The following is a 288,358-nucleotide window of genomic DNA, read 5'->3' as shown; positions in this document are numbered from 1 at the left end:
CAGCGCCAACATAACCCGGCAACTCAACGTCGAATACCTCGACAATATTAATAAAATTATATAAACAAATTTCAAGAGTATAAAATGTTCCGTCACAACCGAACTTAGCCCTTCCTTACTTGTTTTTAATAAAACTAGTTCAAATGTATTTAATTTTTATTGAACTCCTCTTTGCACATTTTATGCACCCAGTACTCAATTGCCATAAATATAATGCATCCTCAAAACTTATTTTTTCCAAACTCATTTTCGTCTTTTAATTCTCATTGTATCACTTTAGCTTTTTTGTTGTTGCTACACAATTTTGTACATTTCTTTTGTTTTTTCTCTTCGCTTGATTTTTGTGTTTTATAAATTCGCCGTTTTAATTGATTTATTTAGTTGATTGGTTGGGGAGCTGAATATACATACATACACTTGTATATTTGTAGCGTTGTCGATCGTTAATGCGAAGTGATTAAAGAGATTCATTTGTTTAAGTCTCACACTCTCCTTAAATGATCGTGACCCGCTACCCCCGCCACTATCACCTGTGGCTGCTGTTTGTCAGCCTTGCCACTGTTGCGCTTAGATTGCTTTTGTTCTTTTTGGTTTTTTTTTCATTGTTGTTATTGTTTTTTCATCACATTGCATTTGGTTGGCTTTCGAAGTCTAGTTATTAGCACGAAATAACTTTGTCTCTTGTCATCTCATTAGGAAATGTGAAATAAGACAAATTTGCTTTATTTCCCTTGTATTCTACGTTTTTGGTATTGTTGTTTTTGTATTTTTTCTTATGATTAAATTAAGAGAGGTTAAGAAAAAATGGAATCTGTAGTGTTTGCCGCCGCTGCGAGTCTTCTAGCTTAGCTACAGCCAGCTACTTAATTTGTATGCCAGCTTGGACCCAGTGACTTTGGGCGCAAACACACACGCTCTCCTATACACACACATACAAAAACAAATATCTAATAAATACTGTTTTTTGTTGTTAGTTTGTTAAATTGAATTGTTGCTTTTGTCGGTGAATTTACTATTTCATTTCGGTGAGTTAATCATTTTTTGTCACCGTGAATGCTTCGTTTGTGATTTTTTGTCGCCACAGGCAATGGGTGTCTCTTCGCGGCGCATATATTTAATTTTGAACGCCGCTTTTGCTGTAATTTTCGTAATTTTCTTTAAAAACCCACGGATGATGTCTCCATTAAAGGCAAATCCAATACAAAAGTGCGACAGGAGAGTGATCGCAAGAGTAATGAGGTGTTGATAGCGATGAAAAGTCGCCTTCATTAGGTAGCCATTCTCTGGCGATATGGCGCGTAGCGGCGCGTTTCGTTTTGAATGTTGGGTGCGCAAGCGCAGAGTTACAAAAAGAGTTATGGAAAAAACTATAGATGCCAGGTAATAGGTACACTGTCGGTCGATTGGTATTGACAACTGGAATTAAGTTCACTAAATATTTAAGACCGAATAGTCTTTTGAGTGGTCGGTATAACCTATAAAAATATATGTTAAAAATACCATCAATTTTACTGAAGTCGTGATCTTGAAGACCTTAAAAAGAAACCTTGATCCTTCTAAACTCAAACGAACTAGAAGGAAATACGATTTGAATAATCTAAAAAACGAATACTATTGTCCGAACCCTATCTGTAAGATCTTATGCCTGCATAAGGGAGCTATAGTGCTATATATACTGCATACGTGATGTAATTTCGTTGCGTAATACAATTTCGTTGCAGCTTTGTAGGTTTTTCTATAATAGCTTAAGAATTAAAAAATTAATTAACTGGTGGCAACTCTTCTCAAAAATATTTTCAGCCGCTAAACTTTCTAAACAGATCTGTTTTGATACCTACGTTGTAATATTTCATTTATTATTATAATGTTTTTAACCAAAATTTTCAAATAGGTGGCAACTCTTCTGAAAAATATTATCAGCCGTAAAACTTCCTGAATCACTTCAGTATCCAACAGATATTCTAATTATAATTAATAATTATACAAAATTTATTAAATTAAAATTTTATACAGGTGGCAACCCTTTTCAAACATATCATCATCCATATAAAATATAATTTTCAGACATTTGTCACATGTTTATCATAATTGCCGAATTTTATATACGATCAACACATAATCAAGACAACTCCTGACTAAGCCAAGCCAGTTCAAGTGTGACACTTCAAAGTCAAGATCAGCTGAATCGAAAGAATAACTTTAAGGTGAATTCTAGTCCATAACCTCTACAGATCTCGGAGTCAAATCCTGCCACCTTATGGAGCTTCTGTTGCAGGCCTATAGTTAACCTATATGATAACTTTCTGTTGACCACCACTGTATCGGCACTCATTTGTAAATCTGATTAGTTGAGTAGGCAGGCGGCGATAAATGGCCGTGGGCACATTCATGGGAATATTCAACGCATCCAATAATTTCTTATAGACAGTAGCGCTGACCTCGTAACTTTTGACTGAAGAGGCAGTTTACTATTTTTTTGTTTTTCACGTTTTGTGACCACTATTGAAGATTAAGAAATCCCGCTTAAGACAATATGAGTTTAATAAATCCCCCTAAATGCAATTGAGTTTCGTAGTCAAACAGTCAGCACAGTCAGGGGCCTAGAAAGTTTATTTGCCATTGTCTCGTTCCTACTTTTTTCATTGTCAACAAATTTAATTTGCATTTGATTAATTGCGGTTAATTCGTTTTGTTGTTTATTATGCTAACATAAAGTAATGCTGCTGAACAGTGGTGTGTTACGGCAGCGGGGTGAGCTGTGTTGTGGATATTGCCTGGCGTCGGCAAACAAACAAATTGAGCGATCGACCGCTGACGCGTGTTAAATTAGCGGTTATTGTAAGAGTTCTTAATTAAGTTAGCTACCGTTGGCGCAATTACTTGGCAATTGCCAGACCCCGCTAGCTTCTCTGAAACCATCACATTCTTCGCTTTTGTTTATTTTTTGTTTTATTTTTTTGCGAAATTATTATTTTGCATGTTTTTATTGTTTGTGCGATTATTAATTTTAACATTTTTTTATTCTATTTATTTTCTTATTTTATTCTCTTTTATATTTCTTTATTAATAACTGTTCGGCACTTTTTGATGCATTAACGACCTTTGTATTTGGTAGTGCTATGCACAAAAATCACTAATTACTGTTTGTGAAGAATTAAGTGAAATTACCTTTCAGTAAATACAAATTCATTCCTGGAAAGCGTTTATTTGACTAATGGGTAATTTCTGCGTTCAAAAACAAAAACACGCTGCTTATATAAAAATATAACGCTTGGAATATTTCGGGCTTTATAACAACAAAAAGCCGTGAATTTGAGAATTTTATAAAAGTTAAAGAAGGTTAGATTAATTGTAAGACTTTAAGTCAAATACTCGAGAGATCTTCAAAACGTTATAAAAAAATTGTGGTCCTTCAAATGTCTTAATACTTCTAACCGAATTCGTCTTTTTTAGAACGACATACTTCTCTGTTTTTATTAAGATAACTGAGGGACAGATAAATATCATCAAAGTATCAATTAACTGCAGCGTTATGAGATTTAAATAAGCATCAAATATTTTCAAAGTCAAGAAATTCTTACTGTAGACCTAAAAAACACCTTTATCAGCAGTTGAAATTCACTAAAAATTAGACTTTCAAAAGTAATTCTGATACAAATACTCTCATTTCATTAAATCGATTCTTTTATGATTACTTTCTAAATACTTAAACTTACAAATAAATATTTATAATTTCATTATCTTCACGTACAATACAATTTTTGACGTAATTACCATAAAAATTACTGTAAACATGACTCTATTTTGAAAGTAATAAACCATACTAAATAAGTCTAAATTTATTTGTATATTTGTACTTCCTATATACCTTCCTATACGAACGATTTTCTACTCGACTTGCACTCCTGCTCTCTGAGAACACTCACTGTTTCCTAATATCAACATCTCGACCCGTACTGCAGCCGAAACAATTGGATTTCGGCAACGACAAAAAACGAGCTGGTACGATGAGGATTGCCGTCTCGCAGCGGAGAGAAAACAGACTGCCTACCTCGCAACGTTGCGATCGACCACAACACGTTCGGGTGGGATAGATATCGAGAACTGAAGAGGGAAGCGAGACGCATATGCAGACGTAAAAAAAAGATGCGTGAGTATCAAAAGCTTGAAAAGCTGGCCGACATTGGTAACGCTCGAAAATTATATGAAAAGATGAGGCGATTTGCAGAAGGTTTCAAGACCGGAGCATTATCATGTAGGGACCGAGGAGGAAATCTGGTAACGGATGTTCAGAGCATACTGGGATTATGGAGGGAACACTTCTCCGAACTGCTGAATGGCAGTGACAACACCAGGAGATGGCGAACCCGATTCCCCAATCGATGACGATGGAATAGATGTTCCATTACCCGACCATGAATAAATTCGAATAGCAATTTCCCGCTTGAAGAACAACACTTCAACAACACAACTTCTTTGTAGAATATGGTCGGAAGAAAGCATACCTGACGATTGGAATCTCAGTGTGCTCTGCCTAATCCACAAAAAGGGAGACCCCACAATCTGCGCCAATTACCGTGGGATAAGCCCCCTCAAAATTGCATACAAGGTCCTGTCGAGCATATTGTGTGAAAGACTAAAGCCCACCGTCAAGGAACTGATTGGGCCTTATCAGTGTGGCTTTAGACCTGGAAAATCCACCATGGGCCAGATATTCACCGTGCGCCAAATCTTGGAAAAATCCGAGATAGAAGAATCGACACTCACCATCTTTTCATCGATTTTAAAGCTGCCTTCGACAGCACGAAAAGGAGCTGCCTCTATGCAGTGAGTTCTGAATTTGGTATCCTCGCAAAACTAATACTGCTATGTAAGTTGACGTTGATAAACTTCGAAGTCGTAGATAATTTCGTATACCTGGGAACCAGCATTAACAACACGAACAATGTTAGCCTCGAAATCCAGCGCAGAATCACTCTTGCCAACAGATGCTACTTTGGACTAAGTAGGCAATTGAAAAGTAAAGTCCTCTCTCGACGAACCAAAATCACACTCAACAAGTCGCCCGTCCTGATGTATGGCCCTGAAGCGTGGACGATGACAACATCCGATGAGACGACTCCTGGGGTTTTCGAGAGAAAGGTTTTGCGTAAGATTTATGGTCGTCTAAACATTGGCAACGTTGCGCCAAAAAGCAAAAAGGAGAAACGAGTGGCGCGATCTGGTGGATTCGGCTATAATCGCTTAAAGCGGTTCCTACGCCAAATATATGTATACATATATATGAACTTAAGTAAGTTATACACTTACGTTAGCGCAATAAGATTTAAGAAACTAAATTCATTCGAGAAATATGCAATTTTTGATCCCGAAAAGCCAAGTATTCCAACATCATGCTTTAAGTAACGAATACTTGATGCCCGAAGACCAATGGACTTCTTCTTGACTGTAAGGAATCGTTGATTTGGATAGACTTCTGAAACGAACTTCACCATAAAGTAACGAGTATTTGAAAATAAAAAAACTTAAGACACGAATATTTTATAAGAAATTACTTTTAATAAAGATAGACTTGAGCAAAACAACTGAGGAAACTTCAATCTGAGGTAACAAAACAATCAATACAAAAGATTTAAGAGAAGAATTTCCACACTTAGGGTCAAAATGAAAAGAGAAAAACAAAGACTTAAGACACAAACATGACATCTTTAAGAATTTATAAAAGATTTAAGAAACGAAATTATTATTTTAACCAAAAATATAAATGCATTATATGCTGAAGAATCATACATTATTCTTGAGATAACAAATCATTCAATACAAAAGAGTTAAGAAACGACCTTCAACACTAAAGTAACGAGTATTTGAAAACAAAAGACTTATGAAAACCTTATCTTCAAATGGGCTGATGAAAGACTTAAGACACAAACTTGATCTAAAAGCATTTACAAAAGACTTAAGAAACGAACTTTATCAATAAATAACGCATAGCCGATTGGGAGGACTTCTGAAACGAACTTCATCCGAAAAGTAAAATAAATAGAAATTAAAGTTTAAGATTCAGAATTATTCCTTTAGATAACAAATCATTCAATCCAGTAGACTTAAGAAACGAACTTTGTCCTTGTTTAACGATTCATTGATTATAAACAAGTTTAGAAAAGTGGTGCGACAGCTTTATTTAGAATTACCGGAAACGCGGCAAGTTCTGACGGTCTAACTCTCTTAGACAATATTAGAATGCAAAACTACCATTTTCTAGCGCTATTTCAAAAATATCTGCATTTCAGACAAATACAAAGTGCATAAATGAAATAACTCACTCACTAGAGCAGTCCCGGCTTATCTCAGCAAATCCATAACAAGCTATGTGGAGCAAATAATTTATGGACGCAGCACACATGCCATTACGGCATTGCTGCAACTTTGATTTATACAACAACTAAAAGCGAATCGTAAAAAGCGAGCGACGCACATATGCTTAAAATATATAGATGATAGCTAAAAATAAATAACAACAACAACTCACAACAACACATGCAAGCCACTTGGCCAGCGGCACCAAAAAGAGTCGGTGGCGATTTGTGTCAGTTGCGCTTACAGCTGCCAGCCTGCCACAGCAGCGACTTGGCTACTTGCAAACAACTTTCTTACAAGTCGGCAAACAATTCCATTTCATATAAATATATACACGTGTGTGTGTGTGCTTTTGATATTAAAGGGCATTCTGCTGTCATCTGTGTTGCACATACTCGCACCGCCGCCAATTGTCAATGTGTCGCACGCAATGACAGTTGTGATGGCCAACTTCTGCACACAATTCCCGTTCAACGGCTGCAACAACTCCATGCAGAATGACTCTATTACGCCGCGTTTGGCTTAGTTTTTTGGCATGAATGAGTGCCGCTGTGGCAAAATGCAAAAAAAAAGAGAAAAATAAGAAATGCCGAAGAAATAGACATGCACAAAATGTTGAATGAAGACCCAATGAATGGAAGCGAAATATTGGCATTGCAAATATTGAATGTTCAAGCGGTGACAGTTGCATGCTAGGAGCAAATAATGCTGTCAACAGCTATAATAGTTTTTGAAGTGTCAAGCTAAGTAAGCAGTTAGTGTTTTAAATGGGTTTGTTCTACATTTTATGTTTGCAGTTCCCAATACACTTCTATAGCTAGAGAGAATTATAATACATTGGACAAACTTTTTAAAACTAAGACCAAGAATAGGAAAAATACTATTTTTGGCAAACTTTTTTCAAAGTTCATTGAAATTATAATGTTGCAAAAGTGGTATGAAATAAGTTATACAAGATCCTAGAGGACCATTCGGTGGCATCCTAACTGCAAATTTAACAAGGTAACTTTGTAAGCTAAATAGGAGCAATATAATAACATCTAGGGCTTCCATGGACTATGTGTTTACATAATTCTTAAAAACAAGAATTATGATTTTTTTCCAATTTTCGAGTATATTTGGTAGAATTACGTGATATTTTAAACCTCAAAGAAGAAAAATAGCTGAAACGCTAAAAATTTCAAAAATATTATTAATCAAAATAATATTTAGAAATTCTATAAAATCTCACATTATAGAATTTGATTATAAGTTTGCGAATGAACATCTTAAAGGCACAATATAAATACTATTTTTTTAAGAGTAAAATATAGAAAGGCAGAAAGTCATTTGTCTCATTATATTTTTTAAACTTGTAGAATTTAGAATTTTTTCACGACCGTTTTCACTGTTTTGCTGAATTCCGTACAGGACAAATAATATTGGGCAATCGTAAATTGAAGTTCATAGAGATTGCTGATGCTCAAAAATATCATAGAAACTTCTTGGAAAATGATTCTTGAATATTTGAGTACACGAAACAATCGAAAAAGTTAGCGCTGCTGAGCTCAGACTTAAGAGCCACAAATTAATGAAAACGATGATAAAGATGATAAATGATGTAACAAATTCAAGTTCTCGGACCAAAAAAATGTTTGTTGGTGTTAGATCTGTTTTGAAACAAACGACCAATCATACTACAAAAATGGCATAGAAAAGTTAGAATATTGCGTTGGATAGATTCAGATTCCATAATTATTCTATTGTATACAATTTCTATACTCTCGCAACAAAAGTTGCTAAGAGAGTATTATAGTTTTGTTCACATAACGGTTGTTTGTAACTCATAAAACTAAACGAGTTAGATATAGGGTTATATATATCAAAATGATCAGGGTGACGAGACGACTCAAAATCCGAATGTCTGTCTGTCCGTCCGTCCGTCCGTGCAACGGATAACTTGAGTAAAACTTGAGATATCTTGATGAAACTTGGAACAAATGTTCCTTGGGACCGTGAGAGGGTTGCTTTCGAAAATGGGCAAAATCGGACCACTGCCACGCCCACAAAATGGCTAAAACCGAAAACACATAAAGTCTCATAACTAAGCCATAAATAAAGTTATAAACGTAAAATTTGGAACAAAGGATCGCACTAGGAAGGGGCATATTTGAATGTAATTTTTTTGGGGAAGTGTGTGGCCCCGCCCCCAAATAGGTTTTTGTACATATCTCGGAAACCAATAGGGCTATATAAACCCCGCCCCCAAATAGGTTTTTTGTACATATCTCGGAAACCAATAGGGCTATATAAACCAAACTTTCTGCAGTCGTTTTTTTTAGCCACTTCTTAATACAGTCCGAAAATGAAATAAATCGGATAATAACCACGCCCACCTCCCTTACAAAGGTTAGGTTGAAAATTACTAAAAGTGGGTTAACTCACTAACCAAAAACGTCCGAAACACTAAATATCACATAAGAAATGGCAGATGGAAGCTGCACTCAGATTTTTTTACAAAATGGAAAATGGGCGTGGCGTCGCCCACTTATGGGTCAAAAACCATATCTCAGGAACTACTCGACCGATTTCAATGAAACTTGGTTTGTAATAGTTTCCTTACATCCCAATGATATGTTGTGAAAATAGGCCAAATCGCTTCACAACCACGCCTACTTCCTATATACCAGAACTTTGAAGACAATCTGAATCGTTTACTTTACAATATATAAAGTGAGCACTAGTGAAGATATCGGTGCAGAACTTTTCACAAATACTATGTTTATAGTGTGGCAGCCCCATTCGAAAAATCGCCGAAATCGGACAATAGTTTTTAAGGCCCATATATCGAACACGAGGACCTCGGTACTTCTAACCTAATATTATGGTTTCCAACTTTCAATGGACTTTATACAATATATATGACGAATATGTGGGTCAAATTGTGTATTATATAATATGAATTAAGTTAAATAAATATATTGCGAGAGTATAAAATGTTCGGTTACACCCGAACTTAGCCCTTCCTTACTTGTTATTCTCAAAGTTATTCAATTTATCTAAGTTATTTGCTTATTATCATACCATCATTTAGCAAAATCGCAGTTCTAATGAATCCAATTTTTTACCAATTACTATATTACTATTTCACTTAAAGAGCTAAAAGAGTGTTGATGAGTTCTTAAATAATTTGATTGACTCTTTTTTATATATTATAAATAATTTACCATTTTGATGACTTCATTTTCTTATTTTATTATCCAAACTCACTTTAACACACTTCATCAGTGTTCGCTGCTTTATTACAAACGCACCAAATCTCTTATAAACAGCCATAAACAGTAAACTCTTTCTAAACACCGTTTTATTTATAATGCCAGGAGCAACATAACTCACTTTGGTATTTCAATTTGAATTTTGTCGCTACTTTAACTACTACATACTGCACCAATACACACACGCAGACATGCGAGGCATTAAACATAATTTAAAGTGTCGATTAAAATACGTAAAATTGACTTTCGACATAAAAATGTACGCGCTTACAATTGGAGTGTTAATAGAGACTACTAAATAAGATTTATGTGCTGTCTAAAAGCCAAATCAGATGGGGCGCTGCCAACAAAACAGTAAAGAGAATCCGAAAAAAATGCCGAAAATGAAACCAAATAATAAATATCAAATTGTTAGATAAGTCTCTTAGTTAGATAGACCAATAGGTGGACGGACGGGCGGTATGTAGATCGCGCGTCTCAGTATAGCACATTTGCTACGCTTAGTTTAGGGTTTTAGGCCGATTTGGTGCGCTTCGTTTTTTTGGTCGTGCGCATTCAACGACGAGCATTTAAATGTTAAATAGACGAAAACAAAAGGTTCATGCATACATAAATAAATAAATAAAAACGGAATTAATGCGTCAACATCAACATCTAATTGACCGGACGACACCGAGCACTAAATTACTATGTGTGTGCCCGGGACTACAAACAAGCAAACACACACACACGAACTAGCGAAATGAAATTGAAAAATTGAAATAAAGAAGTCAAAGCCTCACCACTATATTGCTCCCAAATGGTTTTGGGTCTGCGCAGGCGCAGCATCTGTTAAGGTGTTCAACGGCTGTTGCTTGGCAAACCAAGCAGGCCGGGCTGAGCACACACAGCCACACATACAGAGAATAAATGTGTTTCAATTTAAATATTTTCAACTGTTGATGCTTCCAACGTTTTTTGTTGTTGTAATTTCATTATTGTTGTTGTTCGTCTCTTCTGCAACAACAGTAACAGTGTTGTTATTGTTGTTTTTTCACTATTATTATTGTTGTTGTTGCTATTATCCAGAGCCGCTGATGATGCCGCTCATAATGCATACAATATGTCTCTATAGAATTTCAGTGGCTTCATTGATTCTTATCACCCCATAAAATACGTTTCATTTGATTATTGACTTGTTGCTGTTTTTCTTTCATTTTATTATTATTGCTTTTTGTTTCTTTTCTCTTTTTTTTCTCTCTCTATATTTTTTTATTTTTTGTGTCTCTTTTGTTGTAATTATTTTTGCCTTGTTGGCGTTGGTCGTGTTCTTCGATCGCTCACAAAGTGTGCATTTTATTTATATTTGATTTGCATTGAAGTGATTTTGAATCGGTTGTTATTCCTTATTCTTAAAGTATATTTTGTTTATGTTATTGGCATTTTATGGTGCTTTAAAGTATTATTCGGTTGTTAGCGTTAGCCAACAAGGTACAGTGTGTTGTTTCGACTGAAATTGGAAGAAAAAAGTTATTGTTAGGAATAATATCTAATTTAACAGTTACTCAACAAAAAAATAATGTTTTAAGATATATATATGCAAATCATTTTGGATTCCGCAATTGAAACGATTTAATAACTAATTTCTTATTCGAACTTATTGTAAACCTTCCTGCCTATTAAAATTTTCAGATATAGTTGACTACCCTTCAACAATCCTTACACCTATGAGTAATTCCTTACGAAAACCTCTCCAGAAAGTTAAATAGTATTGCTTAATGTCTATCAACTCAGCAGCGTTTTCCAAAATTATTAAAGGGATGTTTCTATAACAGCAACGCCTTTCCTATTGAATTAGTTAAACCTGATATGAGAAATACGATCCAATACACTAATTCTAATCAATAATCGCTTTATATCAACCACATTCCGAAATATTAATGGTTTACAGAAAAAAATTATTCAGTAGTGTAAATCGATATCAATTGGTTCTCCGAAATTCATCCTGCCAATATGTTTCAGCCTCAGTCTAGCGAAATCTGGACAATGAAAGAGAAAATGTTTCGATGTCACAATCTCACCTTCTTCCATGCAACTTTGGCAATTTGCATCCGATACGATATTTAGCCTCACGGTGTGTACCCTCATCGGCAGTGTCTAGTAAGAATTTCTATTATTACGGCTAGCTGTATCTTACTAAAAGTAAATAGCTCAGTAGATCTCCTGTATTCCACCTTAGACCAGAATGATCTGGCAGTCGCACAGATACTTGTCGTTGTCCAACGCCTATCAACAACGACTGATCCAACTCGAAGATACAAAAGGTTAGTGGGGAACCGGCTTGTTCCTAATCTGATGAGATTGCAAATATAGTTCTCAGCGATACCGCTATAACCTGGAACCCAAAAGAGTTTGATACTAAAATATTGCTAGAAGCTATAAAGTGATAGTGAGAGGCAGCACTTCTGAGTAATCCATCAGATGACACTTGCAGTCACTTCCGCTTGAGAAACCATGCAGTGGTCTCGCGCCAAAAGCTGTCCTTAACGCCAAGCTCCTTGCAGAAGGCAACTATGTCCAACTTTCTCTTTGAATTTAGATTCAACCTTGAAAAAATTCACCGCGCCTCTTCTCCACCGGCTATGGCCCACCCATCTCTTTCGTAGGAATGTGGACACAGAAAGAACCACGAGGATTAGACTCCGCAACACAGTAATCCAGATTTCTGGGATGAAGTAATCGAGGATTTCAGAATGTCCATTTTGGGAACTTTAATATACCCAGCATCGAATTGCCTTACACCTACTCGCTATATTAAGATGAGCTATACATAGAATGGAAGTGCCGTTGTAGTCCTTAGTGACCATATATGCATAAGAGAGCCGCTCACGCTACACGTTCTGACCTCTTAGTGACCGTAGCCTTGCCGAGCGCCCTCCTCCAGACAATTACTCTTTAAAACAGTATTGGCTTTACTACGGTTTGGTAAAACCAAGCCACAACCTTTGGGGTGTTTTGCTTCCAGATTAGCCTCCTATTCAATATAAGGCCCAAGTACAAGTTTAAGACGAGATATTCCCAGTGAAGAGGGTGCGAAGTAGATTGTTAAACAAGTAGATTTCGAATTTGTGATTATTAAAACTCAATCGATTACCAATTTAGTATAATCTGAAATAATAGTCGATTGTGAGAGACTTAGTTTTGGACAAAACCACCAATTACGCATTCTGCTAAAGCGGCATTCAACTTCCAAGCTTGTATCTGTTTACTGCCGATTGACATAATGCCCGAAGGTGTTACCAGACGAAAAAACTATAAACTTGTTGTGTACACAGTATGTATATACCTTTATGAAAAATATGATTATTAAAGTTCAGATCTTTTTCGTATTCCCGTATTCATATTTTCGCTTAAAAGCACATTCTCTTCGAGAGTATCTTCTCCTCATTTGATTAGTTCTTACTCTGCTTGAATCACTGTGCAATCACCACTTCGTTCTCCACACTCCTCTTCCCTCAACTTCATCCCACCGTGTGTACCACGCACTCACCAACAACTTAAGTGCCCTCTTTTCACTGCTTTCATAGTGTTCATTTAAGATTTTCTACATACTCTTTTCCTCCTGAGCTGCATGTACAATTTTGGCTTTGTTTGTATAAATATATATATATATATATAAGTGTCTATATAAATATATGTATGTATCTGCTTTTATTTCTCACTATAAGTGTAATTTATGTCTTTATTTAGTGAAGATTTCGTTTCCTAATTTATTGTGATATCTTGTGCGCGGGTAAAAAGGGCCACAAACACCAAACGCACAAGCTGAGCAAGTTGACTGAATGACCGACCGGTCGGCCTGTCGATGAGGCTGTCGATGGTTGAGCTCACTTACGAGGCCGCATGTGTTTTGTGTGTTGTCGGAAATGTTGCGGTGTCCACACCTTTTTCAGCGGTTCTTCTGTGTGCGTGTGTAGTTGGTGTTGTTGTTGTTGCAGCGAGCGCAACAGTTATTGTCACCATCGACACGATATGGCGATGCTCTTGTTGTTGTTGTTATGATTATTACCTTCGTCCAGCTAGTGATGTTGCCATTATAGTAGTTGCTGTTGTTGTTGTTGTGATTATTGCTTTTGTTATATATTGTATTGTTGGTGATTGTGCGCATGCGATGCCATTTGTGCTCACCTTTTGACTAACTCACCTGTGCTGCCGAACGCTGCCGTTTCGGTTATTACTCGACGCTGTCGCTCTTCCAGCCACTGTTGTTGTTGTTGCTGTTGCCGTGACCATCCATTTCCGTTACTGCTGGCTCTGACTGTCCGGTTGCAATCTCGTTGACGAACATGCGTTGTCCGTTGCTGCACTCGGCCCTTGCGTTTCGATCTCCGTCGCGGTTTCAGTTGGTCGGCATGGTGTTTGGTTGATGTCACCGATTCCCATTAAAAGCGTGAAGTTATCCGAGTTTATCTGTTATCGGCTGATAATGCTCACCGAACAAAGTGAATTAAATTGGAGTTGAGAAAGACATCAGCCGAAAGGCCAACGGTTAACACCGACAATTCGTCGCATGTTCTTCGTTTGTCGCACAAATAATGTTGCCGCAGCTATTTTTTGTTGCTGTTATTGCTTTGTTGTTGTTTTCTGGTCGCACTTCATCTCTGGTTGCTGTCGCTGTTGTCACTTGTCGATTGTCGCTTATTGTTTTAAGTTTTTTTTATTTTTTTGGGTTTTGATTTTTGGTAATGTTCTTGCAGACACGAACTCATTTCTACCCACCTGCACTTGTTGGTGTGAGCCTCCACTGGCTTGTGCACGAGATAGGCACACACTCATTCGCCCATAATTTGGTAGTTTGATAAGCTAAGAAACCGTAAATTGGTGTCGTCTGTCGCGCTTCCTTAAGTTCGTGTCAAAAGAAAGATTTGGAATCGCGCCAAACCTGCCAGAGCTTTTCACTAAGACCTTATTTAAAAAAAAACAAAATTGGTATTTTTATTCACTCTTACAAATATATATATTATGGTTAAATTGTAAATGTAAGTACTCAGGTGTAAAAAAAAATCGAAAATTTAAAGGACGGGGAATCTCACCAAAAGTAGTTCTTTAGCTATATCTGTCAAGCCTATAATGTTCTATGGGATATTCACTTGAACGAGAAGAGGAGCGGTGAGCTTATTCACGGATGGGTCGTGCTGGTGGATAAGGTAGGTGGGGGAGAATACTGTCGGGATTTTCGCATCAACCTTAGTTTCAGGATACCCGACTATTGTAGCGTTTTTCAAGCAGAAGTGGCCGCTATTAAGGCAGCGGCGGATATATTGCTTCGGAGCACTGCAACCTTTATAGAGTTTACGATTCGCTCCGATAGTAGAGCGGCGATATTAGCCTTGAGTTCGTTGACTATGCGCCCAAGGCTCTTTAAGGAATACGTCTCTTCAACATCAGTGACATCGTTCGTTTTTTCGATTAGACTGACGCAGCCAGTTCCTGACCACAGCGGAATCGCGACAATTTGTAAGGCAGACAAGCACGTCAGGCATGTCACAAATAGCATGCGAGCATGTAGGAGCACCGTTATCCTATTGCGGTTTACTACTGGAAAGGTGGGCCTCGACTGAGCTGGACAAGACTTAGTCAGTCACTAGCAATTCCGCAGTCGCCAGAACCTTCTGGCCTAAAGTGAATCGCAAGAGTTCTACCGAGATCTTTAATCTTAGTAAAGCCGTAGGGGTTCTAACTGGCCATTGTCCCATCGTGATCCACCCTGTTAGGTTAAAAATCTTACCGGATGCTAGCTGTAGAAGCTACCAGGAGGAGGACGAGGTAGGATCACCTCATCACTTTCTTCTGGAATGTCCCGCCTTTCCAAAATCAAGATAAAGATTTATCGGATCTCACTTTTTCGAACCACCGCGCGAAATACTGGATATATGTAAAAGTATAAAATCTCTGCAGATTTGTAGGAGGGTGGGGGCTTTGTCGAATCCTAATACCTAATCAAGGGGGGATCATGGCTGAATAAAGAACTACCCCTCATAGTCTACGTGTGTTTTCCTTCTTAGGAGACCTTAACCTAGCCTAGCCCAAGGCATTGTAAATGTATAAGATCATAGATCATATTGCGCATCGAAACCATCATTATATTCAAAATATATCTATCCATTCATGAGAATTTATAACAAAACTGTCTGCTTTAGAACTCTGCTGTCAAGTATCTACCTCATTTCACAGATGCTCTTTCGGAACGGAAAATAATTGTTATTTCTCAATTGCTCGATTGCAAATTCATTTACTTTGATTTTGCAGTGCCATTACATCTTAATAGTCGGTACGGTTTGATCTCTTTGTTAGCACAGCTCGATGTCCCTAAGACCTCCCTCGCAAAAACGAATAATAGAGTCTCATACCAGGACAATAACCGCTTCATAAATTCAAGTACTCTCTTCTGTCTTCAACAAACTGCAATTCTTTTAGAACTGGTAACGCTAACTTATCTAAACCTAGTCTTATAAGAGTATCATCGCCAGTAATCCGAGTAAGATCACTACAATCCTTAGAACCCACACTCTTCATTCTACCGTCCATCTTCATCGTATCATCGATAACTAAACACTTGCATACAACTGAAGCTGCATTTGAAGAGCCAGTCGAGCCGCTCATACGGACGTACACATGTGATTTAATGCATTATATATATTATATATATATATATGTATGAACGTATATATATTGTACTATAAGAGTACGTGTGCATGCGTGCGTATAAAAATTGGTTTCGTAAAATAAATTACTATGCAGATCTTATCGTTAACAGCATCGATTAGGAATAAACAATATTGGCTTGATTACTCTGTCTCAATCTTGAGCTAAATGAGCTCATAAATATTCACTTTATCTTCCATCCAACACCTGAACTAACAACAACAACTACTACGTATGCACAAATGAAATATGGTTGATTGCATTATATTTGTTGTTGTTGTTATTAGTTGCGAAGGCAGATGGCATGCAATGCGAAGATTGCAATAGTTACGGTGAATATTGTGCATTATTTGAAAAAATTTATTGAATAGCAGTGAAATTATTAGTTAAATAAATGCTTTTAAATTGGATGTGAAACAAATTTTTTAAATAGAATATTATATAAAAGTAATAGTAGAGTCACGCCTACTTCCTATTTATGAGGCAATTTTAACCCATTAACTTAGGTTTATTTACAAATAATAAGTTCAATTTCAGCAAAGACCTCAAAACAAATTAATGTAAATCAGCGAAATCGGTCGAGGAATTATCATACCTACTAGCTTTCATACATACCGATCTGGTCCGATAAATAATTAGCCTGCAAATGAAAACCAGAAATGTAAATAAAAATGTCGATCCCTTGACCTAACGAGAGGTCAGTAGTTTGGAACGTAATTCGATCAATTTGACCATTGACCATTTGACCTCACAACCCATTCGCCAAGAGATTTCGGCGTCGAATCGGTTAAACAATTCGGTACAGCGGAGACATATGGCCAGTTGCCAGTTCTCCAGTTAGTTAGTTCACAACCTATGGATCCCAGAAATCGCGATGACCTTTCCTGTCGATAGAAGAACCGTCACATTCTTAGTGGCTAGTTCGTCGGGTTAAGCCCGCTGTTCCTTGGTCTCTGAATCCATCTTTCGTCGACGGTCACAAAACGTCACATAAGCTTCGGTTTGCTCTGAAATGGTGTCAAAGGCAACAGTGTAATGGCCTCATGGTTGCGCTTATTGTCTAGAGTTAACAAATAAGGGACCCATCGCACTGACTGACTTTTCATGTCCAATATTTCAGGTTATGATATAAACCACGCGCTCTTTTAAGACGCTTACAGTATGATCTATGTTGCGCAACTTCTATCGGCTAGCTGTCAATAAGGAATCGTGTACTTTTGTCATGTTATCCGCCGGGCAAGCCGTTTTCGGCACACTTGGAGGTGGTCCATCAAAACCAATCATTTACAGCATCTTTGGTTTCGTTGTGCAAATTCACATCCAAAAAAATATAATTTCTGACTTGGATTCAATTTTGACAGTAGCCAATATTATATACGATACTCCACGGAGCATATCTTCTCAATGACTAAAATCCATTTTCAAAGAACTTAATTAACCCTAATAGGCTTCATTTACACCTAAATCTTTCCATCTATAATTCCCTCTATCTTGAAATCAGCACAAACACAAAAAACATGGTCAGCTTCGAAGTCTAACCATCCGTGTAATCCGAGTGAACTACACAGAATGAACCGAATTAAGAAGATGGCGGCCGGATGGTTCTTGGCTACATAAGCCCTTTGGACCAGCTCTTCCTCACTTGATTTAAGGAACTTTTCGTCTTTCTCGTCTGGGTTGTTCCTTTCGCTTCCTGTGTACTTTGGCTCTGGTTTTGGGATCTTTGTTTGTTTCCCATTATTTGTTCTGCTGTCACTACCGGTATACTATGGTTGGTAGTACTTCCGGTAGAACTCTTTATCGTCTCCTGATTGGAGGCGAGGAAGGTGTCTTCTTCGTATTCCGTGATAATTATCGGATTCCTGTATGTCGTTGTCCTTGTTGTTATAGCGGTTGTGGGCAAATTGTCCATTGTTGTTGTATCATTTTTTATTTTTTGTATTTTCTTTCATGTCTTGCTCCCCCGAGTAGACCGGAAAGGGGCTCACTCGTCCGCAGAGCCGTTACGCGTAGAGAATGCATTTAGTACCTCCGTCCACACTTTGGCATCGGAGGAGACCGTTCGCGATCAGCTACTCATTACAGCCCGCTGACCACTCAGCACTCGGCATGGGTACCCCGACACCTTGACTTAGGATGGTGTTGGTACGGGTGTCTCACGTACCTCTCACAAGGGTGATGGGCGTAAAACCAAAGGTTTAATTAACCACATCACCATTGTGAGAGTTGTGAGGTATATCTCTTAGTTCGCAAGAGTAGAGTACGTTCCCATTTGGGATTCGTTCTTTGCTTTTACTTAAGCTCCTTCGCCACGGCAAGGCAAGATAGAAGGTGTAAGTTTTCAAATATATTAGATCTTGTTGATCGCTTATTATTACTAAAACTTTGTTTTGCAAGTTTTCAGCGATTATCAATAGTTTTATTTATGCCCACAAAAAATTAGTAGCCAACATAGCGAAAACAAATATCTTTAATAACACAAAATAAAAACTGGTACCGCCTATACAAAAGCACATACGAACATATATCCACATATTTATATCTATATACCATATTTATTTGCGTATAAACACCACTCAGCAAACAGCAATCAGCAATTATAACAATATTAACAAATTTTTATTGAATATGCATATGAGCGCTAAATGAGCAAAACTAACGACCAATCTGTCCCACTGGTTATGATAAAAATCGACATTTTAATTATAGTCAAAATGGTAATGGAATCGCAACCAACAGCCAAATTAAATAATTTAACAGTTTGAAAACCGCGCCAGACAAACCAAAGCACCAAAGCGTTTTCAATTCAATCGATACAAAAAATTGATTCGAGCGACGGCAATCCAACCAGTGTGTATTGCTGTTATTGTTGTTGTGTGACTTGCTGCCGGTGACAGTGGCGACGAGCGATTACCATTTCAAAGTGGTCAAGATGAACTCACATAAATCAATGTAAATTATGGTGTTAACAAAAGGTAGACAGCGCGACCAGCCCGGTTTGGCTAAATAGAAATTAACAGCGGGACACGGCGTATGCGTTGGGCCAAATGCGTATGGGCCGAGAGTGTTATAAAGCAAGGAGAAGCGGTAGAGCGCGGCTAAAGCACATTGCCGACGGTAGTGTTGAAAGTAAATTGCGTTGCCAGCGTAGGGGATGGTGGCGCTGATAAAGTGAGGTGACAATAATAACGAATCACACCACTGAGCGGGAGCTGCGCGGGAGATCGGGTGCGAGTGGGTAAGGTGGGTGAAGCAGGTAAGGTTTATGAAGTTAGTGAAATTTTTACATGCAGAGATTAACTTATTAATATAAAATTGTATCTATATTCAACAAATGTTCCACTCACTGCGCTTCACAGATTATTTTGACTCAGACATTATATAAGTTATGAGGAGAAGTAACCAGCGTACTCAACAGTTATCAATAATCTGTGTTCGCGGTCACAGGAATATTTTCGGTAACAAGAATAAATTCAAGGGACTTTTTAGTTTTAATTAATACCACGATAGTGTATCAATATGGCGCATCTAGCCCTAATTGAGCTCGAGAAGGCTGCACTCCTACCTACTTATCTATATAATCATAATATCTAGAGTTATTGAATAGTCCATAACAGGTCGCAGCCGATGGGTCGAAAATTAAATAGCTAGAACCCTTTCGCGAATATTAGAACATAAAATTCTTGAAAAAAAGTAACAAAAAAATCCTACAAGGAAGAAACCGGAAGTTAGTGAAAAGTGCCTCGGGCACTTCGTAACACCATCTTCTATATTTGTCTTCGAATTAAGTACTAACTAAGGGAATACCTTGTCAAGGCATGCCTATGGGCTCCTTAGCTCTAGAGAGTCTATTGGTGTATATAAAATGTGGATTCGTTGCGGTTACGTAACCCCAACTATTCTGGAAACAATTCTTTCTTTGAAATGAGTTTTTTTTAATTTATAATAAGATCGCTGTTGTTGTTGCAGTTGAAGTTATAGCATTTTCTTAAAGATCCCTTCCTGGTATGCGCCACCACCGAAGCGTTAGATAGAAAATATTATTTTATGTATGAACAGTTTGAGGTTATGGTTACTTCGTCAAATGGAGATGTCAAGATCATGTATTGTGGCAATATTATAGTTCTTCTAGTACTCTATAACCGTCATCATTGTATTCTTTCAAGACTAAGAACCACTCAGCAAATACCATATTGACTTTGAACAGTTTGAGGATATGGAAGATTGGTGAAAAGGGAGTGCTAGCATATAATGATTTGATAAGATTTTTGTAATTGCAACAGTATAAAATGTTACAGAAGTGTATTTTGAGCAAAATAATATTTTTGTAACAGTGCTGGACCCGATCACATCCGATTTCATAAACCGGATCTTCACGGTAACAGATCAATCTGGGTTCAGTTTTTCTTATAGGGTCTCTTGAGTTGTTGTCGTAGAAAAAAAAGTGTCGTCATACTAAAATGTGATCTAGAGTACAATTTCAAGTCCACAAATGCTAAAAATTACCATTTCATGCTAGTCGGTATAAGATAGATAAGGATTCCGATTTATATTGACATCTGAAAAATATCTCATCGAAATTCATTGGCAATAAAGTAGCTAAAACTTAATTTTCTCAAAATCAATTATGTAAGTCGATATGTAACAAAACCATTAAGTTTACCGAAATTCGATACATATTTCTGCAAATAAAAAGTGGTTTTCTCAATCACCTCACACCTATTTAATTGAGTTTCAATTTCTATTTTTATAAATACAATATAAATATCAATGAATTATCAATTGCTGACACATAATCTAGCAATTTTATTGCCCACAACTATTTATATAGCTAGCGATTTTTACCCGCAAAGCCAGGCCACAAGAAAACAAAAATTCGATACATTTGTACATATGTATGTGTGTGTGTTTGCAGCCACGAAATTCCTTTAAAGCGCACGCCCAGACGTAACAAATTTAATACGATCGATCTGATATCAGGCTTGCTCATGCTCACCACAAATTCAATTTACTCCGACTTTTATGGCCGCAACGCATTCATATTTAAATTTGTCTCCCAATCATTTAAATATATACAAATGGCTGCAAATGAATATTTGTTCTACACAGACATACCTATATGTATTTGTATGTATATAAATTATGAAGAGAGATACTATGAGGCTGGCTGCGTACAACTAAGTCTGCCTTTTTGTGGTTTCACTAATTTCAGATCGAAGATAGGAAAGTGTTGGTTGAGTGAAATAAATGTGTTGTTCGTGTTGTTTTTGTAGTAATCTATACGTGCTTAATGTTTTCATGGACGGTTGACAACTATTTTCTAAGCTTTAAGCTCTTTCGAGGCAATAATTATACTGAAAGCCTAAGCTTGTCTAAAATACCCCAAAATTTTGTTATAGAATTCTCAATTTCTTCAGAGTATTGACTTCAATTAGTATTTACACTTATTAGGATAAATATTTTCTAAGCTTTAAGCTCTTTCAAAAATTTTCGAAAATTCTCTGATCAAAAACTATGAAATTATAAATAGAAAACTCAAATACGCCCAACAACTTTTTCGAATTCTTAATTTCTACAGCTACCATCATTACACAACCCACAATGCACCGTAAGCTATGAAAATTAATAACAATAAAAATAACTTACATCGCTTTTAGCTGCCCATTTTACTACTCATGCTGAGCGCACTCGCTGCACACACCGAAACTGACTTGACACACACACGTATTAACACACACGCCACACGAACGCTTTCCGCCCGAACATTCCCAATTACGACTCATGTTGTAAATTGCCTAGTGAAGATTTTTACAATAATTGTAAAATTAAAAATCCTTTGCCGTCACGAGAAAGCACCACTTATATCTAACAGTTGGCTGCCGGAATGACTACTTTGTAGCGTGGCAGTATGGCTTGAGGTCACATGTTGCTTAAATTGTAGTCAAACCGTAAGAAAAACTATGGCAAACTATGAGCATTGGCCACAGAAAGAAATTGTATGCAAATGAAGAGGAAAAAGTTGCATGTAATTTCGGATACTCGGATGTAGAAAGGTTATGCCATTCACGATATATAAGCTTTAAGAAAGACGAAAGCATAAGCTCAACTATTTAATAAATGGTCCGATGAATAGACGAGAAAATGGACAAGCTTGAGAAACATAGCACACTAGATGGTCTTTTAGTAGATTGTAGAGTTAAAGTTCTCTCAAAACAATTTCTCCAAAGGTGCTGATAACCCAGAATAGCAGAACAAAAGCTATAGGACTTTTAAGGATCTAAGAGAAGTGATAGATAAGAGCACGTGATATGTGATATGACCACTTCTCCAATAACCCAATTTCTCGAATTTATCCACCCCACTCTATAAACAGTCCAAAGTCCACTTGCGCTAGAGCGCTGGCCATGCAGACTTTGACTGAGTTTGCTAAACACTGGACAGCAACCAGCACCTGTGCAGTTGCGAGGTCTTTTTGGCTCGGACGGAAAACTCTTTTTGGAAGGACGGAAACGGTCCTTCCTGTTACTTCCTATCAGGAAAATTCATCACGGCGCAATCATTGGTGTGCTTATTGGACATTGTTTGGGTGAAATCGAAGAGGGATCACCCAACCTCGGTAGGCACAACTTCGGCGGACCTGGGGATTTGACTGAAATTCACAAAAGTCGTATTAAAAACTATGTAATAGAGTCCTAACGTTTAGTCGAAATGTGAGGGTCTTTTAATGGGTTAAGAGTATTTGGATTACACAAAGGATAGTTGAGAATAAGTGAGATTCTCTGCAGTCGTTAATACCAAATAGAGAGAAATAGCAAATATTAGTAGATGAACGAGGTAAATAGCCGAGTTAATAACATGAGGACATCTGATTCCGCCAGAACCGTACATAGATTTTTAGAAGGTATTCACTAATGAATGAAGGTGTAGATACCTAGCTATAGTAATCTCACTTGAACGGAGTTCTGGAGCGTAGCCGGGACTCTATCAGTCAGGCTAGTAGATCATATCCTTGAGATTCATAGTACAGCTCAATGCGAACCCATCTAAAGGTTCAAGTAGCTATAAATTGGTGGATGGAGGAAAGATTTAGGGATTCCTCTTAGTTCAAGGTTTTGCCAGTTATATTTCTAAATTAAGTACTCACTCAAAGAACCGATAGAAGGGTTAGGAATTGTTATTACTTCGGATAAATAATACTGGTATTTGGACTATCAGAGCAAAGGGTGGTTTAATATATGTATTTTTGCAGACCACACAGTATTGCTGGGACTGAAACTCTATAGATCTAAGGATCAATACAGTTTCCGCCTGAGTTCAAATAACTATTTTCTTAATAATCGGATCTCCGAATATATATGTATGTACCTATTTGTAATACTATTACCATAAAAGGGAGAAAATGCTTTATATGGCATCTAGTCAATTTGAAGGCTTTCTTCGGAATTCAGGGTTGTATTTTAAACGCACTGATACAAAATTCATATGATTTTTAATCCAAAACTTCTTTCTCCTAACAGCATCTCTTTCCGATTGCGTGTATGGCATATGGAATTTATGAGACCAACAATGAATTGCATGCAATAAGCACTTAAGGCTCAGCATAAAGCTCATCACACCTGTAACCAAATGAGTTGTGAGCTCCAATCCAGTCACATTCCAACGGAATACGCTACAATTTGCTGCGGCAACAACTTGCAATCACATTGTCTTTACTGGTTGTGGACAGAGGTGCATGAGTATATATGTACATATTTAAATGTAAGCATATGAGTATGGGTGTGTGTGCTGCCGCTGTGGATACCAATGGCGCTGACAAGCGCCATATAACTGAAAACATTTTTATGAGTTAAGAGTTTTGTGTCGTTTTGAACGCTTTACGAGTGCGAATGTAACAACAACACTAACAAAAAACAGCACTTGCAGCAGCATGAACTCAACTCGCTACAGCTCATCTTTGTAACGCTTATTGGCATGCCAACTACAATACAACAAAATTTATAAATGAATATGTATGACTGTAACAGCAACAAAAAACAGCAAAGAATGCATGTCCAGATTGCGTTGCGCTGCTTCAATGGCCATCGGTGAGCATAAAATTCGCAACATTGTTGATTTAGTATCCATCAGCGAAAAAATCTGTGAGTTTATTGTGTACGCATCCACACAAAATCAATGATCTTTTGGCCAAAGGATGGACGCGCATGGCACATACCCAACATTCTAACCGAGCGCAACGCAACGCGCCTACGTGGCGCGCGTCCACCAAACCCTCCGCGCAGTCAGTTGGCACAGCCCCGCGCGCACACGCCAAAGTCAAGTGTAGACGCGCATTTTCATTTAGAAGATTAAATAGACCATAAACGCGAGAAATCGCCTTAAATACAACGGACAATGGCCATGCAGACAAACAGACAGACATTCAACGCTTTGGTTAATGTGACAACAATGTTGCCAAACGCTACGAGCGGCCTGGGCAATACACACACAAACATCTTGTACATATTTCTTGAAAGCCTTGTTTATGTGTATGACTATCGAATTGGTTATGTTTCTCTGTACGCTGTTTGACTGGAAGGCGGTACCGCTCGTTCGCCACTCATATATAATGGTTAGTAAAAATCATTTTAATGATCGCATCTCGCCTGAAAATGCAAATTAAAATCTTTTTCTTTCAAATTTGTAAATGTACGAGTATGTTTATTACAAATAAACACACACACACGCACACACATCCATATGCTCGTATACACTTGTTGTATTTGTGCTCTTGTGGAGCTCGAAGGAGGTGGAAACGGCATTTAGCGGCAATGGTCGTTTCACTTTTTTATGCGTTCTTTGATTGATTGGAATAAAACTGTAAGAGGCGAGTGGTCTTGGTACACAAATTAACATTTCATTACATACATACATACATACATAACATAGCATACATACAGACACAACATACATACATACCTTACATATACACTGGTGGTCACATAATTAAGGACACTCCGTTTTCTTTTAAAATATTTGTTTATTTTATAATTTAAAAGCGACATATTTTTTTAAACTTCAGTTACCATATTTATTATCTTCTAAGGTATAGATTTATTGAAAATTTAACGAACAAATTGTTTCCCATCTGAACCAAATAAATTAAACTTGGATTCATCGCTCAATAGTATTTGTTTCCAAAAATCTAAGGGTTTTCCGAATTTAATACGACTCTTTAAGTTTTTGTTTGATACGTGCGGTTTTTTTCTTGCGATTCAAGAAGACGACATCTGATGGTTCGTGTTGATACATCGTTGGTCAGTTGATCCTTTATCGTGCCAAGAATTTAAAAAAGGATTCGCCTTGCAAACTCTACAAATTACACGATCGTCCTTTGAAGTAGTTTTTCTGGGCCGTTTTTTTTTTTTATTTTACTCCCTGTCCTCCGTAATGAATCAAAGCATTGTGAACCATTGATTTTGAGCATAAAAGTTCCTTCGCTACGGCTCTAATGGACATTTTTTCCTTCACATACTTGTAAATAATCATTTTCCTCAATTCTGGAGTACAACTCTTTTTTCGACCCATATCTTTTATCTTTTTATATCAGTTATTTTATTTGATATTGAATATTTAGTTAATATACAAATGATTTATACAACTTACCGCAAGTTTTTGTGTTAAAATAATAAAAAATCCAATAAAAAAAATTGGTGTCCTTAATTATGTGACCAAGCACCAGCACACTCAAAATACAATAAATTCATAAAACCGCTGAATTTGAAAAACGTGCTACATTTTTGAGCACAGTTATAATATACCGTTACAATTTACAGTGGGTCTCTAGGCGAAAATTTAGTGCTAAAAACATTGAACTGAAACGCGTGTTTTACTCAACTTTATTTTGTCCTTAATTATGTGGCCACCAGTGTAAATACATATCCATGCATACATTGTACTCGGCGGCTTGGTCAGCGATTGCTTGCGCTTGTAAAAGGAAACTGCTGGTAATTATTTTATTTTTTTTTTAATTTTTATTTTTTTTATTGGTTTCCCTAACTCTAGCCTATGACTCTTTAGTGGCTTGCTCTTGTCGCTTGGCACAAATTATCTATTTCATTTGCGAAACTGCGTTGATTACAGTTCGCTAGTTAATTACCGCTATATATTCAACTAACGGTAGCAAGAGAAAGCACTGCTTCAGCAATGGCTTAAACGTAGACATTACAATTACAAGGCTATACACATGAGGTCGGTTTAATCTGTCAGAGGTATTTAGAATTTATAAAACGGTGACTGCAAACTCAACACTGCTTCTGTGAGCTTTTATTATAGAGTAGACCACCAAATTACTTTTTGTTGTTATTATTGTTGTTGTAGAGTCGATAAAAACTATCTAATGTCTGGAAATTAATCTTTTGTTGTTCTGTTGACATGTTGTCAGCCTCGAAATCCAACGCAGAATCACTCTTAGTAGGCATTTGAAAAGTAAAGTCCTCTCTCGACGAACCAAAATCAAACTCAAGAAGTCGCTCATTATTCCCGTCCTGATGTACGGCGCTGAAGCGTGGACGATGACAATATCCGATGAGACGACTCTTGGGGTCTTCGAGAGAAAGGTACTGCGCAAGATTTATGGTCCTCTAAACACTGGCAACGGCGAATACCGCAGACGATGGAACGATGAGCTGTATGTGTTATTCGACGACATAGACATAGTCCAGCGAATAAAAAAACAGTGGCTACGCTGGCTAGGTCATGTTGTTCGAATGGATGAAAGTGCTCCAGCTCTGAAAGTATTCGATGCAGTACCCGCTGGTGGAAGCCGAGGAAGAGGGAGACCTCCACTCCGATGGAAGGACCAGGTGGAGAGTGACCTGGCTTCGCTTGGTATAACCAATTGGCGCCAAACTGCCAGAAGGAGGGATACGTGGCGCGCTGTTGTGGACTCGGCTATAAACGCGTAAGCGGTGTCTACGCCAGTCAAGAAGAAGAAGAAGATGTACGACGCTGAAGCGTGGACGATGACAACATCCGATGGTACGACTCTTGGGGTTTTCTGGAAATATTTATTCATAGACCTCATCTAACGGCAAATATAAAAAGTAGTTGTTGCGAGAGTAGAAACTTGGAGGCAAGAAATAGAGTTAGAGAGAGAGAAAGAGAAAGAGGAAGAGGAAGAAAAAGAAATAGGGCAAAAAGAAGAGCGATATTATCTGTGCAAAAGTAAAAAATATGCAAAGAGTTGATTCAATCAAAAATCGATGGAAAAAGCCCCAAGAAACAAAGCAAATGTTGGACCGTATCGAGAGAGTGCTCATAAATGTCTTCGACATTCCATATAAGCAGTTGATTCTTCAAACAAAAATCATAACGATGCTATTTGTCGTATATTTTCTCACTCGCTGAAGGATTAGTTACGCCCTCTAGATGGCTCAAACTTCGGACGAGTCAGGGGATTCTATTGGCTACCATTATCGACTAATGGCCATCTTAGCGTGACCAGAAGCGCTGCAACTCCAAGAGTTCAATATTACTATGGGAACATACACACTTTGGCAGCCACTGGCTTCTTTTCCCAAACTCCGATAGATTTCAGAATCACTTCGAGGTGCTCCACTCGTAAAAAGTCTGACCAACTGAAAAAATTTGGCCGACTCCTTTTGACGCAGAGTTGAGCGCAAGAGATCGGCGGAACTACGGACGTAAACTGCCATAGCTGTATGGAGGAAGGCAAGGTGGAAAGACCAAGTCATTTCCTACTCACTTGTCCAGCGTTTGCATGACTCGGTAGTCATACCTTACGCGAACCATGCGAACTTACAGGATTTGACGTTAGTCGCCTCGTAAAAGTCTTCTTTGCGATCCATACTTACGAGTCTTCTGGCATCACAATGGACTGGCATCTTTAACTGTCCAAGTGGGATCCATCGTGAAACCTGTCGTGAAATCAGACTTTTCAATCTAACCTAACCTAACCGATATACCGGAAAGTCCAATCTTTTCTTTAATCGATCAGTCAATCATCTTAATGGGAGGTTAGATGTAATATAATAAAGAGAGCTGTGGTTTTTAATCTTTGTATGACGTTAATCTCATTGATGGTCAGATGATACTTGACACAAAACAAGATCGTCCCGGCAATCTCTGATCAGTCAAGTTTTAGGGTAGATATTATAACAAGAATCTGAAACAACATTTCCTACGATCTATAACCGCCATAATAACTGCCTTACCAATATATTCAACCTCGAATAAAAATTTCCATATATCTTTTTATTTTTTATCTTTGATATTTATTTATAGGACATTGCTATAATTTAAGACATTCAACTACCCACTTTGGGGCCATATATAGTATTTGTATAATCTATAAATTAATTGCATGTGCCACAAAACATATACACACGCACACACTTACAAACAACACTAAAATAAGAATTGCAATACTATACTCGTTACACTTAGAAGATAAATAATTAAATAGTTATATTACTATAAAGCAGTTTATGCTTAGCCATAATGAATTATTTATTAAATACAAATATTTATAATTAAATGTTAGTTAATTAAAGTTGTTTATTGCAATTTTTTTTTGTTAAATATAATGCATTTTTTTAATAACAACCTTTTTGATTTTAGCAATTTTTGCTTACAACTGGTTCACACTTAGACTGCAATGAAAATATTTAATATATTTCATATAAACGCTAAATAGGTACGTTAAACTATTGCAAATTGTTATAAGAAGAAGCAAAAATTTGCTTTGAAATGCCGTTAATTGATGCATTTAAGTAAAAAGTGCTAAGTCGAATTACATTTTTTGTCAAAATTTCCGTGTTATGTAGGGTTAAAGTTTCAAATTTTTGATATTTATATATAAATATATTGATATTTTTTTTTTTAATTTAACAGATTATTAGTTAGTACTAGATCGCATAATATTTATTTATTTGTTTTTATTTTTTTCTTGGTTTTGTTGCTATTTGATATTACGCATTGTCGCCACATATTTTAATATTCACACATTTTTCATTTATTTTTATTTTTATTAGCTATTTAAATGAAATACTCACACTCTTACATAGAAAATATGTTTAAACATAACAATAACAACAACAACAATTTGCTATATTTCTATGGTAACCCAGTAGTGAAAATTGACACTAGCGAAATAAATTTTATACCGTTAACTTTTCGCTATGACAGAATCTATTCTGACTTTCGAAGTAAAAGTCCTCAAAGCCACTTCTGAACCGTTTGAATCCAGGACTATATATCATAGACTGTATACTGAAAGACACTACCAGTCTCTATGAATCCTGGTCTATATATCATAGACTGTATACTGAAAGACACTTCTGGACTGAATCTGAATTCAGGTACATATATCATACACTCTATTCTCAAAGACTCTTCTAAACCCTATAAAATATATAACCCGGGTCTATATTGGTAGAGATCGTCTCTAATATAAACACGAGTCGAGTTTTGGGTTTGGGAAAGACAAGTTTATATAAAAAAGTCAAAATATTTTCAAATTTACGATATTTACAACGTTTTTCTCATCTATTGAAAGCAGACTAGTCCATAAATCTTGAACAATATAGGAAAAAATAGAAAAATATGAGGAGAGGTTCCAGAAGAAAGGGTTAAAATGTTCTTTACCTTAACAAGATCAACGAAAATCTATATTAAAGTTTCTCTTGTGACATTTTTAAGCATTGATATATAGCTTTTGATTCAAGAACGGTACTGTAAGGAACGTCGATTTTGAATTCTTGGGAACGATAAAGCTGAGATATGATTATATTTGTACAAAATTATATATAAAACATGGCTAATATAAAAACCAATCAAGGTCTAAAACGGTAATTGGGAGAAGTAAGTAATTCTAACTGCACTAGTTCAGAATCTACTATTAGTTGGGCTATCAAAAGGAACTGTTCGGAGATATAGCATTCTTATTAAAAATTCTTCCTAATATTTAGATTTTTGTGTTAAAAAGAGGACTGATGTCAAGCAGTTCAAAGAAGACTACTACTAGTCCCAAATGAAAAATTTGAAGTTACAGTCTTCTCTACTAAACATTCTACTAACATTGTTGATATGTTCATTTTTTCTACAAAAGGTACAATAGCAGTTCAAAACGGGCCATTTCGCAAACCAGTGTTTAAATTTCCCTACTGGGCATTCTACAAATATTATTGTTGTTGTTATTTTTATTATTCTAACCTACATTAAGTAGCACGCGCACGCTCGTTGTAATGTTGTACGTTTTCGTTAATTACTTTGGTTTCAAATTGTTTGCTGGGTTTGTTGTTGTAATTTTTGCAATCTCATTTAAATGTAAATCTATGTACATATTTGTTTTTGTTTGTATTTTTTCTAACAAAGTATTATTTTTGCATTGCAACGCATACAAAGCATAGATGCAACATGCGCGTCCGCCAAGTTTCAGGTTTCACTCATAATTAAGCGACCAGCGGCGCACAGTTGGCGGTGTCTTACAATAGACAAAGTAATTCTTACCTTCACGCGCCGCCATGTCGCATTCACCACTGGCGGCGGTACCAATGTGTCAATCACAAGCGCGCCTCCGAGTCAGGTTTGTCAAATTTATTTGTAATGCAATCCGCGCGTTTCGAATGGAGCTGCGTGCGGCGGTCGACGCTCAGCGATCGTGCTTGGTGAGTTGTAGTGGCGCTTTATTGCTGTTCGTTGGCGACATTTCACCACCTGCATTGTTGTTGCTGGCGCTCGTATTGTCATTATGCTTGCTGATGTTGTTGTTGTTGCCGCCATAGCCATTATTTTGATCTGGGACGCTAGCGCGTGGCGTACGACGTACTACTTCCAACTCATCGTCTGAGTCGTCGTGCACATTGATCTCTTCCTCCGAGTCCTCAGAAGAATCGTCGACAGTCACGAGCTGTTGTTGTTGCTGTTGTGGGTGCTGGTGATGTTGTTGTTTCAGCTCTTCACCCATGCTTGCGGCATTCGCTGACAGCGTCGCCGCCACCGCGTACTGACGCACCAAGTGTGCGAATGCCGCCGCCGAGGGTGAGCCGACCAGCGAGCGGAAAGCGCTATGCTCACCGCCCATTGATAATGGCGCTGATGCTGTGGGCGATGTGCTGAGTTGCTGCTGTTGTTGTTGTTGGGATGTCGCTAGTGTGGCCGCTAGCGTTGCGGCCAAGTGCTGTTGCGGATGTTGTTGCTGTTGCGACGCATTCTCCGCCGTCAGCTCTGCCGCTGGGTGTTGCATTTGACCACCCGCCGCTGCATAGTGCGCCTTGGCAGCGTACTGTTGTTGGTGATGCTGTTGCTGTTGTTGTTGTTGGCTGTAGTGATTCAACAACATGGTCGCCGCGGTGCTGTTCGGGGGATGCTGCAGAGCGTGGTGCGTCAAATGGTGTCCGTGCGCACGTAATTCCAATTCGCTCCCTTGCGTATTCCCGGCCGTCCCCGACGCCGACGCTTGACCGCCATGTGTGTATTGTTGGTGGTGGTGGTGGTGGTGCGACTGCAGTTGGTCCGCGCCTGCACATGTAGAGGCGTTGCTGTTGCTGTGACAGCTGGAGGTCGGTGAAGCGGCCACGCCCATCGCCGCTGGCGGTGCGAGACTGTGACTGTGATTGTGACTGTTGTTGTTGTTGTTGCTTTCGGGCGACGGCTGTGAATGCGGAATGTGTGGATGGCCGGAGGGGCTGGAGCGCTGCTTCAACAGATTCATGCGCTGATGGCGGCGCCACTTCGCTCTTCTGTTGGAAAACCAAACCTGAATTGATCAATGCGGAAAGGACGATGTGGTTAGTTCAAAAATAAACGCGACTATAAAATGCGAAAGCAGCGGATAAGAAAACATAATTTTAAATGAACGCATGCAATGTGTGAGTGAGTGCAAATCAAAAAGGAATAACGGTTAAAAATATTCAAGCATTGTGGACAATGAGTGAGTGCAGTGCTACCAAGTGACAAATATGAATCTAGAGTGAATAAAATGGATGAATGGATAAAACCTTGTATAAAGATAATGGACAATGGATAATGGATAATCGATAATGGATAATGGATAATGGATATGGATATGGATGATATGGATGATATGGATAATGGATAAGGGATAATCGATAAGGATAATGGATAATGGATAATGGATATGAATATGGATATGGATAAGAAAAATTAATATGCATATGGATAAGAATATGGATATGGATATCGATATGGGAATGGCTTTAGATAGAGATATGGATAAGAATAAGGGTATGGATATGGATATGGATATTGATTCGGATATAGATATGATGATAGATATGTACGTATATATATGGAAATGGATCGATATCTAGACATAGATGAGAATACGGATACAGATTTCTATTCGATATAGGTTTGATATAGAGACAAATAAAGATATGAGGATGGATATGGATAAGTATTTATATACAAGAATTCGGATACAAATACTGATATTGAAAATGGTTTTAAAAGGAAAATATATAAATAAAGACATGCGGATATTAATTCAAAATACTTTAGAGTAAATCAGTATATCTGAAATGGATATAAAACTAGACAGATATCATAAATATAAACCGAACCCTTTTAAAAAATGTATAATCAAAATTAAAAAGACAAAAATATTACTCACTTGCACTCGCGCCTCACTCAACGACGTGCGACTGGATAGACGCTCCCTTGTGCTCACACATGGATAATGACTCTTATCGAACTCTTTCTCCAGCTCCTCCAACTGCTCTGGACTGAAAGTGGTGCGATTGCGACGAAATTTCGGCTCATCATCGTCATCCAAATAATCCGAATCCACATGTCGACTATCATCGGGCGACTCTAGCGTATCGCGACTACCCGAGCCAGGCGATATTGCACGATTATTAGTTGTCAGCAGACCAGCCGAAGCGCTGCCAGCACCCATATTACTGCTTAAACCGCCGCTATTACCACCACCCGACGGTGGTAGCGTCGTAAGCGTAGGACCCGTCGCTTGTGTGGGCCAAAAGTGCGCTGCTGTTGGTGCGTTTGCCGCAGCAGCCGCCGCTGCAGCAGAGGGATGCCAAGTGAAGCCGCCATATGGATGTGGTGGATAGAGACTGTAGGCGGCGGTGCGGGCGAACTCACTAGCCACCCGCTCGGCGGCGCGATTGCGTAATATGCGATTAATGGAAGAAACCGAGGGAGCTGTAGTGTTGGTGCAGACGCCTGGAAGGTAATGGGTTGAAATGTGGTATTAAATGATGGATTTAGTTTTGGTTTAAATATAACTCATATTGTTGGAAGTTAGAAAGTGGCGAAACGATCACACAACTCGCTTAAATAATGTAACTGGTATAATCACAATTGGCATAAATAAAAACTGGTATAATCAAAAAAGGTATAATAAAAAATGGTATAATCACAATTGACATAACTTATATAAACTGGTAAAATCATAACTGGTATAAATGAAAGAAACTGGTATAATCACTTTGAGATTGCGAGATAAGAACCACCAATTTTAAAACTCTTTGATATTCACTTTAATTTGATATCTTTATTATGGCTTATTTTAGACAAGATCTCGCTTTTCTAGCATAGCGAGTAGAGAAGTGGCGAATCGAAAATGGTCGATATGCCTGTAATTTTTCGGTCTCTTTATAATTTAAAGCAGATTTAGGAAAATTTATGATGAAATAAATAAATTTTACTGTAGAAACCCTCCGAAAGCTATTGAATAATCTTGTTTGAAGCGCTGTTAAGTGTCTCAATATAACTGTTGCACAAAGTATACGCAGCAAATTTAAACGCTACACTTGCTTAAGCTTAACTTGCGGCTGGTTGCAACAGATAACCTCAACTTTAAATACATATATATGTATATCAAGCGAGCATATCACTATCAAATGAATTAATGCGCTGCCACAGTCATTTATGAGTTATTAAACTACTTTGCAACAAAGCCGCCTCAACTACTGATATATATATATAGAGAGCCGCTTCATTGGACTTAAAGCCATCATTAACCCTGATGGGCAATCAATCAAGTAGCGAGCAACGTGCAAACAAACGCCAACAGATTAAAATCGTATGACTCGAGGGTAGCGGAAAGTGCACCTATATATTTATACATATGGGCGTATGTATGTAAAGAGGGACTGCAGCTTACGCGTGCTTTTATTGGCTATATAGCAGTATGCTATAATATAGCATATGCATATCGGTTTTATATAGCATTTAATCAGCGCGGCCTTCTAATTGGTGTTTACGAGCTTGCATTCAATCCGTGGCATGCAATATGTGTATATTTTGTTGTTGTTGTCTTTTTGTTTTTGTTGTTTTTTTGTACATACCTTCCGATATTAACCGTTCGCGTATTTCCCAAGCGAATATTGTTGGATTCTCGCGCTTATACTGTTCGATCTTTGAGACAACTGTTGGTGTGGCGACTTTTGGCTTGGAGCCACCAATTAGACCAGGTGGACGGAGAGAGCCTGTAATAAAAATTAAAAAAAAATGAAATAAATAAATTATTGCTCAAAGATAAAAATAAATAATTATGCATAAATAGTATTTATATATACATGCAACACGTACTTGCAACATGCATATATGCTGGAGTTACATTTATAAATATCACAAAAATATATATACTCAACAGATAAAAATACAATATGTTGTTCTTTCTCTTAAAACATTCACCAGCAGCGCTAAAATGCTGACAGGATGTGTCAACACGACGCGTTGCATGCAGCAGCACCCTTTAAACACAAGTGATCCGTTGACAATTTGTGCGAAATTAAAAATACATCATAAAAATGCAATTAGTATGCAACTTAAATAAATATTTAACTACAACAACAGCAAATTGTAGTTAACGCCTTGCCACACGTTTATTTGTAGTTGCCACACACACGCATAAACACGAGTATAAGCAACCTAAAAGCAATCATCACCAACTGCGAACCCTTTCGTAATGCATTTCCAACATTATCAATCATCTTTCGACTGCAACAATAACAACAACTACAACAACAACCTCCTGAGATATTTTTGTTTGCATTACTTGGCTACCGATTTGCTGCCAAAATGATCGTTATCATGCATATAAATGCTGGTAAATACCGTATATATGTTCGTTTGTGTGTGGCAATAAATAGCACTTATGTGAATATAATAGCTTTATCAACAATTTGCAATCGGCAAGACGAGTATTTTGTACCTACAAAACGCTACTGACAACCAAACAGACAGACAGATAGTCGGACAGGCTGCGACGGAAGCCGAGCATCAAGCACTGCCAACTGTGCGCTGCGTGCTCGTATGTTTGTGTGTCTGTAATTGTGTGATAATGTTGACGTTGGAAAGTGCAGTGTTGCATTGTGTGCTGCCTATTCGTGTTGTATAATGCAAGTGTATGTTGTTGTTGTTGCACTAATAACTCATCGCATGCAAGAAATGAGTAGCAGTTACGCTGCACTTATTGTTGCAATCGCACAAATTACAGGCAATATTTTTGATACACATATATACAAACAGACAGGTGTTTATATATGTACATATATACATACATATGGATAAAAATATTTAGGTTTAAGAAAGTATATTGAGGTCCTTAATGTTTCTTCTTGATATATAGTAATGATAAAGAAGTTAGCAACTGGAGAATGTGCTATTAAGGGGTTACATGGGTTTCATAGCTTCAAAACCTTCAAAACCCTCAAGATTTGTTTATTTATTTTATTAAATTTTACAACATCAACAGTCTGATGAAGTTGAGCGCTCCTGATTAGCTGGGCTGTTACATGACACTTAAAATGTCTTAAATGATTCTTAAAACTGTGTTTTCAAACTCGATTGTCAAGAGCGAGCAGTACTCAACCGATCTTTACTCGAACAAGATACAATTTACAAGGACTTGGACGAAGGAGTTTTTTCAGATTTTTTCGTATTCTCCTTAAATAATTTCAGTAATCACTCATTAAGTGTACAGTTGATCTCCTTTTTGCACGATTAACTGGGACAGTAAATTACTCGTGTAAAAAAAAACCGTGCAAAAAAATCAAATTTTTATATAAAACTCACTATTGGGACCAATTTAAGAAAAAAATCGTGCAAAAAATAGAAAACGTGTAAAAAAGTCTAATTTTACATGAAATTCTATCTATTCGTACAGTGAGAATTTTCACTGTTGTTGTTGTTATAGACTTTTCTGATATTATATGTATGTACATATTACTGTTAGAAGGAACAAACAACAACTATTCTGGGAATGGTAAAAAAAAATACTTTTCAAAGTTCCGTCATTAATCGCTGTGTCTTCTTTTTTCTCACTTCTTCATACAGCTTCATTTATTTGTTTACGTATTGAAATTGTTGCAACCTTTTTTTTTCGTTTAAACCTAATTTAGAATTTATTAAATTCTATTAACAGCAAAAGATTTGTGACGTATTGACGGATGGAATTTTGATTTTATTGCAAAAAAGTATACAATTAAAATAAAAAATCCGTGTAAAAAAAATAAAACCGTGTAAAAATGTTAACTGAGAAGTGTTCAAAAACACCGTGTAAAAAAATCGTGCAAAAAAAAACCGTGTAAAAAGGAGATCAACTGTATATATTTTAATGGAATAAAAAATTTGAACCATAGGTTGACAAATATCTCCCTTCCGCCTTTTTATCTTTTGAATTTCGAGGCTATGTTTAAAGCGTTACAAATCTGGTATCTGGCAATACTATACATCTTTGAAAGGTCTTCGACGATTAAGAGCGGGTGAAAACGACACCATGGATAAGCCAGCCAGCGGAAGACCTGTGACGACGAATACCGATCAAATCTTGGAAAACATCGAGTTAGACCGGCATGTGGCATCTCGCCAGATCGCCCAGGAGATGGGAGTTAGTCACCAAACAATTTTAAACCATCTGCAGAAGGCTGGATACACAAAAAAGCTTGATGTTTGGGTGCCGGATGATTTGACGCAAGAAAGCCTTCTGGCCGAATCAACGCCTGCGATATGCTGCTGAAACGGATCGAACTCGATCCATTTTTGAAGCGGATGGTGACTGACGACGAAAAATGGGTCATATACGACAATATCAAGCGAAAACGGTCGTGGTCGAGGTCTGTGGATTGGAAGTGAATCATCCACTATGAGCTGCTCCCAAATGGCCAGACACTTAATTCTACCATCTACTGCGAACAACTGGACCGCTTGAAGGCAATCGACCAGAAGCGTCCAGAATTGGCCAACAGGAAGGGTGTAGTGTTCCATCTGGACAACGCCAGGCCACACACAAACTCAGATGAAAGATTTTTTCGCATCCACCATACAGCCGGGACATGGTTGTCCGAGTTCTTCGTAAATAAGGAGGGGGGCTTCTACGAGGGGGATATTACGAAGCTGCCGTCTAGATGGAAACAGAACACTGTAACACTTTTTATAAAGCATTGAATAAAGAGGAACAAAGCGGGAGGGAGATATTTGCAAACCAATGAAACCACTTCATTATGAGTTTAAAAAATCTGTATAATAATCAACGTCAAGAGCGCTAAGTTACAACCTACACTCTCTTCTACTCCTTCCATGTGCCAGGTATTTAAGAAGCTGAAATTAGTTCCTGAAATGTAGTTGTAACCACAAACACTTTATTTAAGTCTTACTTAAGGTTCAATGAAGTAAAATCGGCTCCAATTGTCATCATTAGAGTAAAACTTAGTGACTCTTATATCATTTCTACCTCAGAACAACAACGAAAAGAGCAATTTCAACATAACAGTCTCTCACATAACCCATTTTAAATTCTTTAACTCTTTAAAACATTTTTTCAACACTCAAATACCACTTACAGAGACGAGCCTTCAACTAAAATTAACCAATATTAATTATTTTAAATTAAATATACTTTTCTGGAGGAAAAAATCCTGTAAAAACTGAATTTCATGCATACATTTTTATATAAGAGAATTTTTACTTCCAAAAGAACATGCTGAATATGAAAAGTATTATTTCCTTGAAATATAAATACTCAAAACGAAGTCAGTTTGAGAGGTTATTTGAAAAGTTATGCGTATTTCAACAACCCTCATTGGACCATTTACACAATCGAGACATGGATTATTTGTCCCAATCCATTGCTATATTGTCCGAGTTGCCCGGATAAGGATAGTGGAGATAGTGGATACCGTATGACTATTAAATATTGCTGAATAACTTCAACACCTTGACTTCACTTAAGCCAGATGTGAGTTTACTCAACTTATAACGTCAATTCTACGTAAATATTAGTTAAACAAAATATTTTAAAAATTTAAACTAATTAAATAATATGAAGGCATGAAACAAAACATGCGTATGCGATGTTTGGATTTTCCCAATATGCCCATGGAGGAGTGCATTGACGTAGATAGATTTGTACACAAAAGTTAGGTAAATAAGAGCACATATTGATATATATATGTAAACAAATACGATATGTGGAATACGTGCATTTTTTCACTGGGAATATATAATGAAACCACTCAATATAAAGACACTCAGTCCACGTAGCAAAGAATACTTAAAAACTGTCTTGATGTCTTAAACATATTGTACATATGTATATTTAAGTGTTTAATTTTTTATCAACCCTAATAATAGTAGTACCACAAAACAGCTGCCTCACTGTTATGCGAACTTTTCCTACCACAAAAAAACTTTAAAATAATCATATAGCCTATTCAGATTTATATTAACAGTGAGGTTAGAATTTCTACCCTTTGGGAAAGCTTTCGCACACAAACAGTTATTAAATAGTCTGTGTGTTATTCTAACATCAAAAACAAATAGAGTGAGGTAGTTTCACTTTATTACTTAAAAAGCTTTCATAAAAGCTTTCAGTTTTTTTAAGACTTAACCATTTTTAGCCTTTATATATGGTATTATAATCAATTTCTATAACTGCTACTCAAATAAAAAAATAGACCAAAAGCTTTCTGAAAAGCTCTGATTATTTAGGAATAAGCTAAGAAAACGCCTTTATATGGGGTATTACAGTATACTCTCGAAAGTATACTCTCGATTGGTATTTTGGGTAATTTACTTTATCGAACAATTTACTTTTCCAAATATATACATAAATTATCTGTTTTTATAATATGAAATGCATTTTTAAACTTAAAAAATTCATTCATTTCGAGGATTCAGAAATTCGAGGATTACAAACAAAGTTTTTTCTAAGAAAAAAGTGTGATCTATTTTTTTAGTTTTAAGGCTCTTCAATCTCGCTTACTATTTTAAAAATTTAGTTTTTTAATAGGAATTGGAACCTTCTCTGTTTTGTTCATATTTTAATCAAAATAAAAACGATATTCTTTGTTACTCACCCAGTAGCTTTGAGACGGCACCCTGTTGCGACAGCATATGCTGCGCTATATCATAACCGCGTAGACCGCCGAAACGGGACAACTCGAGTAAGCGTTGTTGCGACATGAGTGCATTCAGTGTGGTGGGCGATGGTGAGCCACCGGCTCCGAAGATGCCAGCGCCCGGTATTTGCACAGAGGGTGGCAGGCCAACTGAAATGAAAAAAATTACATTTAAAATGGAGAATTTACAAGTAAAATAAATCAAATATAAATAAAATGTTTGAAAATAAAAATTTTTAAATTTGATAAATTTTAATTTTAAGAAATTATATATTTTTGAATTGTTCAAGCGTCTAACTGTACCTTCGCTCGTTGAAAGTGCTCGTGTGTGCTTGTTCATTGAGAATGCTAATGTTTACTTACGATTGAACTAATTTCTCGCGATATCGCGCAGGCGGCGCTGTGCCACGGCGTATTCGCAATGGCTATTAAAACTAATGTAATTATTAGAATTTCGTCGCGCCAATTTGCATCTAACTTAATGCTTGATTACGAATGACTAATGTGGTTTAACGTGACTAACTGTGTTAAATAAATAGCGTTCACTTTTTTTTCAAAAAATATTTCGAGGCAAACAGAAGAGTCGGCTAAGCGGCGGGGCTGTGCGCGGCGCATCAGTGGCACAAGCGCCGCCGTTCGGTGCCGTCACAAGTGTAGCGCGACCGCTCGTCACTGAGTGAAATAAATTAAGAAATTTATACAGGTGTGCTACATAAGCAGATCATGACATTTATTGTGGGTTTATTGTTTTCCTGCACGAGCATTTCATGCGATTGTGTACACCTAATATACCATTAAATATTTTCGTCTGCTCAATTCAACATTCAACAATTATGATTTACGCCGAGAAACACACACTCACATTCACTAGCACATTTGTGCAAACACACAAGCGCACAGCGCAAACAGCGAGCACAATGCGAACAATAGGCACGTTTTGCCAAATAAATATTAAATTAAATATTTAATTAACAAAAACGGCGGAAAAAAATAAAAAAAAAATTAATAAAGCAGTACAATAGTAACCATAGAAATGGAATAAAATGTATGAAAAGCTAAAAATAAATTTGTGATTTTATAAATAAAATAAATAAATTTAATTAAATAGGCGCAGAGAATTTTTTATATTAAAAAAAATTTATATATAAATATAAAAAAAATAATCAACCACTAAATAAATAGCTGGAAATGCATAAAACTAACGCAGCTATCAACGCTTGATTTAGAGTTAAGCAAATTCCATGAATATTTCACCCCATCATACCAACTATAGTATACTTCTATGGGCATGTCTGTGTCGAGTTGCCCGCAAATAAATCATTCCAATCGCAATTCATTAATTTTTATAACATTGCTTAACATAATTAAGCCGTTAGTTATCAGTTTAGCAACCACTTGGAAGCATTCTAAGGCATGCAGAAGTTTTAAGCTATACGAAGAAAAAGTGAAAAGCATATCTATAAATATCTTCCACATTTTTCAGAATTTTGTGGTGGTTATGCAAAATTGGGAAATTATTTCAATACTTTAGAAGCTTTCATCGTCACTTTAAAGCATTAGACAAGTGAAAGCTTCTAGCTTTGAGCTTTATGAAAAAAGGTGAAAGGTGAAAAAAGGAAAAGGAAAATTGTTTTAAGCTTTCATAGCCATTTTAATGCAATAATTTCATTCGAAAAGTGAAAGCTTCATGCGGAAGCTTGTAGCTATACCACCCTATTCTTCACATAGATTTTCTTCAAAGATTTTGTGTTTATTTCTAATATCATTTTAATATTTTGGAAGCTTCCAAAGTCACTTTAATGTAAAACTTTCATTAGAATAATGAAAGCTTCGCGCGGAAGCTTTAAGTTTAATGAAAAAAGATAAAAACAGAAAAGATAATGTTTTTCCAAAACTATGTGCTTCCAATAAAATCATCATAAAAATTCATCAATCATTTTAATATTTTGGAAACTATAATAGTCATTCTAATGCAGTATGTTCTTTAGAAAAATGAAAGCTTTGTTTAGAAACTTTAAGATTCATGAAAAAAAGATTAAAAGCATATAAGAAATAAATTTTTTCATAGTCTTGTGCTTTGTGTTTCGGTTAGAATTTCAGTATTTTGGAAGCTTTAGTGGTCATTCTAACAAAATATTTCATTAGAAAAGAAAAAAATGAAAGCTTCGCGCGGAAACTTTGAAAAAAATGTGTACAATTTTGGGTTTCTCTACTTGTTTTGCCTTGAAATTAAAGATATAGTCTTAAATTCACTTAATTATTCCAATAACTACTGTAAATAATAGATTCGTTTCAGAACAAAAAGTTATATTTGTCTATAAAAAAATTAATGAAAATTCGGATATGTAACAAGAATAGGAATCTACAAATAAAATTTAGACTGAAATGTTTAGGAAGAAATATTAATTGACGGAATAATAATAACACTGCGAGTAGAATGAAAGCTTCTAAGTTTTATATTGTCATTATACATTTTATAGATGTACAGTTATTGTTTTTTATTTGAAAAACATTTCTAATTTTTATTATTAAACACATAAAATTAGATTTTAAGAATAATTAAGCTTAACAAATTTGAAGATAACGAATATTTTCGATACTTAATGAAACATAATTTGTGAACCATTGTGGAACTTCTATAACTCAAACTTCTAATGTCATACCTTATCTTCCGTATCTTCCGTAACTCGGAACTCTCTCTAACTCGAAGTTTTTTTGTGGATTAAGGTGATTTCAGTTAGGGAAGTTCAACTGTATATGAAGAGATTGTCTGTTGCACTTGGGGACCAAACGAGAACCGGACTGCATAAAGCTTTTATGGTAATAAGTTATTTTGTACCATTAAATGTATATACTAGTACTATCGGGGGAAGGGCCCGGTTTGTGTCCATATTTATTTGTAGATTATTTTTTCTCGAGCAAAAATTTTTTTTTTTAATATTGAATGGGATTATACTATCCTTTGAAATTACAGCTCATCAGTGTACGTAAAAATTAAAACTAGCTTTCTTTCTTCTAAGTAGAATAGAGATAGAATACGAACCATGGTAGCAGTGATACATGTACATATGTTAGTACGTAAAGCAAGATATCTCATAAGCGCGTGACAAACGAATGTGCAACTCGGATAAGAGCTCTTTTGAGCTATTAAATAATATCTTAATGCACAATTAAAATGTGCTTTATTTAATGACAGATATTCCAAATACTTTTCAATTGCCGATAATTGTATATAAAATGTGCAGTTATAACTTTTATATTATTTATTAATTTTTTTTTACACTTTTCTTAATTCTTAAGTTGAAGAAAAGAACGCAAAACATTAAATCCACTTATGTATAATTATTTAATTTAAAGACATATTCTTTTGGTGTTTTCCTTTTTTATAACTAAGTTTACCGGATAAATATTTTTTAAATAAACTTTTAAAAGGTAAATCATTTTCAATAAATCCTTGTTCAATAAATAATTGTATTATTTGTATTGTATAACAATAAATTAAAAATGAATTCAAAATTTTATATATCTTTTAGAATTATGTTTTTATTCCAGCCAAGATGACCATAAGAATTATTTCTAACAAACGACTTCCCTCGGAGATTAAAAACTCAGCTCCAAAATTATTTTCTGACAAGAAAAGAAGCAACTCTGCCGCCAGTATTATAATATGTACTATAGGGTGGCCCTTATTTTCCAAAGTATTCCGATTCTCGAACGCACCCAATAGAAATATGAGAATAGCCAAAAAACTAGTATATACAAAGTTTTAGGTCAATCAAAAAAGATTTAGAGGTTGCGCAAGGAGCTTGAAATCCTGAAAAATTAAGAATTTTTGCCATTTTTATGTTTCAGACTTCCATATTTCAAAGCCACACTATCCCTTACTGGTTTTCCATACCGTAATAAGATAATAAGAATAACTTAAGAACCGTTATAACGGTATATCACGAGCATGCGACACCTAAGAATGCACGTGCAACACATTTAATTTACTTTCATATTTGTATTTCTGTAACTCTATCATCAATCGACCGAATTTTAAGATTGTGGTAATTTTCTAAAGGTAATAAAATGCAGATCTTATTACGGTATGGAAACCAGATAGTGTGGCTTTGAAATATGGAAGTCTGAGACATAAAAATGGCAAAAATTCTTAATTTTTCAGGATTTCAACCTCCTTGCGCAACCTCTAAATCTTTTCTGATTGACCTAAAACTTTGTATATACTAGTTTTTGGGCTATTCGCATATTTCTAGGGGGTGCGATCGAGAATCCAGAATCTTTTTTTATCCTCCAAACAACTAAGGGTCACCCTAATGTACTATCAATATTTATATGTAGTTCCATATGAATATACACATATATTTTTTATTAACCACTTTTTTACTTTTCAACTCACGTAATATATAAATTAATATCATTGCGAGGAGCACAGAGCGAAACCCGTCGGAATATTATGCCTTATTATCACTGTTATCTACTCTTGATAATGGAGAAAATAGTATTAAACTTACTATTGCACGGTGGCGGTATGGTGGGCGCACCGCCAGTACCCGCTAAGGCTGGTATTCTTGGTGGTTCCATTTTCCAATGCGCTGGTATGCTCGTATTTGCGGCGGCCAATGTTCCAAATTTATGATTAATACCCGGTTCAATCAACATGACCAAGCGAGCACGATTCTTAGATATTTTTTAATTTTTGAGGATTTTTTTAATGTGAGGGAGATGCCAAAGGTTTATATTTGTTGTGTTATGCAAAAACTACATACTAAGTAACGATGTAAGTATGTATTGATGTTAGTGCTGTTGCAACTATTTGAGGCATACACTCACGCGTATTGGTATAAATTACAAAAACACGATGCACTTTTTTGAGTGAAAGTATGTAAGTATGTGAGTTGGTTTGGAATATTTTGCAATTTGTTTCTTATTTTTTTAATACTTTTAGAATTTGTGCACCTTCTGTATATATTTAAATTTATTTTTATATTTTTTATTATTTACTTATTTATATTTTTTATTAATCTTTTAATTTATTATATTTTTATGAATTTATTTGATTTTTTTATTTGTTTTTAATTTTTAATATATACACAGCTGTCTAATGTCTTTCCTTAATTATTTATTTATTATTAATACACACTTAGTTTCATATTTTTATGCACTTGTTTCCATATTTGCAACATTTCTCATTTCACTATTTTCTTTATTTTCATGTCTTCTCATTCTTGTTGTTGTTTTTATTTTATTTCATTTTATTACACAAACTTTGATTTCACATAAGACGAGTTTGCACTGAGCGTAATCATGAATATTTTTCATACAACGACACGATCCACACGCGAAAGCCGAACACGGCGCACTGAATTCCAAAATTCCACATCAACCAGTTGTGGCGGCGGCTACGCGCTACATCATTCGACTCAATGTGCAACCGCCAACACCGCGTACCGCTTCAATTAAACCAACAACCCCCGCCAACAACAACACGTCAACCTGTTCGAGCCAATTTGTTGCTGTGTGTGTGTGCCGTTTGAGTGAGTGCTTTTCTGTGCTCACGCGCTCAAATGGCCAACAACAATAGACATTGTGAGCCAACAACGCACACACAAACACATTTCCACAATCGCCCTTATTATTTTTATTGTACCACTATTTTATTGTTGTTGCTTTTTTGAAGTCAAGCAGTCATCACCACCATCGCCAACATGCCGCCACCGGTTTTTCGACCTAAATGCACAAGAATAATGGCGGCCTGCAATGAGCGCGCGCACTCCATTGGTGAGATAGAGCCAGTTGCTCGCTTCTCCGCCACTGCTGTGCCGCTCGCGCTCTTGCGTTTGCATGAGTTACCTTACAACTCTCCTTTCTTCTTCTTGTTTTTTCGCCTACTGCGCTTTCCAGCTGGACTTGTCTGTGGCCGCGCTTGCTTACCTAAATCACATTCCGTGCGCTAATTGCCGCCCGTTGACTGGCGGTTGCGCCGCTGTATACATACCTGCAGTGGGCAGTGCCGTGCGCTCATGCTCGCGTTATTCAAAATAACAACAATGTCGTGTGTGCGCTCTCTCGCTTACACTGCTGGTGGTTGGCGTTGTAAACTGTTGCTTGCACTAGTCTTTCCAGTTGGTTGTCGTAAACTAGTCGTAATTTGTTGTTGCTGTGCTTGTGTGTGTGCGCATTTTTATTGCTGCAGTAAATTTTATTTCATTTTCTCTCTTTTTTTGTCCCGCTTTGTTGTCTGCGCTTTAGTGCCTGCCGCTCTTCTGCCGCGCGCTTTTACATTCCGCTTTTATCTACATACATATATATGTATGGATATGAAGGTATTTCTTCCTCCCATTTCGGTTGTAAATATAATCGCTTGAGTCTTGTGAAAATTGGGCGCGCACCTAGAGCGTAACTCGCTCATTCGATATGGAAATCGTAGTTCCACTTTTGTAAATATTTATCGTTTTTATCGTTAAGCCTAGCCGTTACGAACCGCCTACAAGTTCAGCCCTTTGCGGTGCCTATTCAGATATTGAATTTTGATTCATGTACATACATCTATGTATATATAAAACATGTTGTAGCTAATATTAAATGCTTGAACACAAGAATACTGCAGCATTTCGCACTTTATAAGTGTATTAGTATATTAGCAATTACAAATGTATTTAAAATTGATTGACATGCTTTTATGCTCATAAAGAAAATACACACATCCAAAAATAGTATGTATGTATAGAAACACTTAACTTTTAGTAATCAAATTGATTTTTTGTAATACTTATTGTCTAGGTCGTGCAAAATTGTAGTTAACACTGTCTTCAATTCGCGAAGCTTTTTTGAGTAGCCAATCGAACAAACTATACCAGCTGTTCAAACAAACTGACAGTACTTGCGGTTATGAAAAGTTACGCTATGAAAATTTTTAACCACTTAGTTTCTGGTAGCGTCCATAGTTTTTTATAACAATTATACTATATTTCAAGCGAAAAGAGAAAGAAACGGTTCTTAAGATTTTTTGCAGCAGTTTGCTATTTGAGCTATTAACAATTGTAAAACTGGTCTAAAATATGAGAAACAGAACGTAAAGCATTGAAGATAACAGCTATATCACTTTAATGAGGTTTACGTATATTCTCTTTCAATTCGAATTCAATTAGATGACTTTTTTGTTGCTTTTTTATGTAATTTTTTTGACAAGAGAGCAACGCAGGAAGTTAGAGAGCAAAAAATGGTGATTCCCAAATCAAGTATAACAAAATCTCATTGTAAATCAAAGGAAGATCAGCTTTTATGGTTATGTTGGCTGCAAATTGTAAGTGAATAGTTAAAAATTTTTAAAATAAGCACACCTCCTATCAGGTTCGGTCAGCAAATTCCCAATTCCCAAGGAATCGAAAAATACTTCAATATTTAGCAGGAAAGGATAACAGCACATACTCCGTTTCTTAGTGGTATTTGTGGTTGAAAAATCAAACAAAGTACAAATCCTACTTAGTTATAGCCTTTTAGACAAAATGCCTGTTATACTAGTAAAATGTTATTTTTTATGCAGCTTTGTTACCGAAGTTTCTTAAAATTTTTCGAACGATGTATTAGTCCGCAATTCCGTCCATTCAATATAGTTCGTTGTTAAGGCAATAAACTGAGCCCACAACTAGTTGTGGGTTTTCAACGTAATACCAACTTTTGTAAAGAGTTATTCTAGACTTAATGTTTATATTTTCAATCATAAAACGAAAGAATGAAATCTCCCAAAATTTTACTTTCAAATACTATTATCCCAAATTTGATATACAATGCTTATGTATCCACGCATTAAATTTTATTTGTTAGTTAGTTCTTTTATTTGTTAGTTAGTTAAATCTATATCACGATTAAATAGTTTCTTTAAATCCAATGATCGTTTAAACCGCATATTCTGCCAAGTATTTAAATAATCTGAAGTCATATAGCGACAGTTCCTGAGGACATAATAAACATACTTGCCAGCAGCATGAACTGCTACTACTATACGCTTAGAATGAGGAAGACTGACCTTTTTCCGTGTTTCTACCACTCAAAAAATACGTTTGAGATGTAATTATATTTGGGAAATAATTTATTCCACTTTTAATGCTATATTTGGTGTATTGATCAACAAAGATTTATTTAGCTTCCGAGTAATAATCGTAAAATCAAGTTTCGTACACTTTTAATATCATACTAAAGTTATTAGAACCACCTTCTCAAATTATCATCCAAAATATTGAACATAAGAAAGTTAAGATTGTACAATTGTAATTTATGGAGTAATATATGATCTCAATTTGGTACAAATATTATCATTCGCTCAGAGTTGATTTGAATTAAATATATATTTCAGTTAAAATATCTCCTGTCATCACATAGTAGACTAGCGAAGAAACTCTTAACTCCCTGTTTACTATCATAACTTGGATAAGAAGTTGTTTACAATTTATCGATTTTTTAATCCCATTAGCATCGATAGAAGAACCAGGGATTAAAAATTAAACATAGCTTTTTTTACATGTCCCAGTCGTATTTGATAAGCTATAGTTTGTTGAATAAAAGCGGCTCTTGTTTTCTCGTAAAAATTTTAATCTATTACTAAAATGTTGTTTCATATAGACAATCATTTCGGATTAAAATACCTTAAATTGTTCGCAATACAATAAGGGGTTAGGTGGGTTTCAGAATTTGAAAAAGATGGTATATTTTACAATTTTGTTAATAATCAATATTTAATTTAAACAATTCAAAATATCATAGAAACATATTTAATCAGAATTTTGGGAAATGTTCATCTCGCTTGTCGTTTCAGAAAAATGAATTTGCGTTGGCAGCATAACTCTTTATTACATCATCTAAAATTAATAAACCAAAAATATTTCGATAGTACATGGATAAATCTCGTGTATTGACTCGAAAAAATTAGTTATGTATAAAAAAATAAAAATAAATCCTTCGTTCAATATCTAGATAATGTTATTTCAAAGACATCTGCAAAATTTTAACAAAATCGCTTGATAACTTTTAGAGAAAGAATTTAATGTTTACAATTGAAACTGAAGAGGCGGAACTTCCAAAGGAAAGGTCTATCTCGTAGAATTTTACTCGAAACAAATTATTTTTTAAACCCACCTAACACCTTAAATTTCATTTCTGGTAAAAATTATAACCAATTCATTAAGATAATGGAGTGCTGAGAGAACTTTCCCATTCCCCTGAAAAACTTGATCAGAATAACTCAAATCATTCACAATAAATTAAATCGACTTCAACTACTTCAACTTATTGCTACAGATATTCACTTAGCGGTAAAAACATAGGCTATTTAATCTATTAAATCAATAAAATATACATAAATAAATATATGTGCATACATACATATATAGACAATTATGTATATATGTACGTATGTATGTTTGCAAAAGCGAACTTTATAGGCAAGTTTGAAAGACGTAAACGAGCCCATTAAACGATTTCTTTCCACTCGTGCATGTAATCATGGAAATGATTGATGTGCACAGAACGACGTCGGTTGGTCGCTGTACATGCACGAATGTGTCCATGCCTACATGCAAACATACATATATACCTCTATATTTGTAGATATGTATTTAGCTAAATAAATATGCGCAGCAGCAAGCCAATGCAAATTCAAATGCAGCAGCAGACAGACTAGTTCAAATAACAACAATAAATACATATAATAACAAAAAATAAAATAAATCAAACAAAAAGTTGAAAGCAAAAAAAAAACAGAAAAAACCGGGTGCAAGTGTAACACTGGTGCTTACACAGAAGCTTAATTTCATCAGGCACTCAAAGGAATTCAGCTATTAGTCTGTCAAACGCAAGTTGGCATACAAAAGTAGCAACAACAACAACAACAACACGCTGACACTGATGCACACGCATTGCAATAAATGGATGCAAACACGCACAGCGAGCAACTAAGCTAAGCTGATATGTATGTGTGTTTAGATATATTGTACATATGCATATAGTAGTATGTATGTATATTACACGTACATACGTATATGTATATATGAGGTGCAAGGAAAAAATAAAGACAAAATTGAATTGCAATCAACTGTGTGGCAGTAAGACAAGTAATGAAAAATAAGTAAGGAAGGGCCAACATCGGGCGCTGCAACAGCAATATTGCATTCTTTACATATTGAACAATTTCATTCATTTTTTAATTTTATACATTCCTCACTAATAAATTTTTAATACCAACAAGATAGGCAAAAGTCATTACATACGATATATGGAATCTAAGGGATCTCATCAGCATCTCGGTATAAGGGAACTGTGGGTCGGCATATCAAACTCCTTACGTACAGTTGCAACCGAAACCATTGGCTTTCGGAAAAGTCAAAACAGCTGGTATTATGAGGATTGTCGACCGGCAATGGAGAGAAAACAGACTGCCTACCTCGAAATGTTGCGATCGACCGCAACACGAGCGGGATGGGAAAGATACCGAGAGCTGAAGAGGAAGCGAGGTTTCAAGACCGGAGCACACTTTTGTAGGGCACCCCGAGGTGATCTAGTTATTGATGACCAGAGTATACTGAATTTTTAGAGAGAACACTTCTCCAGCGAATGACAGTGAAAGTACAACACCAGGAGATGGCAAACCCGATTCCCCAATCGATGACGATGGAATAGATGTTCCATTACCTGGCCATGATGAAATTCGAATAGCAATTACCCGCTTGAAGAACAACAAAGCGGCGGGGGCCGATGGATTACCGGCCGAGCTATTCAAATACGGCGGCGAAGAGCTGATAAGGTGCATGCATCAACTTCTTTGCGGAATATGGTCGGAAGAAATTATCCCCGACGATTGGAATCTCAGTGTACTCTGCCCAATCCACAAAAAGGGAGACCCTGATTGGACCTTATCAGTGTGGCTTTGGAAAATCTAATCTAATAATCTATTCACCATGCGCCAAATCTTGGAAAAGATCCGTGAAAGAAGATCGACAAGATATGGCCTTTTCAAATCATATTTGAAATGATTCGGATTCGAAAATAACGACATATTGCGGAATCGAGACCGTCGAGACTGTAAAACACACATTATTCCATTGCACGAAATATAATCAAGATAGGCAGCATTAGCAAAACGTGTTTGGTATAGATCCAACTCCAGAAAACTAACTAGAAGAAATGGTCGAATCTAAAGAGAACTGGAAAGCTTTTTTCGAAGTAGCAGCCAAAATTATGAAATCCCAACGAACCTGTGGACAGTGACGGTGCAGAGAGCTGCTAAATGCAACAAACAACTTGGAGACGAACTCACAAACATGGACGTAAGCAGAAAGGAAGGGTTAGAGACAGTGATGTATACAGGACAAACACATGGGGTTCAGACTTTCATGCTTCTTCCTCGTAAAAAAATATAAATATTTATTTTTATTATTATTTTACAAAAATCCGTTAAGAGAACAAACCCATTATACGCTGTGCAACATCTTGCAAGGGTATAATAATAAATAAAGCAAGTCAAAACGTGGTGTTTGGCAGGAAAGAGTAATGACTAGTAGGAAAATTACAAAAGAACCAACAAAAGTTTGGCCGGGCATAAATAATGAGCACACTGCAATTATATTTATATATATATGTACATATACATATATATGTACATTCATAACCATATGATGTATATAGATATAGAAATATATATAAACAAATGGGCATAGTGTTCAGAGGTTTGAAAAGGTCTGCATTGGGTGGCTGCATGCCATCACGCATAAATCACTTGGGCGCTGGGCCGCCGCCGCTGCTGCCGCTCACAAATTATACTCACAACACCTTTTGCGGTTGGCATTCGAAATATGCCCGTCAAAAACTTGTAAACGAATCGAACAGTAGCCGCTTGCAAGCTGCATATTTATATTTTGTTTTTATTGTTGTTGTGTTTTTTTCATACCAAGCATACATAATCTCAGTATAATTGCTGCCAAGAAACTGCACTAACTGCACGTCATCATCAGCGTCAATCGGCTGCGGCGTGTAAACGAGCGAGCGAGTGCGTGCAGCGTTGTGAAACTGGTCGAGTGTACGCATGCGCAGCAAACACACAACGAAAACGCTTGGCAAATGACACACAACAACATTGTATATGTAAATAATCGGATATATATATGAGTTACAAGTGCCACATCCTTGCTACAAGTTCGAGCGTAGTGTGGCTAGCAAACAGGATCCAACCGACATTCATTATAATTTAATTTACCACAACGACTTTTTAATGAGATTTGATTTTATGTATTTACATAGCCGTTACACATATAACATAAAAATCGCCAATAAGTAGTGCAAGCGTAATTATGCATCGCCACAGACACACACACACACTTGTTAATGTTATTGAGCGGAAGCTCGTGATTGGAGGCTCCCGTACGACACTTAGCTGAGCGCAGTTGCACAGCCGCAAGGTGCATGCTAATTGCACATGCTTGCCATAAGAAAAAAAAAACAACAAATTTTATTGCCACTAGTGACGCATTTATGCTTTGTTGCTAACGAACTTTGTTGTGTCGTTGTGACTTGGAAGCAGGCTTACGACCAATTTTTTTTTTTTTAGTTGTTTTAACTGCTTGAATCTATAATAAACAGCTAACGGTTGTTGCAACCCACATGTTGGTGGCAATTGGTGACAACAATAATACTAAATGAAGAGCTTTTTTATTCCGGATTCATTAAAAACAGTTAGTACCGGATCCTACAGATTGTAATGAAGCTGTTGGTATTACTCATAATCCTACTTGGGTATCCTATTTCGAAATAAAGACAATAAGACGGTGCTGCCGAGAGCTGGATCAGTAACTAGTGAGAATCGGAGCAATACTTAAACCATTTCTGAAGATTATTTATGAATCTTTGAATATTTATGAATGATCGATTTCAAGGGTTAGACCCATCCGGGGTATTTTAAAATATTTAAAGTTAAAATATTTAAAGTCTTATTTCATTTCAGATGACATGAATTTCGAGAATCTCCATCGCTCATAGAGACCCTCTTGAAAGGATATCGCAGATTGGCCGATTAACCTCCATTTTGTATATAAGTGTCAACATAATCAATAAAGCTTTAAAAAAAAAACTCAATATTTTTTTAATACTTCCAGAATTAAACGTCAAATTTAGACCTTTCGTTGTGAAAAATAAAAAGGCTTAATTCTAGCTTTGTCACTAATAAATTTCTCACTAACTCACAATCTTGAAACCAGAGAAACAATGAAGCATCTCTTGTGCAATTGTCCCGCATTGTCAAGGCTACGGCTCCTGCATTTGGGGGCCCCACAGTATGAGAATCTGGAAAACGTATCGATAGTGAAGCTTTATAATATTTTTGAAATTCGCGTCAAGCGCAGACACCCTAAATGATGTCTACTCATCATGGACTACGTGACGGCAATTCATCCGGTATCGGAAAGGCCTAAAACTGATCTTTGTGGGGCTTGTTGGCCTATCAGACTAACCTAACCTAACAATCTTGGCTTCTCTACACACATTCCAACAAGGGGCATGTGGTCAGGGCGAGGCCGCTGGAGAAAAAGGACTGCTAGTCTTTTCACGGACTACGAGGAAGGCTATAGGCGGAGTCTTCTATAAGGACCTCCCCATCAAGCTTAGTTTCAGGTTACCAGACTACTGCAGCGTTTTTTAAGCAGAATATAAGCGAAGTGCAGCTTCCTTCAGGGAGGTGAGCATCCAGTCCGATACTATTGTAGTATGAGTAGTTATGACCCTGAGTTCGCAAAATGTGTGTACAAAGCTAGTTAATCTCGCCGGGTCACAGCCCGATTGCCGATGAAAAACTGATGAGCTTGCCATAAAGGACATCAGGTTCCTATTTCACCAGCCTGAGAACTTGTCGGGTTCCGAGGTCCTCTTACGTTCTGGCGCTGTATCAATCAGCACCTGCAAGAAAGGTCAACAGGGGCCCTACTTCAACAGTTCGGGAACGAACCGGGATCCGCTGTCCTCATTCCAGTACTATCTCAATGGACTTCGCGCGAGTTCGATAAACGCTGGTTAACAATCAGCACCGGCTCGGTTAAGAGATCATTTTGGTCCAGAGTGGGACGGAAGAAGGTGGGCTGATCTAATTGCTTTTAAAATGGTTCTCACTGCCGCGACTGTGGGAGTATGCACAATAAGGTTTCTGCAAATGCTGCAAAGCACTTCGACAATATGTAAGGATGTTTCCGGACTCCGAAATTTTAGGACCTGTCGAAGTGAAATCCTTGGCGACATTTGTCGCTAGGGACAGCCTCTGTACCTAATCTATCCTAAGAATGACGGCCCTTACCAACCAGATATGACATTTCCAAGATAAATAGTCTAAAAATATGGGTAACTGTTGATACCATTCATCTTTCTCATACAGTCTTCCAACCATGGGCTTCATATTTACAAGTGTTTACCTGTCCGAGTATGTATATATGAGTCTATAATCTGCACGAGTGTGCCTGCATCAATTTGCCGTTACACCTTCATCACAATTCTTTCCACCTGATAACAAGTCACGATGCATACAATCATTTACTAAATAAACACACTCCAAATGAGCCGAGCCACCACAGACTGCACAGCTTGAAAACCGACAACAACAACAATCAGTATGAACGATTTCTACTTCGTCACCATTAGCGGCGCTCTTAATACGTATGCGCAGACATTATGATAAATACGCGCACGAGTACGCACTGAATAACATTCAGCGACATGACGAATAAAGCCATCGAAGGCGTCAAAGGTGCGTAGGCCCTTAAGAGCTCCACAAAAAGTAGAGTAAGGATCTGGATGGGAGCGGAAGAGAGGCACAATGTGGGAGTGTGAGCGTAGCATCCTACAATGGCACAATGAAATTGAGGCATGATACTCTGCCACCATAACCAGCCATGCGACGTTCCGTCGCTTCGTGAAGTGCATGAAGCGCCTTCAAGTGACACTTCAACAATCAAGCATTCGGTTTCATTTTCATGCAAATTTGTTTATTTACTTAATTCGATTACCGTATTGCTTTTACTGACGTCCCCTACTTCTCGGCCTCATCATCATCCATCGCAGGTCCATCACAAATATTCAACGACTCTGCAGCTCGTTACCAAATCATGCTTTTTGCTAAGTTTACACTAAAGTTACTGTTGCTTAGTGTTGTTGTGTCTATTCATCATCTGTGTAGCCGAGAAGGTGTAAATTGCCTGCCCTGCTGGAAAAAAAATCACGAGAAAGTTTTGCAAGTGTAGCCACAGATTGTTGCTGTAAGTGCAGAAAATATTCCCCAAGTAATTTTGAGGAATGGTGTTGATTAAACAGTTTTTGGTCGGAAAAAAAATCGGGTCCGATCCTGATTACATAGACCTGAATGCCATGGGAACCGTATGCTAAGATCACCTACCTCTGCGATGGTTGGCACCTTGTCGTTAGTGCAAAGCCTTAGCTGACACACACCCCGCCATGCAGCAGAGCATGAGTGCAGTGACCAAGAGCTACTACCTCCTAATACAGGATGTCATGCGTACGGTGCCCATTTACCGGACGATTTGCATCCGGGAGTTTAATTCAGTTGAAATATAACTTAGCCTTCCCAATACCGGGCCACCTAAGGAAGTAACTGTAGTATTACCGCGCTATAGGCCGCCGGCGCGTCGGTCCGATAGTTCCCCCTTTAGATTTTAAGCTTGAGCGTCCGGTCGTACGAACAAAATCAATAAAAACAACAACGACTAATACAATAGTATCGTGTAAGGAGGAACCCATCCTTTGACAGTTCCTTGAACTAACGACTGACGTCTGAGTAGAGAGCAATCTTTGAGGAACACGACACGATGAGCTTCCCTCTACAAGCAAAAACCAGTAGACGCGTCACAAGATACTACACCTGCGAATTAAATTCGGAACACATCTTGGAGTCGGATCAGAGCCAAACCACTGGAATTAGAGGGGGCCGCGATAAGTGGGACCTCAGACATCTGAATAAGAGTAAACCCTCAAGTATAGCAAGAGCTATCATTCTAGAGTGGGATAGAGACATCACGGAGAGCCAGCAACACCTAAGTACCCGCGCCCGCTGAAAGGCGGAAAATCAGGCATATCACGCCGAATGAGCCGGCCAACAAACGGCACAAGGAGCATTCACGAGGTATTTCAGTCAAAGCTAGGACTGGCCAGTGGCACACAAACCGTAGACGAGGTCCCTATTCTAACGCCCTAAAAAGCATCCGGATGGCGGTACTTCCGACAAACTACCCCGCAAAAGCCATGGAAGCCGAAATGCTGACTCTTGAGGAGATCATCATGGATGAGGTGCTCAAAGGTTGGAAACATCCTCTAACGTTTTTGGTAATCTTTTTTCATTCAGGGCTATTGCTGATTTACTGATGGAAGGATCGACCGTCACTCTATATCAGGCGAAGGGATGAAATACCGAGCACACATAACATGGCGGTGTTTCTCCCAAGACGCGCCTGTAAGACATCGGAATGTCTTTGGTCTGCTGAAAACGCTCGGCTTGGAGAGTTATCAACAGCACCGACGTGGCTCCGACTGAACATTGGTATCGATGATCAGTCCTATGCAAAAATCCGCCAACAGAGATACTGGCTGTACTTCAGGTACACTACTGTTGTGATAAGACCATGAATTAAAGAGGGTACGGAGTAAAAGGTTGACAAAACCAAAGATACGGATGCTGATGATAGTACTCCGCACGTTCCACCATCTAGCCTAGGCTGCGTTGCACCAGTCAACATGTAGGAGCAGTCTGATGGGGGTGAACAAACCGCACTGCAAACGACCCAAAAACTCTTGGAAGAACTTGCTCATGAGGCACACGATTATCTCTTTTAGAAGTGCCCAATGTTTTCATATGAAAAGTTATAGTGCTGTCTGTCCTTTAATCAAGTTCGCTCCGATGACGGTAGTTCTACAGTGATCGGCTCGGTTATAGTGCACCCACACTATATTATTCACCGACAGTTTTATGATGCTATGACATCTTTAAAACAAAGTGAAGAAAAAACACTCTCTCTCTCTCTTCTTAGTGAGGAAACTAAGGGTTTGAGATCTGAGAACATTCAACGAAAAGAGAATATTCTCTACTTTTCTCCCTCCCTCTGTTATGACTCATATTTGAATTAATGACACTTACTAACATTTTCCTACAGGGTCTGTAACACCGCAGCAGCAGCGCAACATACCAAACTACTCGCCAGTGTAGGAGTAAACTGCCTTTTGTTTGTACAAGTGCCATATAGGATTCCTTGGGTGGCAGTTGAAGTTCAAATAGCGCACCAAATTAATAAGCGTTTTTGTTACTTTTATGAATGAAATGCTTGCTTTTAACAAATCATCTCTGCACACCGTCACACCGTCGGTCATTCAGTTCATTTGTTTTATGTGTTTGTTGTTTACCATATGATTCAGTTTGCTTGAGATTATCCATTAAATTGATTTAAAGTGTCTTCAAGTGGGGTTCATTTTATTTGCTCAGGTTAATTTATGCTGATGATTTTACGGCGCGCCATCTCTTGTTATGCTTTATAATATAGTAATAACAAATTGTGGAAAGTTGGACAGTTACATATATGGACATGTGTATGTGTGTGTGTATGCTTTCGTAAAAGTAGACTTCGGATACTGTAAACTACTTAGAGCACGCGCCAGAGACAAAAAATACACGGGATAAATATATGCATAATGCAAATATATGCTGAAATCAGTTGTATATATGTATGTATGTTTAACAAACCTTTCCAAAATTAAATAAATTAAGATATACGAACAGGATTTTATAGGTCAAGAGTTATGATCCATTACTTATGATATTCGTGTCACAAATTAGACAAAGTAGGCCACATTTGACCATCCCTTATCCGCAGTTCTGCTCTCCATCCTCTTGGTCGGAAAAGAAACCCCCACCAGAGTTATGTGCACCTTTAATAGCTCGCCCGATATCACAATCGCTAACGGTGAACTGATAAATAGCATAACTTGGCGACCAATGCTAACTCTCGCATCAGACCATTTAATTGTCCTCCCGAACTTTTTTCTGTAGACAACCGCACTAATGTTAACTTCAAAAAAGCAAATTGCGTCGGCTTCACAGAATTTAATGCCAACGAACGCGACTCATTTTGCTAGGTCGATCCCTGTGATGGCCGAATAAGTGATCTCAATTTGGAGATTCGACTTATAGTAAATCAATATAAGCAGACGAAATGGGTAGAGCACCTGAAGACTTCCAATCTTTCTACTGGTGTAGGAAAGTTCTGGACTACTGTCAAATTCCTTTCCAATCCGAATTCCAATGATGAGCGAAATGAAATCCAATTTGCTAGTCATGCCTACATGCGGATCCGAAGAAGTGCCCGCACTACTTTAGCATTTATATTGCTCCCTTCGATGAATAATGCGAAGAGACATGTTACCAGTAGGCTGAGCAAACTACCAAAAGACTTCCAGGCCTTTTCTTTCACCAGTGCGAAGTTTGCGGTTGTCATCAAAAAGGTCAAATCGTCCAATCCAAACTAGACAACCTAGAAGAATTCCATCCGATAACTCTCCTTTCCACAGTAGCGAAGGCACTTGATGCATTGTTACTCCCGAGATTCACGCACTTTCTTAGCCTGGTGGATCCACAACATGAATTCCGCATTACCATCACAGCACTTAGTGTCATAAACGCCCAGATAACGTATGGCCTAAATCAAAAACCTTCCTGTAAGAGGACGATCCTAGTAGCGGTTACAGGTTGGTATACTATTCCATCTTCTATTAAACTTCTACACCTCTACCACCAGTTAGAGTCTCAGTCAACTCTTACGCTGATGGTTGTACGAAAATGACGTCGGACAATGGAATTGATTACATGTGAATAAAAAGGCCAACCTCTCCAAGTTTTCTCGCTTATTTACTGCTAGGAGCCTAACACGTTCGCCTACTAAATCTACAGCAACCTGTACTCTTTCACGCCGCCTCTATATGGTCGCCCGGATGCAGTAGGACGCAGCTAGGAAAGCTTCAGACTTGTCAAAATACTGCTCTCAGGACAGCCACAGGCTGCCTTTTGATGTCTCTGGTCGATCATTTACATATTTACATAACGAGGCCAATATGCTATTTGCTAAGGAGCATAATGAAATCCTCTCCACACTGTTTATGTTGGGATATTTTCGCAAGAACAATCCCTGTATTCGCTTACAGGAAGTGAAGCTGCCTCCCAGAGACACCAAGAGTACATTCCTGAAATACGTCGACGACCTACTGAATTTTACTGCCCAGTCTTCGGGCGCGACAAACACTAAACGCAATTTACAGTGGAGTTATTAACACCTTCCTTAACTCCCTCCACGTGAATCGTATACTTAGAGTCAAATCACCACCAATTGCAGTCATCGATCTCTAGTTGCCTTGCGACAATAGAGTGACCCACGGGCAATTTCTGTCGGTTAGAAATGGATTGTAACTAGCCCGAGCGATAGGTAATCTGTATTATTTCGGGGCTATATCTTCTAACGCAATTATGGCCAAGACACATATCCGTAGCAACTAGACTTTCATTGTACCATTAACACCCATCCCATAACGTCCCGATATACTAAATGCATGTCTTTGCATGTCCAAAGAACCCAATTCAGGTAACACATTTTCCTATCGTTCCAACCCGGCGAAACAGCTCATTTCCTGGGCCTTCCATTAGATGATCTCGTATAAATTTAACTTTTTTCTACAAACAGAGTCTGGATAATCGCTACAACAAGCACTATTTACAATAACGTCTAAAAATCAATCAATAGTTCTCTTATTTTATTTATTTGAATATATTCCATTTTAATTCATGTTTTATTAAAAAAATATATATATTTTATAAAAATAAATGTTAATATACAACCCTTTTTTTTTAGTTTTAAAGCATTTTATAATGATATGTGTATATATTTTATTATTTAATAATTTCAATTATATACTAATTTTTAAGCAAGCAGCTTAAGGACGGTCTGAATATAATACATATTAAGAATGCTTCTTTTTACTTCAATGAGCACTTATCTTAAATTAAATAAAGCTGTTAAGAATTTCAATATTTGAAATAAATTTGTTCGTTGCTATCGATTTAGCACATGTACAAATATGCATATTTCTACCAGATGCTACCAGATTTGTACAATAAATAAATTAATCTTCTAAAATTCATACTTTTTTTCTTAATATTAAAAATATGAAATTGGAATATTAGCGCCACAAGTTTCTTCGAGTTTCTGTCTTAAGTCTTTTATATATGTATATTTGAAACGGTAGCTTTACAGCTGATTTGTAAATAAAGGGAGTGCAATTATTATACTTCCATTTGGTGCAAACGTAACCTATGTGCTTTTAGACCGTAAATGTGGCCAAAAGCCATGCCGCAATCCAAACAAGTATGCGCTTTATTCTCAATATGTTTTGCTTCAAAATGTCGAGCCAAGGAGGATTGGTTACTAAAACGCATTGGACAGCGATCGCATAGGAAAGGTTTCTTCTCCGGATTATGCACATAGGAATGACGCGTGAGATGCGATTGTTTTGGAAACCCCTTACCACAATTAGCGCAGATGAATTTCGGTTGTCGTTGTACACAGTTGTGTAAATATTTCACATGTTCACGTAGCGAACGCTCCTCCACATATGCTTCCGAGCATTGTGTACATTTGAAAATGTGTGTGTGGTAGTCGTTATGTGTTTGCGACATATGATTTCGAAAATGTCTTGCATAGGCAGTGCTATAATCACAGTGATCACATTTGAATTGAAAATCATAGCGTTTAGCTGGACGGCCTTTGCTGCGTGTGCTCTTAGCATGTACTTCGACAGATTTAACAACATCCATACACACTGTATGATCTTCATCAAACAATTCAATAGCATTCTTAAAGCCTGAGTCTTGTTCACATAGCACTATAGTATTATCAATTTCAATATCCAATGGTGTTGTGCTTATAAAGTTTTCCGGCTCATAAACGTACTCGCTACATTGCAACATGTTTGTGTTGTATAATATATATATCTAGAAAAAATAAAATATATTTTAGAAATAGTTTATAATCCTGTTGTAAACTCTAGTAGAATTGTACTTTAAATTTACCTATTTTCTTCCAAAGTACATGTGAAGCGTGTTCAAATTTGCCACGCATACATTCACAAATATGGTGTGCGTATGTAGGTATATGTAAAGGTAAGCAACAGTTTGTTGGTTTGATTTTTTCTAATTAGCATAAGTACAGGTAGAATCCAACAGGTGTATGAATGTGAGAACAATTTCCATGTACAAAATTGGGCAAACTCTACCACACCCAAATTACAAACATGCTTCGTGGTTTACGAAAAGCATTTTAAAACTGTTTAACTAAAAAAGAAAAGTAAAAAGAATACATATAGTATAATAACGCAAAATATAAATTACCTGTTGCTTCTATAGTTAATAGTAGCAATTCTTAATTGTGTAAGCTCAAAGGCAGATTGACTCATTACTTCAGACACGATTTTCTTAATATAACATATTCGTTTATATTTTTTAAATGTATAGCAAATATTTCATTCAAAGATTTTAGTTTAGCCGAAATTGTTTACAAAATATCAATGGAATTCCTTCGTTTGTATTTATTAGAAAAGTGCGGCCAAATCAAAAGTACATACGAGTTGCCACTTATTAACATCTAAATAAAACTCTAATATTTTTAGCACTTTTTACTTAAAAACAATAAATTTTATTTACCAAATTACTTTTTCAGTCTTTTGTTTATTGTATATTATATTTATGAAATTTATTTGCAATTATTTTATAGTTTTCACAAATTGGGTTTACAAATTGAAAACTTTACTGGCAGCACGCAGAGTTGTCTATTTTATAAAAAAAAAAATGTGGCAAGTAGGTAACAAAATGAAAATCGTGGGCCACGCTTCTTTATTGATATGAATTTCTTGAAAAGAATTGCAGCCAAAATGAAGACGTGCAGTTTGTGTAAAAATAAATACGATAGTCTTTTTACACCCAATGAGCAGTTATTGGGCACGCGTATTTCCGATGTTATACAATTCATATTTAGTGATAACGTAAGTGCAGTGTGTTTTTTGTCAAAATTGATATGCTTATCTAGCGCAATTTCTTTCAGCCATTGGATTTCCCACCAAAATTTTTGATATGTGCCGCGTGCGCTGCATCGCTTGTACAAACTGATATTGTATTAAAGCGCCTGTCGAATGCGCTCCCGCAAAGCAGAAGTTCTGGAAAAGTAAACACATCGCAGCAAAATGGAAATGATAGTGCCGATGAGACGCATAATACTACGCAGAATGAAAGTAGTAGCAAAGCAGCTGAAAATAATATGGAATGGATATTTCGTTGTACACATTGCGAGTATACTACCAGAAAAGCAAAAATGTATAAAACTCATTTGACTACTAAACATGAGTTGAGTAATCCGCGCATCTATCAGTGTATGTATTGTACGGAATCATATCAGCGCATAAATGGCATACAAAATCACATTGCTACCGCACATGAAAATAAACCACGTCAAAAACGTCAACGTCGTAAGACAATTGCTTTTGATTCGCCAAATGTATTGAGCAGCACAACAATCGATAAGGAACTGGATATTAACGCTTTAGTGGTTAATATAAATAATGCCAATGATACTAATCCAATTAATGAAAGTAGTCAATTAGGTGGTAGTAATACTTATGAATTCTCATGTGGCCATTGTGAATATAAAACAACGCATCCAAAATTTTTCAAACGTCATTTATCAATTAAACATAATGATGAAGACTCAAGAATTTATAAGTGCAAGAAATGTCGTAGTACTTATGTACGACAATTTGCCTTGCAAAACCATATCGCTTATGAACATGAAAACAAACCTAAACCACAACGCCGCAAGTCGATCGCGTTAGAACAAAGTACAATAACCGAAGCTGAGTTGCTAATACCTAAAGAAGAAGTGGTAAATGATGAGGAAGATGATGAACTAAGATGTGAACTTTGTCTGTATCAAGCGCAAGATGCAAAGCAACTTAGAAACCATATGGTAATATTGCATCAAAATGATAGCATAAATCAAAATGAGTACAATACGGAAACCATACCAGATAGTCAACCAAAAGAACAAGTGGACCATGTATTCCAATCACCTTTTAAAAAACCACGCAATCAATTAAGTGCAAGTGAAATATCCTCATCGGACTGGGTTTTCCAATGCTCACATTGTGATTTTGAATGTTCGAAGAAGAAAAAATTCAGATCGCATTTAAATAATGAACATAATGTATATGATAACGATATATACAAGTGCCTTTATTGCGCGTCAACATACGAACGTTATAGCGTGTTGCAGCATCATGTGTCCAATGTGCATAGTATTGATTTGACTGGCATCGAATCTGATTCCAGTCAAGATCACGTTGCAAAGAAACAAAAACTTAATGGAACTGCCAATGGTGCAGAGAAACATGCACTTGATGAAGACAGCAGCAAGGAACAAACACCGACTAAAAAACGTAAGATAGAACGTGAAAAAAGCAAAGAATCTTGTGTTGTATGTGGCAAGCTTTTTGCTACAGTGGATAAATTGCGTGCACATATGGACAAAAATCATGGCGGTGACGAAATCAAAAAGTGCCCCAATTGTGATGCACAATTCCGTTCGTTGGAGAAGTACGAGGCGCATCTGTTCAGTGAAAAATGTCTCAACACCAAATTAGCCTGTCAATATCCGGGCTGTCCGAAACGTTTTAATAGACCATCGAAATTGCAACAACATATGCGTGAGAAACATCCCGATTTAATTGACTAAAAAGTGAGAAATGTTTACAATATTTTGATAGAATTGCTTATTAATATTTTCAACACGAATGCTGCGTGTGTATTTGTTTTTTTTTTTTTTTTTTTTAATATCAGACAAAAATTATTTTTACCAATTAAGCTGGTACGATACAAACAAATTATGTACACGAATTATATGTGTATATTATATAAGTGTAGCAATAGTAAATTCTTACCTAAACTGTCACTAAATACACAGATGTATTTTACTGAATTGCTGAATAGAAATAAAACAAAATAAATAATATCGTTGACAATTTCAATCGAATTAGTTTTATTTTGCGGTAAATGATATTTTAAATACACATTCTCAATCCATAATATATGTATGCATGCACGTATGAAGTAATAAATATGTTTAACAAAAGAAACTATACCCCATTTCGTAAACAAACATAATAAGAGTATGCACAGAAGAAAACGAAAAAAATTTGCACATAATGCACGCGCGCCTAATAATTACACAAACATCAACTTGGCAAATAATATTAAAAGCGCAAAAAAAAGTTAACAAATTCCCACTATCTACCCTACAGTATTCAAAAAGTTTCGAATCAAATTAGGGAAATTAACTATTTTAATGAAAAAGTTGCTTTTTCACGTTAACACACTACATCATAATGAAGGTCCATGGTCAAATGGAGACTATGAATGATATTGCATTTTGCCTCTCTCTTTTAAGTTTCCATTTTTATGCTTTGCTATGTATTTCCGCTTGTGCGCACTTCATAACCTCTAAGGCACCCTTTTTGATCAATTCCTCAGCCAATTGTCGGCCCAAGGCATCACTACGTATATACAATTCACGATTGTAACAGGCATGCTGAAACAGACCACAGTAGAGATTATCCACATCTTCGATCAGCACTGGCACCGATTTCGGTTGTGGTTTCTCCTCGTCAGCATATTCAAACATCTTAACGGTTTTCTGTAGGAACGGACATTTGCCCGTCGCCGCATCTGGCGCACTGCTGGAGAATTCATTGCCATTCGCTGTGCTGTGCATGCTGGCGAACGGGCATTTTGAGGTAGATGGTACGGCCGCAACGACAGCATTGTCAGTTTCATCGTACGGCTTTTGTAGCAACTCATTTGTAACGGGACATTTCCCAGCAGTTGCCAATATAATCTTCTCTTCTTTACTAACAAACGGGCATTCACCCATAAAGTCCTGCCCCACATTCATTTTTAACGGGCAATGTGGATTGTTGACATTCGAGTCGCCGCCTGCCGAGAGGTCCACATTTGCATTGACATTTCCATTGTCATTGTCGTTGACATTACCATTTTCTGCATTGTTTATCATTTCAATTTTATGCAAATCGGCGCTAATCACGGGACAATGTTTCGCCAAGCTGATGTGTTTTTCAATTATATCACCCATGCTATAGGCGGCTGTCAGCTTTTCCACTTCGGCATCATCATTTATCACTGGCGGACTGTGACGTTGCTGCTCTGGACTGCTTGACTCGTTGCTGCGCCGGCGTTTGTTAGGCGGTTGATCGCTGCTATCGTCATCGCTGTCTGCCACGTCAAAATTAGCATTATCAACGTCAGCCGCCTGCTTCACTACCTCCGTGGCGAAGCTGCAGGCTTTTTTGTCACGTATCTCAGTGGTGCCATCCAAACTCCATACGGCGCCCACCAGCGATAACGCGCTGTTACAGTTATTTTGATTTTTTTCTGTTAAATCACCATCTAAAATACTCCAAACAGCGACAGGTGCACTGCAGCCACCACCTAAAGTCTTGAGGAAGCTACGCTCGGCTAGTATGCGACAGGTTGTCGGCAGGCACATTAAACTTTGCAACATTGCGAGCACTTCCTCATCGTTGGCACGACACTCAACCGCCAGAGCACCTTGCCCCACAGCATAAAGCAAATCGGTTGGCTCGAGTACCTGGCTAATGCGTTGCTCCCAACCCATACGTACAAGTCCAGCTTGTGCGAGTATAATGCCGGCGAATTTTGAATTGATTGCATCCAATTTGGCGAGACGTGTATTCAGATTGCCACGTATATCGCAAACAGTTAGATGCGGATATTGCCGTCGGATTTGAGCTGTGCGTCGTAGCGAGGAAGTGCCTGTAATATAAATAATATGCATTAATAAATAAAAACAACATAAAAATGTATATTGTTTAGCATTCACTCACCTATCACACAACCTTTTGGCAATGTTTCAATAGTATGACCCTTGTACTCTTCACGCAGCACAAGCGCATCTCTGGCGTCTTCGCGCTCGAGTACAGCACCAATTGCCATGCCAGTTGGTAGCGCGGTAGGCAGATCTTTCAGCGAATGTACAACGAAATCTACACCACCGTTGCGTAATGAATCCTCGAGATCTCGTGTGAAAAGGCTTTTCTCGCCTATTTTTGGCAGTGATATGTTGAGCACACGATCGCCTATCGTTGACATGGTATCTAGACGAGATATGAAAAAACACAAACTTACAAATTAAAATACAGTCGATGAGCTATAGAAACCAAAATTGAAAAAAGTTATGCTCTAACAAAAAAAAAAACAAACGCAACAACAGTTTTAATAATTGAAGTCATAAATGTAAATGCTTACAAAGATAAGGTTATCTTCATACTAATTAAGAATATGCTTTGTCACTCACTGTTTAACAACTAAAATGCCCACAACTCTCACATTAACTTGTATTATAAGCGCCTGCTTTGTATATATTTAAGTAGTATTTGAGAAAAACATATTTTAACTGAAGTGTGTATGTACTGTTAATTCAATTTTACCAATAAAATTTTTATTATATATGTACATATATACTTTTAATGTTATCTGTTAAAATCAAATTGAACAAGTAAGGAAAGGCTAAGTTCGTGTACCGATTTATAAGGTATAAAACCCACCGTTTTTTTTTAAAACCTAGGTATATGGGAGCTACGGGAATTTGACGTTATAGTAAATTTTTTATTATTTCATTTTATACGTAGCGAAGCACGTACCGAGCCGCATTTGAAAGGTACATACGTTCTTATATGTACAAATGTATATGAACTCAAAAAAAAAAAAAAATCAATTAATAACACGAATTATAAGTATTTTTTCGATAATAATAATCTATGTACACTCTCAATTGTTATCTTTTTGCGCTACTTTTTTTCGTAAAAATTAAAAAGGTGACTCATTTTATGAAATCTGCATTTCTTAAATGTTTGCATAAAATTCCCAACAGGTTTTTTAGTTATGGCACTTTATGTTTAATCAAAACTAGATAAAATCTAGGCATAACGTAAGCAACAATCATCTTCAATTCACTGTTCTGTCGCAGCACAAAGAATTTACACAGAAGCATTAATGATAAGCACTTTTCCGGTATATAATCATGTACAACCAAGCACACCATATATACATATACGTACACACATGCTCATTTATGTGCATACAGTAATTTTAAACAATTCAACAAATAAATATGTAAATACCAATTCAGCAAAAAAATTTTGGCATTAACAATTACTTACGGATCTCGAATTTCTTTTTAGGATAGAGTTTTTGTAAACGGGAAATGACATGTTTCGTCTGAATAAGCGCTAACTGAAATTATAAGAAAACAGTGAATCAATAAATTAAAGTAATTGTTCAATTTCGGAGAAAACATATATTTAGTTATAAATTTCGAAAATAATATAAATACACAAATAGTAGCGTTTGTTGATCTCAGCAGCAGTAATGAAACAGAAAAAACCATTGGAATTTTCCCTATTTTTTAACTTACAATACCGGTTATTGAGCTGCTCGTCAAATTTTTTAAAATAATGGAATATCATTTAAATTGCTCAAGTCAAAAGGAAGTCGTCTTATCATGCAAAGTTATTTGAAATGCTGATTTGATATTCATTATTCATTCTTTATAGTCAATTTGACAGTTTTGACATCACGTGTGATAGTTGGAGAAGCCTAATATAATGTTAATGGCAGATCGTGCTATTTGTATATTAAATATGCAATGTAAGTATGTAAGAAAAATGTGCAAGCAAGTACAAAACTGAATAATGTGCTATTCATTGCGCCACTTTAATGACTTTTATTTCCAAAATATGCACAAACGTTAATATACGCACATTCTACATACAGACAGACATTCATTTGTATAACAAATACAAATACAATACATAATCATATTTATGTATGAAGCACAAATAGAAAATAATTCGAAACCTTAAAGCAACGTTTTCTGTTCGATGTCATTGCCACAAAATCGTTCCCGCAGTGCTGTGGCATTTGCCCATAGTATTGTGGCGAGTTAATAAGCATACTATTGGAATCTCATGTGCGTGATTATCGCCGCTCTGTCTTGTGTTGTGAGTTGTGCGATTGTATAACTTAACCAAAATTAAGCACGACAAGCAATATCCGCAACACACACGCTTCACGTTCCCTCCGCTTCCAAACAACAAACAACTTTGCCACTCATTTTATCCATACGCTTTGCTTCAAGTACTTTTTCACAGAAAAAAATATTAACGAAATTCGTGAATTAATGTTTCTTTTGGTTGTTAGGTGATTATAACCTTCAGTTTTATACAGCTATACGATTTTACAATTGCACAAATATGACGGAATTTTCGACTTACTTCACTTTTTCTGGAGCCCACACGTATAGTCTTCTCCTTGTCGTTTGTCATCTTTGTACACTATGAAATGCAATGCGTGTGTTATGACCTTTTTTTGTAATTTTTTGTTATTAAAAGTGAAAGTGTTGGTGGAAGATATTTATTTGCCAATGACCTTCGACCGCGGTGCTTATTTTATTGTCGTTAATATTGAATGAAATTATACACGTAAGGCTCAATGTTCAAGGAATACATGCACTCGCACTTATACGCGATTTACATTTAAACGCCACAGAAAAAAACTTAATTTCTATATGTTAAAAAATGGCTCCAACACAACAGCTCCAATCCAATCGGCCACTTAAAGCAATCCAAACCGCATCCGTCAACCGATCTGAACGAAGTAGTTGGCATGCGACATGATGAGAGAAAAATGCTGATTACGAAAATGTTATCAGGTGTTTTACAAGAGCTGCGGGAGGGTGTTGGGGCAATTAGCTCCAACTGTGCTCCAACCAATAAGGTTGCATTTTGTAAAGCGTTGCCAGCTAAATTGTATTTGAGAGTTACGTGAAACGAATTTCTCTGAATTGGGTAGACATCGCCACAACTATCGATATAAATTAAATTTAATTTAAAAAACAATACTTTAAAATTCACATTTAAAGCTTTTCTTGTAAATTAATTTGTTCTAAATAAAACTAAAATAGTTTTCTATAAAATCTATTCAATCGCAACGATATTCAACATTTAAGAATTGCAATAAGCACTAAACGCAAAACAACTGGATGTAACCGACGTTCTATGTGTCCATTACATAGGACGTCCTTAAAGGTATACTTGAGTCAGAAATATAAAGATTTGCTTCATTGAAGCTGCATATATCCGGATATCCTAAGACCAACTATATCAATTTATCGTTTTTCTTTGAAAAAGTGCCATCTGTGGGAATAGCATCAGCTGTTTGTCATCTCTATTGTTTACAATTTTTAGTGATAAAGGAAAACAATAAACATAAAAGTTCTTAATTTGTGAATTTTGTTTTATAAAATATGTTTAACTAACGCAGTTGGTTATCAACAGCAGCTGTGCGAATTTTCTTAAAGCAGTCGTGATGTTTTTGGTAGAATAATATTTATATTAATTTAAAGCAAGATTTGAATAAATTACCAATGCAAAATTTTACAGTTTTGGAACCGATCTTCAACACGTAATGTTAATCCCACAGCGAAAAGAACGCGCGAAACACTTGGAGAAGATTTTGTGCGAAAATTAGACGCACTACATGATGATGCTTTGCGCACCGGACTAGTAACTGCAGCTGATTTGCAAGAAGCGTATAGGAAATCTCGAGATGCAGAGCTTAATCCGAATCGAATTAATTTGTGGTATGTGCTAGGCATTTTAACGTTCATAATGGTAGTAACGCCAATGTTTTATGAAATTATTACGTTTCTTTTGGGAGTGCGTTGCTTTTTGCCCAATAATTATATTGTGTCGGAGGCAACGCGACCAATAAGCGACTGTGACTTCTGCAGGTATAATCAGTTAACATATTTACTAAATTATAATTAATTGGAAGCGCATAATTTCAGAGATGTTTCAGGACCAAAGATTCTACAAAATCTTACGCGTGAAGAGTTTGCACCCTATGCTTACTCATCCCAGCCCATTATAATCAAAAATGCTGTGGCTCATTGGCGGGCTAAGCAACTTTTAAATTTCGAGTATCTCAAAAACTTATATGAGCGTATACCCGGTGCAATGGATGAGGTCTGTCCATTTTTGCATTTCCGTTCGGATTTTAAATCGTTGCATGATGTCTTTGCTATGCCTAGGGAACGTGCAAACTTGAGCATGGATCAAACGCCTTGGTATGTGGGTTGGAGTAATTGCCATCCAGTTGTATTAGAAGAATTACGTAAACTCTATCCGCGTCCTCATTTTTTACCTGTCGACGCCGAAATGCCAAATACGGATTATATTTTTATTGGCTATGAGCAAGGCGATTTCATGCATGTACGTTGTTGTGTGCTTACAAATTTAAGGTGTTTAAACTAATATACTTTTATTATAGTTGGATTATATACCCCGTCTAGTTTGGCAAGCTCAGCTACAAGGCAACAAAAGTTGGATTGTAGCCCCCACTCCGGAGTGTGATCATGTTTGTCAATCATTTTCATTCTATGTAGAACCCGGTGATGCAGGTGACTTATATTTAAACATCTATTAAGAACTGTCATTTTATTTATTTCTCATTTTATTCCTTGTAGTTTTGGTTGATACGAGAATTTGGTACCATGGCAGTTCTATCCCTAACAAAGGACAGTTCGCGCTCACCGTACAATCGGAATATGGTTAAGCAGCAATATTGACTCGTAGGAATTGCATTTAACCGATTATTTCTTGAGCTATGATAATTTTTACAATATAGATTTCGGAATAAAATACAGTCAATGACTTTAAATAATACGAAGTTTGAAGTTATTATTTTTATAGCAATTTTTAACATAAAAAAATTTTTGATTGTTACTCTTTATTTCAATTATTTTAAATAATTCTAAATATTTTTATAATTAATTATTTGTATAGCAGTTTATAAAGTATAAGGATTTTTATTTATTGTTTCTTTATTTCAATTATTTAAACATTAAATAATACGAATCAATTGTTTTAATTTATTAATTTTAAAGCAGTTTTTGGGTCGGCTTTAGTATAGCTATCTTCCCCCGACTTCAGGGTTGAAATGGGTATGGGTTGGATGGAAGAGGACGACGGATTCCAGATTTTATTCGTTTGTAAAATATGTAGGATTTGACAACACTTGATATCTATCAACATGGTTATTGTGCAACTATTTATATCGTTTTATTTATCGTGGAGATCGGGTCCTCTTTCCAACCATACCCATTTCAACCCTGAAGTCGGGGGATAGATACTATACTAAAGTTTCCCCCAGTTTTTAACGTATAAATTTTTGAATTTATTATTTTTAACGGTTTTTATTTAACGTAAATTTTTTTTGAATTTTGTAAATTTTTTTAAAAATGTCTAAAATTTCAGTTATTGGGTTGGCAACTCTAGTGCCAGTTGATCGTAAACCCCTATTTTATTAACTATTGTGAACATATTGTGAATCGTTGCAGAAAGGGTCTTAATTTGAATCTCTAATTAAAATATGAAAAATGTCACTACAAAGTGTTGATTTTTCAGAAATATCTAAAAAAATATATAAAAATCACAATGAGCACGAAAAAAACATCAAAGAGCATAGGGTTAAAACTTCAATTATGAACCTGTCAGACTTTTACGACGCTTATCAGCGTGAAGTTAAGGAAATTAATTCGGAAATAACACCCTCGAAAGACAATCCATCAGTGTCGGACTTTGCAGATATATTTAAAGCATTCGAAGAGTACCCTTCCAACTTAAGTAAACCTAAACGCATGCCAACAAAAGAACAACAACAGCGTATGAATTGCACCATGGCGAGAGACATGTCCATAATGATTAACTCACGTGAACAATCCCCATCTATGACTTCTCTACAAAATATTATGCGCAACGCAGCGGAACTACCCTCGGCTTCAGAGATCTATAATGACTTTAAGAAGTTCCAACAGAAACTTGCACAATTTTTACAAGAAACACAGCAACAAGAATGCGCCAAGTCGTATGAAAAGAAATTGGACCAATTATGTGCATTCGGTAAGCAATTGGAGAAACTATGCCCAACTGTGAATAATACTGAGCAAGCTTTCACATCCGAGGAGGAAGCCAAGCTACAAACTATACTCGCTAACCTAGAAGAACTTAATTACATACGTGAAAATCAGGAAATATTTACAAATGGTACGCCAACAGTAAGCACACAGTCAGCACGCACAGAAAGTTTTATGAATTTAATCACATATTTATTAAACACCGTTTCCAACATGTAAATACTTTTTATAATATAAAATACACAGATAAATTATTGATTTGTGATTTTTTTAATAATGTCTAAATATTATTCACTCGATGGTTCAAGTGCTATCGAATTATCATCATCACCATCAGATTCCTCATGTACAACTGTTTTTATTTGCGTCAGTGTGTCGCCTACAGCGAGCAATTTTCTAACACAGCTACTTAGATACTCGGCGCGTTGATGGCTCTGTTCCAGATACTGTTCAAATTGGTCACTGTTTTGGCTCAAACCAGCTGCGAGTGTTTGCATGTTGGCGCTAAACATTTGAGGAGCATTTTCAATTATTTTAGCCAGGGTCTGTACGGTTTCCTTTTTACAGGTATATGTTTTCTTTGTGGAGTTATTCGTATTTGTGTTGGGGTTGTTTGTGCTACCGCGAGTAGCTTCAATTTGCAGCAAAATATTATTTGACTTATCAATGATGTCTGAAATTATATTCGATTGCTGGGCCATAGATTGACGACTGATTGCTACAAAGTGGTTAATTTGTTACAATGATAATTTTAGTATTGAATTTAATAAGTTTATATACCTAATTCCGTTATCATTTCGTCGATTAAGCAAGATTTCCATTTGTTACTCATTTTTATGTGTTTACGACAATTTAAATAAAATCAAACTGAATGCTTCTTCTTGTTATTGATTACCGTTCACAATAGAGTACACCATGCAAACACTTTTTATTTTTTTTGGTACAGGTCAAGCTTTCATTTCTAATTTGATTTTTTTATTTTTTTGTTTAATAATTTTTTTATTCCGCTACTGATATTTAAATATTCTTTTAATTGAATTGATAAAAAAAAACTGATAAAATATTTTTATGGCATCAAACTGGTGATCCTCACAAATTAGTCATATATGATACAACAAAATAATTCGCATATTCGTATGTTTTTTGTTTGTATTTGGTTTAACAGTAAATGTAAATTACACTCATTTCATGTGTTTAAACAAATTACATTTCACTTGTGTGCATTACTATCCTTTTAGAACTAATCATTTTAACGGCTTAATCGTAGATGTCCTCCTTGTCTGCAACATATTTTATGATGTCAGCAGGCTTGAGTAATTTTTCGGCATCTGAATCGGGAATTTCAAAACCGAACTCATCTTCCATGGCCATAATAACCTCCACATGATCCAAAGAGTCGAGACCAAGATCATTGATGAAATGCGAGTCAACGCTGAGCTGTTGATGGAAATGATATGTATTATATAGCGTGAATAACTTGTTTTCGGTTCAATTAAATAATATTGGCAGTTACAATTTAAATGAAATATTTATTTGAGACAATAATTAATTATATCGCTCACATATTTATTTATATTACAATTAAGAAACACCAATTACCTTGCTGGGGTCGATCTTGTCATACAGTTTCAGTACGAGCAAGACGCGTTCGTTTATCAATTTAAGTGAAAGTGGCGGCTTCGCAGAATAGTTTCGCACAAATTGTGATTGCCATATGGAATTATTCTAACGAACCGAAAACAAGAACAAAACAAAAAAAAACCAAAAGTTAGTTCTTCCTCCAAACTTTCTTATTACCTTATCAGCAGTCACTTTGTCATAGCTTGCGACTACTTTCAAAACGCGATCTTGAATTTCCTCCAAACTGCGTTTAGCTGATGCATATGTGCGTACTTCAATTGATTTTTTGTACTTTTGCTGAATATATGTAGAATAAAATGAGTGAAAGTAATTTAAAGTTTATGTTTTTAAAATTTATGCAAATTGTTTTTTTTTCATGCAAATTATTTTATATTGTTTCTTACAAATTTGAGTGAAGATTCTGCGTAGATTGAAATTTTATAATATATATTATTTTTCATATATAAATGCACACAGCTATGTAGCTCGACCAATTTGAATACTATATTACTTTGCAATGATTTTATATTTTGATTATAACAGCATCCAATACGATTTTGAGGTTAAGAGTATGTATTGTTTGAACGCATTTTCATGCAATAGCCTATTTACTATTCTGCAACATATCGCCACTCACCTGATTTAGCAAAACGCTTACGGCAGGTGTGTTGATGCTAATCCTGTGCATCATACGCATTTGTGGTTGGGCAGTGGACGAGACTGCGGCGGTTACACGCAGTGCTTTGGCAGCAAAGCGGCTGCAGTTACGTACAGCTTGCGTTAGTGACATCGTATATAAACTTCGACCTGTTAACAATGAATATATTACTCTTTTATATTTGTAAATTATTTGCCAATTAAATAGTATTTATTGTAATAAAAATTTGCTAAAATTCAGGACTGACCCTTTAGGAAGAATATTATGTAAAAACGTCAGGAGCTCTGTCAAATTGCGGCAAAGAAAAAAAGGTGCGAAGACAAACTGTCAAAAAAATAAGGGGAACCATTCACAATGGACGTTAAAAGAAAACAGCGAATAATTTACGAACAACATTATTATTATTATTTAAATATTTTGTTCGATATTTTTAAAAACTATAAATTTTAGAGGATATAAAATAAAAAAAATTAAAAAGAATAAAAACAAAAGTGTAAAACAAAGCTATTGAATATTTCTAACTAAATTTAATTTCACGCGGAACATTTATGTATTTGGCGGTAACTTGGAAAAGTGAAAACGCATCCCTGCTAATTAAATATAATTTAAAAAAAAGTAAATCAGTTGATTTCGTATTTCATTTGAAATTAAAATTTTTAATTATTAATTGTTAAAAATAGCAAAGATGCCCTTAATATAAAACATGTAGTTTAAAGTTTAAACGGAAAGCGCACATCTAGTTATAATTTGTTTTTCGGAAATCCCAAAGGAATACTTCAATAAAAAGGAACGCCAATGAAAGAAATCTTTCTACAAAAAGTGAGTAAGCTATGCCTTTTTTATGGAATATGGTATCTAAATAGCCAAAATTATTGCATTAGCCTTTAAATGGTTGTATGTAAGTTGGTGCCCGGTTTCCTTAATTTAATTGAGCAAGTCACAACATTAAGTATATAACAACATATGTATACAACCTATGTATGGCACCCGCACTCAATAATGTAATAACAAATGTTTTTAAATCAACCTAAAAAAAAAACGTTTATTAAATATCTGTGGAAATATAGATTTCAAGATGCATTAACTTTGATTAACTAAGTTTAAGCTATTGTAAAATTGGAATGTAAGCTTCACAAAATCACTGACGACTTCAATCTTGTTTAAATAGCAGAGTTAGAAACAAGCCAACTTAGCGTAGTTGTAAGGCTTTTTCTGAATGAAAGTACCAAGTGGTTAAGGGGACTTGACGACCAATTTAAGGAACGGCTCATGTTTTAGGATTAAAGCTGATAAAATCATTGAAGTCATACTGGGCCTTATAATATCATAAATAACTAATTGATCTGGGCAACAATGAAGCGAAATTGAATATAGGTTTGAAAGTCAGTCAATACAATCTTGGTTAGATATATTAAACATTATTATTATTGTTGTTATTACGATTACCAAGTCCTGCTGAACTGGAAATTACAAGTCTACTTACCGTCGAGGTCATCGGTAGGGCCAGGAAACAAGCTGTTTCGACTCGGTCGGACCATATAGAGAGGGTCGTTGGGTTTTCGGCAGCGACTAAGTCTTTAAACACATATATTGTTTTTTAGTATATCCGTACTTTAGTATTATTATTGGACTTTGAACAAGAATTTCTGGCAATAAACCATTTGTAAATGCCCCAATTAAAAGTTAATATGAACTTCGTTACTAACTTATCTTTAAGCTTTTGTACAACTGTCTGTGCCACAAATGTTAAAATAAAAGAAAAACCTGCGCTGGTGTTATTATTATTATTATTAATATAATACAATCATTTATTAACTTTATTATAGGAAATAAATTATAAGATTTTCGTAAATACTTTTCGCATACATTAATACAATAAAAATCGTTTGTATATGTGTAAAGTTAAAAAAATGTGTATAAAATCTGGAATGAATCTGCAGCAAAAGTTCAGATAACAATTACATATACATATGTATGTATGTATAACAAACTATATAAAAAATACATCCATTGTTTTTAAAGCCCTGATTTCATGTTAAAGGTGGTTAGCACTTTTATCGCTTATTTATTGGCCAGCAATCTGCAAGATACGGTAATCAAGCAAATAAATTATTATTAAACGACAATTTGCATTAATAAATTTTCAACTTACAACAACAAGGTGACCACCCTTATCACGTACAATGCCTGGTTCGCCGCCGGTTTGAATATCGATAACGCCGCCCTTGCCTTTAACAACATTGTGTTCCAAACTGAAATATTACATAACAAAATGTTAATATATTTAATAGAGTGTGTGTTTAAAGTGAAAGAAACTCACGAATCCCGACTAACGATGCTGAATATATTGGCTGTGCCAACAGTGTCCACGACTATGGTACCGAACTCAACGACATGTGGTATTTCCAATATTAAATCGCCCTTATCTTTCTTCAACTCCAGCGGTATACGTATGACCAGCAGGCTGTCGCTATGATTTGTGACGACGAAATCGATTTTCTCCAATGGCAAACGGTGCTTTTGCTTATAGCTCTTACCGTCCAACACATAGAACGCCTTATTGCTAAGCAACACGTAACGTTCGCGCGGCTTGTAACCGTGACGATCGAATTTTGTGCATGGCGTTGCATATTTCAGACTCTCACCATTCAACGAGTTGGCAACGAAATTATTGATTTCCGCAGCATGCTCCTTCGGTATGCGATCGGTTTGGAACCAATATGGCACACTAGTCAAATAGTTAGCCTTCTTATCTTTGAATAGCTTCTCGGCCAGCACCTTCAATTCGAATTGCCGTTTGCGTTCGCTGGACAAGCTTAAGCGATATTTGCGCGCCAAGTGCAGGCGGTGCAAGCGATGCAGATAGGTGGATGCCTCTTGACAGTGTACCGGTGCGGAGGGCCAACTTTGATCCAACACTTTTGTGGGCAACTGCTTGGCCAGACGTAAGAGCCACATGCGTTTCATGTTTGCAATGAATTCCTCATTGTAACCATTCGGTGCGTCGTTGCGTGTAATGAAACCCTTGATGAAGGCGCGTATCTTGGTGGCCGCATCGCGACGACGCTGTAGCGCTTGTATGGCCAAGTGACGACGACAATACGATTGTAATGTGATGATTTGCTCGCGTAATTTGAGGTATTTCTGACGTTGTACATAGCCCTTCCAACGGGACTGTATTATGGCAGCAATGTCATGTTTCTTCGCTTGGAAGGCATCTTCCGTGTCAAAGAGTGTCTTGGGGAAGCGTATGAAGATTTTCGTCTCACCCAAACGGAAATCGTCGGGTCCATAGTGTAGATCGTTGGCAAGTATGCGTACGCCTTCTTTAGCTGAGCCCTTGAAGTTCGGCCAGGTGGTTTTGCTGAGCGACTTGTAGCGATTGAGGAACGTTTCATAAGTTCTGTGAATGAAAGAGTTTATTTTAATTAAATATGAAGAATCAAAGTATGTGGGACAAATGAAAAGCCAAAAAGCGTTTGAAAGCATTATTTTTGAACGTTTTGGAAGAAGGATCTTTTGACTTCAAATTTCTAAATTTTATTTGATACGGTTGAGAGTTTTAGTAAATATTTTCTTGACTAACCTGCGATAAGCGAAACCAGCACGACGTACTCGCAGATTCTCCATTAGACCCAAATACTTCACTTGATGCAGCACCAGTTCGTCGTCAAAGATGCCCGGCAATTGCTGATCGTTCGGCTTAATGCAACGTATATAGGATGGTTCCTTGCACATGAGGATCTCCATAAGATTATTCAATGAATTGCGGAACTGTGTGATAGCGGTGTCGGGACGTTTTTTGTTCTTATACTCAGCCGCTGGGAAGCAAGAGCGTATAATTTCATTATTTGATTTGCTCATGGTCTCCTTCAAGTCACGGAACAATAGATCGTTATTTTTGTCAAGGAATCCGCTCACATTATATGTCACATCGCCAGCATAGTGCACCAAACGGAACTCATCACGTCCCATTGTCTTTTGCACTTGTGTCGACGATTTCTCATGGCAAATGTAATGCGGATGCTTGGCCAGTTTGTCGGTGAGCTTAGCCAAGAATGTGATATCGGTGGGTTCACCCGGACGCAGACATTCTTCATCGAGTATGGAAATGATGCCCTTGTATTTCTCTTCAATCAAATTGCAAATGACCTTATTGTCGAAATACACGACTGGCACCCATTCAATACCTTCACGACGATATTCATCCTGTTCGGATTTCAATGTGAGCTCAATAAATAGTTGTTGTAGCTTCTCATTACAAAAATTGATACAGAATTGCTCGAAACTATTCTTCCTGAAGATCTCAAAGCCATAGATATCCAAAATACCCATCACATTGTTGATAGCGCTACGCAGATCCTTAGCCTGTAGCGAGATATTCAAGCGCTGCACCAGCCAGGTGAAGAGACGATCGTAGATAGCCTTTGCTAGCGCATCACGTGCATAAATGGCTAAATCGCGGTTCAAAGGCGAAGTGACCACATCGCCACGTGCATCGATTGTGCGATTCGTGAGCGCCGCATTAAGTTCCTTCTGATCGACGTCCAGTAATTTGGCGATCGTAGCGACGACCGCGCCTTTCTCAACCTTGGCATTTCCTTCGACTTCGTCGAAACTCACATTACCCAAATGCAAAACACTCGCGATGATATTGAATATCTCATTTTGTTCCGACTGCTTGAAGTCGATTACGCTCATGGCCTGCTGCACCACCTTAAAATCGCCGGCATCGTCGATACCCTTGACCACGCCCTTTTGCTGTAAGGAGAAATATAGTTTAAAACATCATCTTTAATGACTTGCTGAGAGTTTTGCTTACCCCATCGCTTAGATAGTTATAGCTGTCTAACTCACGTGTCAGCTCCAGCTGCTTCAATTGATCTTCACTAGCACCAGCCAGCAGTTGATAGAAAATATGGAAATTACGTTCACCGGCATTTTGGTTGACCACACGCGACTTCTCCAGCAGATAGTTGAGTATGTGTCCCCCAATTGGTGTACCGGAAAAGTCAAATTGTATGTCCATATATTTGCCGAAACGCGAAGAGTTGACATTGCGATTGGTTTTTGCATTACCGAATGCCTCCAACACCGGATTACTCTTGAGTAATTTCTCTTTAACACTCTCAACAGTGGACTGATGGCCGGAGCAGGCGGCAATGTATTGTAAGACCTTCTTAGAGGCCTCAGTCTTGCCGGAACCACTTTCGCCTGTAATAATAAATAGTGAATTTGATGAGAAGTTAGATTAGGTGATTTTGTACTAATGATATTTTTAAAGGAGAGAACAAAGTCACTATGTAATATAGTATGGAAGCTTACAGGCAGACTAAATCCAGGAAGAATTAAGTATCAAAATTAAAGAGAGAGGTTTAATATATTTGCCATTGAGGCATTGCCATTGGACTTCAAAATAGGTCTAAGTCCCGGCGATTATCTCGGTCTGAGCACAGGAAAATGTCACAGTTATTTCCTCCAAAGGACCTCAAATCTTGTCTCGACCAAAAAACTCGGAGAAATCTCAAATAAATACCTACTAATTTCTAGTATATCCAAAGTTATACATTTCGATAAATGTTCTTATCGTATTATAAATATTTAACTACGCATTTAAAAAACAATTTTTAGCTGATGGAATGCTTAAAAAATTCAACAATTTCCGGCCCAATCACTTAATTACAGTGTATATCATTTACCGGTGATTTTTGTGTAAAAAATAAGTGTGCCTGTAGAAATGTATTTTACTTTTTTATTTGATTTTTATTGATTGTTCTGATGACGCTAAGCGTAGCCAATTCGTTCAAATCTTATCTTCATAATTTTATTACAATTTTAGTTATTATAAAAACAAGTGTTTGAAAGTGCAGTAATCGCAGATAGGTGAATCGACAGCTTTTGACGGAAATAGCTAAGAATTTCTTGTATTCTTATTAAAAAGAAACATTATTTGATGGTATTTAAGCAAATAACAATTGATCGGTTTTATTTTAGGTTAGGTTTTAATGTCTTAAGGGGTCGTCCAAGTTTTCAACCTCGATCTAGACATTTTTGAAGGTGAAATGTGTAGAAATCGAACAACTAAGATCGAAGGAACCAAAAAAATTTAAGGAAAAGTGTAAAGACAATCTTTTATTATAAAGTAGCTTGAGTTATTAAGCGAGGATTCTAGAACGCATAAGTTTTTTTATATATAGAAAAGATCTATGAAAACATTGAATAAATTCAGGTTGCTGAAAAAGTTCTATACAACTATCCTACGTTCTTTTAATAAGATATTTAAAATCGATTGGCAAACGTCTCTTTTGTTATAGGTACCTACAGGGGACAATAAAGGTCTATCAAATTATCAAATATCGAACGAACGTTTATATTTTTTAATCGATCGAGTTACCATTGAGTTCTAAACCAACCCGAACACCCTACTCTGGATCTTATGCAGTCTTTTCGACTGTGGAAATCCCTCGTATATCCTTTCTTCTGTCTGACTGGTATTAGAGGAGTCCTTTTTTAATTATATTAAATTTTTATATTTAGTATTATTAATAATTTGCTTACCGGAAATTAGAACGCATTGTCCCTTATTCTCTTCAATTAATGACCGGAAAGCATTATCTGTTACTGCGAAACTGTTAGCAAATAGATAAATATAAATATAGATTAGTTATTGACGTGTTTATGCGGCTTTATAAATCATTTAATAATGTGTGTGCTTAAATGCTTAAATTATAACTAGTATTAAGGAGATTACGAGGGTTGCTCTTTGCATTTCTAGACTGGGGTTTTTTGGGATTCAGGCGACATTTGATGTTTCTGTGGAAAAGTTTGAGATTCAGAATGCTTTAATTTAAAAATTTTAATGTCATAGTGTCTTTAAGAACGCACAGAAAAAGAAAACTTAATGGTTTATTAAAAAATTGCTATAAATTGGGATACTAAAAATATCGATAAATTCATATCTGTATCACATCATATCATACTTTGATACAATTGTTTTGATTCCTAAAGATTATTTTCCATTAAGAGATTCTTCACAGGTCGAACAGGGGTTCAATGTGGATTCTCACATATAAAAAACTTGGAACTCATGTCCTATCCGCTTTATAGTAATGTTTTGGCGTTTAATGATACATTTTTGACCCCTCTCATCAAAGTGAAACCATCTTATTGACATTTGAAACGTCAAAAGAATTGGTTAAAGTACTCCAAATGAATTTGAAAAGTGTATGGATCATCTTAGAGTAGAATTGGAAGTATCGTGAAATTAAGTTAATTTTACTTATATTAGCCAAGAAATATAAATAGCAACCCTAGTAAGACCTATACTTTACTGTATTCACTACTTTCGAGCTGGAATGTACTCGTTATATACGATTTATGCTCCCATAAATGTTATAAACAACAACAACATTGTCGGCGATAAAACAATAATATTTCTATTCAATGCAGTTTATATATTTATTTTATGACTTTAAGTATATTCGAATTCCAGGCAATTATAAATGGCAATACTTACATGTGTGGTGGTATCTCGTAGAAGTGTTTGTTGCGATACTCTTTAATATCGTTTTCACTATAGATTGGCAGTTGTTTATAAGGGTTAACTGATATAAGTACTTGACCGATATAAGTCTGAAAAAAGCGAAAAATAGCATAAATATTTAGTTTTACTGAAATGCTTCAAATCGAAAAATTTTATTTTATTTTATTTAATAAAATAAAAATATAAAAACTATTTGTTTATGTTTCTTTGTTGATTTTTACTATTATTATTTTCATATTTTAAAACTCTGTCTTCTCAATTGCTTTGCAAATATTATTGTTGCAGTTGTTGTTTACCCACTTACATAGATTAGATTCTCTTGGAAGCGTTTGCGTAAATTTCCGATGAATGCCTCTTCACTTTGAATGTTCTCGAGCAGCACAAAATCTTGTACGCCCACGCGATCACGATCGTGCAATCCACGCTCCATTCTGGGTTTTGTTACTGAATCGCTGTTGAAAGAAATTTAATAAAATGAAAATTATTTATTTTCGTAAATTTACATTTAATTTAAATACAAGAAACAGAAAGTGAAAGAAACATATTTATATTTATATGAACATAAAATTTGAGAAACTTACATAAATTAAAGAAATAACAAGTAAGGAAGGGCTAAGTTCGGGTGTAACCGAACATTTTATACTCTCGCAATTTATTTATTTAACTTTATTTACATTATATAATACACAATTTGACCCACATATTCGTCATATATATTGTATAAAGTCCATTGACAGTTGGAAACCATAATATTAGGTTAGAAGCACCGAGGTCCTCATGTTCGATATATGGAGCCTTAAAAACCAATGGTCCGATTTCGGCGATTTTTAGACAGGGGCTTCCACACTATAAAGGTAGTATTTGTGCAAAGTTCTGCATCGATATCTTCACTAGTGCTTCCTTTATATATTGTAAAGTTAACGATTCAGCTCGTCTTCAAAGTTCTGGTATATAGGAAGTTGGCGTGGTTGTGAAGCGATTTGGCCTATTTTCACAACATATCATTGGGGTGTAAGAAAACTATTACAAACCAAGTTTCATTGAAATCGGTCGAGTAGTTCCTGAGATATGATTTTTGACCCATAAGTGGGCGATGCCACGCCCATTTTCCATTTTGTAAAAAAAATCTGAAAGCAGCTTTCATCTGCCATTTCTTATGTGAAATGTAGTGTTTCTGACGTTTTTTGTTAATGAGTTAACCCACTTTTAGTATTTTTCAACCTAACTTTTGTATGGGAGGTGGGCGTGGTTATTAACCGATTTCTTTCATTTTTGAACTGCATTAGGAAGTGGCTAAAAAACACGACTGCAGAAATTTTGGTTTATATAGCTCTATTGGTTTGCGAGATATGTACAAAAAGCTTAGTAGTAGGAGGGGCCACGCACACTTCCCCAAAAAAATTACATCCAAATATGCCCCTTCATAGTGCGATCCTTCATACCAAATTTTATTTCCATAGATTTATTTATGGCTTAGTTATGGCACTTTATGTGTTTTCGGTTTTCGCCATTTTGTGGGCGTGGCAGTGGTCCGATTTTGCTCATTTTCGAAAGCAACCTTCCTATGGTGCCAAGAACTAAGTGTGCCAAGTTTCATCAAGATATCTTAATTTTTACTCAAGCTACAGCTTGCACAGACGGACGGATGGACGGACAGACAGAGGTTCGGATTTGAACTCCACTCTTCACCCTGATCACTTTGGTATATATAACCCTATATCTAACTCGTTTAGTTTTGGGTGTTACAAACAACCGCTATAATACTCTCTTTAGCAACATTTGTTGCGAGAGTATAAAAAATAATTAATTAATAATAAAAGAAAAATATTTTTTTCTAATAAATAAAAAAAATTAGAATAATCTTTATTCAGATCCATCAGTTGGCAACTCTACTAATATGAAAACTGTTTCAAAAGCGGTGATAATTCGAATCAGAGAGATCCTAAATAATTAGGATTGCATGAAATCAAGGAATTCACTAAAAACGACGTAGACATTATGTAGCAGCCGATGAGTCTCTCGGAGTACAATATACTCTCTGGGTATCGATTGAAAGTTGAACCTACTTTTTATAACAGATTTTTTCTTTACAGTAATTTTGGTGTTTCTTTCGTATTTGGATGGAATCCTTTTAAAGCTCGACAATCCGAAGAATAAAACTCCTCCCCAGTTGATTTCTATATATTTTATAGGTTGTCTTAGTGTTGTGACTCCAAGGTTAGGTTGGGTCAAGCGATAAATCTCCACGACTGCAGAGAATCTAACTTAGACAGCTTCGACTGTGCTCCTTATGATTCTACAAAGCACTTTGACTCTTATTACAAAGTTCTTAAGACGGCTAATGTCGCTTCTAATCCGACGTGAATGTTGGTAGGGTGACCGGGTACCCACACCAGTAGGATTGCAAAGTAGTTCAAAGCTACTGATAAGGATATTTTTCATACTCCCTAATTAGATAAGAGCTTACTGTTATCGAATCTAAGGCCAGTATTGCCGCTATTCGGCCGGAGTGAATACACACCTCTCTGAAGAAGGCCGCACTTCGTACTAGTATGTCTACAACTATCTTGATGGCAGCCATCTCTGCCTCAAAGACGCTGCAATGTTCTGGCAGCATAAAGCTGGAGTTGATTGAGAGCAAAAGACCTTTTTCTTCTTCGATCCATCAGTGAAAAAGCTTACTATGTCTCTTCTCCATCAGCTTCTACCCCACATAGCTAACAGTAGACTGGCGGATATAAATGTAGGTCCGTTTCGGGTACGTAGACCCGACTGCCGGTATAACGGGCAATGACTTGTTGGTTTTGATAGAATTAAAAATTAAATAGTCTTGTCTTCTAGGTTTCATAGGGATTATGGTTTTCTCTTATAGAGGCCATCTCTCTGTAAGCTATATTAAACACAAGAAAATATTTCTATGCCTAAATATATTCAATTTGCTTCGTAATGTAATGGGGAGAGATATCTGGAATTATAGTCTTTACAGGTTATGGGTACTTAAATTGGATGACTAGTTGTTTGATTATCTTCTAGGACTTCCACAGCTTTAAGTGTATGAAATATTGAACAATTTATTTTAATCGAGGTGGTTTACATTATCAACACAGTGTTGTATTTCTAAATCTATCAAAATCCTTCATAATCAACTTATCGTGTACTATCATCTATCGAAGCTTATCTTCATATGGATTATTCGGAGAGTTATAGTAAATTAGTTAGTATTTTGTTTAAAGAACTATTTTGTTTCTAACGTAATGACGGTTATCATTTACGAATATGTACCTACGTCAATAAACTTAACCAAATCACATATACATTCACACATTTAGACATATCTACACGTATGTATGCTTCATAAATAAGTTTTTGCGCCGATAAACAGCTTTGATGGCAATAAATTCATGACACTTATGTTTTATTATGTAACTCGCTAATCAATTGGACTATTTCGAAATGTGATATTGCACATAAAACAATTGTAGAATTTAGCGATTAATTAAAATAACAACAATGCCGATGGGGAATTCTGCCGAAATTAGAACCTTGTACTGCTAATCAGTAATATTTATTATACTGACATTCATTTGAAAGTCATTTTCATTTGTTTAAGGAATATTTAATAATGTTAGGAGTACAGTTTAAAGATAACAGATATACATCTTTACCGGTTTTAGCCAAATGTTTGTTATGCATTATCTATAATTGAAATTATAAGTGTTGTCATCCTTATTAAGAGACTCTTTCAGTATTTTCTATATACTATTCCATTCATTCCAACGATGTCAAAAATTGTTTGATTGAGAGTTTTTAAGCATGTCAATCAGTATTATTTGAGCGCAAATTGCTTGAGCGGAAGGTGAATACTTGTGTTTCGGAGTGCTACTATATAAGGCGAATAATTAAAAAAAATGTTCTGAGTGCTATGCCTAATGGATATTATAAATATTTTATAGAGAGCGTAAACAACTTAACTCTCGAAGTAGAAAAATTTATAGTATAGATAAGTAGAAGGTAAAATTGATGATTTAAACTCACTTAGAGAGTGGGAATCTACTTAAATAAAGAGATTACGAAAATTAAAAACACATTTATAACCAAAAGAGAGGTATTTCTAATAAATCATAACTCGGTCACCATTCCTTCTACTGTTTTCCATTTACAAAATTCAAATGTCCGCTAATTCAAAAGACTCCTTTTAAAGGCCATAAAAGGGGACAGTACAGACTTTTATTAGTATTTAAAGTTTCGAATAGTATAGTATAGAGCTTCATAAACGGATTAATCCGAAACGCATTAGAAACTGCTGGAGACCTAGGAACCACTTTGTTGTAATTCGTTTTTGTTAAAAGAAATCAAAAATAACTGTTTTTCATGAAGGTCTTACATCTAAATCATAAGATATAACTGTTAAACATGAAGGCCTTGAAAAATTGCTGAAAATTTCAACTACTTGGAATCTTCTTCAATTTATTTTACTCGGCGGATGCTTTCTTACAATTGCGAGCCTTACTAGAACTCTTTTAGAAATATTAACTTTATTTTTTTTTCATTTATTTTTTTTTTAATTTATTTTTTTTAAATTTATTTTTTTTTTTTTTTAATTTTGTTAAATTTATTTTTTCACTTTTTATAAATTATTTTCTATAATAATTTTTGTATATACCTTGCCATTTTTGCAACACTGCACCGTTATCGTGTTGTTTCTTTTTACAAAAAAATAGGATTGAAATTCTTTCTAATCCACAATGTCACCAAAAATAAGTATTAAGCACTTGCTGTATAGCGTATGTATATTTTTTCTTTTTTCACTATTATGTCAATATGGTGAGTCCACGGGATTACGCGTTAGCCAAAACGTCGCATCCACACGTTCGCCTCACGGATCGAACTGAAACCAAATGCTGGCGATTAAGTTGCCTCAAGCCACTGCATAACAGAATCATTTAGCCAGCATATTTTATCACTGAAACGCCTGATTATTTACAGTCTCTTTATTACGATTGTTATTATTTTCGAACTTTATTCCTTTTAGCGCTCTATCTATCTATATAGTATATATTTCGTGTGATTTTTGTTTCTTTTTTTTGCTTTTCTAATTTTGCTTTGCACTTTTGATTAGCACATACTGACTGACTGTTGTGATTAGATAAAATATTGAAGCAAGTGTGAGCTGATAGAAATTCTGCACAAAAAATCGCTAAAACACTCGTTACTTGTTGTTCAGGTGGAAATTGAGAATTGTTAGGCGCGGGTGAGATGTAGAGCATAAAAAAAAAAATAACGGAAAAACGTAACGTTAACTTCGATTGATAAAGCACACCGGCGCGCGCGAAAATATGATAAGTCACTTTTTTGATTTTTTTATATATTTTTTTAATTTTTTTTTAGAAACTGTCTGCTTGTAAGCGCTTACAACAAAATATAAACAAACGTATTTTTTTTGTAGCGAAAGTTCATTTGTAATTTAGCGACACTTGATCAATGGTGGCTGGTTCACACGCCTGGCAAGCGGAAAATGTGGCATAATTGGCGGGTGATGATATTTGAAGCTGGCAGCAACCGCAGCAGTCATCCGCTGCTCGCACAATTCTTGTTATCAGTGTGCTAAATATATTGTTTACATTGATGGAGTACACATTGTACATATGTATGTACTCGTGATGAATTCAAGTTCAATTTTAGAGCTAAACAAATATACATATGTACATACATACATACATATATATGTAAATGTGAGATATACATATGGTGCAAGTGTACGCATGTAAATTGGTAGCTTAAATTACTAAGCTTAGATTAATTCATATGAAAATATAATATCAGCAAAGTATTTAGCTTAAAGAATGATATTAGAATTTATGCATAAATATAAAAAATATACATACTTACATACTTACAAATGTATGTATATATATGCATATTTTTAAAGTGAATCATTTGTTATGAGCGTTAAATTGTTATGCTAACTATTTTCTTGTTGTTGTTTTTGTGTTTTTTTTTTTTAAATAATATTTTTATCATTATTATTAATATTTTTTTATTTTCAATTTTTTTTTATAATTTACTTTTCAAGTGTACGAAGTTGCCGTTACGCACTTACGGTTTTTACTTATCAGCATTCTGCTGGTTCGTGGGGGAAGCAAAGTTGAGTGAGTTACGTCAGTCTTTCGATAAAAAAACATGCAAATAAGCTCACTTGTTTGTTAGAGGCAATATCTGAAGGCTGAGTCGGTTAAGGTTGCTTTACTTTGCTCCGATTTACTTTGAAAGCTATCAAAAGCCGACAAAACTGTGCCAATTTTAACAAACTTTAAATATGATATAACAAAATGAAGTCGCTTTCAATTGTTATCTTTATTTGAGTCGTAGCTAAAGCCAAAATAGCAATATTTTCGAAAGAAAGCTTTCAAAATTCTACTGTCTTTCTCCTTCTTTTTGTTTGGAACTAAGCTCGAGAAAAATATGTGAAACAACCTTTCATTTTAAAAGTTAGCGCTTAGTCCAAACACTAAGTGTAGTCAAGTCCTTCCTTAGTTTTGTAGAATCCCTTTACTTGCAGTTGTATAGTTTCAATAAGTTGATTTCGTTATCATAAGAAACGTGGGTCGGGACTTAGAAATACAAGTTTTAGATTATGTATGCATGGCATATTCTTGATATGAACAAGTCTGGGCAAACAGCACATTAAAGCAGTAGTATCCTAACAAAATATTATTATTTTTTATGACCTTGGTCATCAGATCGATTTTATCCTGCTAACAGGAAGATTTATTGATCTTCAAACTCCTATAAGATCTGAGCGAATGGTGAAACACTATTCACAGAGCAGCCATTAGCATCTACATATATTCCCTACCTATGAATAGGGTCTTCGGTGTCAAATCGCCATCAGTGGCAGAAGAAGAGCTTGAGCTGTCTCATGAAGCAATTGACTGTCGTACAACTTCGTGCTAGATAAACCAGATCAACTTTCAGATTAGACACCGCAATTAGTCCCCGTTTGACATTTAACACACTTCTTCTTACGGTCTGACCTCGTGGAAACAGCACGTTTCTTTGTCCTCCAGTATAATAATTATTTGCACTTTTCCTCCAAACAGGCTTTAGATATCCGTTATAAAAACAACATCGTCAGACTACAACCCCGCCCACTCACACTTAGCCTTTCGAATCCTGTTTGTTTATGCCGTTTATGTGTTGGAAGCCGAACAAAAATCTTTAGATGTTTTGATATGGTCTACAAAGGTTCACCCTGCGGTGATGGGTGCAGAACAACCCCGTGATAAGGTATGCCTGTCGTAAGATACGACTAAAATATATTTCTTGGCTTGAACTACAATTATATTACCTTTTTGATAAGGCACTCTTCCTAAGAATGGTTTTCTACCTATCAAGAAGGGCAATTTGTTCAAGCCACAATTGTCCACCAGTGCAGAGCAGTATGGAAAGGCTCAACAGGTGGTAGCTTCGTCTACAAGGTCTTACCAAAGACTTTAAATCTGGTACCACAGGGAGCAGGAGCCCTGAGAGCTTAGCTTCTACCCGCTCAATGGGTTGGCCCTTCGGGGAGTTACGTGGTAGGTGTGGTTTCAAAGCCAAAAAGCACGGCAGAGGCCACCAAGGTGGCATAAGTGTGACCATACCACACGCCAATTGGTACTGAAGGTGCATAGCAACATCAGGGCGCTGATCAACGCATTGCATTGAACCGATGTGTTTTTGAGCACCTTGAGGTTAGGCCGTCGTCGACAGGTACTCACGTTAATCAAAATCACTAGTTGTCTACCAAGGTATTATATTCTAAATTGGTCTCGGACAGTATTTGAATAAAATGATCCCCCTCTAACGACTTTGCTACGACTGCTAACTTATTAGTCATCAGTATAGAAATGCCTCAAGAACTGTTTGCTTAATCGATTACAGCAACGGCCTTGGGATTGCAATCTTTACACCCAAAAAGTGATCCAATTTGTATAGCATAAGGTACATATACATACTTACAAAGCTATTATAATATTAATAGTACAAAATTTAGTCGCATATAAAATTGGGTTAGGTACATAATGCATATAGACTTGTAAGCAATACAACAATATTTCACTAGAACTAAATATTTACATTATATAAGTAAAAATTGGTAATCGCAGTTCGAACGTCTTCATTGAATGGCGAGATTAAAAGTTACTTATTTTCCTTTGAAACGAAACTGGAACAATTCCCATGATGTAATCAACATTTATTTACAATAAAAGACTAAGTGAGACAGATCACAAAGTCTTTGGATTACGCAGTTATATACACGTATGTATACTTATATGAAAGATTATAGATGACGACAGTTGAGTTTCAAAAATATTGAAAATATACAACATCGAAATACTAATTGAAGTTGGAAGGTTAACTGGCGCCTTCTATCATTTTAAAAATGATTATCTTATAAATATTTCCATGTATAAAGTAGCAATTGATTGCTAAGAAGTAACCTGATTAGTCGATTATAGCGGTAATAAAATATATAAACACCTTTATCATCACACTAAAGTTGACTTATTGAGTAGCCGATTCTACAGTAGAAGAATTACCGTATTACAACCATAAGCATTCTATTATTAAATTGCTTGACAATGTCTGATTATAATCTTATCTCAGTAAATACCTTGAAGTAATCGATCATATCAAGCACTTGAGCGGTAAACGGTCTGTTACACATACATCCTCAAATAAGTGAATGCAATTTGCAATAACAACAAAATTTTACTTTCACACATTTTCATTGCCTACATCTAGGCGCATAATTTTAGTAACGAGTAGGCATCAACATTCGCTGTTATCAGGTGTATGTTAAATAACAGAAAAAATGCCATGAATTTTATTGTAAATTAACATTCTCTGTAAGTGGTAATTTTTTACAGCTGCGTGTACATAAAATGCAATGTTAAGTATAATTGAAAAATATATTCAATTTCTTCATAAAAAATTCAAAATAAGAACTATAACAATATGGTATGTGTATTAATCTCATCTTCCACTTGTATTTAAACAATAACGAATGCAATTAATTAATTTGTAGCTTCATTTAAGTCTTATTTTCAAGTATTTCTTGTACATTTGACGATGATTTATGACTGCTTGCTGTGAATTGGTGTCTCAAACGCAAAAACAAATTTAAAATTTTTTGTACAAATATATATCTGGTGGAGGTTATACTCTTAAATTTTAACAATTAATTTTTGCTTACCTTCAAAAGTGTCTTTCCAAAAAGGCCTAGAAAGAGATGAAAAATAAGCAAATTAGTTATAAATCAATTTAAATTAAATAAATTGTTGCTACGAATACCGGTAGTTAATGATATTAGTATGTAAATTATTACTCATCATTCCTTTATAAGATGGAATGATTTTAAAGTTGAGACCGGAAAAACTACTCAGTGAAAATTTCAGTACTTAAAGTAATGAAATGTATGCAGTTCCTAAATAAATTTGGGTGGTTTTCCTGAGAAATGCGGTAATATTTAAGGAATTGGAACAAGGACTTTTGAAAACCTACAATTCCACGCAACTTCTATTTTGGTATACGTCGATTACATATAGTAAAATATTGTTTTTATTGAAGAAAAAATTTCCGCTGATAACGTAACCAAACAGAGTCAAGTCCATTTATTCAAAGGAAGTCCTTCGGTCACTACCAATACTTCTAAAATGTCTTCCATATTGAAGACAGCCATGTCCATGAGCTAAAACACTTCTATAGATTTTTCTTTTATTAAATATTTCGTTCTTGGTGGCTGCTCTTAGTTATTTAATATAAATCTACAGCTTTTTGTGAGCTTTGGCATGTTGAACAATAGTCCTCTAAGCTACTTTGTCTATTGTGGTCTCTCTCCAGTTTTCCAGTCGGAGCTTATTTAGATCTTCGTTTAATTTGTCCTTTCTTTTTCATCTTAGGCCCTCTTGTTTTGCCGATGAATGCTCACGCGTCCACTACCTTCTTTTGGGATCTTGAATTATCCATTCTTGTAATACAAATTTTTCGTAATTTTCGATATTCCATCTTATCCGCCATTCATTAGGACCGATTCTAACTGTGTTTTTTGCTTATTGTTCAAGTTTCAGCTCCATATCACAAGACTGGTCGTACTACGGTTCTATACAGGGCTAGTTTGCATGGAGAGAGACTTAAATTGTCGTAATTTTCGCTGAGATATAAATAATAACGATAGTTCAAGATTCATTGTTTTTGACCACATGATCGCCAATATCAAATAAATCGTGAATTCAGGTGTTGCTCGTGGCAAGAATCAATTCTAAAAGTAAGTAAGAAAATCTTCTAAAATTTCGAAAAGACCGTCAACCAATCCTTGGCGCCTAAGTATCTAGCAGAACTTCAAACTCGGGTTATTATAGTTATAAGCTAAACCGGAATATTTTGGGCTGTTTGACTGACAGTTTTAGCTTTTCTTACGTTTCTAATTCCTAATTGATCTAAACTGTCCATAAAATTGTCACACTTTTGTGGTTAAGAAACGATCTTCACGTTTTAAGAGAAGAATGTAGCATGAAATTTTCTGTCTTTTTCTGCATCAGCATTGCTCTCTCCATTAAAGTCGGAGCTAACAGCACTTCAAAAAACAAATTCGTATGATAATGTAATGATGCTTCTAGAGTGCACCTAATAAAAAGCACTATTTATGAAGTTAGATTAGAGTTTTGAAAGAAGTTCTAAGCTATTTCAGCATGATCGGCATAGTAAAGGAAAGTGAAAAGATTTAGAATTACAAAAGAACATCATAAAATCTTTAAATTTTATCAAAAGACATTAGTTCCAAGTTTGTAAGTAATTTACATGATTTTACTTAACAAAAATCAGAATTTTCCGCTTCGAAGTTTTTGTATAAAACCAAGTGCAAGGCCATCGGAGATAGTAGTATATTTTCGGAAAGATGCATGGGAGCACAATTTCATTTCTACTTCTGGGTGAGTTGAGAATTTATTTTGGTTGAAATTCAATATTATATTGTACTCTCTTCCTTACAGTGATTTCTGCGGCTTTTGTGGTGACGCAAGGGGAGTATCCAGTAAAGAAAAATATTGCAGAGACAGCAGCGGTAGAAGGACGCGCAGTTGTTAAGAAGGATTTGAGTGAATTGACTGAAAAGGAGCAAGAACTATTGGCAAATAATGCAAACTCTACAAGCGATGCAGAAACAGTTAACACAACGGTTGAAGCTGCAATCGAAGCAGACACAGATACCGTAACAGTTGAGGCTGAGGAGGTCAAGAATACTACAGCTAAACAGGAAAACTTAAAGCCGAAACAGCCAGTAGGTTGTGAACATGCTGCCGGAAAACCCGAACTTGAGCAACAACGAGAGCAATTAATTGCAACACCGAAATTTCATCATGGCGGCAGTAAACCATATGTACAGTTAGTTGTGCCCACACAATATCCCTATACGACAAGATCACCACATCATCATCACTATCCTGGTTATGGTGGAGATTACGGTTATGGCGGTGATTATGGTTATGGCGGTTATCCTGGTTACGGCGGTTATCCTGGCTATGGTGGTTACCCGGGTTATGGCGGTTACCCTGGTTATGGCGGCTACCCGGGATATGGTGGTTACCCTGGCTATGGTGGTTATCCGGGTTATGGTGGTTACCCAGGCTATGGTGGTTATCCGATATTTATTTACCCCAATGGCACGATTGCCAACTTCCCCTTTCCACGCAACCGCGGTCTTAATCTGGACTCACAAAGAACTTTAAATATACCACAATTTCGCACCGTAGCACCGAGAACCACCACTGTGGCAAGTGTAGTGAAAGAAATTAGCAAAGAAGAAGAGTCGCTGCCAACATTCTTTCGTTTATTGAATTTTGGAAAATAAATAAACTCGCAAAGTTGCGAGCTTCGACGTAAAGCTTTTTGTTTTTATTCGCTTAAAAAAAAGTGATCTCAATGAACATTTGGCATTTGCATTTGTTTATGTTGTTAAGAAAAGGCGCAAAAACTCGTATTGAACGGAACAATTGGTATTCTCTGACTTTGTTTATTGCTCGGCTGCGCTGACTCACAATGAGACAACACCGAGGTTGGATATTCACATCTGCGAATTTTATGGACATGCTCGTATGTAAATGTCTATGTGCCGCTTGTAGTGAAATATCGGGGTGAGCCACTTTATTATGTGTGAATATGCGAGTAGCTGGCGCATTACTCATCCTGAAGTCAGCCAAGTTTGAAACGTGTAATGAATACATTGCGCGCGTACTCGTTTTTATAGCCAATATTTTATACTTTTATAATATTTGAAAGCTTCTGTTTTTTATTTTGCTAAGACACGTCAGATCTTACATAGCAGAAATGTGTAAATATTTGCGTTATTCAAAAGCTGGAGATTACTAATTTTTGATTTAAACCTGTCCCCTTTTACATCCCACAGACGCTTGTCAGACCTACATGCGGGTTTATAAACTTTCACCAAAATTTTGAACAAAAAACTATACAAATAAATGTCTTTTCAAGTGTAGATAACTTAATTTACTTTGAAATCTTAAACAATTCTTTGGTGAATCATAGAGAACTTTTACAGCCTTTAAAAAGGCACGTTAAAGTAAATATCGCAATATACTTATAAAACTCAGAGTTACCTTAAAAGATAAATAGTGATAGTGATGTAGACTTTAGAAGCAGAATTTGACATAAAACTTGAAAACCATTACTTTCTTAAAATATGTTTGATTGTTTTCTTCAATTCGAAATTTTCTTGAGCAGTTTCTTTTTTACTAAGGGTTATTTTTTCAAAAATACATATTTTTAGTTCCATTCAGTGTAGCATATCTCAAGTTTTTAACTCTTGAAGTCTTTAAGATCTGCTTTTCTTTAGCGACAATATCTTCTTTCGAATAATACTACTGAGTGGTTTCTGGAAACCGAAAATAGTCAGGAGAGAGAAAATAGTTCCAGTTTGACAACTGTAGAATACCTTTGCATTCTAAAGCGGTCGAATTTGGAAGTATTCTCTCCCTTTCAATTCACCAACCGACTTAGAAAACATCTGACATATCTTTATCATACAGCAAAAACTGATAATACAAACTCATAACTGTACATTTTAAACCCAGTTTCGGTACTCGACTTTTTCAAAATTGTTCTGAGAAAAAATATACAACAGATCAGCTTTCAAAATAATTACAGTTAGAGAAATATGTATCGAAAAAACGAAAGCACAAATTCTATAGCAAATGCTATGTTTCTTCTTAAATGAATTTTTAAATAAAAATTGGCACCATTTTATACATATTTATAAGGTGGTAACTTCAAGTACCCCAGTATAATGTAGAAGATCATGAATGAATTAGTTTTTCTTATCATGAAATATTTTGTCTTAAAGAAAAACAAAGAAGAAGTACAAAAATGGTCTGAGACGGTTCAGTCGGTAGAGAAATTCTGGAAATATAGTTTGAAGAATGAATTACATGTTTTATAAAACAATATATTTCCTAGTACTTAGTGAGCTACCCTAATATATTAGTGAAAATATGCAATTTTATTAGTAAGCAATACTTTGGACTAACACTTGAGTGTACTGCATGAGCCCTTAAGAATTTTATCAGTAAACAAACAGACCACTTCATACGATTGATCACATGTTTTGGAGCACTCTACATATGGAAGTCTATAAACGTTTTTGAGTATGCCCAGTTTACCAAGTTGCACTTTCTAGTCCTTTTTCATTGATTTTCTAACTGTAAAATATATAATCAGATACCGCTGATAGCAAAGCTGGAGATCACGCTTAGCGATAAATAAAGGAATGTACTTTTTGACGTAATTTCAAAGTAGAAGAATGTACAGAAATATAGGGAAACTTTCTCAGGAAAGTTAAATCTTGATGCCATATCACAAATCAGCATACCCTAATGCACAGTCACTTATTGTTTTTTTCGTAATATACGTGATAACAGTGTTATGTCATTTTGGAATATTATCATACTTTGTTTTTTTTTGTCATTTTGTTTGCGTCTCACTTTTATTGGATTTTTAATTAAAAAGCTTGCCTTCAATTGATGCACAAATCACATTTGAATTGTTTTTAATTCCAAACTCAAGCTGAGAGCAATCAATTTATGTTTCTTTCTTTCATTTTCGTATGATCATACATGCCAAACAGCTTTCGAATACAAATGTTTAGATAATGAATCAGTCGCAAGTTGTTATGCGCATAATTGTGCGGTTTAACAACAGACAAAGTAATATGTAAATATCTGTACATACATATGTATGAAGTATATATTTTCTATATAAGTAAGACTGCTTCAAAGTTTCTATTCTTATGCGTAATATTGCTAAATTATCATTCAATGTTATAACACATAATTAGTATGCAACCACATCATACCGATCTTGGAACTTGTAAAGCTGTTGAGGTCGTTGTCATTTTAGCAATTAAAGCTTTAATTATCACATTTTCCAAAAAATAAATATTAGAAATGCATCATGTTTAAATTTAGTGGTACTTTGCACGAGCTTTCGAATTTCTCCTAACTATAGATATACTTCAAGTTTTATTGTCCGATTGAAAAATTACAGTGAGATGGAATCCTAAGAAACTCAGTTTCAATCCCCAGTTTCAATCAGTTCCTCAATCAATTAATTCTGAAGGGAATCAATTATTTTCAAGATATAGACTAAGCCGATATATTTTATATAAACCATTTCGTCCGTAGATATTTCTGGCTGTTAGATATTCATTGGTCTGTGTTTAGATATACGAAGAGCTTTAGTTTTTGTAAACGATACTGTGTTCCAATTCAACGATAGATCGCCACAATAAGAACCTCTTGAGTTCACAAGGAGGTTTTAATAATTAAAGAATGCTCAAAACCCTTTCATTTCTTAGAAGTTTTTTTTTATTTTTTCCGGAGAATTTAATTTTCGGAACGAATTGTGAGGGAAATATCTCTTGTGAGGGTCATAAATATCCGCACTAGCCTCATCACTTTCGAATCGTTGTTATTCTTAAAAAGGTAATTTACTCGACTGGTAGTACAAAGTTTATTGGCAATGTGATTGACTCTAAAGTTATAAATCCTAGAGTACGTAGTCACTAGAAATATACTATGGCCTTGTATGAGCCTCAGACAATCGTTCGATATGCTCAGTTTTTAAACTCTCGCAACAAAGTTGTTTTTACTAGCTTTCAGACCCATTTCATTTTCGTCGGATGAAGTCACAAGGACCAGTAAGCTTAACTAAAATTTAAAGTTATACTCAGATTACTTTCTTTCGAGGAGTCTTTAAGTGACTTAGCTCCAAAGGTTACCAGAATAACTCTCGGATTAGCTTCCTGGCTGTAGGCGAGACCCTATTTCTTTACTTAATCAATTATTTAAACTGAAGTTATTCTTGTTAGAGCTCTTAGTGAATAAGATAAAGGTTACAATCGATGAAGAACTTCTGTTCAAATAACCTTTCATTGAATATTTCTAATATTTTGTAGCATGGTGTAAAAGTAGAAAATTACGGTGTGTACTTTATCTGTCTGGTGTAAATTTTAATTGTTATTAGTCTAATCTTAAATTTATAACATTTACGATTTTTTTATTCCGAACGTGGACATTTTACATATTAGAACTTAAAGAAGTCGTAAATTATTTGGAACAAAGTTGCCGCTTCTTATCGCAAACTCATATGACCGACCCATTTGTGACTAATTGTTGAGGGTAATGAGGGAAGAAAAATAATAATAATAATAAATATTGCATTATTAAAGTGGGCTAACCATTATTTCTCTGAAAATTGAAATAAAATATTAAATAAATATTTTTGAATAGCATATAATGCTGATAAACTTAAATACAGGGTGTAAAATAATTCCACAAAAAAAAATCATGGTATGTAAAATCTGGAGATCTTGCTGCAGAATGATTCATGATTAGAATTATATTGAATTGTGGTTTTCAACTCATTCGCCATATTCGACATTATAGATAGAACACCCTGTATGATTCATTGACTTTGATTTTCGAGTTCTGTATGGTTTACGCACAGTCGTCAATATATGTACATATACTAAATTATACTTCTCTACGCATATTGCCTTCATTCTTCATTTGTATATAATTTACTTTGTGTACTTTCAATTGAAAAGTCGAAACATTTGTTCAGTGATAAGGTTTGATGACATGTTGCACGCTGCAATATTGACACATTTCAGCAACGCCGTGCACTTGAGTCATCACAATAAGCGTCATTGAATGTACATAAATTACACTTTGAAAATTAATAAGAAATCAAATGCTGAGGTCATTGAACAATTATAATGACAATTGTGTACATAGCTGTCTTGCATTTAATTATTACAACATAATGAATGAACACCGCAAGTATTGTTATGAAAAAAAAGCAAAACAAAGATCAATTATATTATTTTTTTTTCTTTTTAAAGTTTGTGTAATATATGCAAATCTATATAAAAACTCATTGAAATGTTTTTAATCTCTATATACAAATATGACTCATGAATTGACGAAAAATAATAATTCTTCATTTGCAAATTTATTTTACACAAAATTGTGATTTTTTGATTTCTATAATAATTTCTTTGCGTAGACATCAAATCGAAACTGTGCTTATCTTTCATCAGTTAACATTCCCTATCAATTTGCTTTGAACTAATTGATTATGATGATACATTAATTGGTGTATATTTGTATGTAATACCCTGTTGGAAATTGAATACACAATAAATAGAATATAAAACAAGTTAGGAAATGTTAAGTTTGCAACCGAACATTTTATACTCTCGCAATTTATTGATGAAATTTTATTCAGATAACACACAATTTGACTCATATATTCGGCATAAAGTCCAATAGAATAACGAAAATCATCATATATAGCGTATAGGCTGAGGTAATTCCTGAAACGATTTCCCTCATTTTCATCACATTATATCCAAGACTATAAGCGTACTTAATTTGGCTAAGATATTTCTCATATTTACCGATATATCCGCTGTAAATCCCCTTATATTTTTGAAAAACCTATAATTAGGTATATGGGAGCTACGGGAAGTTATGCCCTGATTTTAACAATTTTCTTCTGTAAAATGTAGTGTTTCTGATGTTTTTCGTTAGTGAGTTTACGCCATTTTATTTTCAACATAACCTTTGTGTGGGAGGTGGACGTGGTTATTATTCGTTTTCAACTATTTTCAGGGTGTGTCATGGGTACGTAAGGGAAACTACTGGGACCACGCCCACCTTTCAAAAAAGATACATTCAAATATGCCCCTTCCTAGTGTGATCTGCTGTGCCAAATACCACTTTTATAACTTTATTTATAGCTTAGTTATGCAACTTTATAGGTATTCGGCTTTCTCTATTTTGTGGGCGTGGCAATCGTCCGATTTCGCCTCTACTCAAGTTATCCGTTGCATGGACAGACGGACAGACAGACATCCGGATTTAAATTTATAAATAATAAAATGAGCATATACACTGCTTCGATAATTAGAAAGGATTTCAGCTATCTGCCAAAGTTAATTTTTGTAATCTCTATATAAGCTCAAAGGAATTATACTCTCCAATCCAACTGAGCATTTCCTGTAGGGTCAATAGTGTAATAAGAATGTGATATACATATGTACATTAGTATCTCTATATTTTAATAACATTAGGACATTGATAAACATTGAATGTGTGCGACAGACTTGATAACAATAATTTCCAAGTCTTTTTTCACTTTGCGCCGTGAAACAAATATATGTAGATGTGCATGTTTGAATAAATATTTATTTGATATCAGACACTATATACTCAGAATTTAGTGGATTTCCAGTTAGCTCATGCATTTTTATAGAAATTGCATAATACTTTATGATATTGTTTGTTTGCTCAAATGCATGTAGACGAAGTGCCGATAAAGACGGATATATGTAAATATAAATGAGAGCAGGGAATTTTTCAATAGAACTTGTAGATTTCGAGGAATTGTGAGGGTTTGATAGCTACATTTTGTTAGTTGAATATATGCTGTAAATAATTACATTAAATCAAATCATAAAACAAATAAATATTGATCCATCTAGAGAATCACCCACCCTAATGTGCATTTTCAATGATAGTCAGCTGATGTATCCGGCTATTGCTAACGTGTAAATTTTTATACTTAGTATTTGATCTTTATTGTTTTATATCGCTTTTAACCACAGCTGTAAATTGTACAATAAAATATAAATTTCAGGAAGAAATACCGCTCTGATAACTGACTTGTATATTCAGTTGTACAAAAAGTCCCATTTGTGATATTCCACTTGAGTGTTGCCAATAATTTATTGAGAAAAGACAAGCGATGTTATAACACCTATAAAATGAACACGTATGACTAAAATAATCTGAAAACGAAAAAATCCTAATGCACGTATGTTTCGTAATCAGCGAAAGCGTCAATCATATACGTAATCATATTGATTATTATTATTATTGCAAAAATGGATATTATAAACTGAACTAAGTATACTATTAAAAGAATTGTTGATAATAACCATAGTCGAGATTGTTTTCCGTAGCCGAATGATTTTGTCTTTGCATTTTTAGTTCGTTAGCTTAAGGCTAGAACTAATGAACTAGCCTTATACCAGAACTACTTGGGAAATGTCTGGTTTTTCGGATCGAGATTTTTAACGTCAATGGTCAATTAACCAATTAGTTCTTTGGTCTTCGACAGAAACATCCCGTAAAGCCGGAACTTCACAACATATTCACCGATCATTATTCTAAGCTGAATAAATGCTCAAAGGCTAACAGCCTGAAAAGTCTGGTATGGAGTTCTAGCTTAAGAACTGTGTAATATCGGAAGAAGAAGAGTCCAAAAAAGTTCGAGACATTTACATTTATGTTATATATAACTGGTTTGCCTTTGAAAGAATTGACAGCGAGAGCGCTACATGCCGCCGAAGAATATGGTCATACAGCTCAAGAGATTTGAAAAAAAAAATTTCTTAGAAAATATACTTTTCACATTTCTTAATAATCACATTAATACGCAAATTAGTATTATTTTGTAATACCGAAGCGAAACATCTTTAATAATTTCTTTTTTCAATTTTCTCCATACAAGTGGAATGTTGCCGGCCTTTTAAAGTGCTCGTTAGTTATGACTACTGTGAGTTGTTTAATTTTAATGAAAGCATAAAGTCGCATGAAAAGCGGAAAATCAACAACTCTAAACGAGGAAAGAGATATGCAATAATTGCTGTTAATAACAAAGTCGTTGTCATTGGGGTACTCATTAAGACTGGCCATTTGTGGTTTGTCGATATGGGAATTAGTTTGAGTAATATGTGTCTTACCGTGTCCACTATTATACCAAATGGTTTGGCTGTTAATTAACAAGGTGAGCTCAACATAATGTGGCGGTCAAAAAAATAACCATTTAGCGGCGTTAACTATGAACTGACCTTTACATTAGTGTTTCTGCTGCTTTCTTTGTAGTGTATTTTGGGGGAAATAGACGAATTTCGTAGCAGCAGTATATATGTGAACTCAAGCATACGTATTTTTGACAAACTGTTAAAGTAGCTTAAGTCGACTTAAGTTAATTGCTACAAATTGAGTTATTCTCACCATTTTTATCGAGTTGCTACATTATATTTTATCTAAAGCAATACCTTGAGTTTGGAAGCTTCAAGCTACAATGAATTGGAGATGAAGATGTGAGCAGATGTTTAAAAGAAATGCAAAATGCTTGATTTAGTTTAAGTCGATTTAAGCTATTTTAACATTTTGCAATAGATATAGATGTTATATAAGCTGCCATCGATTGGTCACTTCTCTGCTCGCTATCTTTGGGCGCTGCTCGCCTGTCAAAAATTTTACATGTGAAAACAACAACAAAGATATCTAGTTGAATTCGTGCTGGAGAGTATGCGAATACCTCATTAAAATTTCAATAGTCGCTTGCTGAGTGCTACCAAGTTTTGTTTTACTCATTTTAGAACCATTTTGCTATTGTGAACGGCTCAAAGGACAAATTACTGTCAAATCAATAAAAATTGCTATACACAAATTTGAAATTGAAAAGGGCAGGCGAAGATAAATCGTTAGTATTTTTGTATTGAATTTATTGAATAAAAAACTTTAATAAAAATTAAATTTGTTGCAGAAAACGTTAGAGATAGACGATGGTTGAAGAGTTCAGTGCGACCAAGTATATACAATTCGATTTCAGTGCTGCCAGTTTGTATGAAAATTTGGAAAGTTTGTTCGATTGGCTTGTCTATAGCAGTTAGCCAATCGATGACAGCTATAATAATGTTATTGCTATAAAATACTAGGGATCCTCAAAAGTAATAAAATTATATGACTATCATAATTCTTTGGGAATGACAGAATGAATGAATTACATAATTCTTTTGGGAATCTGATAAAAAATAGTCAAATGACAAAAGGATATCATTTCAATTCGATTGCCAAGTGAAATATGAAGTTAGGCTCAAAAATGATATAAATAAGTAAACAATTTGAGGTTAGGCTGAAAAATTATTTAACTCAAAATGAACTGTCAATCATTGTCAACCTATGACAACAACTGTCATTAAATTTGACATACCGAAAATCGTACATAAAGTTGTATGACAAGAGTTTACTGGGGTGTTTTTGGGGATAGATTACACGGAATAAAGAAAGAAAGGTCTATATTGTATTAAGAACTTCAATGATAAGTGGTAATGACAAAAAAATGACAGAGAGGATGGCATAAGCCTTTCGTTTTTCAAATTGTTGCAATTCTGAATGTTATACTTTTTATAATTTGTCAAGAACCGATCTCTTTGGATTTATTTTTAGTTGTTTAAACGAAGGCTTTTGATGAGGAAAGTTCAATAAAGGTTACTTGACAAAAGAAAATATGGCGCAGTGTCAAGTTCGTCGATTTTTAAAGGAAAAGAATGGCAAGTTCGATGTCGAAATATATAAGTCTATACTTGGCCATTTGTCAATATACATATTATATATATATTAAAAGACATTCTTACAAAAAATCACCAATCAAAATATTTATTATCTTATTTCACCAAGTTTTTCTGGTTTCTATTACAGCTTCTATAGCCGTGTGTCTATATTCAAATGCTGTCGGTAAGCACGTTTCGGTTATTGCTTTCATGTTTACGAAAGAAAAAACTCAAAACAATTACGATAAAAGTTCAAAAGACAAACTGGTACACACGAAATTAAAGTGCTTACATAACTATTTCTTTTTTAATGTCTATGTTACTTAGCACCCAAAACCATACGCAAAGAATCAAATGAACTAGTTCCCCAGCTTTTGCGCATTCTTATATTGTTATTATTGTTGTTGATCTTGTTGTTAGTTATAGAGCAGTCTGTGCATGCGCCTCGCGATCTGTTCGGCCGCCGTCCATCATTCTCATTGTCACGTAATGTTTCGAAGTACAGATGAAGTCTACAAATGTTGTGTGTTTTTCGGTTTTTATGGCTTGCGTTGCGGAAACAACTTGGAAATGATACAAACAGATGTGCATGCCTCTGGTTTGTGTTAGCCATGTAGGAAATTGTGTTGATGGTTGGGTCTACGTAAGCGGTACGGTTCCGTATATATATCGGAATAAGGTCTGTCAACACTGCAGGGAACATGAAAAACAAAAAAATTGAATACTTTATGGCTATGACCCACTTCTTATAGATCGTTCTTATATAGAATTAACTTTATATATAGAAAGTTAGAATACCAAAATAGAGATCTGTGTCATAATATACTAATAAAGGGGTTTTCAATAAGAGTGCTACAAACAAGCTTTTGTTTTTAATAAAACAATCAATGAAATTATTTATTCCTGTGATGCCATTATGTATGGAACTCGATTTCTTTTGCATGGTCACCACGGGCACGTTTGCAAAAGTCCAGACACTGCATTAATCGGCCGATACTGCTGCAATTTCACGTTCGATATTCGTACGGGTAAATCAGTCGCCGCAGGCTTGTTGACATAGACCATAGACTTGACGTAGCCCAATAGAAAATAGTCTAACGGCGTTAAATCGCATGACCGAGGCGGCCAATTGACTGGGCCATTTCGTGAGATAACACATTCTCCAAACTTGGCTTTCAATTAATCGATTATGACATTCGCTGTGTGGCATGTGGCGTCGTCCTGTTGGAACCACATATTGTCCAAGTCCATATCATCCAATTTGGGCTAAAAACATATTCGGTTATTATCATTGAGCGGTAGCGATTTCCATTTACAGTAATGTGCCGGTCTTGATCATCACGGAGGAAACCGTATTTCTTCGGGATGCAATGGTGACTCTTATTTTGCTTATAGACGAAGCCATTCAGTCAGAAATAAGTCTCATTGCTGAAGCTGATTTTTCGATGGAAACCCGGATCATTTTCAAGTTGAAGCTCAGAAAATTCACGAACATACGACGATTCTGATGGTCAAACGGCTTCAGTTCTTGCGTTAATTTGATCTTGTACGGATGTAGGCCAAGATCTTGCGGTCCCTATCGGTCTGTTTTTATGCTATTTTACTATTTTTGCAAATCAAAAGATATAGAACAATGAGTTTTCATAAAGCTTTCGCTCAAGCTTCAATAAATCTTCAATTTAATGAATTTTAGATGAAATATTGAACTTAACTTATTATATTCACATGAAAATATTTAGAATAAATTAATACATTAATTATATAACAAAAATTTAAATAGATAATATTTAATTATTAATTTGAACAAATTTAATTTAATTAATCAAAAAATTAATTTATAAAAAATAAGTAAACAATTTTAAATTCAAAGGTGGATTTTAAACAAACAAAAATACTAAAAATAAATAAGAAATATATCAATAAACGGCTATTGTTGTTAAAATTGCTAAAAATAAATAAATAATAATCCGCAATGCATATTGAATGCCACCCATTGAAATAGTCACCACAAACGCTACATAATAGTTTTAAGTTTTCTTGTAAACATCTCAAATTTCTTCAAGGCCACTCCCCATATTACGCACGATTAGGTTTTGTCATTTCGCCTGACCAGGCTTTTATGTGGCCAAGCTACTTATGACCAAGTTTACGAGCTAGACTTGCGTGTGTGAAGCAGTACTTTGTCTAGCAAAACGTTTTATGGCGCACAAAACTCATAATACCTAACTACCGAGTGTAAGTACCACGCTTCATACATGCGTGTGCATAAATACAAAGCATAAATACATATGTATGTGTTTGTGTTAACAAATAATTTTTTGGTTCATTGTGTTACTTAGTGTATGACTTAATTTTTGTTTTTTTTGGCAATTAACATTATTTAATGTTATTAAATTTATTATTTTATTATTTTTTTATGATTTTTTTATATATATTTTTTATAAATTTTTTTTAAATATATTTTTTTAATTTATTTTTGTATTTTATTTTTGATCTTTCTTTTAATTTTCGAATAATTTCAATATCCAGTTTTGTCAATTTGGCACACCAGTGGCAGCATTGTCAAATATGTAGCGAGAAAAGGCAACGTGTTTACGTACAATTAATTAAGCTCCGCGTGCCTCAAAAATGTATGTATGTCAGTAAGTACTCCTCGCCGTTGTTACATTTTATTGACTTGCAAAATTTCAATAAATGGCAAAAATATCTCTTCGATGCATTCAAGGTTATGATTATTCAGACAATATTGGAGCACAACGAATGCGCAATTAAAAGCGTGTGTATGTATTGGCGGTATGACCACATCCTACACCATTACATTTTATTTTAATCCCTTAACTCATTGCCCCAATTTCTGAATTTTCTTGTGCCACGCTCAAGCTGCCGCACCAATACTTACATACATACAAAGCCAGCAACGGATCGGTTTGCACACTAAGCGACACTAAAACTTAAATAACCAATTTTACGTTGGATTTTGACACATTTCACAAGTGACAGTGAAAGTCAATATTTTGTTGTTGTTGCTGCTGTTTTTGTTAATTTCTTCCTGTGCCGTCAGCTCCAGAGCGTCTTTGTTAACTGCATGTACTTACCGATGTGCTGCGTTGCAAAATAAGGATAAACAACAAACATTTCATTGTCAAACGTAAAATGCAACAACAACAATAACAACATATTCATTATACCTTGGTGAGTTTGTGGCCATGCCAGTAGTGTAAAGTCGGTCAGCAACGCCAGCGTCGTGTTAAAAAAAATGCGCCCACACTCAGGGAAAATTTATATACACATCTACATACATATATATTGTCTTACATACATACATACATACACATACGCTCAAATATTAAGTTAATGCGTCCTATCGTGTTGCGCCAAGGAAATACTATTTGTTCCTGTGGTAAAAGTTGGTAAACAAGTTCACGTCCGTCGAAGCAACAAAAAAGAAAAACAAAAACCAAACACACATAGTAGTCGACCTGTGGCATGGTGTGCGGAAGTGCAAAGAGTCGTGGAAAATATGACTTCAATAGTAGTTCAGTAGTATTATGTATTTTAGACTATTGAAGGTTTCAAAGTCAAAGGCACAGTTTTTGGTCTATAAAATTTAATTTGAATCATAACTTCGTTATTTGAATGTCTTTTACGATTTCAACAATTTCTCAAATGGTTTAGATGTCTAATATTTTGTCTACTGAGCGTACTGTTCGCAACATCATCATCTATCTTGAGACCCAGCATTCATTATTGGAAAATATTCGACCGAATAGACCATTTCATCCAGAAGCAACATTGGTTTGGTGTGGTTTGTGGACCGGTGGAATCATCACCACTTCCACTTCCCACAAATCGCATCAATCAATGGATTTATTATTGAGGTAACAATACGGTGAGCAGATAATTTCACGTTTTGGGCCGGTCGATTGACCAACATGATCGTGTGGTATCACACCGTTAGTATTTTTTCTGTGAGGATATGTAAAGTCTAAAGACTATGCTGACAATCCCGTTTCGATTAAGGTCTTGGAGCAAAACATCACGCATGTCATTCGATACCAGTTACCAGTCGTAATTCTCGAAAGAGTCGTCGAAAATTGGACTCAAAGAATGGACCATATGAGATAATAAATTAAATTTGAAATTTCTGTGTTTGTTGCCAGAGAATGGAACATGTGGCAGTGATTTTGGATCAATATGTACTCGTGATCAGCTCTGTTGAAAAAAAAAATAGATGTCTAATGGTGCTCTCATATGTGAAAGCTCATGTGATGTGATGTGATTGGCGTTCAACCGTTTAGCCGGTTATAGCGCGCCACTCCTCTCCTTCCTTCGCAGTTCGGCCCCAGTTGGAGATTCCAAGTGTAACCAGGTCGCTCTGTGAAAGCTCATAGATTTCATTAAAACTTGTTCTATATGGTTTCCAGTAGAGTTCTGGCTTCGAAATATGAATAAAAGAATAAAATATCTTATAAATATTAAATTATAAAAAAATTTCAAAATTCATTATATTTATTAATATAACTAATTGGAGGTATAAATAATACAGTCGAAGAGCTTTAAGAGTTTTTCTAGAAGTGACCTAAACTTTAGGTTAATCTACTGGATTAAAAGTATGAAAATCGGTCAAAAAATTCTCAATTTTCATTAATGTAGTGTTTTTTTCACCGATTTTGTACTCAATTGCATGCGAACAAATGTTTCCGAACATTCTCTTTAAGAGAATAAAAAGGGCACACAACCAGTTTTCGAACACAGAGCTTTCGCTAAGCTTTCACTCAATCTTCAAAGTTGTATATTTTAGTTAAAAAATATTACGCAGAATACCACCACCATAACCTCGACATTCTAAAAATCGAAAATATAAGATAACTAAGTTTAGAACCAATTTTTAACTCGGAAATTATTGAGGCCAATCGAAATAATCTTCAACGATATTTACTAACAAAGCTTACTGTAAAGCTCACCACTTAAACTAACAAGTCCATTCAAGGCATACCGTTCGTTATCACTTAAACTAAAAAATATTAAAATTCGCATGTATAAACAAAAGTTGTAACGGTACAAACGGTGACGGATGCGTTCGCCACTATTAAGCCACTCTATCACTTCCAAACTGGTTAATTAAGTGTTGTGTGCCAATTTTCATGCAAATCCGAAACTTGCTTAAAATAAACCATCAGACCAGAGTTTTGACAACAACAAATCACCACATTGTGCCACTGTCCGTACGAGCAGCGATGATTGTTGACGAAATCGCACGCTGACTCACCAACACAGCGGACTCACTAGTCGAGGTGCTATGCAGGAGTATGAAAAAACCAGAAATCCGAAAATCATATTGTGCTTGAAACGAGTAATATGTACTATTGTAGTGTGTCACTGCTGTTGTTGTTGTTGGTTAGAGTCATCGAATGTTGCATGAAAGACCACCGATAAACCAGATTGTGTCTGTCTACCTGGTCGAGCCGGCTGTTTTCAAGTGCTCACGCCGGTTGTCTTATCTAGCCTGCACTGACAAAGCTTTGAAGGCGCTATACGCGCGCTAACGAGACGCTGGCATTGTCAAAGCCCCCAAGCGAAGTTCAAGCGTTATACTGCTAGCTGACTGCCTGTTCGGCTGATGATGATGATAATAGGTAGTGTTGTTGTTGTTGTTGCTCTGGGTTGTTCAAGAAATTGCTCGTAAGTTGAGGAAAGCACAAGCGACACCAAAAAAACCACATAATAGCAACAACACCAACAACAACAATGCATGTGGTATACTAGTATTTTAAACTGGTAGAACTACTTTTTCTGAAGCATCATTTTGCTTTTATTTATTTTACGAGCATTTCACTATCTTTTTTATTGTCTTGTCTGTCTGTCCGCGTTTTTCGTGCTTCAGAAGGAAGAAGCTAAGGAGCGTCTTGTGCGCTGTTATATATTTATATATGTATGTATATATTTGTTGCAGAGTTTCTCGCGTGTTAGTTGTTGTTGTTTGAAAAATAGGAAGTAGTAAAACTCGCGCGTATTAAGTGCGAACGAGTTAATTTATATACTTAACTTAATTAGCGTAATAAATACTCGAGTCAATATGATTTATAGCCGATTTTCGTTGGTGCAGAAAATTTTTTATTATTATTTGATTAAAGGTGAGCCAAAGTGCGGCTATAAAATGTTGGCTTTTGATATTTTCCTTCGCGCTTTTTACCAGCTCGTTAAAAAAAATTGCACAGAAATGGGTGACCTACATAAGGTGGAGGTGAACTTGAAGCAGCGGTGAATATGGTATAATAATTATAAATAGATAAGTATATATTATAGATTTAAAGTAATATTTAAGGATTGTTCTTTAATGTTGTTCACTATAAATGACCCATTTATTGCTAAGAACAGACTATATAATAATGTTCACTTATAAGTCTATTTATCAAAGCTCCAACAAAGCTTCTAGGAAAACCAACAGTTTTCAAAAAATCTGACTTAACCTAAAATAATCTAACATAAGGATCATTTTGTCTCAAATAAAAAAAATAATTAAAACACTAATCCAAGTTACCAAAATAAAATCAGGCGATTTGTATAACAGTGTATAATCCAATTGGAATATATCACTTATTTATATTTCACCACAGTATCTCAAGCAACTCGTTAAAACATTTGAAATTAAATTCAGAAATAATAACTCGCTTAAACGTGTCTTCTGCGTCTTAGGAGTCGCCTTTGATTCGTCACTTTTTGGCTTGCTTACTTATCGGTATAAACACTTATTTGATTATACCAATTTATACCAGTTCTATGTGCGATTCTCCACATTCTATCATTTGGCGAAACTAGACGTTTCTAAGTGTTCACTGTTAATTGAAAGCTCCATAGCATACCTTACCACAAGTTCTATACTATATTAATGCTCTCAGTTACAAAGTTGTTCTTCCCTTAGTAAATATTTTTTTTTAAACTCTGTACCTCTTCTAAGTGGAAGTTTTAAAGATCGGAGTAAGCTGATAAAATCTCCACTAATGTATGCGTATTTATGTCGATCATGTTACAGATCTAACCTATGAAAATGAATTATCAGCTGTCTCTTATTTTGTAAACTGTTATTTTATGCTGTGAGCGATTGGTACAAAAAGCTTTCTGGCTCGATTTGGATCATACTCACTAGCTATCAAGTAGAAATTTCGAAATTGACTACCAATGCCGATTATTCTTAATAATAATATCAATAACTTAACTCTTTTACTTCTGTTAGATGTTTGGACGACTTTCTCGCCTCACATCATAAGAGAAAAGCAGGGACTTGAAAGCTCGACCACTTAAAAGAACTTATCCCAAATAAAGTGAATTGCTTCGGGGCGGAGTGAGACCATTTTAAAACGAATCATTCTCTATGATGTAAAATTTCAATCTCCAAAATTAAAAGAGATACAAAAAACCCAACCAACACTTCAAACCTTTCCACTGATATGACATATGCCCTTCAATGAACGGCAAACAAAGATACGATTTATTTCATTAGCAATTAGCTATATCAGAAAAAAACACTTGTAAATAAATAATTTTATTAAATAAGTTCTGTTAATGAAAATAGTTTTATATGTACACAATTCTAATACAACAAAGAATATAAAATACAGTAATCGCGCAGCAAAACCACATTTTTCAATGCGCTGATTACACAAAGAAGTGGGTATTTCACAATTGAAAGTATTTATTATGAATCATACAACCCTTTGTCGGACCATATGTTTCAAATAAATAATAAAATAAATAAGTAGATTATTTGCAATTTTTTCCAGAATATATATTTGAACTAAAAAATACAAAAAATTTAATCAGCTTAGAAGTAAAACAAAAAATATTTAATTTTGGTTGGAAATAAGATATTCTTATATATTTAGAGTACTCGGGAATTTAAAGAATGTCTTTGTGCTTGTTGAAATTCTTTTCAAAACCGCGATTTCTTCGCTGATTATATTGTTTTTATTCCAAATATTAAATCACGAAAGTTTCTTGAATTTGAACCTGATGAATTCAACTGTTTTAAATGTGGTAAAGCTTAGGTTTATTTGATACCAGACCATCAATATGATTTTGCAAATAATTTAAATAATAATGTTGCTGCAACTAGTAGTCAATTTTTTTTTTGAATATTAGTTCCCTTTGGTACGCTGAGGAGGTTTGTAATGAAAATGAGAGAAATCGGACATTGCCACGCCCACAAAATGGCGGAAACCGAAAACCTATAAAGTGTCATAAATAATGTTATGAAAGTAGTATTTGGCACAGATGGTCACATTAGTGAGGGACATATTTGGGTGTCATTTTCTTTTGAAAAGTGGGTTTGGACCCGCCCCCAAATAGGTTTTTTGTATATATCTCGCAAACCAATAAAGCTATATAAACCAAACTTTTTGGAGTCACTTCCCTTACGTAACCCGTTATAAACCATAAAAGTAGACGAAATCGGACAATAACCATGCCCACCTCCCATACAAAGGTTATGTTGTAAATTACTAAAAGTGTATTAATTCACTAACGGAAAACACCAGAAACACTTAATTTTACAGAAGAAAATGCAGAAGAAAACTCCAATAATTTTTTTTTTAAATAGCCTTCGCCCAATTATAGGTCAAAAACCATATCTCAAGAACTATCAAAAATGGTTAAAATCGGATCATAACTTCCCGTAGCTCCCGTAGTTCCGATATATGTACCTAATTATGGGTTTTTTAAAAATACAATGGGCTTAATGATTTATAAATCGGGTAGTATGTGAAATCTTTCTGGCAGCATGTGTATTCCGTGACATTTCAGTTTTGAGAATAAGTTTGGGATGCAAACAGATCTCTACAAATATTTTGTTGGGTTAATGTTGACACATATGTCCAAGATCGATATAAAACGATTTAATCGACCAGTGCTCGACCCTAGAGACATCTATTGGAAAACGGCGGAAGCAAAGTTGTAGACCTAATAGAATTTTAGGAACTATCCTTACCAATCCTATGATTGGATGCATGATTTATGCATGGATTTACAAAATGATACGATACTATATATTTGTGCTTTTTTGGCAATAAATCGACTGTAGCGGCACATAGCGAGACAGACATTTCCTTGATCAAACATATTTAGTAATAAATATTTCCAGAATTACATATTTCCAGAATTATTGAACTCGATTCAAAAATAATTTGATAATTATTTGTCTTTAGTGCGCTATCTAGCGTACTTACACTTTACAAGAACATTATCGGGCTTTCATAAAGTTTACTTGAATAGTCCATCAAAATCTCACACTCATTTCTATATAAATTTTTGAATATTTTTATAGTTAATATCTAATTTTTTTTCAAATCTCCACTTTATTCACATCATAATTAACCGAGCAATTTAGCGCTTAAAACAACAGCAATTTTCTAATTTTATTGCCACATTTCGTGGCATTTCTTCTAACAACTTCATTAACCAGTCCAGCAAACCAAATATGAATATGTTTAATTTGTTTCAACACCGGAAACAGCAGCACTCAAGCTTTGTTTGCATTCATATTGCTTTTGTTGTTATTTTTTTCATATATAGTACATATGTATGTCATATAAAAATTGGCGAAAGCAACAAGTCGTTGCTAAAGTGTCGCCGAAAGAAAGTAACTGTCTACACAGCTTTTTAAACAATGTGAATTACAAGCGGTAAGCGCTTAAGCCGCATGAGGAGTACAAGGTTTAGAAATAATTCTTGAGTACACCCACATGTCTATGTATGTATGTTTCTTTGTTTATATGCATGTTTGTGTGTTTATTTGTAGTTTTGACATACCTACGCACTTTCTTTGGGCTAAACGCTGGCTGGTCTAAAAGCTATTGAATATGCATATGGCTAAGTGTTTCAGCTGTCTGAAAGTAATGTGTATTCAACATACATACGTAGGTACATATGTATCTTATGTTTGTATGCAAATTATGTTTACCTAATTTCAACTCCAATTCGAACGTTTTGAAGGCGTCGACCGTCTAGGTGCTTGATTTTTGTGGCTTAATTGGACTCCCTTGCTGACGCTTGCTGCTTGAAAGTTGACCGTGGAAATTTGTAGTTGTTGTTGTTTTTATTATGTTTTCTTATTGGTGGTTTTATTTTTTTCTTGTTGCTATTATTTTTGTTTTTATTAATATTGTTTTTGTAATTTTTTCTTGTTGTTGCTTTTTTAATTCTTATTATTGTAGTTGTTCTTCTTTTTGCAGTTGTTGTTGTGCACTTTTGTTCGTATTAGTATTTTTTATCGCTGACTTTGGCCCAGTAGCCGCTGCTGACTTGCCAGTGTGGTCGTACGCTTTGGTATGCGGGCGCGCAGGGTGCGTTCAATTTGTATGCATATAGAAATGTAACCGTCAATTTGTTCGATTCTACCTTTATTGTTGTTTTTTTTTTAGGGGGGCTTATCTTTTATTTTATACTTTTTGCTGATGACAGCTTTTGCAACACAACTTCGGTTGAATTCAATTTCGTGGAGGTTAACAACAACACTAAACGGACATTATAATAATTATTATTTTTTATTCAAAATATGTTGTCGTTGCCAATTTTGGTTTCTTAACATAACAACAAAAATCGTATAAACACAAATTAATCTCTAATATTTTAAGCTTTTTTATCAATATTTTTTCAATTAATACGAAATTCAATTTCCACAGAATATATCACGCACGTTTAAGGCACAACGAGTTAACGAGCAGAGACACTCAATTCATTAGGGACTCACTAGGAAATACTCTCTCTTTAACACAATTGAATTTTATAATTGTAATTCCTGTTTCCACAAAAATTTTCACAACTTTGCACTTTTGAATTTTGCCTTTTCGCCTGTGCTTTTTATCATATGTACATATGTATGTGTGCGCGTGTGACTCCTACCGGCAACAACGCTCTGCTGTTAAAACGTTTACTTGCTGCGAAAGATGAATTGTGACTGACTGTTGCCGTTGGCCGTTTGGCTCGTTTGCGCGTCGCTGCTTTGCCGCCAACTTCTTGCCGTGCAGAAAGCAGAAATGCCTGGCCGCTCGTATGCGCGCGCGTATCTTCTTTGCTGTCAGCTTTTGGGGCTTTTTATTCGTTATCTACAAGTGTGTACTTGTGTTTGTTGTTGTTCGTTTAGTTTTGAATTTGTGTTTCTTTGCTTTAATTTGGCAAGCACCTATGCTCGTTAGCTTTTGGCTGTTGAGTCGATAAGGCAGTGTGCGCGCACGACTTGTTGCTCTTTAGACTCGTGACATGTGCTGTTTTTGTTGTAAACTACCCTCTGAGAAACGAGGTACTCTCGTTACCCTTATGTTGCATGAGCTTTTAAGCTTTTTGCTTATTGATGCGATCGTTCATTTACCCCTAAATGGTAGATGGTAATGCAGATCCAGACCCTGTAGGAACTTTAATCATTTTCAGTATAAACCCTTGAGCAGTAAAATGTCTTGCTATTATTTTTGGTTTGTCAACTTATTAAGATATATTACTCAACATAAAGCTTTATTAGACTATAAATATTCCCAATTATTAGATTTCTATACATTTAAACTGATATCTTTGTAAAAAATTGATATAAGATCGGTTTCATCTATAGAATTGAACTTGTTTAGATTTTTTTTTTAAATTTTTTGTCGAATTTTAATTTTTCTGATCCAAAATTTTTAATAAACTTTAAGTCTCTTCATGTCTAAGAGATCTTCCTTATATTTTTGTTGTATCCAATACAATTTCACAATGGAATCTACGCGTATCTTTTGATGTTTTAGATTAAGTAGAAATGGCATGTAATTTTTTTATTATTATTAAAATCTATACTTATTGGCTTGCTTTCATTGTTTTTTCAGTAGATTATGGGAATAACAAAATAAATAAAAGTGTTGAAAATAATATGCCTTGGTTAGTATTTATGAATGCTCATGATGACCACAACTTAATCAGATAACTTGATTCAGGTTTGAAGTTTTTCTTGATACAAGACAAATTATTTCGGTTCTTTCAATGATCTTTTGTGAAAATATTACATGCTTTGTTGGGACCAACTCTTTAGAAACGTCTGTTCCTTAAGGTATAATCAAAAATTTTATCTTTCCGACAAAATAAAAATAATCATTAATCTCTCCATTCGTATACCGAACTTGGCTAGCATCTTCCAAGCGGAAGTACTAGGCAAAGAGAAGGCATTTGAAGCTCTATTGCCCAACTATGAAAGGATACATAAGGCAACCATATACACAGATAGACAGGCGGCGTTTTTAGCCTTGTCGTCGCCAATGACTAACTCCAGCGTAGCCCATAACTGCAAGAGGGTATTATGCTATCTAGAAGACAAATTTCAACTAGGCTTTATCTGGTTTCCCGACCACAGGAACATCGGCCATTTGGTGAACATGCAATGAAAATGGGTATGCCCTACAATAACATTTGCGGTCCGACACAGGACACTTGGAATTTATCGGGCATCAAATTGTGAGTGGATGTCTACTAAGTAGAACTGCATAAGTAGCTTCATCGAAAGTACAAAATGATTTGAAAGAAAAGATGAAACGTGAAGCAGTAGCATAAAGGTCTACGATTAATCCAAAAAACACCTTGTGCTAATAAAATATATACCTACACTCCTATCTACGTACCACCTTCCTTAAAAAGTATAATAGGGTTTTCGCACAAGAGTTAATTGATCAATTAACTGGCCTTTGCTCGATTCGAGTGCTGATCTAGATCGATTTACCATACAAAATACAAATTTCATTTGGTTGAACAGTAAAAACAGGTATAAATCAGATCGTTAATCGAGTAGCCGGCTGTACAAAAGGCGGAAACTGTTTCTCAATTATAATCCCACTTAATTTGGCTGTGAGAAATGGCTATAAACCACAATGGTTCTTAATAAACGTTTGGTATTGAAATATAAGGCAGATTTGCTTATTTATTTTTTTAAATTTAAATATTTAAAAATATTATTTTTAGTAGCAATTCTTTAACAATGGTATCAATTAATAAACAGTTGGCACGTACATACTACATAAATAAGTAAATTGGAAATAATTTTTATTTTTTTCACTCGTGACTTGAATTTTAATTCCCTCCATTTGCAATTTGTCTTACAAGGTCATTGCCAGTGCTGCCCATCATTTACACAAACTTACCGTAGTCCGGCAACGTCATTGCAGCAAGTGTCATTATTTTGTGTGGAAATGGGTTTATTTTCATTGCTATCGTACAATCATTATTAAGCCAACGAATTTTTCCACAAAAATAACAACTTGTTTAGTTTGTAAATAATTCCATATAGTGCTTTAATCAATAAGTGCGCTGCTGGTAAGTATAAATTAGCAAGACGAATATTATTTTCCATAAGTATGCAGTGACTAATTAGGCCTTACAAATATTTTAACAAAGTACTAGGGAAAACCAAACAAAAGGGGGAGTTGGGTGGAATGTGATTAAAGATTAACTAGTATGACAAACTAAAAAATCCATAACATTTATAACAAATTAACTGCACGAATGTGTTACATGTGTAATAAAGTTGAAGTTGTTAATTCTATATCGATTAGCTGATAGTGAGGCTGATGCGCAAATATGTGTGTTTACTGCCAAGAAGCCATAAAAGTCTTCGACTATCTTGACAATGAACTCTGCCAGAAAACAAAGAGTCAATGTACGCAGCATGTCTTATTAATGAAGCGTATTAGTATGAAATATGATTTCCATAGTATATCCTATTAATTCAGCTTAGAATTTGATATCAATTGCATTAACTGTTGCATGAATCATTAACTGAGCTGCGGGCGTTGCTATTAGTGGTTTGTGTGGTCGCGCTATGCAAGCTTGATTTGCCTAGAATGGAATGTAGTGATGATGTTTCCTTGTGCATAATTGTATGCATACATACATACAGCAGTGCAGTGCCGTTATCGTTTCTTTTCATTTGAGTACTCATAAAGTTCTTGCATTGATTTTTTTCTAGCACACAATACTTACATTGAATTCTAACGCAGTCTTTGTGCGCATAGCGCTTGTGAAACACCGTGATGTCACGCAACTTAAACAATCCACCCGTTGGGCATCGTGATTATGGCGCTACATCGAGTAGCACCAATGCTATTATGCCTGATGTGAGCTTCTCCGGTTTCAGTCCTACTGAATTTATGTCGCTGAGTGAGGATATTGGACAAAATATCAGCGCAGTAAATTCAAGCTCACGACAATTAGAGAAAATACTCAAAGTAATTGGTACACGACGGGAGCAGCAGGCTACACGTAACAAGGTGCATAATATACATGCCGAGGCAAATACGCGCATCGATACGATCAGTCGTGATATACAACGATTAACGGCGGTGGTTAGGCGTGGTGACAAACAACAGAAGCTGCAATTGGAGAAGTTGACAAATGATTTTCGTAATGTTGTGGAGAAATATTCATCGGTGCAGAAGCGCATCACTGCGGCTATGCGCCAAAGTATTGAACAGTTGGGCGCTCAACAGGATGATCAAGCAGAGGCAGAGCGTGCGGAATTTCTACAGCAGCAGGCACAGATAACGGCGGGATTACAATTCGAACAGGATATGCTGGTGGATCGCGAACGTCAGCTGCGTCAGATTGAAGCTGACGTGCTAGACGTGAATGCGATAATGCGCCGCGTCTATGATATTGTACAAACACAGGGTGAACAAGTTGGTAAGTGAATGAATTTGGTAAATATTGTGTATTTAATTTTAATATATTTCACACATTTTTGCAGAAAATATCGAAAATAGCGTTGAGAACGCTGCCACAGAAGTGGAATTGGGACGTGAGGAATTAGCTAAGGCCTCACAGTATCGCCGTAGCTATCGTCGCAAAATGCTAATACTTTTAGCCATCGCTGTGATAATAGGTTTAATTGTGACGGGCATTATTGTAGCAAAGCTAACTAGTTAATTTGTTATTCTATATTGTATGTACGTGTTTATATGTTTAGATGATTACAATACAATTACATAGTATGTGTTATTGAAATTTAGTCTCAACGGACTACCTTTTGGCGAACAAAGTGGGCCAACACGCACACAATTAATTACGACTATACGCTTCTACAAGAGACATGTGGTCATCTAATATTTTATATTAATGTAAATGTATGTTTAGTAGTGTTGATAATAATGTGTAAAGATTAAGGAAACCATATGAAAAACAAATGCTACAAACGAATGAAATACATAAATATGTTTAACCAATAAATATAATACATATTCGCTTAAAAAATCTATGCTTCGAAATGAGAGGTTTTTGACATTATTTTTGTGCGGGCTGTTTTAAAAAAATAACCTTTTTTGCGAAAAAGTTCTTCACTTGTATGGTTAACTGTTTCTGGACACTGTTTGTTGACTATATAGTCAATTGGTATAATCCTATAATTTTGGAAATAAATATAAGAAAATTAACAATTTTAATAAAATATTTTAAAACGGTATAATTTGAATATTCGCTCTGGCGCCTAAAAGTATGCCCCACCCTTTTGTTTGCTGTTAACGAAATTGGCAGCACAGACAAGTAGAAAACAGCTGATTTTGACACAACCGCCAAACAATCAGAAAACAACGTGTTACATCTACTAAATATATTCAAACATAAACAATCAACTGAAGCTGAATTATTATAAATATTAAAATGGTCCAGGGAAAGTTTAAAAAAGCCAAATTACCAGCCAGCGTTCAAAAGAAAGAAAAGCAGAAAAACGAGAAGGCATTTACGAGGAGATCCAGTGAGTATTCTAAAAAAGCTGGCTTAGTTTGGAACTGCTAACTCATCAATGAATGAATAAAATATCTCTCTGCATAGTTTTACTTATTTAAATATATTTTCTTTTCTCTCAGATGCACCAATTCAGCCGAAAAAGGCCAAATTCAATGAACAGCAAAAAATAAAAAATGCCATTTCAAAAACTGTAAACAAATCAGTTGAAAATGAATTGCGCTCCCGTGCTGTTGAGGGAAAAATTAAACTGAGCAAAGCACAGGAAGCGGTGGCAAAGCATCATCAGGCGAAGGCTGCAGCGGAGGCTGGCTCTTCAACATCCGCGTCGTCTTAACTGCGTTATTTTGGTTAATTTCTTATAGTTAAATTCCAATTTTGATTGGTTATTATAATAGGAAATTATGAATTCAATTGTATAAATGCACAAATACACACAGTGCACACAGTGTATTTACTTACATACAAACATGTATGTATATATATATTTGTGTATTTATATAGAAAATTGTATTTATGCCTTTTATAATTGTTAATTAAAATAATATTAAGAAGTATTAATCATAATTTTGAACAATTACTTAAAATTTTGCAAAGCGGGTTAATACGTAAAAAACATTTTTGTTCTAAACACTCAGTTAAACATTGTTTCTAAATTTCTATTGTAAAATTGATAATTTTTGTCTAATTTGAAGAGACCATAAATGTTCGGATCAGGAGTCTAGAGTTTGATCAGACCAGTATATTTTTTACTTCTCCGTGCTTGAAAAGTCAGTTCAATGAATCTATATTTAATAACACAAGTATACACGGTTTTGGATCTGGGCAACCAAAAGTGGTTTCTATGACAGTTGATGACACTGAATCCGAATCTTCATTTCGTTTTTTAAGATTGATTCTAGTTTTTGAAATAATCAAGAATTTAATTTTTTATGATTTTTGTCAAATAATATTCATTTTATTAACTTAAAAGTAACATATCAGAAATGAAGATTGGTGGAACTTTGCCTTTTGTATTGTTTAGTATCTGTTTCACGTATTAGAGTCCAACAGTAGTCGCTCATCATGCCTTCATCCCAAAATCCTTGGTATCTTCTTTCAATGTTGGCTAGATCTTGGTGTAGCCGCTCTCCTTGCTCGTATCACTCAAGTTTTCGGGGAAAAAATCGAGATGGGAATGCAGAAAATTGATCTTTAGAGACATTCTAGCTCCAATCTTTCGATAATTTTGCAACTTATCGCCAATAAGTTCTTTAAAATTAGGGGATTTGTGATTACCAAGAAAGTGGTGAACGATATTTTGAAAAAATGCCAATGCGGCTGCTTCATAGGGCGATAAACATTTTGTAAATTTTTTATCAGCCATTAATTTTCTAATATCGGGTCCGACAAATATTCCTTCTTTGATTTTTACATATGACAATTTAGGAAACAACTTAACTAAATACTGAAAAGCCGGTCCTTCACGGTTTAATGCTTTGATGAAGTTCTTTATAAGGCCTAGGTTTAACGTGAAGAGGTGGCAGGAAAATGTCTTGTGGATTTACAAGTGGTTCAGCGGAGACGTTTTGCTGTTTAGGCTCATATTGAGTACGACTTTGCCATTCTTTTCCCACATAATGATGTTCAGTTGCGCGGCTATCCCACAAGCATAAAAAGCAACAAAATTTGGTGAATCCAGATTGCATCCCAGTTAAGATACCAAATACAAATAACTTTCGGTATCCATGACTTATGAGTGTCTGCTACTCTGAAACCAAAGTAGTGCAGCTACGCATCTTTGAGCGCATTTGTTATTATTTTGCCACTTTTTTAATCATATAATTACCACAAACGTAACATAAACACTTTGAATCAACTTTGCAACACTGTCTCTGCATTTTTATTTGCTCTAATCACTTATTTTATTTTACTGCTACAGTTGAAATGACTGATCAAGCAGTGCCTGTAAGATTGGGAGAATTTTCCTCAATCGGTATTTAAGTACTGTGCTTGCAAATTGTGCTTGTAACAGCACAATGGTGCTAATATGCGAGAACTCGGAAACTAGAATCAATCTTAAAAAACTAAATGCATATTCGAATTCAGCATATCAAATATAGTTAAGAATCGTTCTTATCTGCTCAGATCCAAAAGTTGACCTGAATTTGTAAACTTGTGTAATTTGTCCATTTTATTGTCTGAAGAATTCCGTGATGAAGCTTTTTGTGCCAAAGACTGGTTCCGATGCAACCGAACATTTCTCCACAAGTGATGGCACAGCTCAAATACAGTATTTGATAAAGTTTTATTTCGCTATAATCATTGGTTCTTAATGTATATAATATAAAGTGAACGAATCATATGGAATTAAAATAGAGTTATATGGAAAGTAGGCGTGATTGTAAACCGATTTCGCCAATTCATCTGTGTCATCAAGGTGCCCAGAAAATATTACACACCGAATTTCATTGAAATCGGTCGAGTAGTTTCTGAGATATGGTTTTTGACCCATTAGTGGGCGACGCCAAGCCTATTTTCCATTTTTTTAATCTGAGTGCAGCTTCCTTCTGCCAGTTTGTGTTCTTGTGTAATATTAAGTGTTTCTGATGTTTTCATTCTTTGTATGGGAGGTGGGCGTGGTTATTATCCGATTTCAACTGGAATCCGGAAGTGACTGCAGAAATTTTGGTTCATATAACATATTAGGGGGCTGGGCAACGACCACTTTCCCAAAAAATTATATTCAAATAAAATAAATTTGTATCCCCTGCCTTCTCCGCTACTGTTTTTTTTTGTTTTTTTTTTTCAATTTATTACTAATGCGCCCAATGATGGCATAGTTGCAGGAAATTGTAGTTACTTTAACTCAGTTAAATGTAGGCTTAAAAGATTCACCCCCCTTAACCTTAGTAATTTTAGATACTCGTACAGCTATGCACTCGCTTCATCCGTTCTCAAGCAATTTTAATCAGAGATCGGTATGATTACATCCATGTTTCCAGTTGAGGAGTATGAAAGTAATTTTTATTTTGTTTAACGCAGACGCGGGTCGTGTCTTTGACTTCAAGCCTTACAATATGAGAAAATCTAAATCCTTCTGAACAAAAGACGTAGCAACATCGTCGAAATGGATCGATTATTTTTTCAAATTGTAAAAAACTGAATGGTTATGCCAACTGCTGACTTACCAACCATATTACATTAAAATACAGCTTCCACAACTTTCTTTGCAATGAAAAGGGTCGACACCAACGTGAGTGTTTGAGAAACTTCTCACCTTATCGGCTACTTGAACCCCTCAGGTGTGATTGCTGGCACGCATTGAGGAAGTACTAAAATTTTCTCAAACAAATAAACGGAAAATACAGAAAATATGTGATATGTGATATGTGCTCTTTGTGCGTATGAAAAGGGGCTGCCCCATCGAAACTACCTCACTCAACCACCTGCTGAGTGTTGGTACCACATACGCTCGCTGCACTTACGACAAATCTCCTATCGAAGGAGCCCCAAGCTTTGCGACAAGTAGTAAACAATTGCATGCTCACTTCCGTTTCGGGTGGCTGAAGAACATGGCTCCGCTCACCCCTCCACCACGACATATGTGAAATCACGCATGTGTGCATATTAATGGGTAGTCGTATGCTCGGTGGCGTTTATTTTCAGATTTCGGCATTATTTCAAATAATTGCAGGAATAGTTTCGTAACAAACTTTCTCCTTTGCACACTGATACGACGAGCAAAAGCTTGCTGGCAAACACGAAAAACTTGGTCAAAGTAACTGCTTGATAACGGAAGCGCGTGTGGGAGGGGTTGCGGTAGGCGAAAATTACCGAAAGTTACCGTTGCTGCTGCTGCTGTTCGGCAACTTGCTGACTCCCTAGCTCCTATACGACACCAACTTAACTCCAACCGATTCGACTCGTCTGCACTCATCTCAATGGGAAATCTTGCAGAATTGATAAGTAATATGCGCGCACTTTCCAAATTTATTCATTGGTTATGGCGGTTGGAATTCGAAATGCGCAAAATTCGGCACAAACATGAAGTTGCTGCATTCTGTAGTTCTAGTTGTGTGGGTGTAGGTGCCACACTAGCGTCCCTCTGCCGCCCACAACTCATGTTTATGCATTTACCCGAGTGAATATTTTACATTGCGTTTTCCGTTTTTTTTTGCTTAACTTTTTGGATTTGATTTTCGTTTAAATCGAATTTGAATTGCTGGCATGAAAAGTTGATTTTGAGTTTACGGCAAAGTCAATATTGACGCTCGGTGGTTGGGAAAATTAAGCGAATAAATGCAACGGCATGATTTATATAAATGAATATTCAAAGTTATTGGTTGCGTAACGCAAAAGTTGATTTCGAAATGAATGAGTTTTTGGTTATTTATTTAAGTTTATGTGAAAGTATACATTCGTTAAAGTTAATATTTCCCGGTATTAAAAATGAAAAGTAAATAAACTAGATGGTAGTGCATAAATCTTTGGTGATGAAATGGAAGAATTTAAATTGATAGATAGTAAAAAATAAATATTTTTTGATGTTCGAAATTTTTCGAAGTTCTTGCAAAATGTTAGATCAAATTGAATTAAAAATAAATTAGAACTAAATTAAAGAATAATCTAATAATAAGGCTTAAACAAATTTTTTATATATTCGAAGTTCGATAATTCGAAGTTCTTGCAAAAAGTCAGTTGAAATTATATTAATAATAAATAAATACTAACTTAAGGATTAATCTAAAAATGGCTTATACATATTTTTTATGTTCGAAAATTTTCGAAGTTCTTGCAAAAAAATTAAAATGAAAATTATATTAGAAATAAATTATAACTAAATTAAGAAATATTCTAATACTAAGGCTTATCATATGTTTTTAATGTTTCGAAGTTCTTGAAAATATATTAAAAATAATTTATAGCTAATTTAATGAATTATCTAACTTAGGCTTATATTTGGAAAATGTACTACTAAAGATTTCGAATTTGAATTTAAAACTCTAAAGTACATCTATTTTAAAAATTCCGGCCCTAAGTGAGAGAGTTTTGGAGATTTATGGAGTATTTCTTAATGCATGATTTTAACCATGTATATTCCTTTTAAAGGAATTCTATACAGTCGAAACAAGGGTATCAATGAAGTGACGCCAGGTCACTTTCCACTTGGTCTTTCCATCTGAATGGAGGTTGTCTGTTTCCGCGGCTTCTCCCAGCTGGCAATGCATTGAACACTTTCAGAGCTGGAGTGTTTTCATCCATTCGTACAGCATGCCCTAGCCATCGTAGCCACTGTCTTTTTATTCGCTGGCCTATGTCAATGTCGCTGTATAAATCCTACAGCTCAACGTTCCATCGTCTGCGGTATTCGCCTTTACCAATGTTTAGAGGACCATAAATCTTGCGCAAAATTTTCCTCTCGAAAACTCCTAGTGCCGTCTCATCTGATGATGACATCGTCCTAGCTTCTGCACCATAAAGCAGGGCGGGAATGATAAGCGACTTGTAGAGTTTGATTTTGGTTCGTCGAGAGAGGACTTTACTTTTCAATTGCCTACTCAGACCGAAGTAGCACCTGTTGGCAAGAGTGATTCTGCGTTGGAATTCGAGGCTGACATTGTTGGAGTTGTTAATGCTGGTTCTCAAGTAGACGCAACTATCTACAACTTCAAAGTTATGACTGTCAACAGTGACGTGGGAGCCAAAACGCGAGTGCGCTGACTGTTTGCTTGGTGTTAGGAGATATTTCGTCTTGTCCTCATTCACCACCAGAACCATACGATTCGCTTCCTTATCAAGTCTGGAAAAAAGCAGAACAAACGGTTGTTGCTTCCGATGATATCAATATCATCTGTTCCGATATAAATTTTTAGAGACATATTTTATATGATTTAATTCGACTCTTGATCAAACGCTTGACGTTTAGACTTTTGTTTGGACGACTGTCTTCAACAATTGGTGTGACATCATTTTCAATTATTCAACAAAAAGAAGGTTCTACTAGTTCAAACTGTCTCCGAACGTCTCAACAATTTTGTTATAATTTTTCTTTTGAGAAAAAACTGGAGTTTCTTCTTTATTTTGAAAAGTTCTTTTCCATTATTCACCAAATAGAAGCTACTGTAAATCCTAAACTGTCCCATGAGGTCCCATTGATTTTTGAGAGGTGTTCTATGATGAAAACACATTTGAAGGTTGTCAGCTGATTGTAATAATTTTTTTGTGATATAGTCCCCGTCTGTGACCGAGCCTAGGGGCCAATTTTTTTTTTTTTCAAATATACGCCTCTTATTTAGATTCATCTATAAAAGAAAGAGCTTTTAAAATGTGAGTTTAAGCTTAGACCGAAAGCAAAAAAATTGACTTGGGCTTGAGCTACCTTTTTAAACTGTTTAAATTACTGTGACACGACTGTTAGTTAATGCTCTCTTTTCTAACTGACTAGACTTCTCTCTTTCTTTCTTATTTATTTGTAATTATTCTCGCCTGTATATCTTCCACAAATTCTTTTCCTCAAACTTTAAGAAAAAGAGATAATATTGTTATGATCCTCGAATGTATGACATTTTCCACAACTCGCTTATTCTATCATGTAAAAAAATAGTGCGACCAACTAGTAAGCAACTAGCTCTAACCAAAAAATATTTTAAAACTTGTTGTTTTGACTACTGACTTTATATAGTTATTATCGCTTTGTTTTTGTTTTCTGCTTTGTTAATTCATACAAACGTTTGTATATTTTCTTAGAAAACCCGCAAGAGTTACGGTTTGTGAATTGATAATTATGTGTTGGTTATCGCTATCAGACTCTGCTTGTTAAACGTATTCTTGTTTTATTGATTTCGAAACTACAAGAGAAGTTGATCTACTCCATAAACAGTTTTGCCATTGTTTTCGTAGATTCCAGGCTAAAAATCCGTCAAGAGAATAAATATTAACGAAATTTTAACTACTATATAGCGCATTTCCGAAACCGTAACTATATATGAAAATCTTTGGTCGTCTTGGCGTTTTTTTAAGTCGAACCTAGTGACTTGTGTAAAGGTCATTAAGGGTCTGTCATTAATTTTTTATTGAAAAAACATTTTCATAGAAAGTTGATTTCCTCAAATTAAAATAATCGATGTATCCACTGAACGGAATCACTTCCTATATGTGTAATATTTCATACCAATATCAGCTATACATACTAGATATATGTATAGTGTATAATGCTGATCAAAGCGTTGTTATTGCTGTACATACAAATATACATACATATGTATTTATTAAATATAATATAAACAAGGGAAAATACCGCGAACAAGTTCATCTGTATATTATATGTATATTGACCTAGGTAGCGCAGTTGCTAAAGATATAGTATAGTGTAGTCGTTACTGATAACACGTACATAGATAGATTCATTTGTCAAGCTACCAGTGACTCATATCTATGGTTACATAACTTTCTTCCTGGATTGCCTAGCCTGTGCAACTATATAATATCTTGAGACACAGTGCAAAAAGTGGAACTTTGGTGAGCCATGGAGAGTGGCGAATCGAACAAACAACTGGTATAAAAAGTAAAGACATAATTGAAAGTCGTTATATAATTTAAATGAGGTACCTCACCCTCTAGCTTAGATTTTTACTATAAATTTTTGTTACCTATATTTATTTAGAAATATAATTTTATGTGCCGGAATTGAAGTCCTTTATAAGAGCTAAGCGTCGATGATAACGGTTCGCAATGAGGAAACTAAACTTTTGAATAAAATTTCACTCTAATAAATATATATTAGTTCTAAATATGTTACGTATGATTAGTGATAATGTAAACAATTAAATTGTTATCAGTTTCTTTCGATGTATTCGTAGCTTTACACTGTTATACTTAAGCAATATAAACAAGTTTCTTATTAGAGAAACAGTAAGAAATGGATTTAGTCATCAAAGAGCAGATAGATTTTTAAACTTTTTCAAAATTGTATCGGTAGTTCACAATTTTTGTTAAATTCCGACTAAAATTTTTATACCAGTTTTTAACTAGTAAAGGTCTTAGATCTAAGTCATGGAAAAGAAGGAGAAAGCCCCTGTGACTACTGGTAACATATACATTTAATAGGAACAGTTTTGGAAGCTGATTCTTGTACTTGTCTTCTAGTAGAACGCTAGATAATTAAATTAGGAAAATCAGTCTAGGTTATATGGCTCTATATCAACATAAAGACAAGTACAAATAGAGAAATAAACCCCACTGGGTTTTTGAAACATTAGTCGTTTGAAATGTCTGCATTAAGACTCTATCCATAACAGGAATACCCTCAGTTCGTTGGAACGTAACGAATGGTAGTATGTCAGATGTTTTGCGGTTCAACCCAAAACTTAAAAGGCTCCATTCGACAAAGTTAAATGCCGGTTGTTATGGATCTCAGCAGTAATTGCAAATGTTTGGATATCTAGATAAGGAATATAAGTTAATTGCGGTAATCCGGCTTTTTATTATACTTTTGTTGTTACCTTTCGTCAGATTTTCATTGTAGAATAGTGTAATAATACTGTGATGCCCCTTTGCGAATGTACGATGCATCATCATGCATTGTTTTCTGGCAATTCCATCTACAGATCGTTGTTTATACTCTCGCAACAAAGTTGCTACGAGAGTATTATAGTTTTTTCCACATAACGGTTGGTTGTAAGTCCTAAAACTAAACGAGTTAGATATAGGGTTATATATATCAAAATGATCAGGGTGACGAGAAAAGTTCAAATCCGGATGTCTGTCTGTCCGTCCGTCTGTCCATCCGTCCGTGCAAGCTGTAACTTCAGTAAAAATTGAGATATCTTGATAAAACTTGGAAGACGTATTTCTGGGCACCATAAGAAGGTTAAGTTCGAAAATGGGCGTAATCGGACCACTGCAACGCCCACAAAATGGCGAAAACCGAAAACACATAAAGTGCCATAACTAAGCCATAAATAAAGCTATAGAAATAAAATTTGGTATAACGGATCGCACTATGAAGGGGCATATTTGTATGTAATTTTTTGGGGGAAGTGGGCGTGGCCCCGCCCCCAAATCGGTTATTTGTATATATCTCGCAAACCAAATAAGCTATATAAACCAAACTTTCTGCAGTCGGTTCTCCTACGTACCCCACCATACACCATGAAAATAGTTGAAATCGGATAATAACCACGCCCACCTCCCATACAAAGGTTAGGTTGAAAATTACTAAAAGTGGTTATCTCACTAACGAAAAACGTCAGAAACACCAAATTTTACATAAGAAGTGGCAGAAGGAAGCTGCACTGAGATTTTTTTACAAAATGGAAAATGGTCGTGGCGTCGCCCACTTATGGGTCAAAAACCCATATCTCAGGAACTATTCGACCGATTTCAATGAAACTTGGTTTGTAATAGTTTCCTTACATCGCAATGATATGTTGTGAAACTAGGCCAAATCGCTTTACAACCACGCCTACTTCCTATATACCAGAACTTTGAAGACGATCTGAATCGTTTACTTTACAATATATAAAGGCACTAGTGAAGATATCGGTGCAGAGCTTTGCAAAAATACTATGTTAATAGTGTGGCAGCCCCATTCTAAAAATCGCCGAAATCGGACCATAGGTTTTTAAGGCCCCATATATCGAACACGAGGACCTCGGTGCTTCTAACCTAATATTATGGTTTCCAACTTTCAATGGACTTTATACAATATATATGACGAATATGTGGGTCAAATTGTGTATTATATAATATAAATAAAGTTAAATAAATAAATTGCGAGAGTATAAAATGTTCGGTTACACCCGAACTTAGCCCTTCCTTACTTGTTCTTATCTATATTTGTTACAGAACAATTCTGTTCATCCCGCTTGTAAATAAAATTATTTGTGTATGTATGTGTAAATCTGCATATAAAAGCTTTGCGATCGCGAATACATTTGGCAGTAACGATTTGTGATCTCCGCGAGTTAAAAACAAGTTCCTCAACGATGAAGTGTTTTGTGGGCTTACTTTTGTTGCTGGTGTTGTTGGGTGTGCAAGCCTATGACTTCGATGATAGTGCTTTCAGTGCGTTGGTGACTGTGAATTTGTATACTTATTTCATTGGAATCTAATGTTATCGCTTTCGTTGACACTTTAGATGAATATCTCTTCAAGGAGCTGCAGTCTCATTACGAGGGAGAAGAGCTATATACACATAGAACACGTCGTGAGGCCACTGATGCCAAAGAGTGTGCGAAACGTAGCTGGAAGAAGGATATGCAGTGTTGTAAGAACGGCAATGTGAACGGCGATCAGTGGGAACTCTTCAAGAGTGTGAAGAAACAGTGCATTGCCGATTTGAAGGGTGAGCCAGGTGAGATAGAATAAAAAAAAGGAACATACGTAATAAAGGGAGCATGAAGGCTTCATAACATCTCGGGATCTCGCTTAGGTCCGATTGTAAATATTTAGGTAATTCATTAATTATGTTTCTTATTCACTCCGCAGCCGATCAAGCCTACGATCCCTTCGATTGTGAGAAGATGCAACAGGTTAAGGAACAAATGATTTGTATTACCGAATGCGTAGCTAAAAGGTTCAAAAGTCTCGATGAAAACGGCGATCTGCAACGTGATGCTATATTAGAGGGTTTGCGTGGTCAAATTGGTACGGTACAATGGAAGCTCGACGCTATAGAAGGTTATGTGGACAAATGTCTGGCTGAGGTGAAGGAGAAGCGCGAACAAAGACAAAAGACGGGCCAATTAAAGGAGGGGTCTTGCAGTCGTTTGCCAATAGCCTTCCATAGTTGTATGTGGCGTCAGTTCTGGAATGGTTGCCCGGCGGATTTACGCGTCGACTCGCCAAAGTGTAACAAAATGCGCGAACGCGTGGCCGATGGTGATACGCGCTTCTTTGGCAAACACTTCCTCAACAAATACTATCCCAGTCCGCGCGATGACGATTAAATTGTGCATACACATACATATATAAGTCGGAACAATATGGTTTTATTGAAAATATATGAATACATTTATTGGAAACAATTAAAAATCGCAATGAAAACCATTTTTCTCTTTTTCGTGAATTTTTAGTAGTTCTCTGTACCTTCATACCCACTCAGTTAGGCATTCCGTGCATTCGTTTGCAACAATAAATCCACACCAAAACATTGCTCTTGTGCATAAATTGAAAATCCTTTCAGCCGCATCCATTTCATTGCACTCTCATTTGCCTATCAAAGGCCACATCGTTGCATTGTAAGCGCCATTGCAGTGTGCTACAATTTGAATATGCATGAAATTTTTGACAGTCCGACCATCAACATCAATGCCCTCGCACTTGCGTGGGTTGTAAAGGTGATATCCACCATTGCAACAAATTGACTTAACAGCGTCCTTATGATTAAGTGCACACTTTGGTACTCTGTCTCTCTCTTTTTTATTGTTTTTGCAGCAGTTGTGCATTTGATGTTGCAGTCGATTAGCGCACAGTTTTTTGTTAAAGGTCCCGGTGGTTTTTTGGCAGCAAACAAGTCTCAAAACCAAGCAAACAAGCGTCAACAAAGCACTGTACAGTGGACTCATTTGGAGTGGTGATTGTATAAAAATTCAGTTTATTCTCTGAATCTGCATGGATAAGAAACTACGGCTGAACAGAACTGCTGATTGATTTAAAAAAAAGGATCATGTATCATATTACAAATTGAAAATGAGATAAATCGGTTCACATCCAAAATAGAGACCAATGAAAATATCGGAATAAAACTTTACACAAATACTGAATTTGAGGTTTGGCATCTCTAATTTAACAAGTAAGAAAGGGCTAAGTTCGGATGTAACCGAACATTTTATACTCTCACAATTTATTTATTTAACTTTATTTATATTGTATAATACACAATTTGACCCACATATTCGTCATATATATTGTATAAAGTCCATTGAAAGTTGGAAACCATAATATTAGGTTAGAAGCACCGAGGTCCTCATGTTCGATATATGGAGCCTTAAAAACCAATGGTCCGATTTCGGCGATTTTTGGAATGGGGCTGCCACACTATAAACATAGTATTTGTGCAAAGTTCTGCACCGATATCTTGTGTCTAGTGCTTATTTTATATATTGTAACGTAAACGATTCAGATCGTCTTCAAAGTTCTGGTACATAGGAAGTAGGCGTGGTTGTGAAGTGATTTGGCCTATTTTCACAACATATCATTGGGATGTAAGGAAACTATTACAAACCAAGTTTCATTGAAATCGGTCGAGTAGTTCCTGAGATATGGTTTTTGACCCATAAGTGGGCGATGCCACACCCATTTTCCATTTTGTAAAAAAATTTGAGTGCAGCTTCCATCTGCCATTTCTTATGTGAAATTTAGTGTTTCTGGCGTTTTTCGTTAGTGGGTTAACCCACTTTTAGTAATTTTCAACCTAACCTTTGTATAGGAGGTGGGCGTGGTTATTATCCGATTTCTTTAATTTTTGGATTGTATTAAGAAGTGGCTAAAAAAACGTTTGGTTTATATAGCTCTATTGGTTTCCGAGATATGTACAAAAACCTATTTGGGGGTGGGGCCACGCCCACCTCCCTAAAAAAATTACGTCCAAATATGCCCCTTCATACCAAATTTTATTTCCATAGCTTTATTTATTGCTTAGTTATGGCACTTTATGTGTTTTCGCCATTTTGTGGGCGTGGCAGTGGTCCGATTTTGCTCAAGCAACCTCGAAAGCAACCTTCCTATGGTGTTAAGAAATAAGTGTGCCAAGTTTCATCAAGATATCTTAATTTTTACTCAAGTTACAGCTTGCACAGACGGACGGACAGACAGACAGACATTCGGATTTGAACTCCACTCTTCACCCTGATCACTTTGATATATATAACCCTTTATCTAACTCGTTTAGTTTTGGGTGTTACAAACAACCGTTATGTAAACAAAACTATAATACTCTCTAGCAACTTTGTTGCGAGAGTATAAAAATTGTCGAAATCGGACTATAACTACTGAAAGCCCCCTATATTGCAAATGCAGACATCAGTGCCCGTGGGTAATTTGTTACGGAAAATTACTGTAAATATGTGACAGAAATAGTTAAAATCGGTCACAACTTCCCCACAAACTTAAAATTAGGGTTTTCAAACATACGTTGTGTTTTATACCACCTGTATCGAGGGGAGACATATTAGTAGAATAGAACAAAGTGAGCGTATAATCGTAGATATTATATAGCTTGATATAGGTGGAGTCCAACTGGTCCCCCATACAACGGGTGATCCAAGTAGAGGTACTTTCTTCAATAGCTGTCATTTTAATTTTTTACTGTATTGTAAGGCATTTTATCATGAAAAGACCACGTCCAGCACGCAGTGAAGAAAGTATAGCAGCAGTAGCTGAGAGTGTCCACGAAGACCGTGGGAGTCGATTCGGCGCAGTTCGCAGCAACTCGGACTGACGTATGGAATTTTACGTCGAGATCTTAAATTAAAAGCGTTCAAAATACTCGTATGCAAGAACTGAAGCCGCTTGACCGTCCCAAGCGACATCGCTTCGCTGAAAAGTTCCTAGATAGAGAAAAAAGATTTTAACAATCAAATATTTGTTAAAGTTCTACTGTGCCGGGATTCAATCAGCGACCAAATTGCAAAACGCCAAATGCTAATGGCTTCACACTTTTATATGCAAATGCTTGCTGCTACTCGCTTGCATTTCAAAGCGCTTTCACGGAATTATTTTTGGCGAACGGAATTTCAAAGTATTCTGTGATGCTATATCTGCGTGTAATTTTAGTTTTTTTGTGTTTTTTTTTGTATTTCCCAATTCAAAAAATTGCTTATTGAATATTTATGCTTTGTAATTTAATTTTATATTTTTATGTTTATGCCTGAGTTACGTTTAAATACTTCTACATATATGGGTTTAAAGGTAGCTTTTTACCAAAACTCTTGTATTTCTTTTTAATTTTATGAATAATAGTATTCACAAATGTATATTTCCATGTAAAAATGAATTATGGATATTGCGAGAAGCTCAGTATAATAGAAAAGCTCGTTATGCTGAAATTTATAAATTAAAAGTTAGAGAGAGGTTTGCTCTGTTTCATGAAAAATAATTGCAATTTATCTAATAAAAATTCGTAACATAGCTCATACCATTATTGGAGAATATGAAGTAAAGAGCCGAAGTTTTTCTACCCTAACAAGTCTTATGGATTCGGAATGCCTACAATGAGAGTACCACTGATTTTTATCGGGTTATCAGATAAAATTGTGAACCAAATGTCAATCAATTACTGCATTTTTGTTAATACGCGCATCTAGTTTAAAGATATCTTGAATCTTAATCTAGTTATCCACTTTCAAGTTAGCTTTTGAGGATCTGGGGAAAATATCGACAAGTTGTTTTTAACGTATATATCAAATAAAGGTATCGTCATGGAATCATTCTCATCCTATACCTTTAAAACTGAACGAATATATAATATAAGTTCGGAAATCATCTTGTAATGTATAAATATTGGTTGTCTTTCGAATTTCGTGGCTATGTATAAAGGGCTACAGAGCTCGTATCTGGCAATACTATACATCTTTGAAAGATCTTGACATAACCTACAAAACGACGATATGCATGACTAGTTTGGATATTGCGTTCAACAGTTATGGAATCAAATACGTCAATATCAAGCGAAAACGATCGTGGTTGAAGGCCGGTGAATCGTCCCAAACAGTGGCCAAGCCGGGATTGACGGACAGGAAGGATTTGCTGTGTGTTTGGTGGGATTGAGATGATATGGCCGTACGCTTAGTTCTACCATCTACAGCGAACAACTGGACCGCTTGAAGCAGGCGATCGACCCGAAGCGTCCAGATTTGGCCAACAGGAAGGCTGTAGTGTTCCACCAGGACAACGCCAGACAACACACTTCGTTGATGACTCGTCAGAAGCTACAGAACCTCGGTTGGGAGGTTTTATCGCATTCACCATATAGCCCGGACATAGCGCCAAGTAATTACCACCTGTTCCTGTCTATCTAAAAAATTTGCTCAGGCTTAGTAGACACATGCGACCATTTAGCCCTTCTACAGGTAGTCGATGGTGAATCAGATTATCGAGAACCATCGAAGCTCTTTCTTAATCCCTCTCAAAACCCTTTTTCTATTGGGCTTCATAATGTGATCTTGTTGACCCTGTTCATTTAGGCCTTCTCTATGTAGTCCATGAATACCAGAAAACGATGGTCATTCCTTTTCGGACCGATAAAACCGCCTTCACTTTTTTCGGAGCCGGTTCGGGCAGGAAATTTACTATTTCGATAGTAACTTGATCTCTACGATTTTCAAAAAAATTTTTGTTTCGTCAATGGACTCGAAGCAACGCAGAAACTCTTTCGGATTGCACTTAAACAGTGTCACAGTGTTACTGCTCTAAAGTGGTCAAACGGTTGCGTATGTTATTTAGAATGAACAGCTTTCCCATGCTAATATTTCAGGCAAAGCTGGCTCAGCTACGTGTTTATGGGCTTTAGTCATTTTCGGCGCTACAGGTTGTGCCTTATAAAATTTTGACGTACGATCGGGCGATGCGTACGATCGGGCGATGCTATGTATGTATATATAGGACTGCCTTCGTCTAATAAAACACTAAGCTCTAATAAATACTCACATATAAATATTTTTTTTGCTTATTTTGTAGTATTGCAGGATGTACCGGAAATATCTTGATAACTAGGCCACTTTTCTAATCGCACTGATATCGAGTGCATGTGTGAGTAATCCATCCTAAATCCCAATATCCATTAAAGTTCTTTTCTACAAGCGCCAACACATCTTCTATGGAGTAACAGCAATTTTTATCGCTTTCAATTAAAACGCTATTTCAAACGACACTTAACAGCACGGATGTCCTTCGAACGTAATCTACGAACTACAATTACAACAACAACAGCCATCTCAAATTAATTACAATTGCATGTTGCAGCAACTGATGAACGCCGCAGAAACCAACGGCCGTAAAGTGACCAATAATAAAGGAAGCAAGGAAGTGAGTATGAGAAGAGAAGAAGACAAAACCAATAACAAAAACAAAAAGCTTACAAATGCTTAGAAGGAAAACTACAAATCGTGCTTGTCAATATTTGATTAACTACAACGACGACTACAAGAACTAATCGAACCAAAAGACCTTGTACAAATTGACTATATTGTGGAGCCTTCATATAGATATATGTATGTGTCTTAAATGCACAAAGAACATTTACACTTTCGACGGCAGTACTTCTCTGGAAAATTGCGAGCACATAGCCGCCTGCATTTCTTGGTCCGAGACGCATTCGTCATGGATGGAGGCAATTCGTTACATACATATCCACAGCGACCTTGTATGGTGTGTTGTTGGTCAAGCATGACATCAGACAAATGTATACAAATGTGTGAAACTGGGGATGACATATAGACATACATATATAGAGACTCACATACATACTCACATATCTAAACATTGACTTCAATATAAATTGCTTCAGTCTTGGCAAGGTTCCCGCAATAGTTCATCACACAGTTACACCTTGAAACGCACACTCATACACACATATATACGACATGCATTCACCATTATATAGCTAACCGACAAAAGGTGGAAAGGTGCGCAATTAGTCCAACGCCCAACGTTATTGTAACACTTTGTAATTGCTCCACAAAACGTTTGGTAATTTTTCTTTAACGAACCTTAAATCGTTTTCGCATAGAGAATCATATCGTGTTAGCCGTTAGTTGGACACGAGACACATACACATCCTTTTCTGCACACTCACATTGGCTTGTCCTCGGCGCCTTTGTGCCTTGCGGTCTCGTTGTGCCATTGTAACAGTTACAAAAAGACCGAAGACCAAGTCCAACCGACATACAATGTAACAACAATACAAACATCGTAGCAGACATTAGGCAACAAAAGAGCGAGTCACCAACATTGCACCACAAAGCGTATTATACTCATCTTCTTTTCTTCACGAAAATTTATGTTGACTTTTGCACATTATGTAGCGCCTTTGTCGTTGGCTAACCCGCATTATAGGAATACAAATGCATTTGTTTGTTGGTGCCAAAAACACCTGGATTTGGCATGGATTCTTTAAGATGTCACCGCTTCTTAAGGCACACTGTTTGATTGATGTGGATGGTAGTTGATACATTTTTCATTAAATTCTCCTAAGAAATCAATTTGAAAACGCCCAGTTTTTCTTTTCAGTCATACCGGTTTGGCGGTAAACTACTTTGGTGACTCTTTTATTGGTAGTGAGTTCTGGGACGAACTGTTAAGGATCACTGTCATTTTTGTACTCTTGGACAGAGAAAGAGAGAGAGAGATATTCTGCAGACAAATTGTTGTTTAGTTTACTCTTTTCCCACGCAGTTCTAAACGGTCTTAACTAAGATTCTAAGAAGTTTGGTCGCTTAAAGAGCTAAATCAACAAAACCAATTTGAAAGACGATCCACAAATCTTGCACAAGGTAAAACTCCGAACATATTTCAACATAGCTTCTTCACTATCATTTTCGCTATGTAGAAAGAGAGAGAGAGCTAAGCTTAGACTTTAAAAAGAGAGTACTGAAAGTTTATTCAGCCTTTAAACGTAGTAAATAACCATAAACTTCTCAAAGAGTGTACGATAAGTTATTAGGGGAAGCTCTCTTTATGAAACAGGCCTTATCTGCTATAAAGTTTAAGAGAACTTTTACAGCTTCTCAACATTTTCCAATTAAAATGTAATGATAGTACTTGGGTCGAAAGGATCGTATGATTATAGAACATTCTGAATATCTTTCCATGACCGGAACTGGAATAGGACGTATTTAATGCTTAGTGAAAACTTGTTTTCGAAGCTGTGTTAGAAGTCATCAAGATTTTCCAGGAATCTCTGATATAAGTAAACCACGAAGAACCAAATACCAAACTTTAAAATAGTGCAATTAGTCTTTATAATATGTCTTACCAGTTTCTCTGATCTAAAAAGGACACAAAACGATACAATCCTGCAAAAAACAACAACAACTCATATTTCCTTTTCACCTACACTTTCTAATCTCCATTTATAATACATGCAAATAACTAATTTTCTTCTAAGAACCTAAACGCATATGTCCTTGCTCCTCTCTTTTGAGGGTCCCAACCGCATCCCTGAATATTTACTACAATATTTTCTATTCTATTATTATTTTCTTTCCATTATAATGTCTCCCTTCGCCACGCAAACAAATAAGTTTCAAATTTGCAAAGCCTTCAATAAATCATTAAAAGACCAAAGCTATTTTTCACCGGAGATTAATAGTTTTCCTTGTGCGAAATTTCTGATTAATGACACATGCATTTTTGCAGACGACTGGAGCAACCTTTTGCGAAAGCGAGGAAGAAGAAGGCGCAGTGGTAATTTTATTACTTGTCAATGAAAATTGTAAATATGTAGCTATTTATGTGGAGAAAAGGAATATATGGGAAAGTAACTGACAAATGTTTGGGTATAGTTATCGAAGCTATGTGTTCTAATTTGTAATTATAAAGTGTATCCACTCTCTAATATTTTTGAAAAAAAAAAACAAGTTGTATTACATTAGATTGGCTAAGAATACAATACCGTAAAAAGTATTCTATACTCAAAGAGCTCCAGTGCTGATTCTCAATTAAACTTTGATCACTTTCCTTATGGTATGTAATGGATCGAGTTCGATAAATGTTTTATGGGCCTGCTCTCGACCAGCTTGAAGATGACGTCCTTAGTATTTCTTTTTAGAGATACTAAAATAAATATCGGCATGAAAGTATTTATTTGTATTCAAAAGAGTATCCTTCATATGGATCAAACGAATACATTTCTCTGGAATACTTTAATGGATCTCCAATGTCAGATCAAACAAAGTCAGCTTGGAAGTTCAAAATATAGTTACATATTTATTTGTTGCAGCAATAGCAACTTTGAACTGGTTTAATATGTTTTTGAGACGTAATGTTCTCTGCTGACTTTACGCCAATATTTCCCAATATTTTCTTATGTTTCGATTTGTAAAATATGAATCATTATAAAAGAACGACTACGAATTCAAACATTCATGGTTGAGGTTGGGCCAAAAAAGATTTAAAGCCTTAGATTCGATTGGTTTTTGAAATTCGTAAGAACTGCATCGTATAATTGATATCTCTCGAGAATCTGTTACAAATCTTAATCTGGAGGACTCCGGTTTCCAATAAAAATATCTAGCAATATATGTCGAATCTTCTTAAAATGTTTCTGAAGAGACTGGGTTAGTAGTAGAGCCTCCTACTAAAAGTATTATAGCGCTTCGGTTTTATCTTTTTCCCCTATTTGCGGCGTACCCTACACTGTGTAAAGGTTGATAGGTTTAATGAAAGGCTATTGCAAATCTGAAATAAACTTAGAGACTTTTAATGCCATTGATCAGAATTTTTAGAACGAAAACTTCGATAACGCCGTCCATCTACATCTTCTTCTTCTTGACTGGCGTAGCCACCGCTTACGCGGTTATAGCCGAGTCCAAAACAGCGCGCCACGCATCTCTCCTTCTGGCAGTTTGGCGCCAATTGGTTATTCCAAGCGAAGCCAGGTCCCTCTCCACCTGGTCCTTCCATCGGAGTGGAGGTCTCCCTCTTCCTCTGCTTCCACCAGCGGGTACTGCATCGAATACTTTCAGAGCTGGAGCACCTTCATCCATTCGAACAACATGTCCTAGCCAGCGTAGCCGCTATTTTTTTATTCGCTAGACTATGTCTATGTCGTCGAATAACACATACAGCTCATCGTTCCATCGTCTGCGGTATTCGCCGTTGCCAATTCTTAAGGGACCATAAATCTTCCGCAAAACCTTTCTCTCGAAAACTCCTAGTGCCGTCTCATCGGATATTGACATCGTCCAAGCTTCTGCACCGTAAAGTAGGACGGGAATGATGAGAGACTTGTAGAGTTTGGTTTTTGTTCGTCGAGAGAGGACTTTACTTTTCATTTGCGTACTTAGTCCATAGTAGCACCTGTTGGCAAGAGTGATTCTTCGTTGGATTTCCAGGCTGACATTGTTATTGCTGTTAATGCTGGTTCCCAGGTAGACGAAATTATCTACAACTTCAAAGTTATGACTGTAAACAGTGACGTGGGAGCCAAGACGCGAATGCGCTGACTGTTTGTTTGACGACAGGAGATATTTCGTCTTGTCCTCGTTCACCACCAGACCCATACGCTTCGCTTCCTTATCCAGTCTGGAGAAAGCAGAACTAACGGCGCGGGTGTTGTTTCCAATGATATCGATATCATCGGCGTACGCCAGTAGCTGTACACTCTTATAGAAGATTGTACCTTCTCTGTTTAGCTCTGCAGCTCGTATTATTTTCTCCAGCATCAGGTTAAAGAAATCACACGAGAGTGAGTCACCTTGTCTGAAACCTCGTCTGGTATCGAACGGCTCGGAGAGGTCCTTCCCGATCCTGACGGAGTTTTTGGTGTTGCTCAACGTCAGCTTACACAGCCGTATTAGTTTTGCGGGGATACCAAATTCAGACATCGCGGCATAAAGGCAGCTCCTTTTCGTGCTGTCGAAAGCAGCTTTAAAGTCGACAAAGAGACACACCATCTCGATCCTATTTTCACGGGTCTTCTCCAAAATTTGGCGCATGGTGAATATCTGGTCCGTTGTTGATTTTCCAGGTCTAAAGCCACACTGATAAGGTCCAATCAGTTTGTTGACGGTGGGCTTTAGTCTTTCACACAATACGCTCGACAGAACCTTATACGCGATGTTGAGGAGGCTTATCCCACGGTAATTGGCGCAAATTGTGGGGTCTCCCTTTTTGTGTATTGGGCAGAGTACACTGAGATTCCAATCGTCAGGCATGCTTTCTTCCGACCATATTCTGCAAAGAAGCTGATGTAAGCACCTTATATGCTCTTCGCCGCCGAAACCTTCAGTTAGTCGCCGGATCTTTTCGTAAAATTTTCGAGCATTACCCCTGTCGACCAGCTTGTCAAGCTCTTCATACTCACGCATTTCGGCCTCTTTCTTTTTTTGTCTGCAAATGCGTCTCGCTTCCCTCTTCTGCTCTCGGTATCTTTCCCATCCCGCTCGTGTTGCGGTCGATCGCAACATTGCGAGGTAGGCAGTCTGTTTTCTCTCCACTACGAGACGACAATCCTCATCATACCAGCTGTTTTTTTGACTTTTCCGAAAACCAATGGTTTCGGTTGCAGCTGTACGTAAGGAGTTTGATATGCCGTCCCACAGCTCCCTTATACCGAGATGCTGATGAGTGCTCTCAGAGAGCAGGAGTGCAAGTCGAGTAGAAAATCGTTCGGCTGTCGGTTGTGATTGCAGCTTCTCGATGTCGAACCTTCCTTGTGTTTGTTGACGTGTGCGCTTTTCTACACAGAGGCGGGTGCGCATCTTAGCTGCTACAAGATAGTGGTCCGAGTCGATGTTGGGACCACGAAGCGTACGCACATCAAAAACACTGGAGACATGTCGTCCATCTATCACAACATGATCGATCTGGTTGCGAGTGATTCGATCCGGGGACAGGTAGCTTGATGGATTTTCTTATACTGGAATCTAGTACTACAGACGACCATATTTCGGGCCCGGCGAAGTCGATCAGCCTCAGACCGTTTGGTGATGTTTCGTCATGGAGGCTGAATTTTCCGACTGTTGTGCCAAAGACACCTTCTTTACCCACCCTAGCGTTGAGCATGATTTTGACATCGTGGCGGGGGCAGCGCTCATAGGTACGTTCTAGGCGCTCATAGAAGGTATCTTTGATCACTTCGTCCTTCTCTTCCGTCGGGGCGTGGGCGCAAATCAGCGATATGTTGAAGAACCTCGCTTTGATGCGGATTGTGGCTAGACGTTCATCCACCGGAGTGAATGCCAGGACTCGACGACGGAGTCTTTCTCCCACCACGAATCCCACACCGTATTTGCGCTCCTTTATATGGCCGCTGTAGTAGGTGTCACAAGGACCCACCTTCTTCCGTCCTTGTCCCGTCCATCGCATTTCTTGGATTGCGGTGATGTCAGCCTTCACTCTTACGAGGACATCAACCAGCTGGGCAGAGGCACCTTCCCAATTAAGGGTCCGGACATTCCAGGTGCATGCCCTTAAATCATAGTCCTTTATACGTTTGCCGTGGTCGTCATCAAAAGGGGGGTTTCTCATCCGAGGCCTGTGTTTCTTATTCACTGGTTATTCGTTTTTATGTGGTGGGTCCCAAGCCCTACGCACTACCGCATAAGCGGGATTCGCCTTCTCACTTTAGCTCGCTTCCAGACGGATGTCTGTTGGCTACCCAGAGGATACTTGGTCTAAGACCGGAAGTTGTGAGCTGCTTGAGCCACATGTAAAAGAATCGTTCATGGCATGACAGTCAGAAACTTTCCTCACTTACGTGAACTTCTACATATGACTCCATCCTCCAAACAAACTATGACTAGGAATATAACTATATGAGTGCTATAGTGAATCAAATACGTTCTACTTCAGATTCATCTATTGACATAAAGACGCTCCTCATATTTTGCTTGAATTTTATCAAGGACATCCAGTAACCCATTCTTATAGTCTTTTTGTTCGATGATTTCGTCTTTGATATCTTATTTTAACATCATCTAGATCCAGTTGTCATATACAACTAAATAAGGGATATAATAAGGGATCTAATCACTTCTCATAAATTTTTCCTCTTTCGTATCCTTATAATTATGGTTAGATTCGTTTGATGACTTAGCTTTCACTATCTTATTGTTAGAAAGAGTTTTGTCTTGAGTTTAGAAAGGGTTTTGTCACCACAATACTAGAACTGATTGTTTGCAATCTCATTTCGGAAAAACCTATTTCTGACCTCATTCTTTCTTAACGTTAACATTGGTCAGATACCTTTGTTGATCTCGTCTTTAACATATGAACGAATCAGCAACTAGGGATATTATGTTTTATCAGTCGGTATAACAACAACAATAATGGATCTGTTAATTTTTGATATTTTTTAAGACCGAATACTTACTTGCTACTTTTCATAACAGAAATGCTTTTAACTGGGAATGCTTTGAAACTCCATTGAAAGCAAAATTTGGGATTCGGAAAACATATTTTCTTGCAAATAATGCTAAAATTTGTGTTAAAAATTATTTGTGAAAAATTAAAAATTCTGTTTTCCTCAGCTATTCTTCCATAATTTTCGGAATTTGCTGCTTAACAATGTTTGGAACAAATTGAAATTTTGCTTTGATAACGACTGTGGATATGTACATACATATGTATGCATGTCTGCTGTCATAAAAGTTTTCTATGCATATGTATATGTATGTATGTTTTGTCAGTATGAATGTATGCAGACCTGCATTAAATCCATTGTGTCATGGTATTTTTACTTTCATATGCAAAGTGGAATAAGAGTTATGAATGGGTTGCCTACGAATATATTCATTTTATGGCATTTAATAAATTCAGACAATAGACAAGGCATTTTGGTTTTGAATGAAGCGGCAAACATATGGAATCAATAACTGTGAATATTTATGTGCATTTGCGCCTTTGTATGTGTGTCTGTATGTCTGTATGTTTGTATCAATATTATTGAACACATGCAGCTGCGGCGGTAGCACCAACAACAATAACAACAAAAAAATGTGTAAAGCAAACATGTGAATGCATTCACAGATTTATGTTGCAAGTGCACACACACACACACATGAGCGTTCCCACACTTGCGTTTATCTGCTTTTGTTAAAGTATTTGCGTGTTTTGTTTGCAAAGATCCTCGGTGCAAGTAAACTGGACTCATCCCCTGCGGGACAATAGGCACAAATGAAAAGCGTAACCAGCTGCGAGATTTTTGCACACAATGGTCCACGAGCAGTTCGCTCGCTCGTAAGCTGGTTAGCTGGCTGTTGAATTGGCCGATTCTTTTTTTTCTGTTGACCACTGTTAGACTGGTCAAATATACAGATGCATATAGAGTTGGTTGACAGTTTGTGTTTTAACTTGATTTTTTAGATTTTTATTGTTGGTGTTGGTCGTCCTTTGTCGTTTTGCATACGGCGAAGGTGCTTGGTGCATCGCAAATACAGTGTAGGACATGTAAATGAAACTTTTTGTTAAATACATATGTCTAAGGCCACAGAGGTTAGTAGTTTTCGAAATGCCAAACAGATACGGAACATCCTCATCCTTTAGGAATTAGATTCAATTTTGAAAACTGAGCTCATGGTTTATTCTTTTTGGAGAACGGTGATCTGTTCTGTAGGCATGCAAGGCTTAAGACCAACCGAGTTGCTGTTGCTCATATGATCTAGTTAGAATAACTGGAAGTCTATGTAAGAATGAGGCTCTCCATTTGCTTTAATTCCCATGCAAGCTTTGCTGATGAAGAGCTTCGTAACTCCTGAGCGAATTCTTTACCGCGAAAATATGTTTTTACAATTAATGGTTCATATTTCACGGGTTGAGTCAAAATCCAAAGGCTTTACAAACTAATGCGGACATACAATGGAACAGTCTTGAACAGAAGGTATAATTATGGGAAATCAAGTATGAAAACTTAGCATTAAGGGACCTTAGGAGTATAATAGACCGAGTTTGTGATTGTCGTTGTTGTATAACTTATTTGAACCCTGTGAGGAGTTAGTAATTTAGAGTATATATCAATGTCATTAAACAAAGGACCAGAAAGTAGAATGTTCGAAAAGATAGACCTGTAGAAAGAAAGTGTATACGCTAAGTATTTAGTTCAAGAGACGTCTCGAGTTCTTCATCTGAATTTGTAAGAGTTTTGTTCCAGGATATCATTCACATGAATGGAGTTGATGAAGGCATTCTTCTTCAGCACTACAACCGTGGATTGGTCTGGACCGCGAATACAAAACTTCGTCGATTGCCTCTATCCTTTACGAAGTCACGCCAGTTGTACATTCCAAGTGCAGACAGGTCCTTAAGCACTTGATACTTCCATTGAATGCGTGAACATGCGTTGCTTCTGTTGTCCACGCATGGGTGCTTTTCACTGGAGCATCGTCTTCTATATCTATTTTTTTTAATTATATAGTTAAATATCCATGTCGTCGTAGATCTCATACAGTTCATGGATTCATCTTCTTCGGTTTTCCTTGCCGACGCGGATGGCTCCAAAGTTCATGTAGAGAACAGTTCTCTCGAATGTTCCAAGTACCTTCTCATCTCGGGTTGTCTCGCCCATGTTTCTGCGCCAAATTAAAGGACGGGAATGATGAGAGACTTATAGAATATGGAATTATGGAATAATTGGTTTAATATGAACTAGACTAGACACTAATATTTTCTTTATATTATTTTGAATATCTTTACAACTGGCACTATTTCATTGCCCGACACTGTAAAACTATGCCCAGCATACTATGCACCTACAGGTAATGTGGCAGGCACCCTTTTGCGACAGATATGCAAAAAGCGCCGAATGCAAATCCTTTCAGAATTTTGCAGTTTTTACTTGCAATTCTATTTCAATTTATTTTTACTTTTTAGATTTGAGATTATTTTTTCTCTACAACGAGTGGACACTTGTTCACTGGATGTCCATTGTGGAATTTTTTGCACTTTCATTTGAACACAGGCGCAAACACACAAATGCACATGTGTGGCAAGTGAGGCATGCATTTTTGGTGGCATTGTTTGTGTTTCGAATTAAATTTGTCGCACTGTCTGCTGCAGCTAACCGAAAACTAACGAATTCGACGAATACGATTTAAATCCTAATGGAACACAGAGAACAGCAGGCGCGTTGTATTTTGCTGTTGTTGTTGTTGGTTTTTATTTTAATTTTTTGTTTTAGTGAGACTATATGTGGCATGCAACATGCATTTGTATGTGCGTTTGACTGTCAAGTTTTGTGGATTTATTTGGTTGAAAGTATTTGTTGTTGTTTTGCAACAACTCATATGCAGCATTTCATGTGTTAACATTTAATTTGAATTTTACGTGCAAACATTTATCTGCAAGCTGTTTGCAAAAACTCACCGGCCTACTTGCCCCTCAACCATCAGCTATCAACGCTTAGCAGGCATGTTGCATGTTCTTCAACAGCTACTCTACAGGTGCAACACAAATCAATGTGCACTCACGTGTGTCTTAGTATGACTGTGTGTTCATCAGCCAGCCAAGCCCTCAAGCCCTGTAATCGTCTGACGTTTACGCTTAATTTTCCTTTTATTCGCCACAAAAAGTTACTGCCACCAAACGTTGCAAGCGCTGCATAATGATATACATGCAACTACTATACTATATATTTATGTACATATGTATATGTGCTTGCTTTTGACTTGCAGCTGGTAAACAGTCGACGAAAACACGCATGCGCAGCTTAATCTCTTCGTACACGGCCATAATTTGGGCAACTTAGTTAGAAATCCGTTGGAGCAGCAGGTGAATTTTCGACATGGATTACCTTTTTATGCGTGCAACAGCGCTTAATTCATCATATACAACTACACATACAGATGCAACACACAACCGCGCAGCTGCGCCGCAAATTGCACTGTAAATGCACTTTCGGTTATCGCGTCTTTATTAGCCTCACTGCTTCGGTTTTAACCATTTCATTAACGAAATTTGACTTTCTTCGCCACTTTTCGAATTTCATTCATAATTTCAATAATTTGTTGATAATTTTTATGCTACTCTATACGCAGCTGCGCGTTGATCAGTTAATAACTGTTAATGCATTGTAACGGTAAGTTTTTTGCTTACTTTAACATATTTTCCCACCTTTAGTGTCTTATTTAGCTGTTTAACGGGATTTTATTGAAAGTTCGTTCCGCCAGTTTTTTTGGTTCAGATAAAACTGAACTTAAATAAAGAAATTATTTCTTCTCTGCTTTTCCGAAACGTCTAAACAAGTTTATAGATCAACCATTATATTTTCTGCAGTATTTGAAAATTTTGAGTTTTATCATTTCTTTAATGCGAATGTGGTTTAGCTGTCATTTCGATCTCGAAACTAATTTTATATAGCCTCGTCAATCTTCCAAGCGTGTTTCTAACCAAATTTTTTGACAAATGTCATGTAACAAGGCAATATCCTCCAGCATTGAACGAAATATTCCAACCCTCCATTTGTCCAAGAATGGGTAAACAAATCTCCGAAAATTTCTTGGGAGAAGATGCCTGAAGGCCACTGATTGATTTGAGTTAGTGGCCAGATAAAAAGAAATTATGAAAAAGTATTTTCAGAGGCTTATAATAACTATTGAATCCAAATATAGGTATTTGGATTAAGAACTGTTTATAAAGCCGGCCTGTTCTGACCCTGTCTCTGACTTTTACAATTAAAAACCAATAAGTGTGGGAATTCTGAAATAGTATTTCGGACGAGCTAGGTCATTTGCAAGCACTGTAAATGGCCAGATTCCCACTTGATTTCTATTTCCAACCTATCTTATTCTTAAAATCCTTCATTGAGGGGAACGCCATATTTCTATTGTTTTAAAGATCGATAACTCATTACTCTATATAAGATGAACATAATTACAATGAACAGAGACTAAGGTGGAATAGAAACAGTGGAGTTCATAGGGTGAACCTGTACTGATGAAGACGAAGACTGTTATATCGACCAGTAAGTTGATTGTCATCATTTTTGGAATTTATATCGAATATCTGAAGACAAAAAGGAATTAAAAAAAACTGTCGAATTTGATAAAAATAAACGCTATTGCCACGATCAAATTTGTTAAATTAGACTATGAAGAGCTATCCCAACCACTGTATAGTCCAGATTTTGCTCCATGCAACTAGCTTTTGCTTTCAATCTCAAAAAAGTCATTCAGAGAGCAGTTATTCGACGATATGTCTACATTTGTCTATGTCTTTTTGTTTGTCTATTTGTTATCTCTGTGAAACTCAAACGGTTATGCATTCTGGATTGGTGCAGAACAGCTCCGTCCAAATAGGGATAGATATCTTCTATCCTTTCGATACCAGACGATGTTTTAGACATGGTGATTCCAACTCGTGCGTCTTCTTTAATATAATGCTGGAAAAGGTGATAAGCGTCGCTTATCAGTCGCAAACCATTATAAAAAGACAATCCTACTGGGAACATTGACAATATAGGCCTTAGGAACAGTGTTGTCAGCGCAACATTTTACAACCTATAAAAATAAGTAAAATAGGTTGATATTGTAGTAAACGTGGGCAAGACAAAGTACCTGTAAACATAACATCACATAAATATTTCTCGCGTCTTGGAAACTGATTCACTGCAATAAAAGTCTCAATCTGGAGATCAAGCGCAGAATAACTCTTACTAACAGGTCTACTTTGGAATCAGTAGACAAGAATTGAGCAGATCCCTCTTTCGAACAAAAATTCTCGTCCTATTATACGGTGCATAAACATAAACCATGACAAACCTCGATGAAAAATGACTCGAGACTCGATACACTTGGAGTATTCGAGAGAACTATTCTTCGCAAGACGTTTGAAGCCCTCTGCGTGAGTGAGGAGTACCGATGAAGATGTAATCATGAACTGTATGAGCTCTACGGCGACATGCGTCAGCGAAAAGTTCCTTCAATTCGAGACCCATTGGTAGACAGCGAAGGTGCGGTGAGATGTACGATTGGCCATGAAAGCAGATGTCAAGGCATTGTCTAAAAAATTTAACTTTAATATAATTATTAGCATTTAAAGTAACACCTACTCCTTTGCTTTGTCTCCTTTACTTATCTTTAACTATTTGGGTTATATTATATTTTAAAATATTATTAATAGAATATCTAAAATTAAGTTTAAACTGATTGTCGAATAAAAATTTAGGAACATGTGAACAAAAATTCATCTCTTTTTAGAAATAACTTGTATCTAATATAGTAGTTCAACACATCCAAGTGATGGTCGAGCTACTCTCAAATTCACTACGCATATACCAATCATCATAAATACTATAGTATAATATATAAATGTATGTATGTCATCCATATATCACCGCCTATGCAAAAACAAACACTTCGCTGCACCGCTTGTCGCGCACATCTGTAGGAAGTGAGGAATACAAACGCTCGAATTTCACCACATCATATCCTTAAGATTCTAAACACTAAAACAGCGGTAGCACCATGGCTTGGCAGCTCCAATTACCTTGTGCAAAACGACGAAAAAGAAGCCACAACCGCTCAGCAAACAACGAAGACGGTTCTCCTGCGCTGCAGTGAAAGACGGTGCGTTCATTTTTTAAACCGCAACGATGTCATCAACGCTTTTATTGCTTACCTGCTATTAGCCGGTGTGCAGCGCGTATCATTTAACGCCCAGCTACCTGCGCGTCCGCAAAGCAATTGCAAAACCCAAAAAACACCAAAAACCAAAAACTCATAAAGCGAAATGTGAAACCCAAGCGAAGTGGAGAACTGTGGAGAAAACACACAAAAAAAAGGAAGAAAACACTTTGCCTATAAACAAACATTAAGCGGAGATGCGGCAGCAGCTTCCTGCCTTCATTTAATTGTGTTCACTCGTGAAATCTGCGGTGAGAAAGCCGTATGTGGCGCAAATAAAATCCGCACACTCGAGTAAATGGAGTTGTCTAGGATTTAATGCACGTCTCTCTTTGGGTGTGCGCGTGTGTGTGTACGGTTACCAATAACATGTTGTCATCACGAATCAACCACAACATATCCTCCCACTTCCGTTGACGCCAGCGACGCGCGATAATGCTTCACATCTAAGCAACCTTGTTGGGAATGCGTAAAGATTTTCAGAGTGGGCGTTGCCAATGCGTTGTTGCGATTTCGCGTGTTTTGGTTAAAAGGCAAAACGGGAAATACGAGTAATCATCGAAGTAATCGACCTAAAAACAAGCATGTCTGTTTACTTGTTTATTTACGGGCAGGATGTGTGTCCTTTTTGTTGCGTTTTGAGAACGCGTTGTTGTGTATCCATTTGAGGTTCGCAATTGTTGAACTATATGTTATTCGAGAGAGCAGGCCTTTTTCTTCGCAAAAGTGGAACAGAAAAGGTAAAGTGTCGCGGTAGTGAGGTAGAGTGGGAACTTCATTAATTTCAGTTGCGGGAGTTTTAGATTTACAACAGGAATAATTTATTTCTAAGCGGTTTGATAACACAAATATGGGTAAACATGTATTTATATAAACCATTATTAATTTGTATATAAACTCTTGTTAGCCATATAAACAAGATTTTCTCTAAGCTGCTTCTTGCTATTATCTTATAAGTGCAAATATATTTGTGATCGCCTAAAGCGCTTCGTCGATATATGGGATCATTTAGATTTTTCTATCAGATTTTGGCATAGCAAAGGACAGGTGTATCAACCGTGTAAGTGAGACCATACCTTGTAACTTGAATCCTTATGAATATCAATCTTCTGGCTAGAAGACAAATGTTTATCGCATTCTGTTTAATTATGAATTCTTGAAGGAACATTTTCTGTAGCTTGACAAACATCACCATTTGGATCTGACCAATTGATTCAATCATCATCATCAATTAGGCACGGCAACCGGGTGAAGCGTCCATAAGCCTTCCCCAGTCGTCCCTGTATTCCACATGACGACGACATTTCGGGATTTCAAGCTTCGCCTGGTCTACATCTACTTGATCATTCCACCTGATTTTCGGTCGACCTTTTCTTCGTCGGCCGTCAGGGGTACCATATCGTATATGTTTTCAAATAAATAATAAATTAAATATAAGAATGTGACTAGTATAAACGAAACAAAAATTTTAGAAAAAAAATTTTAAGCTCTCTCAAAAACACTACTAACTTTTTAATAAAAGTAGTATACCCTCTGCCCTTTCAAAAGAAGAATTGGCATGGGGACAGTTTGGTGAAACAGTTCTTCTGTATGTATATCTATAATATAAAAACAAGTAAGGAAGGGCTAAGTTCGGGTGTAACCGAACATTTTATACTTCCGCAATTTATTTATTTAACTTTATTTATATTATATAATATACAATTTGACCCACATATTCGTCATATATATTGTATAAAGTCCATTGAAAGTTGGAAACCATAATATTAGGTTAGAAGCACCGAGGTCCTCGTGTTCGGTATATTGGGCCTTAAACCTAACCTATTAACATAGTATTTGTGCAAAGTTCTGCACCGATATCTTCACTAGTACTTACTTTATATATTGTAAAGTAAACGATTCAGATTGTCTTCAAAGTTCAGGCATATAGGAAGTAGGCGTGGTTGTGAAACGATTTGGCCTATTTTCACAACATATCAATGGGATGTAAGGAAACTATTACAAACCAAGTTTCATTGAAATCGGTCGAGTAGTTCCTGAGATATGGTTTTTGACCCATAAGTGGGCGACGCCACGCCCATTTTCCATTTTGTAAAAAAATCTGAGTGCAGCTTCCATCTGCCATTTCTTATGTGAAATTTATTGTTTCTGACGTTTTTCGTTAGTGAGTTAACCCACTTTTAGTAATTTTCAACCTAACTTTTGTATGGGAGGTGGGCGTGGTTATGATCCGATTTCTTTCATTTTTGGACTGTATTAGGAAGTCGCTAAAAAAACGACTGCAGAAAGTTTGGTTTATATAGCTCTATTGGTTTGAGAGATATGTACCAAAAACTTAGTAGGGGGCGGTACCACGCCCACTTCCCCAAAAAAATTTCATTCAAATATGCCCCTTCATAGTGCGATCCTTCATACCAAATTTTATTTCCATAGCTTTATTTATGGCTTAGTTATGGCACTTTATGTGTTTTCGGTTTTCGCCATTTTGTGGGCGTGGCAGTGGTCCGATTTTGCTCATTTTCGCAACCTTCCTATGGTGCCAAGAAATAAGTGTGCCAAGTTTCATCAAGATATCTCAATTTTTACTGAAGTTACAGCTTGCACAGACGGACGGACGGACGGACAGACAGACATTCGGATTTGAACTCCACTCTTCACCCTGATCACTTTGGTATATATAACCCTATATCCAACTCGTTTAGTTTTGGGTGTTACAAGCAACCGTTATGTGAACAAAACTATAATACTCTCTTTAGCAACATTTGTTGCAAGAGTATAATGAATCGCTAAATGTGTTGCTAAGCGTGTAACTCGAGAACAGCTGAACCGATTTCGCAAATTTTTCTTTTTAAATATTTCTTGAAGTACAAGGATGGTTCTTACGGAGAGAAAATTACAAAAATTCCCTGAAAAAGTCAAAAGTTCACATTTTTCTAATCTCCCATACAAACAATTTGAATTCTATACTTATACATTCATACATATGTATGTATATAAAAACGAATTGCTGTTCGTTAGTCTCGCAAGAAGTCGAGAACTGGACCGATCTGGCTAATTTTAGTCTTGAAATATTCGTGGAAGGCCAGAAAAAGATTAGAAAGTGAGTAAATATGGAAAAATTGCGGGGAAGATTGCAATAACAGAACTTTATATGAGTTGACAAAAAGATTAAAAAAAAATTAGAAAAGAAAAAATAATAATATTTTGAAGGTAGTCATTGTTGCTTTGTTAAAATATTTTTGTCATTGTTCAATTGTATAAGGTTGTGTCGATAGCTCAAAACAATTTGTAACAATTAAGGAAAGTCTAAGTTCGGCTGCAACCGAACATTTTATACTCTCGCAATTCAATGATGTAATTTTATCAAGATTACACACAATTTGACCCATATATACGGCACGAAGTCCACTAGAATAACGAAAATCATGATATATAGTTATGAGGGCTGAGGTAATTCCTGAACCAATTTCACTCATTTTCACCACCAAGGTATAAAGGGAATAGGGGCAACTTGGCACCTGTTAGTAGGCAGATAAACGGTACATTCGGACTTGAAATTACTCCTAAATTTCTAACTAATCGCATGCCTAAAATCATCTAATTTATGGCAACACATAAAGAATCGTCAATTAACACTAATATCAAACTGGATTGGGAAATGGCAGTGTGATTAATAACATTTCCAATAGATTTCTGCCACTTCATGGAACCATAAATGACTGATTGAATGATCTATTGGTGGTAAAAAACAAAGATGTCGATGTTTTCAATGCGACAATTCGGGATTTCGTTCCAGAAGAGTTGACACAGCTACAAACCAGGATGACGTAATCAATTAGGGATTAAGGCCAGCAATATCATCACCGAAGCCAAGATTGTGCCAACTAGGAAATTTGCTCATATGTTACGTATTTCAATACACGATTTAAAAAAATTCAAATTTTAACAAATTATGATGATTTACGCATTTACAGATTTACAATAATGTATATCAATCAATATACCGGTTACCACGTTTTCATATATTGAAAAATTTACTAATTTAATGTAAACCTTAGCCACAAAAGCTTGTGGTCGGGTCTGCTAGTATATATATATATATATTTATATATATTTGCCGTATGCACCTCTTATGCGATTATTGTCGAATCTATTTAAGCTCCCGCTTGCAGTTTGACGCTAGTGGGAGATACCAATGAAAACTAGGTCAATTTCCACCTGGTTTTTCCAACGGAGTGGAGGGCTTCCTCTGCTTCCACCAGCGGGTACTGCATCGAACACATTGAAAATTGGAGCGCTTTCGTCCATTCGAACAACTTGATCTAGCCAGCGTAGCCGCTGTCTTTTTATCGTCGAAAAACTCATACAGCTCATCGTTCCATCGTCTGCGGTATTCGTTGTGGCCAATGTTCAAAAGTCCATAATCGCAAAACGTTTCTCTCGAAAACTCCTAGTGCCGTCTCATGGGATTTTGACATCGTCCATGCTTTTGCACCATAAAGCAGAACGTGGATGATAAGGGACTTGCAGAGTTTGATTTTGGTTCGTCGAGAGGGGACCCTAACATTCAATTGTCCACTCAGTCCAAAATAGCACCTGTTGGCAAGAGCGATTCTGCTTTGGATTGAGAGGCAGATATTTTTGTTTCAAGGCTCAAGCAGCTCACTACTTCCGGTCCGGATGTCATGATAAATAGTATCCTAGTTCACAAACCACTTGCAGACTGTTTCGGCAAAATTAATCAAGGCTAAACTAAATTCGGAAATATAATGAGATTGCCAGACTGTGAATGTCGGTGTAGCCTCTTTCAGAAAATTAATAAAACAAATATTGATTGGAAGTTGTTTCTGTTTTCCTTGATTTAATAATAAAACGGTGAAATACTTCCTTTATGTCCACCGTTTTTTCTGTAATAAGGTTTGAAGCAAATAACATATTCTAGAACTGATTTTTTTTTTAAGATTTATTCGTTAATAATTATTTTAAATTAATAATTTTCTATATATGTATATATTCGTTTGACTCTATAAATGAGTTAATATGGTTACAAGTTACACGTTTAGGCAACATTTTATCATCGGATAACACGATCTGAAACCTTATTGGTGGATAAAAACACCGTTATTAACGTTGTTCGAAGCGTTCTATATTTACGACCAAAATGTTCTCTTTGTTATATCGAAATCATCTCTGAAATCGTAATCTTTGAGGGTTTCTAGGAGCGGAGGTTAGTTGAGAAGGTTAAGTCAATATTTTGAGGCTAGTTACACATTGTTAGAGTTAACAGAATCTTAATCAGAGTCCTATACTTTTATATACTAGATGTTGCGTGTCATATCTTATCTACATTATCTATAAAGAATTTTAGGATGAAATATCATAGTTTCATACCAAATAAATACTACGCTGCAGACAGGCTCAACTTCATTTAGGTAAGTTATGTAGTTGAAGTTAGTTCAGTTAATGTATTAAGTCTAAGATCGAGATCATATCAAATATCTGTCGTAAATAGTTACTATATTCTCCTTTTAGCACCCCTTTTTTTGTAATGACATCTGAATATATTTATAGAGCTTCTCTATTTGTAGTAATCGTCTTCATATTATTTAATCGGTGAGAGTCCTTTTATCACATCGGTTTTGTGAGAAGTTTTCCATTTAAGAAATATAAACGGATTCCTCTGGAAGCAGATAAAATTTATATCGGAACTCTATCTCCAGGCCATCAACTTAATCGGTGAATATATCAGACAGGAAATACTTAACGAGATGACAACAACTGAATTTTTCAACTTCGTAGTCTAACGAAAAGTAAAGTTCTTTAACAATATCAAAGAAGGCGTTTCATGGGTAGGTTAGGGGAGACAAAATTTAGCAATAATGTGTGATCCATATTGTCATCGCTGTGTGTAAGCTTTTTTAAGTTATATGAAATGCCTTTATCCTTTCAATCGGTATTTCGAATTACCGCTAACACCTGCGAATTATAACAGCAACGAAGAAAAACAATTTAAATTAAGTCCATAATGGATATGCGTTTGCCATTACTTTTTATTAAAGTCATTTCGGGTAAGTCCACTTTTATAAATCATTTTTTGCGCGTATAAATATTTGTTAGGCGGAAGTAAATCGCACTGACTGCAGAAAAAGTGACTCAGAAAAACAAATCTACTGAATATATGGTATGAAGGCGGCTACTAGTTGCTGGCTGGCGTATGCCGGATGTAAAATTCCCACCTGCGTTGCCAATTGTTGTTCCTGCCATGCATTATGGTTATTGTGCTGCGCGCTTTGTTGTTGTCGGAAGGTACGTACAAAAATTCAATAACGGATGTAAATAAACCACAAGAGATCGATTTCTGCTTGCAACAGATGCCGCTAGGATTTCGCTTCTTTTTTAATGTGCGCCACAAGCAAGCAATGAAGCAGCGGGTCAGTGAATCGAGCGGCTAGCAAGCCACGTACGGCCTATGGGCCGTGCATAAAAAGGGAATAAGCGAAAAAGCGTGCGCCATAGCTGATATGGCACGAAGAGTACAAATGTTTGTGTGTCTATAGAGTATGTATACTTTTTTTTGAGTTTTGGGCTTGAAGTCCAAATATATGGGCGGCCAGCCAACCAACTAACTAAATGATCAGCTGTCCAGCTGGACAAATGTTCAATGCGTAAAAAATGCACATAAAAATGTGTACGGGTAAATATTGTACAAAAAGAAGCTACGGAACAAAGTAAGGGAAGACTAAATTCGAATGGCATTAAACCCGTTAAAAGCGCAATTCTTCGGAGAGATGTTATGCTATCAAACATCTCCTTTCGAGTTTATGGGACAGACGAAAATTAAGTTCTTCATTTTGACTTGGTACTGGACATTGGCCCAATTTTGCAGGTGTTGACTTCCTACAATATCTGATAGGAGTATTACTCCACATATCATATACATAACGCTTTAAGTCAGGGTCCAATAGAGATCGGATCTTACTGGATATTGTTACTTTTATGAGAAACTAGACTTGGGCTTCGTTAAGAAAAGCCTTTATTATTCAATTTTCTCAGTTCAGAGTAGCGCTATTGATATGAGTAATTTTACTTTGTAGTTGAAGCCTGAGATTTTATCCTATCGTATTTCCTATATCCTGCAGATAAAAGTTGTCCTTTTTTTAAAGAAAAAAACATAGAAAATTTAAAATTAATAGGGAATGCTTATTTTAATTCGAAAGAACATTATTTATAATTATTTCTTCCAAATGTTGGCTGTGGCTACGTTTGTGATGGTCCATCCGCTGAGTCCAATTTTCGATTACTCGTTCGAGCATTTCGACTGGCAACTGACGAATGACACGCGAGATATTTTCCTCCGAGGCCTGAATCGAAGCGGGATTGTTCGCATAGACTTTAGACTTCACATATTGCCACAGGAAAAAGTGTAACGGTGTGATATCTTCGTGGCCAATCGACCGGCCCAAAACGTGAAATTATCTCCTCACCGCAGTGTTCTCTCAATAAATCCAGGAATAGTCGAGTCTGAGCCGTAGTGAGAAGGCGCGATGAGAAGCCGTCCGTACTGAATCATATTTACGAGACTACCGTTAGTCGCACCTAACACCATTATTCCTGAATAACCCCTGGGTATAAAAATACTAGCATAGCATTCATAACCAACTTGACTCTGCGAGAGAACGAACTTCGCGTGGGTGTCCAGCGCCAGCTAACTGCAACTGTTGCACGATAGTGGTGTCCAACTACAGAAACAAAAAAATCGGTTGTCCTGCACACAAAAAAAAAATTATGCCACATTTTTCACATTTTACAATAAATCGGTAGAAAAACTTGCCAAAAAAATATGACAAGAAAAAGCATTTATAAAAGGATTTACCTGCAATGTGTTTGTATAAGTAATGCCCCGACCACCGCCATCACCATCACCGTCTTCCACATTTTATGGCATATTTACATATGTATTTATTTGGCGTTGCATATGCACGAGTACATATTTGCAAAAAGTTACATCCTTTTGTTGCCGTCCGCCAGCAGCTGTTCCACAGGTTGTTGCAACAAGCCAGCCGGAGTCAACGAGTGAAAAACGCTGGCGGTGTGGCAAGGTGGTGGTATTGTTTGTTTTTGTTTTTGTGCATAAGTTTGTGCTGCAAATTTTTTACACAGATTTCAGCAAGCGTATGATACGTGGACTTTTTAAATTGAATCCCGTTAGTTTATTGAATAGTTGTCACCGGATTGAAATATTGTTCATGCAATTTATGAGTTATTCACAAGAGATGAACTTCCGCAACAAAAGCGGACAAATAGTGCAATTGCAAGCATAAATGGTTTTTGTAGGTTAAGTATGCATTTGATTGAAACGGAGCGTTTTTTGCGCATGGTATCGTAATATGGTTTCAATGAATGAATGCAGTAGTGGTTATATAAATATGGAATTATTGTGATGCCATACAGATCTTTTCACAACTATTGAGGACTTAATCAAATTTAATTTTTTTCGGGCATAAAAAGCAGTTGTACCACTACACCTTACGTGAAACTACGGAAGCTTATAACGAATACGGCCCTTTTGGTCTCTTTATATTACACGTTATTTTGTGGTAACTATCGGCGCATCGGGATAAATCATTCTATGAAAATCATTTCTGAAAACCAGTCGAAGACTCATTGGCTGTTTTTTTAATGATAGTGTAGATATAATTTTCCTGAGCGCATCTATTTTAATTGAGCAGGTTTTGAAATTGTAGTTGAGCAACCTTCGATTTCAGTTAGAACAAAAGTCACATCACATTCGATTTCTTAAGCCGAAGTGAATGAATTTGGTAGTCAGTCGTCTCGTCGGTTTATTTAGGAACTTTGGAGATATGGTGTAATTTCTTTATTTAGCATTTTATGTGGAGTGCCATGAAGAATCTGTGACATCCGTCAGAGAGAGAGAGAGAGAGGGTTCACAAAATACTCGACTAGCAGTAAGTATTATATATCCGTTCGGTTTATTGAATCTAAATTCGAGAATCCCGTAGTCAGATATCTTGTTGATATTATTTAGGTACTTTGGAGCTGTAGTTTAATTCCTTAAGTCATCATTTTTATGGAGTGCTATGTATGTTAGAAACGGCATTCCTCAAATAGATGGACACCAAACCGACAGGAAGCTTGGTTATTGTACTTGCCGTATAATTTATTTTTAATATTACTTGAAATCATCTCATCTTGGAATCCAGATCCACTGGCTCGGTGAGTTGAGATCCAACCACAATCACCCGGCATTCAATCGACTGGAATCCACAAGGTAGCAGAAGAAAAGATCGACCCTCTATAATTTGGAGAACAAATTTGGACATCGAAATATCTATGGTCCGAAAAAGTCGGAGTCAAAAGAAGAAGCTAGCGCAAGAACTTAACAAATGGAGGCCACAATGCCCATTGCTTTCACGCAGAGCCATAGGATACCATATGTATACCGTCAGTCCAGCGTTTAAGTATTGTTGGTGTTCAAAAAAAGAAAGAAAAAAGACTTAGTTTTACTTCGTCTATTCCCGGAAAATTTCATTGCTTGCTCATAATTTCTGAATGTGTCGAGCTTGTAACGAGCTCTAGCCGATCTATAGACTCCTTATTGATTGATGTCAAATTCCTCCAAATAAAATTATTTGCAAGTCTAAGCACTTTTTCCACTAACTAAAATAAGGTTTCATATTAGTCACATAGTAATACTCGTGTGGTTTGCAGTCACAATCTTCGGATTTAGTATTTATTTAGAATTTAATAAGGAAAGTGGATTATACTTTGAAGATAATCGGATTCCCTTGGAAAAGTACATTATTTCTCTTTGTATTTCGACTGGATGTTAACAAATCTCAACTAGAGGAACGTAGAAACGACTGTCGCCCAAAATAGCTTTGGGTGCGTCTTATGTCTTCAGACTTATTGGGCGCTTTAGATTACTGTGGTATCGGAAAGCGGTTAGAAGATGGTTTAAAGTGCGTCTTATGTCTTCAGACTTATTAAGCGTTTAATATTCCAGCAACATTGAAAGTGGGACTGGACATTTTTTTGGGAAAATATTGTAAATTTTGTCTTCGAATACCACTATGAGTACCTTAGAAATCGCCGAGCTAGCTATGTGTAGTAGCAACCAGATGTCCACAGACCGACTTGTTGGCTTCCATAAAAATCAAATTTCCTTAGCTTAACAGGAAAACCGCACATAAATTATTAGCAGGTGCTCCCCAAAATGCCACAAATATGCTTCCCAAAACCACTTCCTGTACCGCAAACATATTGCGGCACAAAATCTACATACAGTTACATATCTTTAAAATGCAATAATTCATTGAGCACAACAAATTGATTTCTAATTAGTTTCAGTTGCCATAGAGCTAATTAACATAGCTCCAACATATTTCGTTTGTAGACTTTATGAATAATTGGAAACATACGAAGGCATACGCCTACAAACATACGAGCTGGGCACATACATGAGAATACACACAACAATTGGGAGCATACGAGAAGCTGGAGCAGGAAAAAAGGACTACACGGAATTTGTGCTGGTGACAAGCTGCCATGCGTTGCTATGTGCCATTATGTATGTGATTACATATTCGTTGATGTGTATGCTATTTTTTTCAATGTATGCATGTAAATTGTGTACTAGGCTTAGTTGAATACACAACTTAGTTCATGCGCTCAAGGGCAGGCGTAGTCCATGTGCAAGCAGCAGGTCCAGTATTGGATTACATTTCGCCACGTTGAAGGAGCTGTGCTATGCTATACACAAACATACTAACCACACATACAATCATCAAGCCTGACTCCTTACAAGCGCGAAGGTGGACGTCTGCTCTTACTTAAGTAGCTACTTAGTTTGCATATCGAAAAAGCAAAGCCGGCGTAACATATGGCATTTGGGCACTGCATATGTGAGTTGGGTACTTGGTGCAGTGATGATGAAGATTTGTGGCACGTATGGTGGCATATGTACGTCGTGGCTAAGGAGATGAAACCTTTGACTACAGTCTCTTGTAATCAGATAGTTTGTCTAAAGTGGAGCAGTTAAAGTTGGAGCATGCATAGGAAGTGCTACTAAATTCGGTTTAGGCGGTTGACATATGGTATGTGCTCTACTCGTACTAAGTAGCTGATTTGCTGTCGAATGCGTTGACCAGCTGACATGTGTCAACACCTGATCCTTGCTATTGTGACGTACGGCAGTTGGTCACAGCGTTGGCACGTTATTTGTCAACACTGTGGACTAATACTTCTAAGAAGTGTCACGTACGTTCGGGGTTTGTGTGGGTTAAGGTGGTGCTTGGGTTTAGAAAAAAAACCTGATTCCAGGGCTTCAATCTAGCGGATCAAGTAACACGCGGAGTCATAATTGAACGGTATCGAAAAATGATTACTCGATTATGAACACGTGTAATATTTCGAACAAAAATTGCTTGAATCGACGAAGAATTTTAAACTTTTATATTCAACAATATCCTAGTGATAACTGGGTAGGCACATAAATTATTTCTGTTCGTAATTGGTCTCAAATGACAAATACGCCATTCGCCAGTTCCGCAAAAAAAAATATAACGAATATCAAACAAAACGCATCATCAATATGACTTTTGTTAATAACTTGATACTAGCGCCATCTAGCGGAATATGATTTTCAAGTTTTTGATAAAAATTGGACTCTATCGCCACTTATTGTAATTTTTTGTGTCCATAAACTCCAGTGGTACGCCTTAGCTGTCGTTAGTCATGATCAAGAAATTGTATGCAATATATTTGGCTGAAATTTTTACAAATGGGAGGCTAAAACCATAAAAACCTTCCATTTGATGTTTGAAGTGCCGCCCTAATATACACTTGTGATAAGTAATATGCCACAGATGACAAGTTAATTAAAATTACACGACCAATCCTAAAGATAAAAGCGCAAAATAATAATTTGAATTGAATTTTTGATTTTAGTACCACCCTAACATATACATTTGATAGTTATCCTAGCATCATTGACAATTTTTTAAACTAGATTACCGCTCGTTTTTTTTGTACCACCCTAATGCAAATTAAAAATTTTTGAATTAAAAAATAAAGAATTTAAACGGAAAAATAATATTATTTTATTTTTAGACCACTCTAATGTAGTCAAATAATTGAAAACATACCACAAAACACAATTTTTTAAATTATATCACCGTTCGTGAGAGTAAAAAGACAAAAATATTTTTTATATATTTTGTGTACCACCCTAATGCCCACATTGAACAGGTAAAATCCCAAACAAGATAAATTTACTAAAATGTATTACATATAATGAATTTGAACGGTAAAAAATGATTTTAAGTATGTTTAGTACCACCCTAACGTATACAAGTGACAGCTAACATACCATAAATGACAAATTAACCAAATTTACATGCTGCTAGCCGAGCATTCAAGCAGAAAAGTACTAATATTAATATGTATGTAAGTACACTTTAATCGCCATAAGATAGGGTTTAATACAGTTACAATTTGCCACAAAATGCATATTTGTGCATTAACCACATGTGGCAACATATGCGCAAACATGCGTATGCAATTGCAGCGATGTCATGCGCTTGCCAATGCATATGAGTATGAGTATGAGTATAATGCAATAAATGCTGGTATGCAATCACTCAATTTGAATGCTGTGGCTTCATAATCTTACTACGAAATGTAATTATCGATACAAGCTCTCCTACCGCCGGCGCTCAGGCCATAACACACACACACACACATACACACTTAATATACTTAACGTATAATATATATCGTTATCCTTTGTCGCATTACATTTTACAAACGGGTTTGACTGTTTATTATCCAGTCAGTCAGTCAGCGTTGTTCCTTGCAATTATTCAATTAGTAGTGCCAACGGGTCGAAAGGATAATTGAGTTTAAATATCTTTTGCATGGACTAAATGAGTGTGTATGGGTGTTTATATATGTGGGTATTGTATGTGTGTGTTTGTGCAAATACGCAATTAAATGGCATTTCATAATGAACTTAATCAAATTTGAATTGATGAAGTGGAATAACTATTGTGCACAACGCACACAAGCAAGCGAACAAATACGTATATGTATGTATGTCTGTATATGTATACTGATGTAATGTACTGTGCACTAATTATATGCGGGCCTATAGTTATAGCTGTAAGTTGTAAGCTTCTTTGTATGCGTGAATGCAGTTGAGATTATGGCGCTTAATATGCAGCTTAATTTTGTTGCATTTGCAATATATACTATATTTAACAGTATTAATATCGATATATGTACTTATATACAGAGCTCTTGCACATGCAGGACTATATATTTTTCGGCTGGCTTGTCAATCAGTCATTCAGGTATTTAATGTACAATGTTTCTTCGAGTAAGTTTTGTCAATTTCTGGTTTGCACTTGGACCACTAGAGAATATCTTAGCCATGAATAATTGCGATAGGTGGCGCAGTAATCGATTTTTTTAATAAAATAGAAAAAATTTAATTAGTTATGCAAAAATTAGAACGAAATATAATCAATAATATCATACCGATTCTATAGCAGTGATACATATAAAACATCAAACTTTATCGAACTGAATGAACAATTATTTCATATTGTTGTTACAGTCTCAGAAAATATTCGCAAATAATTTTGTGGTCGTATAAAAATCCGGATTCGTTCCAATCACGTGAACTCGACTGCTATGTGAAAGGATTGAGATATTGTCGAGGAGAGCAGTCTAGGTTTAGAAACATATGTACATAGAAGACTATAAATCAAATTTTTAATGCGAATAGATTTAATAGCAAAGCTTCTTTTGATAATCTCGGGGATGTGAAATATCTATTGACCTATTATTTGGTAAAGTATGTTTTATGCGCTGCGGATAGTTCTATCGATGTTTTCAAAAATCACTTGTAAGTGCCATCATTACTCGTGTATCAGAAATAATTCAATTATAGCGCATCGAATTGTGCTTTAGCTCATAAATATTATTTTGGCAAATATCTCTCTTCCGCTTTTTTGCTCTTTACGATATGCTAACAAAATAATAATGCTTTATAAAAAGTATTACAGTAATCGTATTTAGTTCAAATATGCGTCGTTTCGTTAGATAATCTGTTTCCATCTAGATGGTAACTTCGTAATACCCCCCTCGTATAAGCCCCTCTTCTTATTTGCGAAGAACTCGGACAGTAACTTTTCACAAGCCTCTTTTGAGTTCAACTTTACACCACCAAGGGCGTTCGCCATGGACAGGAACGGGTGGTAATCGCTTGGCGTTATGTCCGGGCTATATGGTGGATGCGATAAAACCTCCCATCCGAGCTCGCGTAGCTTCTGCCGAGTCATCAACGAAGTGTGTGGTCTAGCGTTGTCCTGGTTGGCCCTTCCTTTTGGCCAACTCTGGACGCTTCTGGTCCATCGCCTCCTTCAAGCGGTCCAGTTGTTCGCAGTAGATGGTAGAATTAGGTGTCTGGCCATATGGGAACAGCTCATAGTGGATGAGACGATTCACTGGCCTTCGACCACGACCGTTTTCGCTTAATATTTTCGTATGTGATCCATTTTTCGTCGCCAGTTACCATCCGCTTCAAAAATGCGTCGAGATCGTTCAGTTTCAGCAGCATATCGCAAGCGTTGATTAGGACCAGAAGGTATTTTTGCGTCAAATCATGCGGCATCAAGCTCAACTAACTCCCATTTGTCAGCCTAATATAATAATTTTTTCCGCGTCTTTCACTAGAAAAAGTCACTGTTAAATAATTAATTTTACAGCGGGTAGAGTTCCAATATGATCTTACTTTATTTGACGGTTTGGCCGTATAGCTTGACATCAGAAAGAGAAGGACTAGTGCATGTATGTCCTGCACTATTTATAGTAGTTTGTAGGAATTTAAAATAACGTAACATTGCATTCGCGTAAACAAATAGCATAGCAAACAGAAGTGGATGATAAAAGAAAGAAAACAAAGTAAGCATAGATAAGGCATTGCCAGATAGGAATTATAACAATTAGGAATAAACTTAAATATTAGGACTAAAATTAAAACGATTAATCTTAAACATCCTGCCCGGTCGAGTCTACCGACTCGAAATCCTCGTTTTCTAGCAAGGGGCACAATTTCTGGACAGCTCGGTTCATGTATCCTTTAGAGGTTCTCAACGTGACATTGCGGACAGCTCCATCAGCTCCAGGATGTACTGATATGACTCGACCAAGACACCAATGCGAAGGAGGCATGTTCTCTTGTTTAACTAGAACGATGTCCTTCACCCTTATGTTCGGTGTGCGTCGCTGCCGCTTGTTCCGTCTCTCCAAGATGGTGAGATACTCCTCACTCCACCTATCCCAAAATCTTTGATGAAGTTGACGTATACATTGCCACTGTTTCAATCGGTTGGAAGGAACTTGTTGAATATCTGGTTCAGGGACCGCCAGGAGTGGCGACCCAATCAGGAAATCGCCTGGCGTTAAGGCAAGTTTGTCCTCAGGATCGTCGTACAGGGGTGTAATCGGACAAGAATTGAGACAAGCTTCGATTCTAACGGCCAATGTTTGCAGTTGACTATACCACATGACTTGCGTACCCACGCAGCGTATCAAGTGACGCTTAGCGGACTTCACCGCAGCCTCCCAGAGACCTCCTTGATGTGGAGCACTAGGAGTGATGAAATGCCAATGTGTGCCTGTGTCAGCTAAGAACCGCTGATTATACTCACTCTGCCATGCTGCAAGATCTTCCTTCAAGAGTCGGTTAGCTCCAACAAAGGCTGTCCCGTTGTCACTGTATAAATCACGACAAGGACCGCGTCTGCTGATGAAACGAGTGAAAACGTCTAGGAATGCTTGTGCCGACAGGTCATCTACAACTTCAATGTGTACAGCCTTGGTGACCATACATACGAATATGGCGAGGTATGTCTTGATGAGCGTTCGCGAACGTTTCGTTCCTACACGTAGTGTGAAAGGTCCACAATAATCCACACCAGATGAAATGAACGGCCGTGCTGCTCTGACCCTCTGCCCGGGTAAGGAAGCCATTTGTTGCTTTAGCACTTCCCCTCTGTGACGCCGGCAGATCACGCAGTTATGGATGAAACTCTTGACCGCCTGTCTGGCACTGAGGATCCAAAATCGTCGACGAAGAGTATGCAGCATGAGTTGTGTTCCTCCATGTAGCGTGATTTCAAGAGCTTGTTGTAATAAGAGCTTCACCAAAGGCGTTGCCTTTGGCAAGATAATCGGGAATCGTGGATCATGTGCTAATTCGGCTTTATGAATTCGTCCTCCGACTCGCAGGATCTGGTTCTCGTCTAGAAATGGATTTAGAGGCAATATTCGAGAGGAGGATAGCAAACCTGAACGAGACTTCAAATGTCGGATTTCATCTGCAAAATGTTCCTCTTGCTCTAAACGGATTATGGTGTATAGTGCGTCATCTAGTTCCTGCGCAACGATGACCGGTTGACGAAGATGTCGTCGGCGCTGTAACCAACGAAGAATAATGGCAATTGTGCCCAAGAGGCGGGAAATTGTACTGAAACGTTCAGTTAACAAAATAGTCTGTCCGTTTGGACGATGTGTATACAATGGATGTGAAACGAGTACAATAATCTTATTAGTGTTACGAGTTTCAGCGACTATAACTTCTGACTCGTCCTTGCTGAGCAAAGTATCATTGTTAGTAGAATAGATCAAGTGTGTCTCATCCGGGCCATGCCACCAAAGTGGGTGTACTAATAGCTCTTCAGGTGTGATGCCTCTGCTGGCACAATCAGCTGGGTTTTGAGCGGAACGGATGTGATGCCAGCGGGCGGGGGATGTCAGCTCCTGTATTCGACGAACTCGATTGCATATGTATGTATGTATGTTTTTTTCGTTTGAAGAGCTTTCAACCTATACGGACGTGTTTTTGATGCGCTCCGTGATAATTATCTAAAGCAAAAAGAAAATACACAATATACAAAACAATTTATAAAGTGCATTAAGCTAAGCTTTAGCCAATAACGCCGAAAGTGTCAAGCAAAACAAAAAAAAACACAAGAATAAAAGTGTGCAAACAATAAACAAATAATAAATAACAAACTATAAGTGAGCAAAATAAACAATAACATGAGCGCTGCGCAGCCTCACCAACAAGGCCGTAGGCATTCTCTAAATGCCTACTTTAGCTTTGTCGAGCCTGCTAAACCAGCTCCTACCAACAAACAAGGCAAAGGCGAGAAGGATGAGTCATCACAGCGATCAACTGAGCAGCACCCGAAGCAGAGCTTAGAAACAACAAAAGCAGCAGAGAATGACAGTCAACAACGGCCAGCAACAAACATGAACGCACCGAAGCAGGTACCTGCAAGCGAGCAAAAAGCGAATAAAAGCATAACGCAAGGTGAGAATGTACAAATCAAAAAGAGTCCATCTGTACAGATTGGCATTGACCGCTACGTCAATATTAAAAGGAAATTAAGTCCTGTGAGGTCAGCGGTCAATCCTAAAAAGTTTCAAGGCGGCACGCCAACCAAGAATAAGCCTGAAATTTTAAATGGCAACAGATTTGCCTTACTAAGCAATGATTCTGATGATAATGCGAAGGGTACCACCACAGTCGCTTATGCCAAACCGCCCCCAATATATTTGCGCGAGCGTAGCTCAAATACTCTTGTTGCGAAATTAAGCGAAATTGTAGGTACAAAAAACTTTCACATAGTGCCTTTAAAAAAAGGCAACATAGATGAAACGAAAATACAGACTTACACTGAGAAAAGTTTTATGGATGTTGTAAAGTTTTTGTCAGATAAAAACAAAAATTATTATTCCTATCAGCTGAAGAGCTCAAAGGGCCTAGCTGTAGTAATTAAAGGTATAGAGTCTTCAGTAGACTCTAGTGAAATCAAAGAAGCTATTGAAGAATGTGGCTTTGAAGTTAAAACTCTCGTAAACATCTTTAATAGAAATAAAGTACCGCAACCCATGTTTAGAATTGAATTGATGCCGAATTCTAACCAGCTTAAAAAGAACGAAGTGCATCCAATATATAATTTAAAATATTTGCTGCACCGTAGAGTAACCGTAGAAGAACCACATAAAAGAAACGGACCGGTACAATGCACCAACTGCCAAGAGTATGGGCATACCAAATCATATTGCACTCTACGCAGTGTTTGTGTGGTATGTGGTGATTTACATCCCACTTCAAAATGTATCCTTAAGAAAGAGGATTTAAACAAAAAATGCAGCAATTGTGGAAGAAGTCACACTGCCAATTACAGGGGTTGTCCTGTTTATAAAGATTTGAAATCGAAGTTATCACAGGGAATTCAAGCACGACGTAACCAAATGCTACATACTCCCCATAATGAAATCATAGATATCACAGACCATATTCCTAAACCCGGTATACTTAAAAAAATTGATGTACAAGGGAGCTATGCCAATGTTGTAAAAGGCAACACTGTACAAATGCAACTACCACAAAATCCACCAAATGGTGGTATTGAAACCATGATTATAAATCTAACGCAATGTATGACACAATTTATGTCTACTATGCAAAATATGATACAAGATTTAATAAAATCACAAAACCAAATGCTGCAAACTTTATTAAGTAAAAAATGAGCGTACTAAATATCTGTATATGGAATGCTAACGGTGTTAACCAACATAAATTAGAGATTATTAAATTTCTGTCTGAAAAAAATATAGATGTAATGCTAATATCAGAGACTCATCTGACAAACAAAAACAATTTTAAAATACCGGGATTTAGACTGTATGTTACAAATCACCCGGATGGAAAAGCACACGGTGGAACGGCAGTGTTAGTTAGAAATAGGTTAAACCACTATGCTCGGGAATCTCATGTTACAGCCCAGTTACAAGCTACAACAATATCCTTAAAAAATAGGAATTCTGATTTAAATCTAACGGCTATATACTGCCCACCTCGTTTTAAAATTACAGATAGCGAATTTAAAGACTTTTTTGGAACGCTAGGTCATAGATTTCTAGCAGGTGGAGATTATAATGCAAAACACATGTACTGGGGTTCACGTCTTATTAATCCGAAAGGACGCCAGCTGTACCAAACCATTATGAACCACAATAACATTGATATAATATCTCCTGGCAAGCCCACATACTGGCCCAGTGATCTCAACAAACTACCAGATTTAATTGATTTCGCTGTAACCAAAAATATAGATAGATCGCTTGTGACAGTTGATACATGTACAGACTTATCTTCTGACCATTCACCTGTACTAATAAAGTTGTGTGAACAACCTATATTCGTTGAGCCAAAAGGGGGTCTGACATCTCACAAAACGAACTGGTTAAAATATAAAAAATATGTGAGTAGCCACATTAATATTGATTTAAAAATAGATACAGAAAGATATATTGATGAAAGCATACGAGAATTTAATGATGTAATATCAAATGCAGCTGTCATAACAACACCAAACAGAAATAATAAACCAATTAGCCGAAGAAAAATCACTAATAATGAAATAGAAAAGCTTGTAAATGAAAAAAGGCGAGCTAGACGTGAATGGCAGTTAAATCGCTCCCCTTCTACTCAGCTTCAACTAAAATATGCTGTACGAAAATTAAAAACAGCGCTTAAACGTGAGGAAGAATACCACACTCACAATTATATAAAGAAACTGTGTCCAAACTCAAACAAACGAAAATCTCTTTGGAAAGCCCAAAAGTCAATGAAGCCTCCAGTCGACTCCAATTTGCCTATAAGAGGCTTGGGTGGAAACTGGGCACGAAGTGACGAGGATAAGGCAAATTGTTTTGCAAATCACCTAGAAAAGGTATTTCAACCAAATTGCCCAAAGAACAGCTTTAAGCTGCCAATCATCTCCAATAGCGCTAACGAGTCGCTTGGGTCTATTCAAACGTCATCTTCTGAAATTATTAAAATCATAAAAGAGCTGAATCCAAAAAAGTCGGCAGGACACGATAAAATTACTCCAAAAATGCTAATTGAGTTACCAAATATTGCTTTAACAGTGCTCTCCTTTCTCTTTAACGCTATTTTCAGTTTCGGGTACTACCCAATTTCATGGAAAAAGTCGCAGATAATCATGATAGAGAAACCAGGTAAAGACTTGACACAGCCGTCTTCATACAGACCAATCAGTCTTCTACCCTGTCTTTCTAAAATATTTGAAAAAGTGTTACTATCAAAGATGTCTCCTTTCCTCCATGAAAATAATGTAATACCAACGCACCAATTCGGTTTTCGTGCAAAACATAGCACTGTAGAACAAGTACATAGAATTACTAACGAAATCAGAAGGGCGTTCGAGTATAGAGAGTACTGTTCTGCTATATTTCTAGATGTGGCTCAGGCGTTCGATAAAGTGTGGCATGACGGGCTTTTATATAAGATTAAAAAAAGCTTACCTCTCGAAATGCATAAAACCTTGGAGTCTTATTTAAAAAATAGAAAGTTTACTGTCAAAGTAGGAGACTTCATATCTGAAGAACGACCAATAAGAGCTGGTGTACCTCAGGGCAGTGTTTTAGGGCCAACTCTATACATAATATATACAGCTGACCTTCCAACAGCTAGTAATGTTTTGACATCAACTTTTGCGGATGACACAGCTTTAGTGAGCCGAAACAAATGCCCAATTATAGCATCAAGAATATTAGAAGATCATTTGATTTTTGTCGAAGAATGGCTAACCAACTGGCGTATAAATGTAAACGAACAAAAGTGCAAGCATGTTACATTTTCCCTAAGACCAAAAACGTGCCCGGCAGTTAAAATGAACAATATTTTAGTGCCCCAAGCGACTGAAGTAACATATCTTGGTATTCACTTAGATAGAAGGCTCACGTGGAGAAAACACATATCGAGCAAAATAACCTGCATGAAGATAAGAGCTGCAAATTTAAATTGGCTTCTAAACAAAAAATCAAAACTTAGCCTAGACAACAAAGTTCTGTTATATAACGCGATAATAAAACCGATTTGGATGTACGGCATTCAACTGTGGGGTACGACCTGTGCAACCAATATCGATATAATTCAGAGATTTCAATCAAAAATGCTTAGAACAATCACGTGCTCACCATGGTACATGCGTAATGAAAATATCCATAAAGATCTTGGTATTCTCATGGTAAAGAAAGAAGTGGAGAACAGCAGACACAAATATTTATCCAAACTCCGAGACCACCCAAACCCATTGGCTAACGCTTTAGTACATTCTTGCAATCAATCACGTCTAAAAAGAAGAGATATGCCAGCACACTGATGAGCAACGTTTCACCAAAACAACTCAATCACTTGGTTGAGCTTGTCTAGTTTTAATTAGAATTAAGATTTAATAACTTATTGTTAGGCTCCAAAGAGCAGATTCAATAAATAAACAAATATTGAAAAAAAAAAAAAAAAATATGTAAGGTTTCAGTGTTGTTGGATTCTTCTTTAACCAACACAATACAATCGCAGAATCTGACCCCAGATAGTAGGGAACATCAGCCAAACCCATTGCATCTCGCACGTTTTGAAGTGTCTCAGCTAATAGTAGTGCTGCCGAAAGTTCCAGGCGTGGTATGGTAGCGGCCTTGAGTGGTGCCACCTTGGTGCGTGCCGTCAGAAGTGTGAAACGTATCGAATCGTTGGAGCAAGACGTCCTTGTGTAGATAACAGCTGCGTATGCGTGTACGCTAGCATCGCAAAAGCCATGAAGCGATGTTGGAACATGTGGAGTCATACCTATCCACCGACCGATGCGAACTTGATTGAGTTCTGGAGCAGCGATCTATACTTCAGCCACTCGCGACAAAGATCATCAGGTAATGGTGTGTCCCAAGATAGGCCCGCAGACCACAGCCGCTGAATATATATTTTCCCAGTTACAACCACAGGCGCCAACAATCCAGTAGGATCAAAGAGCCGCGCTACTTCGCTGAGTACTCGACGCTTCGTAGGTATCTCTCCTGTCTGACTAAGATCGACACGAAAGAACAACTGATCCGTCAATGCGTCCCACCGTAGGCCCAAAACGGAAGCCGTACCAGAATGGAAGATGTAACTAGAAAGAGATGATTCATTAGCTAAGCACTTCATCACCTGACTATCGTTCGAACTCCATTTTCTCAAGGTGATCTGCCCTGCAGAGAGAATGGCATCCACGTTTGTTGCTAGTTCTACTGCATCTGTAGCGTTTTCACAACTTTTTAGAAAGTCATCAACATAAAACGAGGTTAGTATCGCCGTTCGAGCAAGTGCAGCTTGCTGTGCATTTGGTACCAGTGTTGAATTGTCACGAGCACATTGTTGCAGTGACTGCATGCCATCCCATGTGTGATAGTCTTCAAGCGGTACACTTGGATGTCGTCTTCCGGAGACTCTCGCCAGATGATTCGTTGATAATCGCGATGCTCAGGTGCAACCAACACTTGCCGGAATATTTTCTCGATGTCCGCAGTTATCGCCACTCGATAGCGTCGAAAACGTAAAAGTATACTACTAAGAGAATCCGGAAGCGTTGGACCAACCAGTTGAATGTCGTTGAGTGAGACTCCAGTGCTGGTAGGTGCCGAAGCGTTGAACACCACGCGGAATTTCGTTGTGACCGCATGATGTGGAATATAGTAGCAGTTAGTGTGATCGTAGGGTGATTGGACCAATTCCATATGCCCAAGTGCGGCGTACTCTTTCATGAATGTAATGTACTTTTCTCTAAGAACTGGATCTGCAACCATGCGACGCTCCAATCTTTGAAAATGCCGTACTGCAAGTGTGTACGAGTCACCAAGTTCCGGTGCATTTCGTTGCAGGGGTAACCGTACAATATAACGGCCGTCTGAGGTACGACTATGTGTGGTTTCGAAGATCTGCTCGCATTCGTTCTCTTGCGAATCGTCAACAACCGTTACGAAGCTAACCTGTGATCCAGGATCACATAAGACCCGGGCCACTCGCTGCACCGATGCGTCTCCAATGGCATATACACGCGCTGTTGCTAAAATAGTGATCGGCTTTGGGTTGACAACAAGGGACCTGGCGGGTGCTGCTAGTCATGCTGTTGAGGTTGTCTGCACCTCAGCAGGCACGTTATTAGATACTGGTGAAGTAATTGAAGATCCAAGCGTTAAAGCATTATTGACCTTAGCTCGGCATAAGATTGTGTTGTGCTTGTGACCACAATTTCGGCAATTACCTGAGGGACACTGCCTTAGCGAATGTCCAGCACGTAGGCAGTTGTAACACAATTGCAATCTCCTAATCGTCTCAAATCGTTGCTCTAGATTGAGAGCCAACACTGTAGGACACTTAGCGATTCGATGTGGTAAGCTGCAATGAGCACACAACGCTGCATCTGTAGTCGCGACATGCGCCCTCACTGGCCGTTGTTGCCGACACACCATTAACGCAGTCGATGGTTCCGAAGACAGGCTATGAGCACGTCTTTCGAGAAACTTCAATAGATCTTCTAACTGTGGTATGTCTGTAGGAGAGCATGTCATACACCAATCCCTTTTGGTTACAGCTGGAAGCTTAGTCACCATGATTGGCACAGCTATTGCATCCCAGTGATGTATAGGAATATCCATCACCCGCAGAGCACGCAGTGACTCATGAACCGTGTCCACAATTGACAGCAACGATTGTGATGACTCCAGGGTAGCTGCCTTAAGGTTAAGAAAACGGGATACGTGTAGTTCCGCTAGCTGCTTTTTGTTGTCGTATCGTTCCTTCAGAGCATTCCACACCTCTTGATAGCCACCCGAATAGATTCCTCCAATTAAGGGAACAGAGGCTACCTTGACTGCCTGACGAAGTTTGCCCAACTTAAATGCTTCCGGGTATGCCGTGTGATGAACCAGTGTTTCAAACGCATCTTTGAACGCTAGCCACTTTCACATATCTCCATCGAATGACGGAATAGCTAACGGATCTAACTTAAGATCAACCAAGTGGCCATCCAGCGATGATATGGGGCAATCGCGCGCTCCATCGGTGACATTGGATTCGACCTTTGACGATGAGATGAACCGATTGAGTTTACTGCATACTTCCTTGTACAGCTCCTCTACTGTTTCCCAAAGCGCATCGTGTGAACCCATCTTGGTGGGCATAGCTCCTCCAACCAGATGATTGTGATTCTCCACGAATCGCTCGAAGTGTGTTTCAACTGATCTGAGTTCTTGTTGAAGATGAAAAACATCCAGATCGTCCATGACGCCGTCAGACACACGTGCGTGTATGCGCTTTATAGAATTCACCGCTGATGTACGCCAGTTTAGTTCCGCCATGAAAATCACTCAATTATTAACACAAACAAAATTTAAATATTTGTCCTCACAGGAGGCACCAAAAAATGTTAAATAATTAATTTTACAGCGGGTAGAGTTCCAATATGATCTTACTTTATTTGACGGTTTGGCCGTATAGCTCGACATCAGAAAGAGAAGGACTAGTGCATGTATGTCCTGCACTATTTATAGTAGTTTGTAGGAATTTAAAATACCGTAACATTGCATTCGCGTAAACAAATAGCATAGCAAACAGAAGTGGATGATAAAAGAAAGAAAACAAAGTAAGCATAGATAAGGCATTGCCAGATAGGAATTATAACAATTAGGAATAAACTTAAATATTAGGACTAAAATTAAAACGATTAATCTTAAACAGTCACTAAAAATGTTTTATTAAGATTTTTCAACCTCCATCCCATATGTATAGTATAAAGTCAACCCACGGTTGAAAATGGTTCACTTGGGAATAAGGGGTAAACAGAAAATAATCAACAGACTTTGATATTAAAACATTTTATGCTAATTGTAGTATTTTAAATATAATGTATTGAAACTTCTGACTCACTAACTTATATCGCAAATCAGGTGGTTGAAAGTCTTTATGTTGGTCATATAGTTATATGTATGGAACAAACGAGGCATTCTGATTAATTTTTAATACCAAACCACCCTATAAAAACATTCATAGAGAAGTAATGAACACCTTCCTAGATTCTATACCAGTAGTTTGGTACTACTAATCACAAATAAAAACTCGAATTGCTTCGAGCATTACGTTCATATTATTGTAGCAAATGCAAATTTCTATACATGCATATACAGTCTTTCGTCCACTCATTCCAACACATATAACACCCCATTTTTTATGGTCCGTCATCGTCCGTTAGATTACTACGATTGCAATACCTGGCTTGCCTATCTTCTGCCAAATCGTTGCACTAGTGTTCGATGCAGTACCAGCCGGAGGAAGACCCTCAATCCGTTGGAAGGACCAGGTGGCGCCGAACTGTGAGGGAAAGAGAGGAATGGCGCGCTATCATAGATTCGGCTATAACCGGCTAAACGGTTTATACACCAATCACATACATACATCTTATATATTAACCGATTTTTTTGGCATTAAACTAACAAAATGGCAAATATTATTACATATACCTAATATGGGTCTAGGATAGACCAGATTCTGGACTGAGTTCATACATTTTGGGTCAGAGTTTTCAAATTTTCATCACAATTAGGAGTAAGTAATGAACTACATTTGGTCCAAAACAAAGTATATTGTGACACATAATATATAAAAATTGGTGCTGCTACGTTGGTCGTCCAATTTTTCAACTGTTTCAAAAACAAGTTCATACAATATTACTGAATCTGTAGCACGAATGTTCACCAAAAAGATCTCACTGAGTTTTGATGGCATAATTTAGTGCTTTTGGAAAATTTTGAAAACCCTTATAAATAACGAATATTCGTTTTAAAGAAAACCGCTTATTTAATAGGTTGTGAATTTAATATGTCCTCCAAGTCGGTTTCAGTCAAAAAAATTATTAAAAAAGTGAAGAGTTAATTGGTTCCACTTAATTTAAAGTGTTTTTTTGAAAGTTTTCTAAAAAATGGGTAAGAACAAGAGTTCAGTTTCATGTGAGCCCCTTCTATATAGAAATATTACCAAAAGATCAAAAATATTGCGAAAATAGTGGAATATTTAACATTTTCTTGTAATAAGATCTATTTTACTTTTTTATTAGTCCATTTGACAAGAATATTGGATCCGCGAATAAAAAATGTTTAGTCGCGAATATAGAAATTGGGTCTCATTTTTTTAATCCGCGAATAGTGAAAACGCGAATAAAGGAAGCGCAAATAAGGAGCTTTTACTGTACTCGGTTTAACGAACAACATGAAGAAGACATTAGATATGTAATCAATTAAAATCGTGGTAAAAACATAATTAAAAATATAACATGAAAAAATTTGAAAAAAATGCATATTGAAAAAGAAAGAGAACAAGAAAAAATATTGAATTTGCTAGAGAAGCTCTAATTATATTGAAAAAATAAGGTAAACCTTTTGTAAAATTTGAGGTACTGCTTCAAAAAGTAAACATTTCGTAGTGGTGAATTTGCTGAATTCGTACATTTTGAAAGAAACATACCTCTAAGTGAGTACTTGAATTAACGAAAAATTTTATGTAACGAACAGGCCTGACAATTAATGTGTTCATTATCGAATTGTAATTGACGTTATCACTTTCTTTTGTAAGGACATTGACACAAAATTCGTTGCGATGGCATTTTGATATTCATAACTATGTATCTATCTAGTGTCTGACCAATAACCTTTAAATCTTTGAATAATCGGTTCTAGACTAAAATCGGATCGTAGTGTTACCGTTATTTCTGCTCTCATATTGTTTTGGAATCTCTTGCTAGACGGCTAACTTCGAATAATAGAATAGTACCCAAGTCTGTTTTACGTCTGAGAACTTCACTGGAGATACAATAATTAATGCATAAATAATAATATGTTCATTCTAAAAGATATCATATAACAATATTATTATTTTTGACGACCTTATTAACTGCTAACCTGCACACCTTGGTAAATTGTGCCACATAAAGCACACGCTTGCAACATAAACAACATTGTCAGTCATTTATTTTAAATGCAAGTGATTTTGTAAATGAAATCTCCGCAGTTAACTTCAACAGCTGACAGTAAAGCTTTTTAGGTGGTATATAAGCAGTTAACGTTTACGAATGGAGGCACCCACCAACGAAAATATTGACAACATTTCACTTTATATACACATACACACATATGCTTACCAATACATACGCAATAATATATGTGCAGCCGGTAATTGTGTGCCGTTAAGTAAAATTCCGTGACAGCTTTTTATTGTGCAAACAAAAGTAAAAGCATATGCCAACATAATAAGAGCGGCTCACCTCTTCCTGTTGTCCAGGCGTCACAACAACATAGACTTCACAGAAGCATATGTGCGTGGATGTTTATGTTTGTTTGTTTGTATGTATATATGTATGTACATAATTCGCCTCACCAACAAAATGCAAATATTGCCAAAGCTTTAACGAGTTTCATAGTTGTTGTTTTACTTGTTGTTGTTGTTATTGTTGTTCTTAAGTGCTCATTGCATGGCATACAAAACTGTTGTCAACATTCCACACACCAATCTCTGCCATCACATGCGGCACACCAAAGTTTATGCGCCTTCTTCTCTCCTACCCACCAGTAGATACCCGCATTGTCTCCTCCCTCCCCGTAATTTTGTTACACTTTTCATTACTTTCTATTATCCATCAGCAGCACATATCCCGTTGCACACAGGTGCAGTTAACTTAACGCTGATTGCTGACATTAGTAGCAGACTTTTGTAGCCTCACAGTAAGCAATCCAGCTAGCAGCTAGCTATCTATCTATCCTGTCGTTGTGGACGCCTTGTGGTTGCAACGCCACAAAGTATGCTACATTTGAAGTAATCGCTATTACGTCACACCTGCAGTGTGTGTGCATTTGGTGTGCACGCAAGTGTTGAATAATGTTTGAGTAAAACTTTTAATTGTCAATTGTTGTTAGGTGTTAAAGTGCTAATAGGCAGCTAGCTGCTACGAGCGTGCAGTTAGGAACTCTCGCATGTGTTTATGGTAGTGAGTGGAGGAGTAGGAGTGCGTTCCAGCTCCTGTACAACAACAAACAAATTTTACTTTTACATAGTTGAGTGGTTTTAGAGTTGCAAAAACGGCTTTAGGTGGAGTTAAGGGCACCCTTTGTTTGGCGAAAGCAGTGGAAGAGGTTACCTGAAGTAAGTTTATGGTGAGATGCATGTGAAGAAGTTTTTAATTTTTTAATGGAATAATTAATTTTGGTTAATGTTCCCTCGCATATTAACATAATTTTAAACGTTTATATGATATTTAAGTTGGTTAGACGGGTTTTGGAAACCTCAACTTAGTATTAGTTTCTGTACAAAAATTCTTAGAATCTGGTGTCAAAAAGACATGATTTTCAACTAACCATTCAGAACTACAGATTTCACTCTTTCTGACTTCTACTTGTAGGTGTATTTATTTAAATAACTATATTGAAGATCTCTATCCACCGGTTTTTTTAATATGTCCAATTTCCATTGCATCAAATTCAATGACATTCGTAGTCAAACATATTCAAAGAGTTGTCATTTAATTGGTAGCAACTTTATGATAACAGCAAGCAAATGTAGAGAAAAGTCACAAAATTCCAAGTTGAATTTCATAATTTGAGTGTAATCTAAACTGCACAATTGTCAATTAAGCGACAGTAAATTTGACATAATGGGCACGGTGCATTATTATTGTATGCCGCTTTAATGATTGTGGAATAGGTATTCAACACCTCAGTCAGTTTTTTGGTATAATTTGAATCTTTTAGAGAAGATCACATCCACTTTACAGAAATTGTGACACTTCACTTTTGTCTCTTTCCAATGGAACCCTCAGTACTAAACTCCAGTATCGAGCTGAATTATACCCCTCTTCTTAATCATCTTTCTTGATTTTGTGGGAGTGGACATGGACATTCAGATTTAATTTTTTATTATCATTCAAAAGAACATTTTTGGTATTTATTTTTTAAAGATCATCGTTGTTAAATGTTGGCCGCGGCTACGACGATCCGTTGAGTCCAATTTTCGACGACTCGTTAGAGCATTTCGACTGGTAACTGGCGACTGACACATGTGATATTTTTCTCCAAGGCCTGAATCGAAGCGGGATTGTCCTTATAGTTTTTAGACTTTACATATCCCCAAAGCAAAAAGTATAATGGGTGGTATCACACGATTTGGTGACCAATCGACCGGCCCAAAACGTGAAATTATCTGATTAGCGAAGTGTTCACCCAATTAATCCATTGATTGGTGCGATGGGCGAGATCACGAGCTTCAATTTCAGGCATGAAATAGTCGGTTATCAAGGAGCTATTGAACGTGACGTTCTCACCGGCTTAATTTTTGAAGAAACCAAACCGTTTTGTTTTATGAAATGGCAGCTCTTGAATCTCTTCTGGTTGCTTTTCGTCCCAAATGCGGTAAGTCCGAAATGGGCCTCATCGCTGAAAAGAATTTGAATCGAAAACACGTGAATTTATAAGCCTTGTTCAGGCTTAAGTCTTTCCATGATGAAATGCCAAACAATACTGAACAAAAACAACATTACAGATTTACACGACTCACGCGTATACTGTCAAAAAAAATCAATTAATAAAAGTACCTCTACTTGGATAACCCGAATTCTGATACATGATTGTAAATGTCTCCCTTCCGCCTTTTTGTCTTTTGAATGGATCATGGACCATGGATAAGTCAGCCGGCGGAAGACCTGTGACGACGAATGTCGATCAAATCATGGAAACCATCGAGTTAGACCGACACGTGGTTTCTCGTGACATCGTCCAGGAGATGGGAGTTAGTCACCAGCCCATTTTAAGCCACCTGCAGAAGGCTGGATACACAAAAAAGCTTGATGTTTGCGTGCCGCATGATTTGACACAAAAAACCTTCTGGACCATAATCTCTTAGTATATATGGCGGAAAAAGTTAACTATACTTACGGCTGAGAAAACTTAAATGCTATGGTACGATCTCTCTGAGGGATTTAGCCACTGAATTTTCGACATGTTGACGATCTGATGTAATGATCTGATAAATTGGTTAAAGTATCGTATTTTTTCAGTGCTGAACAGTAATTTATTTGCGGTCAATAGGTCTAATGATATATTAATGGCGGTAGCTGAGCGCATACCCTCAAACTCTCAAGCTCTTCAACTAAACAGTCAAAGTAACCAACCCTATTTCTAGCTGAGCTTCCTGAACCAATTCAACTTACCAAAATAAAAATAAGAAAAAAGAAAGCAAATATTTTGCAAGACAAAAGAAAGTAGTAAATTTAACTTTTCCGCTGAGATTATTTGAATTTTCGCTGTGGTTACTTGAATAGATGAGCGGATGAGTGGCTTTGATGGATTGCCAAATTTTTCACCGCACTGATGACATAAACTGAGAGAGGAAATTCTGTTTTTTTTTGTTTTCGCAAATTATGCCATACGAAATATGCAGGATAAACCGGAAGCAAAACCGTTGAGGAAGCAACACTAGCAAAGTATAAGCGGAAGCTCATAAAAGTCATCACCATGCCATATCTTAACACGTATGTCTGTGTGTGGTGAAAAACGGAAAAACTTGGGTGGTGTGTGTGTGTGTAACCATTTCACGTGAAGCGTCCGATGATTGATGGCACTCAAAAAGCAGTTCAACGGCAATAGTTGTTTGAGTAGAGTTATTTTATATGCGCACCCGTTGACTTTTTTCACAAAGCTCATAACTTTTTCGCTGCTGCATCTTTTTTGTTGTTGCAAGGAAGCGAGTTGAAGGATTGCTGTGTGCGCAGAGTTCGTTGACTAACTTATGAGGGTACAGTAAATACTAGTTATGAATTGTATTAAATCGCCTTATTAAATATTCAAATTGCCTGGTTAATATGACAGTGGGAAGTTGATTTAAATATTAAAAGGGCTATTATGAAGGGCAGAAGCAATAAATGAGCGATTGGAGTAGATGTATGAGGTATGAGTACAAATATTGGATGGTTTTTTTACTTATAAAGATAATATTTTGAATTTGATAGTTGTCATTTGATAAAAATCTCATAACACTTAGCTAATCCCTAAAAATCAGAATGAAATTCTAAAATGGAGGTATTGAAGGTCAGCAGCTTCTGTTTTCATTTGGCACTCATTTCTGAAATAATTAAACGGTATCTTAGATATCTAGAGCATTTCGTTGGATCTAGGCTTGGTGGAATACAAAATCTTATAGTAATTGGTTCCTCATCATCTTCTCTCTTTATCACAGTCTAAGTTTAAGAACTTCGTATTCATCGTTAAATATTCTAGGTCTAAAAAATACACTTTGAATATATTAACAAATCAATCGCCAAAATATTCAAATTTGAATCTGACATCTGAAATATTTGTATGATGCCAATCAAATGTTTTTCTCCTGATCGGGTACAGCTTTCTCCGCTATATAATCATTCTCAAGAGATATAATTCAGTTGAGGCTACATGCTAGTAGACTCTGGCTGTGTTAAATAAATGAGTTTCTATATTTCTTTCTTCAGCTCTTTGGTCTCTTACCAAGTCGAATCACTTACTTGCTCTGTAAATCTTGTCCTCAACTGTCAGAGAAGTCGTCACTTAGACCGAGGGAGTCTTCCTTACTAGTCACGTGTAATATTTTTAGTAATCCTTTGGAGGTAAATTTAAATTCGGCCCTCAATATTGACTCTAGAGAGGAGTGAGATAGAGCCCAGGTGGACAAATGCAGGAGATATGTATCTAAATGGACGGATCCAAACTAGACTAGTTGGGGTCTTTGAGCAAAATTAGATATTAGAATCGCCTTCTGACTACCAGGTCCACCATACAACAAAAAATAGGGTGCTTACAACAATAAATATATTTATGTTTACTGACAGCCAAGTGGCTTCGAAATCACTGAAGTCTCTTAAGGTTGTATCGAAGATAGTGAAAGAATGTCTTCAGTTATTAGCGGGACTAACTTCCTATTTTACGATAAACCTGTAGTGGGTTTTAAGCTACAGTAATATAAAAAATAAATGAGAAGAAGAAGAAGATGGCCAGATTAGGCACCACCTTTAAATTTTATTCCAATAAAGAGGTCACTAGGAGAAACTTAATCGATAAATATGTAAGGTTCGGCTAAGTCTCGGTGGAAACAATCGCAGATTTGTTTAACAAGAATACTAGGAGTAAGAGAGCTAACAGGTCACTGTCTGATTAGAAGACACGCCAGCAGACTGAGTATACCACAAAATGACTGACAGACTGACTGGTCTTTGTACGATTGATATGCAATTGGGATAAAAACTTGGAAATAATATTTCCTGACCTACAAAACAAAAATAGATCGAGTGGGGACTCTGACTTTTAATTTTATAGATTGGGTTTAAACTCTTGGTTGTTAACAGAGAAGTTGAATCTGAGATTCGAGATTTTTTTATATTTGATAATTCTAAGCGATAGATCTAAGTAAGTTCAAGAATTCACCTCAAAAAATGTTGATTTTCTCTGACAAAATAGTATACTAAATATAAGGAATTCCATTAGATCTTTATATATATCCGACTGATTGGAAATGTCCGACAATGGAACCTATAGAGACTAGCTCCTAAACTTGTGTAAGTTAAGTAATTTTAACTTATAGTTCTTAGTTTCCACCGTTACTTAATTCTTATACCTACTTAGTCTTTAAATTAATATAAATTCCGTTAATATGAAATACAAAAGCTCAGAGCCTGACGACCACAAGTCTCACGCACATTAACTCGCAACAGGAGTTCTCGCCAACTCACAGCTTGCTAACCGCCAGTCTTCACTCAATCGCACTGCAACTGATGCATACACTACGCGACTACCTTCCGGGCCCCCACGCTGTGCGCATGTGTGTGTGTGAAATGTAGTGAACTTAATGCCAATTGTCCCGTGCTGACAGCCGCTGACAAGCGCATTCCGCTCCAAAGTTCCCGCTTTAAGGCTATCCGTGGTAAAGACGCTAAGCAAACCGCGAAGCGAAGCTATTTAAACAAACGCAATACGGCTTTCTTCAACTCATCATCATCTTTTATTCCGGCTTGCTCGGGGTTAAATGCTAGTGCAAACAAAGCGCGCAATGATGCCACATTTTGAGGCACTGTGTGCGCGCTCTGTCGAAAATGATTTAATTTTTTAACTTACAAGTACATTTTATATTTTTTCACACAGACACAAGACAGACGTCTTTGCATGTTTGGCCTCTGCCTTGCCGGTGCGCATTGTTCGCGGACGTCTTTCAATCACAAAGAATGCTTCCCTTTATGCGCTTAAACAAATTCATTATGTCAGTACCAATCCTCAAGCCTTCAACTTGCATCTACATCTTAAAGCGCTGCTTCGGCTTCTGCTGCTGATAGCTGCATTATTCCGCAGGATGACTGGCTGGTTGAGTGCGCGGCGTGTTTGCTTTGTTCTGTGCGGTTTGCACTGGACAACCCAGCCGTTTAGAGTTGAAATTCGGTTTTTATCAGCGCGCCTGTGTTTTTTGTGTTTGTTGTACTTCGTCATTTCTTTGATTTTGGCAGTTCGTTGATCGTCTCTTCCTGTGCTCCTTTATTTAAGTTTTATAAAAGTTTTTTGTTTTCGCCTTTTTTGCGTTCTTTCTTATGTGTTTTGTGCTGCCTGTGCGCCTCGCATTGTTCGAATTTTATTATTCGTTGCTTTACTTTAAAGCCTTGCTTTTTGTTCGCCATCAAAGAAAAAAGTAGAACAATAAAATATCGGCGTTTCTGATTCTTTTCCCAACTCCTTTTTTCTATTCATTTAATGTTTTTTCTTCTTCTTAGTCTTCTATTTGACTGGCATGCCTTATTTGAGTGATTTGATTTGTTTCCTTAAAAGAAATCTCAATGTTTTTGGCTTCACGCTTTATTTGTTTATGCATTTGCGTTGTGCATTGTTCCAGTTGTAATGGTGATAAAAGATACGCCCTATTTGACTCTAGAAAGGCGAAAGCGATAGGAAGTGTGTTGAATAGATTTCTGGGGCACATTTGTAGAAGTGGTTAAGAAGAAGGACTTTATTTTTGAGGTTATAAAAATTAACAAAATAATCCTCCTTCATTGAATAAAGAAATCCTACACGTATCAGTCTCTCATCACTGCCCAAAAATTCACTTAGATCTCAGTTTCCGGCCCACATCATAAAAGTATCCTTCATAAAAAGGTTATTCCTTGATAGACGACGTAAAATCATCTGATAAATTCCAAATTTCTCTTATGGCGTTGGGACTTAACTTTTATCAATAAGTCACACACTGTAAATAAGAAGAGAATCTTTATCGATAAATTCGTTATTGTTATTGTAACGACAGATAACAGTTCATAATTTGTTTGTGGTCAGTACTTGCCTGGATGTAAATCCAGATCGCTTCTGGTTATTTAAACATGTATTTCATAGGAACAGCTCACATCTGTCGGAATAATGAATCCAGATGACGGGATCCGTAAAGTTTAACGAACTAAATTGACTGATATTCTAATAAATTAAAATAAATAAAATTAAAATTCTCATAAATTAAAATAAATTGAATCCATGTTTTAGCTTTTAGACTTTTGTAGAACCGGGCATTATCAAATCTTAAAATTTTACTTCTGAACTTCTTGACCTTCTCATACGGTTACGGTTCAATTCATTTGAAGGCTTATTAGCCTTCGCTGAATATACTCAGTTAAGCTAGAGTACCACCGATACATAGTAGTTTTTACTCTTTCTTGTTGAAATTGATTTTAATATTTTGCAATTTCTAAGGGACGGTGTTCCTTTATATTATTGAATTCAGTGGAACCCAGATTTAAATTTCGAGCGTAAATATCCGATGATCTCCAATATTCTGGGACAACCATATGCTAAAAAGACATGAAGTTGCAGCTAATAATTTATGTTCCTCCGTCAGGAAGCGCTACAGTAATTAAGAGAATCTTACTAAATTTAGTACAGTTATTAAAAACCCAACGGTTAAGAAATATCAAAGGAAATTACAGTAAAATACTGTCAGTTGGAGAATACCTCGAAAGACTACAGTGCAGCAAACCCGTTTTCTTTCTTATTTTTATATAAAAAATTGGTAAGCGGTAGTCCGAATCTTCAAATCGCTTAAAATATTCTTAAAATGTAATAAGAGATCTTTTTCGAGCTCAATAGTACTAGTTTGATCAATTTGGAATAGTTATATGTTCTTCTTCGATAAAATACTTATCGAAAAGACTTAGTCATTCTTTGTTCCTATTCTTATATAAAAACTTCACCGTACTAAGTCGTACGAAACTTCGAACTATAGCTGAGGTAGAATACATATCAAAAGCGTATCCTTCTCTTGTCCTCTAAATTGATCACATTATACCAACGATCCTAAGTGAAACACTGTACTCCACATAATTTATACGCTCTTCATTAGCATAAATAAAAAAGCAACAAATTCTTTTCCAACACATAATTTAAATGACATTTACATTATTGTCCACGTAAATTTCCCTGGCGCAATCTCAGCTAAAACCATTCGGATATCAGCTGAAGTAGTCCATGCGGACACCATTGTCCATATTGCGTGCAATCACCATTGAGACCATGCGCCTCCGCAGCGTAAGTATCCACATAGTCGAGTGTGTTTTCATTTTCAAGGGCGGATGTCGTTGGCCTATTATAAATTACAAAAACAAAAGCAGAAACAGAAACAAAAACAAATGAAATGCGCCCCAAATGAGTAATCAGAGGAGAAGCACAATTGAAATGACTCTGCGCATGCGGCGGAGTGCTTATCACAAAGCGACACACACTCACATGCCCCACATAACTCACTCACATGAAGAGGATTTTGAAAAGAGTGCCGAGCAGTCCATTATGCTCATCCAAATTGGAAGCGGACACATCGCAAATTGTCCTCAACAGACAGCCAGTGCCATTCATGTCATAATAATCCAGATAGCCGACAATGCTGCGGTAGAAAGCATTGCGTGTATAGGTTTGGCCGATGCTGCGACGTCGACGATTGTTTATAGGCGTCACATCATTACCGACACCCACATTCTCCTTATCTATGTTCCACTGCATGGTGTGCGGCGAGGCGTGAAAGTAGAAAGTTATTAGCAAGCAAAAATATGGATACACAAAATAAGTCGTATTACCCGATCCACCCAGTAGTAGTAGGAGTCATTTGGTGGAATTCCGTAATTTGCCTCAAAATTAAAAGCCACATACACATTCTTATTAGGCAGATCAAGCGGTATAGCTACTGCTGTTAAGTACTGCCGATTGCGGAGATCGAAAGAGAAATTCAGCGTTAGTCTCTGTAATTAATTGGCGAAAAGCAAATTATTAAGTTGACTTACGCCCAGTGAGCCTCCTCGTGGAAATGCTACAAGACCTTCGGCGACGCGTTTTACACAAAATGCTGTTAAACAGATTATAAATAAACAAGACGGTAGCTCTTGGCGTCTGACTAACAGCATATTTATGCGGTTCTAAAATTTACCAAGTATTTCAATATGGACTGTTGAATTGCAACTGCGCTGCAGCACAAAATTGGGTTCAATCTGCGCAATTTGCACTTAGTATGCGCAATTTCCATTTATACAGGGTGCTGCAAGCGATACTAAAGTCTGATTTATTGAGTTGAAGTTTGTTTATGTCCAAAGGAATAACTGATGCTGATTCGTAGCCGATCCATAATAGACCTCATTGACAGAGTTTTAAAGGTTTCACGAACCTCTAAAGCTTTTGAGGCATGACGCTTCAATGCTGGCAGAAAACTCTACAACTATTTTCAGTTTGCTTAGCAGTACGTTGATTTAGCTTGATACTTATCTGATGAAGATAAAGTAAATCTGAGTAATTTCGTCTAGAAATGTATACCCTTTAACTCGTATTATATCTAAAGATCAAATTTTTAGCATTAGTAGATATTCTAATAGTAAAGAAGATAAGGCAACAAATTTTCATTCAGGTTTGAGGAATCCTAAAACTATTATCAGTTTGTTAAGCAGTTCAGTGAACTATCTTGACGTTTCTCCGACAATGATAGCGAAAGTCTGGCAAAACTTAATCTTAAAAGCTGGTTTGGATTTAACTTGAAGCTCATCGGTTCATATTGCTCTCAAATTTGCTGCAAATTTAATTAAGGCATAGATTTCATTAGCTTTAGAAGCTGAAATCTGGTAAATAGAAAGTAAATTTAGAAACCGTTTTATTAATCATGTTCTCGAATGAACTTTACGTCGTACTTCTGTATATGATCCTTTGTCTCTCTCTAATTAAACCTTGCCTAAAAATCATCGTTAGACCTAAGTGGGTTATAAGATATGATAAAACTCTTACTATTCTATTAACGGAGAGATCTATAGAAAGAGATAGGGATAATGGGATCCCGGGTTTTCATATTGTAATATAATACAAGAGAAAGAAATAAATATTATAAATAAAATTTAAAACAAACTGTTAAATATTTCTCGAAGATGCACCTAGCTTACAGTTCAATCCTTATAATGAGTCTCACTCATATTAAGCAAGCCTCATGCATTGATAACATTTGCTTTCCGCAACAAATTGGTATTTGAACATTTTCTTTTAATAAACTTTAATAAACGCAGCACCCTGTATATCCGTGAGAGTGCGTGTCAAAGCTGAATATATTACAATATGGTTATTAACAACCAATTAGTGACCTTAAATATTTGTTATTGTTTTGTTTCATCTACGATTTCGCTACAAAATCAACTAAAAGAGTGGATTTCGTGGTTTCCATATAATAATTAACATTCTGAAGAAGTATGAAGAACAAGAAGCGATTGGAATGCAAGAAGCTTAATAGAAATTAGTATATATAACTGGTTACTCTGATATTAGTTCATAAACTCAAAAGAAAGTTAATCCGGATTGTTGGTCGAAAGTCAAACTATTAGTTATAACTATATTAGTATTGTTTAAAGTTGGAATAGATCGAAACTATTTTTGATAGAATAGACGGGTCACCCACTAGAGTCTAAGGTTCGTTAATATTGGGTTTCCAGAAAGCTCTGTGCAAAGTGGGCTTCGTGAGCTCACAATTGAACAAAACAAAAAGGAATCAATAATTTGAAACAGTGTTTGGAGTTCTTTGATCGTAGTAAACAAACATTTTTTGGATATATGATTCATTATTACACTCCGCCATTCAAGCTGACAGGCCTGGCGAACCAATTATGAAGTCGAATCAGTACGTTCTTGTTTGTAATTGCAATTATATCCAGAAGAACCTTCAAGTAACAATAAAAACTCGGGTTAGTTCCAAGTTGTAACTGAGATATTTTGACTCTGATTTTCGAATTAAAAGCTAAAGTTTAGGTTTGCTGCTGAATTGTGAATTCTGCTCATATGGTCGGCGGTGTTAGACTTCGGGGAACACTTTTCCAATTAATGATCTTCACATAAAACACATAATAGCTTCAAGAGTGATTCAAGACTAGTTCGAATTCTCTTGGTGGACTATATCGATTAAAATATGTTCATGATCTTGTACAGAAGTTCGGACCTCTGTTGAAAATATTTATTGAAGGAGCGTTTGATTTCTATATGTGCTGTGAAAGATTCCACGTTGTAAGGTTTTTAGTGGTATTGTTTAGCTTTAGTGTTTATAAATTAAATATTATTTTTTTAATGCCAATTTCTACAAATATTTATGAGTATTAAACTCTACTACAAATTCTTTAACAACTCGATTTTAAGATTTTATGTTTAGATGATTTCAACCATCGATATAAAAATCCGATCCAGTTGTATCCGAAATTAGAACCTCCTTATTGCTACTATTTGAGTTGATATGTATAGATATACTTTACAACTGTGGCTCTATGCCAGTATAATACTAGAAAGCATTTAAGAACTGCATAGACAGTAATGGACCGACATCATCAACATTTGTGCTAATTACACGAACATGCGCGGCGTGTTCTAAGCAACTTTTATTTTTCATTAGCTTACCACAAGATTCAACACGACGGCAAAGCGAAAGCCAGAAGCTAACAAAAGCTATATACTCCTATATATCTGTATGTACTATATCAGTATATTGCAATAGAGGCAACGAAACTGGGTCAACAACTCATTTAGCGTAGTCATATTGCTCGCCGCTCTGGTTCGGCTTCGAGATTGCCTCTGCGGCCGTGGCTATGGCAACGTTTTATTAGAAATTTCGAGGTTATTACCACTTTGATTTCCACAAAGTAGCGCATTCCGTATCGAACAGCGAACAGCGCTTGGATATTAATATCGACTACCGCTGGTGCAACAACTTGCAATAGTGCCTACATACCGTTACGAAGTGCAATGAATTTCCGAATTTATTTACTGTTACTTGCAATATTTAACGCAATGCAACCGCAATGTTGCCAATTAAGCGCCATTGCTGAGCGACAGAAACGTTGGGTACCGGCGTTGATATATCCGCCGACCGCCCCGACGCGTATACAGGTGAGTAGAACAGGTTGGCGGCGAGTAGAAGATGTTAGAAATTAAATTATTTTCACTCTAGTTTATTGCAGGTATTGGTATACCATTGGAGGACTTACTCTACGAAGCGATGACCACCGGTTATGTACTCAAGGCGGAATATTTTCTACCCGATAATGTAACGCGTCTCTACACCATAACACGCATGCCATTTACGGCACGGGAACTGACGAAATTCGAACGCTTTCTGGCGAAGGCGGATGAGTGGAAGCGTTATGCCGCTTGGGAGCAACACTTGGCGGATAATCGTAAGGTGTTATCCAGCTATAGATGGTCCATCTACAAAGCGCTCGAAGGCTTAGCGTCACGGTACGCATTTATATACAAATACATTTCCGTAAACAAATTAAGTGTTTGTGTATTACTTTGCAGCATTACACCTTCGGGACGTGATTGTGTGTTGAAGAGCATTTGTGAGGCCGCAGAGACGCCATTTCATTATGGTAATGGCTTATTTGGCGAATTGTTGCACATATTGTTGACGTGAGTTAGTTTCAGCACAGATTTGGTTGTCTTATAATTTAAATTGTATTCCTTTAGTCCCTCCTCCTCGGTGGACGAATTGTCGGAGCATGCGGATAATGAATATTTTTACGCCGAGTCGATTGGACGTTCCGGTGCTGATTGCAGACTGGTTTTTAAGGGATGTCAGAAGTCATTGTTGGAACATTTCTCGGATGTAAGCACTTTTCAGGATATGATAACGAAACAGCTAGGGCAATTTGGTTAGTTTAGTGTAAAAGTCGTTCTTATATTGAAGAAATGTGTTTGCCTCAAAAATATATGATACTGTGAAACTTTGTGATGATGATGTCTGATTTCTGATATCTGAAAATATAAAACAATCTATTAAAAGAACCCTCTAGTATGCTCTACCATTTGTACTTTCGTATGGAACAATGATTATTACTCGGACAATTAACGATTGGGACTTCATTATATCCATCTAAAGGATGTCCCCTCTGGTCACCAGAACTTAACAATCTCCGCAGGGTAATTTCAGCTCTTTGTCATCTTCAACAAGCTATTCATTCACGTTTATTTAAGCAATGAAAAGATGCTCGGCGAAGATTTATCTACTAAATATAGGTTTATAGCCTTTTCACACAGGAGCTAATTGATCAATTAACCTTCTTCTGCTCGATTAAAACGCTGATTAAGATTAATTTACCACACAGAGTAAAAATCTTCATTAATTATTAATTGAATTTTAATCGACTTGAAAATGAAGTGCTACTCTGCGACAAAGACCGTATTTGTAATTATATGTTCATGCTACACGACGGTAGATGTCGCTGCTAAAATTAGCAATCAACTGTTCATCACTTACCAACTTCTTATGAAAAGCAAAAACAAAACTGTATAACTATAACAGCTGATCGGTTATCGAGTAACCGGCAGTGCGAAGGGCAAAAACTGGTTTCTCAATCAAAATTTTAATTGTTCAATTCATTTGGTTAGGCTATTAAAGCTATACGATTCAGTTAAATGACAGTTAATTACAGGTTTTCAGGAGTAAGCTTAAAATATTTTTCGAGATTCTGGGATTCCTTAGTTACAACAATTATTGCTTGAAGTTTATATGAGCGTAGTGACACTCGATAGACAATTGGTTAAATTTTACTTCCCGAATTTTTTCGAACAGCCGTTTCTTCTTGTAAAGCAATGACAAATCCCCAGAGGAAAATTAAGAAGTTTTTAGAGTGAGTAATTGTTTATTTAAGGATTGCTTCGCCGGACTTGCATTAATAGAACAAGAAACACGACGAGAACACCATACGACAAAGGTTCTTATACATATTTAGTCTAGAATTAGTGAAACCTTGAAGACTGGTGAATCGTACATAAAATAGTAGTATTTTTATACTCTCGCAATCTGTTGCACAGAGTATTATAGTTTTGTTCACATAACGGTTGTTTGTGTCACCAAGAAATATAAGAGTTAGATATGGGGTTATATATACATAAATCATCAGGATGACGAGTGGATTTGAAATCCGGATGTCTGTCCGTCCGTCCGTCTGTCCGTCTGTCCGTGCAAGCCATAACTTGAGTAAAAATTAAGATATCTTAATGAAACTTGGAACACATGTTCCTTGGCACCCTGAGGAGGTTGCTTTCGAAAATGGGCAAAATCGGTCCACTGCCACGCCCACAAAATGGCGGAAACCGAAAACCTATACAGTGTCATAACTAAGCCATAAATAAAGTTATGAAAGTGAAATTTGGAACATAGGATCCCATTAGGGAGGGGCACATTTGGAAGTAATTTTTTTGGGGAGGTGGGCGTGGTCCCGCCCTCAAATTGGTTTTTTGTACATATCTCGAAAACCAATAGAGCTATATAAACCAAACTTTCTGCAGTCGTTTTGCTTAGCCACTTCTTAGTACAGTCCAAAAATGAAAGAAATCGGATAATAACCACGCTCACCTTCCATACAAAGGTTAGGTTGAAAATTACTAAAAGTGGGTTAACTCACTAATGAAAAGCGGCAGAAATTTCACATGAGAAATGGCAGATGGAAGCTGCACTCAGATTTTTTTACAAACTGGAAAATGGGCGTGGCGTCGCCCACTTATGGGTCAAAAACCATATCTCAGGAACTACTCGACCGATTTCAATGAAACTTGGTTTGTAATAGTTTCCTTACATTCCAATTATATGTTGTGAAAATTGGCCAAATCGCTTCACAACCACGCCTACTTCCTATATACCAGAACTTTGAAGACAATCTGAATCGGTTACTTTACAATATATAAAGTAAGCACTAGTGAAGATATCGGTGCAGAACTTTGCACAAATACTATGTTTATAGAGTGGCAGCCCCATTCTAAAAATCGCCGAAATCGGACCATAGGTTTTTAAGGTCCCATATATCGAACATTAGGACCTCGGTGCTTCTAACCTAATATTAGGGTTTCCAACTTTCAATGGACTTTATTCAATAGATATATATGACGAATATGTGGGTCAAATTGTTTGTTATATTAATAAAATTAAATAAATAAATTGCGAGAGTATAAAATGTTCGGTTACACCCGAACTTAGCCCTTCCTTACTTGTTATTATTAGTATTAATTCAAAAGCAGAGTTTAAAGTTTAATTTGAATAATCCTTGGAGTTAAGAGACTCTTCTCAAGACAGTCACTTTTTTCTAAACAATATGGTTTACATTTCATGAAATGATAAGCTTTCTTAACAGTTCTACGCTCGTAAAATCTGTAGTCCCAACAAGTAGATAATTGCATTATCCGCTGCATAACGGTACACTTAATTAAGTGGATAATTGTGGGTTATAAAGCTAAATATTCAAAATATTGTATCCGACACATTTCCCACCAGGTCAAATACCTAATCACATATTTACCACAAACAAACCCAGACTTATAATAAAAATTTGTAGAAATGTCTGTTTGTAAAGCCTCCTAATTAAATGCAAACGACACACCATGTATCTGGGTGTATTTTATTGCTGTTTTTCATGTAGTTTTTTGATTTGATTGCGTAAAATTTATGCAAATTGCAAGTTAATAACTCTTTTTACCAAACACGCTTGGTGGTCTTATCACCGCATAACCATCAAAAATTAAAAAAAAACACCGCGACGAATAGCCGGGGAGTGTTGAGCGTAATGAAGGTATTTGCAGCGTTGCAATGCTCGCACGCTGAGGCGTCAAGCGGCCGGCATTCATCAGCCGGCAGGTGAGTTAGTAGATGGATGAACGCTTTAAGCTGAGTAAGAGACCGCGAGAGAGAGGCGGTTGCATTTCATTAATTATACACTTGAGGCACATTTTGTGCGATGGCGCGGTGTTGCGTCACAGCAAATGTGTCGCGGCTTGCGCGCTAAGCCAAGTGCAGTGCTTCGCAGGAGATGGAGGGTGTAAAGCGACGTCTTCGCTGTAATTAATTTTAATAATGCCGTGTATTATTCAAATGCTTTTATGAGATTCTTTTACTTTGAAATGAAAGAATGTAACTACAAAATGTTTATTACAAATATGGAAATGGAATTGTTGTGGAAAGTAGCTCGGAGGAAAGTAGTGGTTAGAATACAGTGTTGGGGAGAAAAAATGCATTAGAATGCAGATAAAATACGTATACTTTCAGATTAAAATTTTTGGGTTTATTATGATAAGTTCATCATTAATGACTGAGAATTTACTATATAGAGAGCTGGACGATTACAAAGTTGTAAGAATATTTGGGGTAATATAGCTTTACAGACCTTTCGGTGCTACTTATATACCTATTAGCTTATAGTGCCGTAAGAGAATCCGAAAAGACTCGATGACTGCATAAAATCCGCAAAATGTTAGCTGACAGAACAGAGAAAAATGTTGCAAAAGAAAGACTGATCCAAAAGTTCGAAAGATCTTTTTTAAACACTATCCTCTATTAAGTTTAATCTAATCTTCTGTGTCAACTGGTTAGCTTCAAAATGTATTTTACTACAATTCATAAACTTGATAAAATCGATTTGACCTAATAAGACTCATATGATTAAGGTTTATAACAACAGGAATGCTATTGACATCATCTATGGTCACATACACCACGTACATGCTCGGTCGTGACGAAATGATCTGGACTAAAAGTCGAGTTTTGCTTTCGAAATCATCGTAATTAGCACTTGTTAACAGCATAGCCTCTTGATCTTGTCAGTCATGATCATGATCACTCACTTGAAAGCATCAATAAAGAACATATATGCCTTCATCAAATGAGTTCGCAGTAATGAGGATATGTCCAACCAAGTGATCGGATGCCTCAATAAACCAGACATTGTAACTCAACCCATTTTCGGTGAATTAACCTTATTATACCGGGCGGGAGCGTAAAAAATGCTCGAATAAGCATGCTTCTATCGTAGATGAGGCAATAGGGAAGGTTTTCCAAGCGTTTTACATAGCTTTGTGGGTTGTGTTCACGACCACAGGGTTTATTTTGTGCCGGGTTAAGTCATGACAAGAATAATTCTTTAAAGCATTTGCGCTCAAGATTTTGTATTTTTAAACTATTAAGAACAACCGCGCTCTATTTTAGGAAAAAATAAACTCGTAAACAACACATACTAGTCGCACCTGAGCCATATAGCAAATGCTATTGGATTTTACATGGAACTAATTGTGGTGATCAGTACATGTAATATCAAAAAGAATAACATGCGACATCTGCAATCGGAGATATGTTATGAGAATATTATTCTGATATTTTTTTTAATATAAATAAATTTAATTCCCTAAACTCAAATATTTCTCAAATATCAATTTGAATCATAACTGTATATCTGTAACCTTTGGCTTCCATTATTTTCATCATCACTGTAGCCAAGAATACTAATCCACAAAATAGTAAAACTAATAATTGTAATAACTATAGACAAAGCTCGAAGAACGCGCTTGACTAAACGAATAAACAAAATATGCATTTCACACTTGAGAAGACGGCGGGGGGAGCGAGTACAGCTTTAAATATGACTGAGCACCGGCTAAGCGCAACTAATGTGGGATTATTTGGGGGAAGAACAAAATGCAATACAAGTAGCCGTTTGCGGCTGAGGCTCAGAGAGGGGCGCTAGCCCTAGAGGCGCGTACAAATGCAAGCTGCGGCTGAGCGTGCCAACAATAGACCCATCGAATTTACATATTTATATATATGAATATATATTATATAGTTTATATATATGTAAATGCAATCCCTTGGGTTTGAGTTGAAAAGGTTGTTAATGTTTTTACAAACTAATTGGCTTGACAACGCGCAGCAAAAGTAATATATGTAAAAAATTAAGAAAAAATGCATAAATTACATTAGGGCAACATTAAAAAATTAGGCGACCAACAAATATTCATGAGTTTTTTGCTTCAAATAAAAAAAAATGAAAAAGAAATTTGCTACGAAAAGAAGACAGCAGGCCGGTCAACGGTCAAGTAGCGTCTTGTGACGTAGAATTTCCTAAGCGTGGGGCACACATGTTGCAACTGCGAACTCTGCACGCACGAAGAGAAGGTATGGACATAAATTTGTTCGATTTTCCTACTCTTCAAAGTTGTTTATTGTTTGTGTTGTGTGCGGTTCCTTTCTCTCTTCTTTTGATAATTTTCGGGCTGTGCTTTTAATTTGTGTGCACTTGCTGAAAGAATGTTAATGGTCGTCAAAGATGATATGTCCGATAAGCGAGCAGATGAAATATTATATCAAATGTATATTTGTAACAACAAACATATTCACAATCGATACATACATACATACATATCAGTCCCTAGTGCAACGCATCTAAATTATGCGAGTCGTTATTGCAACTTTCTGAATTTTCGACGACAAGAAAAAGCTGCTTTGCATGTTCATTTGCCTTTATCTAATATATTAGTTTGGCGTAGGCTGTCTAATTACTTTTATATATCTCTAATATAGCTCTAAATGTACATTTGTAAATGTTGCAATGTTATTTTCACCTTCGCTGGCGTTCCGATTTGACACGTCACATTTCTTTAATCGATTTGGTTGTCTTTAATTAATGATTAAGTTAATAAGAAGTAGAAGGGCATTGAAATTTCAATTAATATTTGGTTCACAAGATATGGTGCGTCTTTAAGATGATATCAACATTTCAGCAAAAAATTAGTTATGAATTTCGTGGGAACTCAAAAGAACCCTCAAATTATTGTAGACATATACTTATGTTTCTATGATGGGGGTGTCAGAGAATTGAATATACATTTGTTAGTATTAACGCTCGAGTATATATAAGTAAATTAAACGTATATATAAATTTAACAGAAAGATTTTTTTAATGTAAAGAAATACTGCTGACTCCAATAAGTGTTCTGAAGAATGTTATTCAGGCTCTGCGACAAATGAGGAAATAATTCGTTTGCGAAATTTTGTATAATCCATTATATCACCGATGAAGGAGAAGCCAATGACGTTCAAAAGACCCAGGTATGAATGGCAAAATATTCAAAAGTTATTCCGATAACCTTATAATTAGATCGAGACAGCCGACACTATAAGGATATCAAAGGACCATCGGTTATATTATTTATTAATATTTGGTAATTTGAGCTCACTATGGAGCACAAACTGAAAGGACCATATGTTTTTGATCAATGATTTGATTCGATCATAATAAAACCCATTTTTTATTGGGATGTGTTATACCCCGGAGTCCAACGAACAGATATCAGAGTGGGCAGCAAGCAGTGGCGTAGCTAGGGGAGGGCGGCCCTCACCCCTAACTGGGTGACACCCGAGCCCGACTATGACAATCAGTTCTACCTATAAAAAATCGTAAATCTGTGGCAGAGAACATAACCGCCACTAATCAAATAATCTAGGTAATTATAATACGTACCACGAGCAGAGAACGTATAATATAGAGAAGGTTCATGGTGTGCCGATTGTCACTTTGGCCCGCTTTTCGAAGGGGTACTCGTCGCTATAAGCCAGTCTCACCACAGAAATCTATGAGCCAGTTTCACCACAAATTTAATATCGGCGCGCTCGAAAGAACAGAAATCAAGATTTTCTGTGTTAAATGAGAAAAATTATGTTAATTTCAATGTTAATTACTGTACGCTTACAGTTTCGCTTATGTACAATGCACAAACGACTCTGTATATAATTTTGTTTATATTTGATATCAAAATACATACGTACAAATGTAAAAAATCATGAAAATCAGAAGTGGTGGAAACTAAATCCTAAAGTATTGGACCATGAAACTTCATGTGAATATTTAGAAAATTTCGAAAAGTGGAAAACATTGGAAATGTGATCAAAATCTCACACCACAATAGTCTAGATTATTTGATATAACTCTGTTGTTGGCTAAACAAAACCTAGCATTTCGTGGACATGATGAAACCCAAGGGTCTTCCAATAAAGGTAATTTCTTAGAACTAGTTAAACTGCTGTCAAAGTATGATGCTGTACTCAAAGAACTTATATTATATTTGGAGCAGGAAAAATCAACTAAAGTAACATATTTATCGCCAGAAATACAAAATGAATTCATAAATGTTTTAGCTAATCACGTAAAATGTCAGCTTGTCTACGAAATTAAATCGGCCAAATATTTCGGAATCATGTTTGATAGCACACCTGACGTTTCACATGTCGATCAAATGTCTGAAGTAATTCGTTAGGTAAAAATTAATAATAGAAAAGTAGAAGTCAAAGAAGTATTCTTTAGAAACTACAGGTGGTGCACAAAATCTTATCTCTGCTGTGTGCAATTTCTCATTTCTTTGTTTTCTTTTCTTTTGGAATGATGTGCTAAGGGAAGTGAACATTGCTCAGATTGCATTGCAAAGTAAAGGTTTATGTGTTGATGAAATAATCATAAAACAAGAAGCACTTCGTCTATTCATTGGAGAGAAACGGTTGCATCTAGCAGGAGAGGCAATAGATTTTGCTGTACAAAAATCGGAAGGATACAACATTTCGATGGAACGACGAATTCGTCGCAAGAAACGCATGCCCGGTGAGTTAGCCACCGATACTGGACTTACACTTTGTATAAATGAGCATCGGCCCCGTCTACCATACTCACCATAGCATCACCTACCGTCCACATTAACACACACGCTTACATCTCTCAAGAGAACTTTACACATCAACACACACAAACACACACCAACTTGAGAACATCAACCTGGAGACTTTTACGTTAACAAAAAGGATCAACGATCAAAAAAGAACCAGCTTTTTGCTATCGACTCCGAGTAAAGCAACATCGCCGTAGACTTCGTCGTGGTTTTTTAATTACCCTTATTTAATATCTAATTCAATATATCAACTCCTGTGAACTCAAATTTATTGTAAAATAAAAATTTTTATAAATCGCAAATACATTTTTTTTCAATTAGTGTTGTGGAAAAAAGGAACAAGTGGTAAGTGACGAGTTCACTACACTTAGAGCGAAACTTCAAAACGACATGTTAGAATGTCTTGACAGATTCAATATTGAACTCGAAACACGAGTAAAGTCCATTAAAGACGTAGCTTCATTGTTTGAGGTTGTGCAGTCAAAGACCTTGCTTTTGGCAAATACTGAACAGTTAAAATTTGCTAACCTTTACGATGAAGTATCAGAAACAGAACTACTTTTAGAAATACCAAGAATGAGCAGACATTTAAAAGCGGCTAATATTACTGTCTCTAATTGGGTGACGCTGGACTATTTGAAATTCATTGTGGAATGGGATTTTAAAGCATCTCTTCCGAATCTAAAGGTCGCACTAAAGTTATTTATGACAATATGTGCATCAGTCGCTTCATGTGAGAGAAGTTTCAACAAATTAATATTAATTAAAAATTACTTCCGGTCTACAATGACTGAAACCAGATTAAACAATCTTGGTATTTTAACGATAGAACATGAAGCAACACAAAATAAAAATCTTGAGGGAACAGCTGAAACTTGAGTTAAAGCGAAGAGTGACAGAGAAATTTTGAAATATAAACTTTGAATTGTAAAGAAGCACTTCCTTCCAGGGCAGGGCAGAATGTTACCGAAGTTCTGTAATCGATAGTAAATATGAGACAATCTATATGGAATACGAGGAATATGAGATAAGATCTTTATGCTTAATGTTCGAAATCGTATATATAAGATAATGCGCTCAATGGTACTCTACTTGAACCCTTAAGTCTTATAGTTTTCATGTAATTGTAAAGCCACAAATAAGGTTATACAAAGATAAAGAGTTGAACTTCTTGGGAGCCTCCAAATCTGCCAATACAATCTGTAGTGAAATATTAGAGTGAAGCAATAGAGCTCTTAGTTCTATATTTCCAGTGCCTAATTAATGGTTATCTAGGTTAAATATTACGAAACCTAAATTCTTACGTAGGACTGTAGCACTGATTCGGTCCGAGTAGGTACTCTTTTCTTGAAAAGGATAACTTGGATTTATCAATGTACTATGTAGTCGATGTCGTTGATGAATTGTGAATACAGTGAATGCGGTGTTAGTATGCCATCCACAGTTGAATTTTTTGACAAATTGTTCTAGTTCCAACATTGTAATATGTAAAATCATGTCAGCGAATATAACCAGACAGTGCCTTGATGGCTTTACTTATGAACAAATTCGAATGAGGATGGCTTACTTTAGACATCGGAGAGCACTTTTCCTATTACAGATATTCACACAAAAATACATAATACCTAACGAAATGATTAAAGACGAATTTAAATTCATTTGCTGGGCTATATTGATAAAATATTAAAATATTTAAAACGTTGAATATTCTAGAACTAGATACGAAAGTTCGGACCTGTGTTAAAAGTATTTAATGAAGAAGAGTTTGATTTCTTAAAGCTTTAACAAAGTCTACTAATATGTGGAAGAAAAGACTACAAGTTTTTAGGCCTTCAGGTTAGGGGAATTACTAAGGTGATTCGAGAGATAAACAGCAGGCTAGGAGAGAAAATATGGTTCAAGATTGGTCTCAATATTGGACAATAGGAAAAGTTGAAATTAATATTTTTTTATATTAAAATAAAAATACATTTTTAGCCCACGGCTCTCTACAGTTCATTTGCAAACAGATGCTTAATAAAGATGAATGCGCATATCTTTCCGAAATTGATAAAGATATATATACCACGAAAGAACTGTCAAAATGAAATATTTATCAATTATCATGGCTCATCTTTAAGCCATATTTTCCTCACTTACGCTGCTGACTTATCACCGTCCATTAATAATTTCATTAAACTAACAAGTCGAGGGTTACGCACGCCCACACTTAAGTGCACAATCGGGCGTCAGCTGTTGAGAGGCGAGTCTGCGGATGGCAAAGATTCACTTTTCCACCACAATTTACAACTTTTGCGCGAAATTACGCACCTTTTCGAGTGTAATGCGGCCGCACGAATGCAAATACAGTGTGGCAGGAAACGAAATCCTGCATTTTCGCTCGACTCTCGGCGCAAATAAGCGTGCGATCTGGAGTGCTGAGCGAAGCGTAACAAATCCGTACACACAGCTGTGTGATTAAGAGCGATTTGCAATGCAACATGCGGTATGTGGCATGCCGCAAAGTGCAGCATAACTCACAACGGCTGACTTGGCATTACACATGCCCGCCCCGCAGGCGGAGAAGAGGCACTCATTCACGAACACACCTACCGATGATGCGGCGGTGTGCGATGTGTGTTGGACAAGTGAGTGAGTCAACCTTGACGCAGCATTTTCCGCATTGTGTGGCAAGCGGACACACCCACTTCACACGCTGTTGCACACAACAACAGTCGTAGGTGCTAGCGCCAAGCGGAGCAGCAGATGAAGAAGAAGATGCTGTGGCAAATAATACGAAATGTATTAATTCTTGCGGCGCGGTAGCAGAGACGCTGCTGCAATTTAAGAAATTTTCATTAAAAAACACACGAATGCGGGGCGGTAGGCTGACTGCTGTGCCTAATGTGTTGGCCGCACTTAAATGTTCACACCGCGCCGCAAGTGGTAACGCCTTCCAACCTTGCCACATTGCCGCTGCAACCCTGTTGGCTGTTGATGACGCAGCGAAATAAATTTAAGAAAACGCCGCGCGAGTTGCAGTCGACATCGGAGATTCATATTTAATGGCGTGGCAACGAAATGGAGTTGTACCGCTGTCTGTCTCGATGTCTGCGCTTCACGCCTAATCAGCGGCAACTTGCAACACACAAATCGACAAGCGGTAGTAGCAGCTCCTGCGTCCTGCGGCATCGTTTTATGCGTATGTAAAGATGATAAAAGTAGCCGAAGAACAACCGGAGCAAAGTGAAAAGGTGTGTTGTGGCTCATTGAAACCAGTTCACAGCGGCTGTGGATCTCTATACTTAGTAGTATCCATTGGTAGTTGCAGTGTTGTTGGTGTTGGTGTTGGTGAGTCTGTAGGAAATGTCCAAAAGTTGTGCGTAAACGGCAATAAATGAGTTTAATCGCTGGCGGCACTCTTTGAGAGCACACACACTCACTCAAAAAAAAAAATATGTCTAACACATACAGCTGTATTTAGTTTAGGGTGGTTCTAATTTTTTGTAGTTATTAAGAGATTAATACACGGTCAAAGGTCCAGAAATTTAATTTCGAATCTTTCAATAAACCTAATATGCTTAAGTATCGTTAGTTTATATGATTTTGGTATTAAGGCTCACCCTAATGTACATATAGACACAATTTAGACTCCTTGTACAACCGTTGTTATAACCAATCGTTAGCGGAATTAAAATTATATACATTTTATCTATAAAAGTAAACAGATAAGAGTTCAAAATGTTGTTCTCTAATTTTAAGTACAATCCCAATAATCATTGATAAAAAAATTTGGACTCCTTGTACAATCAACGCCCCAATCAATAATAATTTGTTTCAAATTTATAAGTCATATCTAAAACTTAACTTAAAAATAAAAAAAAAATTAATTTCGTTCTTTTTTACCACCCTAATATATATGCACACTCACACATGTAGTAAATACATTTTACGAGTTTCCACATTTGATTTAATTTGTGTGAACCCAATTCCCTAATCGAAGGCTTAGCAATTGTTTTCGGAATGAAATTTAAACGAGCTCAGAGGAATGCCGCAGTGGCTGCCGCCGCTGCTGCTGCTGTGAGGGATACTTAGTACATACATTGTTGGCTGACCTGTGGACCTCCCGGGTTGTTGATTATGCGGTGACAACATTAAGGGCGCATGAAAAATTTCCTTAAAATTTTTGGCATTTGGTTGAGAGGCAATTTCTTCCGCTTCATTAGTGTTATTATTTTCTCACATTGAGATTTTTATGCGGCCGAGGGATGATCTTTAATAATCTTTAGGTGAAGATTTCATATGGACATTAATATTATGCTTTATATTATATTTTATTATATTTATTTGATGTGTATTTTTGCATTTGCCTTTCATAAGGATATCCTTTTCTTTCTAAAGATTCAAAAGCTCTCTGATAGTTAGAGTTAGGTATGGCCATATAAATCTTCTGCAACACTTTTAAGCCTATGCTCTTAATGAGAAGAACTTATAATTGCTTGTCGGGCACCGTCCGCTGGTAGAAAACTTATTTGGTTTGACTGGAACATGGGTTTGAACCCAAGCCCCGCTTAGAAGTACTGACTTTTCAGATAGGTTTTAAAATTAGTAGGTCCATTTGTCGCATAAAAACGAATCAAAATCAGAAATTTTATAAGAAATTCAGATAACATCTTGTCCTCTAACATTTCTTGATTTATAGATACTCCATGGAGATACTTATGATAATTCGTTCAATCGTTTTTTTCTGTACCTTAAGTTTCATAGTTGATACAGTTTTAATTTTTAGGGGGACTCGACTCTACTTCATAATCGTACTGGCACAATCTTTTTCAAGAGTCACCAGTTGTTGGCCCAAGCCGACGATATCGACAATGACAAGAAGGCCGTGTGTGCAGCATTTTAATCCTGGAAAATAAGTAGTGAACGAGGGCAAAACGAAATACCTGCTGTAATTGTGCAAATGATCTCAGCGCTTAGGAGACCACGTTACTGTTGACAATTACAACTTCAAGGTAGTAAAAGACTTCGTATATCTAGGTTCTAGCATCAATCGGAGGATCACTCTTGCCAACGGGTGCTATCACAGGCTCAGTAGGCAATTGATAAGCAGAGCCCTCTCTCGCAAAACCAAAGTAACGTTCTATAAGTCACTCATCATACCCGTCCTTATGTGTGACGCTGAAGCATGGACGATGACCAATAAAGATGAGCACTCCTTAGGGTCGTTCGAGAGAAAAGTCCTCCGAAGGTTTTATGGCCCGCTATGCGTGGGCGTAGGTGAGTGGATTCGTTGAAATGACGAGCTGTATGAGCTCATTGGCGATATAGACACAATGCGGCGCATAAAAATACAGCGGTTGCGTTGGATTGGGCATATTGCTCGAATGGAAGAAAACACTCCGACGAAGAAAAGGACAACCGAAACTCAGATGAAAGAATCAAGTGGATGTGGACTTTGCGAATCTTGAAATCCCGTCAACTGGAGCCGTCTTGCGCAATGCAGAAACGACTGGAGAAGGTTTAGGGACGCTGCCAAAACCGACACCTGGTTGTAGTGGCAAATTGTTGATGAGACTCTACGTCGTGGAGAATGTATATAGTATACTAGGTAGTACTTCGATATTCTCTCTCACTCTCATCGTTCTGATAAATTACGTAAGGCTCTGCTTATATTCATTAGCTGGACCCAGACCATACTCATTAATCTTTCATGAACCCCTGTCGTGGCGGTAGTGAAATTAGAAATTAGCGAATTTTACTTCCTCGCTCTCCACATATCTATATGCTATACATTCGCCCAGTAAAATATGACCGCTCACGAACTCTACGAATAGCCTCATTAAAATTTAGAGAATATGCTTTGAAGCGCTCCGTTGAATGAGAATAGCATTAGCGTCTGTGGCGTTCGTGGCGCCTTTGTGTGCACATTGAATCATCAAACTGTGTGCGGTATGGAGGCGGAAACGCGAGTAAGTAAAGAAAATTTAATTAAAGGTGTAAATATTTTATGCTTTTGTGGGCTAGTTTTATGCCTATTAAAAATATATATATATAAAATATATATATATATAAAATAGGCAAAGGAATGTGGCATAACTATAAGCGCCAAACGCTGCCGGTTATTGACTGAATGCCTTATAAAGCGTGGAAAAAGGCGAGCGCGAGACGCATGGAATTGAGCAATCGAGCGCTAGAGTTGGGTATGCGCGGGACGGGGTTGGTTAGAGTGGAGGTAGCTATAGCAACAACAACAGAGATATAACTACAACGACAGTGTAGGCGCCTGAAAGCATTGAAAAAGTTCAGTGTCAGGGCGGCGCGGCGGGCGTGTGCGCTACTATGGGTGGCATGACGCGCGGTTAGCGGAGGTAAGGCAATTCATTTGTGCACGCGCGCTTTTACTCATTCTTGCATTCATTCATAGCGCTCAACTGTTAATGCATTCAGCTTTTGTATTGCGCGCTCAGATTTTTTACAGCGTTCTTTTTTCTTTTGTATTATTTTCCATATTTTTTCTGAATGAATGCCGCACCGCGCCGCGTAGTGCGCTTTCGCAACGCGTTACATGACGCGCCGTTGGTGCCGCGTCGAGTCCACACTTCGCGGCATTTGTTGGCATTTGTCAAACAACAATTTTCACTAGAATCTATTATGCGCTTTCAATGGACGCGCTTTTCACATTTTGCCAGCTTCTCTTTTGCACGCCACTCTATAGAATCCTAGAATCCTTGTGCGGTAACGGTAATGAAATTGTATTGAAAAGCGTCGCGTTGCATTCAACGCTTGTTTGCTTTTAATAAGGATACTCCTTGATTATTATAACAAATATAAGTGCGCGTCACACACACTCACAGCTACCGTTACATGCACCGTTATAGCTATGTAACTATAACATAAGTGCAAATGTACACATGTACGCCCACAAGTCGCATTGTGTGGAGTGGTTTTTTTTTACCGCCGCGGCGCAATGTCAATGTTCCGCGCAGTGGGATCTAGTGCCATTCACCCGCTGGGGAAATACATCCCTGCGTTTGGGGTTTTGGGTTTTGTGTGCATACAGGCGCACAATAAAAGAATCCTTGCCGCGTTCAGGGCGTATAAAGTGCATTCTCTGTATATATGCTTATATAGTTGTGACAAAGCAGTACTCTTTTCAGCCATATTATATTCACGTTATTGCTGTACTTCGCTTGCATTGCTTGACATGTGTAAGCCTACTGTAAGGCGTTGCTATGAACTTTGGGAGCTTTTAAGCGAAAAAATAAGTGCTAAATAATAGGAAAGATGAATGGCTTGCATGCTTCTACATGTGTGAGTAGTGCAATCATCTTATAGGGACTTTCAAAAGGGTCCAACTATATTTAAATTAATAAATTTAGCAATAAAATTCTTTATAATGTCTTTTAGGAGGCATCAAGTAGTTCTTCAGTACTTTTTTTTTCCTAGGAGAGCTCTGAATAATTTCGAAACTTAATCCACAGTTGTCATGAGATATTCCAACAAATTGGGTTCATCTCTCCCATTATAGCATCTTATCATTTTTTATAACGTTAGCTCCAAACGAGTGTTACATATCTTTGTGATCAAGAACCCTGTATCCTCTGTGTACTACAATATTGAGAATGTCCCATCTTTTCGACTATATTATAATATGATAAAGCACAATAAGTGAGAGAACTGTAGTTCTGATTTCAAACAATTATTAAGAGATGTAGTAAAGTCATTCTAAAGTTCTAAAAATTACTTTGAAAAATCCTCAGTCAACTATATGTGCATGAACTTTTAGCAATTAAATATTACAAAATTGCAAAATATTTCTGAGTATGCAGGTTTGCTATTATTAATGTATACGATATAAAACACAAAAAATTAACAAATTTCAAAATATTTTTTAAATTATAAAACAGAATTGAAGTTTAGGCTAACAGTAAATATTTATATGTGCATTTTACTATTTATACCAGTAAAGCCTTTACATTTGAGTTTAACTGAAAGAAATGTTTATTTTAATAGTCAGTAGAATTGTCCTTATATTTTAAAACTAAATTAAGCCGCTTAATCAGAGAATTAACTACTGACTGTAGAATAGTTATGTAAATATTGGCAAATTCTTGCTTTATGGCTAATTTAAGGTGACGTACTGTCTCAAACTGCTTTCCGTTTTGGAAAACAGGAGCAGAGAGGTTCCCTCAGAGATCCTCAATAGGATTTAAGTTCGAACTCAATGCTGCACATTGTAATACCGGAATTTTCCGGTCGTTAAAAATGTTCTTCTTGTGGATTGAAGCGTTATCCTTTCGATATGTCCAGTTATATGCCATAAATATTGCCAGCAAATTTTATTAACTCGCTGCCCAAAAGATCTACATTGATATTAGCATTCATTTGAGTGAATATAAAACATGTAGATAGCTTTCCACAGCAGCAAAATGCAGCCCATGAAATCAGGGTACCGCTTCCAAAACATCGCTTGTAGTAGGACCGTGCGAATCTCTCCAATATTTCTTGCAATGACCTGCAAAATTTAATTTTTTTTCGTCACTAAAGAGTGTATTCTATCACTCATCGGCACAGAATTTGTATTTATTTGCAAACCTCAAATGTGCTTTATTGGGACTTTCTTTAGTGTTGGTTTAGGTGCCATGGAGGTGTGTTTCAGAAACTGATTTTTATGTATAATTGGAAAAATTATATTTATTGTGATTTTCTATCTTAGCTAGGTCCATATTTGATCGCTGCTTATCAAGTCCGCAACTACTAGCCGTCGAATCACACTTTCGCACCGCTATCAATGTTGTTTTTCGTCCGCTGCGTCGCACTATATCATAATTAGTGGGGTTTTTAAGAAATTTTGAGATACAGTTCCGAAGTCGCTTTGGTCTAGAGCCATTTTGGAACCGCTTTCATGCATTCCTATGATTATTACTTGTTCCTCTGCCGATAAACTAGTACCACGAGGCATTTTAGGCTTAAAGTTAAATAAATGTAATCAATTTTTTAATAATTCATTAAGTTAATGCACCTACAATAATTTTGAAAACAAATTTTAGCAAAAAAAGTTTTTGCTGCGACACTATCAGTAAGAAAGATCCGCTAAACTAATTTTGCACATATAAGTATTTACTATGCAATACCCAATTCACAAGCACATTCTTAATGTAACTGTACAACGAACGAGAAAAGTATGAAAAAATTTTCGTTGCATAGTAACGGTAACATATCAACCTTTTATTCCACATTTACCGAAATCCAAAAAATAACAGTGAATAAGAATTATAAACAAAAGCAGAAATGCACATATAATTATTTGACTGGGGTAGTATTGACGGCCTTCAATGTCAAAATCTATACTTAATATATACTCTTTGAGGTCTAACAATAAAAAGTATTTAAAAGAGTAACGGCTCCGGACTCCTTTGTTGCTAATATAATATAATATAATATTTCAGAATGAGCAACCAAAGAGTATGGTTTTGGTATCATCAACTCTTTGTTTGTCTGAATCAGTAACAAGAAAATCTTACATGTGAGTATTTTGACGATTAAGGGCGTTTGGTACCATCATTTTAGCTTTTAAAATAAAGTGTATGGATCTCAATAGAATTAGACTATTAAGCGATTGTCGACTACCGGTGCTATTTTAATAGCAATAGCTTAATTGTCGACAGATATTTTTCAGTCGTTTTGAATTTAGTCGATCAAGTTACACAATCGCAAATTGAAATAGATATAATCGACTAAATCGACTGGAGTTTATTCTACTGCCAGTTCACTGTCTTAATAGGGGTGATAGTTTCTTACTGTCAAAAATGTCGTTGTTCAACTGCAGAATTCTTTGCTATCAATCAACAGAAAGTAGCCTCACTGCGATTTCAGTGAATAACTTATTTAGAATTAAATATGGATGGTTAGACTTCACAACTTCTATACTATTCGAATATTGTATGTAGTTTGTATATTGTATTAGAAAAATCTGTTGAGCACTCACTGTATAATTAACATATACATATATATATATATAGTCTAGTTCATTACAGTCCCTCAAGACGGTAACTAAATGCTATAGTTGAGTATATTGCCTATGTGACTACGGTGCAATAGAAAGAGGGTTAATATTTCGGACGAGGTAAAAACTAAAGTGATGGTTTCCTTTTTTTGTAAACTATAGGGGTATCAAAGGTATCTGTTGCTTAATGATGGATTTAGTATACAAATTCTAACTAATACAAAACTTTATTCAAATCTTCTATTGAGACACCCTTTATTTCAACGTATATTCTTTTCTCACACACATGCCCACCGCACCACTTATCCAATGCGACTTTCTTTGCATTGTTTGCGAATCATCATTGCCGCATTCGAAATATGACCAAATGAATTAACTTGCCAGACCATGAAATTTTTTAACACGTACAATGGCCATTTTTTATGCACTCACATAAACAAATACAAGCCACGAGCTGAGTATGTAGTCAAATAAATAAAAAGTAAAATATACGCGCTGCATTAATAAAGAGAACTGCCCGAACGAACAACAGTGGCAAAGCCAAGTAAAGCAAAGCAAGTTGGCATTCCATACAATTCCTTCGAGCGATTTTCATAGCCAAAAGGCGATTTATCATGCGCCAACTGCCACTCAGCGCAAATGCCGACTGGGGTCACACTTACCGGAGTAGAGAGGGGGTGAGGTGGAGGTGGTTAACAAGCATTCAATAAATGTAGTTATGTATGTATGTGTGTGTATTTGCGCTTACCTTCCGGCCTGCAGACCTCAGTCATACATTTTAGCATTTGTCTTTAGATTTTTCGCATGCACTGTATGTGTAGTTAGCATACAGCGATCAACGAATTCACCAGTCAGCGCCTTAACCACATACAACCTGGCAGCAAATGTGTGCTTTGTTGGTATGTTTATGTATTTGTTTGTATGTGTGTGTGCGCTTAACCGTTACGTGTTCTTTTTATTTAGCCTTTCCTCTGTTGATAACTTAAGCGCTCCCCAGTTGAACTCGAGTATTTTGCATATTTTTATATTTTTTAGCAAATATATTTTTTATACAATATTTGAGGCATTCTTTTCCACTTCTTATTTGTATTTGTTGTTGTTTTTCTTCTTACTCGAAATTCATTGCTGCTTTGTGTTGCCACATAGAGTCTCTAATTCATAAACATAATTCCTTGTTGGCACACTGTCACGTTGCATAAATACAGATATGTCGCTATGTAACAGTAAAATATGTGTTTTTGTGTGTGTGTGAAAGAGTTTCTACTTTCTTGCCACAAAAAAATTCATAAAAATATTCATAACACATAGTATATTTCACAACGAGCACTCACTCATCAACGTTTATGACAACAGTAGTAGCATACTTGCAGGCGCATAGCAGCCTTTCGCTCAACTACGCGCAACTCTGCTTCAAAGAACACACACACACACACTTATATATTCACACATATTTATATAAGCTTCAAGCTTTGCGCGAAATTGCACGCTTCATTACTCAAAAATAAATATTACCGTCTATCTCCGCGCGTCTTCGCCCACACCACCTTATTTGCTTTGCTTTTTATTGCTGTGGACACAGACACATACACTGACACTCACATATATATACACACATATTACGAAGATGCGCTACGAAATTTTATAAAGCTCTAGTAAAAACATAAATTTTCTCTCATAAAATATTAGCATTTGCGAGATTTGCATTTTCTGTTTTTAGTTCTCTGTCTGTTTCTGTGGGTGTGTTTGGGTTGGGTTTTCTCTCTTCGCTACTGTAAAAATATTGAGGATGTGTTATTTTTCCGTTTTATATCATTGAAATATATGCTTGTGGTTTTTATTTATTTAACCTATTGGATTAAGAGCGCAATGTGGTTTGATGGATGAAATGCGGTTAAGTTAGATTAGTTGAGGTTATGTTGAATGGCGGCATTATTTGGAGTAGAATAGAAATGGGCTCTAAAGTAAGTGTTGAAAGATGGACTAATGGTTGTCGTCAAATATGTTAATGAGAGGCTTCGAATTCAATATGAATTCTTCTTACTCCTAAATAATAAATACTTAATCTTAGAAGTAGTTTAAGAGTTGTGATGTAATGAAAGAAGAATTGCTTGAGATTTGAATAAGCAAAATCAGTATTATTTAGTTGAAAATCCTACCAAAATCCAAGTTGCCATCGTTTCAAGAGGAACTCAAATGTATTAAGAATCGGGAAACCCTAATATCTAGTAAATATTAAACAGCAATCACCTTCTCAGTTGTCCATGTAAGGGTTAAATCATTTATTGCATGCCAGTTGTAGAAGCTGTTTGAAAGAGATATCATCTCGTATTTTACACATTCAGGCATACAGTTGAACTTATGGGAATAGAAATAAATTATCGAAGCAGAGTTGTAATGGTCTCAAAGAGCTTTGGCGATAAATGGAATACAATTCTAGGAGGTTTTTGGCTTCACAAAAGACGGTATATAGTGTGTTCCTGTCTTGAGAGACAGCTATAGATCTTAACCTAAACTTTTGAATACACAAAATAATTTTCTAAGGATCATCTCTCAGATATTGGCATTGAATTAGTTAGGGGTCTTATAAAATGTTTATAATACCAAAGGAAGATCATAAACTATAGACAGAACTGTAATAATTGTACCTTTTCTACATAGATCCGAGTTGATCTTATTGAAGATAAACGATTAAACTAACATCAAGATATATTTAAGTGTAAGTAATGCTAAGTACCTTGGAATCACCCTAGATGCAAAGCTTCGCTGGAAAGTTTTACCATCTAGTCGGTAGGAGATACACGCTTTCAATCGAAAACAAGCTGTTTATATATAATCAAGTACTAAAGCCAATTTGGGCCTATGAAGCTCAACTATGGGGTTGCTCAAGTCAAAACGGTATTGCCAGCATTCAGCGCTTCCAAAATAAGGTATTAAGAAGTATAGTTAAGTATGCTCCTTGCTATGTTAGATCTGCTGACCGTCACCGGGATCTTGGTGTGAATTCAGTAGTAAACGAAATAACCAAACTTGCAAAGACTCACGAAATGAGGCTTAGACAGCATGTAAATGCAGATGCATCCAGACTCATCAGAACAGCCGAAAACCAACTGAAACTGTAGCAGCAAATGAATTACTCTAACATTTAGCTTTTAATTATTATTTTGAACTTATTAGAATTGAATTGTTGTTAGTATTTAATCATTGTATACTAGGTACAATTGTAATATTAAAAAAGATACATTTAAGTATTATAAGATCGTGATATAATTAACCGCCTTCATGGCTATAATTTGTGAAGAAATGATTTTAATATACAGTTGAACTTTCCTGACTCGAATCACCATAATCCACAAAAAAACTTCGGAGAAATTCCGAGTTATGGAAGGTAATTTGTATGAAATTTGACGTCTAAACGCTATAGCCAATTCAAGAGTTTAATTTATGGAGAACTTCGAGTTATAGAAATTCGAGTTATGAAATTTAACCTGTAATTGTATTAAGATATTAAATCGTGTATATTTTCATACGACAATTTTCTATAACATTCGATGAATATTAAACTCACAGTAGGATCACGGTAAATTTGATACATTATCCATCAGCTTTTGAGGGGTACTGAATTTCGTGAAGAAGAAAGACTTGCGTTTCAGAAATTGTCGACATTTATGTTATATGTACATAATTAATAGAAGATCAAGATGTGCCATATCGTGAAAACAAGTTATGTCCAGCTTTCAAAAGGAATTGCTCGCGTTACAGATCGCATATTTATATCGGTTCCAGAAATGTATTTCCAAATACGTCTGTAAGTTTTTAATATACATATAAACCTGAGAGCAATGAAATGTATTGGTCATTTGAGATGAGAAACGTCCAACAAAAGTTGCCTTATTTCCTGATCATCGAAGCAAATCGTGTCTAATTTTTCCAAAATGTTTTAATTTTATCAAGGGAACGAGTATACCATTTATTATAATGGTCTTCAATTGTAATGGTAGTTTAAAGCTTTGAGGCCTTCTATGGGCTTGTTACCATGTTAATCTTCATATTTTATTAATTTTTGGAGTGTGGTAAAGAGCAAATAGTCGTTCAAATACGGTGGGTCTGATATTATTCCATAGCGAAATTCGCTTTCCAATGTAACAAGAGGTAATCGAGGTAGCAACAACTTGAGAATGATCGACAGATATTCCTTGAAAAAGTATTATAGGTTGTTAGTCTAAGCCACAGAAATATATTTTTTGTTTATGACGCGATATATATATATATATATTTGGCGTAGGAACCGCTTTAAGCGATTATAGCCGAATCCACCAGAGCGCGCCACTCATTCCTCCTTTTTGCTTTTTGGCGCCAACTGGAAACACCAAGTGAAGCCAGGTCACTTTGCACTTGGTCTTTCCACCGGAGTGGAGGTCGTCCTCTTCCGCGGCTTCCTCCAGCGGGTACTGCATCGAATACTTTCAGAGCTGGAGTGTTTTCTTCCATCCGTACAACATGACCTAGCCAGCGTAGCCGCTGTCTTTTTATTCGCTGAACTATGTCAATGTCGTCGTATAAATCGTACAGCTCATCGTTCCATCGTCTGCGGTATTCGCCGTTGCCAATGTTTAGAGGACCATAAATCTTGCGCAAAACCTTTCTCTCGAAAACCCCAAGAGTCGTCTCATCGGATGTTGTCATCGTCCACGCTTCAGCGCCATACATCAGGACGGGAATAATGAGCGACTTATAGAGTTTGATTTTGGTTCGTCGAGAGAGGACTTTACTTTTCAATTGCCTACTCAGTCCAAAGTAGCACCTGTTGGCAAGAGTGATTCTGCGTTGGATTTCAAGGCTGACATTGTTGGTGTTGTTAATGCTGGTTCCCAGATAAACGAAATTATCTACAACTTCAAAGTTATGACTGTCAACAGTGACGTGGGAGCCAAGACGCGAGTGCGCTGACTGTTTGTTTGATGACAGGAGATATTTCGTCTTGTCCTCATTCACCACCAGACCCATACGCTTCGCTTCTTTATCTAGTCTGGAAAACGACGCGATATAAGGAAGGTATAATAGCTTGATGAAATGGTTATACAACGTAAAGAATCAACTCGAGAGGTTGTCAAAAAAAAGTTCATGCAAAATAATTTCAAAGAGAAGAGAGTGAATTGTTGAGTTCTTCGCACTCTTAAAGAGAATTTAAAAAACTTTCCTTACTAATGATAAACTCACTGGATATTTATTTATGAGATTTACTAAACTGAAACCTACCAAAAAAGTTAACAGTAAACTTTAATCCCAACTGCAGGTGTCCTTGATAACACTTCTTTATACGCTCTGCGGACAATGCTCTCAGTTCACAGGTTTTTTTATATACTAACTATCTATCTTTTTAATCATTTGGACCACCAACACACACCATCCTTTAATTGAGCGCGCCTAAAAAGGTTTTATTTTCCCAAAATTCACTACAACCAGTGACATTAATTAATTTTTTCCACACACACGAACACACAAAAAGGATTCCCGCATGCAGATGGAAATTATTATTTTTCCGTTGTGACATTTACACATTGCTTATTTCAATGAAATAGATATTTCTACTTATTACCGATCTCCATAAACATTCACACCTACAGCGCTAGCTAAACATACCGAGCAAAGCAACGCAGCGCGCTCTAAAGCCGCTTAAATCCTTTAACAAAAATAACCAAGCGATATGCATTTATAATAACAAAGCGAGGAAAAATCTGTCCTTTCTTTTACTATGAATATGTGTGTGTGAGATTTTTCCATGTGTGCGTGAGTATGCGCATATCCTTTCTATTGTTCAGTGTGTCAACGCTCGCTAACAAAACCGTACAAAATTAAGCTGTCAGCTTAGTAAACGTATTGTTGTTGTACTCGTAGGGATGGCTGTGGCGAAAAACTGCTGCTCGGCGGCGTCCAATTGGCTCACAATACATGTGGAAATTTAAAAATGCTAATACATCAAGCATTGTAATGTTTTTGCGGTACAGTTGTGTATGTGAAGGAATGAACAACTTTTTTGTGAAAACGGTAAATGAAGCGGCCTATTATTTTGTCATTTGGATTTAAAGTACTTGTACATATGTACATATATGCAACTCGAACTGTTTTGTTATGCTAATTTAACTAACATTAGTGTATTAAATATGAAATTCAGTAATAAGGAGTGAGTATTGAGGAATTTTGAATAATTTTTATGCACTGAAATAGGTCTTTTATAGTAAAATGAGAAATTTTTTTAATTTCAAAAAAAAAAAAAATCAATATGGCAACTCTAACAAAACAATTTTTATATCTCTTTCAAAATTGTATAATTCGTAATTTTGCATGACAGGGTTTCCATTGATAAACATGATTTAAAAATGATTATACTACCAACTTCCACTTTATTGTGGTTTTCAATGGTTCAATGAGGTCTATACAGAGAAAACAAAATTTATTTTAATCTTTGAGCATATTTAGATACATAAGTGTTTTATCAATATACTTATGTATTGCACAGGATCCGATACAGAACTCCGAATTTATATTGCTGAGGTTCTTCAGATAACGTTACGTAAAGTGTTTCAGAAAACACTCAAAGACTTAGAGGTTATGATTCCGAAAATAATTCAACGCATGAAAATTTGGTTCTCACACAGCGTTTATAGAATAATAGGACTATCCGGAATGCCAGTATTTGTAGAACTCTTTCCAAAAAGATGGATGAATCAGACCATCCAGCTACAACAAAATTTACTTTCAGATTGTTCACAATAAAAAAGGTCCAACGACGTAAGAGGCAACGTTCCCAGTGCAAAACAAAATCTGAATTGCTCTTAATGATTTTTTGAAGGTTTGACTTGTAGTCCCATCTTTTCGATATCACGATTTTTGATTAAAATCATTAAAACTCCATATCACAGGAGCAAAAACTTTGTTTATACGACAGAAAGTCCTTTTGATCTTTATAAAAGTGTAATAATAAATAATGTATCTACCAATTACTTTAATCCAGAAAAATCTCTAGCGAAAAAAGTAGATTTGGCATTGCATTGTCGAATTTGTGATACATTAATATCTGAAAACTTTCCTTCATCAATGTCTATATGGATTGTTAACGAATAAACTATCTTAAACGTCTGATATTTTCACAATACGTCTTGAACGACATTTACATTTATTTACTCTAACTTTTTCATTCAATTGCAAGCTAACTGAGAGCTCAAATTCTATGCTTCGTCTTGTAATGAAAAATTAAATATGTACCCTAAGTAGAGACCGACCGATTAATCGGCCACAAAATTCAGCATTGGCATCGGCCATATTTGGCCGATTCTTTCTACTTCTTTCGGATAAAACAAAAATACATTTGTTTTACTTTTTTGATTTCTTTAAAGCATAAAATTTGAATTCTTCTGTTTACCATATAAAACACAGTGATTCACATTTGACTAAACTATTAATTCATCACGATGATAATTTAAGTATAGTATAAAGAACTTTAATAATTTTGCATTAAATTGAAGGTTTTATTTAGCACTGCTAGAAAAATTCGATTTATGTCAAATATTTACAGTTTTGTTTAACAACTTGTTGAGATTTTGAAGATAATGTCATAAAGCTACTATTATAGAAGCATTCGTAACTAGGAGAGTATATTTTTAAAAGTTCGCCATAGGCAGGATCACGTAATAATCACTTGGTGCTGTTCTGGACTATAAGGCATGCATGCAAAAGAACCTCCCAAACAAGCTTCCGAAGTTTCTATCGAGTCACTATCACTATGTGACGCCTTTCACAATGCGAGATATAAATGACAAAAGTCATCTCTTTGAAAATAACGGATTCTTTTCACTAGACCTACTATTTTCGAATATTGGCCTTAATGCTCAAATTTGTCCTTAAAGTAAAAAAGCTATATTGCTGATTCGCTTTGAAAAAACGTGAATAATATATTTTTTCTATCAACATATATCTTATAATAATAATTTATTTAGTGTTGAATATTAATTATGTTGAAAGAATCGGAATCGGCATGCATGCCTATGCTTCGTTTCTATTCGTTTTGAAGTTATATGGCTGCTCATTATTGGAACGAACTCGGATTTATATCGGACTATCTCGTTTTGAAAACTTCTCGAAACTATTTAAGGAAGGTCTGCTGCTACAACCACAAAAATGGTCGTTATTTCAAAACGACTTTTCAATTCTGTAAGTCTTTTATCATGGGGTATTTATCCGATAGAACCACCAATTCAAATGTGAATGGATTTTTGGTATACACTGTATAAAATGTACAGATTGAAGGTCGATAAAGGAAAGTTGCATCTGTCAGTCTTATCTACCATACTGAGCCGGAATTTTGTGAAATGGGATAGTTGATAAAATTAATAGAGTATATAGGATTCAACAGGACATATATAAATTACGGTAACGATCACTTCCACAATTTTCTGGACGAAAAATCCTCATTGTCAACTCCAATGAATATTTTAAACCTCCCTCAAATGTAAACATTCACCTTCCCCAGCCTAAATTAGATGTCTACTGGTCTTCATCGGCCACGTTTGCATTTTGTATAAGACACACACAAAAATATTCTATTTAATTTTTATACAATTCAATAAAAATTTATGCAAGAGCCTTGAACATGAAATTCCTTTCAAAATGCCACAATATTAAAAGGTCAAACATTTATAGAGGTTCCACAAATATAATATGTAAATGGATTGAATGTAGGTAGGCCCTGCGGAAAAACACGCCACCGCACATAACTCTCGGATTTTCCGACACACAACAACAGCAATTGTAGGGAAGGTGTGTGAACAGGAGCTGCTGAGAATCACTTTGTGGAGCGAGGGCTCCATAAAATGTTTATAGGCGGCTTCAGCGGCGGCGGTCTGGCTACCTTTTTTCGGTGCGTTCGTTGTGTTTTGCGGTGCAATTGCAGTACCGCCGGACGCTTTACGACTTTTTATGTTAATTGCACAATAGAATATTTTATTATTCAAATTATGGGGCAGGTAATGTGAGCGGCGAGATTTACAAAAAAACAAAAATTGAGAAAAAGTAAGAAAACAGCGGAATTTGCGGCGCAATCGTATAAAAAGAAGATCAAATAAGAAATTCAATACAAAATGTATAAAAAGACAACAACAATTTAGATTATAATGTGCAGCAGCCAAGCGGCCCCAGCTTTTGTAATATAACAATAACAATATCATAGTGTTATGTAAAGTTGTCAATATAAGCACTTTGGAGGCTCAAAGAAATCATTTAATTTAGTGCTTTGGGAAAAAAGTGCGCAGCCATTCAAGTGGGTCCATTTACACGCTTGTTTCTTGCATTTATTGTAGAGCGCACCCGAGCGGCACGAATAAAGGTCTATGAGTTGTTAATGAGTGTCGTTAAAAACGGACGAAGATTTTGTTGAAATCTTAGTGAAGAGCAGCTAAGCAGGTGACTAAGAGTCTACAAATATCAAGAAATGTGTACATTTCAGAGACCAGCAGACTTTGCGGCAGCGGCATCCTTTGAGCATAATTCCTTCCATTTATTTATTGTTTTCTTTTTTATGCAAATCACCGATAAACACACCAACAATTAGGCAGAAAACCGAAATTTAAACAAACAGGAATTTAAATAAAAACATAAAGTGAAAAAGTCAATTTGCATTTAACAAGTCGCAGCTCCCAGAAACACTGCATCAGGAGGTCCTGTGCATATATTGACAAGCTAGGAAGATAACTGCGCTCAATATTTACCAAGTTTTTGGTGGCGATAAGCGAGGAAATTCCACTGAATCACACTTTACTAATTTGCTGTTTCCCTAACCGCAGTCGTTTAGTTCATACACTCACTTTTTCTCACCTCATATTTACCACAAGCTGCCACAGACTGCACGGCGCGCATCCGCTTGTTGTCGCAGCAGAAACATCTTCTATTTACTCTTTGTTCGTTTCTTCCGAAAACTGTAGTGATAAGCAAAAGTGCATAAAGTAAATCTTTTGTTGCATAATTTGCTTCACTGCCAAACAAATAAGTGCCACAAAAAACGTCAAACTAGCAAACAATGCGTTTAACAAGCTGCGCATTTCCTTACAGACACACAAGGATGAGGTTGAGTAGAGCTGAGCTAGATTTCGGGATTCGGGTAAAGAATGATGCTGAAGACCCGAAAATTTTAGGACGATTAAAAGTATTATTGGAGTTCCTTTGGGCCTCATTAGTTAATCTTGAGTTTCCTTAGTAAGATCGGAGGTAGAGGTTACCGGCAATAGCTTTCCTCCTTATAAAATTTTAGGCTACCAAACATTTTGAGCAGTATACCAAGCGCAAGCCAGTTATATAAGTTAACCATATAACTCTCTGATGTGTTGGATAACAGGCAATATGGGTACGTATGTCAAGTCTCCGAAGCTCATCTTTTCGTAGGGAATATCATTATCCCAACCTATTATATTTTCTTGGTGACAAAAAATATTCGTAACCCTTGATTTCATACTATTTTGCGATAGGTTGGGAGGACACACTACGGGTTGACTAACCAAATCCTGGCCTGTTATTCGTAACTCTTGACAATGAGGAGCTACTGATCTTACCTTCATTAAAAAACATTCTTAGGAACGCAGACCAGAACTTCAGACTTCAACTTTCTACTGGTCTACTGTACCTATATAACTCTTTATCTCTTCTTAATTGAATTATAGATATGGATGCAACTGAATCCACATACTTTTGAGTCCCGTGTAGCCTTTTGTTATGAGAATAATATATTAGAGCTCTAGAAGTTGTGGTGGAAAAGTTAGTGATAATATCTAATAGACCTTGGCGGGTTTGAAAAAAGAATTTTGCCGGAGAAGTCTCATAAGATAAAAGAAAGATATCTACGGACTTTAGGATATCCACAACATAAATTCCCAGTAGATCTTACTACATATGAAAAGATCAGAACGTTGGAGGCTTATTAGATTAATACTTCAACGACTTTAGCATACTCTCCGCTCTCAGGTTCCTGAATTATTAGAACATGTTTATTTAAAGATCTATTCCCATTATCATTTATTTCATTCCTTTTAGGATCATACAATTTTCATTCATTTATAAGTATCTTCATTCCAAAGTTCCCTTTGTTTTCTTCTAAAATTTTATTGTTTGTGTTTTATACAGGCATTATTTCATTATTTTCTTTAGGTCCCTTAAAGAAGGATAGCCTCAAAATACTTTATTATAATACCCATGGGATTTTAGCAATAGATAATGCGGGATTGATGCAGAAACCACGGGATCGTTATCGCTCCCTCTAACTCATATCTACACAACCCTAATCACCACCTAGCATTGTCTCTTATCACTATTTCTACTTCTATCTTCACACTTCTACCATTTAACTTTACTTCCAGTGTTTTTGCTAACAACAACTACGCTTGTGCTGGCGAGGTGTGAAAAATCTCTCCCGCAGGTGTGAATTTCGTCAACTTTTTAATTACCCGCAGCAAATACAAAAGCGTTCCCGTCTATTTACTTGCAACGCATTTGTTGTGGCAGTGCTATTCTTCGCTTGGCGGTGAATTGTAAAAGACCAGCGTTCGGGCAGAAATTTCTAAAGAAAGTTGCATTTCAAAGAAAGTGTGATCAACAAATATGCACAATAATTTATAAATTTACATATTTACTTACAGACAGATATGCATTTATGTATATATTGTACATGATTTTATGTCCAAACAAAATTAATCTGAAAATTTATTTACTTGGAATTGACGCTCAATAAAAAATGCTAATCTTTAGTCGAATGCTTAAACCTGATTAAATAAACATAATTATCAAGGTTGTGGTTAGATAAAAAGAAAATCATCGTTTCCGAGTTGTTGAAAATGTGGTCGTAAATATGTATCAAAAATATAACTGGAATATAAAATATGGAAATTTGTAAAAAAAAGTAAATATTTTATAATTGGGGAATACACACTTATACAATCTTATACAATTAAACTAAGCTATATTATTTATTTTCCAGATTATTTTTCCGAGTAAAGCAAGTCACTTATTTGATTACAGAATCAAATTATTTATTTATAAACTTGTTGAGAATAGTGGAAATTATACGAATTAAATGAAATTCTGCTCTCACGCGAAGAATTCATTTCAAATTCAAGTTGAATTTGAATATGCACATGTAACAATTCGTGGAACCTAATTAGCATTTGCAGTTCTGGCAATAAGTTTTTACAATACTCTGGTTTGTTATGTTGTTATTCAATAGGCTTTATTTGTTGTCGGGGCTTTGTAAGCTTCACCTGTAGTTAGTTGAAATACTAAGATATATTTTTTACTAACCAGATCAATTTATTAAGTTTGACAATAATCGACTGTGAATCGACATTTTAAATAAATCTATTTCTTTATTTTTTGCTATAGTTTATACTTGAATGGCAGCGTTCGAAACTTTAAACGAGTCTTTCTTGAAACGACATTTCTCAAAATTCCTAACATCATAACTCAATGAGAAATTGGTCGATCGGTTTTAAACTGAGTATTCCTGAATATATTTACTATACAATGACCTATCTTTTTGATTTGTTGAATCTCTTTTTTTTTGATTTGTTGAAAATTGTCAATTTGACATTAAAAAAACGACAATTTTTTTTAGAACTACGCCATTTTGATAATTTTTCAAAAACTGTAAGTCATTGTATAGGAAATACCTTCAACTTTAATGACCTTGTTGAATTTATTTTGTTTTAGCTACTAATTCGGCCGGAATCATGTCAGCAGTTGGGAACTTGTTTTGGCACCTCCGAAGATTGCAAATGACTCCGTCATTATTCAATACTTTAAAAATTTAATATAGCTGAAAATATACCTTATTATATGCAAAAAACTTCGAATCAAACGATCGAGTACTTTCTTTTAAAAAAATTCAAGTAAATCGCCTAACTTTTCATGGGTCACACAGGTATTGATCCTTAAAGAAGCACAATATTTTTTAAACTTCACTACATATAAAGGGGATCGGGCTCATAAAGTTCCGCATTAAATACATTGAAAGAGTTAGAAAGAGAGTCTTACGTTATGATAACTTTAGTTTAATCGAACTTCATATTTAAGTGAGGCAGCTTCAATGTATTTCTATCTAAGACGAACTGGCACCTTGTTTAATGAGAGCTTAAAACATCTTCTTCAGTATTAAATTTAAAATCAAATGTAAATATACAACTGGCAAAACTAGTCAGAAAGACTATCTTCATATACCCATATATAATATTAAGTAAATACTGATGAAAAATATAGATCTTAAAGATTCTCAAAAAATAAAAAAAATAAAGATATTGGTTGTATTCTCAGCCTTAAATATCGTTAGAATTGTTTATATGCCATATATTTTTTCCAATGAATCTTGAAACTCGTAGGAGATAGTGTAGTCTTTCTTTGAGAGCAGGTTTCAATTTCCTGAAGTAAATTAAATATATATATAGTATATTCGCGAAACCAAATCATTCAATATAATGAGAACTTGAGCTCATCAACTCGTGTCGCATAAAGTTGGGTTCTCACAAAGCGGTCTTTTGAAAGCAATTGGCGGTAAAGATTTTCGTTTAAGACCTAAACTAGTCAACGATTGTATCGTTATGTAATCCTATGAGATTTCTTAAATTGATATTATGCGAGATATTTCGAAAGAGCGTTTGAAAGTTCCAGACAAAGAGATGATAGAAGGCATTTGGTTTCTAGTGTTTATTAAACTATTAGCTTATTTATGTCAATAAAACCGTATAAAGCTCTTCAGATTTTATGACAAATGGCATCTACTTGGACTAGACTCTCAGTATCTCTACAACTTTCTGTTCTAAATACAAATATCTTACTAAGCTGGCTTGGATCTCATCTTTGGTGATTTTTGCTGTGAAATTTCATATATTGGCTTCACTTCGATAATGCCAATTAGTGATCATGTCTCTAACGAGACCAGTTACATCAAAGGTGTTCAAATAATACGATGATCGTGGCAAGGATTAAAGAAATTTAGCTTTGTTTAATAAATGTAAATTATGTTTTTCCAATATATTTTTTTTTGTAACAAATAAATAAAACTATAATAAAGTGATGCTAAGAAAATTGAAGAATTATTATGGTGTTTCTTCACAGACACACATTTAACTGACTTAATGAGAAAATTATGGGGATTTTCAATTGGCAACGCGTCTTCTAAGAGTCAATTATCCCATCGAATTAAAGCAAGCAAATGTATATTGCAGCTTGCAACGAATGCACATGCAACAACCATATATCCGTGCGTTAAAGGATCATTCATTTTACACAGACTCAAAGGAGGCGGATAGGATAAGTGCAGGGTATTGGTAGACAGCTAAAGGAAATCACTGTAATTAAGTACTTTTCTGGGTACTGCAGGTGAAATTTCATTAAAATGAAACCTTGAACGATTTGGAAGCGGGAAAAAATAGAAAAAAAAAACAACAATACAGACTTCGTTGAAGGAGTCGAAATAAACTCATTGCATTTAGGTGAAAATTAACTGACCATCATTTTTCATTGGCGCTAAAAGAGACTTACGAGGGCGAGTGAGAATTTTAGACCAGCAAAAAAGGAGTTTCACATTAAATGAATGAAGGAGAGGTGGAAAGGAAAATAACGTGAAGTAAAATCAATATGCAATGCAGCTGAAATCGCAGATGTATTAGTGACCTTCCAATATACTCAAACACACACACTCACCAACACCTAATAATTGAGAGCTGAGTAGACGCAACGCAATCGAGCGGTCACCGCAACAATAGAAGACAACAAAGATGCACATTACCACCGCGGTGTTGTTTCTTTTGTTGCTATTGTGCGACGATGAAGAATACGCGCTAAGACAAGTAGTCGCGCCAAACCCAATATCTTTGTGCGTACAAGTTGGAAAGGAGTGTTGCTTCGCACAAGAGCGCAAGAGTGATGGTGTGCGGGAATGCGCGTTTGATGTTATCAGGTGCATTTGGCAGGACATGCAGGCGCGCACACACACATAAGTATCTTGTATACCGTCGTATAATATATGAGCAGACATGCAACCTCTAACGGCAGGTGAAAATTCCAATGAAACATGAAAAGTGTTTTCGGCTGCAGTTTTTGTTGTTGCTGTTAGATTTCAGATTGCTTCGATTTTGTTTATATTGTTGGCATGCAAGAGGCTTAACTTCTGGAGCATAGCTCAGAGGAAGAAATGCACCTTGAATTTAAGTATTTCATAAAAAATAGACACTTGTCTGCTTGTCCTTAAAGAGATATACAGACATACATACACACAGGCAATTAACTTGTTGTCGATATGGTTAAATCGTTAGGTTAAGTTATTCGATCACTGAGCGGTTGCCGCGTAGTTCTCGAACAGTTCTTAAATTATAGATTAAAGTTGATCCTTAGATTGCTTGCGCCTCCGCAGATGCGGCTCATCATTTTAAAAATTTTGCAATATTAATTTATTAAATTTGATAAAATACATTATTTGAAGCAAGTGGTAATTCCTTTAAAAAATATCTCAGACTGAAAACTTTATTAATCCTTTTCAGTTTGATGGTTATTAAACAGAATTGTAGCAACTCTTCTTAAAGATATTGTTTCACACAAATCCTTTTAAACATCTACAGTTAATATCTCATATAATATTTTATACATATTTTTTAAATAGGTGGTCATCCTACTATATGAATAATTTCAAATTTAGGTTTTCCTATATCTCTATAGTTTGATGTTTTTACCACAATAAGTTTGTAGTAATACTCCTTATAAACTCAGTTTTCCAAGAGCTTATTGAAATCCTTCAATAATATTTATGTAGGATTTTTTTATTGAAATATTTAAGATCTCAAAAGTGTTTCTATATAGCATGCAACCGGAGGACGATGATGACAAATTGTAATCGAGAAGATATGATTATTTTTTTTTGTTTTTATAAAAGGTATGAAACTTTGATTATATCGGTCTGAGAGGTTCCAAATGTACTCTTCATCTTCACTAGATCGTCAGGATTATTCGGATAACTTAACTTTAAGCGTTTGTTTTACTTGTCTGAACTATATAAACTTTACTACTATCGCTCAATAATTGCGTGTAAAGTAAATTTATATGTCTGGAGTCAAATTTTGTTAGGTATCGGTTTTTAAGTTCCTTGATCTTACTGCGAAAATCGTCATGGAAGCCAAGAGGTTAATTCGAGGACTGTTTAAATGATTAATTAGATTTTCTGATGAATAGGAGGTGAAAACCCTTTTACTGGAGATGGAGCGATAACCTAAGGTAACTGTTCCTTAGCTACTTTAACGTTACTTTACTTCATACTCTTTGGCGTGATCTTTCTAGTTTGGACCTTAATGAAAGTAATTTTTAATGTTATACAAATTATTCAAATGATTGATACAACATTGAATTTTCAGAAATCGAATTCGTTAAAATCAGTGCAAATGAAGAATGAACTATTTTTTAGAAAGATTATTTCAAAACTACTTTCATAACTTTAAAGCATCTGAAAGAAAACTTTTTATTTATATAAAAAAAGCCGGAAGAAAGCAAAAAAATATAGGCTTCTTCTTCTAAGAAAGCATACCGGCTCATCAATTTTCCACGTTTTGCTCCCGCGAGAAAAAGAACAAAAGACTAAAAAACTCGAAAATGCCCAAAAGTATCAAAGAGTAAAAAAATCTCATAAAACAAACTCATGAAATGACCAAGAATGACTGTTGTAGAAGTGAACAGCGTAATTCTTGTTCAAGGTGCTAGAGGTAGTCAGGATTTTCAAAAAATCAGTTTTTCGTGTTTTGCGTAAGTGAAACATTTTAAAAATATTCTCCGAGTTGATCCGATAATTACTTTTCGAGTTATTCCACAAATGGCAAAGAGCGCTCGGGTACTCTTAAACGCTAGTGTGAAGTTTTAAATGCGTTTTTCTCAAAACTATTTTTTTTTTTAATTCGTGACAACTGTAACCCGACAACCACTCAGTAGATTTTCATGAAATTTTTACAGCTTTTAGAATACATAATAATTCTGGGCCTATTAGAACCTTTTTTGTTTTTCAAAAATTTCGATTTTTTAAGACTAATTAACAGTTAATTTTTTCCTAAAAATCTAGAAAAAAAATTCCTGATTTGTCATTTTGTTAATTTTTGAAAAAAACGGAAAAAGCTTCGATCAGGCCCAGGATTATCTATGTATGTATAAAACCATTTTTTCTTATCCAATTGATTTTAGATGAATCTCCAAGGACTTATGATTGTCACCGTAAGGACCTTTGTTAGGAAATGGCTATAATTTTGGAAATTATACTCTAACTACCCTTAACCGCTTAAGCCAGGGATTCTATTTAATTAGGCAACAGGAGAAACTCCCTTACATACATATATATTTTGTCCCATAATTTGAATTATGAATAAATTTTTTCGAATCATACTCGATTTAATATGAATTATGCAGCAAATAATTCATGTAAAATGTGACCCATGACTTTTTAATAAATCTCTTACGTGTTCCTCAATCCAAACTTCGCCTTCTCTTCCAAATTAGACCAATTAGATGTCATAATTTTGAACTATTAAAATATTTTATTTCGCTATAAAATTATAGCCAAAGTTTTATTGAGCACTCGTGTTCTAGAAACAAAGTAATCATTTTATAATTTTACAATTTGGCGCCCTGAAGGCAAAAACAAAGAGTTTCATACTAGTATTATTACAAGGCTATTTAAAAGATGGTTAAGTTCGACCTCGGATTTTTGGCAACACCAAGCATTGGCAGTATCAGTGTTGCCACAAAATGTCTATTAGTTGTTATTGTTAGATATATAGTGGCTGTTGTTATTGTTGTAATACCTCCATCACAATCCTCACCACCACCGACCACCAACGGTAACCTTGTTGTGCGCCGCTCACCAACCGCGCTTATCACAATCAACTTCGAATATTTCACACCGCTTGGCTACACTTGGCTTGGCGGCTGAGGCCAACCGCGCAATTGCCCAACAATGTGGCTTTGGCAGATCACGTTTTTGGAACAACAACAAGGTATGTACTTCAGTTGGCGCTCTATCTTCATTGATGGCCCATAGCCAACGGCCAAGTGGCAGCAAACGGTGAACTAGTTAAGACGCTATCACCTACAAGTGTTGAGCAGCCAAAATGTAAACCAAAACAAGAACAACAACAACACAAACGCTGAAAAGTTGAACTCCCCTTTGTTTTTGCTGCGCACGGCTGCCCGGTTGTCTGCTGTCAGCCAGCATACGCTTCAATATTCGATAAAGAAAACTTTAATGCGACAACAACAACAACAATGAGCAGAGCAACAAGAACTGGGAGCGCTACTGATAAGAAAATGAATAATGTTGAAAATTCTTTTGTTTTCTCTTACAGTAAGTTAAATATTCCAGTTGGAGTTTTCCAATATTGCTGCTTGCACCTCCACCCGCTCAACTGTTGACTGCCAGCCACCGGCCATTAAACGACAATCGTCGTTAAGTTTCCAATCTCGACAAAAGTCTACAGCTTCTTTGCCTTCTCTGATTGTTGCTCGATTTTCGTTTTCTTACTTCGCGGAGAATTCTTATCCGTTACAAAATAGCGCTGGTTGTACACCAGTCATCCAAGGCGATAGCATTTACAGACATTTCACCTGGCCGTAGCTCGGTGTGGACGCCAGTTTTACCGGGTCATTGGCACGTTTGACTATTTTGCTTTTAATTAAACGAAAATTTCGTGCTGATAACAATTGACAGTTGCTGGACTGGTGGACTGGTGGACTGGACCTGCAGGGATGCGCTAAGGTAAAGGTTAGGCTTGTTCAAAATTTCGACGATTTTATAGCAGTTCGTGCTGGTGTAAAACATTTAATGTAAATAGTACAACGATAATTATAATTTATAGACTTGAACTTGTGCAAAAGGACGTCCAGCTCGCTTTTTGTCATTGTGACATCGGTTAAAGTGCAAAACTTCGAAGTTTGCAGGTTAAAAATCTGTTAAGAATGATGAAACAAACTAGAGAGGTAAATTGACTTTAACCTTATCTAAGGTATATAACCCAAAATAACTGTTTTTCGAATGTGATACATCCATTAGAGTGTTTTTCCAATTTTTTCTATATTATTTTGGTAATATGATTGGTTTTCTACTTCGAAAAGCCCTCGGTCTCGGTGAATTATTTCAGCGATCATTATCATCAGAACTGAGAACAAAAAAATATCATTAGGGTCGCAATCCGGAAAGCCCAAATCATGCAATTTTGAGAAATTCTGAATCGCTCACGGCACCCATTTTGTACAGATTTTTCTCATGTCAAAATTATTACCATCTAAAATCATTTTGTATTTTTTTTTGTTGTTTCGACGTCCACAGGCTTCATCGTCTTAATTCACGAAATTATTTTCAAATTCCAAGCCTTGTTTTAGTTCTGGTCTACCTAAAAATATATACATTCAATTCTACTGATTCCCTCTAATAAAATCTGCACGAACTTTAGGGCCTTCCTGACATATTTTAAAGAAAGTTCGCGTTTACTATCTTATATATGTCGCAACTCTGCCGAATGTGTAAATTTCCCTACAGGGTCTCTCTGCTGCCTGCCTGGAAAGGTAGTTCAGCAGCTGTCAACCAGCCTTAAGTCATAGCCAGATAAGTTTTTTTATTATCCAAAAGTGTTTGTAATGACTTCTAAACTTTTTATGGATTTGTAACTTGTTTATGTTTCATTTTATTATTTATGTGATTTTGTTTTCCACATTTTTATGCTTTTATCAATGTTTCTTTTTTCAGATTTCCTTTTCGTATGCGGTATCGTAATTAATTGCATATTAATGTTAATGTTATATTGATTAGTGCGGTATGACCTTTCGAGTGGTAAAAGTTGGAATTAATACACAATTACTATATGCTGAAGTGATGTGTGTGAAAGATTATATTTTATTTTATGCTTAGTTGGGAAGCATTTGCATATTTATATTTACATTTAATTTAAAAGCTTAAGAGCTTTAAGACATAGGGTTATTCGATTTGTGGTCAGTATACATTTCAAACGTTCGGAAATATACCACATACAAACAACCCACCAATAACATTAAATACCCAACTCTATTCAATAAAAACGACATTTGTCTCTACTCAATTGTCAGCTTTTGGAAACCGTAGCATTATAACCTCCAACTTCCCTCCTCCTTGTGGTGACCTTCAACTGACGAAACTTCATTAGAACTCTTATCTTGAGTAGAAACATATTTCTTAATATAATCATAGTTTTGACTATTTACATTGGTAAGACCTTGGTTCTTAGAGAAGCCTATTAGAGGTGGTCCCATAATCAGTATCAAACCTTTTTTCACAAGCTGTAAAAGGCAACAGAAAATACTGTTCTTACTTTGGCTCTGAATCGTTGTCCAAATAAATGTAGACTCTATCATCAATAGGTTTTGTGGATTTATCAAATCTTCTAAAATTTTTAGCATTTTTAAAAATAAGTTCGGTGTGCCTTAATTGGAATTTTTAAAGAATTTTAAAACGACATGACGATCAATTCTCATAAATACCATTTAAAATGCCAAATTTAAAGGTCATGCAGTTTAAGATTCCTATATGGCATATGCAACTAGTTAGGAGAAATATCAGTAACTACTACATTTTTCTGATCAAAATCTTGACTAGTTCGATAGCAAGTTGGCCAAGCTCTGTTGCGAGGACTTTTTGGACTGCATTGGATCGTAAATGGTTTTTTGAACTACTTTCTCTCAGCATGGTTCATCTCGGCAAAATCACAAGATTTCGCATACGCAAGATATTAAAGCTGTTTGGAGGAAGGCGAGGTGGAATCAAATCAGAATCTCTTCAGTCTCCAATGTTCTTCATTCTCCAGACTGAGGTTACAACTCATTGGTATGCACACCTTGGGGGAACTTTGGGAATTTGCTTGAATTGATAATCGTCGATTTAAGAATTATGAAAATTATGTAAATTTCAAGTGCTTTGTCGAATCAGAAGCGTATTTTTAATCCTTTAGTAGTTTTTTGATATCACAAAGGAGAGCGTTCTCAACTATCTAAGTAAGATCCTCTGCTTACGTCTTAACTTTTCTTTTACTTTTACACTTACTGACTTACATATGTATATTCAAGCGACGTTTGGCTAACTGCTTTGGAATATCACACAGCCCTTAAAGTCCTTTTATAGCTGTCTCATCATGCTAAGCTTTTAATATCACCATTATCTCTCTAATGGATATCAGTTGACATTATTTGCTAGTCAACAATTAAGGGCGATTACAGGATGCTGTTGCAAGATAGGTACGATGAGACCCTGCAGGGAGAAACAGATGACTTATGGATGATTTTACATAAAGTTAATATAATGGTAGGTCATAGATTGTTTGGAATGAACCATTAGCCCTTTTTAATTTCAAACTTTTCTGCTCCTTAGTTTGAAGTCCCCCGCTGGTTTTTTGCTCGTTAAGTTTAAACTCTGCTCTCTCCATCAAGAATTTACTTGAACGACTTCAACTCATTTCCATATAAAAGGGTATAAACCTCAATAAGATGCTTTTCCATAGTAACTCCATTAGATTATACCAGTCTATGTGATATACCAGTTGTTTGTTCGATTCGGGGCTCTTTAATGGCCAACGGGAAGACACCTATGTTCTCAATAATACAAATGATACCTTTTTTTTGATAGGTGACAGTTTTTCATGGGGGAAATAGACTTTTCAGAGAAAAACTAGTTATGGAGAGTTTACTTCCTGAAAGAATTAATCACTGACATTCAAAGGCTTCCTCGCAGGACACACATATTTGTATTTATATGCTCAACAGCAAAGGTAAAAATAGAATTTTTAAGGATGATTTGATTAGTTTTGTATGCATTCTTCCAATTGGTTTCTCTAAGCTTTATCCTACGAGTCAACATACACACACACATCCATGAAGATATTCAAATACGCGCACGCATGTGTGGCATGCCAAACACAATTGTAATCCAATTTCATATTCGTTTTTTACAAACAGAAAAAAATAATATGCGGAAGAAGCGAGGCGTGAGAATTGCTTAAGGTTAGCTGAAATGGAAATACGCAAAACGCTTTGCACCTACTTTGAGGCACGCTGCCGTACACTCCCACAAGATATGTGTAGTGCGTGGCAAGTGTTGAAATTGCAATGCAACAAGATGTGGCAACAACGACAGCAGCAGCGGGCGTAATCGCCAAAGGCAACACTCGGCTAAATTGTTATTGCATTTGCATTTGTGTTGGTTGTCTTTGATTACAATACTTTGATAAAAAAGACATTGGACTAACAATGTTTGCTGTTGTTGTAGTTGCTTTTGTTAATGTTGTACTAACAGCTTTTTTAACACTACATGCATTGCGTTACTTTCGCATTGGCAAGCATAAATACAGCGGTGGACAGTTGAATGGAGTAAGTGTGAGGTTTATAAGGAGCTGTAAAGATAAAGATGAGATAATTGCTTTATTGATGATACATTTGCTGTTATTGATGAAGTGGACTTAATATTCACTGATTCTTGACTGTTTACTCATTGGAGGTAGGAATTCGCATCATCTTTGAAAGATAGATGTTTGTAAAGCCATCGAACCTCTTTATAAATCACCGCCGAGACTTTGAGAATAATCTTTAGGATTCTTATGAACGAAGCTAACAGGAAATTTTTCGGGAGCATTCGGCTTAGAAATATTCTGGTTAGATTTAAGACGCTAAATCCTTTTTTGGTGGTAGGGTCAAGGATATTGAGGTTATATTTTGTCCCAAATGTGGCTGCTTTATTATTAAACCAGACTTTTACTACTCAATTGAATTGACGAAGCTTTATTATTTCGGCATGAGTTGTTTTCGTTCCGTTGAGGGATGTCGTGGCACTAAATACTCCTTGGCCGCTCCTGTTTTTCATATCATCTAATGCCAAAGTGACTGATTGATTCAGGTACCGATTGAAATATGAGCGTCCTTCTGGTTCTTCATCTGCAATTGAAACTGTAATTGATCTGCTAATAAGTATTGAAAATCGGACCACAGAGGGTGGCCTTGATCACATTTCTTAAAGTCATCAATTCTGTCACTTTGTCGCTACAAAACCCAGTATATCGACCAGTTCTTTTCCAAGACCAGCCCAAACTGTGCTGAAATCTCACATTTAGTTCCGTGGTAAGGTGGGCCAAGCTCAAAATTGTATACAGATCAAATTTGGCGGTATTCGGAGGAAGAAACGTGACTTCATATTGTTGATTTTTAGATTAGTCGCGATGTCAATGGTACCAGAGACAATTTCGGTCTACATTCTTGCATTAATTGTCAACGGGATAATAAATCTTATGAAGAGGGTCCACAAAGTTCACTGGAGTTCTGACTCTATCAAAACTATTTCACATTTCTTCAAAAGAATGATGACAATTATTTAAAAATTAATATCAAATATTAATCTTTTTGATTTATGGACAATCTTTATGATTCCGTTATGTATCATGTCTATAATAAAAAGAAAATTTCGAGAATTTTATACAGTACCATTTGGGGTCTCATAGGTTTAGGTCAGTTTTTGTCTCAATCGAACTAAAAGTATGATGCGCTATGAGCAACCCTGTCTTAAAACTTCTAAAATTGTTCCCAGTTTCTTGGTTTCGGTAAATCTGACAATGAAGAATACATGGGATGCTTAGGATTACTCTGCGAAAATCACCTAACAAAATCCCCAATATATTTACAGAACCGTTAAAGTAATTAATTACAAATTGCAAAAATTCTAACTCTCCCAGCGTTTGAACTTACATAACTGTCCAGCGCTGTGCGTAAACGCAACCTTTTCCGTTCACTTCCTGTTTGTTTATGCTGCGTACACACTCTGCGGCGCTGGCAAAATAGTAGGAAACTCGCAAAGAAAGTCAAACTCATATTTGCTTAAGCGTGTTATCCGTAGGAAGCATCTGCGCAATTGGATTGTCGTTGTCAGTCGGTCGTCAGACCGTCACTAGCGCAGCACTTACGCCCTTTGCGGCGCTTTTCCGCAATGCGTTGCCTCTGCTGCTGAGCTGATCCTTTGCTTTCGGCTGTTTGTTTGTTTATGTTGCACATTGGCTTTTGTTGCCGCTGTGGCATGCAACTTGTTACTTTTTATGTGGGTTGTTGTTCTTTTTTTGTTCCTCATTTTTCTTTTACTGTTTTTTTTTTGTTACTGTTACATCTGTAACCGTTAGCGCTGCCGCCTGTGATGCAATCAATGTCAACTTCGATGTGCTCTGGCAGTGACATAAGCATGCTCCCTAAGTAAGGATTACAAATTTGTGTCAACCTTTTGCTTTCCTTTTACCTTTTTCCTTATCCGGCTTGTTGTTTTGCTTGTTTCTTTTTCTTCTGCTGTGTGTTATTTATTTTTCATTGGCTTTGTATTGTCTGCCATTTATACTTAGCCCTGATGTACCTCTAGCCCGCTTCGCCTTCTTTCTTCTGGCGGATTCGTCACTTTATGGCTGTAATGCTGTCACAATGACTGTGACATATCCGGTTGTTGTTGTAGCATGCTACTTTTCTTTTGTTCTTGTAATTTTTTGCTCCTCACCACAGCATCTTCCACATTTTAACGCTTCCAATTCGGTTACGCAGCATTGCCTAGGTATCATTGCTCCCTCTCTCTTCTCTCCAATACAATATCGATTCTTGTGTCTTTATGTTTTATTTTGCGCCTTTGTTTCGTTTTATTTTTGTTATTGTGATTTTTCGGCAAATTGCAAAGCAATTTTACACGTGAACAAATGAAAATTGTTTGTTAAGCCGTAATATTTAGGGGCTATTTACAGAGGCTAAGCTGTGTGCTGAGACATTTTCTAAATGCAACACACACACATACATGCATACATATACCTTCGGGAGGATATCTAAAGGTGTAACAATGCAACAATACATAACAAGCGTATCTCCTTCCTCTGTTCGGAGGACAATACTTGCGCACTCTGCTTGCAGACTTCCTCCATTAGCTGATCGAATTGTCTTCTATACATTAAAAAATACATATACGGATACAATAAAGAGTGACATAAATGCACATATGGTATATCTGTATAAGTGTGTGTTTACAGTACAGCATATCACTGTGCTATCGTTGACAACAAATCCACCGAAAATCCAATACAATAAAAGCGGATGTTCAGCTACTGTTCTTTTATGTTGTTAACAATTATTGCACAAACTGTTGTTGTTGTTCTTGTTGTTGCTGTGTTGGAAATTGTTGAAAATTGCATTAAAATAAAATTTAATTGGGGATTACATTGGCTTCGGTTGCATTTGTTCGCACAATACTTATATCAATCCATACATATATAGCTCTACTCGATACATTCAATACATACATACATACACATAGAACTCAATGTCCTGTGTACCACTTAGGTTTATATGTATGTATTTTGATTGTCGCATCAGAATGCTGAGATTTTTGCGAAAATTAGCCATTTTTACTAACTTTTTTTTTTTTTTGGGTTATTAAAAGCCAACAAAAGTGCTCAAGTGCTGCATATTTAATAAACACACATATGGCGGCTTAGAGTGCCTATTTTCGGTTGGCGTTTCAGTTCAGACATTTAAGCTTTAATTGAGTTTTGCACTTTGGTGTAAATATTGACTTCAATCAATTTGAAAATGCACATTTAAATGCTTTTTTCGATTTTCTGGCCTTGAACAATTAATGAAGGTGAAAATGTACGATAAAATTCGAGGTCGTTTAAACGATAAAAATTGGTTCTCATATTAAAATTATAAAAAATATATTTTATAAGGAAGTCTATTTTTTTGTGGAAGCAAATTTTAGGAACTCTCTCTAAAACGCTAACACATTGGAAACATTCTGAATCACTATAGTACTTATATGGGAACTAGGTGCAGACCATTGTTGGTACCAAATAACATTAGACTGTCCTAATATTACTTCTGCACACATTACCCATAAGCTAATAGACATCAATAGATAGGGCTTATGCTTTTATTCAGCTTACGGGAGCTGGAAGAAAGTCCGTGTTAACTGATTTCATCCGTATCGTCATCCGAAGCGTTTGCTTACATATCATGTGTGCAATAGGTGCAAGGTTTTGATTCTCTTGATATTTATCTATTCTAAAGAATCTAATCTAATGTACATTGAATATAATGCGCCACGATTTGTTAAAATTGGTTTATTACTTTTTGAGAAATGAAATTTTACTTAAAAATATCCTAATACTTAGAATGTCCCATAGTCCGAAGGACACTACGTCACTATATGAAATACTTACTCAAAGCATTGCCGCAATCATCTAACCAGTTTTATTCCTTGCCGATAAGTTTTACAGGTACAAGATAACAGAGAAAAAACGTTTCCGTATATGGGTTTTCACACTTTAACGCTTACTGAGAGATGAAACGTCCTCTATGTGTCACAAACCCATCGGATGTCCTAGTTTTAATCATTCTGGGGTCACCAGAAGCTAATAAATACTTCGATTATTTGACAAGTCCTACAATTGAACTTAACTTTTTTGTATGAGGTAAAGCTCTACATATTTAGTAACTCAAAATGTCTATAACTATAAACAAAAGCTATTCTTACATCCATCTATATAATAAAAAATAATATTTCCCAAAAAAAAAATGTTTCCGTACAAGAGATTTCAGAAAATATATTTCCAACCTCAAGAATGTAATAAAACTTATCTTTTTCAGGTGGGAGATGAGATCCAACAGATTTGGTGGCTTAAAATTATTATAATCGGCTTGTTGGTATAAAAGATCTAATAAAAATAAATCCTTTTTTTCAATAGATGCGATTGGATTAGAAGTATATATTGAGTTAGAAAAATAAATTCTTAGACAGACAGCAATTGCTTTACTCAATATTGGTTAAGCAGCCCTTAAAGATGAACACCATCAAAGAGCCATATTTAATTTTTCTTCGATAAAGGCAAAAACGCAAACCAAATGGATAAAAATTAGTTTTTATGGTCCTGATACTGCTAATCATGCGCAATTTTGATTTCGTTGATTCCGTTCCCGAAATTTTGATGTCAAAGATGCACCACGCTGAGGAAGGACATTTGTCGATTTTATCGTTTAAAATGGAAATTGCTGAGACCAACCCTTTGAAAACGTTTAAATAAGGCTGGATACAAACAAAAGCTCAGATTTACCGAATTTCCATCTGCGGATGGTTACTGGTGATGAAATGTGTGTCCCTTATGACAATATCAAGCGAAAAAGGGGCAGTCAATCTAGGATTGCCGGTCGGGAAGGTTTTGTGGTAGTGTGTTTTGTAGAATTGGCAGGGAATCATCTACTATAAACTCATCCCCTACATTCAAATACTTCATTCGCACCTGTGTTGTCAATAATTTGGGCATATGTTGAAAGCAATCGCCAAGAAGCGGCCAGTGACTCGCCAGAAGTTCGGGGAGCTTGATTGTGAAGTTCTTATGTATTCACCTTATAGTAGTTGTATGTAGCTGAGGTAATCTTTGAGGATGTATCTACTGTGCCGCTGTGGAACGTTTCCAGCATTTTCTCTGTGGACTTTACAAACTTCTATCCGATCGAAGTTTCGGTCGAAAGATGTAGACCTTGAACCATAAAAGTTAAGAATGTGATTACGGCATGTTCTGAAGAAATCTCTAATATAAAGAATCATAGTTAGCCTAGTCCTCGCTTATTTTAATTTCTAAAAAGATCCCGCCAAAACTATGTTCTAATATCCTATTATCTATTCTATTATCTATTAAAGCTGGCCTTAAAATTTATGCACATGTCATCTCGCACAAAGTGTTGAAATATTATACCCAAACCCATTAGCCATTAGCATACTACTCTCACTGAGCACATTACCAAGCAATGAATTTTTCACAGCAAGCTTTAATGTCACCAGCAAGCCAGCTGCGCGTATGAGCTGCAAACCAACCGCTGTCATCTGCGAACTAAAGGGTGATTTTTTAAGAGCTTGATAACTTTTTTAAAAAAAAAAAACGCATAAAATTTGCAAAATCTCATCGGTTCTTTATTTGAAACGTTAGATTGGTTCATGACATTTACTTTTTGAAGATAATTTCATTTAAATGTTGACCGCGGCTGCGTCTTAGGTGGTCCATTCGGAAAGTCCAATTTTGGGCAACTTTTTCGAGCATTTCGGCCGGAATAGCCCGAATTTCTTCGGAAATGTTGTCTTCCAAAGCTGGAATAGTTGCTGGCTTATTTCTGTAGACTTTAGACTTGACGTAGCCCCACAAAAAATAGTCTAAAGGCGTTAAATCGCATGATCTTGGTGGCCAACTTACGGGTCCATTTCTTGAGATGAATTGTTCTCCGAAGTTTTCCCTCAAAATGGCCATAGAATCGCGAGCTGTGTGGCATGTAGCGCCATCTTGTTGAAACCACATGTCAACCAAGTTCAGTTCTTCCATTTTTGGCAACAAAAAGTTTGTTAGCATCGAACGATAGCGATCGCCATTCACCGTAACGTTGCGTCCAACAGCATCTTTGAAAAAATACGGTCCAATGATTCCACCAGCGTACAAACCACACCAAACAGTGCATTTTTGGGATGCATGGGCAGTTCTTGAACGGCTTCTGGTTGCTCTTCACCCCAAATGCGGCAATTTTGCTTATTTACGTAGCCATTCAACCAGAAATGAGCCTCATCGCTGAACAAAATTTGTCGATAAAAAAGCGGATTTCACATTTCGAACCGAACACTGATTTTGGTAATAAAATTCAATGATTTGCAAGCGTTGCTCGTTAGTAAGTCTATTCATGATGAAATGTCAAAGCATACTGAGCATCTTTCTCTTTGACACCATGTCTGAAATCCCACGTGATCTGTCAAATACTAATGCATGAAAATCCTAACCTCAAAAAAATCACCCGTTAGCATGGCAATGAAGGCTGCAGCAAACGTCATGCGGCAACCACCTGCCGCGCAGCTAAGAATTCATTAAATATATGGCAAAAGTTTCGGAAAACTTTCGTTAGCAGGAATGAGCTGCAGCGGCAGCAGGCAGAAGTTGCACGCTGCAAGTTGGAAACTTTTGCGGCGTTGATGTTGGCTTTCTTTGACTAATTCTGCGCAGCGGCCGAAGTTGGTGCTGCTCCTGCAGCGGATCGATCATAGTTCAATGAGCAAATTGCTCCATGATTTGTTGGACTTCATTGGATTTAAATTAGGAAGCGGTGTGTTGTTGTTGCTGCTGCCGTCAACAACATTCTCATCATTGGAGGCCGTCGGTTTGATTAATGAGCTAAGACCGCTAACGCTAGTCGCCTGCAAGACGAAGTGAGGCGTATCAAAGCTGGGCGAAAAAGCGAAAACTTTTTTCATAGCTTTCAAGCCAAGAATTCAGCGTGTAATCAAAGCGCATTTGCAGCGGCATGCGGCTGGCGTGGCAACTTGCTGAAGGGGAAATTTGCTCGGCGAATACTTTGCATATGGCCAAGCGGCACGGCGCGCCATTTTTACCGTTATAATACTCGTAACGGTTTCTTACTACTTTTGCTTTAATTTCTTGCTATTTTTCTAACTGTTTGATATACCTATGTGCATTGAGGCGTGCGCACAGTGCAAAATGGCGGAAGCAGCAGCGGAAACGGAAAGGAGCGAAAAAATTAAAAGTTTCACGTTGCATAAGAACTTTGGCGTATTTGTAAAGATACTTTGGACAAGAAAAATTGGTTGCGAAATATATTTTCTACGCTGCTGCTGTTTCTAATGCTTCTATGGTCTATGGCGCTTTCTGTCTTACTTTCTTTATTTGTTGAAGGAAAAGCGCTTTGTGCAAGTTTTGACTTAGTTTTTGACAGACGCGTAATTAACATGAATTTCTGTGATTCTACGCGCTTGTGCAGTCGTGCATTGAACTGTGACAGTGAATGGTTATTGATGACACCAATGAAATTAGTCGAAAGAAATTGAAAATAGCAAATATTTTTAAACATGACAGTTGCAAACGAAAGTTGCGAACAGTTCGCATGCATTCTTAAATTAATGTAAAGAACGTGATTTATTTGGGTACACTAAGGTCGGTTAGGAACTAAGGTCGGTTAGGAACTAAGGTCGGTCTAAGAACCAAACATATAGAAAAAATATCAATTTAAAAGAGGGCGCCAGGTTAGAAGTAGAGTTTTATCCCTCAAATATTCGAATTAAGTATATCATTTTGAGATCTTGCGACAATAATCGCGTAGTTTAGGCTTCGGTAGCTTTTATCAAAAGTCAATGGTTGTAAGTAGATCTTTTCTACTGACACTTAGATCCAAATTGGTTTACGAGAATCTGATTTCCTTGTATACAGTGTCCAAACACTGCCACAGAGTTCTTTTTTACAGCGGACCACTGCAAAACTGCTTTGAAAACACAAAGATGAGTTAATATGATCTTTGAGCAATGTGCAATTGGAAGAAAATTTCATGGAATTTTGTTACACATTGAGTAATCGGCACAGTACTTCTAGACTTCAATTTAACTATCCTTTATTACATTGGGTAAGAAAACTACGCGGATCTGTCCGATGGTGGATCATCAATAAAAATAAGTCAACAATATTAAAATCAAATTTGGAATTGATTTTCTCTCGTCAAGAATGTTAAACTGAGAAGACATTTCGACAGAAGAGAAGGTAAGTATCTTATTATACCCATCTTAGTATAAAGTCTCGATTAATAGGCTATCGCTCATATATACCTAAGTAGTGCCTTGAGATAATTTTGTTCAAAATTATGACTTATGGACAACTTTGCATTAGCATTTTGAGCATTGAATAGCTTAAATCAAATCAATAAATATGGTATCGGTGAAGAATGTTTCCACGTTAAGATTTCTATTTACTGAAGGCCCTGAGTTCACTTCGTGTTTACAATTTCCGATGATAATAATGATCGGAATTTTGATGATCTGAAAATCTAAATCACGAATTATACGAATTAAATTATTCCTGTTTATCACCTGAGCTTTCCCAAATTTTCTAGAGAAATAGAAAAAAAATATTATAAAATATCATTAAGTAAGAGCAAATGCTTAGAGAAAACGCAATGTAGGCATTGCGAAGCGTATGGGTCTGGTGGTAAACGAAGACAAGATGAAATATCTCCTGTCATCAAACAAATAGTCAGCGCATTCGCGTCTTGGCTCACACGTCACTGTTGACAGTCATAACTTTGAAGTTGTAGATAATTTCGTCTACCTGGGAACCAGCATTAACAGCAATAACAATGTCAGCCTGGAAATCCAACGCAGAATCACTTTTGCCAACAGGTGCTACTTTGAACTGAGTAGGCAAGTGAAGAGAGATCTGAAAATCTAAATCACGAATTATACGAATTAAATTATTCCTGTTTATCACCTGAGCTTTCCCAAATTTTCTAGAGAAATAGAAAAAAAATATTATAAAATATCATTAAGTAAGAGCAAATGCTTAGAGAAAACGCAATGTAGGCATTGCGAAGCGTATGGGTCTGGTGGTAAACGAAGACAAGATGAAATATCTCCTGTCATCAAACAAATAGTCAGCGCATTCGCGTCTTGGCTCACACGTCACTGTTGACAGTCATAACTTTGAAGTTGTAGATAATTTCGTCTACCTGGGAACCAGCATTAACAGCAATAACAATGTCAGCCTGGAAATCCAACGCAGAATCACTTTTGCCAACAGGTGCTACTTTGAACTGAGTAGGCAATTGAAGAGTAAAGTCCTCTCTCGACGAACAAAAACCAAACTCTTCAAGTCTCACATCATTCCCGTCCTACTTTATGGCGCAGAAGCGATGGAATGATGAGCTGTATGTGTTATTCGACGACATAGACATAGTCCAGCGAATAAAAAGACAGCGGCTACGCTGGCTAGGTCACGTTGTTCGAATGGACGAAAGTGCCCCAGCTCTGAAAGTTTTCGATGCAGTACCCGCTGGTGGAAGCCGATTAATAGGGAGGCCTCCACTCCGATGGAAGGACCAGGTGGAGAAGGACCTGTCTTCACTTGGTATTATCAATTGGCGACAGACTGCCAAAAGGAGAGATGCGTGGCGCGCTGTTGTGGACTCGGCTATAACCGCATAAGCGGTGTCTACGCCAGTCAAGAAGAAGAGTGGAATAACAAATAGAATTGTGCCTTAATGTAGGAATGCTGGGGTGTTTCTTCCTAATTAATTTAGATAATTTCCAAAATGGGGAAGAATTATCTTCCAGCGTCGCTAAAAGATTGTTCCAATTTTCATTTCTGAAAATAAACATCTTGCTCATAATGACTTGGCTCAGCCATCTAACAAGCACGAGATCGACCATATTAGGGTATCTTAGCCATAGTCAATTGATATTAGTAGTTGCTTTATGTCAAGTATACACTGAGAAGCACGATATGACCCGTTAAAGTGAGCCTTCGGCTAGAATCAACTTTTTTATTCCATAGTTTTATTTGAAAGTTGTGATTTAAACGATTGACTCGAGGAGTTTTAGTTAGTATTACTTACAATTGAGTACCAAGTTCCATTTTTGTTATTATATGTTTAAACTTTTCAACCCCATTTATGGTTGTCGTTCTTTGAGAGATAAATTTGCAAATAGTTATTCAGCAGCTTTCCTTTGCCATTCATGGGTCCTTGTGTACACCAATATGTTTTCTATATATATCATATATACATATATGAATATAATATAATTCCATTGAAATCCAGTTATAACTAATTAATTTAATTTAATACAAGTGCAAGGAATTTAGTAATTACGAAATAACTCCAAACTAACACTTAATTTTGTGCAGCGCACCATAGCACATGCAAAGGATATTTGTGAATTTTTTCACATTCCAATACACCTGCCCGGCATTCATGCATTAAATGCAAACATAATAATTAGCATTTAAATACAAATGAAATACTTGCAGCATTCCAATTTAATTTTCGTTTTGTTGCGACAACCAAATAAGTATCGATTCTCAATAAGAGCGCACAAAGAAAAACGCAATGCAGACTACCTGCATTAGCAATTTACTAACAGCCACAGTTCGTTCAAAAACAATTGTCTACCTGAGCGCAGAGTAATTTCCAAAAAACAAGAGACGCCATAAAAACACATTAAAATCAGTTCCACCTGCATCCTTTCAGACACTAAAGCAAATACGAGCCAACAACATCAGCAAACACACAGAGAGCGCGATACATAATACCGTTCTGCACAGCGGGTCAGCGGTGCGGAGCGGGAGACAATGCGAGAGTTAAACGTCGACTATTGTTGTTGTTGTTGCTTGTGTTTGTTTGTTAGCATTTGAATGTGTTAGCTGTTTGCTGCAAGGTGCATTCTCTCTGCGGCCGGGATCTGGCCCAAATTGCTGTGGTCGAACCAAGTTAATTCCCTTAGCCGCCTTAACCTCAGCGGCAGTGGTAAGCCAAACCGTACGGAAAACCAAGTCAAGCCAAACACAAACGCAAACCAAAGGCAAGTAACTGAGCGCAGCGGCAATCAGCAGCGCTCATCAGCGGTAGTTATTATCATTTGCAGCCATCGATTTTTTGTTGTTGTTGCTGTAATTGTATATTTATGCTGCTGCTGCTTCTTCTTTCATATTATTGGTTTGGTTTGGTGTTTTTGTTTGCCGTGTCTTGTTTTGCTGCTGCATTTCGCCCAGCGGCGTTACTGCGTTGTGGTTGTTGGTATTGCGTTGTTTTTGTACCTGCGCGGTCGGCTGCAATTGCAGCTGGAAATTTTCGAATTTCAATTTGAATTTTGTTTTTCGCTTTCAATTCCAAATGATTATGGCTGCTATTATGGGTTCTATTGTTGTTGCTGTTGTTGTCGTACACTACCTCCTGTTAATGTTTTTATTGTCATTGTATTGCATATCATTTACTGGTACAGTGTTTTTTCTCTGTCTCCACCTCAGTTTTATACCATTGCAACATGTTGCTTGGAGTATAATAGTTTAATAAAGCTAACGGTTGTTAGTAATACCTGGAACCGATCGAGATGGATATATATAGTTATATATCCAAATTATCAGCATGTCAAGAGGATATGAGTTCTGGAAATCTCTCTGTCCCTCAAAAATCACCAACTACTCGTTTGATTTGAACTAAATTTGAAAATAGGTGAAATCGGGCTAAAACCACGCCTACTTCCCATATGAAACCATTCTAAATTCCATTAATTTATATCGTACTTAACCCATGTAGAGTATTTATGATGTGGCAACTCTCACTTAATGATATCCAAATCGAAGTATATCTTTTCAAGCCCCTAATCTGAAAAGCCTGAGCCCATAGTTGACTCCATGCCGACATAATGTAAAGATAAGATAACTTATTGAAATGAAGTGGACATCATTTTCAGGTAATGAAATTTGATTCAATCGGTCCAATAATTTCCCTTCCATTATATTCTTTCGGTTAACTCTGTATCGAAATTATTGTTAATTTTCCGAAATGTCTTAATAAAATGAAGTAAAATGTTATTTTATGGCAAGAACGTGGCTGAAGTTGAAAACTAATAAAATTGGTTTAGTATTTTTTTGTTTTTATTCCTAATAAAATATTTTGCAAACTTTCGATTGACTTTATGACACATATATGGTCATTATAAAAGACATTTTAAAGAGGGAATAATTTAATAAGGGATAATTTAATTTAAATAAGGGAATAATTTTCGGTGTATGAAGGTTAATGCCGACAATGACTGAAATCGGTCCATGAACTCGCCCTCATCCCATAAACTGATGAATCACGACTTTTATTATTTTAGTTGATAAATATATATTTTCATCAAACTTTAGATTAATGCGAAAAATTGATGAAATCGGCCCATACTGTGCTCTAGTTCCCATATGCTAAATATAACAATCTCCGTCTCTCTGGATGACTTTATACAGAACATCTCTGGTAATAACGGGTGATTTTTTTGAGGTTAGGATTTTCATGCATTAGTATTTGACAGATCACGTGGGATTTCAGACATGGTGTCAAAGAGAAAGATGCTCAGTATGCTTTGACATTTCATCATGAATAGACTTACTAACGAGCAACGCTTGCAAATCATTGAATTTTATTACCAAAATCAGTGTTCGGTTCGAAATGTGTTTCGCGCTTTACGTCCGATTTATGGTCTTATGATTTCTGGTTGAATGGCTACGTAAATAAGCAAAATTGCCGCATTTGGGGTGAAGAGCAACCAGAAGCCGTTCAAGAACTGCCCATGCATCCCGAAAAATGCACTGTTTGGTGTGGTTTGTACGCTGGTGGAATCATTGGACCGTATTTTTTCAAAGATGCTGTTGGACGCAACGTTACGGTGAATGGCGATCGCTATCGTTCGATGCTAACAAACTTTTTGTTGCCAAAAATGGAAGAACTGAACTTGGTTGACATGTGGTTTCAACAAGATGGCGCTACATGCCACACAGCTCGCGATTCTATGGCCATTTTGAGGGAAAACTTCGGAGAACAATTCATCTCAAGAAATGGACCCGTAAGTTGGCCACCAAGATCATGCGATTTAACGCCTTTAGACTATTTTTTGTGGGGCTACGTCAAGTCTAAAGTCTACAGAAATAAGCCAGCAACTATTCCAGCTTTGGAAGACAACATTTCCGAAGAAATTCGGGCTATTCCGGCCGAAATGCTCGAAAAAGTTGCCCAAAATTGGACTTTCCGAATGGACCACCTAAGACGCAGCCGCGGTCAACATTTAAATGAAATTATCTTCAAAAAGTAAATGTCATGAACCAATATAACGTTTCAAATAAAGAACCGATGAGATTTTGCAAATTTTATGCGTTTTTTTTTTTTAAAAGTTATCAAGCTCTTAAAAAATCACCCTTTATGTGAGCTTTTTAATTAGCACTAAATTATCCGATATTTTAGTTTGAATGTGTCTCTGTGCTGTAAATTAGTGAAATCGGTCCCTATGCTCCTCTAACCACTATATACTAGAGTTTGCTGATACAAGGAAATAATTTAATGATTTTCCGTTACAACCAAATATATCTCTCCCTTACTTTTTTACTTTTTGTCATTTTTTTATTTTCGTTCATTTCTGTCATTCTCGTTCGTTCGATCCATCATCAATCAAATCAGCGTTGTCTCATCAGTGATGGCATGTCTCCAGCGAGTGAGATTGAAGATTGTCGAAGTTGATTTTAATTCGCTGCGAAGTTAAACTGTCTGACTGTGGACGGGGTATTGGTTAGGGAGAGGATAAGTTAAATAGGCATTTTGTATGTTAATAACGTGTTTAGGGCTGGGTAATCGATTATCCATTTGCAAGGTGTACATATAAGTATGTATCAAGCGTGTAAATGTGTATTTTGTAGGTTTACATATATTTGACTGCTTGCTGGTGGCGTCGAGCTTGCGTGTAGCGTTGCATATTAGACGATTTGGAATTAATTAAAATTTTGAATTTATGCATAAATATTCTATGCACACACATATATATGTATACGTACGGATATTAGGTATGTAAATATTGGCTTTATTTGGGGTAGGCGCTTGGCTGCAAGGCGGAAATTATGCAAAATGCCTGTGTAAATGATAGCTTCGTTGATTTTATTAGACGTTATGATTTGAATAAAGGCAAATTTCGTTTCATGTGACTGCAAGTAACTGTTATAAATGCTTTTTGCAGTTGAGAGAACATGAAATTTGGGACTAAGGATGTATCAATAATTTATAAGGCATATCGAAATAATAATAAGTTTGGCTTAGGCATTTGTTTTGGTGTTCAATAATGCTTACCATTGTTTCACAGTAAACAATTTTGTGAATGAAATCAGCACATGGGAGCATTAAATTAAATGATATTGATTGTAGCATTGTCATTTATTTTTACTGAAATTCTTAACGGATATATATGTTCGGTTTATAGTCAAATGGAAGGCCAAAGATCTTCATACGAGTCATCATATTAGTAATTATTTCCGAGGTCAAGCTGAAAATATGCACCGATATGATCCAGTTTAATAGTTGCCACAAATCAGATAAATGCTTGATATATCTACTTAAGATCTAATTTAGTCTAACAACTTTCACATGGAAGGTGGGCAGATATTAAGCGATGTTGTGCAACAACCCGTCTGCAATTTTTTATTTATTTATAAATTTTAAGAAAATTTGCACTGGATATTCACGTGCCAACTATGTATAAAGCTTTATTAAAGTAGTTTCCTTTATAAGTTGTTGTTTGCATGGATAGACTGATGCTCAGACAGACATCCGGAAATCAAATCTTTTACGATTAGAAAATGAATCTTATATTACTATGAAAACAAAGTTTACGAATCTTGCAAAATACGAGCCATGTTGGAGCACGACTGATGATGACTACTCAACAAAATCTTCTGAAATTGTGAACATTAATTTGAAATGCTGCTATAAAATGGTCGCCCATCCTCTATCAGTTCTTATAGAGATTCTTGCTTTTTTCTCTCGTATATTTACCGCATGATCTTTAAAGCACATTCTTGCATCTTGATTTCTATACATACATATACAGCTTGATCTATCTTAATTTTGAAGTATATAAGTATAAGTATATAATATTATTTTGCTCTCCCACTTATTCAAACCCTACTAAAGTTGGGGTTAATTTGGTTAGGTTCCAAAGGTAGTACAGGTCTTTATCTTATAAAACTACATATGTATATCCGGAATGGACCTCTTAGCGCTGTTAATGTTGCTGGAAAATAATATTATTTATTTTTTTATATTCCTTACAATGTCTATTAGACTACATAATCACTTTAAATTGAATAGAACTTGAGAATTGTGGCGGAGCTGGTCACGTCTACTAAGCCGATTTATGAGATTAGACAATGAAATTTCGCAATACAGATTAATTGCCTTCGATTCGACACTTCTCTGCTCTCTAAAATTAAGTTTCCTTTATAATAAAAATTGTGTGTGAAAGAACAACAAAGGAACCCAGTTACACCCAATGCTATTGTATATCGATACTCCATTAAAGTGGTATAATATTCTAGCTTTAGTAACTCTTTGAGGCTTAAGTCAGTTGTTTGTTCGATTCGCTTCTCTGCCAATTTATGCTAATTTCATGTGTTATATTATACATTTCTTGATAAATATTAGGAGAAATTTGAGGCGAGATATTAGTCTTTCGAGTCTATTATACAAATTCAATTTCTGGCTCTAAAACCCTTCACAATTAGGTCTTAACTACAACGGTAACATTAAAACCTTAATTTCAAATTATTTCAGAATAAATGTAATAGATTGAAAACAGTTTAGATGATCACTTCTTCATCTTCACTAGATCAGCTATTGAATATTAATCAGGTGAGGAGCTTTATATGCAACTATAGAATTTTTTTCTAAAAAACGGCAGTATATAATGTTTAAAGACTTTCAATATTTTTTGTATGAATACCAGCTTCTGAAACTGGCTTTATTGAATCCGTTATATTATAAGTTAACAGGAATAAGTTAGCAATTTACATTTAAAAGTATATATATATATATATGTATATCATTTGTACTGCACAACATATTACATAACACGCATGCATATGTATAATTTCAGTGGCGCCTCGAGGCGATATTGTTAATTAACCTTGAATTGCCGTTTGCCACGCCCATGGGCAAAAGCTATGATTAATTTGGTGCAAATCGAATTGAATTAATATACGGCATACATAAACATACATACAGACATAAATTGTGCACATATGAGTATACTATATCTACATACACAATTGACTTTAGATGCGCTCGAAGCGGTTTAATAAGCAAACAAACAAGTGCATATCCGCGCAAACGCACACACATGTATACAAACTAGTGATTGCGGCAAATCAAATATGTGCTTAGCCAGCGAGCGCGCTTTCAACACACGTACGGGCGGCGCTACGGATGCGGGCGTTACCCATTAAGTTGTGGTGAGTGCGCGAGTGTCGCGCAGCGCGGCGCCAACGGTGGTCAGCTACAACTAAAGGCAGTAAACAAGAAAACATTTGATGGACACAGGTTGCCTGCCACCGGACAGTGGCTGCATAAATAACCACAATAACAATAGTAACAACAACAACAAAAACAACAGCAAGCACAACAGAGCGCGGTGGAAGGCTAACAAACAATTTAGTGATTTTGAATTGGTCTGGAAAGTGCATTGCGTTGTTATTTTAAATATTATACACAGCAGTCATACCAAGCCGTGGAGCAAATGATCCATCAGCGTTGCTGCACTATCCAGCGGCAGTCATGTAAATGCGTTTACCCAGCGACTGCGGCGGTAGCAAAGCTCAAAACGCGGCGACGCGCCACAGTGGCACAACATGGAAATGCAATTTATGTAATTTATACCATTCGACAGTAAGATAGATGATATGCCATTCGATTGAATTCAATTTCAGTTGCGATCCACAGCGATAGGCCGCGCTGTGATATGCGACGCGGCGGTGCGATAGCGACTGATTCGATTACAGAGTTGGAAGCGAGCACAGGAGGCGGTTTGAATGCGCGGCTGCTGCGCGTTGCGTCCGATTTATGCTCACTACATGACAAGATGCCGGCGCTGATAAGACACATAAAAACGCATTAAGTGGCGATGTTGTTGTGCGATTAGCCGACGCGGTAGAGGCTGGACAAAAAGCACGCACGCCGCGCCGCGCAACAAGGTCATAAAGCCACAAGATCAACGTCAATACGGTGGCAGGTAGGCAAGTGAACAGCAAGTAGCACTTGCATATGCTAACATTTGTGCTTCCTTATTGTTGTTTTTCTTTTTCCTTACACAGTGATTTGCGATCGATATCACAGGCGTCCGAATTGCCATATGCGCGTTGAAAACTTTAAAAGAGCAATTCATTTCAGCAAAAGTCGGAATTGCGAAATCACAACGGCAAGCGCAGATATTAGCATCCTGCCAGCTGCCGCTCTTTATATATACAGCTTCCAAAGCAAGTGTAGCGCTTTCCCACGCGGCGCATATCCTTTTGGCAAAAGCGCGTTTTTACGTCCTGCTATCGGTGCGGCAGTATCTTCGCGCCAGTCAATATCCTTAACTGCGACTGTTGCGTTTTCATTACTGCGTTTCGCAATTTCGTTCTTGCAACATGCTGACTATCAGTTTAACGCATTGCTCCTTGCTCCACTCGTATGCGCTCACACAAACAACTTTTTCTCATTGCGCCGTGCGAATAAGTCCTTTATTGGCGGTGTGGCGTCGCTGGTAGCGAGCAGACGGTTCGCATCGGAAGCAATTAATCATTGAATAATGTGTGTCTGCATTGGTCAATATGGCTCTTGTATCCTTTTGCTGGACGCATCCTTGTTAGTATTGGAGTTTCCCATATAGATACAGTGGTTTGGTAATTTGTCGTGATATATTAGGGTGATCCTTAAAGTTTGTGTTAATGTTTTTCTTGTACATATCTTTGTTGAACTCTTCAGAACTAACAGAGATTGATTTAGTTAAATAAAAATGGTATATTAAGACCTATTCCCCGATTCAAAAGAAGTTCCAAAGATTTTAAATTGTTTTGGTCTCGCTATGTAAGTTAAGCTAGGGTAATTTTGATAACACTAAGTCCAATTTTTTTTAAATCTATAATCAAAGAATCCTCATTTCATAAAATCTCATTTCTGTATTTTATATTTTGTATTAACCTGTTGGGTCAGTTTGGACTCTAGACTGGGATTAGATTTTTGGTGTTCCCAAATTTATTAGATCACCAAAAACACCCTTTATATCATCAGTGGTTTGCCACCTAAGTTATATATTAAGGCTGATCTTCAGATTTACGTACCTATAGATCTCGGGGATCACAATTGAATTGGTATTAATCTAGATAACTATGACAATTGACATCTGACAAGATAGGCTTGACAGGCAATAACTCTTTATCGGAGAAGATTTCCAAATCAGGGTTAAATCCATAAATTAGTGTAAAGAAATATCAAAGGTTCGTCAAACTAAAAAATACTTTGGAATCCTTTGTTTCGAACGTATTTGGAAGACACAAAAAAGAGTTAATGATCCAGTCTTTAGGAAATATTTTTGAAAACTTGGGCCCCTGCGAGTTTTTTTAGAACAATCCACAATTATAGTAGAGAAACTGTATCGAGTTTACGTTTGTTAGGATAACCCAAATTACCTTTCAAGACAGTTCTTGGTTAGATAAAAATGGGGTCTGTTCATGATATGTGGACTTGACTGTCTTCGGAATTTTTCTTATGAGATGAATGACTCGAAAGCTAATGAACTGTGAAAGTAATAATAAGACATTCCAAATGAATTCTTAATTTAATCGCACACACCCTAATGCCTCCAAAGAACCATGTATACAATCAACTATCACAGCGCAGTGAGACAATCAAAATCTTAACTGTGAGAAATTCGCAAAACAATTGATTTTCACTTAAAGGATGCGCAGAAGGTCATACTTCCGCTCGAATGCCAAGCAAAAATCATACACACACACACATATATGTATATATGTATATAAATCTGTGTTTTTGTATCTATAGTAAGACATTTGTGCAGGACTTGCTTGGGCGCTGCATGACAACCTGGCCTGGCTTATACAAGGTTCGCTTTGTAATATTCTTGCTACGCTTTCGGACCTGGCTTACAGCAGGACTGCATTGTCGCTTCGCCGCTGTCGCCGTCTTCCGGTCATTCATTATCTTTAATGTGAAAATGGCTGTTGTAAAAATTTAATGATAGCGGAAAGTCAGCAGATTTCTTATGCTTTATTCATTTCGGTGTGGAAATGATTCTCCTTTGCGGAATGACCTTAAAGAAACATCTGAATTTAATAAATTTACAATTACTTCCCAATTGACTTTAGAGTCATAAATGATAACTGATATATTTGCACATTGGAAAGTCTATTTCCTGTTGACGAATTTGTATTAATAACTTTCAGCACCGAAGCGCTCGTACCTGGCAACTTTTTTCATTCGCTGAACCATGACAGAGTTCGAAAGGATTACCTACTATGGTGTGGTTTTAAGAGCTTTTAATTGTATGAATAACAAAAATGTCCGTCTTTTTAGCCAATTCAGCTTTTCAGCATTCAGCAGAAGTGAGAGCTCGAACTATTAAGCTTTTGCAAAAATAATCCAGGGATCGTAGTAACATTTTATCTCTAAAACTTCGGCATTATTTCAGTTATCAGGACGTTAGGATGCAATTTTCTAAATTCTATTATTTATTTATAACATTCATTTCTCTCGACCTTAGCCGAATTAGTTTTTTCTATATGTTCGCTTTTCCGATTGTTGCTAATGTTATTCCTTTTGCTATCGCCTAGAGAATTATAATTTTTTTGCAATTCCAGTACTTTGAAATTGAATTATTCATTTGTAATTAATATGAAGACGCATATATTCTTCGGTGCAGAGAACTCTAGAATTCTAGAATGAAGTATTTAGATGACCGAATACATGCCACTCTCGAAATCTGGGACTTCAGAGTTTCAAGAAGACTTGTTTATCAATCGTTTGAGCAATAATTACTATTGATAGACCTTTATAATGTGTATAAAATCTCAAATAGGAATAGAATACTTCGTTATTCATTGCAAATATCGAATTCTTCGTTTCAGAGGATTTGCTCAATCACTCCATGTTAATGTCAATAAAATTGAAAGGACAATCGGTGACTGGTTCTAGACCAGGAGATTCAAAACATGTTCTATGAATCAAACATTTTGTAGTTGACGAAGCAATATGGAAAACTACTACATGGACGAATATCTAAGGTTGCCATAAAGCTAGGAATATATCCTTGGGAGTTTTAGGGATATAATAAGTCCATTATAAAATGGAGATATTTCCTCGAAACATTTTTGTGAATTTCGTGTTTGAATTTGGGAGGATTTAATTTTCACAAAAAATGTCGGTAGAAAATTTTAAATAGGTGTGGCTCCGCGCACTTATGGGTCAAAAACCATATCTCCGAAACTACTCGACCAATTCGACAAAATCGGTTCACAACCACGCCTACTTCCATACCAGAACTTTGAAGTCGATCTGAATCGGTTACTTTACAATATATAAAGTAAGCATCTGTGAACATAACGGAACAGAAATAAATACTGCATTTATAGTGTGGCATCGCCCTTCTAAAATTGGTCAAAATCGGACTATATGTTTTCAAGGCTCTATATATCGAATATGAGGACCTCAGAACTTCAAATACATTTTTTCCGAAAATATATGTAACCCTCTCATATATTTTGAAGAAATTCAGAGGGAATATTTTTCTTCCAATAATATGTCTCCGTTTCAAAAATGAGTGAAATCGGGTCATAACTTCTCCTAGCTTCAATATATGTACCTAATATTAGGGTTTTGAAACTTATATATATGCCAAATAATGTGAGTAAAATTGTTTGTTATATTAATAAAGTTAAATAAATAAATTGCGAGAGTATAAAATGTTCGGTTGTATCCGAACTTAGCCCTTCCTTACTTGTTAAAGTGTATAAAGTCTCAAATAGGATCCTGTATTTGAGTAATATGAAATTAAAGTAGTTTCATCCTAAATGATTTCCACAGGCTTTGGTTTAAGTAGCACGACTATATTCAATTGAGCCTTCGTAAATTGATATCGTTATTCATTGCAAGCATCGATGTCTTCCTTTCAGAAGATTTGCTCAATCACTCCATGTTAACGCCAATAAAATTGAAAGGACAATCGGTGACTGGTTCTAGACCGGATCTTTTTCATATATATTGGAGTTAAATTTATTGATCTGGTCTATGGAAAACCTTTATCATTTATGATATTTGACAATAACACAAGGGATTACGCCTCTGAGAAAGCCTTTTACAGAGCTAACCGGAGCAATTTGGAAGCAAATATAGTCAAAGTGCCAAAGATTATATTTCAAAATTTTTCAGAACAATGAAGATTTCCAGGTAACTTATCTTTTTAATATAATTCATGGCAAACATATGGTACGGGTGGAAAGAATATTTAATTATTTTTAATAAAATAAGTCTTAGTTTGGGGAAAGATAATGATTTCCAGAGGATCCTTTATCTCGAAAAGTCACTAACTTATGAAATTTCTTTCGAAAGGCAATAAGAATGGAAGGATTCATAAATAGTTACATAGAAAATTTGCGAGTTGTATGTGATGCCACTGCAGGAGAGCTTAGAAAATTATCGTTTGCTTTCACATATTCATTACCATTACAAATTAAAATGAAAATACCTTATATTCAACTAACGGAATCTGCTAAATATTTAGGCTTAATTAGTTATGCCTTTTAGTCCTAGATTGTTGCTAACAAAAGCAGCTTAAATGATGACATTATCGCCTATATAACGGGTCATAGAAAGCAGCTGATTACAAAAATTACTGGAAAGTTTTAACCTTCAACTGAAATAACCTTGAAGTATATGACGTTTTAGTGTTGTATTAAGGTAAATTGGTTGATTTATTTTCCAGGTAACAATTTTGTACTAAAAATTAAAATAAATCGATAAAGAAAGGTATGCAAACAGTAGTGTTGGAGTAATAATTACTAACAACACATTACAGTCAAGGTCGATAAAATTAGTTTTTTGTACTTGGAAAGGTTTTAGGGTGACAGAGCACACATTATTAAGCTGATTAAGACTTCAAAGACACTACAAAGGTCAGTGTACAAACAGCGAATGCCTGTGTAATAAACACAAATCAGTGAAAAGTCAGTGGGACACTTGACCTCGCTTAAATGACAGCAAACAGAACGAGCAAGCGTTGCGCATGCGCCGAATGCTCTTGTGGCATGTTGCACATACTAGCAGTCTTGCAGCATATGCTAAACTAACTGTGTACAGAAGAATACATTTGTTTGCCTTAATGACTGACAGCGCTCCTATTGGCATATAACGTGCTACAGCAAGGACGAGCGAGTAGTGATTATCCTTGAGTGCGCGCACGAGTCTTGTGGCGTGCTAATAGCAGCTTCGGCTCAAGGCAGTACGCACTTAAAGGCGCACTTTTTTGCTTCAGTAAATGTTATTAGTTGCACGAATTGAGTTTTCGTGGAAATGCCAAGCGAATGGCAAAGGCTACAGTGTGAGTTAGTGAAGAAGGACAAGCATATGTGTGTTTATGTGTGTCTGTGTTCTATGTCCACAAAGACAAAGTGTGATAAGTCGAAATTGAGTTGCTGGCAATATTGTCAGGCCGCCTGTGGCGCAAAAGCCGCTCGATGTGTGTACCACCAGCGGCGCACCCGCATCCTACTTCTTCTTCTTCTTCTGCTTACTCTTATACTACCTCTCAGCTGTAGGCAGCACCTTGACACTCTATATATATAATATGTTTTCTTTGTACACTCGCCCTTTTGTTCCAGTAATAAAAATGTTGTCATTGCAGCGGACAATATGCGCCATTGTCGTTGTTGTTGGACGTCGTAGAAATGCAATTATGATTGCATTATGGTTTTATATTGTCTCCGTATAGACCAAAATGAGTGTGAAAAAAATTTTGAAGAAAATCGCAAGCAAGCAAAAACAACAAAAACATAAAAGTCTCGCTATAAAGTATTTGATATTGCTTAGCCATTGTTGCTTTTGTTGCATTGATATATGATACGTCGTGTCCGTTTGGTTGCCTTCAAACAATAATTACCTTACAATAAGATTGCAATTCTATGCCAGGATCACTCTTCTGACACTTTTTTGTCAACCCACATGCGTTGTCCTCCGCATGTCCTTTTGTTCGTCAATTCTCATTTTGGAGACGGTAATTGAAACCCGAAATTTTCGGTTGATGCTTAATAAATCTGCAATGTATAGTTTTGTAGCTGCTTTGTAATCGTTTTCGAGTTGTTAGATTTCTTGGTAATGCTGTTGCTGTTGTTGTCAAAGGTGTTAGTGTTGCTTTGTCCAGCTGGAAAATTTCATACTATTCTTGCTTTTGTCTCTATTTTATTACATTTGCTTTTGTATTCTTTATTCTCTGAGTCAATTCATTGTAGTCTCAAGTCAGAACTATCTGTGCGTCCGTCTGTTTGGAAATGAGTTGTTGTGATAGTTATCTAACTAACCTTAAAATTGAGTTTTAAAAACGATTGGACATTTTATCTGTGTGTTTTTTTATTGAAAAAAAGACAAAGCAGTGATAAGGATTTTTATTACGCTTGTAAAACAAGCAACAGTTACATGCATTGATAGACTTTGCTAAAGTGTAAAAATTGTACGTGTAAGAAATAATTTTGCGAAAAAATTAAAAAATAAATAAAGATAATATTCGAGAAACGGTTGTTTTACACAATAAAAATCAATAAACAACAGCAGAGACAATATAAAATGTCTACTTGTGTGGTCATCGAAGGAAGTCGGATAAGTTTCTATCTATATAATAAATATATTTATGCGGAAATAACGGTTTAGCAATAAAAATATAAAGATCACCTAACGGTTCCGAAAAAATTCGTACTATTAAAAACCAGATATTACTTATTCTGTATAAGTTGTATATTTTTCCAATGATCGCTTATAAAACTAGGCATGGTAATTAACTTCTTAGAATAGGAATCTTTCATATATAAGTATACATTCAGTCATTGAATAAAAGAGTATTTTAATATATTCCATAACTGGATTAAACCAAACTACATTCTTTACTAAGATTTCTCAAGTTGCATAGAACTAAAATGAAGGAAAAACCTTCAGTATATAGCGCTTATATTTAGATAGTTATATATTGAATTTATAATTTTTGGTACTTACTCAGACCAATTTCTCCTAAAAATTCTCAAAATTTAAACAAACAAATAAATGTGTGAACTGTTAATGAAAATGCATCGAAAACACATGATGTCGGCCAGAACGGCTTTGGTTCCACAATCCACAAATTGTGTTTTCAAGATGTTTTCAATGTCGGCCCGAACGTAGTATAAGCGGTGTATGCGGTATATTCGTAAAGCTGATCAGAAGTCCAAAAATTGTGATGGTTGTTGCCCCATTGTCAGAGACACTTTTTCGGATTGCGCGTCAAATGCTCTTGAAAACTGGTCTCACGGATGCTGTTGTTTGTCAGAGTGAGTAACCACGGCATAGATCCCACCGACAGCTTTCTCTTGTTCAGCTATGTCCTCATCATAAACCGAAGTGCGACCATGTTGAAACTCGTTAACCATTCGTTTTAAGGATCGACATCGAATGAAGAAAATAAGAATATAGCTAATTTCTTTCAATGCGCGATTTCAAAAATCAATAATCGAATAACCGATTGATATTGTGTTACTACATTTTTCATTATCCTACACGATAGTAAATTTCTCTTGCTATAGCTTGGTTCGAATGGCGATACTAAGTACATATCAACTCAACATGTTGATGACATAAAATTCGATTCGTTAAGTTCTTTCTTTCAATTGATTTTTCCATATTTTTAGAACTTCTTAAAAGTGCCATCAACCAATATATCATAAATACAAATATAAATGTATATATTTATTCCTAATTAGTTTCTAAAATTAAACTCTCTCTGATTTATAGTGTTCAGAAGGGTTAGCTCTTATTATATTTTTTGACATAACCTACCGTCTTTTTCTGGCTCTAGTAGTAAACTATATAATTACTAAATAATTATTTAAATATTCCGTGTATAATTCCTGTTAAGAATTAAATTGTAAGGTGGTGCCCAGTCTGGGTATTTTATCTGGTTCGCAGTTTCCAGGAATATCTTTTCGATCTAGAAGATGTATCGTGAAATATGATGTTAGTGTCACTAATAGGACCAAGCATTCTTTCAGTATCTTCGATGAAATTTTAAGAAAACTACATGGTCATCCGTAAATATGAATATATTTATGTTCGTTAACACTTTTTTTGACAGAAATTAATTGCAGAAATCTCCGCTTGGAAGACACTGTAGTGATTCCATATTCGGAAGGCGATTCTGGTATCTTATTTATCTGAAAAGACACCACCTCCCACTCGTTTGTGTAGTTTGGATCCGTCTTTATAAATACTTATCTCTGAATATTTGTCTTGCCCTTATCCAACTCCTCACTTCTAAATGATTTCGAAAGTCCGCGCAAGTGTAACATTGGTGAATAATTAACAAAGAAATCTTCTTTATTTGAAATGAAGTTGACCTAGTCGAAGAGTTGACATTCTTTCTCACACAATTGTCTGCTGAGATATTTCCTTGTCATTGTAACTTTTCGAATATTCGAAAGAAGCTAGTTGAACATCCTTCATATATAGTAGTCAATTCTGTGGTAACTAATAGCAGCTTAAACGTATGTTGATACATTTGAGAGGGACTCCGAATTTAATATTTTTTATATTAGGAGGCAAATATATATCTTGTGTAGGAGGAGACTTCAAATATTAACTAAAAAAATAGTATACTAACCCAGGCTTTGTAAATCCCAAATTTCAATTCAAATAACTTCCTGGTATTTGTTGCTGACAGCTTTAAGCCGCGTTTAGTGCAGCTAAGTACACAGTTCGGGAGCTTGGGTGGCTACTTAATGCTTTTGTTAAATTCACTTTTAATCCCAGAGACTCATTGTTAAAAAAAGTGATAACTGAAAGAAAATAGAATGCACTAACTGAAAATTCTAAAGACTTTAGAGCAACCATTGTCAATGACTTGCTACTATTCTATAAGCTTACCATAACTCACTTCTTCCACATTCAAATTAAACGGATTACATGAAAAGCACTGTATGGCAGCTAATAAAAAAGTTTTGTGTGTAAAGAACTCTTCCCCCTTCAATCACAAACAAAATTAGCATTTCAATTGCGTACAACATTTTGTATGCCACTTAATTGATTCGGTCAATAAATGGATTTAATTTTTAATCACATTAAAAGCCCTAGCTGCCCGCTACTTAACACAAAAGATGAGCGGCGAAAAAAAAATATACAATAACAATAAAAACATGCAACCCAAAAAGTTAATAAGCCAAAGTAATTGATGCCACATTTTGTGTCGCCACCACCAGTCAGCAGCACTTAGCCATTGTGCGTACAACGAACAACCTGCTCGGCCGTGCTGGCCACTATTCCAAAAGCCCTACAAACGGTATAAATGCACTTTAAGCTCACATTTAATAACCGAGCGATTGACTAATTTCAAAATAATCCGATTAAGGCGATAAATTTCGAAATTGTCAGCCAATGCTGCCGTACTATTGTTAATCCGTTGCTAAGGAAATGACCAGTTAAATGGACTAAAGTGCTGAGAAGCTGTTGCTGAGCGTAGAATATAATAAAAACAACAAATAAAATAACAACAACAACAATACATGAATAATATTAACTGTTGTTGTATATTTTGCCGCTTTGCAACGCCTTCTGGTGGCAACACCAACACTATACGGAAGCATTATGAATGACACTTTATTAAATATATGTATGTATGTATGTATGTAAAGCAGTTGCATGTTTGCTTTTCAATTACCGCAATGATTAATCACAGATTCCACAATACGCCGCTAAAACCATATAAAGCCTGGTACTGGTACCCTTGTCAGTGCGTGTGTGTTCGTAAAGCACATCCCTTTTTTCAATACACAGTTGTTTTCCGCTTTTTTATGTCACACACTTCCCCCTTTTTTGTGAAGCAAATATGGTCATAGGCTTATATCACGCATCGCACACACACAGCCATAAATATCTGCCTCAATACACACATATATCCCTGGTCCACTGGGGTTGAATTATCGTTCGCTTGCTGCCATTTTTTATGCATCACACACACAATAAGTTTTCTTGTTGTTGTCGACTTCCCTTCGATTGATTTGATAAAAAATGAGCAATGCGACATTGGAAGTTCAGCTGCGCGTATTTTTTCGGTAGATTTTCAATGTCACACGAGTACGGTTTGCTCCAGCGATTGGGTGTTGACGTAGGTTTTCTATTTATTTGATTGAACTAAGATAAATTGTATTCGTAAAATGGCGGTTCATTATGTTAAGGGTTCCCGTTGATTGCTTATGGGCATAAGGGTTTTGGCGAAGGGATTTCCACACTCTTTGGTATTTTGTAAATTTCAGTCGCCATTTCGCACTTAATTTGTACATTGTTCTTGCGTTTTTTATGATTTAATGGCGTTAAAATTGGTTTCCATTGTGAAAAAGTTGCTTAATCAAGTAATCCAATCTATAAGTAATGAAAGTTTATACATATGTATGCATATACGTAGCGCTTCAAGACTCGAAAACAGACTAGAGTTAATTGCAAAACCGGGAAGAGACTCCCATATCGTCCTCCTACCGAACTTGATCGAGTTTCTACACTTATTTCTGATGGGAGTTTATTTCTTATGTCATAAAACCAAAGTAGTCCTTAATACGTCTCCGAACTAATACTGAATTTAATAAGCAAAATGTTTACCAAAGTATTCGCACTTGAAATTAACTATTATTGTGTTTGGTAGAAAGCATTTGGCCCCTGCAGTGTATTCTTGAGCACTTTTTATCCTTCATACCACTATAGAAACCTTTTACCAATGACATGTTTGTTTTAGACTTTATAGTGATCCGATCGAATTATCTGGTAAAAACTAAACATAATATGTTTATGGACCCAATATACATTGTAAAATACGGGGTCTTTAAAGTTTATATAGGAGGTGAGATATATGTATATAAGAGACCAAATAATATATTATGCAAAAGTACAATGAAAGATGTGGAAAACTTTATTAAATTCGGACTGCGTGTTCGCACATCCTTCAAATGTGAGCATACTGGAAGTGAGATACATATGTGTGGATACGTTCGCCAAGAGAATAGAGTATGCTTTGTCTGCTTTTTTGAACATTTGGTAATATTAGAAATCGTCTTGTTTTGTTTACCTACCAGAGTCCGAGATCGACTGCCTCTGTTCATGGACTCTCTCTGTGGACTATTTTCATGAGCCAGGTGAACTATGTATGTGAACATTGTTTCAGACCAGCTAAGACCAAGAGCCTGTAAGGGATAGAACATCTGTTTTTATGTTGATTGTGGTGTTCGAAGGGAAGAAGTGCTATATTTGGTATATACAAATTCATAATGGAAAGTATGCTTTTAATGTTCTGATTGTGGTATCTGCAAAAAACAAACATAAGTTTTACAATTATATTCTGGATCTGATTTGTGATGGTACTACGTTGTAGTATAAAGCTGCCCTTTTGCTCACATATCGACTACTTAAAGCGAAATAATTCGAGTTTTTGCTAGAATTCGAAAGTCATTAGTCTATGGGCGTTATTGAGAGTGCCTCTGTTTGTTTGATGACAGAATTTGAATGATATTCGTCTCACTTTTAAGAAACGTAAATAACGTTAATAGTTAGTTAGACCAAAAAATCAGCCGAATGTAACAGACGATCCTAGCAGAGATCATTATCTACGGTCCGAGAGTATTTCAGGTATTATAATATACAAATACTCTACTTTTTCTTGACTACAACTACATAAGTTTTTACACGGCTTTACAACCTTGAAATGAAAGGTTAATCGATCACAATCCGAAGTTGATTAGTGAGTTTAAATAGTATTAGATAGAATTGCAAGCTTCAGTACTTCGCAAAAATTTTTATGGACATACGTTAAAAGATGTTTTCTGTAATTTTGTTTGTTGCATTTTGCTATTGTTTTGCTATTGTTTGGCTCTTGACGTCCGTTTCCCAAGCCTTTATTAGATGATTTATGCCATCAATAAGTGTAATATTAGCTGTCATCGATTGGTCACTTATCTGCTCTTATATAGACTATTCTCTTCTGTAGTATGTACTTTAGTATATAATGTCCCAAGAGCCTATGTATATCCTGTGAGTTTAACTGTCATATTTTCCAGATTTGCAGAGAGTATAAGTTGTTGGATCGCTGACTATTTGGTGTATCCAATCCTCGAGCTGATAAGGTGCTTGCATCAGCTTCTTTGCAGAATATGGTCGGAGGAAAGCATGTCTGACGATTGGAATCTCAGTGTACTCTGCCCAATACACAAAAAGGGAGACCCCACAATTTGCGCCAATTACCGTGGGATAAACCTCCTCAACATCGCGTATAAGGTTCTGTCGAGCGTATTGTGTGAAAGACTAAAGCCCACCGTCAACGAACTGATTGGACCTTATCAGTGTGGCTTTAGACCTGGAAAATCAACAACAGACCAGATATTCACCATGCGCCAAATTTTGGAGAAGACCCGTGAAAATAGGATCGACACACACCATCTATTTGTCGACTTTAAAGCTGCTTTCGACAGCACGAAAAGGAGCTGCCTTTATGCCGCGATGTCTGAATTTGGTATCCCCGCAAAACTAATACGGCTGTGTAAGCTGACGTTGAGCAACACCAAAAGCTCCGTCAGGATCGGGAAGGACTTCTCCGAGCCGTTCGATACCAAACGAGGTTTCAGACAAGGTGACTCACTAACGTGCGACTTCTTCAATCTATTGCTGGAAAAAATAATACGAGCTGCAGAGCTAAATAGAGAAGGTACAATCTTCTACAAGAGTGTACAACTGCTGGCGTACGCCGATGATATCGATATCATTGGAAACAACATCCGCGCCGTTAGTTCTGCTTTTTCCAGACTGGATAAGGAAGCGAAGCGTATGGGTCTGGTGGTGAACGAGGACAAGACGAAATATCTCCTGTCATCAAACAAACAGTCAGCGCATTCGCGTCTTGGCTCCCACGTCACTGTTGACAGTCATAACTTTGAAGTTGTAGATAATTTCGTCTACCTGGGAACCAGCATTAACAGCAATAACAATGTCAGCCTGGAAATCCAACGCAGAATCACTCTTGCCAACAGGTGCTACTATGGACTAAGTAGGCAATTGAAAAGTAAAGTCATCTCTCGACGAACAAAAACCAAACTCTACAAGTCTCTCATCATTCTCGTCCTACTTTACGGTGCAAAAGCGTGGACGATGTCAACATCCGATGAGACGGCACTAGGAGTTTTCGAGAGAAAGGTTTTGCGGAAGATTTATGGTCCCTTAAGAATTAGCAACGGCGAATACCGCAGACGATGGAACGATGAGCTGTATGTGTTATTCGACGACATAGACATAGTCCAGCGAATAAAAAAAACAGCGGCTACGCTGGCTAGGTCATGTTGTTCGAATGGATGAAAGTGCTCCAGCTCTGAAAGTATTCGATGCAATACCCGCTGGTGAAAGCCGAGGAAGAGGGAGACCTCCGATGGAAGGACCAGGTGGAGAGGGACCTGGCTTCGCTTGGAATAACCAATTGGCGCCAAACTGCCAGAAGGAGGGATACGTGGCGCGCTGTTTTGGACTCGACTATAACCGCGTAAGCGGTGTCTACGCCAGTCAAGAAGAAGAAGAATCCTCGTGCTAAAAGCTTACCACTCCAGTAACTGCCAAATTTTAAGTCCTTGAAAGCAAAAGATGCATTCAAAAATATCCTGTTATAAATGCAAATAATTTTTTATGTAAATTACATGTTTCTCAAGTAAATGGAACTGAATGAGCTTCCTTTTATTTAACCTTCATGTTGAACAGGCATTAAATTATGCAGACTTTTGAATTTTAACAACACTTCAGTGATGAAATACGCTTGCAAGCACATATAATTTTGGACATTCTTCAAATGCTAATATAAACATAACTGTATATGTATCTATGTAAATACATATGTACTTGCATAAACGGAAGTCATAAATTATGCAGACAAATAGAAAATATTGCATAAAGTTCAGGGCCAACAGTTGCCAAGAGGGATGCTTTTGATAGATGGAAAAGAAAGTCTTTCATAAGAACATACAACAAGGTTAACGCATGTTGCCCCACGGCGTTGCATCAACACTGCTGACTGCTGTTTATGGCTGATGGCTGACTTTGTTGCATGCGTTTAAAGGGAAATATGCATGCAAATGCATTTATAATTACATTGCCACACAAACACATCTACATATGTACATGCAACATGTGTGTTTGTGTGTTGCAGCGATCTTGTTTGAATTTTGTTGCGGTGTAAATTAGACATTCATTTATAATATTTCTAGCATGAATGTGAAGGACTCGCTTGCTTGCTAACTGCATCTGTACATGTATCCTTCCATTGAAAGCATGTGGCGCGTGTTGCAAGTTGTTGGCTGCGCGCTGCAGCATTATACAGCTTTGTAAGTGGCATATTGAAGTGGAAATTAACACATTTGCGAGGCGGCAAATAAACACACAATAAAAAGGGATGCATTAAAATACAACAACAACAACAACACAAATGTAAGTGAGAAATGCACAAAGATGCCAACTCACGCACACTCAAGCACGGGCTATACACGCATTTACTTGCCATATATATAAAATGTAGCTTGAGGGTGAAGGCTGCATGGTTAACAACACGGAAGGGTGCGAGCACTGTGAATGCATTTCGACTGTCGACAAAATGCTTGTTGCAGATTTACAGCACAGCAATGACAGTGACGTTGCATGCCTCAGCAACGTAATCAACAAAGTGGAAAGTGTAGCGGATCTAAGGTTTGGCTACTGACTGTGTAAGTGTGGCATAGGGTTGGCAATGGGGTTGTTAAACAAACAACATACAACAACACATATACATGTATGTACCACCAATATTGTTGCACATTGCTGCATTACATGCAATTGCCACCACGTGTGGCAGCTGCAATCGTGCGCTTATTGCATGCGTGCACGCATTTGTTTTGGGTACAGTCTAATTTTCACAATCATCCATGCCTCGTCGCCGCTGAATGCAATCAATATTTTCAAAATTATTCTTTTCCAATTTCCAATGCGCTGTCAATTACGATTTATGTCCATTTATTGGTTTGAACAAACATACATACACATAGCCATTTTTTTTGGGTTTGGCAGGTAGCAGTCGCGTCCGACTGCTTCTTAGCTGGCCACTTGCATGCGACGAGGGTGCCTAATGCGTACTGTCAGTAGGTTGTTGTTGTCATTTAGAAATTATAATTAACTTTATAAACAAACTATAGAGTTCAGAGTATTACTTAGTGTAGGTATCCTCCATAGGCTTAAATATTTTGGCATACAATTCACCTATTTGCTAAACTGAATAAAATTTGGTCGAATTTAATGAATTATTAGGATGATATTCAAAATTTTAATAATTTTCAAACGTTTATTTAAGGGTATTCGGGAGTCATAGAATTTGAACTAAATAAAGAGGAAAATCATAGAACAATATATACAATATATGCGAAAAAACCCGTGCTTATCCGACATGTTGCACGGTTACTCTAACGTCAGTTCTTAGAAAACAGAGAAAGTCAGTTTTCAGTATCGTAATTTCAACAACCTTATTATTATAAATATTTCAGTTCTTTAAGTTTAAGTTTATTTTTCAACTATCGGTTAATTCATACAGCTCACAGGTCTATTACATACATCTTAAACCCAATCGTCCAACTTGTTTTCTACTATAGAGCCAAATCATGGAGATTACTTGAAAAAGGCAAACACAAACTAGAATCGTTCGAGAAAGAAATTCTTAGAGAATCTCCGGATCCCTCAAATTTAAGCTGAACGATATATTCGATGTGTCATAAAGGGTAAAAGGAAAATGGTAGATTTATCATCATTATATCATTACAAATAAGACAGAATGAATCATTAGAGAATAGCGGACGGTGTGATACACTTTTTTCCGGGTTGTTATACTCATTTTTTCAGAAGCTTGAGCCAAGTAAGAAAGTAATTTTTCGGTTTTCGAAGATAGCATCCAATATTTGAGGGTACTGGAAACGATTTTCTGAATTAAAGTTGTTGTGACTTCTTAAGTAATCAAATTTAAAGGTAATTGTTGTCTTATAGAGCTATACAGATTAATAGCTATATTAATTCCAAACAACTTTTATATATACTTTTACTCATTCGAAAATATAGATTTATGTTTATAAAGGAGAAAGGTTTTTATCACATTTACAACCATACTAAGTTTTCAAATATTGGGTCAGTATTTTTACTATTTTCTCGAAGATTCAACTTTTACTCCATATAACATCTGTCATATTAGATTGACCAAATATTATAAAGTTCATCCTTTTTTAACAGTAATGCTTTTAAATAAGACCATTTCCTAAATTCGAAGCCAAATTTTTCGATTTTGGAGGCTATTATTTTTAATTTTGGACTATATCACCCGAAAAAAGGTTTGGGCTAATACTCAGCCAAGTTGTATACGGTGTAAAGGGTTGAAGTTCAGTTCGTTCAAATATCAGTTCTTATTAACTTTTAACTGGTTTTATGAAATTTGAATTGATAGTTTTTAACAATGACAATTCTCAATATATCAATGAAGACAGAATGTAATTCTTTATCATAGTATACTATAGATTATCCGAAATATCTTTGTAACAAAATTTGGTGTTTTCGGAACATATTCCTCTGTAGAACTAAGGAAAAATTTAGACTTATCACCACAAAAAGTAGAATTAAACAAATTAAATCACAAAGGGTCTTAAATATTGGATTTTGTGTTAAAATTGTAGTAAAACATATTTATTTATATCTGAGCTCTAGGGCCAAGGCTCTTCTTGCGAAAGTAGGAACCTTTTCGAAAGGTGAAAATAATTTTCTAAAAATTAAAAAAAGGAAAGGCTTCAAGAAGTTAACCGTAATTGGCGGTTAAGCTTAAGATATTTTTCCAAAGATAGTACAAGATTTTAGCACATCTCAACCGATATCTCTTTGAGAAATAAGAAAAATATGTTCAATATTATATACTTGAACAAACTCGAGATATGCCAAACCTTCTAAGGCTTGCTCGTGAGACCTTTATTCTAACTGATAACAACTGTAAGACCGATGTAGATACATAATTGGCTCTGCCTCCATTGACAGCTCGGAAAATCAATGGTATTCAAATACAACTTTCACTGACGTCTACTACTTTCTTTTAGGGTCTGCATCAGTTTTCATTCATTGACAGTTTTAGACGCATCGCAAGCTGTATTCCCAGCTGTTCAGGTAGCCACTTTTAAGAACGCCTTTAATTAAGTTAACGAAATATTTAATTTAAGCAAATGCATTTTAAAGCAGATTTAACACCCCTCAGTATATGCTATGTATTGTTTATGTATTCAAATCTGTTCAGCTACTTTGCCCGAATCAACGCCATTATATTGCAACAACTTCATCTTATTTGCCAGCAAAGTCCTTTCAGAAACTAATAAGATCAGCTTATCCGCTTGCATAAGAAAGAAGAGACTCGCCTTGCAACTGCTGACCTTATAGCATATTCATGAACTGTGTTGGCTGTTTTGGTAGTTGTTGTAACTTAGTCAATGCCACAAAGACTTCATTTTCCATAAGTTGTTGGTTTTAACAGCATTCAAAGATTCTATGCACCATATATGTATATATCTGTGCCATTGTTTATGTTTATGTTTATATTTCACATGTAAACGTCCTTCTAATCCTGCCGCCAACAGCCTGAGTATGAGAGTGTGTGTGTTGAAGCGCGAGTATGTTGTCACAACATCAATGGGCGCATGTGTGGCGGAATTGTGGCAAACAATACATGACTTGGTGTTGCACGCGTTCGGTGACTCTCTTGCCTTTTGGTGTGTCTCATGGTGTGTCTCATGGTGCATCTTATGTTGTGCCTTCTGATGTGTCAGTTACTTTTCCTTATTGTATTAGCATTTTTTATGTTGCATGCGTTGTGTTGGTGTTTTCATAAAAATTGGCTCAGCAACACCTAAAACAAGTAAAATATTCCCGCTTTATATTTATGTTTGTATTTGTATTTCTTATGTGTTCGTGAGCTCCTCTTAATCCCAACATTGTTGCATGCAAACATTCTCACACATAAACAATAAAAATAAAGAAAACATTACCGTTTCCATTTCATTCAGCGTTGCTTTTGGTTACTTTACTCGCAACCAGTATCAGCAAGTATCAGTTATGAACATATAATGTGTAGTGTTGTGTTGTTGTTGTTGGCAACGTCAAAAGAAATCCTTACAGGATCAAAGTTGAAATTTATACAAAACAACGCGTCAATATGTGTGCTTGTATGATGGGATTAGGCACATTTTCTGAGCTGTTTTGTTGACATGATTATCCAAGAAGTGAGTGATACACACATGCACACCCAATTCAAGATAATTTAATGTATATGTAAACCACTCACTTTCGGTAATTTAATTGGTTTTATGGAACGTTATATTTAAACGCTGTTCTCTTTCCGTAAAATTAAACTTTGAAAGCAACAATTACATTATCACATTTATATTTAGTTTATTAAACCAGTATATGAGAGTTATATCAGATTTTTATTAGATTTGTTGCTTTGTAAGGTTTGGCGAATTTGAATTTTTTTTATATAATTAAGGCAGATTAAACAAGTAAGGAAAGGCTAAGTTCGGGTGCAACCGAACATTTTATACTATCGCATTTATTGCCATATTTTTATTGAAATAACACACTATTTGAGCCATATATTCGGCATAAAGTCCAGTAAAAAACGAAAATTATCATATATAGTATATAGGCTTGGGTAATTCCTGAATCGATTTCATTCATTTTTATTACCGTCATACATTAGATCTAAAATTATAGGCTCACTTAATATGGCTAAGGTATTTCACATATAAATCGATTTATAAGCTATTAAGGTACTTGGGAGCTAGCGGAAGTTATGACCAGATTTTAACCAGTTTTGGTACAGAGATACACTATTAGAAGAAAAAGATTTCTTCTGAATTAAATTGATATATCTGAGAGATTTACCGATATTTTCGGCGAAAAATTACCTTAAGGCACTGAGTTCTACAAATTCGATATCCGGGCATTGAAAAGTTATAGTCCGATTTCGATAATTTGCCACAAATCATAAATAGTATTTGTGGAAAGTTTTATTCCGCTATCTTCATCGGTTCCTTATGTATATCTTACAAAGGGAAGGAATCAGATGGAATTCAAAATTGAGTTTTATGGGAAGTAATGAACCGATTTCAATTCCACACATGTCATCAGGGTGTGAAGAAAATATTATATACCGAATTTCATTGAAAGTTCTCGAGTAGTTCCTGAGATATGGTGTTTGGCCCATAAGTGGGCGATGCCACGCCCATTTTCAATTCTGTAAAAAAAATCTGAGTGCAGCTTCTTCCTGCTATTTCTTCTGTAAAATTTAGTGTTTCTGTTGTGTTTCGTTAGTGAGTTAACGCACTTTTAGTAATTTTCAACCTCACCTTCGTATGGAGGTGGGCGTGGTTATTAGCTGATTTCATTTTTGGACTGTATTAAGAAGTGGATAAAAGAAACGACTGCCAAATTTGGTTTATACAGCTTTATTAGTTTGCGAGATATATACAAAAAACCTATTTGGCGGCGGGGCCACGCCCACTTTAAAAAAAAAATTACATCCAAATATGGCCCTTACTAGGACGATCCTTTGTACCAAATTTTACTTTTGTGTGGAACATGTGGGCCAAGTTTCGTCAAGATATCTCAATTTTTACTCAAGTTATCCGTTGGACGGACGGACAGACAGACATTCGGATTTTGACTTGTCTCGTCGCCCTGATCATTTTGATATACATAACCCTATATCTAACTCGTTTAATTTTATGACTTACAAACCACCTGTATGTGAACAAAAGTATAATACTCTCTTAGCAACTTTTGTTGCGAGAGTATAAAAATTGTTACCAGTTGCTCGTTCGATTCGCTGGAATCTAAGGTTTTTGTCGAATCGTAAATTACTATTTTTACTATGCCAGTATTTATTATTTATACCAGTTAAACTTTTCCATTTTGCAAGTAATGTGAGACTAGCGAAGGCAGAGGTATCATGTGTATGTTATATTTTAAATTTAATTATACCAGTCTATCTTATTTATACCAGCTGTAGTTCGATGAACTAGTTTTCAAGGCTTGCGATTCGAAGAAAGGTAATGTGTACTCCATTTATATTATGTCCGATTCACTCAAGTTTCAAGAATAATCGATACTTCATTATCTCATCACGGAAAAGGAATATACAGCGGAAATAGAAGGTTTCATATTTTATTCTTGATAAGTCGGTTCATTTGGGAAGGTTCAACTTATTCTGTTGACTCTGGCTCTCCGAACTTGTAAAATATCTTATATAGTATATCACTTGGCTATATCATTTCTTTATCATTAACACTATCAGCTGATTAATGCTCTATTTAAGAGTTCGAAGTACATGTTACTAAATTTAATTTTTTTTATAATTCTACTCTTAAAAGCTTTCATGCCAATCAAAATGCTTATTCAGTCCCGGTTTGATGAGACCATTCGTAGTCATCGCGATTGCTAGGAAGGTTTTTTGGGTTCACTTAAGTTACAGTTAAAATATTTGGTGTTTCTTAAGGAGGAATTGACACACCTTGATCATTTCTTTTTGTATAAAACATTCTGTGAAATTCAGTGCTTTATTCAGCTTTCAGTTATTATAACAAAAACTTGTCACGAGGGCCCTGAACCTAACCTAACCCAGCAAGAGCTGAATATGTGCAGAAATCCAAAAGTCTGCAGATTTTGGACTGGTGCTCCGGCTTACAGAAAATTGGAAGACCATTCTAGCTGACTATGTGAAGCAACCAAGTACATTATGGATATTCGAATATATTTTTCTTGAAAAGGAATTTAGGAAAGAAGGAGTCCTCTTCTAGTGGAAGCAAGTGTCATACAAATGTAAGGGAAGCTTAGATCTTATTGTAGAAAGGAATATCTTCGGGAATTAGCGATGTAGTTTGTATAACTGTATGTAGAATATAAAATGTAACATTTCTAAGTAAGAGCCAATCTTTCAGTGACTTAACTTCGGATTCGATGCTATCAACAAACGATAAAAGTAACAATTTAGCAATATTTTCAGACTAACAGAAGATTTTTACCAAAGTTATGTTGAGAACACTGAGCTTTTTAGAACTTTTAACTTCAAAGCCTGTCGTATACACTAATGTCAAGTATTTTGTAATGATTTCGAATTCTTTCTCACATTTGCAGTTGCAGTTGACATCCCCCTACTTATAGCCTCAACTACAAAAAAACACAAACAAAACTCATAATTTATGCAAAAGTAATAAACGCAGAACTGTGAAAAACAAGAAGAAATACCAGTAATTACATGTGTATTTGAGACGAAATACTTGCACATTACTTTCGTAGCGAAATTTTTAACTTATTGCACTTGTTGTTGCACCGCTGTTTTTACCATTTGCGCAAACTTACTTATCTGACATAATTTTGGTGGAAAAGTGCAATTTTCCTGCGCGAGTAAATAACAAATTGGAGCGCGTCGCAGTGTCAGTGGCAGAGAGTTGCACCAGCAACGCGGTGCGTGGAATGTTAAATGCCTGCGAAGGAATGCAAAAAGTTAGTTTCGCAATGGAACTTAAAGTTTACGTTTTCTGTTTAACTTGCAGCACTTAATCTAGATTGCAATAGGGAAAGCGCTAGCGGAGACAAAAGCGACAAAAAAGGCGAGAAAGGCAGTGAAGGAAAGGGCGCAAGAAGTAAGCAGGGCAGTTGTGGCAGTCGAGTAGGAGCGTCAAGAGAGTAATTTGGAAATGTTTAATTTTCCGCAATACAACAGAGAGACAACACAGTGAAAGCAACGGCACAATGAGGCAGCGCTTGGAGCTGTAGCTGAAGACAAAGGCATAAAAGGTGGCAGCGGCGTCAAAGGACGCTGCGCTGAAGGCGCGTTTGCGCGAGTTGTTGGCATTTTTTTGCTAAGAAATGTATATATATATATATTTATTTATATGTATTTTTATGCTTAATTCTTTCACTTTTTATTTATTTAATTTACGTATTTTTATTATTTTTCTCTTCGCGCGCAGTGGAGCACATGCGAATAAACAGAGAATGAGCGCGCGGTAAGTTAAACAAAAGTGAGGCAAGAACGCTGTCTCGAAAAAAGTAATGAAAAATAGCGACGAAAGCAAATAAGAGTGAAATTGCCACAAAGGAGCGCTTTTGCTGAAAGCGCTGCGGCCGCGCTGCCGTAAGCAATAAACGCTTACACCAGAACGCGGCAGCGCTTCACAACGCCACTTATATGATAGCAAGAGAGCCGCGCGCCGTCGCTGCCACTGTCACAGCGTATAAATGCAGATGGTAAGTATACACAGAGGAAAAATGGATATTGGATCATTTAGTATTAAACGGCAAACAAGTTAAGCACACCGACGTGGCAGACGCGGCGCTAGCAAACGCTTGGCAGGCGCAAGGCATAAGGCGCTCGCAGGACACAATGAATTGCTGCGCGCCACCAATGCGCACACAATCACTTGCATACAACATGAAGCATGGATTACCAGCACTGTCAGCTGGAGCTCAGCGCAACACACTGACTATCCGTGCGAAATGCGGTGTGTGGCGCTTGCTTTGTTTTGCGGCGCGGCGCATTGCTCCAAATGACTGGCTCTGTTTTAATAACATGCTGCAGGATTATGTCCTGCAATGATGATAATGTCGTCACTATTGTCGACTGTGGCGACTGCGTGCGAAATGAAATGAATATTCGTTGCTTTATTTGCTTGCCGCACAGCGCACAGAGCTACCCAATATACTGTGCCATGGCGTCGCATTTGTAGGCGTTATTGTCTGAGCCGCGGCTTCGTTCATTTATTATTATTGTTTTCGTGGAGTCTTTGTCGGTTGTTGCTATTAAATAAAATGCTCCCATAATCATGCTGAAAGCGTGGGCAAAATCTTTGTTGGTTAAGCGTTTGCAATGTGGTGTTATGCATTAATGGTTGTTACTGATTATGAGCGGGTTTGTTTGGGGTGGCAACACCCGGCTTTGGATATAACTGAAAACATGGTAATATAACAAATACAATGTGCTGGTAGCACAGTGGGACAAAACAAAAAATATGGACTGAATTGAGGACTTTTAGAGAATTTGGATTGGATTGGATTTTAGGTTATACTCGTGGCGATGGAATCTGTCGCAACTATCATAAGATCCAGGGCGCCATTAAAGACATTAAAGAAATATCTTAGTTAGAAGGGATTGTACAACTCAGCATCATACGTATGTTATTGTAGAGCCATAAACTCTTGAAAACCCTTTCTCACGGTTGGGCTGGTAGTGGCTTGGCCGATAGTAGTAGAATGTGAATAGAAATTCGGAATACTATTCGGAGTAAGCCTCATTTGGGATATCGTTCGTCCGGTTTAAACGAGATCCCATCATATCCCAGCGTCATCTATGTGTTGAGTAATGCAACTTGTGTAATGAATATTTATAGAAATAATTGTATAATTCGTTAGCTGTTTTAGATGGAACAAAGAACTATTTTGAACTTGTTTCATCTACATTAAAATAACATTTCATTCTTTAAATATGGTTCAGTAAAGAAAATTGCCAATTTTTTTTTTTAAATCAGTGAAAACTTAATGAAATCTCTTTAAACACTTGCATCGTTCATGAAAAGTTCATTCGATTCCATAAAACAAGAGAGATCATATTTGTTTAAGAAGATAAGAATATACGTATATGACTGTCTCTAGCTTCAATCGTTCTCTCATCCAGTTCTAAAATAGTGAGGTGTACTAATTGTTTGGAATAAGCCACAGAATTCTGACGAAAAATAAAAAATTAGTTCGGACAGTCATTGATAAATCCAAATTTTTCAGGATGTCGCTGATGCATACTAAGCTTTAGCAACCAATTAGAAATTGTGGATGCTTTGGAAAAATGTCAGAAAAGAACTTAAGCATTTATTACCAGTGAAAGACCAGACTTTTTATAACGACCACTGCAAATGTATTAAGAACAAGGTCATGTCATTTAATTGAAATGTGATGGACGGGAAAAGGACTAAATCGAATACGTCCTTGTGGCATTTACTACAGCGGTGATACAAGAGCGATGGGAGAGATGGGAGAGGGAGTATGTCGGATAGTCCTGGCATTCACTCCGCTGAATCCAATTCGAAAATTATCCGAAAAGAACTTAAGCAATTATCACCAGTATTCGGCCTCGGATGAAATACTTCTCTTTTGATGACGACCACTGTAAATGTTTTAAGGACTAAGTCCGCTCTCGTACGATGGACGGGATAAGGACTGCTTCGAGTTGGTCCTTGTGGCATTTACTACAGCGGCCATGACATATCATTGATTTGAGCCATCGCCCCAACGGAAAATAAGGTTAGGTAATATAATACAGTGGTACTTCTCTAACTCGAATCACGATAATCCAAAAAAAAACTTCGAGTTAGAGGGTTATGCAATCCATAAGTGTAATATCAAATCTTTTGTTCGCCTCCGTACGATCTTTTAAAATTCTGCTTCGATAGTACAATTTTAAATTTTGTGTTATGCCATGGTCGAAAGGTTCGATTTATGGAAGGAAATTTCTATGAAATTTGACTTCTATTGCCAATTCAAGAGATCGAGTTATGGAGAACTCCGAGTTATAGAAGTTCGAGTTATGGAAGGAAATTTGTATGAAATTTGGCTTTTAAACACTATTGCAAACTCAAAGGTTCAAGTTATGAAGATCTTCGAGTTATAGAAGTTCAAGTAATGGAAGTTCCACTGTCACAACCATAGCTCGGTAACCATATGCTAGAGGACTCAATATCGAAAGATTTTTTCTCAAATATAACGTTGAAAGTGTCATATATCTTAATAAAATGTGTACAAAGGGTTTGGTTTGTTTCAGAAAATTTAGAAAATTCGTTCACGATTTGCTCTAGTCCTACAAACTGATTTATGATCTACCTAAGTTCGCTGGTATTTATGGAATTTAGTTCGAATATAGTCTTTGTTCGTACCCCCTTAACAAAAATTTACAATTTTTAACCACTGTACAACACCCAAAAATTCCAACGTTGTAAGTATATACTTTAATTTACTCAACCCCTGCATACTCTTTGACGTGCGATTACCACAAAGGTTGCAGACATTAAAAACACTAAACAGGCATTACACCAAAAAGAAAAAAAAACAGAAAATGTGAAACCAAATGCAGCTGAAAATTTCACAAGTAATCATTACTAAGAAAGTAATTACGGCTGTGTAGTTTTATGGAAATTGCAGATGAAGAAAATTTGAATATGAAAATTTTCGCCACATTTTTGCGGTTGTTTTTGCTTCTTTTTGTGTAATGAAGTTTTTGTGGGTAGAAAAAGAGATGTGGAATATGTCAGAATGTGTGTGAATCTGTATACTTATGTTTGTTTGTGTAGTATTTTCCGTTTGGTTAGTAACTAAATATGTTTGCCAGTATTTGCATGGCTGCCATTCTCATGCGCTTTGGTATTTATTTAGATGTTACCGTTGATGAAGCGGCATGCAAACAGCTTAACGTCAAACTTAGACCCATAGACAACGGTACACACGATGTGGCGTATCCTTTACGAATGCCATTCATAGACTCATGGGCACAGAGATCACACAGCAAGGAGTAGCGCTTAAGCCGAGCCAAGGTAGTCGGCAAAGCCAATTGCGCACTCTTTTGTATATACATATGTATGTATGTGTTTGTTTGTCTTACTGTGCCTCGACAACCGCGGAGGTGCTAATCTGTGGCAGAAATCCATTAGCTATGGGCGGCGCACCGAAACTCGGATTAGCTTGACTACAATTAGAGGCTTTGCGTAAGGCCCTTGCCGTTATTGTGTTGTTGGTATTATATTTTTTTTGGTTTCAGTGGTTGTTGTTGTTGTTAGCGCGTTTGTGGTTTGCGCTACTGCAGGCGTGTTTCAAAGAAATTGCTCTTGCTTGCTTGTTTTCTTTGGCAATTTATACCATTTACTATATTCGACATTTTTTATGGGTTTTTCAATTTGTACGCAGGGGCCTACTTTCCTTTCATACAATGCGCATGTTTTCCTTCACTCCAACATCATGGCAGCCAATGCAAACAAACAAGGTTGCCGCTTTGTTGCGAAATTGGATTTGTTGTGGTTTTATGTGCGCTTCGTTGCATGTTGTTAACGCGCGCACAAACAACAACTACACAGCAACACAAATTGTTGTTGTTACGATTATTGCTGTATTCAATTGTTGTTGTTATTGTTTATATTGTTGGCTGTTATTCAATATTTTGCTCCAGCGGCAAACAAACGGTCGCAATAGAAATATTTTTTATGTGAGAAACTCTTTTTGTTGTTGTATGAGTGTGATGTTGTTGTTGCAAGAATGTGAATGTGTTGTTGTATGATTGTAGGCTGCGCATTGCCTTCTGCATATTCGCTTATTTGTTTTGATTGCAGCTTTGGGTGTCATTCATTTCATCATTCCATCACTACAATCAAACACAACAACAACAACGTCTTTGTGTATCTTTGCCACGGTCTCGTTGCCACCAAGTATTCGTGCGCACATCAAAATCAAATAAAACGAAATTTTCATTAGGCTATTTTATTTTCAATGCCAACGCTAACCGTAGCAGCCTCCAATTGTGTGGCAGCTAATCGAGTTGCACACACACACGGGAGTACATCATAAGTTAATGCCTCTGTCTTGCTGTTCGTCTGTTTGTTTGCACCGTTGCGTGCGGATCCTTGCGATTATTTGCTTAGATAACATTAACAGCATTGACAGCAGCAATAATAACCTCAACTAGGCGTTTGAATGCTGTAGGACAGCTGAATGTTGCATGTGGCATGTTGCTCGAGGTCGAGCTCGGTGGTTGTTGGCTGGCGAAAATGTTTGTTTTGATATATCCTGGCGATTGGCAGCTAGACATGGGAAAAGAAAACAATCATTATCGTATGTGGAGTGCCGTAAGGGCGCGTTTAGGCGTAAAAATGCACTGAGAGAAATTTTTGTAGTGCGCTCATGCTTTGCTAAAAAGGGTATGACGGCGAAAAAATTCATAGAAATGCAAAAAAAAATTAGGAAATAATCTTAAAAGAAAACTAAGCGTTCCTCAAAAAAATTTGTTTGAGAAAGCCTTAGTAATAAAATATTTTTGGCACTCCGTCAGAGCAATCAGTTCTATACTTTCATGTTTTAAACCTAACATTTAACTAATATGTATATTCAATTTAATTGTAAATATGTACTTTTAGGATACTCTGAGTCACTTATTTCAAAAAATATGAACATCTAACCTCATAAGTCTAAAAAATTTGGTCTAGTTAGTCAGTTTGATATTTACAAGGTTTGGGACTACATTCATATTGATATAAATGGTTATCCGGATGTCTAAATAGTTTATCCGCACATGTGGATAACATCCGGATAACTTCCGGATAAATCGGATAATTGTTTAATACATCAATAATTGTTTAAAATGATCTGTCAAAGCTCAGAAACGTTATTTTGAGTACGGTTGTTGCTCTCAAAAGACATTTTATAAATGTTCGACGTACTTAATTAATACTCCAACTTATTAATTACCAATAATAATTTTCGTAACCGAATAATCAAAGATTATATGCCTTAATGGAAGTATTTAAAGGGTCAAAGCGGAAATACAAAAAAGAATTGGTATATGCCGATATTAAAATATCTAATTCTTGAATTACATCTGATTCGTTCACTTTATAATATATATATTATACATAAGGAACCGATGAAGATAGCGGAATAAAACTTTACACAAATACTGTATATCATCTGTGGCTTCACTTATGGAAACATTTTCGAAATCGGACTATAACTTTTCAAGGCCCTGGATATCTACATGAAGAACTCAGTGCCTAAGGGTAATTTTTCCCGAAGATACAAATCTTTCAGATATTTTAATTTAGATCAGAGGGAATTGTTTTCTCCTAATTGTGTGTCTCTGTTCCAAAAATTATTAAAATCGGATTAGAACTTCCCCTAGCTCCCATATACCTAATTATGTGCGGGCTTTATTCCGCATATATCGGTTAATATGTGAGATATCCTAGCAAAATTAAGTGAGCATATTGTCTTGGATATAGTGTAGCTTGGTGGGGAAAATGAGTGAAATCGGTTTAGCAATTACATCAGCCCTCATACACTATATATGATGATTCGTTCGTTATTCTATTGGACTTTATGCCGAATATATGGGTTAAATTGTGTGTTATCTTAATAAAAACATAGCAATAAATTGCGAGAGTATAAAATGTTCGGTCGCTCCGGTCCTCCTTACTTGTTTCCTATCAGTTTAAAACAGCATTGGCTCACTCGCGAGATCAGCGGAATATTTGACCAGAAAACATTGAAAAATATAGTCAATCATAAAACTCTTCTATGAGGATGAAATGATATTCTTGGCTTTCAAAGCTCAAAAGATTGATAATAAATGAGGTTGTTATAACTGTCTGCCTGATTGAGGTCTCAGCAAGAATAAGCTCATAGTTTATATAATAATATATATTTTATGGTGTTTTTTCAGCCTTACCACGTGGTTTCGAAAGTAATCCTTTCTCTTTTTGGAAAAAATATCTGAATAATTCTAGAATTACGGATCTTTATTATTCCTGTTTCGGTCTTTATGTTTCTCTACGCCTACAAGTCCTTCAGTTACCGCTCTATCAATGCATTTCTCTCAGTGTATTTATTTCCGGCAGCAATAAAGATATCTACAGGGCACCTTAGGATGTCACATTAAAAGTCGACATGTGTACACTGTAACTAAACTGAGTAATGAAAGGACATCTCTCCGTGCACACACTCACATATGTGCAACTAATCCAATTCGAGTGCTCGCGGCTCGTGTTGAGTGGCTCGTTGCGCCTATTCCGCCGCTAGATGATTAGAGAGCTTGTTTCGACAAACGCTTAAGTGGCCTACCACAATCTCCTGCTCATCTTCATCAAGAGTGCGCTTACAAAACATGCTGATTGCCATATGCTCCTATACACATACATACATATACATATACCGACCATATGTGTGTATATTTGCGAGTGTGCTTGCAACTCAATTAAATGTGCCGCCTGTGGCTTGCCACAAAACAAAAGCGCGACGCCTTCATCGTCAGCAAACTCACTTAATGCCGGCATACATACGTACAAATATATAATTTGAATTACCCACAGCACTTTTGGTTGAGGCATTAACGCGCTGCCACAATATTGCAACATATTTGACGCCGCCGTCGCCGTTGCATTGCAGCGCCCACATCCACATTCTGCTGAATATGAAAAAATGAAAATCTATACAATTTCGCACATATGTGTGTGTGCGTCTCCTCCTTCGTCCCTTAATTGCTCTATTGTTTCATCCCATTTTGCCTCGTTGCTATCGTCAAAATATTTTTTTATGTTCGCAATCAAATTCTGATTGTGCCACAGTGGCGCTTATTGCGCATTGTTGTTGTTGTTGTTGTTGCATTAATATTTATTGTATTGTATTGTGGCTTAATGCATTTTGAAATTAGAAATGTTCAAATCATACCGTTGATAATATTTTATTGCCCACACAAACGCACACACTACCATATATACAATTATCCGATATTCGTACCCCCTCCGACACCCAGCTGCGCAATTTTGGGTGGAATTCCGCTATTTAATTGCATATGTTCGCATTTATTTGTTTTTATAAAAATTAAGCGCTGATGCCGTTTACACTTTGGTCCGCTTTGGTCGTGGTGGGGTTAATTTTAATTGCTCTGACATTTTGCTTAAATGGCTTCAGCGTTAATAAATCTAAAATGAGTTGGCCATTTTAAGTGGTTGGATTTGTTGAATTACGTTTGATAAGCTAAGCCAATAAACATTTATTATGAATTCGAAAAAATATCGCGTGTTTTTGTACGAAAGTTAATTGGCATTACAAAAACAAATATAGAAAGAGAAGTAAGCTAAAATTTATGGTTGATTCACGATACGATCACGAAATTGAACTATTGCTGCTGTAATATTAAGTATTTTAATAGAAATGATCTCAAACTGGATATAAATACAGTGATATATAAAATCAGCTAAATCTCTTTCGAGCTCTCTTAGTGGCTTACTTTCGTGTGTGTAGTTGGGAGGGCTTAATCGCTCATGATATGTTTTTGCGACAAAGCCCACGAAATAAAGGCGTCCATGAACAATAGGCCGGTTTCCATTAACGAAAACTCCCCAATGATATCAAAAAGGTATTGGAACTGGACCGGAGTGGGTAACACAACGTTCTTACTATATCCGAATCATCGTAATTGAAACGGATCCGAACATTTAAACCAGTACCTCAGGATGATTAAATTGCATGTCAATTATCTGTTAATAATGGTTAATATCTCTGGCAAAAAAAAGTTGGAAAATTCGCAGACCCATTCGATCTTCGGAGTATTCAGAGATGTATTAGACGGATTGCAAACCGACCACAGTTAATTAATCAACAAATTCTTAGAATATATCAAGTCCGTACTGATCCAAAATAAAATTCGAGTCTCTGCGATTTCTGGCGTTATCAATTTTAACAGCGAATGAACTTATATATACTTATATATCTGTCTGTCCTTATTAGACCCTCATCTAATTATTTATTAATTTTTTTATGGGGCTACAGATCTTTCCAAATATAAATTGATATAGTATATATAAAACGTAATATTATCGGATTTAACATCATAAAAATATTGGTTAAAGTAAATTTTTAAACCATACCTACTGTACCTTAAGGGAAATATGTATTGAAGAAGTAGAATGTATCTCTGGATATGACATAATTAAGGAATCGAACCTTTTTTAATCGTCAAACGAGTATTAAGGTGTTTAACGCCTCATGGCCAAAAGCTTCTGATGGAAAGAATATCACCATGCCCATAGATTCAATTACCAGTTCTATGAGATTTGGGAAAATATTTAGCTTGGCTAAATTTTCAATAATGTGGAAGTATAACACTCTGCATAGATCACATAGCTCGAGCTCTTTTAATAACTTTTGCTGAGGTGCATTGAGGGCACTTCCTTATGAGTTGAGTTTACAATTGAAGCTACAAAATTTCTTTCTCTTTGTGTTTAAAAAAATTTCTATAAAAAATATCCGTTTTTATATAGAATTATGTCTCATCATGAGTGTCGCGACTACCTATTTAAAAAAGCTTTCAGCCAAGGTGTTTTGTTCAGTTTTTTGGATATTTGTATTTCACTTTAATTGGTTCTGATAAGTTTTATATCACCTTTACCTCCACTGAACGATGTATGAATTAATAGGCGAAACTTATGAACAAGTCTAAGTACATAATCCCTTTTTTGTTAATATAATATAATAAACCACTCACTTGAAAATTTGAACCAAAATTCGATTACTTGTTTCAATAATATTTAAGAAATCCTTTAACTATCATTGCTCAATGCTCCCCTCTACTGATTTGGAACTTAAAAATGCATCCAATTTCCTTTATGTAAAAACAAATTCCACTTTGTTATAGCTTACTCTACACAAATGCTAAAATCCATTTTGAGTAAGCAGACAATAATGTGTTTGCAAGGAAAACCATTTAAGAATTTAATAACGAAAAAATTAATGTCAATTTTTATGAATATATCCTGTGCAGCGCACGAGTATACATCATCGCATCTTCATCAATGTATTCCATGCAGGAAATGTGTACGAAACACTCTTAGTTTTTGATACACGAAATTTTATGCTGGATACTATTCGAAATGAGAATGAAAAGAGAGTCACTTCACTACTGGACGATTGGGTTATAATCCCCATAAATGCTCGCATGATTTCTCTGGTAAAACTAGTAGGGATTCCAACTGTTCATTACCTGATATTAATCGGATATGGATAGATATCTTTTCAGATAAGAATTGCTGAAAATGTCAGGAATATGGTTAGGTAGAATAATCCCAGCACTTCCAGACTCTCAACTTCATCAAAATTAAAGATTGACACCACTTAGGTTTTCACTTCTCAATCCATCCAGTATGATTCGGCTCGAGACGATTCGACAATGTATGAGTTCAGTTCATTGTCAGTACTTCTAGTATCTCAAAGAATTGGATTGAGAATGTCGGAGTTAAGTCTTCCGATAAGGAAACCACTGGTTGACAGTTGGTGATCATAGACAATAGAATAGACCTGATTATTTTGAGAATTAAAAGTAAATATTTCTGCCATTTCCGGTATTACTACTGTTTTAAGCAGGTTCGAGCTATTGTAGGATATCCGATAATTTGGTGTTCTGATTGCCGAAATTCTTATTACTTCGGAATTATTTAGAAAGAAATTGTGAAGAGAATTTTTCAGAGATAACTCAGTTAAAAAACTATTTCCATATTGTTAAAGTGAAACTAGTCATTTCCTACCAGTCCTGCAACGGATCACTGCAATAAATGTGATTAAGCAACGCTTTTGTTCGTACACAAATCCTTTCCTGTTTCTAAGCGAATAAGCGACACTTGAGAAAGTGAGTGAACGACCGCAGAATGCGAGATAGAGGAATGAGCTGATTTATTGGGGCGATGCCAGCACACAGACGCTTGGCGATGATTTAACGAATGCATTAAAGCAGAAAATCGCTTTGTGTCAATTTTACTGAGCATTGCGGTTGCAATTGACGCAACACAATTTTTTTTCTGTCACCAGACAAGTATGCGCTGCTTGTCTTCGAGTTGTGTGTTATTTTTTTCAAATATTTCTAAAAAGATGGGCGGTTGCAAGTGTTCAACACATGCAATAGAACCACCACAACAACAACAAGCAGACAAGCGTAGAAAAAGAAACAACCACAAATCGCATCGTACAGAGAGGGAGAGGCGGCCACAAGCCGCATGAAGTCTTAAATGCCAGGATGTGCCGAGTCGATGATGAGTTCTGAGAGATGGGCATGGCAAGCAAAGCATGTGGCATGCAGCAAATGAGTATGTGATTGAGCATCAGTAGATGAAGATGTGCACATTTAATAGCAGTAAAGATGTGACAGCTACACACGAAGACAGCGTGGCACGAAGGTAGGGAGGGGCGGTCGGTAGGAAAGGATCAATAACTGGCAGTGAGCTATGTGCAACTGCAACACATACTTGCGGTTGCGGTTAATGCATGTGGCGTGTTGCATGCTGCAGCGGTAAGCGCTTAAATGAAACCAGCCAGCATGATAGTAGCCACCGCATAGTGATTAAGCTGGAAAATCTGTTTATTGTTGGAGAGGTGAAATGCGACAAAAATGCCGTTAAAGGAGTGAGTGAGTGATTCCATTTCATTTTTACCTTTCGCCATAAACAACGCATTGTCATACTCAATGCACGATGTGACAGAGAAGAAAACGCAAAGAAAAAAATTGCAAAAAATGGATGCAGGACTTAAGGACATTGTTGCGATGAGACGAGAGGAGTAGGAAAAATCAACTGGAAAACACACACACGCATACACTCACAACCACAAGCAGATAATAGCAACGGGCGGTGCTTGAAAGGAGTTGCTCAAGCGGTGAGACAGGATTAAAGGATATATGCACGCCGAAACAACGCAGAATTTGTACTGGCGATTATTATTTGCTGTCATACCTGTTGTATATATGTATGAAGAAATGTGTGTATGTTTATGCGAGGTATCTTCACCAAGGTGTTTTAAGGCGTTTAAGCGATTTGCAAGGAGCTACCGAAATTCATAAGGACGTTCTCCACACACATACACCACAAATATTTATGGATATGAATACAAATCGGCGCTTTGTTCTACACTCAGCGCGATTATGGTTGATTTTACAGAGCGAACAATATCACTGAACCCCAAAAACACGAACAAAGCATCTACAGTCTTAACCGAAAGGACTTCTTTGCATATAAATTACTCGGGGGAAAAAGGATTGCTAACGCTTGAATGCAATTCATTAGAAGTGTATAAAGAAAATGCACTCAAGCATATTGCTAACGGTAGAGCTAAATATGCGCAGATAAAGCGATAAGCGTCGAGAAAATCGGTGTGTGCTGCACCGCAACAATGCGGTCAGGCAGGGAGTTGGGGATTAAAGTAGTTGTGTTTGTATACATATGACTTATGCTGAATGCCGAAGTCACATGCCCGTTTTGCCTTCTTTCTTCTTATTTTTAGCTGGAGGTAGTAAGACGACAACAAATCAACATTGACAATCGCTTGACAATGATAAGTTGATCGTATGGTTATTTGATGATTTCAAGTTGATCGCAAGGCGTTTAATGCTATTGTGCAGCTGCGCCGTGAAAATATGTCGGAGAATTTCCGAAAATGCAGCTGATTTTAACATATTTTTTTATTTTTGTAGATACTACTTTTTTGGAAGGAAATCGGAAGCCGGAAGATTAAGGTAAGTGAATTTGTTCGATAGAATACGAAAAAAATAAGCGAATTTCTGGCAAAATTTTTTTCTTGGAACAGTTAAGAATATGTGCGACAAGCAAGATATAAGTGCACTAAGTAATAAGAAAAATAAGGGCTAAGTATGGACGGAAGCAAATTTTAGCTGTATTTTTGTGGTCAGTGATCGGAAATTAGATAAAAAAAAAATAAATTTTAAAATGAATGCAACAACAACGTTGTGTTCCTGAGAGAGATCTCAAACCTATCTGTGATAAGTCAGCCCTGTATTAGTAGTTGATAGCACTTACAATCCAATAAACCGTTATATTTGATCTAATAATACCGATAATAATCTGTGAGGTCTATATTCATACCATTCAAGGCTCCCACGCTTTTGTTTCTCTAAAGTCTCCCTTTCCTTGTTAAACAGTTTTTTTTCTAAACATGTTTCTAAAGCAAATACATACACATGTTTCAAAGTGTTTTTGATAGAACTGGACTAAAAACTTGATACGGCATTATAGAATCTATAGTAATTCAGTATTATAAGAATGTTGGCATTATAAATATACTATGTACAAGTAGGACTGTCATTAGAACAAACCTAAAAAGTTAAGAAACAGTTCTTCCTGGATTTTCTGCAACTCGCCTTAATATGTCTCATATTGTTTGTCTTCAGTATTGAATATGAACATATTATGAAGCCTCGAAGCTTTAGTTTCGATTAGTTAAAAGAAAAGAGTTCTTATGATCAGTCGGTCGTAGATGTTTTCTCTTCTTTGAAGTACTCTAAGGCTATATAGTTGTAATATTTCTTTTATATTATACATATACATATATATTACTGTTATTGGTGAATTAGAAAGAGAGGATTTACCTTAAGAAATTTTTAAGATCTGTTCATAAAACATTTTTAATTTGGAAGTTTAAGATCATGATGCCGTTTTGGTAAACTATTAAACTCGTTGACCCACAGGAAGTTCCCCTGGAGGTCTTATAAGTATTTGAGAACATGCTCGATGCTTTTATCACGGAAGAGAGCCTAACTTGAAATTAAATTAGCACTGAAAATGGTATACATATTTCATGGCGGTCGTTTATGGAGTCTGGTTTATTAAGAAGGCAAGTATTTGAGTGGTGGGGGATCTTAGAAAACTATCTTATAATAGTCTCCCATTAATATCTGTTATCACAAACCATAGTGTTAACAATTGCAGAGAGCGAGATATAGAGTATGGGTGTGTAGAACACCGGGTCTAGATTTATATAGATATATATAAAAATGCGATAATTTTTTTCTTTGCCAAAAATAGATTCTTGTATCATTACTGACAACGAATAAGCAATTTCTCTTAAGTGGTTATTACACAAAATAATAGGCGAATGTCATCAAACAAGGTGGAGAGTCTAAGTTGTTGATCTGGGTGGTATAGCTGTTCATGATTTCGTTCGATTTAACATATTTTGCTTCAAGCTTTGATATCCTCGCGCCTTCTTTTGACTATGGTACTCAAATATACAGGAGTTGACTGAGGTTGTAGAAAAAGGAAGAATCTAGAGAATATAGGTTAGTCCTGACTTTCAGTGCGCAGCAAATTTCCTTTTACACACCTACTTCACTTTTATAATCAATATAATAAGCTTAAACTTCACTGTATTTTCCAATTCCAAGTTCAAAAGCACCTGCATTTATAAGTACAGTTACTAAGAAACTGGTTCTCAAAAAGAGTTACGCCTAATTTTTATCTCCCTTCTAAATTATTCAGCAATTAAGAGCCGCTTAATTAGTGCAACAGCTAGAGACACTAAACTGTTCTCTGATTTCTTTTTATTACAAAAGCACATAACTCTATTGGACACTTGGAGAGCCTCTTCAGCGCTTGGGCCAGCAAGGAACTAATTGCGGCATTAGAAATCACAGCTACTTAGTTTACACAATTTGAAGCTAACTAATTGCACAAGTCGCCAGTAGTATATAAAAACAAGAACATAGCACTTAATTAACTCATCGCCCAGAAAAACAAAAAAAAATACATAAATAAAAAAATAAAAAATTAGATTAAATGGAAAACTAAAAGGTCTAAATTATTTTCCCACTCTTTTGATGACGGGAAAACAAAAACAAACTTACTCGTATATGGAGCAGCGTTATGTGGCAGTTGCAGGTGTGCGCGCGCACTTAAATATAGCTCAAGGTGAGCGCTCACCACCTCAATGCGGCCTTTCGGTACAGCCAAAAAAGCGAAGTATGCATGTTTTGTCGCTTTTTTTACGAGCCATAAATGGCTTATTTTATGCATTTTTCTTATTTATGTGTCTAGTATTTCACCAAGTTGTTGGTGTTGCTGCTGTTTTTAGTACCTAAAGGGCGCAGACGGTAGTAAATAGTACAGCTCGAGAGAGATTAGGCTAACTGAATTCTATGTAAAGTTTGTTTGTTCAAATAGACCTATAAGTAAGTGAACACATGCAATTACACAAACAAACACATATATACAGAAATACTAATACATACATACACACATTCAAGTGACCTTATCAGTGCTCACTAACGCAAGGAGTGTGTATGAAATGTAGTAAAATTATAGGCGCTCGTGTGTCTGTGTGTTTGTGTAAAAATTTACGAGCAACAACACGCACTCAGCAACTTTTTCCCCATTTCCTATTTGTTTTTGTTGTTGCTAGTTTTTGTTTTAACATTTTTTATTAGCCATAAAATTGTGTTAAGTATGCACTTCAGCAGCTCAGGCGGCTCAGCGCTAGTCGCATTTTAGGCGTTTGACTTCATTCAAAACTCACTCGGCTGCAATTACAACTTATTTGGAATACTTATACACACACACATATATATATATATATCATACATGTTTTTTATTTGTTCTAAATGCAGAAGAAAATGGCAAGTTAATTGCTTTAATTTAATTATGTAATCTGTTTTTTGGTATTCACTGAAATGTTATCACAAGTACTTGGGAACACACACACACATACATTTCTTGTTATTTTATTTGTTTTTGCCGCACTTGACATGCCGTTGCAGCCATTAAAACCGCAATGCAACGCACATTTTTGGTCTTCCTCGCCGAGTGTGGCATTTTTATTATATTTTTCAGCCAGCATTTTTCTATACTTTTACTTTATTATTAAGTTATCGTGTAGTTTAGTAGCGGTCAGCTTGTTTTCATGTGTAAATTGTGCTTATCGGAGCGTTTAAGAAATTAAATTTCTCTATTAAGCTATCAGCAAGACAGTTAATTAAGATTCAAAGAAGTGTAACGAGCGTGAGTTCAAGGAATATGTGTTGCTTGCAAGCGTTTTGTGGAAAGATAAAAGGATGTATGTCTCTAGTATACATACGTACATACACATGTTTATATACTTATATAGATGAATATAAATAATATAAAATAAATTTATGTTGATAATACAATCTTAATTCGGAAATAAAGTGCATCCACCTCGCATATTGAGTAGTTCCCAGACCTTGCTTTTAGTACAACTCATTTAATTATTTTAATTAACTTATCTAATACGATGACAGTTTGATAAGCCAATACAATTTTTAGTTAATGAAGACATTAAAACCTTTTCGTTTCTCGTTAAACTTATTCAAGCCAAGATAAGTCAATGAAATTTTTAATCAATGAAGATATCAGAACACCCTCTTTTCTGGCTAACCTTATTCAAGCATTCATTTTAACGGCTCCAAATAAGATCTTTCCAAGAACAAGGTTTGCAAGAACGACGTTTCTTTAAATTAAAACTTCTTCCACATATTTCTCTCAACTAAAATTTATATTTAAATAAATATACAATACATTAAATAAATAGAGAAATTATAATTTGAGCATTTTCTGCCTTAACGAGGAGTTAGCAGGTTGCCTTACGTAATATAGCTACTATACTATAAGCTACTACTTTGCCTTCAGCCGAATCTAGAAAATGAACTAAAATGGTGAGTATTTCGATGAAAATTTGAAAATTGAGATTCCCTTATTCTCGATTTGAATATCATTACATACCTATTCTTTATTTCCCTATCCCTTATTTGCTGCTGTTTGACTTACCTTCTCCAAAGTTAGATTAAGACGCTGGTCGCAGAAATTGAATTATTTAAAGTTTTTAAACAGGCGCGCAATAATTTTAAAGAAATCGGTCGAGAGCTTCAAAACCTTACAGAAAAATTTAGGCATTATGAAATGTTGTTTCAATCATTTTAATGGCTAAATGATCAAGATGATAATACTAAGCCCTCACCAAAACGTAAACGTGCGTCTGATGAAGAACCTGCCACTTTGTCCGTAAAGAGTATATCACCTATGAAAATAGACCTTATTAATCTCTCATCTCCTTGCCCTCAAGGAGAGAAGCCTTCGTCTTCAAAAGTGTTCTTCCAAATACTTCTCGAACTCTTGTTATGGTCCCAAGCCATATTTCAGATTTTAACGGATACATAGTGTAAGAGAGATGTCAAATTTTGTAATACAGATTTATTTTACATTTTTTCGTCATATCGAAAGTGAGTTTAAAGTTGACAAAGCCTATGGTAAATGTTGATTCGTTTCTCCTGGATCGATTTCTCATGTTAAATATAATATAACCGATATACACATTTCAGACTTTTAAAAATGGACTTATTCTATAAACCCTTGTTCAGTCGGTGGATTAAACCTCATTGTGGGTTTAGAATGTACTTCAGTTTCGGTAGTCAGATCACATAAGTTGCTCGCCGTCTATCAATCTTTAGCGAGGACTGAAGCTTCATAGTTCTTAATCCCTTATGGTATTCTCAGAACTTAGCCACATTTTAATAACGAAGCGTATTCTCTAACCATTTCACAGCTATTTAGGTTTATCAGGTTAGAGAAGTATACTTGATATGTCGATTACCAATTTTTTAATTTTGACTGGATTATTTAAAAAAATCTTTATTTCCCATATCTTCTGGTAGAACTTTAGATCTATATTCATTTCAGACTTTTTCAAAGTCTTTTTGCCTCATTCTACTATAACTTGTCTTTCGAAAAACATCACTCATTATTTGCGTATTTTAAAAATGCAAAGCGGCTTCCTTGGCGTTCTAGTTTTTTCTCAGGGCTAATTCCATCGTTCATAGGAAATTAGTGTATGAGAAATAAAATTGAATTTGGTATTGGTTTTAGACTGCTTTCGAATCGGCTTAATTGGATTCGATATAAATGACATTTTATAACTGCCTTGAACCTAACCTTTGAACATCTTCAGAAGAACTGAATTAAATTAAATTTTTTTTATGAGCTCATCTTCAACTTCAAAAAAACAAATTTAAGAAACCCTTAATACCGTCTACCTCATTTAATTGAGACACACACTTTCGCTACACAAACAAAAACTTTATAACTGAGTGGATGTGAAGAGATAATGTTATGCAAAAAAACTCTAACGGTCATAATTAACCGAGTTAAAAACAATGAAACTTTCGTAAAAATGGAAAAAAAGATCAGTTGCAAAAAAGAACAGAAAACTTTACAAAGAAAAGAAGCGAGCTTAGGGATGTAAAGAAAGGAAAAGTGCGGCTTTGAGCGTAACGCAAGCGTGAAAAGAGAAACGAAGCGTTACCGCAATAATTTCCGGATAGCGCACAAGTAAAAGCAAAAAAGGAAGCAAATTGCAAATAACGAAACTGAGCAATAACAACAACAAAAAACTGCATAAAGTGAAAATGATAAACAAAAAAATGTAAAGCGCACAGCGAGTAAAGTGTTGTCACGCGTCCACACGACTACACTATAAAGCAGTCGGTATAGAGTTAGAGCGCCAACAGCTGTCTGACCTCTTTGTGGGCATAGTGCATTGAGCTGCCGCTACCGAGGTACTACATATTTGGTTGAATGGATGTTAGGGTTGTGCGAAAGGAGATTCGATGAGTTCGTCAATATCTTATTTGAACTAAAAGGGTCTCATTAAAATTAACTTTAGTCTAAATTCGCAGAGAGTTCCTTCTTCAGTTTAGTTACTTTATGAGTATTTCCGAATCCGGAAATCTTTTTTACCAACACAGCTGATCTTTTTTTTCGAATATTATAAAAGTAGATCGTATATTTAGTTTACATATTTGGTATGAATACCAAATACCATATCCACAGAATAATAGTCTTTTAGATCTGGAGCCCATCTCAGAGCTGAGAGATTCACTTTATTTCTCATAAGACGAATGGGCTTTATGAAGAAAATATGTTATTTGGAAGCTGCTCTAAAGAAAGCTTCAATTTCTTATTCTATTTGTCCAGAATACAGTGAGAGTAACGGAAACGAAATGGGTTTGCTCTGCTGAAAATGAATGGCTCAAAGAAGTCGATTAGTGTCTTTATATAACGGGTGATTTTTTTGAGGTTAGGATTTTCATGCATTAGTATTTGACAGATCACGTGGGATTTCAGACATGGTGTCAAAGAGAAAGATGCTCAGTATGCTTTGACATTTCATCATGAATAGACTTACTAACGAGCAACGCTTGCAAATCATTGAATTTTATTACCAAAATCAGTGTTCGGTTCGAAATGTGTTTCGCGCTTTACGTCCGATTTATGGTCTACATAATCGACCAAGTGAGCAAACAATTAATGCGATTGTGACCAAGTTTCGCACTCAGTTTACTTTATTGGACATTAAACCAACCACACGAATGCGTACAGTGCGTACAGAAGAGAATATTGCGTCTGTTTCTGAGAGTGTGGCTGAAGACCGTGAAATGTCGATTCGTCGCCGTTCGCAGCAATTGGGTTTGTGTTATTCGACCACATGGAAGATTTTACGCAAAGATCTTGGTGTAAAACCGTATAAAATACAGCTCGTGCAAGAACTGAAGCCGAACGATCTGCCACAACGTCGAATTTTCAGTGAATGGGCCCTAGAAAAGTTGGCAGAAAATCCGCTTTTTTATCGACAAATTTTGTTCAGCGATGAGGCTCATTTCTGGTTGAATGGCTACGTAAATAAGCAAAATTGCCGCATTTGGGGTGAAGAGCAACCAGAAGCCGTTCAAGAACTGCCCATGCATCCCGAAAAATGCACTGTTTGGTGTGGTTTGTACGCTGGTGGAATCATTGGACCGTATTTTTTCAAAGATGCTGTTGGACGCAACGTTACGGTGAATGGCGATCGCTATCGTTCGATGCTAACAAACTTTTTGTTGCCAAAAATGGAAGAACTGAACTTGGTTGACATGTGGTTTCAACAAGATGGCGCTACATGCCACACAGCTCGCGATTCTATGGCCATTTTGAGGGAAAACTTCGGAGAACAATTCATCTCAAGAAATGGACCCGTAAGTTGGCCACCAAGATCATGCGATTTAACGCCTTTAGACTATTTTTTGTGGGGCTACGTCAAGTCTAAAGTCTACAGAAATAAGCCAGCAACTATTCCAGCTTTGGAAGACAACATTTCCGAAGAAATTCGGGCTATTCCGGTCGAAATGCTCGAAAAAGTTGCCCAAAATTGGACTTTCCGAATGGACCACCTAAGACGCAGCCGCGGTCAACATTTAAATGAAATTATCTTCAAGAAGTAAATGTCATGAACCAATCTAACGTTTCAAATAAAGAACCGATGAGATTTTGCAAATTTTATGCGTTTTTTTTTTTAAAAAAGTTATCAAGCTCTTAAAAAATCACCCTTTAGATTGTACAAATAAATCCCTCAGACATCCTGAGGACGCTTGAACTTCATGTGTATTCTACGAATCGAAACGGAACTCGGGCCTTTTATTTTTGTCAAGAAAGCGATTCTCTTTAAAACAATTGCTCGTTTGAAACCAGCTCCCTATATACTGAATGAGAAAAGCATGGTCAAATATCTAGTAGATCAGAGTTCGGATTTAGATGACAAGCGTTTTATAACACAGTTCGCCTTTCAAGCCAATATGAACAACCCTAATGCCGGTAGTTGTAACTACATGCGCCATTTAAATACTTTGCCGCTATCAAGTAAATATCTCGTTATAGAGTTCCCTACACTGTGGTTGCCACCCGACGAAAGTGGATATGGCGAATTTTTTGCATTTTTGTCACCACATGAATTGCATTTTATACACTATAATTTATGCAGCTACAGCGCTGCCGACATCGACAACAACAACAACAATGTGCATTACGCGTTGCAAGTTGCACTCAAAAACCGCATAGAGTTTCGACCACAAACGGGAAAGTGAGAGAAAAAACTCTAAAATAATAATAACAAACGACGGAACCCACAAGCGACGCGCCACCAACCAAGCTGCTAGCTGCTGTTGGTGTGGGCCAACCGCCGCAGTCCGCGCCGTAGCTGCTTAACGCCGCAGCGCCATAAAAAAAAGAAGCGCTCAAAAGAAAAAGTGCAAAAAAGTCGGCATAAAAACAGGAAAACGGATATTGTGGTAAAAGATGCAACTGCTGCTTGTGTCGCTGGAGGTGTTGTTGCTACTTGCGCCGCTTGTGGTTGTTGTTTTGTTGCTTTCAGCACTGTCATTGTTGTTGGGTGTTTGTTTCTGTGTGTGTGCTTAAGTGTGGCGCGCATGAAAAGCGCATTCAAATAAAATAGTGAGAGCGCAATGAAAAAGTTATGAGGAAGTTGCACTTGGCGACGCTGGAGG

The 288,358-nt window shown here is 36.3% G+C and overlaps 16 protein-coding genes and 1 long non-coding RNA gene across 23 annotated transcripts; 8 read left to right on the top strand and 9 right to left on the bottom strand.

Moving 5' to 3' along the window:
* Positions 1-29,306: 29,306 nt before the first annotated feature.
* LOC105216524 (paired box protein Pax-6) lies at positions 29,307-45,043 on the bottom strand. 2 transcript variants are annotated; one of them, XM_011191066.3, is made up of 5 exons: positions 44,194-45,043; positions 39,638-39,829; positions 34,625-34,765; positions 32,929-33,497; positions 29,307-32,052 (listed from the first exon to the last, which is right to left on the bottom strand). In XM_011191066.3, exons 1-5 carry the CDS (start codon positions 44,339-44,341, stop codon positions 30,946-30,948), a joined length of 2,157 nt encoding a protein of 718 aa, XP_011189368.1. In that variant the 5' UTR covers positions 44,342-45,043; the 3' UTR covers positions 29,307-30,945. The 2 variants fall into 2 exon arrangements, with proteins under 2 accessions (XP_011189368.1, XP_028898802.1); XM_029042969.2 differs by lacking the exon at positions 44,194-45,043 and adding an exon at positions 39,983-40,162.
* A 14,540-nt stretch (positions 45,044-59,583) lies between these two features.
* On the bottom strand, positions 59,584-61,356 carry LOC105216535 (oocyte zinc finger protein XlCOF15). The gene is made up of 3 exons (XM_011191078.3): positions 61,143-61,356; positions 60,825-61,085; positions 59,584-60,746 (listed from the first exon to the last, which is right to left on the bottom strand). The coding sequence occupies exon 3, from the start codon at positions 60,720-60,722 to the stop codon at positions 60,039-60,041; it is 684 nt and encodes a 227-aa protein (XP_011189380.2). The 5' UTR covers positions 60,723-60,746; positions 60,825-61,085; positions 61,143-61,356; the 3' UTR covers positions 59,584-60,038.
* A 242-nt stretch (positions 61,357-61,598) lies between these two features.
* On the top strand, positions 61,599-63,826 carry LOC105216542 (zinc finger protein CG2199). Its single transcript, XM_011191091.3, has 2 exons — positions 61,599-61,792; positions 61,852-63,826. Exons 1-2 carry the CDS (start codon positions 61,652-61,654, stop codon positions 63,532-63,534), a joined length of 1,824 nt encoding a protein of 607 aa, XP_011189393.2. The 5' UTR covers positions 61,599-61,651; the 3' UTR covers positions 63,535-63,826.
* On the bottom strand, positions 63,806-68,603 carry LOC105216552 (uncharacterized). Of its 2 annotated transcripts, none has more exons than XM_011191101.3 (4): positions 68,168-68,603; positions 67,055-67,127; positions 65,720-65,989; positions 63,806-65,648 (listed from the first exon to the last, which is right to left on the bottom strand). In XM_011191101.3, the coding sequence occupies exons 1-4, from the start codon at positions 68,216-68,218 to the stop codon at positions 64,255-64,257; spliced, it is 1,788 nt and encodes a 595-aa protein (XP_011189403.1). In that variant the 5' UTR covers positions 68,219-68,603; the 3' UTR covers positions 63,806-64,254. The 2 variants fall into 2 exon arrangements, with proteins under 2 accessions (XP_011189403.1, XP_054084723.1); XM_054228748.1 differs by lacking the exon at positions 68,168-68,603 and adding an exon at positions 67,752-68,096.
* Positions 68,604-69,098: 495 nt separating this feature from the next.
* Positions 69,099-70,618, top strand: LOC105216561 (uncharacterized). The gene is made up of 5 exons (XM_011191115.3): positions 69,099-69,269; positions 69,335-69,684; positions 69,742-70,165; positions 70,224-70,353; positions 70,420-70,618. Exons 1-5 carry the CDS (start codon positions 69,261-69,263, stop codon positions 70,506-70,508), a joined length of 1,002 nt encoding a protein of 333 aa, XP_011189417.1. The 5' UTR covers positions 69,099-69,260; the 3' UTR covers positions 70,509-70,618.
* A 632-nt stretch (positions 70,619-71,250) lies between these two features.
* LOC105216564 (augmin complex subunit msd5) lies at positions 71,251-72,126 on the top strand. Its single transcript, XM_011191130.3, has one exon. It carries the CDS (start codon positions 71,332-71,334, stop codon positions 72,085-72,087), a length of 756 nt encoding a protein of 251 aa, XP_011189432.1. The 5' UTR covers positions 71,251-71,331; the 3' UTR covers positions 72,088-72,126.
* LOC105216572 (uncharacterized) lies at positions 72,039-72,809 on the bottom strand. The gene is made up of 2 exons (XM_011191141.3): positions 72,649-72,809; positions 72,039-72,586 (listed from the first exon to the last, which is right to left on the bottom strand). Exons 1-2 carry the CDS (start codon positions 72,698-72,700, stop codon positions 72,156-72,158), a joined length of 483 nt encoding a protein of 160 aa, XP_011189443.1. The 5' UTR covers positions 72,701-72,809; the 3' UTR covers positions 72,039-72,155.
* Positions 72,810-72,999: 190 nt separating this feature from the next.
* On the bottom strand, positions 73,000-74,507 carry LOC105216580 (acyl carrier protein, mitochondrial). 3 transcript variants are annotated; one of them, XM_011191155.3, is made up of 4 exons: positions 74,394-74,507; positions 74,126-74,295; positions 73,468-73,593; positions 73,000-73,305 (listed from the first exon to the last, which is right to left on the bottom strand). In XM_011191155.3, exons 2-4 carry the CDS (start codon positions 74,276-74,278, stop codon positions 73,126-73,128), a joined length of 459 nt encoding a protein of 152 aa, XP_011189457.1. In that variant the 5' UTR covers positions 74,279-74,295; positions 74,394-74,507; the 3' UTR covers positions 73,000-73,125. The 3 variants fall into 3 exon arrangements, with proteins under 3 accessions (XP_011189457.1, XP_011189466.1, XP_028898958.1); XM_011191164.3 differs by lacking the exons at positions 73,468-73,593; positions 74,394-74,507 and adding an exon at positions 73,666-73,785 and having other exon boundaries at positions 74,126-74,318; XM_029043125.2 differs by lacking the exon at positions 74,394-74,507 and having other exon boundaries at positions 74,126-74,318.
* A 433-nt stretch (positions 74,508-74,940) lies between these two features.
* On the top strand, positions 74,941-117,914 carry LOC105216610 (syntaxin-12). 2 transcript variants are annotated; one of them, XM_054230327.1, is made up of 3 exons: positions 74,941-74,965; positions 116,621-117,333; positions 117,398-117,914. In XM_054230327.1, the coding sequence occupies exons 2-3, from the start codon at positions 116,685-116,687 to the stop codon at positions 117,574-117,576; spliced, it is 828 nt and encodes a 275-aa protein (XP_054086302.1). In that variant the 5' UTR covers positions 74,941-74,965; positions 116,621-116,684; the 3' UTR covers positions 117,577-117,914. The 2 variants fall into 2 exon arrangements, with proteins under 2 accessions (XP_054086302.1, XP_011189503.1); XM_011191201.3 differs by lacking the exon at positions 74,941-74,965 and adding an exon at positions 115,809-115,968.
* Positions 75,733-113,644, bottom strand: LOC105216597 (unconventional myosin IC). Of its 2 annotated transcripts, XM_011191189.3 has the most exons (10): positions 112,604-113,644; positions 90,928-90,953; positions 81,994-82,141; positions 81,663-81,778; positions 80,705-80,775; positions 78,969-79,360; positions 77,733-78,907; positions 76,467-77,549; positions 76,299-76,398; positions 75,733-76,226 (listed from the first exon to the last, which is right to left on the bottom strand). In XM_011191189.3, exons 3-10 carry the CDS (start codon positions 82,117-82,119, stop codon positions 76,212-76,214), a joined length of 3,078 nt encoding a protein of 1,025 aa, XP_011189491.1. In that variant the 5' UTR covers positions 82,120-82,141; positions 90,928-90,953; positions 112,604-113,644; the 3' UTR covers positions 75,733-76,211. The 2 variants fall into 2 exon arrangements, with proteins under 2 accessions (XP_011189491.1, XP_011189483.1); XM_011191181.3 differs by lacking the exons at positions 90,928-90,953; positions 112,604-113,644 and adding an exon at positions 86,353-86,997.
* Positions 87,642-97,420, top strand: LOC105217638 (guanyl-specific ribonuclease pgl-1). Its single transcript, XM_029043645.2, has 2 exons — positions 87,642-92,662; positions 92,723-97,420. The coding sequence occupies exons 1-2, from the start codon at positions 92,629-92,631 to the stop codon at positions 93,577-93,579; spliced, it is 891 nt and encodes a 296-aa protein (XP_028899478.1). The 5' UTR covers positions 87,642-92,628; the 3' UTR covers positions 93,580-97,420.
* Positions 117,915-118,216: 302 nt separating the features above from the next.
* Positions 118,217-118,956, top strand: LOC105216517 (uncharacterized). The gene is made up of 2 exons (XM_011191054.3): positions 118,217-118,399; positions 118,512-118,956. The coding sequence occupies exons 1-2, from the start codon at positions 118,306-118,308 to the stop codon at positions 118,724-118,726; spliced, it is 309 nt and encodes a 102-aa protein (XP_011189356.1). The 5' UTR covers positions 118,217-118,305; the 3' UTR covers positions 118,727-118,956.
* A 4,150-nt stretch (positions 118,957-123,106) lies between these two features.
* Positions 123,107-126,944, bottom strand: LOC128921830 (uncharacterized). Its single transcript, XR_008471136.1, has 3 exons — positions 126,873-126,944; positions 125,985-126,811; positions 123,107-124,673 (listed from the first exon to the last, which is right to left on the bottom strand). It is a non-coding gene; the product is annotated as an uncharacterized LOC128921830 (long non-coding RNA).
* Positions 126,945-128,275: 1,331 nt separating this feature from the next.
* Positions 128,276-129,420, top strand: LOC105216511 (uncharacterized). The gene is made up of 3 exons (XM_011191039.3): positions 128,276-128,436; positions 128,510-128,725; positions 128,860-129,420. Exons 1-3 carry the CDS (start codon positions 128,358-128,360, stop codon positions 129,318-129,320), a joined length of 756 nt encoding a protein of 251 aa, XP_011189341.1. The 5' UTR covers positions 128,276-128,357; the 3' UTR covers positions 129,321-129,420.
* An 11,758-nt stretch (positions 129,421-141,178) lies between these two features.
* LOC105216494 (uncharacterized) lies at positions 141,179-187,836 on the top strand. The gene is made up of 6 exons (XM_011191015.3): positions 141,179-141,659; positions 141,723-141,910; positions 186,574-187,067; positions 187,129-187,415; positions 187,479-187,589; positions 187,647-187,836. Exons 3-6 carry the CDS (start codon positions 186,924-186,926, stop codon positions 187,834-187,836), a joined length of 732 nt encoding a protein of 243 aa, XP_011189317.1. The 5' UTR covers positions 141,179-141,659; positions 141,723-141,910; positions 186,574-186,923.
* On the bottom strand, positions 162,723-169,402 carry LOC128921417 (uncharacterized). The gene is made up of 2 exons (XM_054229061.1): positions 169,146-169,402; positions 162,723-164,328 (listed from the first exon to the last, which is right to left on the bottom strand). Exons 1-2 carry the CDS (start codon positions 169,400-169,402, stop codon positions 162,723-162,725), a joined length of 1,863 nt encoding a protein of 620 aa, XP_054085036.1.
* LOC105216501 (uncharacterized) lies at positions 183,019-184,548 on the bottom strand. Its single transcript, XM_011191028.3, has 4 exons — positions 183,953-184,548; positions 183,749-183,868; positions 183,427-183,668; positions 183,019-183,261 (listed from the first exon to the last, which is right to left on the bottom strand). The coding sequence occupies exons 1-4, from the start codon at positions 184,070-184,072 to the stop codon at positions 183,114-183,116; spliced, it is 630 nt and encodes a 209-aa protein (XP_011189330.2). The 5' UTR covers positions 184,073-184,548; the 3' UTR covers positions 183,019-183,113.
* Positions 187,837-288,358: the final 100,522 nt, after the last annotated feature.

The sequence above is a fragment of the Zeugodacus cucurbitae genome, chromosome 4, assembly GCF_028554725.1.
Source record: "Zeugodacus cucurbitae isolate PBARC_wt_2022May chromosome 4, idZeuCucr1.2, whole genome shotgun sequence".
Lineage (NCBI taxonomy): Eukaryota > Metazoa > Arthropoda > Insecta > Diptera > Tephritidae > Zeugodacus > Zeugodacus cucurbitae.
This window is presented reverse-complemented; position numbering and strand designations above follow the sequence as displayed.

Coding starts and splice junctions, on each gene's coding strand:
- LOC105216501 (XM_011191028.3), bottom strand. CDS start 184,072: ATGCTGTTAGTCAGACGCCAAGAGCTACCGTCTTGTTTATTTATAATC. Junction 183,869..183,952: donor CACGAGGAGGCTCACTGGGC/GTAAGTCAACTT, acceptor CGCAATCGGCAG/TACTTAACAGCAGTAGCTAT. Junction 183,262..183,426: donor CTTTTCAAAATCCTCTTCAT/GTGAGTGAGTTA, acceptor AATTTATAATAG/GCCAACGACATCCGCCCTTG.
- LOC105216561 (XM_011191115.3), top strand. Junction 70,166..70,223: donor AGCAAGGCGATTTCATGCAT/GTACGTTGTTGT, acceptor CTTTTATTATAG/TTGGATTATATACCCCGTCT. Junction 70,354..70,419: donor TGTAGAACCCGGTGATGCAG/GTGACTTATATT, acceptor TATTCCTTGTAG/TTTTGGTTGATACGAGAATT.
- LOC105216552 (XM_054228748.1), bottom strand. CDS start 67,847: ATGCTTATTAACTCGCCACAATACTATGGGCAAATGCCACAGCACTGC. Junction 65,990..67,054: donor TAAAAAGAAATTCGAGATCC/GTAAGTAATTGT, acceptor TATCTCGTCTAG/ATACCATGTCAACGATAGGC. Junction 65,649..65,719: donor GCCAAAAGGTTGTGTGATAG/GTGAGTGAATGC, acceptor TTTATATTACAG/GCACTTCCTCGCTACGACGC.
- LOC105216580 (XM_011191155.3), bottom strand. CDS start 74,278: ATGTCACTAACGCAAGCTGTACGTAACTGCAGCCGCTTTGCTGCCAAA. Junction 73,594..74,125: donor TAAGCGTTTTGCTAAATCAG/GTGAGTGGCGAT, acceptor TCGGTTCGTTAG/AATAATTCCATATGGCAATC. Junction 73,306..73,467: donor ACAAGATCGACCCCAGCAAG/GTAATTGGTGTT, acceptor TTCCATCAACAG/CTCAGCGTTGACTCGCATTT.
- LOC128921417 (XM_054229061.1), bottom strand. CDS start 169,402: ATGACTCCACATGTTCCAACATCGCTTCATGGCTTTTGCGATGCTAGC. Junction 164,329..169,145: donor GATGTTCCCTACTATCTGGG/GTCAGATTCTGC, acceptor TACTTTGCTCAG/CAAGGACGAGTCAGAAGTTA.
- LOC105216535 (XM_011191078.3), bottom strand. CDS start 60,722: ATGTTGCAATGTAGCGAGTACGTTTATGAGCCGGAAAACTTTATAAGC.
- LOC105217638 (XM_029043645.2), top strand. CDS start 92,629: ATGCATGGGAGCACAATTTCATTTCTACTTCTGG. Junction 92,663..92,722: donor AATTTCATTTCTACTTCTGG/GTGAGTTGAGAA, acceptor TCTTCCTTACAG/TGATTTCTGCGGCTTTTGTG.
- LOC105216511 (XM_011191039.3), top strand. CDS start 128,358: ATGAAGTGTTTTGTGGGCTTACTTTTGTTGCTGGTGTTGTTGGGTGTG. Junction 128,437..128,509: donor CTTCGATGATAGTGCTTTCA/GTGCGTTGGTGA, acceptor TTGACACTTTAG/ATGAATATCTCTTCAAGGAG. Junction 128,726..128,859: donor CGATTTGAAGGGTGAGCCAG/GTGAGATAGAAT, acceptor TTCACTCCGCAG/CCGATCAAGCCTACGATCCC.
- LOC105216597 (XM_011191181.3), bottom strand. Junction 80,776..81,662: donor TACGAGATACCACCACACAT/GTAAGTATTGCC, acceptor ATTTGCTAACAG/TTTCGCAGTAACAGATAATG. Junction 77,550..77,732: donor GCTGGTTTCGCTTATCGCAG/GTTAGTCAAGAA, acceptor TTTCATTCACAG/AACTTATGAAACGTTCCTCA.
- LOC105216524 (XM_011191066.3), bottom strand. CDS start 44,341: ATGTTGATTGAACCGGGTATTAATCATAAATTTGGAACATTGGCCGCC. Junction 33,498..34,624: donor CGAACGGTTAATATCGGAAG/GTATGTACAAAA, acceptor ATTACCTTCCAG/GCGTCTGCACCAACACTACA. Junction 32,053..32,928: donor TGAGTGAGGCGCGAGTGCAA/GTGAGTAATATT, acceptor TGATCAATTCAG/GTTTGGTTTTCCAACAGAAG.
- LOC105216564 (XM_011191130.3), top strand. CDS start 71,332: ATGTCACTACAAAGTGTTGATTTTTCAGAAATATCTAAAAAAATATAT.
- LOC105216517 (XM_011191054.3), top strand. CDS start 118,306: ATGGTCCAGGGAAAGTTTAAAAAAGCCAAATTACCAGCCAGCGTTCAA. Junction 118,400..118,511: donor GGCATTTACGAGGAGATCCA/GTGAGTATTCTA, acceptor CTTTTCTCTCAG/ATGCACCAATTCAGCCGAAA.
- LOC105216542 (XM_011191091.3), top strand. CDS start 61,652: ATGAATTTCTTGAAAAGAATTGCAGCCAAAATGAAGACGTGCAGTTTG. Junction 61,793..61,851: donor AATTCATATTTAGTGATAAC/GTAAGTGCAGTG, acceptor AATTTCTTTCAG/CCATTGGATTTCCCACCAAA.
- LOC105216610 (XM_054230327.1), top strand. CDS start 116,685: ATGTCACGCAACTTAAACAATCCACCCGTTGGGCATCGTGATTATGGC. Junction 117,334..117,397: donor AACACAGGGTGAACAAGTTG/GTAAGTGAATGA, acceptor ACATTTTTGCAG/AAAATATCGAAAATAGCGTT.
- LOC105216494 (XM_011191015.3), top strand. CDS start 186,924: ATGAATTTCCGAATTTATTTACTGTTACTTGCAATATTTAACGCAATG. Junction 187,416..187,478: donor CTCGAAGGCTTAGCGTCACG/GTACGCATTTAT, acceptor ATTACTTTGCAG/CATTACACCTTCGGGACGTG. Junction 187,590..187,646: donor TTGTTGCACATATTGTTGAC/GTGAGTTAGTTT, acceptor GTATTCCTTTAG/TCCCTCCTCCTCGGTGGACG.
- LOC105216572 (XM_011191141.3), bottom strand. CDS start 72,700: ATGAGTAACAAATGGAAATCTTGCTTAATCGACGAAATGATAACGGAA. Junction 72,587..72,648: donor CGAAATGATAACGGAATTAG/GTATATAAACTT, acceptor ACCACTTTGTAG/CAATCAGTCGTCAATCTATG.